At 43.6% G+C, this 288,358-nt stretch overlaps 3 protein-coding genes across 5 annotated transcripts; 2 read left to right on the top strand and 1 right to left on the bottom strand.

Annotated features, from left to right (window-relative positions):
• The first annotated feature begins 739 nt into the window (after positions 1-739).
• LOC147904673 (FT-interacting protein 7-like) lies at positions 740-5,322 on the top strand. The gene is made up of 2 exons (XM_087387902.1): positions 740-2,850; positions 3,773-5,322. The coding sequence occupies exons 1-2, from the start codon at positions 1,006-1,008 to the stop codon at positions 5,183-5,185; spliced, it is 3,258 nt and encodes a 1,085-aa protein (XP_087244028.1). The 5' UTR covers positions 740-1,005; the 3' UTR covers positions 5,186-5,322.
• Positions 5,323-29,255: 23,933 nt separating this feature from the next.
• On the top strand, positions 29,256-155,222 carry LOC147904674 (Phosphoenolpyruvate carboxylase family protein). Of its 3 annotated transcripts, none has more exons than XM_087387913.1 (9): positions 29,256-29,766; positions 42,248-42,459; positions 61,871-62,152; positions 78,788-78,910; positions 80,028-80,184; positions 80,366-80,616; positions 95,688-95,724; positions 95,857-96,013; positions 154,347-155,222. In XM_087387913.1, exons 1-8 carry the CDS (start codon positions 29,391-29,393, stop codon positions 95,988-95,990), a joined length of 1,572 nt encoding a protein of 523 aa, XP_087244039.1. In that variant the 5' UTR covers positions 29,256-29,390; the 3' UTR covers positions 95,991-96,013; positions 154,347-155,222. The 3 variants fall into 3 exon arrangements, with proteins under 3 accessions (XP_087244039.1, XP_087244051.1, XP_087244044.1); XM_087387925.1 differs by having other exon boundaries at positions 95,866-96,013; XM_087387918.1 differs by having other exon boundaries at positions 80,372-80,616.
• A 20,409-nt stretch (positions 155,223-175,631) lies between these two features.
• Positions 175,632-183,099, bottom strand: LOC147904675 (ABC transporter B family member 10-like). The gene is made up of 11 exons (XM_087387936.1): positions 181,863-183,099; positions 181,647-181,701; positions 181,277-181,452; positions 180,494-180,694; positions 180,126-180,385; positions 179,530-179,843; positions 179,204-179,427; positions 178,497-178,867; positions 177,891-178,306; positions 177,560-177,801; positions 175,632-177,445 (listed from the first exon to the last, which is right to left on the bottom strand). Exons 1-11 carry the CDS (start codon positions 182,142-182,144, stop codon positions 176,162-176,164), a joined length of 3,825 nt encoding a protein of 1,274 aa, XP_087244062.1. The 5' UTR covers positions 182,145-183,099; the 3' UTR covers positions 175,632-176,161.
• Positions 183,100-288,358: the final 105,259 nt, after the last annotated feature.

Raw genomic sequence — 288,358 nt, forward strand, 5'->3', positions numbered from 1 at the left:
CAAATATGATTCAATGTTAGGGGCACCTATTATTATGTGCTCTAAAATGTTATGTATCACGAGCGCAATGAACACTAGCCTCTTACGTGGGCTGCAGTCTGGTAGGTTTGTCAAACAATCCGCAGCGCAGCGCACAACAGCAGCACAGTTTGTGGACGCGGATCTCCAAAAGTTTAACATCAGACCGTCCATACATATGGGTCTCGTCTCCCAAAGCTTACATTAACAGCTTGCGAGCGCAAAGAAGGCAAAGCACTTACATTAACAGTTTGCGAGCGCAAAGAAGGTAAAGCATGATAAACCGCAGATGATGATAGCACGATGGGATCCTTCACGAGACGCGGAATTCAGTTACAAGCAGAAGAGCAACGGCTGGATCGCACGCTAGACAATTCGACTGTTTCCTTTAGTGCTCAAAAGTTTTACTTTGCCAAAGCATCTCTGCGAAAGTGCCCAAGCTACAGCAAAGGTGAACTGATGTGCGGCCAGATTCCGACAGACATAGAGTGGGAATGCCAAAGCAGCCACCAAAAAGAAGGGATATTCGGACTTGATCAGCAAGCAAGCACAAAGTTCAAGACCTGGGTTTATAGAAAATCCATAAAACGAGATTGCGTCCTTATCGGTTCAGGTTTAGGATCATGTCGACGCTAAAGAAGATCGCGAGTCAGCAATGGGCTAGCGTGTGAAATATAAGAATACTGAGACAGGTGACAATGTTCAGCACCCTTGCGTAGGTTTCAACTTTCAAGGATCTAGGTTGCGAGGCCGTGCTAGTTCTCATACATCGTCTTGGCTTGTCCTGTCCTTTCTTTGGGGGAGGCGTTGGCCAGAGGCAAGAGAGAAAGAGAGGGGGGTTTGAAGTAAATTTGCCGGCCCAGTACTGCGATCACGACTTGGGGAATAAACAGGCAATTGAAGAAATGCCGTCGCGCAAGAGCTCTCGCTTCGACTGAAGATCTGTGGACGTAGAGAATTAGAAGAGAGCCCTTAAACAAGGGCGCCATGACAACCAAGAAGCTCATCGTAGAGGTCATCGGCGCTAAAAATCTTATGCCAAAGGATGGCCAAGGCTCCGCTAGCCCTTATGTCCAAGTAGATTTTGATGGGATACGAAAGAGGACGAGAATAATAGTCCAAGATCTGAACCCCGTTTGGAACGAAAGGCTAGAGTTTCCCGTGAGTGATCCGCGAGACATGGTAGGCCGAGATGAAGACCTAGAGGCGAACGTATACACCGACTCGAAGAGGATCGTAGGGCGTCGTAGCAATTTTCTGGGAAGAGTAAAGCTGTGCGGGGGCATCTTCGTGAAGCAAGGGGAGGAAGCTCTCATGTTTTACCCGCTGGAGAAGAGAGGACTCTTCTCTCTTGTGAAAGGGGAGCTGGGTTTGAAGATATACTACGTTGAGGAACCAGCTCCACAGGCCCCCGAGAATCCCAAGGCCGTGGAGGAGAAGAAAGCCGCAGCTCCAGTCGAAGAGAAGGCAGCTGCACCGGCAGCTGCAGTTGCTCCACCTGTAGCTCCATCGGGCGACCAAGAAGCAAAGCCAGCCGAAGCTCCAGCTCCTGATCAAGCTCCGGCTCAAGCTGAATCATCGCCACCAGCCAAGGAGGAAAATGCTGCTGCTGCTGACCCTCCTCCACCTCCACCTCCACCTCCAGCTGAAGCCGCTCCAGCTGAGACGCCTGCAGCGTCCCCAGAAGGGGCACCAGCAGAAACTGGCGCTTCGCCTCCTCCTCCAGCTGCAGAAGCTTCACCTGCACCTCCACCACCGGCAGCACCAGCAGATGCTCCGTCTCCGCCACCTGACACAACTCCGCCTTCTGCCCCAAGTCCTGAAGAACCCAAAGTGGAAGTATACGAAAGCATACCTCGAGGAGATGTGCACTTCGACATCAAGGCGTCCGTGGCCAGAGCAGCTGCAGCAACCGCATCCGAGCAGCGGCCGACTCATGCATCTCCTGCGCCTGCCAAGGAATCCGACTACACTCTGAAGGACACCAACCCAACCTTGGGTGCATACGGTGGAGAGAAGATGAGCAGTTACGATCTGGTGGAAAAGATGCAATATCTATTTGTCAGGGTGGTGAAAGCGCAGTCGCTGGCAGCCAAAGACATAACGGGGAGCTCGGACCCCTACGTCCGGTTGACGCTGGGCAACCGAGTAGCTCGAACGAGGACGGTGGCGAGCAACTTGAATCCGGAGTGGAACGAGGTGTTTGCATTCGGGAAAGACCGGGAGGTTCAAGCGGGGATGCTGGAGGTATCTCTGTGGGATGAAGACAAGGCGAAGGCGGACGATTTTCTGGGGGTGGTGTACTTCGATGTGGCGGAGGTACCGACGAGGGTGCCACCGGACAGTCCGCTGGCAGCGGAGTGGTACAGGCTGGAGGGGAAGAGGGGGGAGGTGGGGAAGGTAAAGGGGGAGGTGATGGTGGCGGTGTGGGCAGGGACACAAGCGGACGAAGCGTTTGTGGAAGCATGGCAATCAGATGGGAGGGGAGGGATGACGACGAGGAGCAAGGTGTATATGTCGCCGAAGCTATGGTATGTGAGGGTGAATGTGATAGAGGCACAGGATGTGGAAGGGAAGGGGGGGAGGGTACCGGAGGTGAGCGTGAAGATACAACTGGGGATGCAGACGGTGAGAAGCAGGGTGGCGAAGAGGAAGAGTGTGAGCCCGTTTTGGAACGAAGACCTTTTGCTTGTGGCTGCTGAGCCCCTCGATCAGCCGCTCCTCCTCTCCCTCGAAGACCATCACCCTGATAACAACAAGCTTGAGGTCCTTGGCTTCGCCCACATCCCCCTCCACAATAACTCCATCGAACGCCGCCTCGATGACCGCCAGGTTTGTCCCTTATCCCCTCCTCCCTCCTCCTCCTCCTCCTCTTCAGCTTCTTGTTCTCCTGGTTCCATTTCCAATATCACGTAAGCTTCATCCTACTATCTATTCTTATTCGCTCCACATGTCTCCTCTGCACCTTCATCCTTCTACAATCTGTCTCCTCTTCTTCTTCTTCTTCCGATCATTGCAATATTTCCAATACCGCGTCGGCTTCATCCTAGAATTCTTGCTTCTCTTCTTCTTCTTCTTCTTCTTCTTCTTCTTCTTCTTCTTGTTTTTGCTCTCGTTTTTGCTTCATTTCCAATATCACCTAGGCGGCGGCTTCTTCTTCTTCTTCTTGTTTTTGCTCTCGTTTTTGCTTCTTCGTCTTCATATCATTGCATTTCCAATATCACGTAGGCGGCGGCTTCTTCTTCTTCTTCTTCGCCCACATTCCCTTCCACATCAACTCTTTCGAACGCCGCCTCGACGACCGCAAGGTGTATTATACACATCTTAACTCCTCCTCATTGCTTCTCCTGCTCTTCTTCTTCCATTTCCAATCGACTCACGTAGGCTTCTTGCTCCCTCTTCCTCTTCTTCTTCTTCTTAACTCCTCCTCCGTACTCCTCCTGTTCGACTTCTTAGCCCCTCCTCGTCTAGTCCTTCGTCTTCTTCCAATATCACGTAAGCTTCATCCTACTATTCTTAGCGCGAGTACTCAGATTGTCATAACGGTCGACGGAACGTGACCTTAATTTTAGAGAAATAGTATATGCCAAGCATGCGGTGAGAAAGGAGACGGAGAGAAAGAGAGGGACAAGGGTGTAGGTGAAATCACAATGGAAATAGGAGCACAAAATTTCTAATTAACAAATTAACAAATTGAATAAGTTTCTAAAAGTAGCGTGTCATGGTAAGTTAATCTGAATTTGAATGCTTGCAGGTCGCATCCAAGTGGTTTAACCTTGAACGCAGCCCCGATGAGTCCACTTTCCACGGCCGCATCCACCTACGACTTTGCTTGGATGGCGGTTACCATGTCATGGAGGAGGCTGCCCATCTTTCTAGTGATCTTCGTCCCACTGCCAAACAACTTTGGAAGCCGCCTGTCGGTTTGTTGGAGGTGGGCATCCTCGGCGCACAGGACCTGCTTCCTATGAAGACTCGTGATGGTCGTGGTGCCACAGATGCCTATTGTGTGGCCAAGTATGGCCCTAAATGGGTACGCACACGCACCATCGTCGATAGTCTTGCACCACGTTGGAACGAGCAATACACATGGGAGGTGTATGACCCATGCACAGTCCTCACACTTTGTGTGTTTGATAATGCCGACTTAGACCAACAAGAGGGAGTGGCATCCTCCAAAAAGCATGCACGCATAGGGAAGGTGCGCATACGGGTGTCTACCCTAGAGGCTGATAGGGTATACACGATTTCATACCCCTTGCTTGTGCTACAACCACCGGGAGGGCTAAAGAAGACAGGCAACATAGAAGTTGCAGTAAGGTTCTCTTGTCCGTCACTCCTCAATGTGATGCACACATACACAACCCCCTTACTACCACGCATGCACTATCTCTACCCACTAGCCATGCAACAACAAGACCACTTGCGCAATGCAGCAATGAGGATTGTAGCACTTCGCCTCTCTCGCTCTGAGCCCCCCCTTCGCCCTGAGGTCGTCCAATACATCCTTGACTCAGATTCATGCCTATGGAGCATGCGTCGTAGTAAGGCGAATTGGTTTCGGATTGCCACCTTTCTTGCAGGATTTCAAGCTCTCTCTCGATGGATGCATGATATTCGGCAATGGCGCAACCCTCTCACCACCATCCTTGTACACCTCCTCTTCCTCATCCTTCTTTGCTATCCTGAGCTCATCCTTCCCACTGTCTTCTTCTACATGTGTCTTATTGGCATGTGGCAGTATCGAGTTCGCCCTCGATCTCCCCCACATATGGACCCGCGTCTCTCCCAGGCTGAGCTCGTGGATCGTGATGAGCTAGATGAGGAATTCGACTCGGTGCCCACCTCCAAATCGCCCGAAATTGTCATTATGCGTTATGAGAGGCTCCGTGGGCTTGCAAGACGGATTCAAATGGTAATGGGGGATTTTGCTACCCAAGGAGAGCGAGTGCAAGGTTTGCTTACATGGCGTGACCCTCGCGCCACCTTGGTTTTCATCATTTTTTGTTTCTTCTCCGCTGTAGTACTATATGTTGCACCTTTTCGTCTTGCAGCATTCTTATTAGGGGTTTATTTTCTTAGGCATCCTAGATTGAGAAGTCCTATGCCATCAACCTTACTCAATTTCTTCAGAAGGCTGCCAGCTCAATCTGATCGTATACTATAAATGGATAGACACTAGCTGGAATGTACATGTTTGTCCCCTAAAGCACCACGTCTCCTGTATGTGCTTCACATTGGCTAGGTGTAGCTAAAGCTTGGGCTTATACAATAATTGTGTATGCTCCATATTATGGTTTAGGGGACTTAACCCCCAACCATTCATGTTATGTTTTTGAAATTTCATATATAATATAGTGGTACATAGTTACCTAATTGCTTTCTATCGCACTGGTTTTTAATAAATTAAAGAATCGGCACAATGGAATTTATATGGTGTTCCCCTTCCCCCAAGGAAATAAATGTGCACAATTCAATGTTAGTTCATCCATTGCAAGACTTTTTCACATGAAAGAGAAGGAAAGGGGAAAAGAAAAAGGAAAAGGAAAGAGAAGGAAAGCAATGGGAAAGGGAAGGAAAGGAGAAGAGAGGGGAAGAGTAGAGGAAAGAGGGAAAGAGAGGAGAAGAGAGGGAAAGAGTAGAGGAAAGAGAAAAACATAGAGGAAAGAATAGAGGACAAAGAAGAGGGAAGAGGAAGAGTGAAGAAAAAGAGTAGGAAAGAAGAAGAGGGAAAGAGTAGAGAAAAGAGGAAAAGAGAGGGAAAGAGTAGAGGCAAAGACGGAAAGAGAAGAAAGAAGAGGGAAAGGTGAATCACATGAAAGAGAGGGGAAGGGTAGAGGAAAGAAGAAAGAAGAGGGAAACAGTGGAAGAAAGAAGAAGGAAAGAAGTAGAGGAAAGAAGAGGGAAAGAGAAGAAAGAAGAGCAAAAAGAAGAGGGAAAAATAAAAGAAAAAGAGGAAGATGAAGTGGAAAAGAATAGAGGAAAAGAGGGAAAGAGGAAGAGGGGAAGAGTAGAGGGAGAGAGGAAAAGAGTAGAGGAAAGAGGGAAAGAGATATGGAAAGAGAAGAGGGAAATGGAAGGGGAAAGAACAAAGAAAGATTCCTATCCATCTCATTTTCCAATGCTTAAAACATTGCTAGTGGCCAATAAAAAAAGTAACATCAACTAATAAGAGAAGAAGAAAATATCTTGTTAGCTAGATAAAGTAGTATCGATCGTCTACACCCTGCAAAAAACAAACAAAAACATGAACACTTCTTAGTTGTATAGGGGTAGAGGGTGGATTAGGGTTTGAAAGGGCTACCTACAAAAGAAAAAAAGATAATTTTTCACAAGAACCATAAGAGAAGAAATAAAAGAAGAGCAAAGCAACATAAAGCAGTGAAAGGAGAGACAAGAAAGCAAGATGTATTCAGTACTTGTTGCAAAAAATCTCATTTTCATGAAAGAAAGAGAAATCTTGTTTCCAAAAAATCTCGTTTTTTTCATGAATGCATGCATAAAACTTGAAGGAAACATGATATAGGTCTTCGCTTGAAGGAAACAATTAGAATACATGCCTAAACTTGATGCAAAATTTGATGTGAGCTCCATATTATCCTCAAACACATACGAGATTATGGGGAGATTTTGCAAAATAAAATTTAAATTCTTAATGGTCTTTCAAACATGAGTCGATCGTCCTCAACTAAATGATTATATGCATATTGCCAAACTAGCATTATTTACAAGCTTGAATCCATTATATTAGATGAGGAGGGGGGACAGAGGACTCATTACACTTGCACTTGACTTGGGCATGCAATCAGGGAGATTTAGGCAAGATTCAAGAAGTGATGGAGAGATGCATATATCACACTAGTTGATGTCCAAGATGAGGGTATGGATGACATGATGGATGTGATTTTTAGAAGCATGACATCACATGTGTACATGATGTCTGCATTCGAGAATATCATGCGAGAGTTTCAATCTACACCTTGTATGGTCCTTCTCAGATGTCCAAGCTATAGGCTTGCCTTTCGATCCTAAATTTGCAAGTGACATATGATTTCTCAGACACTAGTTTCTTGGCTTTATTTTAGCAACTATTCAAATTGGGTTCTTAATGTTTCTTGCATATATGAATTGCAATAGGTTTCTCCAAAATATTTTCCTTGCACCAAATACCATGCTTGCATCAAGAGATGGACAAAAAAAGACGCGTAACAAATGTGGGAATGGATTATAACACTATCAATTCTATACTCTTTCATCATGAGCATGAGAAGAAGGTGAGTTGTCCAATGTGTCATGCACTTTGTTATAGACAATACTTGTAGGGTGAAAAAATCCTAGTAAAGGTCTTGAGACAGTTACATGCAAAAATACAACATATGGTCAGATGCAAGTCCATACTAGAGTTGATGACATGGCATGCTACAAATCACTCCACTGATGATATTTTGAGGATTCCTCTAGATTGTTCTACGTGGAAGCACATAGATAACATGTGACCAAACCTTGAAAAGGAGTCTCTTAACTTATGCCTTGGGCTCACAATAGATGGTATGAATCCTTTTTGGTTATGCTCAACGGCTTGTTCAACATGGCTTGCAGTTTTGTTGAATTACAACATCCCACCATGGCTGACAATAAAGAAGGGACATCTTATTCTTGCACTCCTTGTGCAAGAGAAGTACAAAGAAAAGGATATGAGCTTACCCATGGTAACACTCATTTCATTAATTTTAGAGTCTGCAATGTCCAAATTAATCTTCATAAGTACTTTTGGACAAAAAGTTCATTAAAAAAACAGTATTGAAAAATATATAATCAAAAGAGTAAGCCAATTTTGAGAGTTTTTTAAAGCAAATATAATTAAAATGATGAAATTTAACATAACATCTTTACATAGACCGGTGCCTGGTCCAAAGTCATTTCTATACTTAAATTTCTATTCAAAAATTCAACTCAATGAAAATATCCTTCCCAAACCAAAAGTTTACTTTTTGGCACTATCCTTTTGGAATAAAAAGTTATTTACTTACACTATCATATTGTACTAATAACGCAAAAACTAAGAAACATAATTCTCACCTTACTCTATATTGTGAAAATCCTAGTATAATTTTTATTTTCAAGAATCCTCATTCAAAAATTTAACGTTTCCTTAACTTGTTAATACTTTAAATAAACAAAAATAGTTTAAATCCATGGAAAAACCACACACACATTGTGTGTGTGTGTGTGTAGTTAAGGTCCATGGATGAGATTAATTTACCATGAGAGTCCTCTAAAATCTCCAAGACTTAATAAAGGTGTTAATAAACACCTTTCAAAGTTTTGGAGCTCTAATCTGCAAGACCTAAAAATGGTGCCAATAATTACCTTTTAGAGTTTCAGAAAGTAATAGTGGTAAAATTTCAAAGGACTTTAGAATGGTGCCAATAAACACCTTGCAATAGTTACAAAGGTTTTTAAAAATGTGTTTGCAGTGAGTGAAGTAGATACCTTCAAATGACGCATGTTGATGGAGGGGGAAGAGAGGGAAAGAGTGAAAATGAAGGGGAAGGAGGAGAGAGATGGGGAAAGACAAGGAAAGGGAGGGGGAAGGAAAGAAGCGAAGGGGGAGAGGGAGGCGGGGGTGGGGGGAGAGAGAGAGAGAGAGGAGAGAGAGAGAGAGAGAGAGAAAGAGAGAGGGGGGGGGAGGGGATGGGGAGAGGGAAGGGGAGAGGGAGAGGAGTGGGAAGGGAGGGCGAGGCAGCACTAACATGACCGCAGCAGCAAGAAAATTAAAAATAGAAGGGAGAGGGAGAGGGAGAAAGAGAGGGAGGGAAGGGGAGAGAGGGAGAGAGAGAGGGGGTGAGGGGAAGAGAGAGAGAGAGAGAGAGAGAGAGAGAGAGAGAGAGAGAGAGGGAAGGGAAAGGGGGAGGGGTCGAAGGGGGGCTCTCGCACTACCACGCTGCAGCAAGAATTTTAGCACAAAAAAGGGGGAAGGGGGATCAGGGAGGAAAGGGGGAAGGAAGAGAGGGTTTTTTGAAAATGAAATTTAAAAAGTAGGAGAAGAGGGAAGGGTTGGGTGAGGGGGGGTCATGTTGTCATCGACAACACGAAAAAATTTCATTTCTTTTTTTGTGGCGCCTTGCACTCCCACGACAACACCATTAGGGTGGGGAGGGGTGGGGAAGGGTGGGAAAGGAAGGGAGGGAGAGAGCAGAGGAGAAGCGAAAGAGAGAGGGAGAGGGAGGGAAAGAGAGAGGGGAGATGGAGGGGAAGAGAGAGGGCGAGGAGGGAGGAGAATGGGAAGGGGGAGGGAGGAGAAAGGAGAGGGAGACGAAGAGAGCAAGGGAGCACAACACGACGGAGAGAGAGAGGGAGAGAGGAAGGGAGGGGAACGTGAAGGGATCAGGAGTAGATGGGAGGGTGTGATTGAAAATGAGTTATGGGAGAGGTGAGAGTCAATATATAACCCTGAAAGAATTCAAACTCCCCCCCCCTCTCTCTTCTCTCTCTCTCTCCCCCCCACCCCACTTCCTCCCCCCTCCCTTTACCCCCTTCCTCCCCCTCTCCTCTCCCCTCTCGTCCCCCCCCCCCCTCGTTCCTCCTCTGCTCCCCTCCCCTTCCCTCCCTTTCTTTTCTCCTTCTCTCCTCTCCCTTCCCTTCCCTTCCTCCCCTCTCCTTGCTTTCCTTGCCAATGCGGCTGCACTTCCTTTTGTTCCCATCTCCTCCATTCTATTAATTTCCTTCTAGTCCCATCTCCTCCATTCCATGAATTTTCTTTTTTCCCTATCCTCTCGCAACCATGGCTACTTTTTTAAATTTTATTTTTTATAAATAAAAGAATTAACAAATCCTTGCATGGACAAGGATTATAGTCTATCTTCTTTTCCAATCCCTTTTGTAGATTATGTAAAAGGCATGGTCATAACACTTTGCAAATACCTTTATCATGCTTAAATCCTACATCCTAAGTTCTACACCATATACCCTAAACCCCAATCTCTATAACTTAATCCCTATAGCCTAAGCCCTAATTCTTATACCCTAAACCCTAATCCTATAACCTAAACCTTAAAACCTACACCCTAAACCATATACCTTAAACCATAAACGCTATATTCTATATCCTAAACCCTAATCCCTATACTCTATACCCTAATCTCTATACCTTAAATCCTAACCCCTAAATCTTAAAACCGAATCCCTATACCGTAAGCCCTAAACCCTATACCATACACCCTAAACCCTAATCCCTATATCCTGAACCCTAAACCATATACACTAAATCCTAAATCCTATATGCTAAACCCTAAACCCTAAACCCTAATCCTTATAGCCTAAACCCTACACCCTAAACATATGCCATAAATCATAAACCCTATATCCTTTACCCTAGACCTTGATCCCTATAGCTTATACCCCATACCCTAAACCCTAATCCCTATACCCTATACCTTAAACTCTATATCTTAAACCCTAGACCCTATACCCTAAATCCTAAAGCCTATATTCTAAATCCTAAACCTATAGCCTAAACCCTAAACCCTAATCCCTATATCCTAAACCTTATACCCTATACCATATACCCTAATCCCTAAACTCTAAACCCTATACCCTAAAGCCTAATCCCTAGACCTAATAGTCTCTAATGGGTATGAAACTTTGAACACACCTTAATCTTACCCACTTTAAGACCTGTACAAAGTACCTTGCTCCTCGGATATCATTTGCATGGTTGGAAATGCATTTTACCTTGTGTTGCGTGATGAGAAACAAGGAAAATTGCATCCCCCACCATGCAAATGATATCCAATGGGCATTGTACTTTGGATAGGCCTTATTGTGGGTGAGATTAAGGGCCGTGCAAAGTAATGTATCCATCAGAGACACCCCCTTTGAATGACGCATCCCGATGCATGCTTTTGACCCTCAAGCATGATGCATGATGAAAAACAATAAAAAATGCATCCCAAACTATGCAAATGAGATCCGATGGGAATGATAATTTGCACGAGCCTTGAAGTGGGTGAGATTACAACATGTGCAAAGTACTGTCTCCATCGAAGACTTGAATGTTTGTAAAAGGGACCTTGATGCTTGCTTTTTGACTCTCATGTGTGATGCATGGTGAGAAACAAGGAAAAATGTACCCCTGACCATGTAAATGAGGTCTGCTCATCACAAAAATTTGCACAGGACTGAAAGTAGGTGAGATTTAGGACCACGCAAAGTACCATCCCCATTAGAGACTCACACGTTCAGATGGGATACCTTTATGCATGTTTTTTTACCTTCATGCATAATGGCTAATGAAAATCAAGAAAAATGTGTTGTTAACAATGTTAAACGAGTCACCCTGATGCGTGTTTTTTGATCCGTGTGTGGTGACAAAACAAGCAAAAATGTGTCCTCGACCATGAAATGAGATCCAATGGGCATGGTATTTAGCCTTAAAGTAGGCGAGATTAAGGTCTATTCAAAGTATCAATCCCATTGGATATTTGCATGTTCAAATTAAACACCCCAATACCTATTTTTTGACCCTCATGCATGGCACGAGGTGAAAAAGAATGAAAAATGCATTTTGGACAATGCAAATGAGATTCTATGGGCATGATACTTTGCATGGATCTCAAATTGAGTGAGATTAAGGATCGCGCAAAGTACCACCCCCGTCAGAGATTTACACGTTTGAATGAGACACCTTAATGCATGCTTTTTGACCCTCGTGCATGATGTGTGGTGAGAAACTAGAAAAATGTATCCCAGAACATGCAAATGAGATCCTATGGGAATGAAAATTTGTAAGGGCCTTAAAGTGGGTGAGATTGAATATCATGCAAGGTTTCATCCCCACAGAGACACACATTTGAGTGAGGCATCCCCATGCATTTTTTTGACCCTCATGCATGATACGTGGTGAGAAAGAAGGAAAAATGCATTCTCTACCATCATGCAAATTAAATCGAATGGTCATGATACTTTGCATCGGCCTTAAAGTGGGTGATATTCAGGCCCATGCAAATTATTGTTCCCATTAGAGGCTTGTACGTTAAATGAGACAGCCTCGATGCATGTTTTTTGACCCTCGTGCATGATGCATGGTGAGAAGCAAGGCAAATGTGTCCTTGACTATGCACATGAGATCCAAGGGACATAGTACTTTGTATTGGAATTAAAGTGGGTTGGATTAATGCCCATGCAAAGTATTTTCTCCATTGAATACTTGCACATTTAAATGAGACACCCTGATGCACGTTTTTTAACCCCCATGCATTTACGTGGAGAAAAAACAAGGAAGAATTTGTTGTTGACCATCCAAATGTAATATGATGAGCATGATACTTTGCACAAGCCTAAAAGCGGACAATAAAAAGACATATGCAAAGCACCATACCCATCAGAAACTCACACGTTCGAATGGCGTACCCTGACAAAACCTCAGCATGAGGCATGGTGAGAAATGAGGGAAAAAGAATCCCCAATAAGGAAAATGGGATCCAATGGTTTTGATACTTTACACAGAATTTAATATGGGTGAGATTAAGACCCATGCAAAGGAGTGTCCCCATAAAAGGCTTGCACATGCAAATGACATGTCCTGATGCGTGTTTTTCTACCCTCATGCATAACAAGTGGTGGAAAAACAAGGAAAAATGTATCCCCGACTATGCAATGAGATATGAATCTTGATGAGCATGATACTTTGCACAAGCATTGTAATGGATAAGAGTAATGCCTATGAAAACTAGCATATCCATCGGAGACTTGCACATTTGAATGAGATGCAACGATGCGTGTTTCTTGACCCTCATGCATGACACGTGGTGAAAAACAAGGGAAAATGTATGCCTCGCCATGCAAATGAGATTTGATGGGCACGATACTTTGCACGGGTCCTAAATTCGATGAGATAAAGACCTGTACAAAGTATTCTCCCCAAATGGAGACCTGCACATTTAAATCAAAAATCTTGATGCATATTTCTTGACGTTCATGCATGACGATTGGTGAGAAACAAGGAAAAATGCATCCCCAATGAGGAAAATGTGATCCAATGGACATGATATTTTGTAGGAACTTAAAATAGGTAATATTAATACCGATGCAAAGTAGTGTCTCCATCGGAGGCTTGCACATGTGAATGAGGAATCCTCACACGTTTTTTTTTATGCTCATGCATGATGAGTGGTGAAAAAACAAGGAAAAATGTGTCCCCGACTATGCAAATGAGATTTGATGGGCATGATGCTTTGCACAGGATTTGTAATGGGTAAGATTAAGATTCATGAAAACTAGCTTACCCATTGGAGACTCACATGTTTGGATGAGATGCAACACCTATGCAACAATGTGTGTTTCTTGACCCTCATGCATGACATGTGGTGAAAAACAAGGAAAAATTCATTCCCGACCATCCAAATGAGATCTGATGGTGGGACAATACTTTGCATGGGTCTTAAAGTGGGTAAGGTTAAGGTGTCTTCAAAGTGTCATACCCATCAGAGACATTAAGCTATAGGGATTAGGGTCTAGGGTTTTGGGTATATGGTGTAGAATTTTAGTTGTAGGAATTAAGCATGGTAAAGTTATTTGCAATTTTCATGGCCATGCCTTATATATAATCCACAATTAAAGGGGTTGGAAAGGAAGTTTGACTATGATTTGTGTCCATGCATCGACATATTTGTTTTCTTATTTATGCTAAAATAGCTCTCTTATCGAAAGACTTAGTGGTTGTAGCATGAGGTAAACAAGGGCGGTGGTCATTGGTGAGGGCGGTGGTCATTGGTGAGGTGAAGATTGTCCGCATTGTAAGCCAAGGCAGTGGTCACACACAAGAACCAGCACGGTAGACCCACTATTATGTGAACCACCACATGTCATGCACTCTATGCATGTCCAGTAAAGGCATGGAGTGCCACGTGTTGACTAGTGTCCAGAATGATTGTATGCCTGTGGAGTAACAGTTTAGAGTGCCATGTATTGAGCTCTCCACAGTGTTCAAAATGATTATGCCAAAAAATTTTGACAAATTGTGTCAAATCATTATGCTAGTGTGGCAATCAATACGCTAGAAAAAACCTTGCAAGAGCACAAGACTGCCCAAATTAAAACTCTCACCCACTAATGTGTTGCAACACAACCCCCACCAAAGTGCCCCAAAAGTAGTTCAATGATTGGCTACACCCAAGCCTACATTGATCCAAATGCTCTTTTGCCAATGAATCATGTATCTAGGACTACACAAGATATCCAAAAAGTTTTTAAAAAATCCAATAATTGTTCTACAAATAAGAAGCAAGTATTCATTTGAAAGTATCTACTTGAGCTTTCCACAAACCAAATAAGGGGTGTCAAATAATCATTGCAATTCTACACATACATCTAAGGACACACTCAATAAATTTTTGTTATTTGGTTGGAAAGGCAAACTTTTTGAAAATTTGCACTCCACACTTATGGAGCTACTGCATGGTCATCTGTTATTATCTTTGAGAGAGAGAGAGAGAGAGAGAGAGAGAGAGAGAGAGTTGTAGCCACTGTGAGTCTCTAGTTGGGAACCTATGTATGGTAACCTGAACAATCTGAAGCTTGCATATCATTCTTTTAATTTGCTGCCTTGCTAAAAACTTCACATGAAGCAAGGCTCACCATCGTCATCCATTCTCTAAAATCTTTACCTCAAGCAAGCTAATCAAGTCACTACATGCTTGGGTGCAACCACATCTATGTATACTAAAACAATATGCTATATAGTAGATTTAGTGGGCACATATCGTGTGCTACATAGCTCATACAATGTAGCAATGGTGCATGGTGTGTAATATAGCAGATTTAGTGTGATACATTGAATGTGTTTTGTGTGCAATGTGCTACATTAATGGTCTTAGTGTTCCAAAGTCATTGCTTGCTTTTGTCTATGCTATCTAGAGATCTGTTTTTCCATCTTGCATGTCACTATCTGAGCCTTTATCCACTCTCTCTTGATCATGTTTAGGAGGTTGTGGAATCTAAGATTTCTTCTCTGTCAATTCAATTGATTTTGATAATTTCAAAGGCAATTCCTAGAAAAATGTGTCATCTTGTTACATATGTAGCAGGATTCCAAGAATGGACCAAACCACACCTTAACCTACAAGGATAGACCATTCGAGAAATGTATCCGAATAAATTCTAGAGTGTCTTGATTTTGATCCCACAAAATCCATCTACTCTTGAAGACAAATTCCTCCTTAGCCCACAGGAGAAATATGAAGCACATATCCCAATGAGGCAACGACACTTTCAAAGCCTCTCACCAACTAGGACGAGTAGGTTGGAATGTCCACCCAAATAAGGCATTTCTTGAAAATGAACTTGTCAATATTGAATGAAGAGCTCTAAGGAATAGGAAGAACCACTGCACCACTAGAGGAGACCACTCCACTCACCAATTCATTACATGTTGCCTCTAACATGCATCTGAGGACAAAAAAACCTTTACCTAGGAATCAAATAGGATACTCACTAGGTGGAATGTCTAACTCATAAGAGAGAAACTCTCCGAACTCTGCTAGTAAAATAGAAATATAAACCTCTCCGCACCAGCCTTTTAAGCTCGGGCTTGATAACCTGCATGGAAAGCTTGCACTCCACTGGATGTCCTTTCCTAGCATCAAACCACCATTTCTTTCTGCCTCCTTGGTTCCTCCAATGGGGTAAAGCCTCTTCACAATTTCCTAAATAGTGTCTCTACGTAAGAGAAAGTACTAGGTGCCTCCTCGCCCTTCACATCATCTTTTGCCTTTGCATGCATTGGTTCCTCCTCAAGAACCCCATATCCACTCTGATTACTCATCTCTTCCCTTGGGACCAACACTAACCATCTCCCTTGCACGTTTCCTATCTGAACTCACCGACGCACCATCTCCCAAGTACCCAGTTTACATGCATACTCTGATTCAAACTCTCAGTTCTCACTCAGCTCCAACGTCCCTCTAGTATTTCTTTCACATTGCATGTGTTCAGGGGGGTTTTTCCAACTTCATACTCATAAGAGTAGTGCCACTTTCTAAAAGAGATGCTAATTCATTAAATTTCCAATACCAACCATTTATTGACTTGGATAGCACATGGTATTGTAGTAAGCAATCTTCACTAAAAAAAGAAGAAGATGCAGAGATAAATTCAAATGCACCAGCAAAATGAGTTCACAAAAGTGAACCACGACTTCAAAATCCAAACTACACTTTGAATGCCATAATACCAGCTATTGGGAATTTTGTTAGTGGGTGTAACTCTTTACTCATCCTCGGCCTATTTGGGCTATCGAATTTTATTATAAGGCAAGTTTTTGGTTAAACTATGGCACATGAGATGCAATGTAGCTCATATCTATAAAAGTTGACTTCATAAACGAGTGCAATTGTGATATCTTGACCTTGGTTGTACCACACAGCTATGTGAACCAATTCAAAGACACATTGCACCCAAATTCCTTTTATAGGATTGGGGGTGCAAATATCATAAAGCAAGTTCTCGGAGATGGTGGAACTTGCAAGTTCTCATTGCATGTAAATGCTACAACTATGATCATGAAGTCTGAACCCTTTGATGGAAACATAAGCTTCCTTCCTAAAACAACAACTTCCTCATAGGTTCCTTGGGCATCATCACTTGTCTGATCCAAGAGGCTGACAATATCATCCATTGTTGGCACTATTGACTTTGTTGTGATTAAAGTGTATAGTGAGAATGTTGTCATGATCCAATTAATCATTGCAGAAGGTCTGTTTAATGAAGATTGAGCTAGTGTAAGTGCACATATGTGTCACCTTCATTAACGTTTTATGTTGGGTGATCTCTTCATTGAGTCTGTATCATTCACAAATTTGTTGCAGCTATCCTTCGTAAATGAGTGCCAATCTCTTCTCTCATGAGTTGTCTAAGAATTCAATGAAGAGGGTCTTGTTATGTACACTCTAACAAATGTCTCATACATGGCTAGCAAGAATTCCTTATGCGTCTTTGATTTCACCATTCTAGCCGACATACCAAAAGGGCAAAAGAAGGAGGACCTCAAAGAGGCTTTCCTTAGTTGAATACTTGAGTTGGGATACAGATGGAAGGTAATTGCACTCTTTGCAATTTTTGTTCTTGTAAGACAATTGCACTACGAATCCTCTTGCTCTCTACTAATAGCTTCTGGTGTACTTCAGGCCACATACGTGGCAATTGATTGACCACTAGTGTAGTGTTGGTGGCAATCTGTAAGTCAGGTGTGATCCAGAGCATCCTTACTAGTACTCTATCCATCTCATCTTCCAGGTTCCTTGGTAGTTGAGAGGACACATTCTCCTATGTGATAGGACAGAGCTTTCAGTGTATTTGAAGGACAATCATGTGGATGGTGTCCATTGACTTGATTTCCCATTTCTCGACTATGACATGGACAGTGTCTTGGCCAACCACTCAATGCTCCTTGACATGAAGCCGAGTGTCAATTGCATTGTTAACAGTTCAAGTTTCAATATCGCCTATGAGGCTAACGTTTGATGCGTTTCACATCTGGGGATTGTCATAGTTTGCTTTTGGTAATAAGACATCCGTAGGGTATTTATTACTTCATTGTCTATGGATCAGTTTTCCATAATGCCTTTCATTAGAGTTCTGATATAATCCCCATCTTGCATGATTTCTCGTAATAAGACAACCTCAAGTGTTACATTTTCCATTGTGTGTACAAACTTGTCATCGTTTGATTTCACATTCATAGAATACTTATTTCCAATTCTTACTATCGCATCGTTCTTAGATAGCATGGATAAACATAATCATTTCAATGCCAACTAGAAATGAACTTGTGCTCCACAAAAATGCATTACTACACACCTTACCAATGAGATTGCAAAAGCACCAACATTGAGCGGCATGGCTTGGTCAACACTTTCACTAAACCACAATGATGGCTTGCATTTGTCCCCTCAATTTGTGGCTCAACTCCTAGAAAATGCCTCTGCATTTAGATCTTTGGTTTTTGATTGTGTGATCCAATTTGAGAGGCAATTGGCATTGCATGATAGTGTGTTATGTTATGATGCAGTGAAGCTTCATGACATGTTTAACACTAATTCTCATGGGACATAACCTCAAAATGTTCTTCTCATTGAAGAAACTTACTCTCCTTACATCATAGCTCCATTGTTTCCATCAAACATAAAAATAATGTATGTTTCTTGCACAATCAAAGATGCTACACAACTTTAGCAGCAGTTAGTCGCAACATCACCCACTTTAATTGCCAAGGAGATTACGTCACTGTACAATAGGTTGTACCCACACAAGAAATATAGCATTCAAGCCATGGTGAGGAAAGTGTATAGACTTAGGATTGCGAGTACAAAACAAGCAAGGCTTTGTGTGGAGGGCATATTTCCATTGCACTTAGAAGAGGTGCCCATCATGTTTACAGAGACTAGTGGTCGTACACAAATGGATCACCAATTTGGTGCCCCAAGCCATGCAGAAAGAACCCTAAGAATGAAAACAAGCATTGACAGATATACACAAAGAAGATCGAAGACTCCACCAGATTTGCTTCCACTTGTTTTCCAACTTTCAAGTACAAACTAAAAAGGCTTAACATCGCAGCATGCCACTTCTTGTCACACCATGACCTTGGTCCTCCATACACATCACTTAGCCTATAAACAGTATGTTCTTTCAGTTTAAAGCAAGTGCATATGAAAAAACTTCCAGTTTTTTCCTTCTACCAACCACCAAGGCGCATAAGCAATTTGAATGCAACTGAAGCTCGCTTGATTTCAGTTAGAATACCTTTTGCTCAAATTTAGGAGTTGTCCTTTGATAGCTAGTATGGCTTACATGGAAGTGTTGTGAATGCTTTTGTGGATGTCGATACGGTGCAATGAGTTCTTCCGCATTTCCCGTTTGATAATGCAACAGTGATGGTTGCGATTAAATAAAAAATGGCATACGCACACAACTACATGAGTGGTCTGGTGAGACCAAATCATTGTCAGACTACAAACACAAACTGAAGAAGAACCTTTTTACAATGGTTAGAGATGATTGGGCCCTCCTACCTTCTTTGTCACATTCTCAACAGCAAAGACTATGGGAGCCTCTTGTAAAATGCTTACAAATCCTTCCTTATAATGACCTTCCTCGAGAGGCAACAAACTCCTCTTTACACACACCCAACTTGATTCTCTTAGACCTTGTATCAACAGCACAATAGTACCCCCACATATTCCAATACATGAGATAGCTTCTCTGACAAAATAGCTCTATCCTTCAGAAGGTCTTAGAGTACTTTTTTGTCACTAAATTCGGTGGACTACTATGGACAAAAATGGACTACTGTGGCCTAAAAATGAACCATTTTATTGAATGTCATCAAACTAGTAGATAGAACAAATAGTGGACAAATACATTACAATTGACCTTTCACTACTTGACCAGTAGGCAAAGACAGGAAAACTTGCTTAAAAAGAAACAAGAAGTGTAGGTTTGGGTTCCCATATCCATCACTCCATTCACCCATGTTCTTGATGCCCTTGGATGGCCCATATGACAACAAGGGTTGTATGGCCAAGTTAGACCACATCAACACTTGTCTCTCTCACCCAAAAACATTGCTTTGTGAATTTGACCAATTTCCAGAGCTAATTGCAATGTCAAAGGAGGAGTACTTATTCATTCAGCGCACAAATACAATATGGCCTATGATACTTTGAAACGTAAACCCACGTCCTTCAAAGCTATGGGGAGCTAACACTGATGTGCAATTTACACTGAACCCACATGGGGCTACACCTTAGTACAACTCATATATGACGAAGGTGGATAATGCAACTTCAAGAGTAGTGAAACAAGATCTAATGCATTGCTTGGAAATAGATGTCCCTTATGAACCGCCGCCTTAAAAAAGCTGGAAATGCAATATTGGACACCCGACATGTGAGTGCTTAGCAAGCAGCCTACCTGGCCCTGACACCACCATTGGCAAGCAGTACTTAAGAGTTGTATACATCAAGACAAGCGTTGTAGATGAATGCACATTGTTGATAAAGAGACGTGCACAGTAAGAAAAAATGGGCCCACTCAGTACTGACATTCTCTTCTCTAACTCTATCACAAAGTAAGCTAAGCACCCTCAAACTCTTTCATCCATATGTCTTGCCTCCTTTGTCATTGAGTACACACTAACCACGGGTCAAACAAAGAAACAAAAAAGGTAAAGGATAATTAGGTTCAATAACTACAACAAGTCAGAAACCTTGAGAACCATTTTAGTGAGTTGTGTTTGCTATTCTTACCATTCATTTGCAAAGAGCATTCCTTGACGAGAAACTTTCCAACATGGCACGATTTGTGCAACAACAATGCTGACGTTATCGATGCAAACCAGCATCAACACAACACACTATTGCCATTCCTACCTCTAAGAATTAGCACTGGTGTCTCGACATCCACCACATCCACAAGGGAAGAGCATGCAAACAACAATGAGAAGTTCGACCTTGGTAAATAGATAGACTATTATTAAAAAAGTACCCTTCTTATGTAGTCGATAAAATTGACTTACAAACTAATTCCCAATAGTGAATTCCATTCCAATGTACACAAAGTAAACTCACAATAGTACATTATATTAGAAAATGTAATGCTAAAGAAATGCATTACATTAGAAGATGCAATGCTCCACATGTACATATCAAAAAATGCAGGCACATGAAAAATGTTCATGTTGCTCCTTTGAGTCTAGGCTTGCTATGACACTACTGTCATGGACACATGTTGGATGTAGGCCTATCTAGAACTTTACTACTTGCATACATAGGAAAGGTTGCATGTAACATAGGAGGAACAACCACACACTCAACATTGTATTTGTCTTTCATGGTATCCGATTACACATCCATGGCAGTGGACAAGCTCCAACAACTATCCTTCTTATACAAGAACATAGAACTCATCATGTTTGACGAGGTTTTGCTAATAGGACAAAACAAATTCATTGTAGTAAGAGAATGGACCACCTCCCTTGATCACTACTATGCCACATCTTTTCTACATGAACCCCTCCAAGGATAAACACAATGTGGATGTATTCAATAAGCTCATAAACTAGGAACACATATTAGAAGTGAAAGATATCAGGCATAAGACTTGCAACAAAACAATCCACATCTCAAAGAACATAAAGACCACCACATGATTGCACAGTCAATTGAAGCTAAAACCAGGAATGACATGAGAAATTTTATTGGGCACTCTAGACATTGAGGAAGGCCTCAAAAATGGAGCGGATGGGACCTTTCGACACTCAAAAACAAGCGAGGAACCTCATGTCATTTGGATCAAATTCCATGGCCACAGAGTGGGACGACTATCTCAAACAAAATATATATGTCTATATAGCAGTGAGGTTAACCCATCCTCGACTCCAATACTGCCATCCTGGACTCCAATGTTACAAATCTCTCATGAATTGCAAGTAGGAAGAAGCCACTTAAACATAGTTACACGAACACAATTTCAAATACAACCATTGCAACAAAACTATAAACCACAAACAAGGACTATCAATGGATGCAGTTCCTTTTGATCCCACCAACATCAAGTCACATGGGCTCGTTTACATGCCACTGTCTCGAGTGTGTGACCTTGGCAGGCTATTCAATCTCAGCAAACCGGAGTCCAAGCACATTAAGGTGGACACCTCAATCCTACAAAGAAATTGAATGCCTACATTCTGCAGCCATGTGGGAGCTCCAATAGATTGACTCCGCACTCCATAATAAACATATGCCTACACTGCAATCTCTAAACACCATGTCATTCAACACATATAAAATCGATCTACTGTGTTGTGAAAGAGCTCTAGTAGCGACAATACTGTGCTTGCAAGAAACACATGCAAAGGACTCAACAAACTTGTGGATTCCTAACTTCGTTCACATTTTAAGTACTCAAGGACATGGGCTAGCCACATATTACAAGAAAGATCTTCAACTTAGTACCACATGCCAGAGCTTCAAAGAAGGTGTTGAGTGCTTATTAACGAAATTTAAAACATTAACCTCCGAAACATTGGCAATTATTAATCTTTACAAAGTACCAACAGCAAATAGAAAGGCACTCACTACAAAGAAGGTGTTGAGTGCTTATTAATGATATTTCAAACATGAAGGTCTAAAACATTGGCAACTATTAATGTTTCCAAAGCACCAACAAGAAATACAAAGGCACTCACTGCAGTGCTTCGAGAAATGCTAACGGAAACAATTCCTGACAATAACTATTACATTTCAACATTGACTTCCAAAAAGCCACACTAAGCATGTTACAACCCCATCATTTCTTATTTCATTACAAAATGGACCAATTGATAAGGAAACCGGCAACAAGCCATGGCTCCACACTTGACCACATTTGGACAAACAAATCGGATAAACTTTACATAGTAGTGAGACCATCCCGTCCTCTACATGACAACACATAGCTCACATGACAATCAATTGAAAACACATCATCTCTTTAAAATTCACGAGGGCAATTGAGAACACATCATCTCTTTAAAATTCATGAGGGTAGTAGGCCTCTTGAATGAAATTCATATTGTTTCACTAATTATTAATACATTTTTGAATCCATTAAACTTGGTTCACTCATTTGGAGACCTGATTGGTCTAGACAACACTATATTTTTTTGCCATTTGGGTTGCCTACTGCACTATACTGCTCTTTGGTTGTGAGCTATTGTGCCATAAATATGGCATCTACAGCTGGTAGTGCCCTCTTTGATATTGAGAGGTTGGATGGATCAAACTTTCAGTATTGGAAAGAGCAGATTTATGATGTGTTAGTGCAGAAGAGGCAGCATAAGCCCATTCAATGCAAAGGTATCAAGCCTAATAGCATTAAACAGAGTGATTGGGATGACATGGATGAGCAAGCATGCTCTATCATTCAGTCATCACTCTCGAAGTCAGTCTACTTGCAGGTACATGATGGTGTACAAGGTGTAGACTGCCATGCATATGAGTTCTATACTCGTATATGCCAGATGTATGACCACGATAGTGTTATGTTACAGCATGATGGGTTGAAATGCCCTGATATGCTGAAATACAGTCTTGATATGCACTCCAAAGGTATATCAATTGGTAGAAACAGGTCATGTTCAAGGGGGAATTCCAAGAGCAAGTCTAGCTCTCGGACTTCTGTTAGATGTTTCTATTGTGGAAAGTATGGCCACATGAAAAAGTATTGCCAGAAATGGCTAAGAAAATGCAAGAAGAAGAGCAAGGTTAAGAATGACAGGAAGAAGGAGAAGAAGCATGTTGAGCTTCAAGGCGTGGATGCTAGGGTTTCCACTGACAATAGCAATGATGAAGGCATTCTTTTGTCTATGTCTGACACCTCTTTCTTGGCCACTGATGTACCCATTCTCGGTGATTGGATGTTAGATCCATGTGCTTCATGTCATATGGCCCCTCATAGGTCATGGTTCAGTGCATATCAAGAATGCATTATGGAGAGTGGTTTGACGAGCATTGATCATTCTATGGATGTCTATGGCTATGGGGATATCCATCTTGTTATGCCTAGTGGCTCTATTCTTGTTCTACAGAGGGTTATACATATACCAGGACTTGCTACGAGCAAGATCAGTACTGGACAGTTGGTTAAGGTAGGTTATCATGTCTCTTTGGGTGATCATGCGTGGAAGATTGCAAAAGGCAATCTGGTTATGGCTAGGGGATCACGGGTTGGATTCTCTTATGTATTGCATGTATCAGGTGTCCAGGATAAGATGTTTATGATTAGTAAGCAGCCATTAGTTAGTTTATGGTATGCCAGACTTGGACATATGTCTACTGTAGGTATGGAAGCCCTTACAACATTAAGATACATTCTTGTTATGGATGTCTCTCAAATTTTATGTCATGATTATGATGATGGTCAACAGTCAGGGTCCTCTTTTGTGAGGAAGACAGTCAGTGAGAGGTATCTTGAGCCATTGCAGTTGGTTCATAGTGCAGTTTGTGGGCCTATGCCTACCGTTTCACTAGGTGGCGCCTCTTACTTTGTGACATTTATTGATGCTGCTACAAAGTACATATGGGTATATCTGATTCGGTAGAAGCATGATGTATATGATACATTTCAGCGCTTCTTGGGTAATGCTGAAAATCAGTCAGGAAAGAAGCTATTGAACTTTGATGACTGATGGTGATGCAAAGGCAAATGTGCGTGAAGGAAGTGGTTTTGTTGGCGAGGCTCAAATGTGAGTGTAACTTGTGCCAAAGTGTGCGCGTGATATGACGAGCGCGTAGAGCACAAAAAAACGAGCGACTTTCCTTTTGGGAGCACCCTCAAATTCTTCCTGGATCAAGAGATATGACTTGATCTAGGTGGAGGGGCAAAAGGAGTGCAAATGTGCTCAATGATGATGTGTCACTGTGAGTCACATGCAGTGATGATGTGGCACTGTGCCTAGCAAGAGGTGTGCCTGTGAAGCCTGTGTTGAGGTGGCAGGAGTGTGCACATGCAGTGTGTGCACAGTGTGTCTGGCAAGGGACTGTGCCTGCAGAGGGTCAGTGCTGACTGGACTGCTGAGGTGGCAGTGCTGAGGTGGCACAGATGATGTCAGCAAGGTGACGTGGCAATGTTGATGTGGCACTGATGACGTGTCACTGACGACATGGCAAGTGATGTGGCAGTCGGTGATGATGTGGCAGTCGGTGATGATGTGGCAATCGGTGATGACGTGGCACTGATGACATGGATTACTGACGTGGCAGTGTGGATAGGCTGATGACGTGGCAATGGATAAGATAAGGTTGCCACGTGTCGAAACGCGAAGCACCGGAATCTATCAAAGATTCTTATGGAATCTTGGAGATTCCGTCGTCTTCTCCGTCGATGGAGACGACCGTCGAGCCCGTTGCGGGCTGCTATTTGAAGGAGCCGTCGGTGGGCTTGGCGCTGATCGTCGTTGGCGTATCTTCTGCTGCAGGTCTAGCTTGCAGAGCCCGTAGGTGGAGCAAAGGCAGAGAAGGCGCAGTCCGTCGAGGGAGCCGAAGATGCACGTAGGAGGCTACTAGTCGTTCAGATGGAGGCTTGTAGGAGGCATTAAGAGCTGTTTGAGCGTTGTAGACAGGTTGGCGACGGTGGAGCTTGTGGCTTGAGCCGGGTGCATGGTCGGTGAAGGGTCGTTGAGGGTCGTGAGGTCTTTGTTGCAAGAGATAGTCATCGTGTTTGAGGTCCGGTTGCGGTGGTTGTACTAGAGAGGCTTACCTTGCACAGTTCGTTGGAGTCTTTCGTGAAAGGGTCCGTCGTCGTGCAATCAGAGTCTGCGTTGGAGCAACGTTTGTTTGGAGCTAGGAGGTCCGTCGGTGCGCTGGCCGTGCAGAAGAGCTGTTCTCCATTGAGGCGGGTGAGCCTTTGCTAGACCCTTGGAGCTTCTCGGTGGTCATCGATGCTGGGCTTAGCATCGTTCAAAAGGCAGAGAAGGCGTGGCATTGCTTCAGACGATAGGCTCTCCAAAGCCTCAGTGCAATAGGCGACCGTCAGTGTGTGACGATGCTTCATGAATGTCTGCTATTTTGGCTGTAGCCAGTGCTAGCGAGCGGCTAAGATGAAGGAGTGCAGTCCTAAGATGATGAGGAGGGGATTGTGTAGATATCTGCTTTTGCTGCTCCTGCTGCTCGTGGAGGAGCAACTATTGGTGAGCTGTGGCGGAGGAGCTCTCTCCTGTTGAGGTTGCTCGCTGTTGATGGTGACAGCCCATATGGCTTTGAAGCTGGAGCTCGATGGGTTGTCTTTCTCTAAAACCAGTAGAGCTTCGAGCTCTCTCTCTCAAATAATAGGATCTCTCCCTATCTCTCTCTCTCTCAGCACAAAGAGTGGACTCACAAGAGCTATCTCTTTTTCATAATGGAACTCTCAAATGGACGGAAATTTCTCTCAACGGAAGTGAAGGGAAGGATCTCACAATCACTCAAGAGAACTCTCAATCTCACAATCTCTCTCACACTCTCAAGAATCTCAATGTCTCAACGGAAGACAAGGAAGCTCTGATACCATGACAAAATATGAAGAGGGGAGAGGAGAAGAGTGGAGATGAGGAGAGAGGGCACAGCTAGAGAGCACACCACAAATGTGACTAATTGTACACTAGATTTAGTTGAAAAAATAGAATATATACAAACCCTTTTAGGGTTAGGGTTAGGGGATCTAACCCTTTCCTTTATAGCACTCTATAAGGTTAGTGCTATGCACATATGATCACGTGATGGTGCTACGCACACATGATCACATGATGTTGAGCGTGAACTCTCAACAGCTTATGCTCATGGTTCCCGATCGAGGAGGTGTATCTTCCTTGGATACAGTGAGTCCAGTAGGGACTACAGGTTATGGGATTCTTCAACTAGAGAGTTGATACGCAGCCATAATGTCTATTTTAGAGAGGATGCTATGCTTAGATAGCCCAGGACTGTGGATAGCAGGAGAGTGGTATTCCAGGAGGGTGTAAGTGCACTGATACCTCCGAATTCTTTGCAGGGGCAGCCCATATCCCTTGGGGTGGGAGGTTTTTCCCACGGTGAGCAAGTTATAAAGTTGGGACAGCCACGATTACTTCCTGATTTTGGTGAGAGACGGTCAGATGTCTCGAGTATTCCACAGGTTTATACTCCTATGGATATTGTTGATGCATCTTCTATGGACAGTTACAGTTTACTCCCAGGATGCGAAGTGCCTCTTGCAGATGAGGATGAGGCTATGCATGGTGAGGAGGATACCTTGGCTAATGATGCCCGGCATGTTCCATTGGTTGGTTATGCTAGGATAGATGTGGTTTCTGTAGTTATTGACTCGGGTCATATTGCGCATGGGCAGGAATCATTGATATGTTTGCTTCGTAAGTGCCTCCATGGCCAGAAGCAATCCCCTCGAGCTTGGCTTCATAGGTTTGATACCGTTATGAGGGCTTAGGATGTGATGCGCAGTGAGATAGGTTATGGTCTCAGTATTCAGGAGGTTGCTATCCTTCTGAGGTTACTTGCTATATGGTTCCTTATGGACAGGGATGCTTTGCAGTGGGAGTTGCATGGTCTTGATGATGTCTGTCAGATACTTGGTTGTTTTAGTATGGAGAGGGGGAAGTTACTGAGTACTCCATTACCTGTATTGGCTCCATACTTGAAACACAGCAGGTTTGATGATCACAGATCAGTTGAGCAACAAGTTATGGTTGATATGGCAGCCATAGTACTTCATGCATCCATGACTGTGTTGAGACTTGGTTCTCACATGTTTGCCATTGGGGCTACACTTCCGGTTCTTGCTTCCGTTGCAGTGGGAGTTGGTAGCATGATTATGGTAGATTTTGGCAATAGGGAAGCAGTTGTGGACACCAAGTCCTTATGCTTCCAAGAGCAGCATGCAGGTGATGCAGGTTGGGTAGACCAGCAGAGGTCTATTGTAGGTTATGTGCTTATGGTCACAGGTGGTATAGAGACATTTTCTCTGCATAGTGACAGTTCGGGTGCTATGGACTTAGCACAGGAGCACGTGGTGGTGAGAGTTCACTCTCCCAGTGAGATTTGGCATGAGATCTTGGTTGATAGGCATCTACAGCTTATCATTTTCTATCCTGCAGACCTGATGTCTACCAGCAGCTTATCCTCTATGCACTTTGCACATTGTAAAGTGCTGATGGGCATAGGATGATGGTCTGGTCATCTTGGGCTGATTGTATTATATGTGTACTATACTCCCATAAAGACACACTGCCTTTAAGTGGGAGGTTGTTGGGGTAAAGGGCAGTGTGCCCACCCATTTGTACAGTGCCCATGTATACTCATATATATTTGATAGAGGAATAAGTTGGAGTAGCTTTTGCTCCACCACTTTTGGTGTCTCCTCTTATCCCTTCCAGAGTGCTTCCTCTTCCCCCACAAAAGGCACTCACTGTAGTGCTTCGAGAAATGCTACTGGAAACAATTCCTGACAATAACTATTACATTTCAACATTGACTTCCAAAAAGCCACACTAAGCATGTTACAACCCCATCATTTCTTGTTTCGTTACAAAATGGACCAATTGATAAGGAAACCGGCAACAAGCCATGGCTCCACACTTGACCACATTTGGACAAACAAATCGGATAAAAACATCGTATGTGGAACAAACTTTACATAGTAGTGAGACCATCCCCTCCTCTACATGACAACACACAGCTCACATGACAATCAATTGAAAACACATCATCTCTTTAAAATTCACAAGGGCAATTGAGAACATATCATCTCTTTAAAATTCATGAGGGTAGCAGGCCTCTTGAATGAAATTCATATTGTTTCACTAATTATTAATACATTTTTGAATCCATTAAACTTGGTTAAAAAATGTATTAGTGTCCATTCATCAAACCATCCATAAGTCTAAGATATAGAGAAAGGAATACGTCACAAATCGTGACATCCCCTCCCACTTAAAATAAGACCCTGGTGGAGATAATGAACTGATGTAAAAAATATCACGGTAAATTGTGAAAATACTGCTGTAAAATATCAGGGTACTGCTGTAAGTCTTCATTAGATTGCCAAGTAGCGTCGGAGTTGTCAAGATCTCGCCAAAGAACAAGGAATTCCGTGATAAGTCGATGTCGAGTCTCTCGCTGTCGATGGTCCAAAATTCTTTTTTGAGGGATACTCCAGAGGTGTTTCTCCATGAAAATGAAGCCTAAGAGTTTTTGGCCTGCCAAAAGGAAGGACTAAGTGAAGGAGATTCACAACAAAGCGAAAATCGCCATTTTTAATTTTCCAAAAATCTCCAATGATGTTACGATCCACTTGCTATTCTTCCATCTCCACATGCTATTTTTCTCTCTAGAAATCCTCCACATTTTTAGGCCCCCCCTTCCCCTCTCTCTCTCTCTCTCTCACATGAGCTTTCAAGTCATCATCTCCGCCCTCTTTTCTGGAGTGCACATCTTCCTCGCTATTTTGAATCTAGGGAGGGCCTTATGAATGATTTATAATAATTCACCTTGCTTTTTTTTGGTGAAGTTTTCCATGAAAATGAAATCCAAGAGTTGAATTCTTGACAAACAGCACTACCGTGAAGGCGAATATCACGGGACAATTTAGACGAGAATCTCTGTAGATGCATGTCAACGTCTCACATAAAAGCAAAGATTAGACTCGAAATACAGAGTGGAGCACTGAAAAACTGAAAAGAGTTGTCTTCAAAGAGCAAAACTAGTCATTCCGAAGCATATAACCTGAGCATCGTAAGAAGTCCATGCCTCTTTTTGATCGCCAACGAAGATTGCCATAGCAAGTTTGGACGCGGGATTTCCAAGATGATTACTAGCGTAGACACTTTGTCAAATGCAAGTATGCTTGTCGGTAGCGCAGCCTCAAAGTCGCCCATTTGTCTCACGGGAACGACTTCATCATGCACGTTCACCCCGCCGAACCTGTCGGCTCAACGTCTCTCAAGCTCATTGTCGTTCCAGTCCTCCGGTGCTTTATCATGTAGACGTATTCCAGTACGCCATTGCAATCGAGGAGTTTTGGTCGTAGTGAAGTGCAGTAAAGAGAATCTTCAGGAGTCGCGATGTGCCGCCTTAAGGCAGATTTTGGCATCTCCTGGACTGCATCAAGGGCCTGCTTGCCACGATGCGTTGAGTGCCAAGCTCGTGGAAAAAGCCGGCTTCAGTTTCACGTTCATGAGCGGTAAGCAATGCCTTTATTCGGGAGGTTCACTTAAGCTTTAGCAAATGTGTCAACTTGTTTTCCTGGTCGTATAAGGAGAACTTTGCTCCCCCTTGGTCCCTCGGTAACCGCATTTATTGGTAGAGAAGGAAAGAGGGGAGGGGTAAAAAGATTAGCAATAGGGGAGGATTCACAAAAGGGTAGGGGATTCACAAAAGGGTAGGGGATGGGGTGAAGAAGATAGAGGTGAAGAGGAGTGAAAACAAGTGAGTACTAGTACTCGTGAGCACTGCCTTCAAATTGTTTCTGTCAAAGGAAAACAATTGTCAAGATGAATAAATGATTAATTTGCAACACCTGTGATGGAAGTCCGTGCATAGGAAAGCTTGAATGATTTGCAAACTCCGTGTGTGTGAGAGAGAGAGAAAGAAAGAAAGAAATATTAACGTCCATGGGAGACCTCGCGGGCCTATGGGACAGCGCACACAGAAAAGCAAACTCATACAAGCCTCAGTGGGCTGAAGCAAAGGGTACGCTAGGACCCTTGCTGAGTACTAATCTATGCTAACGGAATCATAATCATAAACATAATCATAATCATATCATATCAATCAATCTATCCAGGCGCTAGGACGAAACCGAAGCCTGGTACAGTGATGGCTCTCTGGTGGGCTGCGAAAATATCTCGTATCTGCGTCTGTCCAGCTATGGCGGGAGGCGCGGTCTCCTAGCTATCTAGACTCTCTGGGCTATGTTGAGAGAGAGAGAAGAAGAAGAAGAAGAAGAATATATTATCGTCCTCTGAAGACCAAAACCGGCCTATGGGACCTGAGCAAACATGATGTGTGTGACTGAGTGTATGAGAGAGAAAGACCACTAGTCTCTGTAAACATGATGGGCACCTCTTCTAAGTGCAATGGAAATATGCCCACACAAAGCTTTGCTTGTTTTGTACTTGCAATCCTAAGTCTATACACTTTCCTCACCATGGCTTGAATGCTATATTTCTTGTGTGGGTACTGCCTATTGTACATTGATGTAATCTCCTTGGCAATTAAAGTGGGTGATGTTGCGACTAACTGCTGCTAAAGTTGTGCAGCATCTTTGATTGTCCAAGAAACATACATTCTTTTTATGTTCGATGGAAACAATGGAGCTATGATGTAAGGAGAGTAAGTTTCTTCAATGAGAAGAACATTTTGAGGTTATGTCCCATGAGAATTAGTGTTAAACATGCCATGAAGCTTCACTGCATCATAACATAACACACTATCATGCAATGCCAATTGCACGCTCAAATTCGATCACACAATCAAAAACCAAAAATCTAAATGCGGAGGCATTTTCTAGGAGTTGAGCCACAAATTGAGGGGACAAATGCAAGCCGTTATTGTGGTTCAGTGAAAGTGCTGACCAAGCCATGCCGCTCAATGTTGGTGCTTTTGCAATCTCATTGGTAAGGTGTGTAGTAATGCATTTTTGTGGAGCACAAGTTCATTTCTAGCTGACAGTTCATCAAATCCGTGTTGTGATGGAACTGTAAATTAAATGGTCTTAAGCAATCCATGTCATATCCATTGAAATGATTATGTTTATCCATGCTATCTAAGAACGATGCGATAGTAAGAATTGGAAATAAGTATTCTATGAATGTGAAATCAAACGATGACAAGTTTGACAAGCAAAAATAGAAATATCGTAATTGCACAATTAAGGATACGTATCTTCACACCAATTTATGCGATCAACTATTGACCTTGCCTCAGTTTATGTGAGGTCACAATTTGAGAAAGAAAGAAAAGTATGTGTGGGTGTGTGGATTTGTATGTGTGAGAGCATATTTTTATACTATGGTCTACACCCACTGTTAAGCGTTGATGACGTCAATGGGGATGTCACAGTAGCTAGTCCTTGCTATGCGTGATGGAGTTCATGGTTTTCAATCTTATGAGTGACTATCATGAGATTGAAATTGCACTATGTTGTGTTTTTAGAGGATGAGTTTGGGAATGTTCATGGATTCATTTAGATATATGTATGTATGTATATACTAACGTCTTTGGGAGACCTAATGGGGCTATGAGACAATAGTAATCATACAAGCCACTAAGGTGGCTCGTTAGGTCCCTTGCTGAGTGCTATGCAAAAAAACTCAAGGCTGGGACTCAAAACTCAAAACCAAAACTCAAAAATCTCGAGAGAGCAGGAAATGTGATCAACTTTAACCATGGCAATCCTCCGATGGGATATGAAAATATATTGCATCTATCTGTGCCGGGTCATCTTTGGTTGTAGTGGGGGGCTTGTCTTGCCGAGAAAGTGGCCCAAGACCCGTGCCCTCCTTGAAAAAGTTAGCGGTATTGTCAACGAATTTCATAGTTGACTTGGCATGTATAAAAGAAGTGTTCCTTTGTCTCGACCTCCTTCAATATACATACTCTATAGATCCGCTCCTCCTTAGGTGTGACTGTAGCTCTCACTATCTCGATTTGTCGTACTCTCATGGAGATGGATAGATGCATGCTTACTAGTAAGAAGTTGCCTCATAGATTTTAGCTCGAAGGTCTCATGTGTGCCAATTATGTTTTGAATCGGGCTTCCATGAAGGCTTTAAAGACTTCCCTCTAATCACAGTTAGATCCCTAACTACGGTTAGTGGATAGGATAAGGTTTTGTCACTTAGACAAAACCTATCACTCTCTCTTGTACTAAAACTCTTCTATTCAGATGCTCAGCTCACTCTTGCTCTCACTCTTGCATTCTGCTCGCTTTCTTCTTACCTCTCTCTCTCTCTCTCTTTGGCCAGCCCCCCTGGCTGTGGTTGTATTCCTTGATCTGTATACAGTTGCTATTGCCTACCTCTGGTGTCTATCTTTCTCTCTCTTTTTCTCACACACTTCCGTACATTCACCATCAGTGATGAGGGACCAAGGGAGAGCAGAGAGCTGATGCAGTGAGGGCATTATCACATAGATCTGCGTGCACTTTGAAGGTGCTGATCGTTGTCTGCAGGTTAGTCTGGTACGATTTGAGGCAGCAAGAACAGCCTGTCAAAGGCGATTGCAGCAGCCTGGATAGAGGTGATTTGCAGCAAAGGTCATCAGCTTGATTGAGGACACCTTCTATTGGTTGGCATCTGATTGGATGGGCTATCCACTGTGTGGACAGCATAGGGCTCCGCAGCAAGACAGCAAAGCAGCCGATATTACACGGCGGCAAAGATGCCTGTTGAGGTCTGCATCTTGGAGGGGATGGCATTCGGTTTGAGACAGCAGCCAGGCAGTCTCTTTCTTCTTCCTCTCCCCCATCTAGCATTCTCTCTCTTTTCCTCCGCTTTGTGGACTGTTTTTGCTAGGATCACCGGAGGACTGTAAGGGTTGGAATAGCTTCATGGGACCCCCGTGTACCAGTAAGGAAGATAAACTTGATGGCACAAACTATACTGATTGAAAACTCAACATGAAGATAGGGTTCGTCCACAATGGCTTATGGGAGCTTTTTCAGGGCTATGAACGGAAGCCTGAATGTCCCAAGAGCTCTATCTACTGGGATGCTGCCCGGGAGGATGAATTCCAGGAGAGCTCAAGGATTGGGAGGAGTGGGAATCTAAGGCACATTCAGCATTGGTCCAGCCAATTACTAAGGAGGTTTCTCTGGCTTTCCAAACACTGAACAATGCATACAAGGTCTGGTCTAAATTGGAGGATCTCTACGCAAGGGATTCAGCAATGCGAGCTGTCATTTTGCAGGGACAACTGTACAATCTCGAGTTCCCAAAAGGGAGTACTGTAGCCATTCTTGATGCGGCCAAGGTCCTCCATGATCAGCTGTAGGCAATGGGGGCTTCTGTCACATCTCTCCAGTTGGTGGCCCTCATCTTAATTAAGCTTTCCCTAGATTACAACATGCTCTCTTGAGCGTTGAGGCATTAGGTCACAACAAGTCAGCTGGACACTGATGATTTGTGCTTACTTCTCCTTGAGGAAGACTCGGTTCTCATCTCCCATGGTAAGCTCATGGTCACCCTAGGTGGCGCACTAAGTAGTGAAGCACTTTCGGCAGTGCATAAGAAAAAGTGGGGCAGCTCATCTGGGAACTGCTCATCATCATCATCATCATCACAATGAATGTCTTGTGGCTATACAGGGTGAATATGCAGCACAAATTGGCTGTGCAGTGTGCATCCTGACTGACTGCTCTTCGAAAGGCATTTGCGGCTCACCAATCCCTCCTATAAAAAGATGCCGTGATAAATTTTGCGGCTCACCAATCCCTCCTATAAAAAGATGCCGTGATAAATAATTGCTGTCTCATTAGTGCTGTGCTGTAATGTGCTGTATGAAGGATGTGGGACTGCCTGTCCATCTTGCTTTTGAACTTGATCATGTCCTTTTTCCTGCATTCTTGTTCATAGTGTCCCATTGTTCCATAGCGATGGATTTACCCTTTTTGTAGATCTGTTTAGATCCATTGTTTGTCTTCTAGACATAACAGTTGGCATTGGCTTTTCAACTATTACCTCTACCTGCTCAAGAAGCATAGATCCTAGTAGAAATAGAGGCCTCAAAAGCATAGATCCTGTTAGAAATAGAGGCCTGATTGCTTGAACATCTAACGCAGTTGGTAGATCTAGGAGAGTTTTTTCATACAATTATAGATGCACTCACAAGCTGAAAACTCACTCAAAAAAATTAAAGCAGAGAGGAGAGAAAAAGAATTCAGGCTTTATTCATCCACAAGCATGGGAAGCACTGATCACAAGAGAGCTATGCTGAGACTCTCCTCCCTTTATTTGGGGAGGAGGGGCTAGAACCTGCTCCAAAATACTGAACGACCTAGTAGGTAAATAGTCCGGCTGGGCATCTGTGGATCCCAACTGGACGGGTGCCGACCCCGACTTGAAGTTGCCGACCTTGACCCGCTGTTGTTGGCATCCCTGACCTGCTGCTGGAGTTTCCCTACTGCCAGGCCTATAAATAGGCCCTGGCAGTGCTGTATGCTTCCCTGTAATCCTGCTGCCACACCGACTTGCTGCTCTACAGTCCTGCTGCCATGCAGCCTTGCTGCCCCAATACTGATGCAGGTCCTCTAGGCAGGTCCAAAACAGCCTGATCTAGTTAATCATACCTACCTTGGTCTATTGGCCCATTACAGGGAGGGCTCACAAGTGGGTCAATGAACTTTCTAACACCCCCTCTCAATGATTGAAGTGTGGGGCAACACCCATGTGTCGAATGAGGTGCCCAATATGAAGTCTCTTTTATTTGATTTGCTTGTCAGTCCACCGATGATGTATGGCAGTCCCTTTTGGTGGATAGACCTATCGGAGATTGGTCATGCATAGAGAGATTGTGGCAAGCCGTCGGTCCCACATAAGATGTCACATGCACACCTACACTTGGGTGCAAAGTGACACACTGGCTACATCGACAAGTGCGTAATAGTTTCCTAATATGAGATTTTGTCGTATGCTATGACCCCTTGTCCAGGGACAGTCAGGCACAAGCTACATACGTCAGTCTCTCAGCCTTAGGTCAAGTCGGAAGATTGGTCCTTGTTTACTAGTACCCACTAGAGAACCATAGGGTAGTGTTTCTGTCTTAGTTTTAGGGATATGTTTAGGTCCAGCCTAGGATAGAAGCCCTTCTGGGCCCCCTCAGGGCTGGAACAAGTGAAGAGAATGGCAAGGGAAGGGCTGCCTTTATAGGCTACCCTGCACCCCTCCCTAGGCTGCCATTTATGGGGCCTAGGGCTGCCTTTATGGGGCTACCCCCAGTGGCCCTCTGACCAGCCTCAACCTTTGGCATCAGTTCAGCCCTTTGGGAAGGTGTTCATGCAGCGCATCAGACGGGGAGTCGGGAAAGCGATCGGAGTAAGCTTTGGGGTATGTTTCAGCAGCTCTTTTCAGTCATCTTTTACAGTTTTACACAGCTCATTCTCAGCTCTTTATTTCAGTCATCTCTCAGCTCTCTTATAGGATTTATCACTCCTAGCTTTCACTCTTTCACTCACGCAGTAACCTTGCATTCCAGTGGACAGCACAAGCCTTTCCCTTGCCTTGTAGAAGCGTCCTACATCATTAGTTGGGACAGTAGCGAGGTCTCGGTATTGGTCGGCGTTGCCTCTCAGGTCTTTGGGTCTACTATACGTGTGCACAGTGAGCTCTTCAAAAGAGCGTTTTCTGTGCTCTCTTGAAGAGTGTTCTTTGTATTTCTCAGTTCCCCAAGTATAAAGAAAATTCTCTCCTGATTGGGAGAGTGGGCCCTCAGTGGGTACATGGACCCAATCGGTTGTCGACTCTACTCTCTCTCTACCCTCATCTCCTTTCTCTCTCTATGGTGTACAGCGTGAATTCATCGCTAAAGGTTTAAAGAAGGTCTTATTGTGAATTACTCGATCATATTACCGTTGCATGTTACATTGGTATCAGAGCATTCAAGCATTCAGTGTGACCATTCAACAATTTTACTATTTATTCATAAGTTTGTAGCTCATTTTCCGTTAGCGTGGATTCAAGATGAGCAAGACAAAGTCCACCTCGCAGCCCCTTATCTTACGGGTGAGGCGGTGATCTGGTGGCAACATTGGGCTAGTAAGCATATTGACCTAACAATGTTTAAGAAGAATTTTGTTTGGGCAACGTTTGTGGCCAACCTCAAGGCGTGTTTTCTCCCACCCCAGTATATGCTAACCTGGAGGATGAGTTTTCTCGTCTCTTCTAGAATGGTTTGCCTGTGTTGACATATAGTAACATGGTCATCATGCTGGCACAACAGTTAAGCATGACGGAGAGCGCCAAGATGAAGCAATTCATTCGAGGATTGGACACCAACATCCGTTATACCATTCGGAACTTCAACCCACCGGATTACGAGCGGGCGCTGACTCTCGCATAGAATCAAGAGATGATGCTGAACGGGGGAATGCCCAAGCAGGTGCAAAAAGATTCCAAAGCCCTGCAGTAGTCAAACAACACAACGGGTAAGGATCAGAAGAAGGAACACCAGTTCCAAAAGAAAGACGGCCAAGCTTGTGGTCAAAAGAAGTCCAAGACCAAGATGACTCCGGATGAGAAGGCTAAAGTGGGCATTACGGGAGACTATCTACAGCCCGACGAGCAGAAGCAGTACCACCAAGAACATTGCTGCTTTCATTGGCCACCACACCGCTGGGCCTAGCAAGAAAGATTGTCTGAAGTGGCTTGCTGAGAATTGCGGATGGAAAGCGCTGGACATCTGTAGCTTAGTACCAAAATCATCAAACAAGGTTTGCCAAAAGTTAGGCATAAACTTGGAGTCCTTGTCGGATGTGATGGTCTTTGGCAACCCTCCAATGGGATACCAATACTTGATAAACACACGAGCTACATCTTTAGCGTTGGCCGTTTGTTGGCAGGGAATAAGCACACAATGTTTACTAAAGTGACAAACAATAGTAAGACATTGAGTATTATGCATACCTGCGGATGCTGGAAGTGGCCCCACGAAATCTATACGTATGTCTCGAAAAGGACTGTCGGGGATTGGCAATGGCATAAGTAAGCCTGCTGCTTTCTTGTGGGAAGCCTTGGCCTTTTGGCATATGTGACAATTCTAAACATAGTTGTATACGTCCTTCCGCATCTTTGGCCAATAGAAATAGCGCTCTAACTTCTCCAAAGTCCTGTTGATACCTCTGTGACCACCGGTAAGGGCGTCATGGGCATCATGAAGTAGCAACTGCTGTTTGTCTTTGAGTACACATAATCTTTTCTTATAGAAAAGGCAACTGTCCTCTAATGAGTAATGGCCTGGAGCAAGCGTCGTGGCTAACTGGAACTACGTGCCAAACTCTGCTGACTCCGCGTATTGTGCCTTCATGCTATTAAGATCCTTTCCTTTGATTTCGAGCACAGTGGGCTGCTCAATGGTATGGATGGAACCTTTCCGACTGAGAGCGTCAGCAACGGGGTTGTTTTTGCCGGGAACGTACTCGATCATTCCCCCAAAGTGCTGGAATATCTGGCTCCACCGTTGTTGCCGATCGCTCCATTGCACACTAGGCATTGTCTGATTGGTGATTTGTCTTAACTGTGAAAGTCCGTTCGTATAGGAAAGGCTTCCAATGTTTTAATGCCTGGATGACACCGAGGAGCTCTCTATCATAAACTGAATAGTTCTTTTCAGCATCGTTAAGCTTTCTGTTGTAATGTCAAGGCTATGCCTTTTCATATGTTCGCCATCCGTGCTATTGGGGCAAAGGTCTCACCAAATTCAAGACCCTCTGTTGGGCCAGCCTTTGGCGACTAGCCTAGCTTTGTATACTTCCAAAGCGCCATTGGACACTAGGCATTGTTGATTGGTGATTTGTCTTAATTGTGAAAGTTTGTTCGTATAGGAAAGGCTTCCAATGTTTTTATGCCTGGATGACACCGATGAGCTTTTTATCATAAACTGAATAGTTCTTTTCGGCATCATAATGTCAAGGCTATGCCTTTTCATATGTTCGCCATCCGTGCTATTGGGGCAAAGGTCTCACCAAATTCAAGACCCTCTGTTGGGCCAGCCTTTGGCGACTAGCCTAGCTTTGTACACTTCCAAAGCGCCATTGGACTTAGGTTTGCTTTTATACACCACTTGGTGCCGATCACCTTTCGTTTGAGAGGTCTATTCACCAGGTCCCAAGTGTGATTCTTTAGAATGGTATCCATCTATGCCTCCATGGCAGCCTGCCATTCTGGTACATCTTTTGCTTCATCAAAAGACTTTGGTTCCATAATTTGATAGTGGGGTTATTTGACATTCATTGAGATCTTCTCAGCTTTGAACTCGACTCTGGAATGTCCGTCACTCGAGAATACTGCAGAGTGTTCAATTATCATGGTGGAAGCTTCGTTCCTTTGTTGGGGTCTTCTTTTGATGTTCCATTGCCCCTGGCTCGGATTCGGTGACTCCTCCTCCTCCTCTTTTTGCTTACCTAGGTTATGAGGATCTGCCCCTGGTCTGGGTTGAAGAGTCGATAGGCTTTTGACTCCTCGCTATATCCAACGAATACGTACTTTGGCTCTTGGAATCTAGCTTCTTCCTCTCATCTTTATACATCTAATGGACACATACACATCATTCTGTTTGTTTTCATGTCTTGCTCATTACAAGTGAGCATTGTGGCAATTTTCTAGAGCATCGGTTGTAATTTTAGAGTATGTGAACTTTTTGACAATATCGAAGCAATGAGCTTGGTGACGTTGTGTAGACAAAAATGTAAATATGTTTTTCACTTGTTGCATGCTGATGGCTAGGTGCACAGCTATGTACATAGCTAGTTGGTGGTGGCTTTGAGCTATGGACACTCTCATAAAAGACTCTACACTGATGTAGATATTTCCTTGAGAGGGTAGATACTTCTACAGGGTTTTTTTGGACGTGATGAAATGCAATGTGGGAGCACCAGGATTATCCAGAGCATGGTTTCCAACATTGTCTATATGGTGATGTGATATCATGTGCTCTGAACCTGTATCACATGTCTATAATGTCATGTGTGTTTTTCCTTTTGTCTTGATTCATGTGAACTTCCATGAGTCGAGTTGGTTTGATGTAAGGAGACTAGACGTGGCGTGCAAGTAATTGAATGCCTAACTAGAACCATGTGTGCATCAACGTCTAAGGTTTGGAAAATGAGCATTTAATACTTGGTGTATGAATTTGGGGGAAAATCTTTGAGAGTGGTAAAATGTCAAAGCTGAGGTGGCCGAATTGATTTGAAAAGAAGGGTGTGCATGTGAACGTGATTACGTGAATCTCTTCTCCAGCTTTCTGGATGGCAAGGTGGCTACGTGAATGGAGTCTTGAAGCTTCTGGTGGACGAGTTGGAGGTATGTGAAGGAAAAGCTTGGTAGAAGAGGCACAACGGGGGGGCTGCAGAGGAGGTCCAGGATCGCATAGGAAATATACGGTGGCTGGGAAGGATCTTAGATGATGGGAGGGGGGGTCTGTTGCTTTGGGGAGCCTTTGGGGTTCAGAGGTCGCTACTATAGAAGGCTAGAAGCCTTTTGATTGAAGGGCGACGTGCGTGTTCTAGGAGCAGGAAGTTATTGTCGTATGTGAAGAGGAGAGCTCTGTGAGCAAAGGCACGCTGTGGAGTTGGGAGCTCTGGGACGGAGATAGATTCTCTGTAGGAAGCTTGAAATCCATGGCAACACGGGTGATACGTGAGCTCGAAGGCTAGGGAGGAGGAGGTCCAATGATCGTGAGCTTGTGAGAGCTTGTTGTGGTGTCAGTGTTGTCTATAAGAACTACAGCTTTCGTGATCGTAGAGGAGACAAGGAAGCGATGGCAGTTGAGGTCATGAAGCTTGTATGTGAAGGCTTGCAGTAGGCGCACGACGAGCAGCTACAATCTCTCATACATGCATGTGGTCTATCGTTGATAGTGGGAGGACCATGCAAAATTGACGAACAGGTTCGGCCTCTTTTATGTACAAGAGAAGCCAGAGGAAGGTCGTTGGAACAAGCCTGGGAAAGGCAAACAGTTCAATGCCACCTTGAATGCACACAACTATCAGCTTGTAGGTGGATCTCACGAAGACTGTCCAGGAGACTGAGAATAAGTTATGCATATGCGATCTAGGAGATCGTGGAAACAAGATTGTGGAGGTGGGCGGATGGAGGAGCACTCCGTCATCATTTGATTTGTTGGCACAGGCTCTGTTTGAGCAGTGCATGCAGATTTTGGGTAGCCAAGTGCAAAGCACAGTTTGTGGATGTTTGAAGAGAACATGGATGCATACAACAGGCTGGTGCTCTTGGTTACAAGTTGTTTGATGCCTACAAGCTGTTGGAATGGGTCTGTATGTGTGACCACAAGCTGAGCTGAGGCTGCAAGAAGGTCCATACGTGCATCCACGAGCTGTTGTTGTAACTAAGCAAAGTAAGGATGCAGCATACTAGTAGGTTGATCGCATAAAGAAAGAAGAGGCGACCGTGTGAAGGCCTACACTGGGAGCATACCGACTAGCAAGGCGTATCAGGAGCAGTTATCCATGTCAAGTCGAGGGTGATTAATTTACAATGGAGAAGAAGCAAACAGGATGGCAACTTTGAGCATACAAGGCAGTCGATCATTTGATGACTAAGAAGCTAGGGACAGCAGGGACTTGCAGTCATTTTCCGACCAAAGAGTCTTCTAGACCAGGGATCTAATTAGAGAAATGTTTTTGGTGTTTGAAATGAGCCATAGGATGGAGGCTATTATTATATCACGGCATGTGCAGTTGAAGTAATATACAATGAAGTTACAGTGGAGCAGTGGGTTCTTATCCTACAGATAACAAACGAGGTAGCTGCAGGATTGGAGTTTCCTAAGAGCCAGTGGCCGAGAAATCTGTTTTATGAGATAGATATGATACCAGAATATGAATTTTTCTAAGACTAGAGTGTAGATATTATACCAGAGTGATTTGAGTGTGGGGTTGATTCTATAAATATTTTTTTGTGGAAGGTGATTAAGTGATACCAGTAGAGGATGTTACTGGAGAAAATGAAAAAAACAAAAAATGTATTTTTGTTTAGAGGTAGAATCACAGTATGATACAGTGTGCTTCAGCTAGAACTTTCAGTTTGAAGAAATCCTCAACTTTGAAGAACAAGGTGTGTGGCACTTGCTGTTGTATGTAAATGATGAAGAGTGGCAGGGTGTTGTGTTACTAGCAATGGAAGACCTCCCAGAAGAAATTCTCTGGATGAGTCTTTGTACATATGTTGAGTTTGATGAGTGGATATAAATATTAAAAAAACAGGAAACTGTATATTCATATACTTGATCTTGGAATTGGGTCTGTCTGTGCAGAGCATTGAATTTGGTAATGATGTACATGTAGAAATTTTATACTCAGAGTGGATTAATATGCCATTGCCATCAACAGGACCTCTTTTGGAAGATGTGTTTTGCTTTGAACTTGTTCGGGATGAAGACCTCTAGGGTTGAGGGAGTATATGGTGTCGGGTGTTTGGGGAAGGGGGTGAGTATATGGAAGAGATCGCAGTAGTTATAAAGGCAGTATAGTGCTCTATCTTTTTTGCAATCAACGTGATCGGGCAAATCATCATGGCATAGCTCCTTATCTAGAGCTTTGCCAATTAGCGGGCCATTTTTTGCATTCTTGTTGATATTTAGTGATGATTGGGATAGAGGCATTCGTCTCCCGCCTCATGAGCAGGTTTTGAGGGGTTTTGGATTGCAATTTATCTCTTCTTCTCTGTTGTAACAGTTTTTGTGGATGTTTGGGATAGAGATAGCTGATGTGATTTCTGTACTTCGGCTTTTATTAAGAATTGAACATATTACTTTTTTTGGTAAAAAGCAATGAGCTTGATTTTTAAGATATAATTGTTAACGCTTTTAGTTCACCTGGAGTTAGTAGTGCTAAATTTCTACAAATACTTTTAAGTATGTTGTCCATAAACAGCATTTATTTGACATGTCGAGTTTATATTCTTTTCTTAAAGATGGTAGTTATGTTGCAGGATTTGCAGTGTCAGCTGTTCGCCTGGCTTTGCCAGACATGGGATTGATATCATATGGAGAGATGCTGGATCAGGGTAGACTTATAACGTCTGCCGTTTCCATTCCTGTTATTGGTGATGCAGACAATGGCTATGGCAATGCATTAAATGTGAAAAGGACCGTGAGAGGGTATATACAAGCAGGATTTGCAGGGATCTTGTTGGAAGATCAGGTAGATGCATCAATGAATTGGGTGGCCAATTGCGAATGAGAGTAGAATAGATCTCCATGTTCCCCTAATGAATGTGTGAAGCATAGTCAGTGAGCTCTGCTCTGAATTTGAAGGAGCCATTGGGTTTATTACCGCATTTAATTTTATATAGGGAGTCTTTCAGTTGAACTAAACCATACATGTGCTCTAAAAGTGGCAACATCTCTGTGCATTTCTGTTCTGTATCCATACTTGAAATTCGTTCTTCAAGATGGAATTGCAACCAGAATCAGAATTGTACTTGTACACCAAATATTTTTGTCATACTAGATGTTACCTAGCAATCATGTATATATTAATTACTTTTTCTAAACATATTTTCTGTAGACCGGTTGATTCTAAAGTGTTGCCTTCATGTATGGTTTGTTTTTTTTCAAGCATTAATAGAAATTTATTCTCTCTGAATAAAATAATAATAATCAATGCAACAAATTAGAACTTGGAGTGTGGAATGACAGGAAGCTTCATCCACTGTCACAAGAAAGCCCAACACCCTTAGCACCACATCAGGAGACAAGCAGTCGCACAAACCAATACACTGATGAAAATATAACCAAACACCAATCCCCTAATTTACAGTTCTACATATAGGGGAAGTTCATTCCAACAAAGTTTGGTGTGGCCCAAGCTTCCTCCCTACCCTACTCCAATGCCATCATTAAAGGACAAAGAGATTTGCTACCTATGAGAACTATGCATAATCTAGGGGTCTTTGCAGGGATCCATTTAACTACATAAGTCTAGATCTAGTGGTTGATATGTAGCATCTAGGTTCTCTTGTGCCCATCCAAGCTGAGTTCTTAGAGAGCTCCAAAAGACTATATGCCCTCCTTTAGTGCTAGCCTTTGTCATGGCTGAGTTTGCTCTTCACCTCCGAATTGTTGACAAAAACTTGGCACGAAGACCTTTGTATAAATGGATGCTCAAGTATGTGTGGGGGTGTGGAGTTGTATGTGTGAGAGCATATGTTTATACTATGGTCTACACCAACTGCTGGGCACTAATGAAGTTGGTGGGGATGTCATAGTAGCTAGTCCTTGGTATGCGAGATGGAGTTTATGGCTTTCAACCTTTTGAGTGACTCTCATGAGATTGAAACTGCACTATGTTTTAAAGGATGACTTTGGGCATGTTCGTGCATTCATCTAGATATATGTTCTCGCCGGTATTAGCAGACATGCAAATTCACTCTATGGAGTCTTCATCCATGTTGCAGCTTGCTGATATTGCGATAAATTCTTTTTATCCTAAGTGGTCCATTGCCCTATCAACTAATCAATTTTTTTGCTTAGATATTCGTTTGGAAGAGACTAAAATGAAATCATAGTCTTCACAAGCTGTTTTAGCTCAAATGAAGAGACAGTGGACTACTTTTTGATCAGCCTTCTCATTTAGTGCTAGCCTTTGTCACGGCTGAGTTTGCCCTTCACCTCCGGAGTGAAGACCTTTGATAAATGGATGCTCAAGTATGTGTTGGATGTGTGGAGTTATATGTGTGAGCATATGTTTATACTAGGTTCTACATCCACTGCCACTATGCCCCAATATGATATAGTAGCTAGTCTCTTCTATGCATGATGAGTTTATGGTTTTCAACCTTGTGAGCGACTATCATGAGATTGAGACTGCACTATGTATTGTGTTTTTAGAGGATGAGTTTGGGTATATTCTTGGATTCATTTACATATAAGTATCCATAGTCTTCAAGAACACTGAGCCATGGATAGATGAGACAAGAACAAGTGTCATACCATATTTCTTCCACCTTCCTTTCATTCCGGACAAGTCCTTGTCCACGCATTTAAGTTTCTCTTTTAGCTCCACCCGCAATATTTCATAGGATGGTGGTTGGAAGCTAGGTCCCATTTCCCATATGGTCTATTTTACCAAGCTAGTTGGACCAACTTTTTTGCTAGTAATTGAGACATTTTGTCCCTTGCATGCTGATGCAACCTCATTAACAAATAGGGAAGCATCTCCTGACCCTCCTTTGATGTCCACATGAGCATCTCATTCCTTTTCACTACAAGCTATATCCACATGCAACCTCCTGCAAATATCCCTTGGGGGGGCTGAAGGACATTTTTAATCTCCTTGCCATCCTAGAGAAAGCCCATGCATCCTTTTACGCAATGGGCCAATATCCCACTCATGCTCGCAATACTTGCACTTGCATTTGCACATACTTTTTTTTGGTAATATCCAGTGCAGTATATTTATATGCTCATAAATTTACATGATGGGAGGTCTCCGAAATGGAGAGTATCCCAAAGATCAGAAACATAAAAAGAAAAGCTCTATGCAAGAAGCATCCATATCACCCTCATGGTAGGCATCATATAAGGATTGCTGCAATGAGGCTCGGAAAGATTCATATGACTTGGGAATCTGCCGACCCAAGTATGCCAAATTATGCTCACTCCACATTGTCCAAAGAGCCCAATATCTCACCAGCAGAGGGTTGCAATTGCCAATCCGTAAGCCTGTCTGTGTCAGCCACAGGAGGAACATGTAGAAAAGGATGTAATAAATCAGCAATTTTCTTCCATATAGACCTATGATGCATTCCCAATGCATAGGAAGCAGTGGCCTGAGGAAAAGATAGATCATCTACCACATCATGTATGTATAATTCCCAATTCCATGAGATTGAATGCCCGAACAGGTTCCTGTAAAGCGAGTGGAATGTCAAAGATGGCACTCCAATGAATACTTTCTTTCCTCATTGAGTTTGTCCCTGAGCAATTATTAGGAGCCCATTTGACCTTAGAAAGTACTTGTTTCCAGTCAAGTATCAGAGCAGTGGAGAAAGGACAGTCAGGTATCTTCCCTACAAATCTCCCAATGACAACCTCCCAATGATCAGTAATCCAATGACCATAAGCACAAGTCCTCATGTTGACACACATGGATGCTAGCATACAAGTCCATGGCTATTGTTGGCGGAAAAAAGTATGCAGCATAATCGCCTTCCTTGCAAGTACATGATATCTTATATTGAGGACATTAAGTCCACCATGCATCCTAGGAGAGCACACCATTTCCATCTTCATCAGTCTCAATGCTTTCACAGCAGTTTTTGTCCTCCATAACATCTCCATAGCTTGAGACATAAAGGCTGAAATATCCTTGGAGGACCAATGCAGCAAAGGCAAATAGAAGTGGACATAGGACATTACAATGGACTGTACTATTCTGAGCTTGACATGAAGAGGCCAAGTAGAAATCTTCCAGTATTCCAGTTTATGTTGAAGTCTTTGGAAGATCCATTTTAGCTGCCGCTTCTTGGTGATATGCCATCCTATGGGATATCCCAAACGCCTGACTACATCTTTGGGATGCACCACCTGACCTGGCCAAAGAATAGAATGCTAGTCACATTGTTTCAGGGGAAGTAATTTAGATTTGTCAAAATTGACATGCAATCCCACTGCCAAACCATACAATGAAAGAGTAGTCATAAGCTCGTGAACTTCTCGGGGAGAATTCTGTGGCATAAAGAAGGAATCATCAGCATATGCTTGTGCCAAAAAAGATGCAGCCCCAAGGATTTTAAGACCAGTCATCTGTCCTGTGTTTGTAAGATGATCAAGATACATTAAAAGGGGATGGGTCGCAATGGCATAGAAGAGAGCACTAAGAACTGCTACATTTGCACATACACTTGTCCAAGCTTGGAAGAACTGCTACATTGCTTCGTTTCTTCTTCCCATTTATAATTCCAAACTCCTGGCGTAAAGAATAAAAATGTGCAAATGGTTCAAGACTCAAGGACGAGAAATTTGCATTTTAAATTCTATAGTCGATTCACAAATTGCAGATTGCAAAACAGAAATTGAAACCATTAGGTTGGAAGTTGAAACTGGGTGCCTAGACCCTGAGTCTAGATTTATGCTTGCAATCATTGGAGTAGATTCAAGAGCTTGTCTCCTCAAATCCTTAGAGCTGAAAGGTTCATGTTTTGACAAGTATAGTGTATGCTCACAAATTAGAACCGAAAAGAGCTAGATTTAAAACGGACCAAATAAAATTTCTTGGCAAAGTGCCGTTTTCAGCCAAAAAGAGCAAATGTAGTTTTGCATTAAAACTATTTCAGGAAGAAAAGAGGCATGAAGTAGAACATGCCACATAACATATAATAAGTCTGTACACATTGTGCGGCAAAAACAATATGCCATATTGTTTGTCATACGATGTTTACAGGTTGACCATGTGCCGTACAACTTGTTCTAGATTGTTTGCATTAGGCCTATGCAAGTCAATAGGGAGACGAAAAGCATGTTTTTCTACTCTATGTGGAGTGGGCAACCTAACATGTTTCAATGACCATGAAGAGCTAGGGTGGACTAATGTGGGTAGCGATAAACTCTAATGGATTTGCATATGTTGCTTTATATTGCACATGGTAGGTTGCTCAAAAGGTCAAGTGCTGAATAGAAAATGTGAAATGATAAAGAAAAGAAAGGCTGCTATTCCTTCTTCTTTTTCTTGAGCCCACATGTGAGGTATGTTTGGCCTATACCATATGCGTGTTACAACCTTTCCAAACATACACGTATGACTGGATCTATGCTTTGAAGCATTGTACAGAGAGGCCTCTAGAAATATAGCTCTGTTCTCCACTAGCTCATTGTCAAGACGATCCTTGGCATTCTTGATGGGGAGACGAGGTGCAATAGTTCGTATCTGTGGTTAGATGAAGTGGCTCATCACCTTGAATAGAAAGAGAGAAAGAAAGGGGCAAGTGGGCAGCCTTTGCAAACTGATGTTGGAATTTGAAATCCATCTACTCTATCACCTTTAGAGAACTTAGCTCTGAGCTGAGTGGTGAAGTGAGGAAATTTCTTAGATGCATTTCTCAGAGAAGTCCATATGTCTGAGAGCTCCCTCCAAGAAACTCTAGTCCACCTTTTCATAGGCCTTTTAAAGTCGAGGGAAAGAATGGACAAGGGTTGATGACTCTCATTAGCCCATTCAACTGCTTGCCAGAATGAGAAGATATTATCAAAGATGCTTTTGTGTCACATGCACCAGGGTCAGGCGTGACAACTGGTTGTTTAGCTTGCTTGAAATGGCCCAAAAGGGTCTGGTTTTATAGGCAAGGGCCAGCAGCCTGGTCTACTAAAACCGACCAGCAGTCGGCTGTGCTGGCCCAAGGAGGAAGAGATGTCGCATGATGATGGTAGCACTTAGTACGCCAGGAGAATGCTCTGAGTCTGGATGGTGTTCTTTGACAGGCCTAGGACCGTAATGTCAGATGAAATATTCAAAATATCTACATATATCTATATGTCTGTATATATCCAATATTAAAGATATTTCCAAAGTGATTGAAATGATGTTGTACAAAGCTCCAAAGTGATTGAAGTGATCCAATATTAGAAATATTTCCAAATGATTGAAGCGATGTTGTAGAAAGATCGCTGAAAGTTGCATGCTCTTCAATACAAACCAATGAAGGATTAACGAAGGAACAGAGATGGAAAGCCATGGCAGCAACGACATTTCTTCAGCCTATTGTCCTGCAGAAGATGAAGCCATTTTGCATTGGGTTCCTCGGCAACCCGAGATTGTCGTACCTGACATTGATCGATTGGAGGAGGAACTTAGTGTTCCACAACATTGACCCGAGATTGTCATTCGGAAGATGGATCGATTGCAGGAGGAACAGTGGGAAGGCCTTCAATATTATAAGGACCCATAGTTTGCGAAGTACGTTGCATATGTGCGAGGTTTGGGTGTCCTATTTCCGTAGCATAGTTCCATCTCTCACATATCGAAGTTAGGGGAGTGGTCTCAGCACAGTTTTGTATGCCGATTTGGCAACCATGTATAAATAAAGCATTGTACTATAGGTAGGTAAATCTCGTGTGTCTCTCATGCTTGAGTTAGCCTTGTATATTCATCTATTTTTCGTACAGCAAGTCTCCGCATGTTACATTGGTATCAAAGTCGTATGGTTCCTTCTGGCTTGAGTTAGATTGGAGGGAGGGCTGGCAACAAAGCTTAGTTATGGAGACTGAGTTAGAAGAGGAGGGAGCATGCTTGGGATATTATTTAATTTTGTATTTTGTCCCTACCCTAGTGGTAGTACCATACTCCATTAGCCTCTCCCTCTCAAACTTCATCGCGCATCGGGCCGGCTCCCGTCTTCACCCGTATGTCTATACGCCTTGCAGGGCAAGGTTAGGGGGGATTTTGCAATTCCTCTGGCAGTCATTATTGCAGTAGTTGATGGGTCTTCCAACCTTTTATCATGGATCCATCCAGTAGAGCAGCTCTTAGGCAAGCGTTCAGGGAGCAGGATCATCTCCTTGAGCAGAATATGCTATTTTTTGGGCAGTCCGAGCAAGACAAGAAGACAAAGGAGGATGCAACGACATTGGACCGTTTTCGGCTCTGTTGGAACATGAAATCCTTGAGGCGGCCATCCAGACATCGTGCCGACTTGGGAGCATATGAGGTCCAATGTAGGCGAGACCGAGAGCAGATGCTTGTATAGCACCAGCAGTTTCTTATAGTCTGCTCACAGTTACTCTTCTCATCCGCAGTACCCACAGACCGTGCATCAGCAGGAAGTCCTTTATCTGCACTGGAGTCTTCCATCTCCAAGCATAGTTTAGTGGACTATTGTGCAGCACCTCGGACAATAGATTAGTTAGTTCATGCAGTTACGTCGGATGGGTCTTTTACTTGTCCAACAGCTTTATCATGTCCAGTTAGCTCCTCTGGGTCTTCACACCGGGAACTCAATCACCCGGATCAGCTTTAGCAGGGGAACATATGGTTTTCACAGCTATGAGGGATGGGTCTTCCATCCTTAGAGATATCTCAGACCCATCAACATTTACCATAGATGCGCCTCTTGGGTCCATTGCCCAAAGGAGTTGTCTATCCCCCACAATTAGTTCTCTTAGGGATTCCACCCAAGGGGACACCCCAGATGCAACAGATATGTGTGATGGGTCTTCCACCCATCAGACCTCTTTATCAGCTCCAATCAGTCTTTTGTCCTTGCAGCTCAGTTGGCCACATCAGTTTTAGTCGGCATGACTCATGTTTCACCTTCTCATTAGGAGTGTTTAGGACTAGGGGGCTTAGTTTCCAGTTCCACTGGCCGTGATGCTCAACAGGAGAGGGCGTCTCAAGAGTTTGCCAGACCAGTGTCAGGCCTCGCAGGAGGGAATATCCTCATAAGTGGAGTCGTAGGTATAGCTATCACCAGTACGGAGGTTGATGATTCCTCGGCAGTTCGTGAGGATAGTCACGTAGTTTCCTCCGTAGCTCCCCTTCCTCAGCACTTAGGGAGTAGCAGTTGCAGTACCAGTCAGCAGAGAGGTTGACGAGGCCTTCCCATAATTGTGTCATGCACTCTCGGAGGTTAGTCATACAGTGTCATCTCTATCAGATCGCAAGCCATCAGCAGTAGCAGTGACCAATGTCTACACTGGGAGTTCCCTTGGTGATGATAGCAGTTCGATCGATAAAGCAGGGTTGTGTTCAATAGCCTTAGTACTTCCTTAGTACCTTAGGGGGACATGCTTAGTCCCAGTATCCCATCAAAGAAGCTATGCCAGCCATCTCTCAGTTCTTTCAAGAGGCATACCAGTCATTCATGGTAGACGAGGTGTTTTGAATATCTCACAGTTCTTTCAAGTGGCATCCCATTTAGTTGAGTCATTAGAGGTGTGCCCAGCAGCTCCTCGTTCCTTCGGAGAGCCTCCAATACAGTCTCCTCCTTGGAGGGGTGCTCTGCTGCCAGTCGTTGCCTAGCTTCTTGGAGAGACAGCCACAGTTCCATCTCTCGTAGAGTTTCGTGGAGAGACAGCTACAGTTTCCACAGCTCCCGGCATCACGCAAGTTCTTGGGGAGACATTTCCATCCACATTTCTAGATTCCAGGAGGGTGGCAGAGTTTTAACCCTCAGCAGTTATCACTCCAGTAGAGGAGGCAGGTTCATTCCAGCTTTCCCTCACTACATTCACGTAGACAGCAGCTCCACACCTTCTAGGAATGCATGTGAGTATTATGGAGTTCCGAGGTTTTCAGTTTTGGTTGCCTAGCGTCAATGGCTTTCTCATCACCCTAGCAGTTCCTAGAGTAGCACTAGCATTTCTATGTCGGTGTATGTTCCGCAGTGGGGAGAATGCATGCCAATAGTTGGTAGCCAGTTTTCATGCCATTGGACTTCCAGAGCACAGTGCCTCCACATCAGCAGCCCAATCAGTCCTCAACAGGTCACGAGGACAGCAAGCAGTTCCTATGTCCAAGAGCTTATCAGATTGCCATACCACCCAAGGATCAGGAGTTCGCAGTAGTAGCATGGTGGGATGACTGGCCTTAGTAGTTCAGCTTCCAGTCTTCACGATAGTACTGTTCTCAGGAGTTTTGATTGAGTCGCCGTGTTATCATAACACAACATTGGTTCCTCAGCCCTTTGGAGCGGCACCAGATTAGTCCCAATGCTAGACTGTTATTCCTCAGTGTTTTGGGAGGACAGTCAAGTTTTGAGCAGCAGTTGGTGGTCAGCATGATCACATTTGCTTTGTAGATTAACTCAATCCCTCAGCAGCTATCATCATCCAGAATTTAAGCAGGAGGGAATGTCACATGCACCCCTACACTAGGGAGCATGGTGACACACAGTCTGACCCATTTGTCGTACACTGTGACCCCATTGTGAGCCCTAGTCTAGGGACGAGAGTCAAGCACGAGTTATGGGGTCCGTTCCCAATTCCCAAAGTCACAAGCCACGGCAGAGCAGTTCGGGTCTCGAGGGCAAAGTGTTGCGAGGTATCCACCTAGCAACTAGTTTAGAAGAGGGGAATGTCACATGCACCAAGGTGGCAGTGACAACTGGCTGTCTAGCCTGCCTGAAATGGCCCAAAAGGGCCTAGTTTTATAGGCAAGGGCCAGCAGCCTGGTTGGCCAAAACCGACCAGAGTCGGTTGTGTTGGCCCAAGGTTGGCTGGTTCCCAGCCCTATATAAGGGGCCTTCAGCCCCCCCTTTGACTGACTCAGCCTTCCTCAGTTTAGGACTGATCTCCCAGCCTCCAGCCAACATATGTGCGAGGTTTGGGTGTCCTATTTCCGCAGCATAGTTCCATCTCCCGCATGTCGTAGTTAGGGGAGTGGTCTCAGCACAGTTTTGTATGCCGATTTGGCAACCATGTATAAATAAAGCAGTGTACTATAGTTAGGTAAATCTCATGTGTCTCTCATGCTTGAGTTAGCCTTGTATATTCATCTATTTTCTGCACAGCAAGTATCCGCATGTTACATTTTGCCTTGCTTAGAGCCTGTGTGAGTGTTATGAAGGAGGTTGGTTTAAGGTTAGGAGGGGTCGGAGTGTAAGGCTTCCTACCTTGGCTATGGTTTTGTAGGCAGTGCCAAGGAGGGTGATAGGTCTCTAGTGGGAGATGAGTCCAATCTCCTCCTTTGAGGATGAGGAGAATGAGTGGCTCTGAACGGCAGGGAGGCATTATAATACTATCCTAAATCTCTTGGAAGGTTGAAGTAATGGAAGCTCCTAGATTTGCTGCTCTCTTTGGAGATAAACCATCAAGAAGACCCTTTGGAAAAACATGAAAAGCAAATTCATATAGAAAAAAAATTGAACCTTGTCATGAGTCTTTCACTTGAAGTTTTACCAATATCACAAAGAATATGTAAGCTAAAAAGACAACATACTTATGTGCACTAAGGCTCTCAAGTAAGTTACACTTTTTAATCAAAGACTAGTTCACAAATTTAAAAATGAAGCCATCATCCACTGCAATTCTCACCCTCTTTCTGTTAAGGACTTCCTATGGCTGAAGAAATGAAGCAAGTGTGTGCTTCATTCTCATTGAAGATTTCTGTTTCCTTGTACTTGGAGTGTGAAGAATTGACCAAATTTGCACACTATGGACTAGTGCCATAGGTTGCTTGCCCTTATCCAAAGGTTTTTTATTACCCTAAAGGTGATCAAGGTAACTCGTGGCTACATGATATTTACTAGGACGATTGAAACGTACCTAGTCTTTATGGTCTTCCTATACTAGCGAGGAGGTAACAAAAACCTCTTAGCCAAAGAGTCATTTTGTACTTTTGAGAATCTGTGAACTTAAAAGTTCCCTTTCTTTTGAAAATCGTCATAGAGCTGGCATATCTAATAGCTTCTTCCAAAGCCTTTGGGGCATTCCTGTATACTTCAAGCCTAAATTCGTCTTTAAGACCACATATGAAATGCCTAATCTTGTGGAATTCAGTGAGGGCTTGTAACTTCAGAATGGAGTCATGATGCCTAGCAATATTGTGATTCAATGCAAACTTTCCTATACTCAAGGATTCCACATTTCCAAGAATTTTCTTGTTTATTCCTGGAAGGAACTCTTTGATAAACAGTTTCTCAAGTCCAATAAGTTATTGGAAAGTTGCTGGCTATCGTGCAAGTTAGTCGACCATTCATACGCTTTGCTGCCCAAACAGCTTCAGTTACTTGCAAATCAGCAACAGTAGATGTCGATCTATGGAATTCCTTCTAGTTGTGGAGAAAGGTAGAAAGAGTATCTTTATTTCTATCCCTCTCCTGCCCACTAAGCAATGGTGGCTTAACAGATTCTTGGTAAGCATTACCACGACTACTTACCACAGGAGTGCGCTCACCTGAGGCACACTGGCACACTAGCAGATGTACTTGTTATTAGAATGATGTTTATTCTTGCTTGAGTTTCAAAAACTTTATCAAATAGTGAAGTTAAAGTTTTAGCAGATTCATTTAGACTAGAAATCTTCTTCAAGAGTGCCTCAGTTTTAAGCTTAAGCTGTTGAAATTCATTTTAAAGGATACCACACAGATCATCATTAATTTCAGGATTCCTTTCCAAAGGTTGAGGTACTATGAGCGTGAGAAGCGGCCATAAACATTCTAACAATTGGGTAGCTTCATCAAAAGCTAAGTGCATAAGAGGACTACATGATAGAAACACATATATAAAAATGAGAACTAGCAAAATCGAAAAATTCAAACTATTGCCATTTTAGAACAAATCTTATGTCCAAATGTTATTAAGAAGATTTTTGTGGCTTTCATTGATGGAAAAGGGACAAATGCAATCCTTAATGCTCAGAACAAGGGGATTTTTGAGGTGGTCAATTTGATTTGACTGTAGATAGAGTTTACAACAATGGAAAAGCAAAGTCATATTACAATTGGATTACATATGACTCAAAAGTATAATAGATGATCCCACAATCCTCAACTTTCACAGAACAAATTCGGAAATGATCCAAGGGCGTATACGGTATAATTCAAATTATATGAACCTTGTAAACCCAAAGTTTTGCCCAAATTCCATTGGCAGCTTTTGTTGAATTTGACTAGCCCAAGATGACCAAATTCTCCGATCTATGCCGTAATCGTGGTACTAAGTAGTTGTATTACAGATAAAGTTTGCAACGATAACAAACAAAATCTGATAAAATGATTTACTTCGAAGTACAAATAAACACCCGGCAACACAAAGCTTCAGATGCATACGTCAAGATTGTTGGAAAAGAGCAAGCTGAGCAAAATGGAGACAGAAGATGGACACAAATGAAGAACTGTCTCTAAGAATGAAGAGAAATGAGGGCCATATGTAGGCTACCTCTACATCCATACTGACATCATAGATGACCTCATACCAAAGGCCACCAAGCTCTTAGAATCTCTCCCCTATCCTCTAGAAGCATCTAGCTCCACCTAACACACCTAACTGCCCCTCTAGCACACACATAGGATCACAAGTGTGCCTATGGAGAGGCAGGACATTGACAAACCCCAACAAACCCCCCCTCAAGGGACTGCCTCAAGCTATGTCAAGAATACAGCTAGCACAAGGTGTCACATGCCATCTCATGGTGGTCATGGATCTATCAATGGCTAGGATTGTGAAGATAGTGGGAGAGAAGGAAGAAGTCTCACTTGCGGCTTTCTCACATACACAATGGGGGAATACACACAAAGGTGGAGGCTGAAAACAGTTTTCCTCTTCTTAGTTGTGTAAGCCAAAAGAACTCTAGTACAAAGAAATAGAAGAACCCTATATGTGGGTCTCAAACCAAACTCAGCTAACTAAGGTGGCATACTAACTGAGCCACGAACTAGAGTACATAAGGATAACTGCCATCCAGCTATTATTCATGGGCGGTGTACCAACCGCATCTGCAGCTAACAAGTCGGTGACATAAATGCACAACAATCACCCTGGCATATCACGAGTGGAGCTCGATATCTCAACACTCCCCCTCGAGCTCAATCCCAATTCCTACACACCAAGTAGGTCTCTGAACTTGCGCAGCTTCTCTGCGCCCAATGCCTTCGTGAATATGTCAGCTACATGATCCTCTGTGCTGACATAAACTAGATCAATAAGACCCCTTAAACCTTCTCCCGCACATAGTGATAATGCACCTCAATGTGCTTTGTTCTAGCATCATAGACTAGGTTATTTGCCAAGTGTATACTGCTCATGTTGTCACAATAATGACAACTGGCTCATCTGTAGACTGATGCATATCATAAAGTAGCTTATGCAACCAAGCTACCTCACATGCAACCATTGCTGCACCCCTGTACTCAGCCTCTGTGCTTGACAAGGCAACTGTAGGCTGTTTCTTGCTGCTCCAAGTGACTGCAGCACTCCCAAAAGAGAACATATATCCACTGGTAGATCGTCTATTAGAAATACTACCAGCCCGATCAGCATCAGTGTATCCATGCAAGTGTATCTGAACCCCAGCCTCATAAAATAGTCCATACTGCAATGTGGACTTCACATACCTGAGTATGCGTCTAGCCGCATCCAAATGCGGTTTCCTTGGAGCCTGCATAAACTGACTTACCAATCCAACAGCATAGCTCAAATCTGGCCTGGTAATAGTCATATAAATCAAACTTCCTACTATGCGCCTGTACATAGTAGGGTCTTCCAGAAGCTCACCTGCATCTGCGCTCAGCTTCACATTCTGCTCCAAAGGAACTGAAATAAGCTTACAGCCTGTCATCCCATATTTGGACAACATGTCCAATCCATACTGTCTCTGCAAGAGCCGTATCCCACTTGGTGATCTAATCACCTCAATGCCCAAGAAATAACGCAGCTCTCCCAAATCCTTCATCTTAAACTTCTGCTTCAATAGCATTTTCACATGAAGGATATCTTCATCACTATCACCTGTGATGATCAAATCATCAACATAAATGACAAGCAGCATAATACCTTTCTTTGTTTTTCTCACATAAAGTGAGAAATCTGCCTTGAAATCTGAAAGCCAATAGTGATAAGATACTGTCCTATCTTGTCAGACCATGCTCTAGGTGCTTGCTTCAAGCCATACAAGGCTTTCTTCAACCTGCAAACAAACTCAGGATGAACAGCATGAACATAACCTGGTGGCTGCTCCATAAAGACCTCTTCTTGCAAATCACCATGCAAGAAGGCATTCTTTACATCCATCTGATGTAAAGACCATCCCTTTGATGCAGCCATAGCAATGACTGCTCTTACGGTTGCCATCCTTGCAACCGGACTGAATGTTTCTTCATAATCAATGCCATATGTCTGCGCATATCCCTTGACAACTAATCTTGCCTTGTATCTGTTCACAGAACCATCTGCATTGTGCTTCACCTTATAAACCCACTTACAGCCAATTGCATTCCTATCTTTAGGCAAAGGCACCAATTCCCATGTAGCATTTGCTTCCAAGGCATCCATTTCTTCATCCATGGCTTTCTCTCATTTTTCTTTTCCCATGGCTTGCTCAAAAGAAGTGGGTTTTGGTTCCTGTATCACTTTGACCATATAGGCATAGTGAGTGGCTGTAAATTCATCATATTTCAGCCTATCCACAGGATACCTAGCTCTGGTAGACTTGCGCAAAGTAGGCTCACTTCCAGGTGCTCTCAAAACATCCTTGGTCTTCCTTACTCCAGGTATAACAATAGAAGGAATACCCAACTCATCATCAATGCTCTGTTCTGAGCCACTGGATTTACCATCCACATAAGAGTGACCTGCATTCACATCAAATATGGCTGATCTACCTTCTCTTTTCCTTTTCGTGATACCTGCATACCACTATCTGCATTGCTTTGAGGAGATTCTCCTGATCTCAATCTACCTGTCCATGGCGAAGAATGTGAACCACTGCTAGAGGACATTGTAGGTCCACTAATATTTTGTGATTGCTGCTGTGAATTCTGTGCAGCATTACCATTTTGTGCATCTACATCATCAATCACATTTACTGGTTTATACCAGCTGCTCATCTCATCAAAAACAACATCTCTGCTCACTGTAAACTTACGAGTAGAAGGGTTATAGCATCTATACCCTTTCTGCTACAGAGAATAACCAATAAAGATGCACTTCTCAGCTTTTGGATCCAACTTGGACCTCAACTCATCTGGCACATGAACATAGGCAATGCAACAAAAAATTTTCAAATGAGAAATATCTGGTTTCCTACCAGTATACATCTCCTCTGGCGTCATGCCATGTATTGCTGCAGTGGGAGTCCTGTTCATTATGTAAATTGCTGTCGCAATTGCTTTAGCCCAATAATAATATGGTAGGTCTTTTTCATTTAGCATGGCCGGAGATATCTCTTCAATATGCCTATTTTTCCTTTCTGCAAGTCCATTTTGCTGTGGGGTATGACTGCATGAATATTGCTGCTTTATGCCATGCTCCTGCAGGAACCTTGCAAACTCATTTGAGAGGTACTCTCCCCCTCCATCTGACCTTAGGAATTTTAATTGCAGGCTTGTTTCTTTTTCAACCATAGCTTTAAAAGCTTTGAAATGCCCAAACACTTCACTTTTCTTTTTCATAAAATGCACCCAAACTTTTCTGCTGTAGTCATCAATAAAAGTGACAAAATAATGACAGTCTCCAATAGATGCAGCTTTAGTAGTCCACACATCAGAGTGGATTAATTCCAATGGCTTCTTACTCTCTTGAACATGTCTAGGCAATGGTTTCCTTGCCTGTTTTTCAAATTGACAGGCTTCACATATCTTATGCATTTTTGCAACCTTGAATTTAGGCAATCCTGCAACAATGTTTTGGGCCTGCATTGATTTAAGTCGCTGTATATTAACATGACCAATGCGTTTATGCCATATATCAATATCTGCAACTACACCGGTCCCATGTGCAAACATTGCTGCACTCAATTCATGCATGTCCGCATCCAACGTAAACATCTTGCCCTTCTTCTTTCCTTTTGCTATCAAGCGACTGTTATTTTTCATATCCTCAACAAAGCATCCATGAGGATTAAATCTGACCTGCGAGCCCTGCTCAACCATTTGACCAACAGAAACCAAGTTCTTGGTGATATTCGGGATATGAAATACATCAGATAGGTATTTCTTTTTCCCATCATGCATAGACAAAGGAATTTTACCAATCTGCACAATAGGATGTGCAGTATCATCACCAGTCTCCACAAATCCTGGTCTTTCTATTTTCCTTGCATCCTACATCCATTTTGCATGACTTGTCATGTGGTTTGACGCACCTAAGTCAACATACCACACATCATTACTTTCTTTTGCACTTGTCACAGAATTGGTCATGTGCTGCACCATAAACAAATGCTCATTTCTGTCATTACCCTGTCTACTAGAGGATGCATGATTGCCTTGCTGCAATTTTCCATTCATAATGTCATTCTGCTTTTTGTAGCAGTGTTTAGCCATATGACCCATTTTACCACAATAGTAGCATTCAACATTGCTGTTTGCATTTTGGCCTCTCTGCCATCCACCACGACCTCTTTGGCTCCACCTGCCTCTAGAGTTACCACGTCCTTCTCCAGAGGACTGGTTTTCTTGAGTTTGCTGCATATTCTGATTTCTACCACGGCCTCCAGATCGGCCTCCTCTACCTCTGCCTCTATCTCTTCCAGCATTTGAGTAGAAGACAGTTTCTTTTGAAGTTCCTCCTGAAGAAGATGCACCACCATTTCTCTGCTCTTCAGAAATTAGAAGAGCAAACAACTCCTCAAAATCATGAAAATTTTCACGGACGGCAATGGATGTCCGGAACTGTGCATAATCCTTTCCTAGACCATTCAAGGTCACAGAAACCAAATCATCATCTTCCACTGGTGACCCAATGGAAGGAAGTGCATCTGCAATTTTCTTCACCTTCATGTGGTAGTCATTGATGCTCATATTTTCTTTCTGCACACATTGTGCAACTCCTGCTTGAGCTGCATTTTCTTGGCTAGCATATTTGTGTTGTACATTTTTGCCAAAGTATCCCATGCCTCCTTTGGCGTACTTGCATCCTGAATATGCACAATCATAGAATCTGAAATACTGATAGACAGCCAGTACATAACTTTTCTGGCTCTCTCATGCTATCCTTTAAATGCCTGCATTTCCTGTTGATTGGGAACATTAGGAAGAACTGGTTCTTCTTCATTTCCTGTAATGAACTCCCAATAGCCTTTTTCCATAAGGAAATTCGTCATTCTAAACTTCCATGCTTGGAAGTTGTTCTTGTCAAGCTTTTCAGTGACAATCTGTGAAAGAGAATCAGACGCCATTACAGAACATTGGAAAATATTCTGTCACTGTAAAAAACACAGCTTCTGCCTCACACGGGCAAATCTGCAAAACTGATGAAAGTGGTATTTGACCACACAATCACTTCCTAGTGACGATTTTGCATCAACAGGCAATAAGGATGATTCTGTAACTCCCAGTATCTTTGCGCACATGCATACGATGCAATTTCTGCGGCAACTTTTCACCGACCTGCAGAGCAGTGGTCGCACAGCAAAAACAGGGCCTTTTTCTTAGTGCTTGCGGAGAACTTCCGCCTCCAAAACGGGCCCCGAAATGGCCTCGAGAAAAATAAAGTCACACCGGGAGATTCGCTTTCTCCCGTAGCATATATTGCCCTCTCGCCACACCGCGAAGGGCGTCTCAATCTGAGACAATGCACTCTTGCACTTTCCGGCTGTGCTACCTGCAGAGATTTGCTCCCAAACTCGAAAAAGGAAAGCAACACTGGTCCTCTTACCAGGACACCGTGAACTTGGTTTGCTTTCTTGAGCTTCTTACCACGAACCAAGCTCTGATTCCATGTGAAGATAGTGGGAGAGAGGGAAGGAGTCTCACTTGCGGCTTTCTCACATACACAATGGGGGAATACACACAAAGGTGGAGGTTGAAAACAGTTTTCCTCTTCTTAGTTGTGTAAGCCAAAAGAACTCTAGTACAAAGAAATAGAAGAACCCTATATGTGGGTCTCAAACCAAACTCAGCTAACTAAGGTGGCATACTAACTGAGCCACGAACTAGAGTACATAAGGATAGCTATCATCCAGCTATTATTCATGGGCGGTGTACCAACCGCATCTGCAGCTAACAAGTCGGTGATATAAATGCACAACGGTCACCCTGGCATATCATGAGTGGAGCTCGATATCTCAACAAGGATCTCAAGCAAGGGTTCCCATGGGTGTAAGGTATACAGAGTGGGGAACACAACCCCCCTAATGGTTATCTCCCCTGCATGTACAAACACAAGTCTACATGAGGTACCAAGGGGACAACCCATACTCATGTGGTCTACATCATAGGTGACCAAAGGTGAGGACAAAGAACTCACAGTTTATTACAATCATTTTGGAGCACTATTCAGGCAGAGTACCTTGACAACTAGGGGAGATATAAGTGGAGCTCAAAAAACATACTTATCATCTCCTGGATGATGTGGGCTTGACAAGAAGCCTCTTCTTGTAGCAAAGCAAAATATCCATGTCAAGGCAAGGTCTTACCACATGGGCAGCTTTACTAGCAAGCCAAGCTAATATGATGAGAGTTTTGCGGCACTGAAGCCATCGACAGACGCCTTGTAGCAGCATTTCAATTCTCGACCGGCTAAGAAAGTGTCTGCTAGGAGAGCATCGGGAAATGGAACAGCGATGTCGAGGTAGGGAGAAGCTTGAGGGAGTTGGTCTTGTGGTTGCTGCTGCTGCTTTTTACCGAAGAGGCCTCTGAAAAGGCAAGGAGGAGGAGGAGGAACAGGAGGGGGGAGACGCCATAGCTGAGGGTCGCGAGGTCTGATGAGCAAAAGACGATGCAAAGAGTGAGAGTGAGCAATGGGAGAGAGGAGAAGATGATGATGAGGTGGTGGGATCAGGCTCAAGGAGGCTGGTACTGCTCTGATACCATGTTGGTAAATGCAGGTGAAACCCACCCCAAGAAGACAAACACTAGGAAGTGATCTTGAACCCTGTAAGCTTGGAATTTCCTGGAAGCAAAGGGATTTGACAACCCAATAGATTGGTAATTCCAAACAAAGAGTCTTTACAATGCACTTCGTGCTCTAGCCAGTCTAGCCAGTGGTAATCTGCTCAGCCTAGAGCCAGTGGTAATTCTACCCAGCTGATGACGATGGAGAATTGCAATCCCACCCCCCCCTCCCCCCCCCCTCTCTTTCTTCTGATGTTGAATGGCCACATGCTAAATGAGTGCTACTCCACTTAGGACTCTTAGCACTCTTAGGACCTAGGCTAGTGCTAACTGCGTTAATTATCGTAGTAGGCACGACTAGCCCCTTGAACCTCTCAAAGCCCGCTGACTTGTAATGACAAGACACCCCTGCTAGGCATAATATCACACCACACTATTATTGATGTAACTATACATGGACTGTTTTAGGCTGTGTACTATTTTGAGATTACAGATCTGTTCCTTTTTTCTTAACATATTCCAAGACCTCTAACTTCACCGTCTCTTACCTAATAATTGCAAAAACAAATCTAGGCTGGACTTTAGGACCTTTAAGCAATCTTGCCAACTTGGGGTGATAGTCGACCTGGAGAAATGATAGAATTAGGAAAGATGTGTCTGCTACATTTGGCTCCATTTGCAGCTCAAAATCTAGCAGAAAGACTTACAAGCCGGCTGGTTTACATATTTTTTTCATTTTTTAACAGTGTGGCTGTGTATTGTCCTTAAAAATAAATTGAAATTCGGTTTTAGTGTAAGCTTGTTGGAAGCTCCACTTTCTATTTTTAACTACGTTTCAATGAATGCCTGACCTTTCATTGCAGTTGCTATTTTGAGTTCATACTAAGAATTAATGTCCAGGAGTATGTGTGCTGGTAGAATATTCCTTTGTGAACTACATTTCTATGGATACGTGTAGTTTATTGATATTCCTTTGTGAAGCATTTTCTAACTATATTTCTGTGAATACCTGTAGTTTACACAATAATATTTGAATGCCTAGTCATTCTTGCTATCATGATCATGAATTGTATGACACAAAGGAGCTTTTCTTGTTGTCTGAAGCTTTGCTTGTAAACTCTTAAACAGGTTTCTCCTAAAGCATGTGGCCACACAAAGGGGAGAAAGGTTGTCTCACGAGAAGATGCGATAATGCGAATAAAAGCAGCAGTGGATGCAAGGAATGAAAGCTTGTCGGATATAGTTATAGTTGCACGCACTGATGCTCGCCAAGCAGTGTCCATAGAGGAGGCCCTATGGAGAGCTCAAGCTTTTGCAGATGCTGGGGCAGATGTGCTATTTATTGATGCTCTTAGTTCAAAGCAAGAGATGCAAGCTTTCTGTAATGTGGCTGTAGACTTACCCAAAATGGTACATTAGGCCTTCTCCTAGTTTTTGTGCACTTTGATATCGGGCATTCTGTCCCACTTTTAAAAATTCTTATAACTGTTCCACAGAAACTCTCTTTGTCAGAACTTAACTTCATGACAGAGAGGACCTCCCATGTTATAGAAAGTACATGAGATCACCCAACCTGGGACTCTTACCTCTCAGCCGTCTGTTAGCTAGCTGTGCTCTGCAGATATGGGTTCAGCATGAGCATTTGTGTTCATGCAAAGATAGCTGCCATAGGGCAGATTTTGAAACAATTACACTCTTAGAGCTTGCATATCGCTTTTTGTATTTCTCTAATCCTAAAGTGCTTTCTAAAATAGACCTCCACCTGGTAATAATATTGACAGTCTACATGGTGCAGCAACAAACTAAGGATGATTGCAATTGCCAGTTTAACATGTTTGTATGGAATTGGGCCAAATATTTAACTGATTTTTTTGTTGCCAAAGCTCAAATTGGTGATTTGTCTTCATAAGTATTAAACGATATATTATCATACAGTAGTGTACCATATTGTAGCCTTGTCCAGACACGAAAAGCTCTGCATCATTTGGGCATTATATGTGATAGTTATGACTAGCACGGTGTGTTGAAAAAGCTTTGACTTTTTTATTTCTGAACAGAACTTGGTAGTATACAAAACACCCACAACAGTCTACAAAATCCAAAATTTCCAAGTGTTTGTATATTGGTGCAAAACACCCACCGAAAAAACAAGAAATGCAATCCGTTATGGCTGATAACACAGCAGCCCATTTTTAAATTCAGTGAGGAATCTCTGGGAAGACTAAGAAATCAACTTTGAAGCAGACAGTGGATCTTGCAAGCCTTCTCTCACCTTGGCGTAGTCATATAGATTTCTTAACCTAGGCAGGTAGCACACCACTCATTGCATTACTCTTCAACCAATTTTACTGCTATTTAGAGCTGTAGCAAGAGATCATATGTATAAGCTATGTGTCGTTTGTCCCATAGAGAGATTTATTAATGTCTCTAATTGAAAGGCCATAAAAGTCTGCAAGCCCACAGAACTGAAACTCATCACAAGAATATACCCCTGTGGAGGAGAACTAGAAGTGTCTATCACACCTCCAAGAACCTACTGATACACCGGAACTAGGAACAACATGAGCTAAGAGAGAACTCTGTATGGCGACAGGAGCACCTATCAAGTCACTTCCTTTCCTGTGTCCATTATGAGTAGTATGAGCACATACATGCACCACTATCAAAATGCATGTGATAGTGATACCATCCATTATACACTGCCATGCAGCTTGCGCATCACTTAGTCTGCATTGTGCCAATTGCGATGGATAAAATATCCTTTGCAAAAATAAAACTGAAATTGAAGAAGAGCGAGGAAATCACATTCACACTAGTTGTCTCTGAGCTCCAAAATTTCCAATGAACCCTTTCTATGCCTTCAGATCTCCAATGTAGCTGCTAGTGTGCCTGGGGTTCAAATAAAAAAGAGTGTAAAGAGCAAGCTATGAATGGTAAACTTCCTTCCGATGTGCTCATAATTGCTGCAATACGTCAATTTGTCAGCTTTGTCTCTTGCCATTGTTCTTGATCATAGCTTGCAAATCCTCTCTTCTTGATTTATTCTTTCGTTAGCAAGTTTCCACCTCTAGGTTATGAGATCTAATTCTTACCCTGCATATCATATGCCGTTTGCGCATTTAGTCCATCTTGAATCAGTTTTATTGTCCATAAATAAGCATGGGGTTAAAATTTCTTAGATATACAAAGAAGGATAGCTACTTCGAAGGGTGTTTTCAGATTGAAGGGGTAGCTTGTGTGAAGGCCGGTTGCTCGGAGGTTGAAGGAAGCATTTTTTTCCCCCATACCTCTTCAGCCTTCTCTCCTTTCTTCCTTCCTTCTTCCTTCTTCTCACGACCCAGCGAAATGCTAGGGCTGACCCACACCTCACCCGGGAATATCGCCGCCTAGTCCGTCGCAAGAAGCTAGCCTTCCTGCGCCAGAATGAGGATACGCTACTAAACATCCTGTTCAGTAGCAACTCCAAGAATTTCTGGAGGAAATTTCTAGAACGCCGATCCCCTACCCCCCTCACAGACACTTCCCTCTGGCACTCCTACGCACGCACACTCTATGATATCCCTGATCAGCCCCCTCCTGACCTCTCCGCCACCCCCCGCCCCACATCTTGCACCCTTTTCACAACCGAGGGAGTCACCCACACAGCGCACAAGCTTCACAACGGCCGAGCCAAGGATCATGAGGGCCTATGCACAGAGTTTGTCGCCTATGGTATCAAAACTCTAGCCCCCATCCTGGCAACGTTGTTCAATGAAGCTGTCTGCCACGGATTCCCCAGAGCGTGGACCCTGAACACTATCACACCCATCCACAAAGCAGGAGATCCCATGGATCCAGGGAATTACAGGACCATCATGATTGGACATGTTATGTCCAAGATCTATGCATCAGTGTTAGATGGTGAGGTCAGCACTCGCGCAGAGATACGAGGCCTCAGGGCATCTGGACAGGCCGGTTTCAGGGCGGATCACTCGACTTACGATCACATTTTTACACTTCGAGGGATCATTGAGGAGGCCAGACACAGGAGACAAAGGGTATACTGTTGCTTTGTGGATTTCCGCAAGGCATTCGACACTGTTCCTCGGGCCCGCCTTGTCAGACGCTTGCAGGAGTTAGGTTACGACTCGGAGGTTATATGGGCGGTAGTAGCTCTCTATGAGAGGGTGACGGGCCGGGTCAGGATTGGTACCAGTTGGACCACAGAGATCACGAGCACTATAGGGGTCAAACAAGGATGTCCCTTGTCACCGACTCTATTTGGCCTCTACATCGACGAGCTCGAGACCACCATCAGGACACTCAGAGGTGCAGGCTGCTCTCTTGCGGAGGCTGTCATCCAGATTCTCTTATACGCAGACGATGTAGTACTACTATCCTCCTCTGCTACTGGTCTTCAGTGACACCTGGATGTCAGATCTTCTGTGATACCCACGACTTGAAGGTCAACCTTGGGAGAACCAAGGTCATGATCTTCAACACCTCCCGACCCGCTATGCATCGAGAGCAGTTCCTCTTCGCCGGCGACCCTGTTGAGATAGTCGACTCTTATACATACCTGGGCGTTGTATTCTCAGGCCCAATCTTCACGATGCACCCGGCCATGCAGGCCAGGATCAGTCGAGGCTATGCCGCTCTTGCCATACTGGAGAGACAGTGCTACCACTCTCACTTTCAAGACCCGCGGACCAAGTCTCTTCTTTTTGATTCCTTGGTCCGTCCAGCAGGCATGTACGGCAGCCCATGGTGGGGGGCCGACCTTTCAGACACAGAGTGGGCATGCGTCGAGCACCTACAGATACTGATGTTTGCTCGGATGATCCGCAACAAACCATCGGTACCTCATCAGATCATCAGCTCCTCTTCTGACGGTCGCTTCCGCCTACCCTGGCTAGCCCTATCCTCCTCTATGGCCTTATCCGCTGATGGGGACTAGCGATGTTCCTTTCGAGTTGGTTCACTCGACTGGGCCTCGACATGGACCGGTTGCCTCCTTTTCAGTATAGCCTCGACGCTCCACCATCCCCTTTCTCCCCCACTGACCAGGAGGTGAACCAGATCATCCGAGAGGACCTGCTCCAGCTTCACACATGGAGGACTTGGTTTCTTCATCCCGAGCTTCCTGTGAAGCTCGATTGCTATCGCCGACACTGCCTCCAGATCTCATAGGAGGGTTTCATCACGCCCCCGGGCTATACACAGATTCATCTACCGCATGCGCTCCGGATTTCACTCGGCCAGGTTAGGGTTTTGTCACACCGATTACGCTTCGAGAGTGGACGCACAGAGGGTATCCCACGAGAGGGCCGCATCTGCCCACTTTGCGACCTGCAGGAGATCGAGTCAGAGGAGCACTTTGCTTTCAGATGCCCTATCTATTATGCCATCCGAGGCGGGTACCACTACCTATTCCCCGATGGATTTGGCCCCCTCACATGCATGCTGTAGTTCCCGGACCAACGGTGCCTAGCCGCTTTCTTACATGAGATGACCCGCTACCGAGATGCATCTCTCCAGGCATGACAGCATGTGCAACCCACACAGCGTGAGGACACTCAGTGACCCATCACTGATTTCTTTCAGTCACAGGATACCTCTTCTCAGTCTAGCCGACGACGCAGACGTGAGCGAGAGCCAGAGTCACGACAGCTACGCCAGCGGACAGACTCATACATCCGGGTCCATGACATCCCTTCTATGCTCTCAGCACGCCTTACGGGGGTCACCATCGCTCTCGTTCTTCAACATAAGGCCTCCCGCCGCCCCCGACGAGCGAGCTCGACTAGGTAGCGTGACGTCAGAGGCCAATCATCCATGCAGGGTTTTTTCGACCTCCCATTTGACGGGCCCTCTATGATTGGCCTCTGACGATCACCACAGGCATATATATATATTTGTATCTCCCCCTTTCTGCTCCATTTTTTTGTGCCATTTTTTGTATCATCGGGAGATAGATACACATTTTTTGCACCAGGACTAGACACACCATCCTTCATAACTTTTTTGAAGAAACGGTTGGCCGGACCGTTTTGAGACCGCCACCGTTATGCTCATTGTACTAGTTATCTTTAGTCTCATAGACCTTCACGGTCTCTCGAAGACTTTAATAAAAGTTCTCTTTCTTTCTTTCTTCCTCTATCCCCCTTCTCGATCTTCCCTGTCGCTCTCACTTTTATCCCATGGCTTCTCTACAAGAATTGGCAGAAAACAAGGTGAAGATTCCTGTTGACCGACAATTGGACGGGAACAACTATGGCGTGTTATGATGGAGTCAGTATTGCAGTCTTATGACTTGGCAGATTTCATCTTGGTAGGTGTCACAAGGCTAGATCCCCTTGATGAAAGTTTGGGCATTCTGGATCAGCATACGGCCATGAATTTGGCCCAGGCCTAGGACAATGTCAATGCAAGGGTCTGATCATTCATTTTCTTGAACTGTACTCCTCAGGTCATCAACCATGTAAAGCTGATAGCATCAAAGAGTATCTGGGAACATGTGGCTTCCTTGTATAAGTGGACCACTCCTATGAAAAGGGTCTCCCTAGAGGTTCAGATGTAGATATTAGACTCTGCTAAGTCATCTTCTATGAGGGAAGATATTATTAAGCTTCAAGAATTCCAACAGGAGATATCTCAGGCAAAAAAGGAGATCTCATTTGAAGATATGGCCATTACTTTGTTGTCCCATCTCACCTCCCAGTACTCTGCTTTTCATTCTTCCTTGATTACGAGTGGTAGGATGGGTTCTGTCACTTGGGAGAAATTAGTGCCTATGGTGTTGGATCAAGAGGACCGGTTTCAAAGTTCAACTCATGGCGGTGGCTCCGATGCTCTGGTAGCCCCGCAGTCGGGCAACTCTCAAGGACGTCGTCCCCCTGATACGAGAACTTAGTTGAGAAAGAGGCCTTGAAGGCGAAAAGGTCATGTAATCATTGCGGCGAGAAAGGCCATTATTGGAGGCAGTGTCCACACTGGGCTAACAACAAAGGCTCCCGTTTCTCCAGAGGGACAAGATTTTCCTCTGCTATTATCACTCCCGCTTTTGTGCATATTGAAATGCTTGATTCTCTTGCATCCTCTGTTGGAGAGGGGGTTCTATCTCTCCAAGCCACAAACGTCTGGACCTGGATCATTGATAGCAGGGCATCTCGGAATATGAGTCCTTCTGCAGCTGGGTTGAAGGATTTGGTGATCTCCGGTGGTGATGTCTGTATTGGTGATAGCTCAACCATCAAAGTTCGTGCTGAAGCAACCTCGACATCATTCCCAATGGAAAAGGAGGGATGTACTTCTCTCGAGTTCTGTTCGTTCTCTCTCTTGGGTTCAATCTGTTGTCTGTCTATGAGACTTGCCGCCTTGGAACCATAGTATTGTTTGATGAAAATTTTGTGGAGGTTCGAGATAAGGCTACCGGTCAGGTGATACAGACTGGTACAGTTAGTCATGGCATCCACACCTTGATGGCACTTTCCACGATCACGTCATCTCATCACGGAGATCTTTGGCATTTTTGGTTTGGTCACTTGAATGTTGATGCTCTCCGACGTGCTGCTCGAGAACAAATGGTCCTCGGATTACCGGATGTGGGTAACAAGCACGAACAATGCCGGTTATGTATTCAAGGCGAGCAACACCGAGATGTGTTCCGGAAGCAAGCTTTAGGTGGGCTTCCTTCAGGTTATGTTGATCTCAACGACTATGCTATCAGCTTGGAGAAAATCATGTCGCTTTCCTCCCATAGTCAGGCTAGAGCATAGCCAGGCTCTGATACCACTGTTACGAAAATTCAAAATTAAAACTTGATCGCAAATTCATGATTTATCAAAACCATAGAAGCCATGGATACACGTGGGGGAGAGAAGAGAAAGAGAGAGCGACACTGCATGGGGTCCAATCTACTCCCCCTAGATGATGGCTCTTGCTTCCCATCTAGAGTATTTATAATTGTAATTTCAAAAAAAGCAAAGAGCCAATAATAGTACATTCAAAAGCATCCCTTGTCCACAATTAGAGGGATTTCTCAACATACCTCCATGAGCTTAAAATATCACAAGGCTTAATATGTCCTCGTACACAATTAATAAAATAAATTAGCCCACGTGCTAATATTCATTTCTTTATAATATGGCCCATGGCCTTTGGCAACCATTCGATACAGGTCTAAGAGAAGGGGGTCCCATTGCTCCTCTTTTGTGCTGCGAAGTGCCAGGAAGGACAAGAAGAGATCCCATCTGCTCCAATAGAGCCCCCTTTCCGGGGCTGTAAACTTAGGGCTGACATGTCCAATGCAACAGGAGAGGCATCTAGAGCATCAAAATAGTTCTAGGGCTCCAACAACTAGAATTCACATTGGAGGCCCTAGGCGATGCTTAGGTCATAGAGATCGATCAAGGGAGTCTCCTGAGCCGGCACCATGGGGCTTGCCTTGAATCAGTGAAGGGGGGTGGGGGAGGGGGGCGGGGGACTGTGACGAAGCCACATTTTGGCTAGAGGGCCTAGGCAAGGGAGGGAACAGTGCAACGGGAGAAGTGGGGCAGGCCACCCGGAGGGGGGGGGTTGAAGGTTCCCAAGGGAAGAGAAAGACAGGATGAAACTGTTAAGCCAGGCAATCTCCAACTCTAGAGGACAGGATAATCAAAGGCCAAACTGGCGCAAAGGTCAGATAAAATACAGGTAAAAAGCCACAGGTGAATCTCCGTCAGGACGAAAATCCAAACCTAAACACTGTGTTAAAACCTCATCAAAAACGGGCCCCAAAATCGGAGGCCAAAACTGGCCACATTCTGGCCGACCAAAAACTGGCCGATCAGACTGACCAGGTCGGTCAAAATCTGGCCGACCAGACTGGCCAGGTCGGCCAGATCTGGGCCGACCAGCTGGCCAACCAGCTGGTTGACCGACTGGCCCTTCCCTATTTAAAGGGAGGGGGCCTAGGTGCTCCACCATCACTTGTGCTCCTGAGGTCCCTGCACACCCTGAGCTCCTACCTCCTTCCTGCCTCTCCTGGCTGCCTCCTCTTCTGCCTCTCCTTCCTGCCTCCTTCCTGCTCCAGATCTGCCCCTCCTTCCTGCTCTAGATCTGCCTCTATTTCTGCTTCAGATCTGTCCCCTACTTCTGCTCCAGATCTGCCCCTACTTTTGCTTCAGATCTGCCCCCTACTTCTGCTCCAGATCTGTCCCAACTTCTGCTCCAGATCTGCCCCAACTTCTGCTCCATCTACTGTTCTTATTGATCCAGATCTGCAGCAACCCTTGCATCAGTTTGCTGTCTCAGATCTGGTTCAGTTCCAACTTGTGGAGCTAGTGCAGAAGTCCACTACAGTTGGCTTCCCTGGAGGACTGATGTTTGCTCCCTCCAAAGCTTCTCTCATACCTCCTCTTGTATTGAGTTCCTTTGGTGATATATATTTCTTCTTCAGCTATCATTAGTCTTCAGTATTGTTTTTTTTTTGTCTCCAAGAACTTTCTTTATATGGTATCAGAGCAAGGTGTGCCTATCGACACCTGAGCATTGACCTGGAAAGCTTGGAAGATAGATCATCAACTGAAGATGTCTTCTCCTTCTTCCCCGAAGCGATCTCAGCCTGAATCGACCTCTATTCAACCACCACCCTCGTCATATGTCGAGAGAGAGTCTGCAAGGATTGAAGGTGATGAATACCTCTCCAAACTCTTTAAAGAATTTGCTGAATTTCAGAAATGGAAGGAACTTGAAGCAGGTACCCGCACACCTCATGCTTCTACTTCTCCACGTTTTTCTCCGATACGTCAACAAGGACCTCTATTCAACTCAGAAGAAGCAGAGCAACATCTCAAGTTCGGTGCCGATGAAGAACAAGTATACCCTGACGAAAGAGGACAGGCCGGCATGAGAACATTGGGTTATTCGACAGTGCCTATCCCACAAGAATCAGTGCAAGGTATGTTTCCCTATTCCCTTGGTGCAACTCCATCTGCTATGCAAGGCATAGGAACGAGTAATCACGAGGACACAGATCCATACATGCATGTGAACACTCGTAGACGAGAAAGGAGAAATGCGTTAGACAATGAGTTTGCTTTCGGTTCTCATTCTTCCTTCCCTCCCATCCCTCTCATATCTTCCGCTGCCATCTTTCCTCCAGTGGCTTCTCATCCTCCATCTTCTCCCATGCCACTGGACTCCTATAGTTTATTTCCCTCTATCTCTCCCGCTGCCCCTTTTTCCTCTCTCATGTCATATCCCGCCTCTCATGTTTATCCCTCCCCCTCAGGACCTTCTCCGAATCCTTTTGTTCCTCCGGTGGTGCCGCCTCTTCCTTCTTCTCACTCCGCTCCTGTTCTGAATTCTCTCATGCCTCCACCGGTTGCTTCTCCCTATCATTTCCTTTCTTCCTCTCACCCTGTCTCTGCAACAGCCAAACATGCTTTTACTGATATGACTCATTTTAACGGGTCTAATTATACCACATGGTCAAATATCATGCGCCATGTGCTTGATTCTCAAGACCTATGGGAACTCGTTCAAGGTACTGAACCGCAACTTGATCCTCATGTTTATCCTTATCAGGTAGTTCGCTCGTGGCGACATCGTAATGCCACTGCCATTGTCGAAATCATGCAAGGTCTTTTGCCTGAATTTCACTCTCAATTACAGCATTTTGACCTTGCCTCTGAGCGATGGGCACATCTCACTGACCGCTATGCAGCTCGAGATCGTACTCGTCGCATCAATCTTGACCACGATCTCCAGCAATTCCAGATCACTGCTGACGATGATCTCAAGGTCAAACTGGCAGACCATCGGCGGTTAGTTGCTGAATTTGCCACAACTAGTCCTCCCAAATCCGAGGATGACCAAGTTACTTTCTTTTGAACAAACTCCCGCCCAAGTATTTTAGTTTTATGCAGCAAATCGTTTCTCAACCCTCTCTTCCTACTTTTTATGAGTTCGAATGTCAACTTTTGCGTTATGCTCGTCTTTACTCTCTGGTCCACCAAAAACATAGTGTTCCTGCTTCAGAGGGGGCTCTTCTCTCCGGGATTCAAAAAGATCAACTCAGCTCCGGGAAGCCCTCTCCCACTCCTAACTCCAATAACTCCTCTGGTATTAAACCCGCCTGGCACAACCTTCCCAAAAAGAATAGGTTTTGTCAGCATTGCCAGAAAGTTGGGCATGTTGATGATGAATGTCGCTCCAAAGCCAAAGGCATTCTTCCACAGCCCCCCACCACGACTCCTCTGCCACCTCGTTGGTGCCGTAGGAGTGGTCCTCCTCCACCTAACGTTGGTCTTTGGAGACCACAGGGCCATGTCACTAATCATTTCACCCCATCCCCTCCTTTTATAACTCCCGAAGGCCTGTCTGACTGGTTCACTGGAGATTCTCTAGACTTCACTTCTCAAGCCTTGATCCATATCACCGAGCTTGACTCCTCCCCATCCATATTTGGATCAGCATTTCATACTCTTCCATGTGGCTCTAAAGCCCCTTGGATTGTGGATAGTGGAGCCACTCATCATATGACCCCTCGTCATGATCTCTTCATTTCTCGCCAACCGGCAACAGGGGGAGTCCGTTGTGGCAATAACTCTGTTGCTACTATTCATGGTGTTGGTTCAATCACCGACAAAGGCCCCAATCTTGCTCAATTGGATCAAGTGTTTTATGTCCCCCAATTAGGGGTCAATCTTCTTTCCGTCCATCAACTTTGCCTTCTTGGTCGCACGGTGCTATTTACAAAGATGCATGTCGAAATCATAGATGAGACATCGGGACTCCTTTTAGCTCGGGGCGAAGCCCAACCTCATGGTCTGTACCTCATAACTCAATTTCTTGAGACTCCCTCCAATACCGGCTCTGAGTTTCATCGGCTTCATGGTCTTGCTACCCAGAAAGATCCAACTGACACAGAACGATTATGGCATTATCGTCTGGGACATTTGTCCTATGACTCTTTATATGAAATGTCTCGGGATCATCTGGTTGATGGCCTATCTAAATTATCGCGAGCCAAAGATATTTGCTGTCCATGCCAATTAGGCAAACAAAGCCGAACTCCTTTTCCTTCTCATTCCACTTCTCGAGCTTAGTGAGATATTGCGTCTAATCCACCTCGATATTAGTGGCAAATCTCCTGTTCCTTCATTGAATTTCCTTCTTTGCTACTTGGGCTCCATTGGTCATGAACCAAACGGGAAAGTCTATTGGGATTGCTCGTAGTGATAATGGTGGTGAATTCATTTCCCATGAATTCCCTCACTTCCTTCACGAGCATGGTATCCAACGCCATCTTACATCTCCCAATTTGCCCTCCTAAAATGCTCGTGTCGAACGGAGACAGCGCACAGTCATGAACATGGCCCGAGTTGCCTGAACGTCTCTGGCCAGAAGCTGTGAATACTTTTGTCTATCTCCTTAATCGTTGCCCTACTCAGCCCATCCCGAACATGACGCCTTTTGAGGCCTTCTATGGCTACCGACCCTCTATTTCTCATATCCGCATCTTTGGATGCCGCGCGTACACTCATACTCCCAATGATACTCGCGGTAAACTAGAACCTCGTGCTGAACTTCTACTTCTAGTTGGCTACTCAGCGGAAGCCAAAGCTTATCGCTTATTTGATCCTCGCACAAACAAAGTTTTGGTTTGCCGTGATGTGGTCTTCGATGAAAGAGATGTTCTAAAAAATTCCTCTATTCTCTCTGCTGATGACGTATCTACTCCTGTTCCCTCCGAAATCTCTCCATCCGAAACTTCTTTCTCTCCCCCCGAAACTGCTTTCTCTCCACCCATTGCTTCTCCTCGATCCTCTTCTCACGACCCGCTGCCACGCTAGTATCGACAAACTATGAAGGATTCCGGGATTATTCCCTTAGAACTTCCTCCTCCCGGTCCTCGACACTCTACCCGGACAGCTTCTTCCACTACCACCGCCTCCATTTTTACCACAGCCTATATCATACATTCTGAACCTGCCACTTGGCAGGAAGCAGTTCAACATTCTGAGTGGCATCGTGCCATGGAACAGGAGCTTGAGAGCATTGATCGCAATGAGACTTGGATTTTGGTCGATCGACCCAGTCACAAAAAGGTCATAGGAACCAAGTGGATCTTCCGAACAAAACTCAAAGACGATGGAACACTGGACAAGTACAAAGCTCGCTTAGTAGTGCAAGGATTTCGCCAAAAACATGGTATCGATTATGAGGAAACCTTTGCACCTACTGTTCGATTAACTTCCTTTCGCCTTCTTCTCGCCCTAGCCGCTCATCACAGCTGGTCTATCTATCAGATGGATGTCAAGAGTGCCTTTCTCAATGGCTACCTTGATGAGAAAGTCTATGTGGCTCCCCCACCTGGTTTTTCTCCTCTTGGCCATGAAAATAAGATATTCCGTCTCCGCAAAGCTCTTTATGGGCTTAAACAAGCACCTCGGTCGTGGTTCCACCGAATAGGTACCTTCCTCAAAACTAATGGGTTTCATTCCACTCCTTTTGATCCGAATTTATATATATATCAATCTTCAGAGGGGGTTTGCTTTATCTTACTTTACGTAGATGATCTTTTGCTTTTGGGCTCTACCCCCACCACACTTCAATTCATTAAAACTCAACTCAGCACCACATTTGAGATGACCGATCTCGGTCTTGTCTCCTATTTCTTGGGCATGGAAGTTGTTCAGCATTCTGGTGGCATCTTTGTTTCTCAACAGAAATATGCTCAACTCCTTGATCAGATCATTCCCCACGAGCCTAAGCTAGCTGCCACTCCCTTGGATCCCACAGTCAAGCTCTCAAAAGACTTGGAGTCTCCTCTCTTTGATGAACATCTCTATTGTCAGGTTGTTGTCAAGCTGCTCTGGCTCATTCACACTCGTCTGGATCTTTCTTACTCAGTTTCCATTTTCAGTCAGTACTTTAATGAACCCAAGCTCACTCATTGGCATGCATGTATTCGTATCTTGCGGTTCATACGTGGTACTTACTCTTATGGTTTACATTTCAGACCAGGACTAACACTACAGGGATACACTGATTCCGACTGGGTTGGCGACCCGGACAATCGCCGTTCTCATGGCGGCTACATTTTCTCGTTCGGCTTGGCACCTGTTTCTTGGTCCAGCGGTAAACAAGAAACAGTTGCTGGCTCTTCTACTGAGGCTGAATACCAGGCTTTGTATGATTGTACCACAGAGGCCATATATCTCCGGCAGTTTCTGGCAGAGCTACACTTTCCTTGTACTGAACCAACGATACTCTACGTCGACAACAAAAGTGCCATCGCTCTCGCCAGCAATCCCATTTTTTCCAACCGTACCAAACATGTTGGTGTACACTTTCATTTTACTCGCGAGCAAGTGGAATTAGGTACTATTCGATTGGTATATGTTCCAGCTGCCGATAATCATGCTGACATTCTTAGCAAGCCGCTTGAGCATCTCAGCCCACGGCTTGGGATTGGTATACTGCTTCCTTCTACTTAGCAGTTTTTGTGTACTTGTGCTTAAGGAAGTGAACAAATCCCCTGCGAGGGCACGCACTCCTTAAAGTACTTCTTTTTTGTACTTTCTGATTGTACCATCATCTGGGCATTTAGTGAAGATGAAAACCTACTTTGTAGGCATCTTCATCTAAATGAAAACCCTCTTAAAAAAAAAAAAAAAAAAAAAAAAAAGCTGATGAAGAAGATAGATCACCCCTGGAACAACTCTTTGCTTCTCCTTCTACATTGGACATTGAGAGGGGGTGTTAAGCCAAGCAATCTCCAACTCTAGAGGACAGGATAATCAAAGGCCAAACTGGCGCAAAGGTCAGATAAAATACAGGTAAAAAGCCACAGGTGAATCTCCGTCAGGACGAAAATCCAAACCTAAACACTGTGTTAAAACCTCATCAAAAACAGGCCCCAAAATCGGAGGCCAAAACTGCCACATTCTGGCCGACCAAAAACTGGCCGATCAGACTGACCAGGTCGGTCAAAATCTAGCCGACCAGACTGGCCAGGTCGGCCAGATCTGGGCCGCGACCAGCTGGCCAACCAGCTGGTTGACCGACTGGCCCTTCCCTATTTAAAGGGAGGGGGCCTAGGTGCTCCACCATCACTTGTGCTCCTGAGGTCCCTGCACACCCTGAGCTCCTACCTCCTTCCTGCCTCTCCTGGCTGCCTCCTCTTCTGCCTCTCCTTCCTGCCTCCTTCCTGCTCCAGATCTGCCCCTCCTTCCTGCTCCAGATCTGCCTCTATTTCTGCTTCAGATCTGTCCCCTACTTCTGCTCCAGATCTGCCCCTACTTTTGCTTCAGATCTGCCCCCTACTTCTGCTCCAGATCTGTCCCAACTTCTGCTCCAGATCTGCCCCAACTTCTGCTCCATCTACTGTTCTTATTGATCCAGATCTGCAGCAACCCTTGCATCAGTTTGCTGTCTCAGATCTGGTTGAGTTCCAACTTGTGGAGCTAGTGCAGAAGTCCACTACAGTTGGCTTCCCTGGAGGACTGATGTTTGCTCCCTCCAAAGCTTCTCTCATACCTTCTCTTGTATTGAGTTCCTTTGGTGATATATATTTCTTCTTCAGCTATCATTAGTCTTCAGTATTGTTTTTTTTTTGTCTCCAAGAACTTTCTTTATAGAAACGGGGGTGGGGTGCTCACAGGCTATGTTGTTGAGGCAGCGGGGGCCGATGGTGGGGGAGGGGAAGTATGGATAGTAGTGGAGGGGGAGGAGGAGGACAGTGTACGAGCGGATGAGGGTCATGGTAGAGGGGGGAGAGGGTTTGGAGGCGGCAGAGGAGGTGAGGGATGATGGTGATGGACGAATTGGGGAGTAGCTCCTCTCCTATACTCAGGCTCAGTGTTCAGGAACACCCTGTGAGTTGGGGGATGGGACAACTCTCAGACAAAATGGTATTTTTGGAGGTCTTTCTCAGTGAGAAGGGCTAACCGATGATGGGGAGCTTGATGAGGGATACTTCACAAATGTGTCACTCAATGTGGCCCACATTGTAAAGAGGAAATATAGACGCAACCACGCATTGTTTAGACCAAGGTTTGAGACCTGGGGGATTGTCATTCTTAGGGCTTGTAAGTACATCAGTTAGACATAGTGGTTTAGCAAATTAGGATAATTGCCAGTAGAGGGTGCAACACAGTAGTTTGCCACATCTAAGAGGTTAAACTCAATGGGTAGCGGAGATCAATGCAGCCATTCGAAAGGATTAGCAAGGGGGACAGCACCATGAATTGTGAACTACAACTCTTTTGGATTGGTGTCCCTTTTAAGCGTCTAGCTTTACTAACTATACTTATGGCTGTTATAGTGGTAGGTGGAGTAACTCTAGCTAGAGTCCTTCGTCTTGCATCACGATATTACAAATGGCTACTCGCTCGATATGCACCGTTGCAAAGGACGTCATAGTGTTTATGCAGCAGTGCAAGTGATGGGCTATTACCCCACCACTAGCTAGCTTCATGAACTGTACATGATGGTGACTCTCGCTGTGGCTCTGTGGGAGTTGTAGTGATATCTCGGAGAGTGGATTTGTGTCGAGCACACCCAGTATTCCAAGTGGGTGGACTTCTTCTCCTGCTCCACCCACATGGCAAGCGACTCCATATAGTGGCCTCTCCATGGACTTTGTTGTGCGAGAGGCATGGGCTATAGCAGCGCGTGCAAATCACCCTCTTCTCCAAGTTGTGGTCATAGGTGTGGACCAGCCTCCGACATTGAGGACCTCCTACTTCTTCTACTTGGTGGGAAGCTGGCTCCGAAACATACTTATTGAGTTGGGAGGCAAAATTGTGGCAAGAGATCCATCGGGTCATATTGGTCCTCACGCAAACCCATCCTCCCTTATAATGACAGTATATGGGAGACTATGTTAGTATCATAGCTTGGGATATTTAGGTTGCGAGGTGTAGGCTTTTGATTGGGGGGTAGCAGAATTGGTGTGAAGCCACCTTAGTCAATGTCTCGGTCAATATCATTTAGGCTGTGTGCTTGATTTGGAGGAAGATTTCTGAGGGCCATACTTGGTTTTGCACATGGATAGAGGAATCTGTTGGTTGTATAGCCAAACCGGTTGCTGGCGTTTGCTCCACGGTTACCTTAGGTGAGAAGTACAATGCAAAAGAGCTGATCCCTCTTTCTTGTCACCACCCTTTTCAAAGCTTAAAGAGAAGGTTCTTTTTAGAAAGAACAAAGGCTAAGATTAGGTTAGCCTAAGCCAAAGGAAATTACCGAAAACTTAGGGGCAAGCATTGGGGAGATTTAGTTTGACCATGAGGGATTCCAGGCCAAATCCAAACAGCAAGAGGCTAATTAATGCTAAACAGCACTTAAAGAGCCTACAACGAGGGTTATATTAGCAGGTTGGTGTGTTACCCTGTATGTCATGGCTATTTCTTAGCCTTCATTTAGAATAGTTCATCTTCAACTCCTTGTGCTACATCTCTCCATTCTGTTCCACAGTCACAGTCTCTAGTTGCTTACACAAATTTCTCCTCTCCAACTCTGTGTGTGACAAATGAACGCAGACGCTTACTACATGCAGGCCGTTCTCCCACAGCTTGCAAAAAAAACTGAGGGAGAAGAAAAGAAAAACGAATGGGGGAGAAAGAGGCAGCATCAAGCTCTTGAGTAAAAGTTTGATATTGTCTGGTTATTAACAAACTTGGGTGATGAGCAAGTGCATCTGGGCATGAGTGACATAACATCAGCAAGCCATAAGGCTTGAGTATTGTTATGAACATGCAAATTAAAGTCAGCTACAATGCCAGTTTAAGACAGGCCATTAGACAAAATTGCAGCAAAACCAACAAGACTGTATTTCTTCAGACTTGGGAATGAAAATCCGTTGTCCTTTTGTAGATCTTTGTTAGACGTTTCTCTTTTGGAAATTCAAAGGGCTTTTGGTAATGGGTTGACATCCTTTGGTAAGCTATTGATGCTATGCTGGAAGTTTCTACATTTATCTTGTTCATGCTGTGTATGAGTTTTAAGTTCTGATTTCTAGGCGACAGTTATTTTTAGAAGCAGAATTGATTCACTACTTGATATCTAATTGTGCAGGCAAATATGCTGGAGGGAGGTGGGAAAACACCTATCTTAACTCCTTTAGAGCTGGAAGATATAGGCTACAAGATAGTCGCTTATCCATTGTCATTAGTTGGGGTAACCATTTCTGCAATGCAGGTAAATGTGCCTGTTTTTAATGTGTAAAGCGGAAATCTCCATGCAACTGTCAACAACCTCTACTTGATTTTTTGAAGGATTATAGGACTCCACGGATTAAATTACCTTAAAATCTTATTAATTGTGCTGCATTCTTTCTTCCACAAATATTTTTGATCAAATTTTGATTTATTATGTTGTGCAGCATAGCTCACCTATAATTATGAAAATTGCTACCAATCTGATCTCCTTACTGTTCAACCAAGTTATGCACAAGGAAGAATTTTCAGATATCGCACAAAAACCAAATTTCTAAGACAGTCATTCTTTCATTGAATTCACAAACTCCTTTCTTACGATGACTGAAGAATGCAAATATGCTTTCGAAAACTCTTATTTGCAAACATAATTGATCCTTGTGGAATGTAAGATCAGCCACTCTTGGCAACTTCCATTCCTTCCATTTCTCTAAGGTGAAATGCAGTAAGGGCTTGGCTGACTTAAGGCACTGATTCGTCATTCAAAGCATACCCTTTCTATTCTGATGCAATCCTTCCTGCTCAGCATGTTATAAATGTTTCTAAATGAGGATGTTTCTATAAGTCTCTAAGTCAAGCATGCTCGTTGTTGATTTTAACTTGGTTGGTTCTGCAGAGACTAAAAATTGCTAATATCATAAGATGGTATTCTACATGTTTCTCCACAAGGAGTGCTTCAATTCAGGATCATGGACACGCTTGACCGCTGTTAGTTTATAGCAATTGATTGCCTCATTTGGCCGCTGAATTCACAATCCTTATTTTGTATTTGACAGTGCAAGTCTTTGAGATAGAATCTGCATTTATTATTCACAAGATGAAAATTTGATTAAAGTCTAGCTATCAAAGTGTCAGCCTCTCAAGTGCTTTCTTTGTTGATGTTTTTGAGAAAAGTTATGTATGCTCATGTTGACTCGTACATGGATGGGGCGTCTGTAATTACTGCACAATAATTGTCTTCTTTTGTCTGATGCATGGAATATTTATGTATTTATAGTTTTCAAATTTAATACAAATCTTATTTTCAATCTTAACCTGTGTTTTTTGTACTGTGACGTGTTGTCTGCTTATCCAATGCTGCCCATTTGTGATCTCTTCAGGATGCTTTGCTTGCACTAAAAAGTGGCCGCCTGCCTCCTCCAGCAGATCTTCCTTCCTTTGAAGAAATAAAGATGATAGTTGGTTTTGATGATTACTATGAAGAGGGGCAAAGATATATTAGCTTATCCAGTGATGGTTTGGAAGATGCCAATGCAGGTTACAACTTATTCTGTTTTTGTTCTTTGAAAAAGGGCTGAAAAATAGAAGTGTAACTCAACGCCTCCCTTACAGCATGAGTACTTCTAATTAAGAAAACTGTAGGGAAGTCTCCTGCTGTACAGTCTTCTATCTTTTACGGATTCCAATTTAAATCATGTGTTCCCTCTTGGTTGTGAAGCTGCAGAATTCAGTCAATCTTTTCCCTCTAAGGAGCTTACTCCTTTGATAGAAAACGAAGGGGACCAGTCCAATAAAACAGGTGATAAGTCAGGATCGCAGAATCCTGAAGTTGAGTATATTGTTCCATATGTTCTTGAAGAATCCGAGGAGAATAATTCGACAGATTTTCCTTCTAAAATTTGGTCCCGTACACTTCGAGTAAAGATTACATCGAACACTGGTCTAGTGAAGCTGGATGTGAGAATACCGGTAATTAATTTCTCCAATTCAGTAGAGTCTTTGTCACATTTATCAGTGTTAGCAAAGAGCTGACTGATTTAGCATTGATGCTCGGATCTCATAAAATGCATAATTCAAAGTATGTGCACACTTGGAAGGATTATGGCTACCCAGTGTCTGTCAGCTTTTTTTCTTTCCCCTATAAAATAGCTTATCATTTTTGCTACCCAATGGGTACTAGCTTATCTAAATGGACAAGTACGAGTCCTTGGGCCTGTCATCAATCCAAAATCTGAAAATAAAACAGTATATTTCAAGGGAATCCCTATATGTGGACACCTTTATATAAACACAGGGACCCCTTTAATAGCATCCTGCTGTAACTGTAAAAGGTCCTCTCGGATGATTGGGTAGAACTCGTTGCTCCGAAATGGGACAAATGGAGCGTCAATGCTATACTGGAAGGGTGGCAGCCTGTCTATATGGAAACCCAGCGCCAACCAAGGTAGTCTGCGTTGCCTTGCAATACATGAGCCATAATCTTGCACGTGGTATAGATAAGTGATAGTCTGGAATGCCGCATCTAACTGCAATAGAGATGCCCCGAACTCAGCCCGAATGATCTGATGGGGAACATATGACTTACAACGGATTACTCGTGATAATAAGAGAACCTGTAATCTCTCCACTCGAGTCCACTTTGTATCGGATAGGTCTGGCCCCCAGCAAGGGCTGCCATACATGCGTGCAGGTTGGACCAAGGAGTCGAAAAGAAGAGAGGGAAGACCTCAATCATGTGGCCACCAATAAGCATCTGACTAGGACTCCTTGCATACAAGGCCGAGACTCCTATGATCCATCTATCTGAGAAGCTTAGTCTTTACATGGTGCCCTCCCGGACCACTCTGCCCTGTCATAAGCCTTCTCAAAATCCAGATTCATTTACAGCCACAAGCTGTGTCAGATGCATTTTCAAATAAGCGTTTTATGTACAATTAATGAACTTGAGGGTGAAAAGCAGTCCAATCATGAGCAGCCACAAAAAAAGCAGGTTTTTGACTATTATGGAGATGTCAGACTTAATGCTTTTGATGAGATAAGCTGTGTGTACATGAACCAGCCCATATATGAGCATACATGTTAGCAAATGAGAGTTGCCTATTCTCAAACACCACTTTCTCTAATTATGGTCAATAGACTCAAGTATTAGCAAGTATCATTATTCAATAAAGCAGTCCACAATGGGCATTGTGCAGGTTGCAGCTGCCTATAAGTTTATCAAAGGGCATGGCACGATCTTGAAGATGTTGGCCAATGTGTGTCGTGTACGACAAGAAGGGCACCTACTCCACCCTACTGGGTGCCCTACAAATACAAGCCAAATCCACTCACCCAGATCCCCCTGAACCTCTCGAAGAGGCTGGACCTCACATAACCAGAGGCACCATCGCACCCCCTCCTGCCCTATCAAGACTAGAAGTGGGTAAATGGTCCACAAGTGGTCCACTACCTTGATCCTCTACCACTAGAGCAACTCCAATCCCTCGTCAACCCTGGCATCTTTGTAGTCTACCCGAAGGCCTCCAAGCCCCACTCTATACAATCTACAATGAAGAAGCCAAAGGACTATTGTAAAAACTGAATCTTGAGGCCGTGAGGGGCACCTTGGTCTTGGAATGCTACATATACTAGCAAGGGGGGTCCGAGGCACTGTGCAGTCCCTCCCACCATGACTCTAGATCGCAGCGCGAGCTCCACCATCCGGGTCCTTGTCCCCCTCAGGTGAGAGAGTGCCCGACCTTGTACCTCCCCTTCCATGGGAAGGTAGTTCCAAGCCTTGAATGGGCCTTATGCCACTGTGCCCATCCATCCTCTGCCCCAGCATAAGTCCTTGTGATCCCCAACTTTGGTTGCCATATAAATGTATGTTTCTCAAACTCATGAAAACTTGGGTTAGCCAGAATGAGCTCTTCGGAGAAGTGGTGGCTAACCCTGTGGAGGCTCCTCATCAAAGAGGAACCTTTCCTAGTGAGGGGAGCCTTTGAGAAAATCCACCTATGGGACTGTTGCCATTGACCTCCTATACAAGGAGTGTTCCCCAAAAGCCCTTGTTGAAGCAAGAGCTTCCAGGGCTCGAAGCTTGGGGTACGGCTGCGTACCACTAGCTTGCCTGAAAGGGCTTTACTCTGCATCTGGAGGTCAATGATACCAAGTCCTCCTTGCGGCTGGGGTAGGGTCACTTCTTGCCAAGTGACCTTGGTCCTGTGTTCCTCGTGCCATCCAAACCCATTGATAAGGAATTTCGCACAAGGCACTTGAGCTGACCCATACCTTCTGTGTGAAAGCACAAGAGGCTATATACCAAGCCATAGCTAAGAGGACTTGCTTGGCCACAAGGGCTCTGCTTGCTAGAGAGAGTTTGGTTGAGCTTGAGCACAGAAGCCTACACCTCACATTCTCAAGGACCCAGGCAGTCTACTACTTTGCTGAAATATCAATGCTCATCTGACAGCCTAAGTATCTTGCTGTATGCCCTCATAGAATCCATAGAAAGCCAATTGCAGAACCAATCCGAAATCTCCTGAACCTCTTGAGCTGCTTTGAGGAAGACTACTGATTTGGTCCAGTTGATCTTGGCCCTAGAGGCCAAATAGTCTCTAGGTCTCCTCTAGGCTCTCTGTCGTGCCTTCCATAGATTGTTGTGTCATTTGCAAAGTATGAGTCAAGAAGCTTCTCGTCTAATGAAACGGGTGTCGCAGTCTAGTGAGGCTCGTTGCCTGAGAATACATGAAATAGATAGAGCCTTTGCCGTAGAGAGAGAGAGGAAGGGAGCTAGGGGGGCACCCTGATGTACTAAGCGAGAGAGGGCAAAGGCCTCCCACGTGTCACTGACGATAAGCATCTGGTTTTCAATCCCACCGTAATGGCCGAGATCCCCCGAATTCACATGTTTGAAAAAACCCATTCTCTGCATGGTGCCCTCTAGAAAGGACCACTCCACCTTGTCCTAAGCCCTCTCGAAATCCATAAGAAGGATCGGGATAGGCTGAGATGACTCCTACGCCCAATCAATAGCCTCCCAAAAGTTGAAAATATTGTCTAGGATGTTGCCTTCCTGAATAAAACCTATTTGCGTGTCATGGATGATATCAGCGACGCATGGTTGCCCTCGTTCGATGTATGGAACGTCCTGTACGTTCCATATTGTTCCGTACGACTCGTCCGTTTAAAAAAAAAAAAAAAAATTTCTATTTTTATAATAGTGTTTGTTTGTTTTGGATGGCTGGTTTTGTTATTGGTGGTGGTTCTGCCAAACTGATTTTGGGCCTCCTAGATGGCAAGGTTCCATATAAACCCCCTCTCCTCTCACTATGATCTCACACTAAGCATCTACCTCCGACTTCAAGTCTTGACTCTCCCCTCTCCATCTCCAACAAGTGACGAGGCTCAAGCTGCATCAAGCATCTTCATCTCTCTCCCTCATTATCTCCATCAAGCACCTATATAACATGTTTGTACAAGTTTTAAAGCTTGTACAAGTACCTACTCCAAAACTCTAAAATCTCTATCTTTTTTTTGGGTATCGAACGTACCATCGGACGTACACCTAAGATTTTTTAGTTCGTTTAGTACCGCACTAATATCAAACAGTACGCATCGAACGTGATCGTACATGTCAACCATGCAGCGATGTGAGGGCTGCAAGTGCAAGCACAAGTTCAAGGCGTTCGCTAAGATCTTGTAGGCTGTTTCCAACAAGGTAATCATCCTCCATTAATGGATGTCAGATCTATTCCCCCCTTCGATCTCAAACATATCCACCCTTGACTCATGGACCGAGGGAGAGATCTAGAGTCGAAAACTCTTGAAGAGCCAACTGAAGGGGTGTGTGTATAAAATCCTAGAAGCGCCTAAAGAAGAATGGTGTCAATCCATCCTCCTTAGGGCACTTCTATAGAGGAAGGGCCTTGAGCGCCTCCAAAAGCTGCTCATCAGTAAAAGGCACCTCCACTTGCCTTCACATATTCAGAGAGATCATTGTCCGGATATGTGCCCACACTGCCTCCCAGGGCTGCAAGGACCTGGGGGAGGCTCCTCCTCGGAATAGAATAACTGCCGATTAACCTTTGTGTCATCACTAAGATCTCCTACGAGTTTGCGTGCATTTGGCCTCTCTCATCTCGTAGCTACTGCAACTGCGTCCATGTCAAACGAGGGCTAATGGTATGAAATAATTTCTTGGTTATTTTGCCTCCCTGCTGTACCGATTGTGCCATAGAGGAATGATAGGAGAACTCAACTCGACAGATTTGTGTGGCTTGAAGGTCAAGCCGCACACTCCCACATTGCAAGCCATTGTGAGACCGGGTCTTGCTCACTAAGGCGCTCTATGAAAACCAAAAACCTCTCAGTGCTCTCATGTTCATGAAGAGAGTGACATTGAAGAAGAGCTTGCGCTTGGAGCTCCGAAGTGGATTGCTTCCACCACCCAAGTAGCCCAACCACTTGCAAGGGGTTCTTTGGCTGCAGCCAGATCTCTGCCACAGCCTAATGCACCTCTTCCTTTTGATGCCTAGCATTGGGGTTACCGACCGTTTTTGTGGGAGTCCATAACGTGGGCTGCTCTAAGTGAAGCACAACTAGAGATTGATCCGACATCATAATCCTTGCCAAAATACCCATGGCTCCCACTTTGTGCATCGCTCAAATCCCCCACGTAGAATCTGTCAAGTCGCTCTAGAAGGTCATCATGCCATTGCTGCCCGAAGGAGAAACGAAGACTGTTTAGATGTCTAGACACCCCTCCCTCCATGGGTCACGACCATTGATCATGAAGATGAGTTGCTTCCACGTTCCTCTCTCGGCCACAAGCATTGTTGAGAAGGAAGCGCTTGTCCTCCTCGAACTCTAAATTGTTGAAGTTCCCTCCCACAACCCATGTAGAGGAGGAGTAGGGACAGATTTGGAGAAAGGGGAATAGAGGAGCAGAAGGGAGAGAAAGAAAAGAAAGAGTCTTCGGAAGACCGATGGGTCTATGAGACTGAAAGAAAACTTGATACAAATCACAATAAGGGTGGAGCTATTGCAACGAGCATCATCACCCGTGCTGAATCCTAAGTCTGACCATACATAATCAAATACAGCTGGATGTAACAATGAAAAGAAAAGGGCTGGAGCGGAGCGGAATCCTCCGTGAGAGAGAGGGGGGAAGAGGGAGAGGAAAGGGTAGGAGAGAGAGAATGAGGTAGGAAAGAGAGGGAGAGATTGAGAGGGAGTAGGGAAGAGAGAGAAAGTGAGTGAGCATAGGCAGGAAGGAAGAAGGGAGAGTAGATAGGATTAGATGTCACAACAAAAAGTACATAGTACTGGGTGGATGGAGACTTATATAGTCCCTTCACATTTTCCACCTAAAGGGCCTCTAACTTGGCCTCTTTTTCCCCTTCATTACAGCCATCCCTCCCCATAGAATTTTGCCCTCGAAATTTCATATGCGGGCTGTTAAATAGGTGCAGCAAACAGCAAATAATAATCAGCCCGGTAGGGGATAGGGGTTGTCCTGGACAATGCTCTCTGGCTGCCATGAGTTCTCATCCTCAGGGAGTCCCTGCCACTTGATAAGATACTCGGTGTAGACTTTGTTTCGCAGTACGTGATCCTTGAAACCCATGATGCGCTCCGGAACATAGAGTATGTGGCCCTCCTCATCCATAGGTGGTAGCTCAGGAAGGACTTGGACATGCTGTCCGACATGTGGCTTCAGCAAGGATGTTGAGAGTTGTGGTGCCATGAGCACATGTAGAGCAAAGGTATGAGTAAAGGGCAAGCTGCACATGGCATGGAGGAGATATCCCACATGTGAGCAAGCATATGGATGTAAGTACCCTCACCTATAAAAGGGAGGTTCATTTGAAGTAATATCAATCAAGCACTTTGCACTTTCTCAAGATTCTCTTTATGAGTCCAAGCTAATCTATCTTGGAACCTAATTGACTTGAGGTACATGTCATGAGCACTCTCTTCATCATGTCTCCACATAGGTTCCATCCACCTTAGAGTGCTCCATAGATCCTGAGGCACGCATGTTTTGTCATGGTATCAGAGCTTAGGTTTAGTCTCCTAGATCCATTGTAGGCACACCTTAGGAAGCTTATGTTTTCTCCTAAGCTAGTTCTGGTTTTAGATTGAGAGTTATCTTCCATGGTGGGGATAATTTCAGTTTGTTTTGGGGAAGTTCCACTCATTGAGAGCTTGATAGCTGTTTAACTCTGTTCTTTGAGAGAGAGAGAGTCAAGGGTGAGTCTCTTTGGTATATTGTGCATGTTTTTCAGTTTCAGAGGATTTCAGTTTCTCCTCTGAGTAAGAGCAATCTCCTTAGAGCCTTGCATCAAGCTCTCCATCTACAAGCCTGGACTGCAATCGATTGGTGACTTCTATGCGGATTCCATCCACCATAATGGCTGCTTGTGTGAACTCGCACCATCAGGCTGCCAATGGAAATTTCCCTCCATTGCGGACTTCTGTAAGTTTGCAGCTGAATCGTGTGTTTTGCAGTTGAATGGTGCTATGAAGGAGCGCATGGAAAGGGGACGGAAGGTAAGAGAGCAGCAAGAGCACAAGATGATCGAGACTCTTAATGCTAGCGCCTTGCAATAACTGGCTCTCCACCGACAGCAGCAATGACTAGAACAAGCCTTGCCTCTCCTCCCACGACGGACTGCACTTAGCTACGGGCTAGCTCCAAGGCCACGACCAATTGTGATCTACAAGCTCCTATAACTCTGTCATGGCTCTAAGCCCAGGCAGCCTCAGCCTTCATGCATGCTGGCCAACAACGCCTCATCTCGCTGCTGCTATAGATCTAAACGGTTGCCACGAGCTGCCTCTGTTGTAGTTGGCGAATAAGGCCCGCCGTCCTCCACACAGCCAGTCCAGCGGCCACAGTAGGGCACCAACAAAACTCCAACTGCTTCACCTCGATCGCGCAAGTTTCAACAAATTAGAGAAGCAACGATCCCAAAAGATTGGCAACATAGAAGCGAAGGACGATAGGACATCGATGGTGTAGGATTGAGTACGCAAAAACCAAAATCATAAGTGAACCATTTGCTCCATCCTTGCCACAGTCAAAATCTGCCTTCCAACATCGACTCTGAGAAAGCATAGATACTACAGCTCTTCTACAGCAAGATGGCTCTCAAGCAATAGCATCAATGAGCTCCTGTGAACGCCTATCAACAGCCGCAATGGACGGCTTATAGCAGCAACGAGCAACCTCCTTAACGGGCCTCTCAAACGCCAACGGACCGACCTCTCCAAATCGTAAGATGGCAAATGCACACAGACGGAAAGCAGGCCCCGAAGTCATCTCCATCCCCATTTTTGTCGATGCCGCCTCACGGCAACCTTAGCCTACAAAGCTCTAAATCCTAGGTTAGATTTTTAACCAAGGTAGATTAAAATCTAACAAAGGTAAATTAAAATCTACCATGATTAAGTTTGTTTAGCCTTTATAGTTAGCTAAGTTTGGTTAGGTAAAAATGCCACATCATCATAAGTGCCAACTAAGCACACAGAGCCCCTTGCTAAGCACAGTGTGAGTGCAGCATATGAACCCCAGTGCCACATCATCAATGGCCCTTTTTTCAAATCAAAACTTCGACAAGGCGTAACTTGCAATCCATGAAAAATTTGCACATGCTCCAAAAAGGAAAAGTGATCGTCTTTTTAAGCTCTACGTGCGTGTCAAGTCAGAATCATTGTACGCAATTAGACACTGCCATTGAAGCAAAACGAAGCTCATGGTAAGACCTTTGCAACAAATGGAAAAGCGAAGCATGAATGCACACATCGCTGTCATAAGCATGCCAAAAGCACAAGTGCATGAGATGACCATAGCACAAAGCATGGCATCCACACACAAAGCATCAAGGTACATGGAAGAACAAGGCATCATGCATCAAGTGACGTTAAGCAAAGAAGACAACGACATCGACAACATGCATTGAGAAGCAACATCCTTGCCACCTTCAACCCATATGTTTGTAAAACAAGCCTGACCACCTGAGAGTAGCTATGAATTTAGCACCCAGGGGAGGTATTGACATGTAAAAACCACACTTGACCACCTTAAGTAGCAATGCAAGCACTAAGGGGAGGTGATGGATCCTGTAACTCACATCTGACCACCTTGCAGTAGCCAAAGGATCATGGCACCAAGGGGAGGTGTTAAGAGTTGTGGTGCCATGAGCACATGTAGAGCAAAGGTATGAGTAAAGGGCAAGCTGCCACATGGCATGGAGGAGATATCCCACATGTGAGCAAGCATATGGATGTAAGTACCCTCACCTATAAAAGGGAGGTTCATTTGAAGTAATATCAATCAAGCACTTTGCACTATCTCAAGATTCTCTTTATGAGTCCAAGCTAATCTTCTTGGAACCTAATTGACTTGAGGTACATGTCATGAGCACTCTCTTCATCATGTCTCCACATAGGTTCCATCCACCTTAGAGTGCTCCATAGATCCTGAGGCACGCATGTTTTGTCAAAGGACACATGGAAAACATTATGAATCCTGGAGGTCTTGGGTAGCTCCAACTCATACGCCACCTCACCAACTTTGCGGATGATCCTATAGGGACCGTAATACCTGTGAGCAAGCTTCGTGTTGGTGTTACCCTTCAGCGAGGCATAACGGTTCTTATGGAGGCGTAAGTGCACATAATCCCCTTCTTCAAAAGACAGATACCTCCTATGTTCATCCGCATACTTCTTTTGCTTGGCTTGGGCATCCTGCATATTCTTTTTAGCCAATTGCAGAAGGGCATCCATACTCTCCAAGTCATTTCTTGCTTGCTGATTTTTCACAGCCATGTCTGCAACTAAAGATGGCATACCCATTGTGCATCCATACATAGCCTTGAACGGGCTTATGCCAATAGAGAAGTGCTTGGTACTGTTGTAACAAAATTCAGCAAGTGCCAACCACTTATCCCAAGACTTTTGTTGTCATGACAGAAATGCCTCAATTACTCCTCCAGCCATTTGTTCACCCTTTCTGACTGTCCATCCGTCTCAGGCTGGTAAGCAGTGCTAGGTGTAAGAGAAGTACCCACTACTGTAAATGAATCCTGTCAAAAGTGACCCATAAATTTTGCATCTCTGCCGCTGACAATCTCCCGAGGGAAACCATGATGCTTAAAAACATGATCGATGAATTGCCAAGCAACCTATGATGCTGAATAACGGGTCTTAGTGGGTATGAAATGGGCCTGCTTTATCATTTTGTCAACCACCACAAAAATGCTATCCCATCTCCGCTCTGTGGAAGGCAACCTTGTGATGAAATCCATAGCAATGTGAGTCCATTTGCCTTCTGGAATAGGTAATGGCTGCAAGAGACCCGCGGGTAACCGGCTGTCCACTTTATTTTGCTGGCAGGGCAAACATTCACTGACAAATTTAACTACATCCCGCCACAAGCCATGCCAGATAAAGCTCTGTTTGACCTTTTCATATGTCTTAGTAATACCCGCATGTCCTGCCATAGGAGATGAGTGCATTTCCTGTAAGACTAGCAGTCGGTACTTTGAATCTGGCACCAAATAAATTCTGTCCTTGCATTGCAACAGCCCATTATGCAGCTTAAATTCAGCATGCCCCTGGCCCGATGGCCTCTGTAACTCCACAAATATGAAAGCTGCCTTAGAATACTGCATGTATTCGTCCTGAATACTATGAATCCACTCTTGGTAGATGGTAGAAATGTCAGACAAACTGCAAGCCCACATATGGGATAAGGCATCTGCAACCACGTTTTCTTTCCCTTTCCTGTACTCGATGTCGAAATCATAAGAATGAACCTTAGCCAGCCACCTCTTCTGCTTCATTGACAAGTTGGGCTGCGTAAGGAAATACCTGAGTGTCCTATGATCTGTCTTAACCTTGATTTTGCTACCGTATAGGTAGTGGTGCCATTTTTTGAAAGCATGGAGGATAGCCAACATTTCCTAATCATACACATGATAATCTAGCTCCTTGGCATCCAATTTCCTACTTTCAAAAACAATTACCCCGTGTTCCTATCTTAGCACAGCCCCTAATCCTTTGCCACTGGCATCTGCCTCCACAATGAAAGTACGTGAAAAATCAGGGCATACCAACACAGGAGCATGAGTGAGGGCAATTTTCAGGTCTTCAAAGCTGCGCTGTGCATCTGTAGACCACATAAAAGCATCCTTCTTCAAAAGGTCTGTTAGAGGGGCTGCCCTCTTGGCAAACTTGCGAATAAAGTGCCTGTATAAGAAAGCAAGACCTAGAAATCCCCTCAACTGAGTAGGGTTGCGTGGCTGCGGCCAATCCTCAATGCATTTCACCTTTGCAGGATCCACTCGAATGCCATCCTTGCTGACCAAGATACTCAACCTATTGTGCCATAAAAGTGCATTTGCTGGCTTTAACATAAAGCTGATGCAACCTCAAAATTTCTAGCACTTGCTTGACATGTCTGATGTGCTCCTGTTTATCCTTGTTGTAAAGGAGGATGTCATAAAAAAATACCAGTACATATTTGAAAAGGAGAGGCTGCAAAATCTTGTTCATGAGTGCCTAGAAGGTAGCTGGTGCATTGGTCAATCCAAAAGGCATCACCTTGAACTCATACAGTTCCCTCTCTATGCGAAAGGTTGTCTTGTGCTCATCCCCAGCTTTCATTCTAATCTGATGATAGCCGGACCTCAAATCAATCTTAGTGAAAAACTGAGCACCCTTGAGTTCATCCAACAAGTCATCTATCCTGCGGATTGGAAACTTGTTTTTGATGGTGACCTTATTCAAGTCTCTGTAGTCAATGCACATATGGTAAGAACCATCCTTCTTTTTCACCAGGAGCACAAGGGATGCAAAAGGAGAAGTGCTATGAGTGATGAAACTCTTCTGAAGTAAGTCCCTCACTTGAGTTGCCACTTCTTCCCGTTGTACCTTAGAGAGTCGGTATGGGGCCTTATTGATTGGCTTATTGCCAGGTTCTAGGACTATGGCATGATCTACATCTCTTCTCGGTGGCAACTGTGATGGCAAATCAGCAAACACATCTGCAAACTCTGAGAGCAATCTCTGCATATCACAATCATTGACACGGGGAGTGCCACCCTCTTTAGTTACTGACACATTTAATGCATATATGGCATTGCCTCTCTTGAGCTCTGTGGCCAACTGCCTTGCTGAAATGACCTGCAATACCATGCAATGTACATAATTCTTGTGTGTGTAACCTCTAGAAGTGCGGGCATCATCACGCTTGAGGTTCACATAATCGGAGAAGGGCATCTCAAGTTTGATGGCCTCAGTTAGGGCCCTATATGAACACAAAGAATCTGCCAACATGTCATCAAAAGTCGCTTGCTGCCCACCACCAACCCCCTGCTGCGTAGAAGCTGCTGCCATTTGATGCACTGGTTGCGTTTGGCTATATGTGCTCGCTGGCGGAGCGATAGGTGCATAAACCCCGGGTTGGGTCTCTCTGCCAAATGCATCTCTCCAAAATGATGGCATACCAAAGGGCTGACCTCTCTCCTAGGGGTGTGGGCTGCCATATAAACCCAAGCCAACTCCAGGCATACTCGCTGGTGCGGTGAAAGGAGCACTAGCCGGATGCACACCAATCGGTCGGCCCAAAAGAGACGGCTTAGCCTGCATAGATGCAGAAAGCTGAGAGCCAAAAGATGGCCTGACATCTGCGTGCTCTGTGGCACATAAAATGCATCATCTATGTCTAGATAATCTCCAAGCTGGGGTACATGCAATGGTCCAGAAGACTGACGCTCATAGGCACGACGGGCATCTGCCATAAAACCCCTGCGTGGAGCAGATAAAACATCCAGACTGTCTGAATGGTCCCTTGTTGGGGTGCGGGCTGCTTACCCTTATCTTGCATAGCAATGGCAGATGTGATCTGCTGACCAATCTGCTGTCCCATCTAGACAAGAGCGGTATCCTGCATAGCCATGGCCATGGTAAGCTGCTGGCTGAACTCCTGTCCTATCTAGCGGAAAGCACCCTGGAGCATAGAGGAAAGGGCATCCAGAAACTGCGTCTGCGCTACCTGGACTTCCCGGGATGCAGGAGAGAGAGGCTGAGTGGAAGGAACCTCTGCACCACCAGTGGATGCAACCACTGTGGTAGGCACTTGCTCATACTGAGCAACCACATCAATGTCATGCGATATATCCCGAGGGACACGCTTCGGTGCCATGGTGACTAGCCTTGGAGAGAGGAGCTTGAATGTAGGCAAGGAGAAATGGATAACAAAACCCTACGTAATGAGCACTTGAGATAATGCGTGGAAACACGAAAATGTCGATGGAGAGGCTCGGAAGAAGGGTCGTCGAAGAAGCTTCGAAAACGGGGTCCAAATGAGCCCAAATAGGGCTGTGGAAAGCCCCTAAAAGAGGCTGGAATTCTGAGTTCCCCCCCCCCCCCCCCCCCCCCCTTTTTTTTGTTTTTTGGAAAGGGGTCCTAAGTCACCTAGGACAGCTCTAACCTAGGACCTTAAGGACTGTTAAGACAGTGCCTTAGACGAATCTAACCCAACATTTAACCTCAGTTAGTACTAACCTAACCTACAGCCAAACTAACTAAACCTAACTGACTAAACCTAACCTAACCCAATCTACTAACCTAACTCAATCCACTAACTAAACCTAACCCAAACTAGCTAGACCTAACCTGACCCAACTAACCTTGACTACTGAACCTTAGGAAAGAAGAAAGGATAAGGTTTTTTTTGGTAGGGTAAATGGTGACGGTGACAGCGACGGGGCGGGGCGGGGTGTGGCGGGCATGGCGTGGCTGGCTAAGGGAAGGAAAAACGGTGGGGCGACGACGGGGGAGCTGGAGCGGCGACGACGGGGAGCTGGAATACTACACAGATTGTTGAGGGTCAAACTTGCAACACAGGCTGCTGGGCAGCAACGTAATCAGGCATGTCGTTGATGGCGCACAAGGATTTGTTGACGGCGCACGTCCGTGCTGTTTGTTTGCTGATAGCCCACACTTGTTTCCTTGACGTAGCTTGGTCGACGACGTGCTAGTAGTTCCCCTCAGCGTGAAGCGCTGGCAAACCACGATTGATAGCAAGACTCAGCGAGGGTCAGGTGCCAAGAGCTTGGGCTCTGATACCAATGTAGAGAAGGGGTAGGGACAGATTTGGAGAAAGGGGAATAGAGGAGCAGAAGGGAGGGACAGAGTCTCAGAGAGGGGAAGAGGGAGAGGAAAGGGTAGGAGAGAGAGAATGAGGTAGGAAAGAGAGGGAGAGATTGAGAGGGAGTAGGGAAGAGAGAGAGAGAGTGAGTGAGCGTAGGCAGGAAGGAGGAAGGGAGAGTAGATAGGATTATATGTCACATCAAAAGGTACATAGTAGTGGGTGGATGGAGACTTATTTAGTGCCTCCACATTTTCCACCTAAAGGGCCTCTAACTTGGCCTCTTTTTCCCCTTCATTACAACCCAAGAGTCAATGTTGGGGAGGCTCTCGATAAGACACCTTCAAAAAGAAGTGTGACGCTATCTGCAAGTAGGGGCATACACGTTTAGGATCCCAATCCTAGAGTCCCCCATTCGTAAACCGATCCACACTACCCCCTGTCCTAGAATAAGCTCTCTCTGCCCCGAAAATTGAGATTCAGACCCCTTTGCTCTTTCCTATTGCGGGGACCACACGTGGATGCCTCTCCTAAGAGGAGACATCATCGGTGTCTAATATCTCTTGCTGAAAATATTTGCTCTTGAATCAAAAGAAAATCAACCGCCTGTCCTACCATGGACCTCTAGAACTTCTGACGAAGTATCGGTTGTTCTTGTTGCTGTGGCACATGATTATAAAGTCCATGCATGTTTTAACTCAGCATGGTCCAACTCATGGCGAGGCTGGGGGTGGAGAACAAGGCCTGTACGATGATCGTGGACTTCTATGATTTCAGCGGGGGTTTGGAAGGGGAGTGGTCTGTGTCTGTGTGATGGCACGCCAAAGGCATGACAAGATCGATGCCTACCTTTAGGGCCCATTGCATCATGAAGGAGACCTCAATATGAAGCTGGCTAAACCTCCAGTGTGTAGCTTGCTTGAGCTAGACCTCTGACCCCAAGCGGCTCACAACTGTTGCAAGGCCCTGTTCCCATCTCTCTCTCTCAAGAAACCCAAGTGGTGTCTCCATGGAAATTCCAACAACTATCTCCTCTGGTGTCCCAACCACTCCTCCATTATGCGGAACATTCGGTACCCATCATAAGATCAAAGAGGACCGGGGTCCACTTCTCTCTAATGGAAGCAAAGATGACACACCGGAAAGGACGATTAGGGGAATCTACTGCTCTAATGTAACCCTCTTTGCGGGGATGAAGGATCAAGTCCATCATCTCCAAGGCCAGGGGGTAATCATATGGTCCAAGCCTCAAGAAATCGCCTCATTATGGGTTGTCCTAGACAAGGCCTCGGACTTGGTAGATAGGAGAAAGGATCCACGGGCTCCCTCAAGTCCAAGGGGGCTGCATCCCTAGCCGGGAGAGGACTAGACTAGAAATGGGAGGAAGATGTTGAAGGAGTACCCATGCCCATTGGCCCAGGCACCGAAGGGGGCTTGGACTCTGAGGGGCAGTGCCAGAGGAGATAGCAAAAAGGCCTGCTGCAGCGGGGAGTAGGGGGCGGTGGAGTTGGGGGTGGCAGGGAAGGGTGGTTATCGCAGCTGCGGTCATAGCTTCATTCTTGTGTTATTGATATTTTTAAGACTCCCATGCTTATTCTTTATTTTTCTCTAGTATTCTCTTAGATGTATCTTTGCCATTTCACTATGCTCTCCTTGTGCTAGATGGTTGATTACTTCCTTTCCCCTTTCTATGTAATGAAATGATAGATTTTTAGGAATAGTACATTATTGCACATGTAATATGATTTGAGTAGAATTCAACTAAAAGTATGTCTGTTGTTGGTACCTATTTTCTATATTGCGTAGATTAAGGGTAAGAAGCTTTTGCACGTTTGCATAGATGAGACCTATAAATATAAGTAGACTGACATAGTGTTTTGTTGATCTAATTTCAAAACAGGCAGGATTTCTAGATGGATTGGCCAACATCATCCCAGGTACTGATGTAGCTTTGTGCTATTTTTGATAAGTATTTTGCATCATTTATGCATCATTGTTACATTGAAATTTCCATTTTTGGATAGATAGTATGCCAGATCATTTATTTTAGTTGTCTTGCTCTTTTGTAGGAGTTGCAGGCTTGAACCTAAGCGTGTTGCTGGATGAATCTGCTTTTAAGCTAAAGGGAAACTTTGAAAGTGGACAAGAGCTCCTTGACATTAATGATGGGCGTGGTGATCGTATTCAAATCTTTCTGGAATGACTATGCAAGGCACATGCAATTTTGTAAGAGTCGTTGACTCAGGATATGACTTCCTTGTTGAAGCTGGTAGAAGATATGAATTGTTAGAGCATGTCTTTGTTCACGCCTGGGACTTACATAGATATATTTGAATCCAGTTTGAACTGAGTCTATCAAGGTGCTTTGCTTGCCCTTAGTGTCAACTTATTGGATCAAATATAAGAATAGGTCTATCAAAATGCCATTTTGTCTAATAATTAGTTTACTGCCATAAGTAGGATAGGATAGTGTAGGGACCATGACACAGAGCCAGCCACACTTGTTTGCCAGACTTGGAAATACTTGGACACTCAAGATCCAAGTCTCACCCCATGGGGTTGACTCGCCTAATGGCCTTATGATGCAAGTAGCATCTTGACGAAATTCAGTTGATCAAGGCAAGCAGAGCATGCCAGCCTTGTTACAGAAGTCATTCCAATTTCATTGAATGAATAAGAGGGGAGGTGGGTGTTTCCTTTGAAACTGGGAGACCTTACCCTCTTTTTCAAACATAATGGAGTTATTCCCTTGGCTATACAACCATTTCCCTCCTAGGACAACATCTATACTGTCTAGATGAATAATTTGGATTTTTAGGGCATCTTTGTACCCTTGGATCTCCACCTCAACTCAATATATCATAGTGTCCTAATCTTTTTGTCCTTGTCTTTAGCTAAAGACATGACATATGTATGTGCACATGGGGTTTGGGCAACTTTGATTTCTTAACTAATGAATAATTTAAGAAATTATGGGTTGCAAAACCATCCACCATCGCATGTACTTTATGCTCTTTATATTTCCATGCATCCGCACTAAATCATGAGGATTAGAGGCGGGCTTCCACATTGCCAATAATAGGTAATGGTGAACACATTAGGTACTGCCCTTATGATAAACCCCCACTTCTTTATATTCTTCAATTCCCAATAATGGTAACACTTGTACCATATGCACTTGCTTCTGTTGATATTTATTAGGAGTGTTAGTTCCCATTTTTGGGAATTTTAGGACAATTCCAAGCCGAACGGACCTTACTTGCTCACCTAATATATGACTTCTTTGTCTATTCAAAATCTTCTCTTTTTATGAAGGGGATTCGCTGCTGCTCACCCACCATTTATAAGCTTTACCTAAGAGAGATAGACTAGCCTCAAGGACCTAGTTCTTTGCTGGGTACTTTTGAATCTATGCAAGTCCTACCATCTTTGAATAAATGTAATGTCATCTTTATTCCTTTGTAGTTCTTACCCATCTTTATTCCTTGTAGCTCCTACCATTTTTGAATAAATAAGTTAATGTCATCTATCAATGTCATCTATGTTCCTTTGTAGCTCTTACCCATTAAACATTGGTAGTGTTAGGTCTTTCATGACATAGGAGGTTTCACATGTGTTGTACTGACATTTGTACAAAGGTTAGCTGAGGAGAAGTTAATCTTTATGCTAGAAATATTCATATTTCGTTAAGGGAGTGGCCAATATAATAAGGGTTAGGGACATTTTTTTCCTTTATTAAGGTTTTTCCTCCTAAACTCAATCAGACATCGAGTTTGTGCGTGAGTCACTGAGTTAGTCACGACACATGTTTAGGGTCCATCCCAAGGTCTTGTCTTTATGGCGACCACAGCTCTGTAGTTCATTCTTGTTGCTGCAATTTCAGTTCAGCTTCCTTAAACTCCATAATCTCTCATTCTCTCGCTTCCATTCCCAACATTTGGTATCAAAGCAGGTTCCCCTCGCTTCTCAGCACCTCCCGCACACCCGTGGAGCAATTCTGTCTCAAAGAACTTGAGATTCATCGCGAAAAACTGTTGCAAAACATCTCCTTTTGTTGGCGGCCACCTTTTGCAGAGTCGTACAGCCTAGACGCTCGTCTAGAGGGCAGTTGCTGCTGTTTTCTGAGTTGCCAACTGATTTTTGAAGGGTTTCCAGTTAATTTCGACCTGGTTTGGGTCAGCTGCCATCTCCTACAGCTGTTCAAGGGCAAGGCGCCTGCTTCCCGAGGCTCATCAGGGCGGGGCAACTCATTTCCTGCTGGTTTTGGGTGTTTTCTTGCTGGTTGACTGTTTTTGCTTCCTTTTTGAGCTATTTTCAATAGAAATAGCTTTGTATTGTTGTTCCAGGCAGAGGTGCCTGTTTTTTGGAAGCTTCTTGAAGCTATTTGGCAGTTTTTGAAGCAGTCCTCAACCTGGTTGATCTTTCTTTCACCGCTTCATGCATTCCAAGACAGGGTCGAACCTGTTTTAGGGTTTTTGGGGCTGTCTACAGCTGTGCGAGTTGCTTTTGACAGGTTTCGAGCTCTCCAAAGGTGCTTAGCAGCTGGTTGACTTGGTTTTGAGAGTCTAAACCTATTTTTCAGCATTTTGCCTCACCAAGAAGGGTTTTTGGAGCTAGTTGCAGAGTATTCTGATGGATTCACTCAGTTTCCCCTTAGTTTGGAGCTGTTTCAGCTCTGTTTTGTAAAAACTAAGGCTTGTGGATCATCTATGAGCTGATATTTGCATTATTGTAAGTATAGTTCTGTACTTTGCTGTTCCATCCTTGATTTGAGGTGCATAACCTCTGCTTTTTGTTTTGGCAGTATGTTGTTCATTGTGGGGAAGACATATATTGAATGGAGAGCAGTTTTCAGTCAGTGATGGGAGCAACTTTCAGTCAATTTCGCTCATTATGCGGAAGACATATATTGCATGGGGAGCAAATTTTTCAGTTATGCTTGGGTACTGATGAGAACATAAGCGTAGCTTTGCTTACTAAGTTACTATCCTTCTTAAATAATTTTCTCATTTACTCATAATTTTGTCTCAATTCACTTGCAAACTTCGTTCTTTTCTTTGTCCTTTTGTTACTTCTATAAAAAGTTTTAATTTGTAAGATTGAATATATTCTACATTGTTTGGACTGTTTTTGATTTTTTTTTTGCTCACTCTTGTGGATTCAAAATTTAGTGGGTTTATGCCTTGTTGAGCCAAGCATTGGCTGAGTTTTAAGTAGAGGTTTTGCGGTTGCAGTGCATTTCCTGGCAACATCTTCAAGCCTTGGCTTTGAAAGTGGAGTTTTTTGTTTGTGTAAGGTGTTCACAAACATGAACTTTTTTATGTTTTCTTGCCTCTTTGTACTTTGCTAAAATGGTATAGAAAAATCCAAATGATATCTTTCAGATGCTTGCCCAAGAGGATAGGTTGGATGGCACCAACTATTGTCTTTAGAGCTTTATGGCAATTGTTATCTTTGGTTGCTAAGGGCCTATGAGACTATGCCAAAGGCGATGAAGCCCTCCTGGTCAAATTACTCTAAGGAGGGGTTGTGGTGGTGGCACATTGAAGGGGCGGGGGGGCGGGGGGGCAGGGGCAACAAGGGCAACAAAAAGCTGCACCAGTTGGGCAAGCACAAGCGCAGTAAAGAGTTATAATTTCTCCTATTAGGTCCTACTAGACTTCAAAAGCAGTTTGGGATATTTTGCAAAACATGTATCGAGGTCGCAATGAGGCTAGAGTCTCATTTTTTTGGTAGGGAGCTTGATGTGAGGCATATCAATGAAGGGGACTCTATGCAGGAACATGCCACTAAAATTCAAGATTTGCATGAGCAACCCTTGAATATCGATGAGGTTATTCAAGATGCACAGCTGTTTCCACTACGTTGAACTCCTTACTAGAGTCCTATCTTTCTTTTCACACATTGCTCAATCTGTCGATGAGGAGAAGTCGAAATCCTCTCCCCTTTTCAAGAGTTGGTAGCACTCTTACTATAGGAGGAGCAGACTAGAAATAATATTTCATCACATTCTTGTAGTGGGAGCGAGCTTTTTCAGCGAAGGATAAGGGCAAGAAGACATCAGCCCAAGCATGATGCCGTATCATAGTTCTTGCAATGCTTCTCGACATGTTGGTGGGAAGGACAAAAAGGATGCCACAAAGCCTTTAAATGCCAATACTGTGAGAAGTCGGGTCATCACATGGGTGAGAACCCAAAGAGGCTTGCAAAGGAAAAGAAGACGCTGGGATGCATGTTTCAAGTTCCCAAGCATATATGTGAGGGCTCTACTTCTGGCAAAATGTAGAGTTTTTTTTTCCCAACGGATGGTAGTCTGGGTTGCAAGAAAATTGTAGCTTGTACACAGTGATGTTCGCGGTCCAATGCGGATTGAATCTCTTGGGGGTCATTTAGATTTCGTTACTTTCATAGATGATTTCACGATATTTACTTGGGTGTTTACTCTCAAGCAAAAATCTGAAGCATACACTGTGTTTAAGCACTTTGTTGCCTTCGTGGAGAATCGATTTGAATGCAGAATACATATCCTAAATTCAGATCGAGGACGGGAGTATATGTCCAAGGCATTAACAGATTTTTTGGCTAAGAGAGGCATCAATCATCAATGCACACTTTGATACACTCATTAGCATGATGAGGTGGCTGAATGGAATAATGGGTCACTCAGGGAGATGGGAAGATGCATGCTTAAAGCCAAAGGGCTGCCACATAAGTTCTAGATGGAAGCAATCATGTGCTCGAATCATATTTTGAATAAGTGTTCACCAGGTGATGACACCATATCAAGCTTGGTATGACAGGAAACCTGATGCGGGTTATATCCATACATTCCGTTGTGTAGCCTATGCACATGCGCCTATGGAATTGAGAGGCAAGCTTGATGATAAGAATGAGAAGTGCATTTTGGTGGGCTAGGACTATGAGAAGAGGGGTTACAGATGTTTCAATCCCTTGACCAAGGTCTTTACTAGTAGGGATGCTCTTGCATTGGATGCAGGCCATGCGAGCAGAGTCAGACTCCATTCAGAAAAACCACACTTGGGCTAGTGGACGTGCCTGCCAGCAAGAAAGCAATTGGAACTAAGTTGTGTACAAGCCGAAACGAAAGTCAGATGGTTCCATAGACAGGTACAAAGCCCGTCTTGTTGCAAGGGGCTATGCTTAGAAGAAAGGAATAGATTATGATTAGACCTTTGCTCACTCGTATGACCATTGGCAAGTGTGTGGTTTCATTGGCTGCATTTCATGGATGGAATATTCATCAGCTAGACATAAAAACTGCATTCTTAAATGGGGATCTTCAGGAAGAAGTCTATGTTACTCAGCCCATTGGTTGTTTGGTGCTTGACGTGGAGGACAAGTATGCAAGTTGAAGTAAGCCTTGTATAGATTGACACAGGCCCCTAGATCTTGGTATGCCAAGATTGATGCCTTTTTTACCAGCCAAAAAATGCAAAATAGTCCACACAAGAGCACCCTCTATGTCAGGAAAGAAGGAAGGGATTTGTATTATTCTTTATGTCGATGACATGCTGCTCACTTTTATAAATCCTGGAAAAAGTACAGATTTCAAGGATGAACTACAACGGACTTTTGAAAATGTTGGATTTGGGGCTGCTTCATTATTATTTTGGGCATCCAATTTGTGCAGGATGACAGAGGCATTGGCTTATTGCTTGGAAAAGTCTTGGAACGGTTCAAATTTCAGAATTACAAGCCCATTCCCACTCCTAGGGAGCCCGGGCTTTAGCTGTCCGTTCATGATCCTAGTGCACCCGTTGATACCACTGTTTACAACCAGGTTGTGGGATGCCTAATTTACTTGTGTAATACATGGCCCAACATTTAGTATGTAGTGTCTCCAGCTGTGCAGGTTTATGCACAGCCCTAAGACTTGTCATTGGCAGGCTGTGAAGCATGTGTTAAGGTACCTGCAAGGTACCCGGAATCTTGGTTTGTTGACTTGCATTTACATTCTTATAACGATCTGGATTGGATTGATTATATCTATTCCATCAAAAGGTGGTACCATATGTTAGGTACTATACGTCATGAGTATGGGTAAATTGCATCTTATGGAAAACAATTTAAGGCATGTAACGTATGGTGGCTTTGTAATTTATTTATTTTTTTCCCAAAAAAAGAGGGAGGGAAGGGAGAGAGAGAGAGGAGAGAGGGACAATATACGAGTGACTATATAGTCCATACAATGCAACGATCACTGTTGTACTCAAAGTTCATGACCGAAGAGTGCCAAACCTCAACCTCGACTCACCATGGTCAAAGTCAATCAGAGGGAAGTACTGGCGCAATGGTACACGGGATACACCTATTGGTGCACATGGGAAGCAGTCCAACAATTAAGAGGCATAGGTGGTGCACCAACCCTCTCAACCAACTAGTGTCAAGAGCACATGGAATAGACAGGAGAACACATGGAGCACGGGATTCACTGACCCAGGACAGGCTGGAGTGTTGCGGAAGCCATCAAGGACAGAGCGGCCCACAAACGGTGGAATGGCTAAGGATGGCTAAGGGTGCAAGAAGACATCCAATAGGGGGAAGGAGAGGAGATTGGTAGCGGGGGGTGGAGCAGAGAAGGAGAAGGTGAAGAGGGGGAAAGGGGAAGGGGGAAAAAACCATTCTGGCAGGGGCGAGAGGCGTGAGTGAAGGAGTGAGAGGCTAGAGTCAAGAGCTCGCCTCGTGTGTATCTTCTGGGGGTGTATCAGTCATCTTGCTTTCTAATGAGTTATGCTACTCCCCATCTCTGTTCGCTACTCTAAAATCCCATTCCGTTGTGTTCTCCTCCCCTCCTCTCCCTTCACCTGGTACAACGGACCTGTGTCATGTGGTTGAAGTTCTTTGCTGTTCAGGTCGAGGGTTGGCTTTCATGATGTTGTTCTGCTTTGGTCTTCTTCTTGCTCACATCACTTCAGCACTTGTACCGCTTGCACATAGTTGACACCATCTACTGCTTGCACATAGTTGACACCATTGACAAGCACTCGCCTACGTACCATCAGTGACACTTATGGCACGTCTTACTCGCTTCTCGCACTAGTGGCCCTAGGCCTCCGGTAATACTTCCGGAAGTGTTAGGAAAACCCCCCCCCCCTCTCAGACAGTTTATGGTGATCACGGTGGGACACTGCTGGTGTTGAGTAGCACGAGTGAAGTGGTGATCTAAGGTCCTAGAGAAAGGTCTTATGCCGAGTAGTTCTGAAACATTTGAAGGAGCTAGTGAGAGAACTAGGAGGTACTTGAGGAGAGTGGAGAAAAGACTTCCGGCAGACCAAACTAGGTACAAGAAGCATTACGTGCGACGTAAATTTGCGAAGTCCTCAACTCGAGCACAAAGTGAGCCCGTTGGAGCAGTAGCCAGAGCAAGTAACTTCATCGACACTCTCATTGACTTGGACCAACAGGAACCCTGGTGGTCAGATCCGGACTCCGGAGAAGAAGAAGTGCAAAGCGGAGAACAGGTGAAAGAAGAGGGTACTAAGGACGAGGACTCCTCAGGGACTCATCAAGGTCAAGGCAGCCCCTCTCCTCCTCCTGCAACGATGTCTTCATCAACCACCACTTCTACCGGAGTGGTGACTCCATCTGCTCCCGCCTCAACCTCTTGTGGACAAGCTGCTACCTCATCTGTTATGCATAGCTCCGGGCTCCTAGCTAATCCTTCTTCTACATCTATTCCATTGGGGGGTACTTTTGCTCCGGCCATGCCTTTACTTGCCATGATGGTTTCATCTCCCTTTCCATCCACACCGGTGTTGCCTTTTCCACCACCTCCTTCCTTCCCTTCTGCCTACTCATCCATGACTTCAACTCCGTGCCTCTCTTTCCCTAATGCTCTCCCATCCTCTTTCACCCCCACATCTTCCATGTTCTCACCCTTTCCCTCTGCAACACTGAGACCCCTCACTTACGCCCTACCATCTGGGTACACTTCCTCTATGACTACATCAGTAGTGACTTCTCCATTTTGGTCCCCCACAGGAGGAGTTGTCGGGGTGGTCTCCTCCTTGGGAGCACCAACACTCATTACAGCCCCATCGGGACTCCCTCCAACTCTTGCATCCTCTCCAACCTCTCGGGTGGGGATGGCCCCCTCTCCAACCTCTCGGGTAGGGATGGCCGTTCTCAGTCCTCCAGACAGAGCTAGACTTCTCGAGCTACTCAACAAGGTCCACGTGAAGACTCAAAAGTTCAAAGGCCACCTCCATGAGGATGCGGAAGCTCATGTGAGGAAGTTTCTCACAGCATGTAGAGCTAAAGGTGTGGAGAATGAGCATGCGTTCCTTCACATCTTTCCCTCGTCATTGGAAGATGCTGCGGATGTATGGTATAGTCAATTTCCTCCGGACCACTTCCAGACGTGGACAGACCTAAGGGAGGAATTCTTACGCACTTTGAAGTTGGAAAAATTCGAACACATGATTGTCCAAGAGTTATCCACTGACACCATGAGGCCTGGAGAGAGCATCTCTGAGATGTACACAAGGATGAGGGTCTTGGCGGCAAAGATGTAGATGCCACCCAATGACGCCGTCATGAAGGGGTGGTTTTTGAAGGCTTTACCCTCCACCATTGCTATAAGGCTGGTTGACAAACTTCCTGAGCATGCCTCACTACAAGAATTTCTGAGGGAAGCGGTGAAGATGGAACGGTCCCAGTTAAGTTTCGCTTCAACACCCGCCCAGACCGCCCAACTTCCGAGAGAAGAGGGCTCACAGGCATGGCAGCAACTCAAGAAGGAATTAGAAGAAATCAAAGAAGGTCTGAAAGACAGAACAAAAGTGGATGGACCATCACCCTTTGAAGCTCAGATAAGAAGTGGTCTCTGGTGCACCGACTGCAAGAAGGGTTCTGGCCATGGCTACTGGGAATGTCCATCGAAGCGTAAGGTACCCACCCCGACCTCCTTTTGCACATTTTGTGAAATTCATGGACATGATGCCTCCGAGTGTAGGTATCTTAAGGGGTTGAGGAAGCTTCTGCCGGAGTATCCAATTGGAGAACCACTGGTGGCTACAATCAACAAAGCTGCACCGACCACTTCAGGGCCAGTACCCCTAGCTTCAGCCCCTGTGAAGGCACATGAACCACCCACCCATCCTATCACTCCACCTCCACTACATCCTAATCCTCCTTTGCTCCAAGCTCCTACTCCTAGTGAATTTGGGGCTCCATACTTCTATCCTCCGCCCTACTATGCACAGTATCAACCACCTATGTCAGGGGGTGGATATGGACCCCCTTATATCCGCGGTCGACGGGGTGGGTTCCGAGGTGGACGTGGAGGCAGAGGTACCAACTTTCGCAGGCCCATCATGTGCTATAGATGTGGCGAGTACGGCCATTACCAAGATGATTGTACACAACCATTCGGGGGACCCTCTTGTACACAGTGCAACACAAATGACCACTACACCAGAGATTGTCCGAATGGCAGAAGGGAATCAACATCGCAAGTCAACATGGTTGATGTAGTAGTGGCGGGGGAGGGTGACAAACCCCATTTGATTGGTGCAGTGTTGGGAGCTGTGACTAGGTCACAAATGAAGGGTGACAGTAGTAAGGATGATTCAACATCAATATCGGAGGCCTCATCACCTACCAGCTCAGTCACTAGAGGAGCATCCCCACCTCCTTCCTCCAAGGTGGACAGTGGGCACAGGACTGCATCACCGTTGTCCTCTCCTGTAACTGGATTAGAAAGGACCCGAAGGGCCCCACAGCCATCAAGACCTATCAATAGCTCTAAAACTACCTCAGCTCCAAGTGAGTAATCTATGCCTTCAAGGTATTAGGAGGTGGTCAGGAGTGTCACCAAAGATCTTCAATCTAGTTCTGAAGATGAAGGCGTCACACCTCAGTTTCCTTCCCGCAAGTCCAGAATAGTGAGGTTTGCAACAGAAGTGACAACTTTAGGGCAAAAACGTGAAGAGTCACAGGCAGGCCCATCCACCTTCCACTCAGGAAGCACAATGAAGCAAGAGAAGGAAAAAGGGGTGAAGCCTAGTAGTGCCCAAGAAAAAGGAAAATGGGTGATGGGAGAGTCACCACAGGAAATATTGACTGAGAATCCAAAGGCACCTCCTCTCCCTCGCGTGAGCTTCGACCCACGGCCAGAAGCTCGGCGGATGAAGGCACAAAAGGTTGCTGCTAGTGTCCAGCCCTATTCTTTGATGGATGACTTGATGGATTTTAGGCCCAATATCACCTTACGACAACTCTGTCAATTGTCTCCACATATCAAGCATCAGACTATTGCATTTGTGAATCGCATGCCAGGAGGGCGCCAAAGGGGATCTGTTCAGGGCAGACCCACACCAGAGACAGTAACAGTTCAAGATGGAGTAACACTAGACAATTGCTCAGCCTATGCTGCCCTCACATGTGAACAAAGTCCCAAGCTCGCAGTGGAGATCAATGGGGTGGAGCTGAAAGATGTTTTCTTGGATGGTGGGGCAGCAGTAAACATCATGCCGAGAGGTACTCTTCAACAACTGGGTTTGAAATTGACAATTGACGTACATTTTCAAGTACGCATGGCGGATCAACGCAAGGTGAAGCCTATGGGGGCTGTAAAAGGTGTTCACATGAAGATTGGGGGAGTTACATTCCTGTCCAATTTTGTTGTACTTAATATGACGGAGGGTGAGCAGACTTATCCTCTACTTCTTGGTAGACCATGGTTACGCTCAGCAAAGGCCATTCAAGATTGGTCAAGTGATGAAGTTCGACTACCTTTGGGATCCACATCCTTAGAAATAGACATGGTTACTGGAAGGGCCCGTCACCGACCTGTGGAACTTGGGGAAGAGGATTTTGAAGAAGAAGAAGGGGTGGAAGAGGAGCGATGGGCACTTGGGGATTGGCCCCTACAGAAAGAAGAGTTGGCCTATGTGGAGGACTCACCCTTCCAAGGTGAAACCTATGTAACAGCAGCACGAGATGATGGTGAGAGCTTGACGTACTTGTTGGAACATGCTAGACCAGATGAGGAAGAAGCTGTCATCTTGGATTGGATGGGGGCCTTGGGATCCTTAGCCATCAACATGGTGGAGTTGTGTCCAGAAGAGGATCCTGAAGCCCATCTTGGTACTTCACGGAATGCGCAAGAGGTGAGCCAGGAAGCCTCTTCACCACCTGGTTTGGCTGATCTCATGTATGAACGGATGCCTTTTGGCCTTCTTAATAATCCCCACATGTATCAGCGAATGATGTCCGCAAGTACCAGACCAAGTGGTGGGGAGGCCACCAGGGTGACTCAAAGACAAGACCATGAAGCAACAATGGAAGCAATGGAGGCACACGACATGGATGCCTCACACCAAGAAAATGACCATGGGGTCACAACAGAGGAGGAAGAGGATGCTATGCAAGAAGATGATGAGCGGGCGCAGCATAATGATGGTCCTGAAGAGAACACTCATGAATCTATGCAAGAAGAAGATGACCACATAGATCATGGGCTGGCTGAGCACAATGATGGTATTGGAGAAGACACTCATGGATCTGCAGAAGAAGAGGATGACCACCTACTTACTGATGTCATTCAAAGGCAGGCGGTGCTGGAAATGACTCTTGGAAGGGTTATTGAATCCATTGTGCAACCTGACCAACCTAGGAGGGGTCAAGAGACCGGACAATTTGAAGGAGCCGTCCACATTCACACCGGAGTCTGGAACTTCAGACCTTCAAGGCAAGCCCACAGCATACAGGGAGAAGAAGATGTCGCGGACCTTGTTCTACTCGACTTATATATGTCAGAAGCTGACCCCCCAACGACACAGGAGGTTCCCGAAACTACATACGAGGTGGTTGGACTACCATACAGAGGAATGCTCAAGCAAGCACAAAAAGGAAAGAAGAGAATGGGCCCAATTGCTGCCTCTACATTTCAACCATTTCCAAAACACACCCAACCGTCCTATCCAAGCTCTTGGATGGAAGAAGTAGTGGGGGATTTTTCTCTGGATGATTCTCCTGCGCACCCAGCAGTGGGAGTAGAAGAACCGAACAACTCCACATCAAGAAGCATACCTCAGGTTGACCATGCCAGGGATTGGAGGTATCTGAACATTGGGACAGAAGACCAACCACGACATCTTAAGGTAGCCAGTTGGGTCTGGGAACATGACTATCTCCTTGCTGCATTGTCTGATTTTTTTCAAGAGTATGTTGATGTCTTTGCCTGGTCATATAAGGATTTAAAGGGAGTACCCACTGAGTTCATGGAACATCGCATCGATCTATATCCGGAAGCAGAGCCGGTGATCAGGGGACCATATCGCATGAATCCTAACTATGGCAAGGCTGTCCATGCTGATATTCAAAAGATGGAGCAAGCAGGGTTGATCTACCCTGTTGACTACTCCGAATGGCTTAGTGGCATCGTAGTGGTGCCCAAAAGAGAGACTGGAAAACTCCGAGTTTGTGTCGACTATAGGAGTTTGAATACCGCCACACGTCGAGATAGGTTTCCTCTCCCCTTCACTGACAGGGTGCTAGAAACCGTAGCTGGTCATGCTCTCTACTCCTTCATGGATGGATACAGTGGGTATAACCAGGTTCGGGTGCGAGAGCAAGATCAGTTAAAGACTACCTTCATCACCCAATGGGGAACTTATGCTTACCGGATGATGCCTTTTGGTCTTTGCAATGCACCGGCCACGTTTCAACGTCTTGTCACCAAACTCTTCCAAGAGAACATCGGAAAGTTCCTTGAGGTATTCTTGGATGACTTCTCTGTGTTCAATGGTAAGAATGCTTCTCACCTCGAACCTGCTATTCAGACTGATCACATGAGTAAGTTGAGGTGGGTTTTTGATAAGTGCAGAGAAGCTAGGTTGTGCTTGAATCCGGACAAATGCTTCTTCCTCGCCTTGCGAGGGGTTCTCCTTGGCCACATTGTCTCGGCTGAGGGAATGACCACGGACCCAGCAAAGGTGGAAGTGATATTGACCTTGCCTATTCCTCGAACACCCAGAGAAGTCAAGTCTTTTTTGGGACATGTGGGTTATTATAGAAGATTCATCAGGTCCTATGCCGACATAGCGGTGGCGTTGACGGAACTCCTTCGGCAGGAGCAGTCCTTCAACTGGTCGGCACCTCAACAACTGGCGTTTGACAACCTCAAGGATTGTCTAGTAAGGGCACCCATCTTGCGGCAACCTCAATGGGATGTCATTTTTCATGTGCATGTAGATGCAAGTGGGCTGGCGATTGGGGCGATATTGGCCCAACCAGATGACGAGCACAAACTCGACCTACCTGTGTACTTCGCAAGCAGACAACTCAATGGAGCAGAAAGAAACTATAGCACCACTGAACGCGAGGGCTTGGGCATGGTCTATGCCATGACAAAGTATCGGCACTATCTCTTGGGCAGTAAGTTTATCATCATTACTGATCATCAAGCTCTTAAGTACTTACTGAACAAACCAACGCTTGGGGGGAGAGTGAGCAGGTGGATTCTTCTATTTCAAGAGTTTGACTTTGACATCCTAGTGAGAGCAGGCCGATTGCATCAACCAGCAGACCACTTGTCAAGGATCTCTTCAGGTGAAGCAGCCATAGGAGTTGATGATGACCTTCCAGATGCGGGCCTCTTCTGTGTCGATGCCACAGTACCAAAAGATGACTGCCTGTTTGCTGTGGACTGCTTTCCCCCATGGTATGCAAACATTGTACACTTGTTGTCTACAGGGGAGTTCCCCAAAGGGTTAACTCGAGCACAAAAGCGGAGGCAGATTGTTCAGGCTGCTCCTTTCAAACTGATCGCGGGTCAGCTGTACAAGTTGGGGAAGGACCACATTTTAAGGAGGTGTGTGCTCCCTCATGAAACACAAGCCATCCTTCAGGAGGCTCACTCAGGAATGGGGGGAGGTCATATGGCACTAGAGGCCACTGCTAGAAAGATAATGCGCTCTGGGTTGTGGTGGCCAAAGCTATTCCAAGACTGCTATGCTTATGTGCGCCGCTGTGACTCATGTCAAAGAGGGGGGCCGAAGCCTACCCGACGGGAGTACCTTCCCCTTCAGCCATCCAGCCCTGTACCACCCTTCTATAGATGGGGATTGGATTTTGTTGGACCCATCTCTCCTGCAACTCGAAGAGGGAACAAGTATGCTCTGATTGCTACTGATTATGGCACTAAATGGGTGGAGGCTAAGGCAGCGAAGACCTGCACTGCTCAAGTTGTGGCCTCATTTTTGTATGATCAAATCATTTCTAGGTTTGGATGTCCTGTGGAATTGATGAGTGACAGAGGTACCCACTTTCTCAATGATGTCATCACTGACCTCATCACCCAACTGCAAATTGTTCACAAGACCTCTAGTTCATACTACCCTCGAGCCAATGGTTTGGTCGAGAGCTCCAATCGGACCATGTCTCATATTGTGGCTCGGTTATGCCTTCATTCCTTGGCAGATTGGGATATTCTACTACCAGCTGCTCTTTTTGCTTACAGAACAGCATACAAGGCTAGCACTGGATATTCACCCTTCCAGCTAGTTTACGGCTTGGAGGCGGTTATGCCCTATGAGTTCCACATGAAGACCACTAGGGTCATGGCAGAGATGGATGATAATTTGGAGGCATGCACACTTGAGAGATTATGGGATCTTGAAGCCTTGGATGAACATCGTCGTGAAGCGATCCTTGCTCAGGAAGTCTGGCAAAGAAGGCAGAAGGCATGGCATGACAGAAATCTCAGGAAGAGGGAATTCCAAGTTGGCAGCTTGGTCTTGTTATATTCCAGTAAGTTCCTGAAGCATAAACCCAAATTTGTCAGTGGCTGGACAGGGCCCTTCTTTATCACAAGGATTATTCCCAGTGGAGGGGTTTATTTGGCCACCTTGGAGGGCAAGAAGTTACCAGCGCCTGTAAATGGCTCAAGGGTAAAGAAGTATCATCCACATTGACTCTCTCTCTTTGGATAAGGATTTCCATTCCTATTAGTTGAATTTCTATTTATTCAAAAAAAAAAAAAAACAACAATGTATTCCCTTTCCTAAGCCTGTCAAGCTTCTACTCTCTGCCCAGTTGCACTCTTTGGTGGGAGACTAATAAAAACTGAGTTTCTCCTTCTCTGGCAAGACGGAAACAGCCCTTGCCTTCTCTGACACACACTTCTTCTTAATCCCTCTTCCCCCCTGCCACTCAGGTTGAACCTCTATTCACCCCTGTTCACCCATGTTCACCTCCAAGTCACCCTTGTTCACTCCTAGGTCACCCCTGTTCACTCCTATGTCAACTCCCCATGTTCACCTCTCTGTCACCTATGTTCACCTCCAGGTCACCCGTGTTCACTCCTAGTTCATCCCTGTTCACCTCTATGTCAACTCCCCATGTTCACCTCTCTGTCACCTATGTTTACCTCCAGGTCACCCGTGTTCACTCCTAGGTCACCCCTGTTCACTCCTATGTCAACTCCCCATGTTCACCTTTGTTCACTCCTAGGTCACCCCTGTTCACTCCTATGTCAACTCCCCATGTTCACCTCTTTGTCACCTATGTTCACCTCCAGGTCACCCCTGTTCACTCCTAGGTCACCCCTGTTCACTCCTATGTCAACTCCCCATGTTCACCTCTCTGTCACCTATGTTCACCTCCAGGTCACCCCTGTTCACTCCTAGGTCACCCTTGTTCACTCCTATGTCAACTCCCCATGTTCACCTCTCTGTCACCTATGTTCACCTCCAGGTCACCCCTGTTCACTCCTAGGTCATCCCTGTTCACTCCTATGTCAACTCCCCATGTTCACCTCTCTGTCACCCATGTTCACTCCTAGGTCACCCCTGTTCACTCCTAGGTCAACCCTGTTCACTTCTATGTCAACTCCCCATGTTCACATCTCTGTCACCTATGTTCACCTCCAGGTCACCCCTGTTCACTCCTAGTTCATCCCTGTTCACTTCTATGTCAACTCCCCATGTTCACCTCTCTGTCACCTATGTTCACCTCCAGGTCACCCCTGTTCACTCCTAGGTCACCCCTGTTCACTCCTATGTCAACTCCCCATGTTCACCTCTGTTCACTCCTAGGTCACCCCTGTTCACTCCTATGTTAACTCCCCATGTTCACCTCTCTGTCACCAATGTTCACCTCCAGGTCACCCCTGTTCACTCCTAGGTCACCCCTATTCACTCCTATGTGAACTCCCCATGTTCACCTCTCTGTCACCTATGTTCACCTCCAGGTCACCCCTGTTTACTCCTAGGTCACCCCTGTTCACTCCTATGTCAACTCCCCATGTTCACCTCTCTGTCACCTATGTTCACCTCCAGGTCACCCCTGTTCACTCCTAGGTCACCCCTGTTCACTCCTATGTCAACTCCCCATGTTCACCTCTCTGTCACCTATGTTCACCTCCAGGTCAGCCCTGTTCACTCCTAGGTCACCCTTGTTCACTCCTATGTCAACTCCCCATGTTCACCTCTCTGTCACCTATGTTCACCTCCAGGTCACCCCTGTTCACTCAGGTCACCCCTGTTCACTCCTATGTCAACTCCCCATGTTCACCTCTCTATCACCTATGTTCACCTCCAGGTCACCCCTGTTCACTCCTAGGTCACCCTTGTTCACTCCTATGTCAACTCCCCATGTTCACCTCTCTGTCACCTATGTTCACCTCCAGGTCACCCCTGTTCACTCCTAGTTCATCCCTGTTCACTTCTATGTCAACTCCCCATGTTCACCTCTCTGTCACCTATGTTCACCTCCAGGTCACCCCTGTTCACTCCTAGGTCACCCCTGTTCACTCCTATGTCAACTCCCCATGTTCACCTCTCTGTCACCTATGTTCCTCCAGGTCACCCCTGTTCACTCCTAGGTCACCCCTGTTCACTCCTATGTCAACTCCCCATGTTCACCTCTCTGTCACCTATGTTCACCTCCAGGTCACCCCTGTTCACTCCTAGATCACCCCTGTTCACTCCTATGTCAACTCCCCATGTTCACCTCTCTGTCACCTATGTTCACCTCCAGGTCACCCCTGTTCACTCCTAGGTCACCCCTGTTCACTCCTATGTCAACTTCCCATGTTCGCCTCTCTGTCACCTATGTTTACCTTCAGGTCACCCCTGTTCACTCCTAGGTCACCCTTGTTCACTCCTATGTCAACTCCCCATGGTCACCTCTCTGTCACCTATGTTCACCTCCAGGTCACCCCTGTTCACTCCTAGTTCATCCCTGTTCACTTCTATGTCAACTCCCCATGTTCACCTCTCTGCCACCTATGTTCACCTCCAGGTCACCCCTGTTCACTTCTAGGTCACCCCTGTTCACTCCTATGTCAACTCCCCATGTTCACCTGTGTTCACTCCTAGGTCACCCCTGTTCACTCCTATGTCAACTCCCCATGTTCACCTCTCTGTCACCTATGTTCACCTCCAGGTCACCCCTGTTCACTCCTAGGTCACCCCTGTTCACTCCTATGTCAACTCCCCATGTTCACCTCTCTGTCACCTATGTTCACCTCCAGGTCACCCCTGTTCACTCCTAGGTCACCCCTGTTCACTCCTATGTCAACTCCCCATGTTCACCTCTCTGTCACCTATGTTCACCTCCAGGTCACTCACCCCTGTTCACTCCTAGGTCACCCTTGTTCACTCCTATGTCAACTCCCCATGTTCACCTCTCTGTCACCTATGTTCACCTCCAGGTCACCCCTGTTCACTCCTAGTTCATCCCTGTTCACTTCTATGTCAACTCCCCATGTTCACCTCTCTGTCACCTATGTTCACCTCCAGGTCACCCCTGTTCACTCCTAGGTCACCCCTGTTCACTCCTATGTCAACTCCCCATGTTCACCTCTCTGTCACCTATGTTCACCTCCAGGTCACCCCTGTTCACTCCTAGGTCACCCCTGTTCACTCCTATGTCAACTCCCCATGTTCACCTCTCTGTCACCTATGTTCACCTCCAGGTTACCCCTGTTCACTCCTAGGTCACCCCTGTTCACTCCTATGTCAACTCCCCATGTTCACCTCTCTGTCACCTATGTTCACCTCCAGGTCACCCCTGTTCACTCCTAGGTCACCCCTGTTCACTCCTATGTCAACTCCCCATGTTCAGCTCTCTGTCACCTATGTTCACCTCCAGGTCACCCCTGTTCACTCCTAGGTCACCCCTGTTCACTCCTATGTCAACTCCCCATGTTCACTCCTAGGTCACCCCTGTTCACTCCTATGTCAACTCCCCATGTTCACCTCTCGACCACCCATGTTCACTCCTAGGTCACCCCTGTTCACTCCTAGGTCAACCCTGTTCACTCCTATGTCAACTCCCCATGTTCACCTCTCTGTCACCTATGTTCACCTCCAGGTCACCCCTGTTCACTCCTAGGTCACCTCTGTTCACTCCTATGTCAACTCCCCATGTTCACCTCTCTGTCACCTATGTTCACCTCCAGGTCACCCCTGTTCACTCCTAGGTCACCCCTGTTCACTCCTATGTCAACTCCCCATGTTCACCTCTCTGTCACCTATGTTCACCTCCAGGTCACCCGTGTTCACTCCTAGGTCACCCTTGTTCACTCCTATGTCAACTCCCCATGTTCACCTCTCTGTCACCTATGTTCACCTCCAGGTCACCCCTGTTCACTCCTAGTTCATCCCTGTTCACTTCTATGTCAACTCTGCATGTTCACCTCTCTATCACCTATGTTCACCTCCAGGTCACCCCTGTTCACTCCTAGGTCACCCCTGTTCACTGCTATGTCAACTCCCCATGTTCACCTCTTTGTCACCTATGTTCACCTCCAGGTCACCCCTGTTCACTTCCAGGTCACCCCTGTTCACTTCTAGGTCACCCCTGTTCACTCCTATGTCAACTCCCCATGTTCACCTCTCTGTCACCTATGTTCACCTCCAGGTCACCCCTGTTCACTCCTGTTCACTCCTATGTCAACTCCCGATGTTCACCTCTCTGTCACCTATGTTCACCTCCAGGTCACCCCTATTCACTCCTAGGTCACCCCTGTTCACTCCTATGTCAACTCCCCATGTTCACCTCTCTGTCACCTATGTTCACCTCCAGGTCACCCCTGTTCACTCCTAGGTTACCCCTGTTCACTCCTATGTCAACTCCCCATGTTCACCTCTCTGTCACCCCGGTTCACCTCCAGGTCACCCCTGTTCACTCCTAGGTCACCTCTTTTTACTCCTATGTCAACTCCCCATGTTCACCTCTCTGTCACCTATGTTCACCTCCAGGTCACCCCTGTTCACTCCTAGGTCACCCCTGTTCACTACTATGTCAACTCCCCATGTTCACCTCTCTGTCACCTATGTTCAGCTCCAGGTCACCCTGTTCACTCCTAGGTCACCCCTGTTCACTCCTATGTCAACTCCCCATGTTCACCTTCCTGTCACCCATGTTCACTCCTAGGTCACCCCTGTTCACTCTTATGTGACCCCTGTTCACTCCTATGTCAACTCCCCATGTTCACCTCTCTGTCACCTATGTTCACCTCCAGGTCACCCCTGTTCACTCCTAGTTCATCCCTGTTCACTTCTATGTCAACTCCCCATGTTCACCTCTCTGTTACCTATGTTCACCTCCAGGTCACCCCTGTTCACTCCTAGGTCACCCCTGTTCACTCCTATGTCAACTCCCCATGTTCACCTCTCTGCCACCCATGTTCACTCCTAGGTCACCCCTGTTCACTCCTAGGTCAACCCTGTCTATGTTACCTCCAGGTCACCCCTGTTCACTCCTAGGTCACCCCTGTTCACTCCTATGTCAACTCCCCATGTTCACCTCTCTGTCACCTATGTTCACCTCCAGGTCACCCCTGTTCACTCTAGGTCACCCTGTTCACTGCTATGTCAACTCCCCATGTTCACCTCCCTATCATCCATGTTCACTCCTAGGTCACCCCTGTTCACTCCTACGTCACCCCTGTTCACTCCTATGTCAACTCCCCATGTTCACCTCTCTGTCACCTATGTTCACCTCCAGGTCACCCCTGTTCACTCCTAGGTCACCCCTGTTCACTCCTATGTCAACTCCCCATGTTCACCTCTCTGTCACCCATGTTTACTCCTAGGTCACCCCTGTTCACTGCTAGGCACCCCTGTTCACTCCTATGTCAACTTCCCATGGTCACCTCTCTGTCACCTATGTTCACCTCCAAGTCACCCCTGTTCACTCCTATGTCACCCCTGTTCACTCCTATGTCAACTCCCCATGTTCACCTGTCTATCACCCATGTTCACTCCTAGGTCACCCCTGTTCACTCCTAGGTCACCCTTGTTCACTCCTAGTTCACCCTTGTTCATTCCTATGTCACCCCCCAAGCTCACTCTCTGTCACCTATGCTCCTCCCTATGTCACCCCTTGTTCCTCCGCTGTTCATCCTAGGTCACTCCTTGCCGCTCCTTGTTCACCCCTCAGTCACCCATGGGCACACCAATGTCACCCCTTGTTCAACCTTGGTTCACCCCTGGTTCATCCCTCCTTCAGCCTCATTCACCCCTATGACACACTCGTCCAATGGCCTATACAGGAGAAAATAAAATTCAAATTCCGATTTTCCCACCGTTTTCATTCAAATATTTCCTCTTGCCCACACCGCTTTTTCTCTCACCTACCACCTCCCACCAAGGCTATATTTAGCCACCAAATTCAGCGTCGGTCCTTCATCTCACCTCCCAATTCCGACCAGTGCTATATTTAGCATCTGGCTAAACTCAGCGTAGATCCTTGGGATCAGCTCATCCATCGCATCTTACAGCCACTCATGCTATTTTTAGCTTACTTTTCTAAATTTGGATCTCTTTGCTATTTTTAGCTTACTTTCCTAAATTTGGATCTCTTTGGTTGTGTATTTGTGGCTGTCCCCCCCTCCAACGAAACCATACGCAGCTCCCTTCCCTCTATCGGTGAATCCTCCTGCAGCCCCTTCCATCAAGATAGCAGCCCCCTCTCCCTTCCTCAGCGATTCTCCTGCAGCCTCCCCTCCAGCGATTTCTCCTGCAGCTCTCCCTCCATAGCGAATTCTCCTGCAGCCCCTTCCATCAAGATAGCAGCCCCTCTCCCTCCCTCAGCGATTCTCCTGCTGCCTCCCCTGCAGCGATTTCCCCTGCAGCCTTCCCTCCATAGCGAATTCTCCTGCAGCCCCTTCAATCAAGATAGCAGCCCCCTCTCCTCCCTCAGCGATTTCTCCTACAGCCTCCCCTCCACCAGCGATAGCAGCCCTCCCTCCATCAACGAATTTTCCTGCAGCTTTCTCCATCAACGAAATCTGCAACGAAATCTGCAGCGCATCCTCCTGGCAGCCCTGGCCTTGGATCGCAACCCCATCTCAGCAGCCCCTCCTGCTGCACGCAGCTCTCCCTGCTTCACCATCTTACCTTGGATCGCATCTCCACCTCCTGGCAGCCCCTCTTCTAGTGAATTGTGCCAGCTTCCTGCTCCCTGCCCACCTCCACACCCTGCGCCATCTCCCCTACTCTGCTGGGCTGGGCCACGCCCCACTCCCTCTCTCCTGCCAGCTTCCTACTCCCTGCCCACCTCCACATCCTCCGCCATCTTCACTCTGCGCCACCCTGGGCCAACTCCAACCCACTACGCCACCTCTCTCCTTCCACTTTGCGCCACCTCTCCATTGTGTCCTATCTTTTCCAGCTCCATTTCTCTCCTCTTGCGTTCTCCTTGACTCCATCACCTTGCAGTCACTCCGGTTGCTAATTCCCTTCTCAGCAGACCTCGTCATCAGCTCCCCTCCTCACTATCACCTCGCCAGCTTTCCTCTCTGGACCTCGTCATCAACTCCCCTCCTCGTTACCACCTGGCCAACTCCTTTCTAGCCTCGTCATCTGCTCACCTTCCTGCTTCAGCTCCCCTTCTTGTTATCATCTCCCTTCCTACTTCGTCATCAGTTTCCCTCCCTTTCTTGACCTTCCTGTCATCAGCTCACCCCCTGCTTTGACATCAGCTTCCCTCCTTTTCCTGCTTTCCTTCTTGCCTCGTCATCAGCTCCCCTTCCCTTCCTGCTTCCTTTCTTGCCTCGTCATCACTCACCTCCTGCTTCAACATCAGCTCCCCTTCCTTTCCTGCTTTCCTTCTTGCCTCGTCATCAGCTCCCCTGCCCGTCCTGCTTCCTTTCTTGCCTCGTCATCACTCACCTTCCTGCTTCAACATCAGCTCCCCTTTCTTTCCTGCTTTCCTTCTTGCCTCGTCATCAGCTCCCCTTCCCTTCCTGCTTCCTTTCTTGCCTCGTCATCACTCACCTTCCTGCTTCGTCATCACCTCCCCTTCCTGCTTCGTCATTAGCTCCTACTTCACCTCTTGTTTCTTCTTCATGCTCGAGAAGAAGTCCAAGTATAAGCCACGGTTGCCCCGAGATAAGCTCTTCATCCCTTTGTATACTGCCATGAAGTCTCAGGCAGCCTCTGCAGTGCACATGACCTCACCCATGCCTACAGCCTCTACAGCTAGGCCGACTCCATCAGAGCCGACTTCATCAGTAGAGCTAACTTCATCAGCAAGGCCAATTTCATCGGTATGGCCAATTTCATCGGTAGGGCCGACTTCATCAGCAGGGCCGTCTTCATCAGTGATGCATCCCCATCTTGGTCCGGACATCACTATCATCTCGGATGGAGAGCCACCACAATCAAGACAGCAGCGGGGGGCTCTTTTCCACTCTCAGAGCTCTAGTGCCTCTTCTTCCGACCATGGGGGCTCAGATTACACCCCCTCTGCACGAAGACCACATTCAGAAGGGTCGGGTGGGCCAACAGAGATACAGAGCCCTTCGATAACCACCCCTCCTCTCTCCCACATTCGGGTTATGTTTAAACCTCTTCTTGATCCAAACCTCAAACTATCCTTGGTATTGACATCTTCCGAGATCCAGACCCTGGGTCTAACTGAGTTCGACAAGGTCATCTTCCCTCCTGTGGATGTGGAACTGTGTACAGGATTCATCAGATCTTATGACTCTGTCACAGACACTTTTGAGTTCATGGGCTCCAGGTAGCTTCTCACACCCAATTTGGTCTCACAGTACATGGGGCTCCTTGCTCTCCCTATTCAGCCTCCTTCCGACGATTCACCACATCTCCTTTCATTCCTTTCACAGTGCAAACCCGATATGATTGCAAAAAGGTTTTGGAAGGTGGAAGCAGAGAAGCAGTGATCACACGCTACTTCTTCACTCGCTTCTATTCAGCACCCGGGCATTACTACATCACGAAAGGTATCCGTCCTGCTCTCAATGCTCTCTTCACCATCACTCAGTATGATTTTGCATCCCTCTTTTATTCAACATTCCGGGCCACTGTTCGAAATCGCACACGCAGAAGCACACACACCTGTACTTGTGGACCTCACCTCACCTACCTCTTGCACCAGTGGCGGGCTGCAACGCCTGCACTCTTTCCTCCACCTTCACATACTTCATCTTCTCCTCACCGCCCACCCTCCGCTCCTATGATCCCCCACTTGAGATCAGCTCCACTGGCCCTTAGTGCGGCCCCAGCATCCTCGGCCTCTGCTGCATCAGTCTCTGTCCTCTCTTCCTCTCCAGTCTCCATACCCACTCTTGCTCCATACCCACTCTTGCTCCACCCACATCTGCAGCACAGGTTTCTGAGCCATCCCCTCTTGGGCCAACCTCTGGAGCTTTGCCATCCGTTGCTCATGCAGGAGTCGCCTCTCCATCCATCCCCTTCGAGGCAGCTTTTGATTTCCTTGATGATGTTCTCCCGGTCACTCCCCTGCCCTCCTCAAGTCTCACCCACCATGGCATGAAATTACCACTTACCTCCCCCGCAGTCATGACCATTCCCCCTCCGATCATCTCATCAGGGTCAGTAGGGTGCAAAGATATGCACATTGGCCTCCCAACTCAGGGGGATCCCTCGAGTGGAGGTGGTGCGGAGTCAGATGAAGCAGATTCTCGAGGAGGAGGACCATCTCCAAGCTTCACATTCCAAGTTGCAGGACAACTTCTATGGGCTGCAAGCTGAAAATGCTGCTCTCAAATCTCTATGTGATCATTACAGGTCTGGCTACCACAGATATAAATCCAAATACGAGGACATCCACAACCTCATGGACACAGTCGAGGAAGAGGCAAGGACCAGCCCCGGAACATCAGCACACCCACCACACCCACCCCCTCCCCCTCCCTGACCTTCATCCAGCAAGCAGTAGCTCCTGGATCTTTTAGTTCGGCATTTCTTTTTGCGAGCTCTGTCCATTTGGATTCTGCAGTCTCATGTAAATAAGGAATTTTGCAGTTGTATGGCCATGAGCCAGTTTTTTTTTTTCAGTTTTACAGTTGTAAGGCCATGAGCCCTTTCTTTTCAGTTTTGGGATATCAACCACAAGGTCACTTTCTTATTTGTAATTTATACTTAACTTTCTCTCACACAGATCCTCAGTCATTCACCGGGACGGTGAATGATAGTGGCGGGGGATCTGTTGTACTCAAAGTTTATGGCGACCCACCAAGAGTCACACCTGGGTCACGTCATGGTCACCTCAGCAACATGCCAAGTTGTTAGACCTTGGTCATACCTAGTCGCAGCGTGTTCACATATGTTCACATCTTGGACACATGGAACAGACTTGGACATGACTTGACATGGACATGACTTGGACATGACTTGACCTGGACATGACTTGGGTATGACGGAAGCAATACATGACCGAAGAGTGCCAAACCTCAACCTCGACTCACCATGGTCAAAGTCAATCAGAGGGAAGTACTGGCGCAATGGTACACGGGATACACCTGTTGGTGCACATGGGAAGCAGTCCAACAATTAAGAGGCATAGGTGGTGCACCAACCCTCTCAACCAACTAGTGTCAGGAGCACATGGAATAGACAGGAGAACACATGGAGCACAGGATTCACTGACCCAGGACAGGCTGGAGTGTTGCAGAAGCCATCAAGGACAGAGCGGCCCACAAACGGTGGAATGGCTAAGGATGGCTAAGGGTGCAAAAAGACATCCAATAGGGGGAAGGAGAGGAGATTGGTAGCGGGGGGTGGAGCAGAGAAGGAGAAGGTGAAGAGGGGGAAAGGGGAAGGGGGAAAAAAACATTCTGGAAGGGGCGAGAGGCGTGAGTGAAGGAGTGAGAGGCTAGAGTCAAGAGCTCGCCTCGTGTGTATCTTCTGGGGGTGTATCAGTCATCTTGCTTTCTAATGAGTTATGCTACTCCCCATCTCTGCTCGCTACTCTAAAAGCTCTTTCCGTTGTGTTCTCCTTCCCTCCTCTCCCTTCACCTGGTACAACGGACCTGTGTCATGTGGTTGAAGTTCTTTGCTGTTCATGTCGAGGGTTGGCTTTCATGATGTTGTTCCGCTTTGGTCTTCTTCTTGCTCACATCACTTCAGCACTTGTACCGCTTGCACATAGTTGACACCATCTACCGCTTGCACATAGTTGACACCATCGACAAGCACTCGCCTACGTACCATCAGCGACACTTATGGCACGTCTTACTCACTTCTCGCACCAGTGGCCCTAGGCCTCCGGTAATACTTTCGGAAGTGTTAGGAAACCCCCCCCCCCTCTCAGACAATCACCATCAACAATCAAGTAGATTGTACTGACTATTGATGTATATATATCATACATGGGACTAAATAATACATAAAGAGATTCAGCTTGAAATTGAAACTTCAAAGTTCAAACCAATCACTAGATTCCAATTGTAGAACATACTAGAGCAACAATTCACAAGTTACAACTATACTCTCAGTCTACGGGGGGGGGTGTGTGGACCAAGGGAGTGATTGTGGCTGGGAAGAGAAGGATATGTAGGCAACAATCAGCCTTGAGATACAATGAGAAGGGAGGAGGTGGCAAGTGTAAACAAACAAGTGCAAAATCGAATTAAATTGGAAAAGGGAGTTTTTGTACATATTATAATTATAGGTATACATTTTAGGCAGGAGGAAACATGTAAAGCACGCTCCTTTTATAATTATAGGTATACATTTGAAGGAAGGGGTACACTTTTGAACCACACACTTCTAAAATTTAGGTTTTAAAGTTAAAATGCACCCCTACAAAACACATACACCCCTCAACAAAGGGGGGAAAAAACATGTTCCTTGTACGCATATCATACAATACAAAACATGCCATATGAAAAGTACTATGCGGCATGCATGCCAAAACTATCTTGTTTTGTCATTAAGCATCGTGGTGCACATTTCATTGTAGGCCAATCTTCTCCCCTACTGGCCCCAACTTTGCATAATCCTTGTTTACCACTAGCGTGTGCGAGTAGGCACAATATTAAAAGAAAGGTCAAATGTCAACACTCCTCTTACTAATCTCAAGCGCACTATGAACTTCCTCTTGTTCTCCCAAGCTTGATTGCAGTTGAGAATTTTAATCTATGTACATCTCCCTGTGCCTCTAGGTTTGGCTGATGTGAGAGGAAGAGCCATTATTCAGGAGAGATGCAGTCTATGCATCAACACATCCTTGGTATGGTTGCCTCCTTCATCCAGTACAAAAGTCTTGTGCTTTTGATGGATCCCTCCCTCAAGCATTGTCTTTTTTTTTTTTTTTCAAAGAAAGGAACCTTCTATTAATGCTTGAAAGATTTCATACAAGACAACAGCCCCGAAGGTGCTGAGTATGAAAAAACCGAAAAAGGATGAAAGAAAAACCGGCCTGTTTCAGAGAAGCCCAGCTCATTGCCTAGGGGATCTGTGGAACTGGGGCTAACAGCCAAGTGGGGGGACTATACAGCCAGTGAATCCCTCGCGGAGTGAAGATGTAGAAAACACGTGTAGGCCAAGCCTTGCAGAAACGAGCACGCCTCTCAATAGTCACCCTGGAGCCTGGAGTCCCACGCTTCAAAGTGGACCGTAGAGTGTAAATGATATCTTGCCAAATGGCAACCAAGGTAGCCGAGGGTGGAACCGAGTGCTCTCCCATCACAAGACTGCAGTGAGCCACCCAAATGTTCCAAGCCGTGATGCTGGCTACCACCTCCCAAACACTGTCTTCCCTAGGTGAAGGAGGAGCTAGGGCGTCGGGGGGGCTGCCTCGTGGAGTGCAATCCTCTGAATGCTCTGACCCTGTATCCGGTAGGCTAGGGAGATCTCATCAATTTGAAACGTGTGTCCTCCCTCTATAAACCAAGCCACCATCCCCCAGGTGTAGTCTCTGTGAAGACTCTGCATACGTGTCATGATCCTGAGGGCTCTCATTCAGATCCTTACTGCACTACGACAGCTCCATAGGCAGTGTGGGATAGTCTCCAGGACACCATCTCAGCAGCAATGGCACTGCCCCTCCACCCGCATCTGCTCCAACCACGGGCCGATGGGCAAGCCTCCGTGGGTTGCCAGCCAGAAGAAGTATGAAATCTTCCTCGGCTGCAACCTAGACTACAACGGCGTCCAAAACCCGGAGCGAACATCCTGGGGCACTCTCTGGGTCACCCAGTGTCTCTCCCTTGAGGGAGCCCATCTTGATGAGTCCATCTGAAGTCTCCTGCCAATCCGTGTGGTGTAGGAAAAGAAAGGCACCTCATCTATCGTGTCAGCTAGGCCGCCCATGGAGGGCCAGAACCACTCTCCCGTGTCCCACTGGACCTCCCGCAGGGGTCGACCCTCCCATAGCCAGAGGCGCCATCTAGAGGGGTCTTGCTCTGAGATACTGGGAGGATCAATGTGCCACTCCTTCCCCAAGCGTCCTACCACTCTGATCATCTGCCAGTGTATCCCATCAAGGCTCCCATCCATCTCAGGGTCACTCCTAGTGAGGGGCTGAAGTAGGCCTCGAGGTCCTACATGGAAGAAGCTGGGGTGCATGCTGTCGCACTGCATCAAAATCCTCAAGGGAACACCAGTATGGAAAAAGTGCCCCAACCATCTGCTGTCTCTCCAAATGTGAAGTTCTTCCCACCAGGACTCAGGAATGGCTAAGTTGATCTCGCCCATCCATTGCCCTGTCCCTCTTAAATGCGCTAGGGCGTCAAGCCTTGCCTCTGCCTCCATAGGTAGTCTGCTCCAGTGACCAAAAGACCCTGTTGGACCACTGTCTCACCGTGCCCAACCAATGTGAGTCCGCTGCCCAAGCATACGTCCCTCCTGATCTCTGACCTCTGGGTGCCACATAAGGGGCTGACGCTCGAACTCCTCTCTGCATCTGGGCGGAGCACGGATGAGACCCCCTGCGAGTCTCTGCCAAACCTTGTGACGACTCCTCATCAAGGGGAAGCCCTTTCCCGTAAGGGGGGCCTCTGAGCAGATCCATCTATGTGAAGGCTGCCACTGTCCCCCAGTGCGTGGGGTGCTCCTCAGAAGCCCTCTCTATAAGAGGAGCTTCCAAGGCTCGGCACCTGGGGTGAGGCCACGAACCACCAACTTGCCCAGAAGGGCCCTGCTCTGCATCTCCGGATCAATGATACCCAAGCCTCCTAGTGCTTGCGGCATGATCATCGTTTGCCAAGCTACTCAGGCCCTAGTGTTCCTCGTGCTGTGTGAACCTGCCCAAAGGAAGTTCTGTACCAACCGTCGGAGCTACCCAATGCATCCTGAAAGCACCATCAGGAGGCAATATACCAGGCAGTGGCAAGAACGACCTGGTTTGACACTAAGGCGCGACTTGTGAGGGAGAGCTTGGCCAAGCTCCAATAGAGAAGCTTGCGCCGAACACTCTCAAGGACCAGGGCAATTTGTTGCTCTGCTGTAATGTCAATACCCACCTGGCATCTGAGGTATCTCGCTGTCTGGCCCCGCGGTATTCATCTGAAACCAAACTCAATCCCCCACTCACGGATCTCCTGTGTCTCCTCAAAGCTCGTGAAGAAGCCTATGGATTTCGTCTAGTTGATCCGTGTCCCCAAGGCCTTACAATAGGTAGCCACGGCGCCTGTGACTCTCTCTATACTCGCCGTGGTGTCCTCAACATAGAAGGCCATGTCATCTACAAACTCCGAGTCAAGGAGCTCCTCCTCCTACTTGATTGGGAGCCTCAACCTTGTGAGACCCGTCACCTGTGATCTCAAATAGTATCCCAGAGCCTCCGCTACAAACAAGAAGAGGAAGGGAGCTAGTGCATGATGCCCTATGAGTCCTGAAGACGCTGTAGCTGTGTGCCGGTTGATCGGGGCCTAGTGGTTTGAAAGAAATGCTTCGTCATCCTGTCGCCCTGCTATACCCATCGGGCCCGGGAGGAATGGTAGGAGAACCTAGCCCGTCGCAGCTCCGTGTCTTGAAGCTTGAGACGAGCGCTTTCCAATCTGTCACAAAACCATTGAGAAACTGAGTCTTGCTCCCTGATCCTCTCGATGGAGGAAAGGTCTCTTATCAAAGCCCGCTCGCGCTCCTGAAGGGTCCTCCTCTGCCTAAGGGTGTGAGCCTACAGCTCGAGTTCCAGTGATGATGTGCAATCCTGTTTCTGATGCTGCGAGTTTTCCAAAGATCGAATGTTGCTCGCTTGTAAGTGCTGCGTTAACGATTTTCTTGAACTCGTGCAAGATTTGTAGCATCTTCAATCTTGTTTGACTCTCAAAAGGTTGTTGGCCAATACTTGGTGTCTCCAACGGATTGTCTCGGATGAATGTGACTTTATGTAAAATCATATTGATGAGTTGGTCTGTATGATTGGTTGCAAGCAGGTTTCGTTGTGTGTACTCTGTGACGTACATTTCGAGGTCCTCGTTATTCAACACGAGGGTCGGTCCCATTTGTGAGTGCTCCCAGATCTGTGCCATAACCTGCTGAATCTCCTCGTCTTGCAAGAGGTCCTCTGGAATGCGGACCCCCCTTCTGGGGGAGACCTCGGCGGGGCTGATCAAAGTGAAGTACCAATCTCGGTAGAACCGCCTCTGTGTAATGCCCAGTCCCCAACATAGAAGTGGTCTAATCTCTTGAGCAATCCATCGTGTCTCCTCTGTCCAAAGGAGAAGAGAAGGCTGCCAGGAGTCCTGCTGAACTCTGGCTCTCTCCACGGGTCTCTGCCACTGATCATGGAAATGAACTGCTCCCAGGTACTACGCTTTGCCAGAATCCCGGTAGAATCGTGGTACTTGCCAGAATCCAAGTAGAACCGCCTCTGTGTAATGCCCTTATTCAACTATTACAAATTTTCCTTGGGGACGCCTCAAAGATATGAGAGGCTACAAGTGGAGGATCCCTCCAATAATATTATGAAGATCTCCTTCTTGGTACTATGCGTCACAATTCTTCAGTTTATATATTTTTTAAACTCTTAATTTGCTATCTTGCTTGGGGTACTTGATAGTATTTCCAATAGGTTTGTATTTACTCTCCTTGTATGTATAATCTTATGCCTCGGATCTTTTTGTATGGTCTTATAGTTCTTCTACATGGTTATAGCAAATGCTTTACACACTACTTGATCGACATGGTATGGATGGAATAATGTGGGTGGCATGTTTAATTTTGGTTTAGGTGATGATAAGATTCGGTTTTAATGAGTTGGGTGGTGATCTACCTATATTGGGGGCGACTTGGGTGCTTACTCGTTTTCCCTACATTGAAGCACTGCCTTATTGTGTGGCATGCTTTCCCTACCCTCGAACTATTCTGTCTTTGCAAGCCTCGTTGTCCTAAGTCTACTTATGATTGAACGTTTAAGGTTCAGTTGCCCGAAATCCCCAACATAGAAGCGGTCTAATCTCTCGAGCAATCCATCGTGTCTCCTCTGTCCAAAGGAGAAGAGAAGGCTGCCAGGAGTCCTACTGAACTCTGGCTCTCTCCACGGGTCTCTGCCACTGATCATGAAAATGAACTACTCCCAGGTACTACGCTTTGCTGCTGGCATCTCTAAGAACGCGCCACCCTGCTTGTCTTCCCCAAACTCCAGGTTGTCGAAGTCCCCTCCAACAATCCAGGAGTCAACATTCGGAAGACACTCTGATAGCCTCCTCCAAAAGGACGGGTGGTGCTGTCTACACGCTGGGGCATACACGTTCAGGATTCCAATCTTGGACGCAGCATATGAGGGAAAATCATCAAAGGAAAAGGCTTACAAGGCACTAGTCAGATAAAGGAAGAGGGGATTTATGCAAGGAAAACATGCAAAGCGTTAAGAGGAGGACCACTCCAAAACTTGCTACAATGAAAGGAAAGGAGAGAGAGCCCCTTGGTCCAACTACGTGCTCCTAACTCTGCTTCTGCTGGCTGTTTTCCAACTGGGTGTACCTCTAGCTGTCAGTAAACCGTTATACATTTACTACAGGTCTTCACTTCCCAATGCAGTTGATGATTCATTTCTATTAAACTCTCCCCTTCTCAAGCACTGCTGCTAATTCGGTAAAGTACGGAAGAACAAATGTCTGATGAATGTCATATGTATAAACCAGTTTCTTCCAACTTGCGACATTCTCAAGCACGGCTGCTAATTCCGTGAGGTAGGAAAGAACAAATGTCTGATGAGATGTCATATATATATACCAGTTTCTTTCAGCTTACAACATTCAAATCATTGCTCCCAACTTCCTTTAATGATCATTTTGCAATGGGCTTTATGTTGTGGCTCCCTATGAATCCAACAAGGCTTCAGCCATTTTGTGTAGAGCAATCGCTCTACCTTTGACCAAAGGAATACTACAAACACTGAACAGACCAAAACCGCACAGCAAACGTCTTCGAAGCCAAACAATCTGCCTCAACCAGCACATTGCATTAGTGTAACACACCAGCTGTTGTTAATAGAGGCTTGATGCAATGAAATCAGTGTGGGTCATGTATGGTTGAGGGTTATGTTCTGTCTGAATACTGCCTATTACCAGTTCATTTCATGTTGCTAAGACATGCTGCTCTCAAAGGATCAATGTCATCATTCACCCCCTAAAGCAGGAGCATAGAACATAGTCATCTGGCGAATGGTTCCGACGAGCAAGCCACCTGGTAGGATGTAGCATGACTAGGTCATCTTCAGTGAATAGAACTCTCTTTCTGCCCTTGTTCGCTCGTGCAAGGTAGACAGCTTGAGCGTGCTCGATGTTCTTACAGACGATAGTCAAAATGCTAGAGAAATCCTCAGTGAATTAGTCTGAAGCTTTTACTCGATGTCTAAGACGGATCGATGGAGTAGGAATGGCCTTCTATAGAGAATTTGAAATGGAGATTTGCATGTAGGTAGTGGAGTGCTTACTGTTGTTGTAGGCAAATTGTATAATGAGTAAGTATTTGTCCCATTTGCCTAGCTAACCAAACACGTAAGCACATAACATGTCAAATAGTATTTTGTGTGACCTCGGTTTGACCATTGGACTCGGGATGCAAAGTGGTGGAGAAGTATAACTTCATACCAAGATTGTCAAAGAGTGCGGCCCAAAAGTTACTACATAATTTACTATCCCAGTCTGACACGATTACTTTTGGAAGGTCAAGATGGGCTTGATGAATAGATAAGCAACTTGAACGGCGTTCAAGGTCTTCTTGCAAGGGATAAGGTAAGCCTGCTTGCTGAATCTATCAATGATAGTCCAAATCATATTGAAATCTAAGCTAGTCGTAGGATCGAGTAATGAAGTCCATGGAGATCTGTTGCCATGGACGGTCAAGGATCGGTAAAGGCATAAGAAAACCTTGACATTTTCCCTTGTAGCTCTTGATTTTCTGGCAAATAAGGCATTGTGCACTGAAAGCTGCAGCATCAACTTTAAGCTTGGGCCGAAAGATGCAACATCAACTTTAAGCTTGGGCCAGAAAAAATCTTGAATGAGAGTTTGAGACGTTGTAGCGACACCTCTATGCCCCATGTATGATGGCTGATGCACCTCTTCTAATACCAAAGCAACGAAACGGTGCAGTGATGCACAAGCGCTTTTCCTAGAATAGATAGTTATCATGAATGGAATACGAGGCCATAGGGGTACCATTGGCTTGCTTAATTTTATGTCAAATTTTTGAAAATTCTCGATCAGGGGCATAGGCCTCCTTCATGGGCTTGAAAGGGTCACCCTCGATGACTGAGATATTATGTATGCTAGGTCATCAGCTCAGTGCATCAGCAACTAGGTTGTCTTTGCCTGGCTGATATTGGATCATCTGTTTAAAGCTATCAATAAAGGCAGACCATTTAATGTGCTGATCTGAGATCACCGATTGAGTAAGGAGATGCTTAAGACTCTAGTGATCTGTCTTAATGAGTAACTCGGAACCCATAAGATAGTGCTTCTAGAGTCTAAGGGTCTGAACCACAACGGCTAATTCTTTGTCATACGTGGAATACTTTAGCTCCGTTGGTTTTAACGTACGTGACTCAAATGCAATTGGATGGTTTTCTTGCATGAGAACAGCCCCGAAGAGAAAACACGAGTCTTACGTAGGAGTTCGGTCCACGGATGTGCCTTGTGCGAGAAGTTCTTAACAAACCTATGATAGAAACTATAAGGACCTAGAAAATTTCGTAACTCATTAGTTGTGGCTTGTTGACTAGCGTCTCTACGTCTCTACCTTCTTGAGATCTTTTTTTTTTTTGGTTTCAAAGAAAGGATTCTTCTATTAATGATTTCATACAAGACAACAGCCCCGAAGGTGCTGAGTATGAAAAAACCGGAAAAGGCTGAAAGAAAAACCGGCCTGTTCTAGAGAAGCCCAGCTCACTGCCTAGGGGATCTCTGGAACTGGGGCTAACAGCCAAGTGGGGGGACTATACAGCCAGTGAATCCCTCGTGGAGTGAAGATGTAGAAAACACCTGTAGGCCAAGCCTTGAAGAAACAAGCACGCCTCTCAATAGTCGCCCTGGAGCCTGGAGTCCCACTCTCCCAGGTGGACCGTAGAGTGTAAATGATATCCTGCCAGATGGCAACCAAGGTAGCCGAGGGTGGAACCGGGTGCTCTCACCACAAGATTGCAGTGAGCCACCCAAATGTTCCAAGCCGTGATGCTGGCTACCACCTCCCAAACATTGTCTTCCCTAGGACGAGGAGGAGCTAGGGCGTCAGGGGGGGCTGCCTCGTGGAGTGCAATCCTCTTAATGCTCTGACCCTGTATTCGATAGGCTGGGGAAGGCCTATCGAATACAGGGTCAAATGTTGGTGATAAAGGACTCAAATGTTCCAAGCCGTGATGCTGGCTACCACCTCCCAAACATTGTCTTCCCTAGGACGAGGAGGAGCTAGGGCGTCAGGGGGGGCTGCCTCGTGGAGTGCAATCCTTTGAATGCTCTGACCCTGTATTCGATAGGCTGGGGAGATCTCATCAATCTGAAACGCGTGTCCTCCTTCTGTCAACCAAGCCACCATCCCCCAAGTGTAGTCTCTGTGAAGACTCTGCATACGTGTCATGATCCTGAGGGCTCTCATCCAGATTCTCGCTACACTACGACAGCTCCATAGGCAGTTTGGGATAGTCTCCAGGACACCATTTGAGCAGCAATGGCACTGCCCCTCCACCCACATCTACTCCAACCACGGGCCGATGGGCAAGCCTCCGTGGGTTGCCAGCCAGAAGAAGTATGAAATCTTCCTTAGCCGCAACCTAGACCACAACGGCGTCCAAAACCTGAACATCCCGGGGCACTCTCTGGGTCATCCAGTGTCTCTCCCTCGAGGGAGTCCATCTCGACGAGTCCATCTTGACGAGTCCATCTGAAGTCTCCTGCCAATCCGTGTGGTGTAGGAAAAGAAAGGTACCTCATCTATCGTCTGAGCTAGGCCGCCCCTGGATGGCCGGAACCACTCTCCCAGGTCCCACTGGACCTCCCTCAGGGGTGTACCCTCCCACAGCCAAAGGCGCCATCTAGAGGCATCCTGCTCTGAGATACTGGGAGGGTCAATGTGCCACTCCTTCCCAAACATCCTACCACTCTGATCATTTGCCAGTGTATCCCGCCCTCATTAAATTTGGGGCTTTTGCTAGATTTGCTTTTTTTTTGTAGTGGTCATTGCTTGACACAGTCACATTTGGGTAAATTTTGCATTTGCCCTTTGGTTTGGGCTGGAAATTTGCAGAACATTTACTTGTAGACATTTGCTGTCATTTTTTTGGACAGCTAGCTCTTTGCAATGATAGCCTTGAGGCTTTTGTGTTTTCAAGTATTTTCTTTTCAGGGTATCCCATTTGCAATGGCTGGCAACAATCATGATCTATTTGGCATTCTTCGTGAAGATGATAAGTTGGATGGCACCAACTATCCGATGTGGTCTTATCTCATGAAACATATTCTTGTTGCAAGGCATTTTTGGAATATTGTTTTTGGGGTTGATCTGAGGCCAGCCAATGCGATAGTGGCTGCTCCTACAGTTGGTCCCTCTGCAGAGGGTACCTGCAAACTCTGAGTCAAGAAGCTCCTCCTCCTGTCTGATGGGGAGCCTCAACCCTGTGAGACCCGCCACAAACAAGAAGAGGAAGGGACCAAGTGGGCAGCCTTGGCGGACTGAGCGAGAGAGAGGAAAGGCCTCGCCTGTGTGTCCTCCGATAAGCATCTGCAAACGGAAATCTCCAAACGGGGTGTGTCGGGGATCTTACTGCACTGATCAAACCCCCCTTTCGGGGCTGAAGGATCATGAGCGTTACCTCCAATGGTAGAGGATAAGAGTCCGAAATCTCTAGATAGTTCCACGATCCTAATCTCCAGAAGTCCCGCGGTAAGGGACGTCCAGGTTGGAGGTTAGGAGCCGCTGACTGGGAAGACGAGCCTTGTCCCTCAGGATCCCTCCGTGAACGGACCTACTGCTGCGATGAGGAAGCAGAAGGGGGTGTCATCGTTCCCTTGCCAGTTGGTAGGGGTGTCGAAGTGGAAGAACCTATTGTTGAAGTGGAGAGGGGGACGATAGGAGAGGGAGCAGTAGGGACGCGGGGGATAGAGGGAGGGGGGCGGGTGGTGAGGGTGACTAGGAGGGGGGGCTAAGTGGGGGGGATGGGGCTAAGGGGAGGGGAGGGGGGCTAAGGGGGGGGGAGGGGACGGGGGGAACCCTGGAGGGGGGGGAGGAAGTGAAGAGGAAGAGGAGGGGGGGCTAAGTGTGGGGGGGAAGGGGAAGGAGGAGGGACAAGGACCACAGGACCCCCCTGCTGATCAGGTTCGCCGGGGCTCTGGATCGGCTCCTCCGCAGCCCCCATCGGGCTAGCTTCTACGGCTTCTGCCATCACCACATTTGGAGCTCCTGGGGCTCGCTGTTGCTGCAAGGGTGGATGCGGAGGCTGAACCTTCGAAGCTGGAGGATTGTTTGGATGGGCGGTGGCCCCTGCTGTTGGAGGAGGTGGCTCCTGCTGTCCCTCCTTCGGGGCCTCTCGGTCAATCCTGTCCCTCTCTCTACGATTGGCCCTCTGCCTGTGGCGCTTGTGGGCCTACTTGCTTGGTTTCTTTTTCTTTTTAACTTAGGTCCAGTCCCCTTCTGACGGGGTAACCCAAGGGGTGTGAGAGTCCTGCTGCTCCTGCCTGAGAAGACGGTGGGCTCAAGCCTGCTGACTCTGTCTACTCTGCGGAGGGGGGGGAGGGAAAGCACACGAGGGAGGCCACGGGGGCAATCTCTGGCGAGGTGACCCATCTGTCTACACCGAAGACACTGGCTTGGTAACCCAGAAATCTCCACCCTCTCGCGAAGTGTGCCCCCTTCCAAGGTCTCGAGAAGCATCAACTCTGGGAGGGACTTGGGGCTCTGAATCACCAGTCTGATCTTGGGGACTCCATCATCTGCTAGAACTGAGGCGGCCAACTCTGGCAGGGACTCGAGCATTGTGCCAAATGCCCGACCAATGGAAGGGAGGATGGCTCGATACTCCTTGGGGAGCCATGGGAAGCGGAGTGTAACCGGGAAGCGTGGAACATGGTGTGTTGTATCCATGTCCTCCACTGTGAACCCATGATACCAAGGAAAGATGGACACAACAGGTGTCTTGTCTTTTTCCTGAGCTGGAGTAAGAGGCTTGACACCCTTCTGTTTGAGAATGGGCTTACCCATCATTTCTTTAGTAGGCATCTGAGAAGGCAAATTTTCCAAAGGCCTTTTATGCTTAACAAGAGGGCACTGAGAAGCCATGTGACCAAACTTCTTACATTCAAAACATGCACCTGTAAACAAGTCCCACTTGATCTTGTAAAAAGCACTGCCCATATCCACCTGATTCACCATAACAGAATAACAGTCAGGAGTGGGATGATCACTATCCCACAAAATGCAAAATCAGTTGGAGTTCCCATTTGGCCGTGGAGGGCACACCACCTTACCCAATGATGCTGCAATTTTGGGTAAGAAAGAAAGAAAGAAAGAAAGTGTATTATTGTCCACTAAAGGCCAAAATGGGCCCATGGGACATCAAGAACTCTGCATACAAGATAGCACAAAATCAACGTGCCACAAAGAAGAGGCATCGTCGAATATCATCTAAGTGCTACGCAATACAATGCAAGTGAAAGTACATAATGTCAAATCTGAGCCTAAATACAAAGTAAACTAGATGCAAGGAAACCGCCCCTGGGTGCAAAATGGGGGGATGAGTACAATATGCCAATGCAAAGATACAAGTCCAGGTGTCACGGAGTCTGAGAACCAAGAGAGAAGCCAAGCATTGAGGGAAGTCAACCACTTCCACCCATACCTGACAACGATGGTGAATTAAAGCTTGATAATCCTTGGTGGGTGATCAGGGCAAAACATGCACCATTTGCTGCCCATAATACAAAGGGGAGTGTTCAAGGAGCAATTGTTTGTGCACTTCATCTGTCATAATAACCTCAAAAGTACAAAAGAACAGAGAGAACGGGCTGGCTGAAGATAGTATAGACTGGCAGGGTTTGTACAGAGCTGTTCGAACCAACAGTACAAACAGTACGGAATAAAAGGACAGTACAGCTGTGCGACTCAGTGCAAACAGTACGGAGGAAGTAGAAAAGTACGATTGTACTAGAAAACCTGTACGGACGCATGAAAGTGTACCAGCGCAGGGGATCTGTACGGACGCTGCAAACCTGTATGGACAGGGTGTACAGACGCAGATAAACTGTATGGACACAGGAAATCTGTACGGACAGATTGTACGGGACAAAAACAGTACGGAATAAAAGGCTGTACGGATGAACAGATAACTGAGAAATAAACTGGAAAATGGCGAGGGAAAAGTACAAGGTGGATAGAGGAGATAAGGGGGCTGTACGGAAGGGGCTGAATAGCAAGTAAAAGGGAAAACCTGCAGGAAACACACACTTTTTTTTTTTGGGGTGAAATCTTTGATTGATTATATTATATGAGTAGCAACCTCAAAACAAGGTGCTACAATTACATCAACTGAAAATTTCAGTATATGCCAAAAAGACCTCATGATCTATGCAACGGGTCTAAAGAAGGCAGGAAACACACACACAAACGGGGAGCTGCATGAGGCTGAAACGAAGAGAAAAAGATACCAAAAGGAGCCCTAGAAAGGCGGCTGGCAGCAGCAAGCAAGCTAAGGAGGATGAACGGACCGTAGGCATCAGTAGGGGCAGGTCAAGATCACCAACAGGGCTGTCTGAGGGCTGGAATCACCATGGTTGGAGCTGTCTATGCACACACACACACACACACACTTTTTTTTTTTGTAAAATCCAGTGCAGTGTATTTATAACTTTACAAGAGGGAAAGTCTCCAAAAAATGGAGAGTATCCCACAGATCAGAAGCATAAAAAGAAAAGCTCAATGCAAGATGCATGCAGATCACCCTCATGGCAGGCATCATATAAAGAATGCCGCAATGAGGCTCTAAAAGATTCATATGACTTTTGAAACTGGCGGCCCAAGTATGCCAAATTGTGCTCTTCCCAGATTGTCCAAAGTGCCCAATATCTCACCCATGAGAGAAAGAGGGAGTATTGAGATAAAGGCCTTCTAAATCTGCCAAATAGCCAAAAATGTTTCCCAAATATATGACTCGGGAAACGGAGGCGAAGAAGATCTGAAATTTTCCCAAGGAGATTGCGAGTAGACGAGCAATACCAAAGCAAATGAGGGACAGTCTCTGAAGGAGCGTGACACCGTAAACAGGTGGGTGGTGCAATGTGACGTTTGGCAAGTGTGATTCCCACTGACAATGTGCCGGTCATGCATCTCCAAAGAAAGAGTCTTTGTTTCAAAGGCATTTTACACCTCCATAATAGTCGGAGATTCTTCCGCCACCATGAAAGGGGCTGCCTGATATGCCATAGAGTATTAGCATATTGATGAATCCAAGGGGCAGGTTGAAGAAGCTTGTAGACTTTGATGGAGGTCAAAACAGGCAGAGGTATAGGACGAGAGCATGTAGCAAAGGGGAACAATTGCCAATCCATTAGCCTGTCTGTGTCAGCCACAGGGGGAATAGGTAGAAATGGATGCAAGAGATCAGCAATTTTCTTCCATATCAATCTAGGATGCATTCCCAAAGCATAAAGGGCAGTGGCCCGAGGAAAAGATAAGACATGGCCATGATCATCTACCACATCATTGATGTATCTAATTCCCAATTTCATGAGATTATATGCCCGAACCGGTTCCTGTAAAGCAAGTGGGATGTCAAAAATGGCACTCCAATGAATACTTTCTTGCCTCATTGAGTTTGCCCCTAAATGATTATCAGGAGCCCATTTGACTTTAGAAAGCACTTGTTTCCAGTCCAATATCAGAGCAGTAGAAAAAGGGCATCCAGGAATCTTCCCGACAAATCTCCCAATGACAACCTCCCAATGATCAATAGTCCAATGGCCATAAGCAGTTGTCCTCATGTTGACACACATGGATGCTATCATACAAGTCCATGGCTGCTTTTGACAGAAAAAGGTATGAAGCATAGTCGCCTTCCTTGCAAGTACATGATATCTGATATTTAATACATTAAGTCCTCCATGCATCCTAGGGGAACATACCATTTCCATCTTCAAAAGTCTCAATGCTTTCACTGCATTTTTTGTCTTCCATAACAGCTCCATAGCTTGAGACATAAAAGCTGAGATATCTCTGGAGGACCAATGTAGCAAAGGCAAAAAGAATTGAACATAAGACATAACAATAGACTGGACTATTCTGAGCCTGACATGAAGTGGCCAAGTAGAAATTTTCCAATATTGCAATTTGTGTTGAAGTCTTTGGAATATCCATTTTAGCTGCTGTTTTCTGGTGATATGCCATCCTATAGGATATCCCAAATGCCTGACTACATCTTTGGAATGCACTATCTGACCAGGCCAGAGAATAGAATGCCAGTCACATTGTTTCAGGGGAAGCAATTTGGATTTGTCAAAGTTAACATGCAATCCCGCTGCTAATCCATACAAAGATAATGTGGTCATAAGCATGCTGATTTCCCGAGGAGAATTCTGTGGCATAAAGAAGGAATCATCAGCGTATGCCTGTGCCAAAAAAGATGCAGCCCCAGGGATTTTAAGACCAGTCATCTGTCCTGTGTTTGTAAGATGATCAAGATACATCAATAGAGGATGAGTCGCAATGGCATAGAAAAGAGCACTAAGGGGGCAGCCCTGTCGGACTGATCTACCCAATATCCATGACCGAGATAGATGACTTCCGAGAATGCACTGGGAAGTAGATCCAGAATAAAGCCAATAGATTGCATTTGCTATCTTGGGACCAAACCCCAACTTTGTCATGGTTTGAGAGATAAAATCCCATTGTACAGTGTCAAATGCCTTAGTAATATCTACCTGCAATATGAGCACATCTTGATTCGAGTACTTAGCATATTCAATTGCAGTCAATGCATTGGAGATATTGTCATAGATTTGTCTTCGCGGCACAAACCCATACTGATGAGGATGAAGGCCCGCATTCAGTATCCCATGAAGCCTATACACTATCATTTTGGCAATGAGTTTGTAAACTACAGGCATCAAAGTAATAGGCCTCCAATCTGACATACGATCACAGAGATTTTTTTTGGGCACAAGTTTAATTATTCCATGCTTCCAAAGGTGCGGCAATTGATTTTCTTGCCAGGCAACATTGATCATTTGTAAAAGAACATCTTTCAAATCGTCCCAAAAAGAAATGCAAAATTCCACTGTAAGACCATCCCAGCACGGAGACTTGTATTTGCCAAGATGGGACAGTGCATTATCAAGTTCTGTGTCAGTAAAAGGTCTCTCAAATAAAAGAGCATCATCCATTTCCACTATCCCAGAAACATATTGAAGAAATTCAATCCGCGCATCAGTCATTTGATTTGATGGGGGGCCAGGGGCAGAGAACAGTGTGTGGAAGTAATTTTGGCATTCATCTTGGAGATCAGAAAAGGAGTGCGTCCAAGAGCCATCTAGCTTCCTGACCCTTAGACATGAGTTTTTCTTTCGAGTGGCATGCAGTCCCTTGAAAAAGGCTTTGGATGAACAGCCCTTATCCATAAGGGGCTTCATTCTTGCTCTAATCTGCCATTTGTGCAATTTCCGCTGATCATTATCAGCCAGTTTGATCCGGGCTTGTGAGAGGGAATCATTTTCTGATTCAGAAAGAGGCCTTAACTGTGAAAATTCAGTCAACTGTTGTGCTATCCTTTTTGCCCACTTGACCTCGTTCCTCCATGTAGCCATGTGCCAGTTTCCATGCTCACTAATGACATTCTGTATACGAGAGACAAAGCTGTCCCAAGCATAATTCATGTCCTCCTGAGCATGCAAAAGCAAGGGATGAATTGCAAGTCTAATCATTTGCTGGAAATGTTGATGTCGAAGGTAAGCCTGATTAACATGCAATAATCTGCTGGAGAAAGTCGGCAAATCACCTAGTGGCATACCAAATTGCAGATTTAACCATAATGGGGCATGATCTGACAAGCCCAAAGAGAAATCGATGTGGAGATGAAGGCTAAAATCTGCATATTGTTGTGGATAGAACAAATACCATCTGTCAAGCCTAGCCCAGTATGTAGTATATGCATTATGATGAAAAGTATATCCGGGCGCTGACCCTTGTAGAAGCAGCCATAGATCTTCAGCCTGCACAGAAAAAAGCATGCTATCCCATTTCTGTCTTTCCGATGAAAGCATATGAGACCTTGAAGTGGTGTTATCTCTCAGCAGAGGAGAATTGTTAAAATCTCCACAGATAAATGCATTGGATCTCCATGGATATTTGCTTAAAGAATCCCATAGAGAAGCCCTCATGGCAGAGGTCTGGGGGGCATAAACTGATGCAAGCTCAAAAATGTCACCATTGACATTACATTGTATGACTATCCATCGGCAACTGCTGTCATTAAATGCTAGCTGGGGCTCCAGCTCATGTCTGACCATTATGCATACCCCTGAGTAGGTAGTGGAACCAGCATAATATATATCATAGCCGCCAAAGTGATCATTATGACCAGCCTTAGAGTGTTGATTATGCTCTTGCAAACAAACAATATCTGGCTGCATTTTATGTACATAATTCCAGAAAAGCCTCCACTTTGAGACATTGCAGAGGCTCTGTACATTGTATGTAAAGCACTTAAGCGTTAGATGCATGAAAGAGGTATATACAGGAGAGTATAAGTATAAAACAATATTTCAGAGAGGCAAAGCCTCTGCCTGCATGGGTTGCAGGCTTTCATGATCCATAAAGGATATGGCATTCTCCCCTTCTTCAGAGTCACATATCGGAATACCCTTCTTCAAAACCCCCACCCAATTTTGAAGGACTGGAGCTGAAGTGGAAGCCTGTCCTGGTAGGGGAGAGGAAGCATCCCATTGCCGAGATTGAAAGGGGCGTTGCTTCAATACAACCACCTTCTTAGGCTGTTGAAAACCATCCCGATCTGTCCCCACAGGTTCCTTCATCTTCTCTTTTTCCTTTTCTTTGCCTTTTCCAACAAGTGATTGCACCTGATTAAGTGGTTTAGCATTCTTTGCCCCATTTCGATTTGCTACCTTGGCTTGCAAATTCTCATTCTTTTCCCTTGTCTGAGGCGGCAAGGCATTAGGAGGGGGTTGATGCAGTACCATTGGGCATTCAGAGGCTAGATGCCCAAACTTGTGGCAGGCAAAGCAAGCGCCTGCAAATACACCCCATTTCAAGTCAAAGAACTTTTTGCCCAATTGCACACCCTCAACTTCCACTGCAATAGAAGGAGGGGTAGGTGTGTCAGTGTCCCAAAGGATGCAAAATCTGTTACGATTTCCCATGGGGCGTGGAGGACAAATGACCTGTCCCAATGAAGCAGCTAGACCAAGCAATTCTTCATGCATATAGTCCGGGAAGTTAACAACCTCAACCCATACAGGACAATGATGACGTATAAGACTTTGGTAGTCCTTGTTTGGGGACCAAGGCATGGCATGTACCATCTGCTTCTCGTAAAAAAGGGGAGAAAGCTCAAGGAGCCTCTGCTTGCACAAAGCATCTGATAAATGCACCTCATAAAGTCCTCTGGAGGCAAAGTAAACACCCTCAACAAAGCATCCTCCAAGGATAGACTTGATCCATTGCGCAACATCACTGGCGGCTGGAATTCTTCCTGGAAAGAAAATAATTACCGCAGTTTGAGATAGCTTTCTGAGAGGATTCACAAGGGAGGGAAATTTCAATTTGTATGTGATCTCCGGAACTGGTTTGCCCCATTCCTGTCGTGTCTGCTGAAAGTCATCCTTAAGTGTATCAAACACATATTGAGCCTCCAAGGTAAGCTCATCATCCTGTGAAGCAGGCTGAGAAGGCTGACGCTTAGCATCTGTAGTTCTTTCTTTTCTAGCATATGTACAGACATCAGGACCGGAAGCCATAGTTGAAATATAGCAAGGCAAGAGAGAAAAAGAGTGAAAGACAAAGCAAACAGAGAAAAAGAACGAAGAGGCACAGGGAGAAAAAGCAGATCAGTACGGCAGAAGCTGCACAGAGGGGCTGTACGGACGGGATAAGCTGTACGGGAAGACCTGTACGGAAAAGCCTGTACGGAGGGACCTATACGGATAGTCTGCAGGACACAACGGGAGGAAACGTACGGAAGGTACTGTACGGACGAAGACTCGCTGTACGAGAAGCTGCACGGAGGAACCTGTACGGACAGAAGAAATACAGAGATTCTGTACGGAGAGATGATGCTCACAAAAAGTACGGGATAGTATGGGAAAGAGCAGGGTGGTACGGGGAGGTAGGTGTACGGAAGATGGCGACGACGTACAACAGGGCTGACAAGGACATACGGGGTGTACGGGCCTGCACGTCGGGGAGTCCGTACGACGATCGTACGGACGTACGGACGGAGGGGGAGAGTCCTTGCGGGTACCTTCGTCTCACCGTCGCTCACCGTCTCTCCTTGACGCTCTTTCTCTCACACACACACCACACTGTGACACACACACACACACACTTTTTTTTTTTTTTAAATAAAACACACACACACACTTTTTTGTAAAACCAAGATACTTATATTATAAAACATTCATTTACATCCAGGCCGTGCTCAAAAGAGAGCTACAGCCCTATCCATCAGAAACACACACACACTTTACCACACACACACACACTTTTTTGTGAGAAACACACACACACACACACACTACACACACTTTTTTTTTGGTGAAATCTTTGAGTCATTATATTACAAAAAAAGCTATCCCGGAAAGGGAGAGCTATAATACATCAAAAGAAAATCTCACTGTAAAACAAATATACATCATGATTAAAGACACGAGATTGCAAGCAATCAGAAAGCGATTGCTGCAAAGAGTGTCTGAAGAAAGAGAAATTGGAAAAAACAGGATCACCAAAGACCCTATGATTGCAATCCTTCTAGAGAGTTCAGAGTGCTGAGTACCGAACCCAAACAAAAAAGAAATCAAACTCCTGTCTGGGTGGATGTACGCCAAAAAGCCAGAAGAACCTGCCAAAAGCAATTTGAGAAAACCGAGCTCTCAAAATCTGCCCAAGGAAGTTCAAGAAAGCACAAGAGGAAGGACAATGCCAAAAGAGATGAGACAGAGTCTCTCTCGGAGCCAGACATCTGCGAGAAATAAAGGAAGCAATATGTCGTCGTGCCAAGAGCTGTCCATGAGGAAGAACACCCAACAAAACTCTCCACAAGAAAACCTGCTGACGGAGAGGAATCTTAGAATGCCAAATCTGTCTCAAATGTTTCCACCACCATTTCATAGGACGATTAAAATGCCAAAGCTGATTTGCCTTTTGCAAGATAAATGGTGGAGGAAGTAGAACTTTATAAAGAGAAGAGACAGTAATATGTGCAAACTGCAGAGGACGGCACGACAAGCCCACAGAAGAAAGTGTCCAGTCTTGAAGATGATCCTGTAGATGCAATGGAGGAACCATCTGAAAAGGTTGGAGCATCAAAGTAATCTTATGCCAAAGAGGACGATAATGCATTCCAAGGCCAAATTTGGCAGCGGCCAAAGGAAAAGTAAGGGGAAATACAGCATCATCAACAACATCCTGAACCAAACAAATCCCCTTGAGACTCAAAAAATATGAAGGTCAAGGCTCCTGCAAAGCCAAAGGAAGGGCGAACACTCTAGACCAATGTATACTTTCAGCTTTGAAAGAGTTGCCCTGCAAGGAATCACTGCCATGCCAATCCAAGTGGGAAAGGATATGTTTCGAATCCATTAACAAATGGGAAACCAAAGGACAGCCAGGGATTTTGCCTATCACAAAACCAAAAAGAAACTCCCACTGGGAAAGTTGCCAATGACCAAAAGGTGGAGATTCAACATGCAAGAGTAAATGACGAATCATGGCAGCCCACGGTTTAGAATCTTGCAAAAACTGCAGCATGAGTTTCCCCTTATGGCCAAGAATGTGCAGATGGATATTGAGAATATTAAGACCTCCATGCATCTTTGGAGAACAAAGCTAGTGTACCTGAAGCAAACGCAAGCTTTTTTTGCCGTGGTGAGAACACCAGAAGATTTCCAAAACCTCAAACATAAAAGAGGCAAGATCAGCCTTGCTGAACATAATAAGAGGCAAGTAGAATTGAATATACACCATCAGAATAGATTGCACAATTTGAAGATGAACATGCAGAGGCCAAGTTGCCAATTTCCAGTACTCCAGATTTTTCTTGAGAGCTACGAGAATCCAGTTAGATTGTTGACGAGGAGAAAGTGTCCGACTCAAAGGATAGCCAAGATGACGAACCAATTGAGTTGGTGGGATGATTTCTCCATGCCATAAAAGAGAGTACCATTCCTTGGAATGCAAAGGCAACAATTTTGACTTCTGAAAATTGACATGAAGCCCAGCAGCTAAACCATATAAAGAAAGAGCTTTCATTAGCTCAGAAAGATCCTGCTCTGTATTGCAGGGAGTGAAAAAAGAATCATTAGCATAAGCTTGAGCAAGCAATGGTTTGTTGTCATGAATTTCCAAACCATGTAGCTTATACGGCCGTAGCTACGAGATGATCCATATACTGAAGCATGGGGTGCATGGCTATAGCATACAGGAGCGCACTAAGTGGACAGCCTTGACGCACCAAACAACGAAGAGTCCATGCTTCAGAGATATCCCCAGAAAGAATGCAAGCAGCTTGACTATCACTATAAAGCTAGTATATGATATGCTGCAATTTCAGCCCAAATCCCAAAGCATGCATTGTCTGAGAGATGAAGTTCCATTGAACAGTATCAAAAGCCTTGGCAATGTCAACTTGCAGTAAAAGAATATCCTGCTTTGTGTATTTGGCATACTCAATTCCAACATAAGCATTTGCGATATTATCAGTGATATGCCTGCGAGGAACAAAACCATATTGTACAGGATGTAAACCATCATGCAAGTATCCTTTAATACGATCACCCGCCATTTTGGTGATGATTTTATAAATGACAGGCATAAGAGTAATGGGTCTCCAATCAGCCAATGATTCACAAAACTACTTTTTGGGAAGAAGCTTTACTAGCCTTTTTTTCCAAGAAACTGGCATATGTTGATGTTCCCAGGCATGGTTGATCATATGCAGCAAAATGGGCTTGAGAAGATCCCAGTATTCAAGAAAAAATTCCACTGTAAGGCCATCCCATCCCGGAGATTTCCATTTACGACATGATCGGACAGCATTGGTGAATTCTGTTTCAATGAAAGGGCATTGAAGCTCAAGAGCTTGTGCATGTGAAACAATAGGAAAAACATGCTGCAGTAATTGAGTTCGCCGGAGAAAGAGGATCAGCCTATCTAAACTGCCTGGAAAAATGATGAACACAAACTACAGCAAGTTGAGCTCGAGAGGGAGTCCAATGTCCATCAGAAAGCAAAGTACGACAAATATTGGTAGCTTGTCGCTTATGATGTAAGCTCTTAAAAAAACCCTTCGACGAGCAACCCTTATCCAAGAAAGCTCGCTGACGAGCTCTTGTCTCCCATTGACAAATTTTCTATGATCATTACTTTGCAAACAATGTCTAGCTTGGCATAAAGATGTGCTTTCTTCAAGAGACAGAGACCGAGACCGAAAATGATTGAGTTCAGTCAAAGATTGACAGGCAGATTTTGCCCAAGCAACCATATCCCTCAATGTTTTGAGATAATTTTTGCCATAATCGCGAATAATTGATTGCATACGAGCAACAAATGCATCCCAGGCATAATCAATATCAATAAAACTCTGAAGTGAAAGAGGTTGACACGCATCATACACCATGGCCTTGGAATGATCATGATCCAAATAGCTATTGTTAACCACGAGGAGCCTTCTGTGTGGAAGCCTATCATCCGACATGTAATGCAGAGAAATCCTCAAACATAGAGGTGCATGTTCAGAATGGTCAAATGCATAATCAACTGACAAGGTAGTAGTAAAAGTATCAGAGTGCTGAGGATCAAACTCTGTACCACTTGTCCAGTCTAGCTTTGTATGTAGATTGAGCATTGTGCTGGAAAGTAAACCCTGGCAGCAATGGATAAGCTGCTGTCCAAAGATCAGCAAAATTGAAATCAAGCAACAATTTAGACCAGCTCTGTCTCTCATAGGCCAACATATGTGCATGGCTAGATGTATTATCCCTTGGCTGAGGAGCATTGTTGAAGTCACCACAAAGAAAAGCATACTGCCTCCATGGATACCTCTGCATATCTTCCCAAATCTATCCTCAATGATGGGAGGATTGAGGACCATAGACAGATGCAAATTCAAAGATATGACCTTGTACAATGCATTGCATAACCATCCATCTTCCTTGTGAATCATTGAAGGCCACAGAGGGATGAAGAGAGGTAAACAAGATGTGGGCCAAGGAGGATGGGGCTCTACTCCACAAGTGTCGAGGCAATGTTGGGGGAGCTCAATTGGATGAGGAAAACGCCTCGTCCATAGATGGTGACCTCCTAGATGTGGTCTCCTTCTAATGCCAAGCTCGCCTGGATCCACTGTTGCACCTGTCTCCGTGTAGGCGTGAGGCCCACAATTTTGTCCGCAAGCGCCTTGTCCTAGAGAGATTGAACTGCCTGTTGTACCTATTGCTTGTCAGCTAGGGAAAGAAGAACCTTGATGGTCGTGGGATTCGAGGGTGCTGCCATAGAGCCCCTCTGGCTAGACCAAGGGTCACCACCAAGGTTTTCTTTCGCCGTAACAAGCGCAAATGCTCTCGCTGCAGGGAGGAAGAAGAGAAAGGGGAGAAAAGCGTCAGAGGGGGAGGCGGAGACGAGGCGAGGCGAGGGGGGTAAGGACAATAGAGGAAGGAGAAAGGCAAGAAGGGCGGAAGGCGGAGAAGGAGGGGGGGGACGAGAAGGTGAGGAGGGAGAGAAGGCGAGGGCAAGAGGCGAAGAGGAGGTGGGAGAAGGAAGCCGGCAGGGGGGAGGAGAGGAGGAGGCGGAGAAGGCAGAGGGGGGAGGTGGTAGGGACGGCGGGAGGCAGAGAAGGCGAAGGGGGGAGGTGGTAGGGGCAGCGGAAGGAGGTGGGAAGGGGCAGCGGGGGAGGCGGGAGAAGATTGAGCATTATGCTGAAAGGTATAACCCGGAAGCATGGGCTATAATTCATTCCAGAGATCAACCAGGGGCAACTGAAGCAAAAAATCAGACCATGCCTGTGTTTCAGAAGCCAACATATGAGTGTGGCCTCGTCACCCGATTGAGGGGCATTATTAAAGTCACCACAAATGAAGGCATGTTGTCGCCATGGATAAGTATGCATGGCAGCCTAGATCAAAGCTCTATCACGAGACGACTGGGGGGCATAAACCGATGCAAATTTAAAAATTTTCCCTTGAACAAGGCATTGAACAATAATCCATCTACCATGGTGATCATTGAGAGCCACAACAGGTTGAAGGTCGTGCTTTACCAAAAAAGCCACACTAGAAAAGGACTGCTCTCCAGCATAGGAGATATCATAACCAGCAAAATGGCCTATTTGACCAGCCTACATATGCTGATTATGCTCTTGCAAAGCAACTATATTAGGTTGCAATTGCCTGATATACATCCATACCAGTTCCCATTTGCGACCATCACACATTCCTTGTACATTGAGAGTAACACATTTCAGATGATCAAGCATATTTACAGTTATGGGACAGGTATGTACAGCAACTAACGGCTGTCTACGTGTGCATTTCCACCTCAATGTCCGGCGGGCCTCTGCCCTGGGATGAATCATCAGCTTGAGGAGAGGACAAAAGTGCAGCAACTTCTTCAGGAAACAAGGTCCGATTTGCAATCACAGCAGCCCAGGTCAAGCCAACATGAGAGTTTTCAGCAGGTGTTTTGCAATGAGAGGATGCACCACTCCAAGTCCGAGAAGGCAAAGGTCACCTAGGGGAGATCACTTTGCGAGGAGTTTGCCATCCATCAGTCAAAATTTTTCCCCGCTTCCCTTGAGGTGGAGAGGACAAAGGCACAGGAAAAGAAGCATTACCATTTGAGACAGTCGGGGCTTTGCCTTTGTCTTGAACAGAGAAAAACTGTTTGACCCCTTTGTTTTTTACCATAGAAGAGGCATTTGCATTCTTATTCAAAGGCTAAACCATTTTAGCTTGCACTGGCATTTGTGGAGCTCGGGAAGGGCATTGTGAAGCCATGTGCCCAAATTGCTTGCATTCAAAGCAAGCACCTGCAAACAGCCCCCACTTGAGCTTGTAAAAGGCACTCCCCATGGAAACATTATTCACAGTAACTGAGCTGGATTGGGATGATCCGTATCCCACAAAATGCAGAAGCGATTCGAATTTCCATTGGGTCACGGTGGACATACCACCTTACCGAGGGAAGCTGCAATTTTAGGTGGAAGAGAAGACAAGCATTGAGGAAAATCCACAACTTCTACCCAAACAGGGCAACGATGCCAAATCAATGCCTGATAATCCCGGGTGGGAGACCAGAGCTGAACATGGACCATCTGCTGGCCATAGAAGAGAGGAGAGTGCTCCAGCAAAACCTGACGGTGCTCCTCATCAGCCATGATGAGCTCAAAAAAGCCCCTCGCTATATAATGAACTTTTTTGACACAAGAATCACCCAGGGTTCAAGTCAACCAATTCCCAACATCTACTGCAGCAGGCATCCGTCCTGGGAAGAAAATTATAATGGCTTGCTTTGCATACTCCTTAACTGGATCAAATATATCATCCACTTCCACCATAATGCCAGTGGTGGGAAGTGGATCTTTCCAATTTTTGCGGGTGTCTTCAAACCCTTCATGCATAACCTCATAAACAAGCTGAGCCTCAGCAGAATCCATTACCTGTTTTTGTTTCTTGTTGGAAACCGACTTGTCTTTGTGAAAGGTTTTCTCATAGGAATAATCTGCCATTCGAGTTAAGGAAAAGGCTTGGAAGCAGCAACGCTTTACAAGGAGGATTTTGCCAAGCAGAATTGATCATATGCAGTAAAGTAGGCTTCAAGAGAGGCCAATATTCTAAGAAAAACTCAACTGTAAGACCATCCCATCCTGGAGATTTCCATCTACCACAGGATTTGATTGCATCTAACAATTCCCTTTCAGTAAAAGGTTCCTCCAATTCCAAAGCTTGAATAGTGGAGATAATAGGAGAAACATGCTGTAAAAGTAAATTTCTTGCAGACAAAACCTGTTGCGAGGGAGGATCTGCATAACCAAACTGCTGAGAAAAATAATGTACACAGACAGAAGCAAGCTGTGATGTAGTCCATGAACCATCAGGCCTAAGCACCCTGCAAATGTTTTCTCTTCTGATGCAAGCTTTTGAAAAATTGTTTGGAAGAACAACCTTTATCTGTGAAAGCTCTTTGTCTTGCTCTGGTCTCCCATTTAGCAAGTGACCTGTGATCATTGATTTGGAGACAATGTTTAGCTTGGCATAGTGTTGTTTGCTCATGCAAGAACAAAGGACGAAGGTGACTGAGTTCAGTGAGGTCTTGGCAAGTCAATTTAGCTTGAGCAACAATTTCCCTCAAAGTCTTCATGTAAGACTTGCCATAACCTCTAATTACAACTTGCATTTTGGAAACAAAAGAATCCCATGCATTATCAATATCAAAGTGGCTCTGAGAAGACAGAGATTGATAGGCTTCAGTAACCAGTGCCTTGAAAGCGACATGCTGCAAATAACTATTGTTCACAATCAGATGTCGCCTTTGAGGCAGTCTATCATCTGGCATATCATGAAAAGATAGCCTCAACCATAACGGTGCATGGTCTGAATGCACAAAGGCATAGTCAATCCACATTTTGCATGTAAAATCATCATTTTGTTGTGGAGCTACACTATACCAGCGATCCAGATGGGCCTAGTAAGAAGAAAGGGCATTATGTTGAAAAGTGTATCCAGGTGACAAAGGCTGCAATTCCTTCCAAAGATCAGCCAAATTAAGATGAATCAGTAATTGAGACCATGCATGCCTTTCAGAGGTTAACATATGAGTATTTCCTGATGTATTGTCACCCTGTTGCGGAGCATTATTAAAATCCCCACATATAAAGGCATGATATCTCCATGGATATCGTTGCATGGCATCCCAAATTACACTTCTATTCCGAGAAGATTGAGGTGCATATACAGAAGCAAATTCAAACACCTCGCCTTGAATGATGCATTGAAGAATAATCCATCTGCCTTGATTGTCATTTAAAGCAATGACTGGCTGAAGCTCATGCTTAATCAGAATGACTACACCTGAGAAAGAGTGCTCCCCAGCATAAAAGATATCATAGCCGCAGTAATGACCTATCTTTCTTGCATAGACATGCTGATTGTGTTCTTGTAATGCCACTATATCCTGCTGAAATTGATTGATATACAGCCACACAGATTTCCATTTCCTACTGTCGCACATCCCATGAACATTTTAAGGTAAGGCATTAAATATGAGCAAGCATATTTATAGATATTTTTAGGAAAAAAACATGTTTGTACAGTAGTAACCTTCAGGATGTCAACCTTGCATTTCTACCTCAGGGTCAGGGCCTCTTCCCTGAGAAGAAACATCCGCCTGAGGATTGGACAGCAATGCAGCAACCTCTTCTTTAGGGAAGAGGGTTCTGCTAGCTGTCACTGCAGCCCATGTGATTCCAATTCCTGAGTTGACCTCTGGAGAAGTTCCACTAGAGGATGCACCATTCCAAGTGCGAGGGAATAACTTTTCTTGGGCTTTGCCATCCATCAATTGGAATTTTTGGGCCTTTTGCTGAGGGTTGAATAGCAGGAAGCAAAGGGGAAGAAGCACTCCCATTTGAGCCAACTGGTGCTTTGCCTTTATCCTGATTCCCAAAAAACTGTCTGTTACCTTTATTTTTATTTCCAGTAGTGGCAGGAGCATCCTTATTAGGCATCTGAGCAGGCAAAGTAGCAGGAGGCATTTTATGCTGACTCATTGGGCACTGCAAAGCCATGTGCCCAATTTTTTTACATTCACAACAAGCCCCTGCAAATAATCCCCATTTCAATTTATAAAATGCACTTCCATGTCAACATTGTTCACCGTGATTAAATAGGACTCCGGTGTGGGATTATCAGTGTCCCAGAGAATGCAAAATCGATTAGAATTGCCGTTAGGCTGCGATGGGCAAACAACTTTACCTAAAGTTGCTGCAATTTTAGGCAAGAGTGAAGCCATGCATTGCGGGAAGTCTACAACTTCAACCCAAACGAGACATCGATGTCGAATCAGAGGAATCAGAGCTTGATAATCCCTTCTGGGGGACCATGGCAAAACGTGCACCATTTGCTGCCCAAAAAAGAGTGGCGAATGTTCCGAAAGCATTTGCCTGTGAATCTCATCTACCATAATGACCTCAAAAAAGCCTCTGGCTGCATAGTGTACCTTACGAGCAAATGAGCCAACTCGTGTGCGGGTCAACCAGTTGCCTACCTCTGTAGCAGGTGGCATCCGACCTGGGAAAAATAAAATAACTGCATTTTTTACATATTCTCTAACTAGATCCACAATTTCATCCACTTCAACCATGAGACCAACTGATGGAACAGAGTCTTTCCACTCTTTCCTTGTGTCTGCAAATCCTTCGTGCATGACATCATAAATCAGTTGTGCTTCAACAAAATCATGCACGGGGTCATGCTGACCCTCAGCCTGCTTTTGCTTTTTGCATTGAGCTGATCGATCCTTTTGAAAAGTCTTTTCATAAGAGTATTCAGCCATGTCTTCTGAAGAGGATGGAACCCAAAAAAGGGGGTACCTGTAAAGTGATAGGAGAGAAAGAACAGCCCACAAAGAAGAGGAAAATAGTGTATTTGCAATGAAAAGAAGAGGAGAGAGATATTTAAGGATTTAGAGAGAAGAGAATACAAGTTTTAGAGAAGGAAAAGAGAAAAAACCAGAAAAGGATCCAAGATGAACTAGAAATCAGAGAAATAAGAGAGGTTCTGGCGATGGAAAGAGAACACAATACCCGGGAACCAAAAAGGGGAGAAAGGAGGAAGAGAGAACCCTCAGAGCCAGCGGTTAGAGGCAGCCCGTAAGTAAATCCGGTACAAACAGCGACCCAGGAGAAAGAAAGGAGCCGGCAGCAGCAGCCTGAAGAAGGCGGACAGGGCCGTACAGGTCCGTACACCTGTACGAAACTGTACGGAGCTATGGCGGGCTGTATGGCAGGTAATTAATGCCCCAAAACACTGTTTTTTGGACACAGATGTGCCTCAGCAGATAGCTGAGGCAGACGGGCTGGTCTGAAGAGGCTAGGAAGCTGATTGGAGGGCTGGAGCAAGGGCTGCAGGTCCTCTGCAAGCAATCAAAGAAAGATTGCTGCAGAGAACGCCTAAAAAAGCCAAACAGAGAGAAAGTAGGATCACCAACGACTTTACAATTCCTATATGTCCATAAAGTCCATAGTGCCTAGTAGCGAACCCAAACGAAGAAAAGATGAAACTCTAGTCTGGATGGATGAAACCCAAATAGCCAGAAGAACTTCCCAAACGGAACAAATGGGAATCTCGCTCGCAGGTGCTGTCGAAGCAGATCAAAAAACTCACGAGAGCACGGACAATGCCAAGACAAGTGAGGCCAGTCTCCGAAGAAGCAGAACATCTATGGCAAAGTGCAGGAGCAATGTGTCGATGAGCTAATAGCTGTCCAGATGGAAACACTCCCAAAAGAACTCGCCAAAAGAAAACCTGTTGCCGAAGCGGTACTTTATAGGCGCGCGCACACACACACACACACACACACACACAAGCATCTTGGGAGAATAAATGTGATGCATCGAAAGCAGCTTGAGGCTTTTTCAGCCATGTTTGGATCGCGAGAAGATTTCCATAAAGACATACATGAAAGATGTAAGATCTGTCTTAGTGAACATGATCAATGGCAAGTAAAATTGAATATATGCCACAAGGATGGACTGCACTGTTCAAAGACGAACGTGCAAAGGCCAGGTTGCCAGTTTCCAATACTCAAGCTTTTTCCAAAGCTTAGCCAAAACCCAATCATTTTGTTGTCGGCGAGTGAGTTCCCACCCCAAAGGGTAACCAAGATGACGAACAAAGTGAGTGGGTGGAATGAGATCCCCGGGCCATAATAGACTATGCCAGTCTTTGGAATGCAAAGGGAGCAGCTTAGACTTCTGAAAATTAACATGAAGACCGGCTGCCAAACCATAAACAGAGAGGGCCTGCATCAAGGCACCAAGATCATGGGGCGTATTCTTCGAGGTAAAGAAAGAATCATCAGCATAAGCTTGAGCAACCATGCTGCGATTAGCATCCAATTCCAAGCCATGAAGTGTACACTCTCTTTTTTTTGGTAAAATCCATTGTATTTATATGCTCATAAATTTACAATATGGGAAGTCTCCCACACACTAGCAAAGAACTCCGAAAGAGAGCCCGATAGAAGAACTCAAAAACAAGTAGAGAACACTTCAAGGCAAGTAGCATCCAAATCCCTTGCAGCAAGACTGTCATGTAAAGACTGCTTAAGGGACATTCTGAAGAAAATATATGCCTGAGGAAACTGTTGACCCATCCTGGAATGCAGTCTCTGTGTCCAGATGGTCCATAATACCCAAAAGCGAGTCCAATGAAAGAAAAGGAGTAATGGAGACATCTGAGATGAGCAGCATCCAAACATCCAGAAAAGTTTCCCAAATCTGATAGAAGGGAACCGAAGCCGCAGTAAATGAGAAACATGAGTGATCAATGTGCGAGAGTGCGGACAAAACCATAATAAGTGAGGAACTGTCTCGCGAGGATGAGAGCAACGGGGGCAGAAAGGAGAAGCAATGCGGCGAGCTGCCAATTTCACCCCAATGGAAAAGGCTCCCACTATACATCTCCAAAAGAAAAGCCTCTGTTTCAATGGCAATTTGGTTTTCCAGATTTTCATGAGACGGGATTGCCACCAAGATAAAGGCCTATCCAAATTCCAAAGAGTGTTGGCATGCTTGTCAATCCATGGCTGTGGAAGAAGAAATCTGTAAACCTTCGAGGAAGTCAGATTGTGTATCGAAAGTGTATGTGTAGCAGGAGGTATGGAAGTCAAATTCCAGTCCATTAATCTGTCCTGTGCAAACAGTGGAGGAACCGGAACAAATGGCTGCATCATAATTGAAAGTGTTCTCCAAATGGATCTATGATGCAGACCCAAGGAGAATGTCCTGCAAGCTTGTGGAAATGAAAGTGTATAGCCTTGTTGATCCACAACATCACCAACAAATCTTATGCCCAATTTCATGAGATTATATGCTTTGATAGGTGCCTGTAAAGCGAGAGGCGATGCAAACACCTTGCTCCAATGGATGCTTTCCAATCGAAAAGAATTGCCATGATGAGAGGAAGCACCTGTCCATTTTGCATATGAAAGAATTCTCTTCCAATCATGAAGAAAAGCAGTAGAAACAGGGCAACCAGGAATTTTCCCCTGAAGTGTACACTCTCACTCACTCACACACACACACACACACACACATTCTTTTTTTAAGAACTCTCTCTCTCTCTCTCTCTCTCTCTCTCTCTCTCTCATGCACGCACACATGGAGTTTGCAAATCTCTTTGCATTTGTAAGCAGTTGCATAATCCATTCATCTTTAGAATCGTTTGTGTCTGGTAGAACCTAAGGCAGTGCTCGGAAGGTGCGAGTAGCAAAGCTTCTTCCGTGTTTCCTTTCTGACTCTAATGCTAAATCCATAATAGCAGAAGCTGCACACATCAACGCGAATAGTAGGGCATAAATCCTTAATAAAGGTATGGCATTGATCCTTCCATGGCACTTTTTTCAATGGTTTGTAATCAAAGTAGTGCAGAAAGACATCCATATTTTTATTGTCCCTTTTGTCTCATTCTTCGCCATTGCCTGTGGTATCCTCTTCGAATTGTGTAGATAGGAAGCGCTTCTTAATTTTGTCTTTGAATGCTTCCCATGTCGTCGGAATGTGTGCACTTTTCATAAGCACACTCATATAATTTTGCACAACTTGTAATGTGACTCATAGCAAGTTTCACCTTCTCAATCTCTTGGTATTGTTCCCCCAAAAAGTATTGGTTGAAGGAACTGATTCAAGCAAGTAGAGCCTATCCATCTCTTTTACCATCATATTTTAAAAAAGTAAAAGTTATGTGGTTCGTCTTATCTGACCTCTTTTTATCACGTAGTTTGAGTGCTTTTAGGATGGCCTTTCCCACATTGTCTTCCTCTGGACTCATGCAAAGGAGTAGTGTCATGGTATCGCCGTAGTGAAGTCTTCACATGACGCTTCTTCTTTCTTTGATGTCTCATCTTGCTTCTTCTACGCTTGATATCGATGGTTCCGACGGTTTGCTACTTCCACTTCATCATCATCTTTGTCCTTCATATGCTTTTTTGTGACTTCAATCATCTCTCTTAGCACTTGTGTTTTGCACATTCTTTGTTGGCTCTGTGCATGTGCAACATGTTGCAATATACTCAAGTTCTTCCTCGAGGTACCGCACTTGTTTCCGTGCATCCAATGAATCCGATGTGTGCATATGGTCCTCTTCCTCAATGATGGTGATAGTTTTCCACATCCTCATCATGATGTATATCTTTAGTATGACCTATTTTCGATAGAATATCCTTTCCCAACATAATTAAAGATGTGCACAGTGTAAGCAAGAAATTACTATGAAAGAAAACACACACAAAACACAAAAATTATCTTGATTCGGTTCCCAAGCTTTAAAAGCGCTATTTGTCAAGTATAGTATCTTTGTGGCCTCTTTGACTCACATGATTCCAACGAGTGTGTCTACGTTGCAAAGTGCAAAGCAAAGCTCGTGTCCAATACACTCGTAGTTTGTCTTTTGCTCTCGTGAACACCTGCTTATGCCCTTTAGAATTCCTGCTTCCAAAATCTGCTGGGCTTTCACTTTTTTCCTGAAAGATATCTTTATCACTAGAAATTACTGAGTATAGAACAACAAAGTGACTTGACCTAGTGGATAGCCACAATTGTTAAGTGTGCTTGGGCTAGAACAATTCCGGGATGAGTGACCTCCTGGGAAGTTTTGAGAGCTATCTCACAAGGCTCCCTCACGCACAACCAATGGCACCAACAGTGCCTTCGGTGACAAGTATGCTAAGGACTATGCATTGTCGCCACCTTTGTTGATTGCTTAGGCAGAGCTAGGCCTTTAAAAAAATAAAATAAATTCCATGCGCCATGCAGCTCCCTTATATTTCCCTGTGCTTCGAAATCCAAGCAGTTTCCTTTGATTTCCCTTTGCTTCAGAATCCAATCTGCTTCGAACTTCATTCTGTTTGTTGTTTGCACATGAGAGAATGGCTTTTTCGCTTGCAAGACCGTGAGCTTCCCATGCTATGGACTGACAGCTATTTTGAATGGGTGAGACAGAAAGTTGAATTTGAGTTTGTGCTTAAAAATAAAGGGCTGGTGTACAGGATAGAAACCCTAGCAAGTACAATTGCATGAATATGAAACTCTGCCAAATACTAATTTTTTAAGACACACAGATTTTCTTAAGCATTCTGAACTAAGCCTGATTCTGGTATGCAAGGAAAGATCTAGTATAAATATTATCTGAAACTCTCGAAGTCTTAAATTCAAGATGTGGTAAGGCATTCTTGGTTTTCAATGTGAAGCAAAGATAAAAGTCTAGAAGCATTTATGTATCTGAGGTTCCAGAATTTTATAACAGGTTTAATCTTTTTTATGTAAGCTTAAGAGTCTTAATTACTGAATGGGGAATCCTTATGTAAGTTTTGGAGTTTCTGTCTATTTTTGTTCTATTCATTTAACTTTACACCTGTATCTGTCAATTTTGTGCTTTCAGGGGAACAGCCTCTCTTCTACTCAGGCATACTTTCAACGGGAAGGAAACCCTAAAGGTGATTGGAATGAAGGGAACCCACTGAATACTCTTGTCTTTCAGGATTACTACAGATTAACTCATGTTTAGGAAAGCCTCTTGCCCCCGAGGAAAATTGAAACTAATAAAGGCGCTGGTCAAGTAAGCTTTATATTGAGTGCCTGCAGCATGCAAGAGGAAGGCAGGTTATTGAACTGTCATAGCAGAAGTTGTCACGATATGTGAAGAACAAAATTTTGAGGTTCAATGATCACAATTTGCTCATACAAAAAGGAAATATCTCCTACAGTGTTTTCATTCCTTCCACACTAAACCTCCCACCACCCAAAGCGCTGCTGGACAGCTCCCTTCACCTTTAGTGCCGCCCCACACTTACAAACCCTCTCCTCAAAGGGCTGTTTCATCATGGCTTAATTTTGATCACGTCCTTCCTTATTTCACTATGCTGCTGGTGGGCCATATGCTGTATACATCCTTCTAAGATTTATGGTTAGATCCTCTTTTACCTACCTTTTGCTGATGTAGCTTTTGCAGTGGATGGCAACAAGTTGGGAAAGACAAGTGCATCAGGCATATTATGCTTGTTCTTGAACTCATTCATTAGCCACAATTTAAAAATCTATGCAAAAGCAATAGCCTCCTCAAGAGGCCGTTATGCCACCAAAGCTAGGGTTTCTTGACGTGTATTGCAATCACTTATGTATATTTTCAGTTTCTGAATATCTGAGAAATGCTCTATTGGGGCTAAAAACAAGGGAATGGTCAATTTTTCATGCTCAATCCGCGAAGTTGATGGAGTATGCCATCATCTTCTGCACTTCAAATGCAATGTTTGGTCGCTCGCATGGGTCCAAGGATAAATCTTTGGATCACTTTACTAGTTTTGTTGATTTGGTTAAGTACATGCATACAAGGTTGGCATTTCGGTGCATAAAGTGAAGTGCATGCATACTATCCACTTGTGGGTGATATAGGGTTATGACTACATGATGGATGTTCATTATAAGGTTGTGCATTTCATGGGGCTCTTGGTTTATGATAAGGTTGCACATGAGAGTGCGAATATCACTTCTAAAATCATCACAAAGAAATGAAGGTTGAACCAAACTTTGTGAAAATAAAGTCATGTAGAAGGAAAAATACTCAAAATGGACATTTCAAGAGGGAAAGAAGGGGACATTAAAAGTCAAGCACATTGAGGGTCTCATTAAGTGTGGAGTTAAGTTTAAATTGGTGAGGTTTAAGCCCAAGGAGTTTTATGATCGTCAAATGGAACTAGGGAGCCCCATCTTGGAGTCAACCTCAATGTATTGCAGAAAGAACTCTATCCTTGGCCCCTACCATATAACTAAATAACTATGGGGGTGGTCTATAGTGTCATATCATCCCAAGTGGAGTAACACCAAAAAACAAGGAACAATCCCAAGCCCTCATTTAATTAGCTCGAGCAGATGCAAAGGTCCTAATGCATCTCTCCCACTGGCTCCAAATAGTAAAAATGGGATTAGTTCAAATGGAAGTGAGTATATCAATATCAATGGATGTGTGTTCACCAATACTTGAGTACATCTCAAACACCATATCCAAACATAGAGTAATGTTGGAAGCTACCTCCTAAGCCAAGCTCGCCTGCGAAGAAGGCAATGGGTCTTGAGCCTGGAATGGGAAGTAAGAGTAAGTCTTGAGGTTCCATGGTGCTTAGCTTTGAAAGGCCATGCCCTATGAAGAAGGCATGGTCACGTGCCCCTCTGACTCATATAGAGCAAAGGTACCAAACACTTTATCCCAAAGAGCTACTCCCCACTCATAGTGAAGGACTCGAATGTAGGAGAATAATTTGTAAACTCTTATCCAAACCACCTTGGAAATATGGCAACTCCACAAACAGTGCTTCTTAGATTCCTCTGTAAGCAAGCATCTAATACAAAAGGACCTACCGATTTGTTGAAGCCAAGAACTAATTGAAATACTTGAAAGGTTGGCCAAAGAAAGCATTACATTTTCTTGGCCCTACTGATCTCCCAAAAAATGAGACAAAAAACTCAACAAATAATGCTGTGAAATCCCTTATTCTGTATGGGTAGATGATGGGTGGCTCTCTATAGAATCTCACTTACAATCCAAGTGGAATACTAGAGGAATGGAACATGAGAATCTTAAAAAATTGAAGTTGTCCAAGACCTCGGTCCCTCAGATCCCAGTCCAACTCAGCAACAAGAGGTCTGAATAAATCTCGAAAGCCTCTGAATTGCAATTGTAGTATGGGATGGATCTAATGTCAAATTACTTCCCATAACTTTGATCCTTAGCCAACCTCTTAACTAACGACAGAGTACAAGTGAGTCTGTTGCAATTGTAGTATGGGATGGATCTAATGTCAAATTACTTCCCATAACTTTGATCCTTAGCCAACCTCTTAACTAACGACAGAGTACAAGTGAGTCTGTGAGGGGTGTCCAAGGTAAAGGATGAGAAAGGTGTTGGTCCTCCTCTCACCCCTAACATGTGCCCTGGTTGTTGAAACAACCATACTATCTGAGCTCAACTTGAGGGTAGTGAGGATTAATAAGCGTCTCTCTCCAAGCTGCAAAATGGCTCTCATGATTTTGAGTCTAGTAGTAGCAACCTTGGGAAGTGGTCCATATTTGTGGGTAGTGATCTTTCGACCTCTACTGAATAATGGCACCACTACTAGACAACCCATGAGAGTGTTATCGTGCCAATAGTCACTCCCAAGGGTGACACCTTGATACTTCACCAAAGGATTATGAAAAATTATTGCATGGCTAACTGCATCGTGGTGAACAGGACTCCTCTAATGAGGGCTGAGAAAAATGAACCCAAATCTAGAGAAGTCTCCTCACCATCAAAGAAGTGGGATGACAATCTGAGGCGGCCACTCATGAAAAACCCATAAAACACGTGTTAGCAAGCACCCAATTAAAATTTTACTTTTTGTTACCATATGTATACATGTTGCACCTCTATTAGATATGTGATCTTTTAGGTTAGGATTGATGTGTCTGGCTCATCAGTTTGCACCTTTGTCGAAGAGTATATGAAGGAAGCTAGGATATTGGAGCACTACTAGACTTTCCTTAGCTAGAAGAGGTTTGTTGCTCAACCACGTACTTTTGGCTACCATATGATATGTGGCCTCGTGTTGGTAATTCCATGCAAACAGGGTTACACAGGTGAAGAGGCTGCTCAGAATCTCTTCTGGAGTGGAGGGGATGGCTCAATGGAAATGAGAGCCATAATATCTTGGGACACTGTCACTCTTCGTACGTCACAGTGTGGACGTGGGATTTTTTATTCAAAGCTTTAGAGCATCACACTCAAAATCAAGCTTCTTGTTAGAGGCTTGACCCTTAGGGACTAGCCATGGACAGAAGGTGATTTTTTAAATTAGGCAACTTACGGTCTATGTAATTCATAAAATTGATGGCATTTGACACCCATCTGCAATATAGGTGGTTTTTCATCCGGATCGTTCTGATCCAAGATGGTGGTACGTGATCCAAGTTGCATCACAAAATAAATAAATTTTTAAAGATAGAGATGTGGATATGGAGATGCCACTACCGATGCCAGATCCAATTGATCCAAATGGATCTAGCGAAGAAGATGAAGATCACAATATGAGGCAAGAAGAAGATGCACATAATGACATCATACGGGAGGAAGATGGAGATCACAATATTGAGGAAGAAGATGACGATCAAGAATCACCCGACTTTATTCAAGAAGGGGAATTACAAGATCAAGTCTTAGGTTAACATACGATGCTAGAGTACAATGATGATATAGGAGATCAATTGGGTATCGAGTTGGAGATAGACTTGTTTGGCGTATAGGACTTGCCATTGATGTAAATGCTCTTGATTGAATTTTTTCATCTCAAACTTGGACATGAACATATGACCTTCAAACTTTATGTACATGCTCTTGTATTTTTATTCTTTCAAAGGATCAAACATGTATGAAAAGATTTTTTTTCTCTCATTAGGAAACACTCTCTGTTAAAGGTCGGTATGGCATTCGTAGCCTTAGGATGAGGGACGAAGGAATCAAGAAGCAACTTCATCATGTACAGAGCAAGATATGGTATTGATGGTCGTAATAATTAAATTGGATGCCTATCCTACTATGCAGTAGGGTACGAAATGCTATGCTCAAAATACATCAAGCAAAGATGTCAATATATGACAAATATACATCTTGATCTAGAGACCCTATTTGTAAACAATCACAAAACGATTGTTGCAAAGAGTGTCTGAAGAAAGAGTAAGCTGAGAAAGTTAGGTCACCAAAAACTCTATGATTTCTGTCCTTCCATTCAGTCCAAAGTGCCCAATATCAAACCCGATGTCAAGGGGGATGTATCCTAAACAGCCAGAAGCACTTGCCAAAAGTAAAGCGTGGAAATCTAGCGCATAAAGTTTGACCCAATAATGCCAAGAAATCACATGTATGAGAATAGTGCCAAAAAAGATGAGACACTTGAGAATAGTGCCAAAAAAGATGAGACACTGTTTCCCTGGGAGCCAAACATCGGCGACAAAGTGGTGGAGCAACACGACGTGCCAAAATTTGCCCAACTAGAAAGACTCCCAACAAAACATGCCACAGAAATACCTGTTGCCAAAGAGGAATTTTTGCTTTCCAAATCAGCACACACACATACACGCGCGACGCACATGCACACACACATAAATTCATTTTTTTAAAAGTGAAAACTTTGATTGATTATATTACAAGAATAGTCATCTTAAAAAAGAGGCGCTAGAAAATACATCAATTGAAGATCTCAGTATAAGCCAAATATACATCATGGTCTATTTGGCGAGTCTGCAAGCAATGAAAGAAATATTGCTATTCAAAGACGCTTAAAGAAAGCAAACAAAGAAAAATTGGAATCACTAAAGACTTTACAATTGCGGTCTGTCCTAAGTCCAAAGTGCCCAATAGCAAACCCAAACAAAGAAAAGATGAAACTCCGGTCGCTGTGGATGAAATCCAAAAGGCCAAAAAACTTTCCCGAAGAGAATAGTCGGGAATCTCGCTCGTAGCCTCTATCGAAGAGAATCCAAAAACTACCAAGAAGATAAGCAATGCCAGAATAAATGAGACATGGTCTCTTGAGAAATCAGGCACCGATGACATAAAGTAGGAGCAATGTTGTGCCTACGGGGCCAGCGAATTGCCCAGATGGAAAAATTCCTAGAAGTATTCACCATAAAAGAACCTGTTGCCGAAGGGGAACCTTGTATGCCCAAAGTTGCCGTTCTTTTCCTCCCCCACTTAGCTGACCAATGCATTCGCCAAAGAGAATTACCCCTTTCTGAAACCCCCCCCCCCCCCAACACACACACACACACACTCATGCACGCACAAGTCACTATGCCAAAATGGGGTGTGCCAAAATACATCAAGGGAAGATCTCAATATATGACAAGTATACATATTGAGTTTGCAAACAATCATAGAAAGATTGCTGCAAGGAGTGCCTTAAAAAAGAGAAAAGAGAAGAAGTAGGATTGCCAAAGATTCTATGATTTCTATTTTTCCATAGAGTCCAGAGTGCCCAATAGCAAACTCAAGTGGAAAATAAGTCAAACTCTTGTCTAGGTGGGTGAATCCCAAAAAGCCAGAAAAACATCCCAAAAAAAGCATTTGAAATCTGGTTCTCAAACACTGCCCAAGGAGAAAGCCTAAGAAATCATGAGTGTGAGAGAAATGCCAAAGAAGATGAGGCATTGATTCCCACGGAGCCAAACATCTGCGGCAAATAGATGATGCAATATGTCTGCGTGCCAAAGGATGCCCATATGGAAGAACTCCTAAGAAGACTCTTGACAAGAAAACTTGTTGTTGAAGAGGGATTTTAGAATTCCAAATCCCTCATAGACACTTTCACCACACCAATTTGTAGGAGGCCTCATTTGCCAAAGATGATTTGCCCTCTGTGAAACCCAAGGCAAGGGTAGAAGAACTCTATACAAACAAGATACAGTAATGTGAGTTAGCCTCAAAGGACAGTATGTCAACCCTAGCAAATGAAAAGTCGAATCCTAAAGCCGGTCCTCAATCTCTAGTGGCGGTACTAGCTGAAAATACTAAAGCATATGAAAAATATTGTGCCATATAGGATAATAATGCATGCCAAGACCATATTTTGCAGCAGCTAAAGGAAATGAAACAAGGGTTCCATCATCATGAATAACATCTGCAACCGAGTGGATCCCTTTCAGATAAGGAAGTATAAAAGTCAAGGCTCCTGCAAAGCCAGCGGAAGGATGAAAACCCTTGACCAATGTATGCTCTCAACTCTTAGAGAATTTCCATGCAAGGAATCTCGCCGTGCCATTCCAAATGCGAGAGGATATGTTTCCAGTCCATCAACATGTTGGATATCAGTGGACAACCTTTGATCTTACCATCAATACAATCCAAAAGAAAATCCCAATGAGTGGGCTGTCAATATCCAAAAGCACGGGTGATGAGTTGTGAGAGAAAATGGCACATCATGGTAGTCTAAGGATGAGAACCCTGCATAAATTAAAGCATTATTTTGCCTTTATGAGCAAGAATATGCACATGGATGTTAAGAATATCGAGACCTCCATGCATCTTTGGCGAACAAAGATGCTAAACCGAAAGCAATCTCAAACCTTTTTTGCCATGTTGAACATAATCAAAGGCAAGTTAAATTGAATATAATCCCTTGCTGAACATAATCAAAGGCAAGTAAATTTGAACATAATTCCTTGCTGAACATAATTAAAGGCAAGTAAAATTGAATATGCCATCCGTTGGCTATCCGCTCATCGTTTGGAGACTTGGGAGCAGAGGAGGTTGTTTCTATCGGTTGATGAAGGGAGTCGTGAGCTCCTTGTCCTTAGCTGCAGTCTCGTATGGCAAGAGGCTGAAGCTGCCTTGCTTGAGTGGAAGGAGCATTGGTTCGATGAAGGAGACACTTGGTCGGCAAAGCCTTTGGTCAAACAGTGTTGATTCTCTCTCAGAGACTCCTTGAGTTCTATCTCCCTCTCTATCTTGTTTCTAAGACATTTTCTTCTCTCAATCCCATCTCCTTGAGTTCAAGATCTATTTCAGGATGTTAGCTTCCTTTCAATCTCATAGATACATATCCTCTCTTTCAAAGAACCTCACTCATGAATTTCTCACAAGAAGAATCGAAAAGAGCCGAAGCCTATGGACGGAATTTTCTCTCACAAAGATCACTCAAGAAAAAACTCACTCTAAAACTGAAACTAACCTAGGAGAAAAACATGAGCTCCTAAGACATGCCTACAACTAATCTAGGAGACTAGACCTAAGCTCTGATACCATGACAAAACATGTGTGCCTCAGGATCTATGGAACGCTCTAAGGTGGATGGATCAAATGAACCTCCCTTTTATAGGTGAGGGTACTTACATCCATTTGCTTGCTCACATGTGGGATATGTCCTCCATGCCATGTGGCAGCTTGCCCTTTGCTCATACCTTTGCTCTACAAGTGCTCATGGCACCATAACTCTCAACAGAGTTTTCCAATATCATCTAATGCACATAATTGTAAGATCCAACCTTGTGACTTGCAAATAGTATTTCAAATACCCAACTATGAACAACCAAAGTTGATATTGTCAAGATACAAGATTTACTCTAGTGACTATCTATGAGCACTAGATCAAGATTAGACATGTGTCCTTCTATGGAATGCATGTGCATTGGATTCAATGTTGCTAGCCTAAGGGATAATGAGGATGGAGAGTTGAGTGCAAGAGAGCTTGAGTGCACCAATATCACTTCAACTTTTAGCCGTTCTCTTCAATCTTATCCCACTAGCATAAACCTCAAGTTCATTTAAGTATTTCTCGGAGGCCTATTCAAAGAAAAGTTAAGATCAAAGAGAACAACTTCAAAGGACTTGCATGGATTCATCGTCAGATCATAAGTTACCATCAAAGTTTTTAAAGGAATTGATGGAGATGGAAAGTGAAAGATGTTTAAACTTTGCATGCTTGCTTCATTGGATTTGCTTCAATGGGTTTTCCAATCTCATCTAATGCACATAATTGTGAGAACCAACCTTGGGACTTGCAAATAGTATTTCAAATACTCAACTATACACAACCAAAGTTGATATTGTCAAGATACTAGATTTACTCTAGTGATTACAAAATAAATGTTAAGATCAAAGAGAACGGCATGCAAGCACTCTATCTTTGTTGTGGGCTGCACTAATGGTAATATGCTAATTTTCAAAGGACATAACTCATCCATTTAGACTCCAAATTGGATCCTATTTGAAACCAAGTTTTAGATACTAAAATCCCAATTCTTGCACAAATTCTCACTACTGCTAAACATATTTTCAAGAAACATTTTAAAGATCAAATCACACACTGCCTCTAAGCACTTTCCATGGGAGTTTCATGATAACTTGGTTATTTTGAACTTAGAATCAAGTGTAGTCTTCACCAACTCCTCAACCCACCAACTTTTGAAGATACCCTAAATATTTTTTAGTAGAATTAAAAAATGTTACTCAAGTGTGCACATTTTGTGAATTTGATTCATATTGAATCATATTAACATTCAAATTGAAGTAGATTAATCCAAATTGGAGCAAATCAAGATTTAACTACATGCTAACATGAAGCAACATGAACTTGTAGTCGTCGATAATAAAGCTTTTGACAGCAACAATTATAGTACATGGAAATATAACATGGAAACCATCCTTGTAAAGACTTGCACGTTCAAATGAGACACCCTAATGCATGTTTTTTTACATTGTTGCATGGCAGGTGGTGCAAAACAACGAGAAATGTATCCCTAATCATGAGAATGATATCCAATTTGTATTATAATTTTCATAGGCCTTAAATTGGGTGTGATTAAGGTGCCTACAAAGTACCCCATTCATCAAAGACTTGCACATTGGAAAGAGACTCCCCAATGGATGTTTGTTGACCCTCCTACATGACGTATGTGGTATAAAATAAGAAAAAATGAATCTCCCACCATGATCATCATATCCTATGGGCATAGTAATTTCCATTAGACTTAAAATTGGTGAGACTACAAACCATGAAAAGTACTATCCCCATCAGAATGAGGAACCTCGCATGTTTTATGATGCTCGTTGCGATGATAGGTAGTGGAAGACAAGGAAAAATGTCCTAAAAAGGTATCCTCGACCATGAAAACTATATCCGATGGGCATGATACTTTGTACAATCTTTAAATTAAATGAGATTATGTCCCATGCAAAGTATTTTTCCCATTGAATACTCCCACATTTGAATGAGTTTCTTGATGCATGCTTTTTTACCCTCATCCATGATGGGTGGTGGAAAACAAGGAAAAATGTGTCCTCAACCATGCAAACAATATTCAATGGGCACGGTACTTTGCATTGTCCTTAAAGTGGATGAGGTTAATTCTTTCCTAAAGAAACATTTCCAAGAACTTTGTGTCACATATCCAATGAGTAAGGCCAAGACCAATGCAAGCTTGGGCCTCACCTATGCATGATCAAGTATAGGAACGATGCTCAGGACATGTTCCTAGGCCTGCATGACCCAGTTCAACTATGTATCAAACTATGTTTCAATCGATGCCCCTACCTCGTATCAAAAATTCCCATCCATTGCCTAACCCAGCTCCTTTCTAGAGAGACTAATTTGGACAATCATAAATAGGAAGGGGTTACAAAGGACCTACTATGACCAAGTTAGTAGGATGTCACTCTCCAACATAATGAAGCACTGAGAAGACAAACATGATGGTGCCACCGAGTAGGATCAAGATGCATCCACGTAGAAGCTAGGCCAAGATGCCTTTGAACATGGTCGAAAGATGGGTCCCCCTAGTTTGAGCAAGAATACGAGGCTCAAAAGTATAAGGATCTGATCGGTAGTTAGACCATCCAATCTCAGCTACCTCCATTTGACTCCAAGACCTAGTGCTAGATAGATATTTTGGAGGAGGGTGGATTCAATAGCCTTTTCTTTTTCAACCAAGCCAAGGATAGGTTGGAATTTTCTAAAGGAAGCCCATTGGCTCTACGTATAGTTGGCCACATTGTTTAATATTTGATCCCCAAAACCAGTGGCCTTACATGATGTCAATGATCCAAGGTTCATCCGCAGGTACATGAACTGCCTCCGTGCAAATCTTCTCAATTGCTACGAACAGCTCTATTGGTACTGCCTACGCGCTGTTGCTGGACTCTTTCTTTACTCCGCTCACTAAGAGCTTGCCTACAGAGCGGTTTGCACATTGTCGCCACATTATGGGATTAGGATGAGACCATTCTTATTTTATAGTCTTGTATATAATGCATTTGCATAACTTCGCATCCAATTTCCTGCGATGATCATCATATATGTGAGCATATGCTATGCAACCAAATATGCAGAGATGCCCAATGCGTGGCTTGTGTCCAGTGAATGCTTCATAAGGAGTCATACCTTGTATCGGTTTGGTAGGAAGCTGATTAAGCAAGTAGTTTGTTGTAGCTATTGCTTCTGCCCAATACCGATTCGAAAGATGCTTTTCATTAAGCATTGCTCTAGCACTGTCTGCTAAAGTCCCATTCTTCCTTTCAGCTCTTGCATTCTGCTGAGGAGTATCTGCACATGTGAATTGTCTTCGAAAGTCGTGATTTCTACAAAAGTTCATGAATGTTGAAGACATGTATTCACCTCTCATCTGCAATCTTCTTGCGGCACTCATTCTGCTTGTGGCCTCCCTTGTTGCAATAGAAGAACTTGATCTTCTTCTTTCGCTTTTTATCATCAGAAGAAGATGGGTTACCAGAGTCCTTACCCTTACCTTTCTTTGATCCGGTCCAGAAAGCCGAATCTTCTCCAATCCTCGTCTTTTGACGCATCTCCTCCTCCAGAAGCATCGTGCTGAAATCCTCAAAGTTGAGGGGTGGATTTTTGTTCTACGTATTCAACGCCATAACAAGACCATCATACTTTGGTGGGAGAATCCATATGCACCTTCGTGCTAGATTCTCGCTGATGATGGTGATGCCAATCGCAGTCATCTGATCGCGTAGATTTTTCACCCTGGTGATGAACTTCTCTGCCGCTTCAGACTCAGACAACTTCTCGTTCGCGAGTTGAGTCTCTAGATTCTGAATTCGCGTCTGATTTGTGGTCTTGTACTGATTTTTCAAGACCGTCCATGCCTCCTCCGCTGTGGTGACATGTTGAATTAGCGCCATGACGGAATCACTAACACTGTAGACAATAGAACACAGTGCATCTGCATTTCTTCTTGTCCATGCGAGAATCTCATCCGCAGTTGGTACTATCTATTGTCCTGCATTGGCTGGATCCGGCGGGGCCTCACGTCCACCCCAGTAGCAGTGTCCTAAAGCTCATATGCACTTAGGATGGTCATCTTGAACTTCCAGAGAGGATAGTTAGAGCCGTCTAACTTTTCGCTTTCGCCGAACGGTGGGATTTGCAGTCTTGCGGGCTGGGCCATCTCTCACAATCTGCTCGCAAACAGAAACACACTACCAAATCTTCTTGCTAGAGTCCAAGCTCTGATACTATGTAAGAAAATAATACAACGTCTATGCTCAACAGATAACAGGATCTCATACACAAGAGAGAAAACAAGATAGTATGGAGAATCAAAAATTTGATTACTGTAGAACTGATACAATAGATGGCGCTGCCTCCCAACCGTGCACTCTTGTGAAAGAAGCTTCGATGGCATGCTGGAAATAGTAGAAGACGGAGGCTGGATGCTAAGGAATCAGGGTTGCTGTAGCCAGTGATGAAATGGGCTTCACGGGCTTGCACTTATATAGCCACCAGTCGTAGTCGGTTAGGCTCAATTGGGTGACCGACCCAGTCCGCCCAAAACGGTCGACTGGGGGTCGGTCCCGAAATAGGCCACTGACCATACGATAGAATCGGTGCGCAAAACAAAGCAACAAACCTATGGTTACCGTTCGGCCCACAGCCATCTGGGATCATCTGAGGCTCCAAACGGGCCCCGCAACCCGAAGTGGGCTGCCCCGGGAAATGCTCCGTCTACCCTCAGTGTGGTCAGTCAAGGGATGCCTTCCCACACTTGCATGTAGCCTAGTTGGCGGTGTGCCAACTCTATCTAAAGCCATCCAGCCATCAACCACACATGGCCCCCATCTGGTGTCCAAACTAGGACCTACCGGATAACCGAGCTACTCAAATGCCTTCTCCTCATATGGGGGGCTTACAAGTAGAGTTAGCTGGTTCCCGCGTAGTTACATGAGAGTGGAGCATTGATATCTAACAAATAATACTCTCAAAAATGTCTCTCCCTTTTACAAAACCGCTCTGCTGCTCATGGTCCACGACTGTCATGCACATCTCCTTGACGCGGATGGCCAACACTTTGCCACAATCTTGTAGGATGTGTTGAGCATGGTGATTGGTGGGTGCTAGTCCGCCACTTTCATCCTGCTCTGACTTTTGAGAAATAATTTCAGTAGGTCAATATTGACATCTGCAGAAAGGCTTACTCTAGTAATTACCTTGTTGGCCATTTCGACGAGGTTAGATCCGAGCATGTCCCTTTGGTGAAATTCAATGGTAAGGCCGTCTGTCCCTGGGGCTCTATCATCACCCATAGCCTTAAGGTCTTCTTCAAGTTCTCATAAAGAGAAAGGCTTGTCCAAGCTAGCCCCATGGTACTCTAACACCCTACCATCTAAGCCGGCTAGAACCTTGTTAATGCCCACCTCCCACTTTGCGTCCTTAGCTGCCACTTCACCAACTATAGAGATGAGCTCTTAAAGAAAAATATCTACAATGTGCCAATATTCTGACACCACATTGCCATCAACATTAAGGTTCCTATCAATCGACTCCTTCGCTTGCTTCCTTTTTACAGACTCAAGGAAGAATTTCAATGGACAGTCCCCTTTTTGGAGCGGATCTCCTAATCTCAGTCAATTGAACCCTTGAGTCTCTCTTTTCCTTCATGTGGCTGCGATCTAACTCTTTTGCCTTGCAATGTACTCTTCCGATTGCAGTGTCCCATCTCTGACAAGTGTCTATGACTCTCGGCTCCATGGCCGCCCAACTTCTCCTTAATTCTTGTGTCTTTAGTTATTCCAAGTAAACTCAGAGAGCCCCTCTAAAGCAAACTCCTTATAGTCAATTAGACCCCCATTGATCACAAGGTCATCCCAAGCTTCTCTCTCTGAACCAGATATGGGCGGTGACAGATGAGACAAGTCATCTTGGGATTCCATTGCATTCCAATCGCCACCTAGGATGCATGGTCACCTGTCATACTACTGTTGAGAAATCTCCAACATTATGACCTCTCCCAATGTGTGTTGGGAGCATATACTGAGACCGTGAAATTTGAAGCCTTGATCTATTACCGAAGCTCCCCACCCAACCGCTAGATCCTTGAATAGTTCCTGAGACTTCAATGACGAGTGAGAAAGCATGGTTGAGCCTCCCTTCCCACGCGTTCTGCAATTCACAAGGGTTCCAAAATTCATCTTCTGGTAGGTAGCCCAAAAAAAGTCATCCGCACCACACTTCACCTCCTGAAGCAACACCACCTTCGGTTTTGACCTCTTAAGCATAGACAAACACGCGTTCTGCTTAAGGCAACTACAAAACCCATCTGGTAGTCCATGAAATCACCAAGATAGATGAGCTCCTAACTACTTGAGGCTCATTACGAGAGGGCTCTATATGCATCCCTAAGGAAATTAAAGCTATCGTCCCTCCTGAACTTGCCCTCCCCCTCTCAACCATCCCCTTCTCCCTCAACTCCAATACCTCCTCTCAACCATCACCTTCCCCTCACTCCTCCCGGGCTCCTCCCCCTCTACTTTCCTTGCCCTTTTCTCTGCCTCAATCCCTTCTCCCCTTGCCTACTCTTCCCCTTGTTTCCACTACTTGCCTTAGCCATCTCCTTAGCCTTAACCCTTCCATTATCGCTCTCCTCGCCTTACCTACAAGTCCCCCCTACTCCATACCCTCCCTTGTCCTCCCCTCTAGGCAAGGGCAACATCTGTCTCCCTCCCCTCCCCATTCCCACCTACTCACCTACCCCCCTCCCCACCTTCCAACTGTTCCAATTAGACTATGCTTAACTACTTTATTGGGTTATATCAAATTAGGTGGTTAATGAATCTCTCTTGCCATTTCATCTTTCGTTGAGGGAGGTCCACTCTATTTGTACCAACTAATGTGAATTTTAAATCCCTTCTCTAATTGTTTTTTGGCATGGCATTTTAATAGAAAAAATAAAAATAAACAAATCCTAACTTTGGTGCCATGCACTACTTCTTTAAGGAAATGTTGGCACGTGGCACTCAAAGGCAAGTCTTCCTCTTAGAAAAGGAAGCTCCATGTGGCAGGAGGGAGAGCTGAGAGATTTTGCCACATGGAGGATAGAGGGGAGTCAGGTGCAATGTGGAGGATGGAATGCAGGAGCTGAAGTGGCAAACATGTGCGCAAGAAAAGTAGCTGTAGCAAGGTCTACAACTTGAGAAGCAGTCAGAAACCACCGGGCAGAGCAATGACAATGCAACAGGTGGCATCAAACAGGGACTCGATGGTGACATGGTAGAGTAAATGTGTGAAGGTAGAGACAATGAAGGGTAATGGGCAGTCCCATCATGTGGGCAGGCATGATTGTTGGGACAGTGGGTAGAAACCCTTGCTTTAGTTGCTCTTTCGACGGCTCAGCCGCTTTATCAACAGCGCGACTATTTAGAGGACATTTCCGCGATGGTTGAACCTTCATATTCGGCATCAATGTGGGAACAACATAGATAAAAACCTTTGCAAAAAAATTGATGACTCCACCTACATTCGCGCATGAATTTGCAATTTTTCTTTGCTGCGATATGTCTAAAATCTCGTATTGCTATGTTCACACTTATTTTCTATCATATTCTCGATGTTATCGCAACCCCTTTTCTTCACGGAGAAAACAATGGAAATGACTAAAGCTAGAAAATCGTGATGATCGGGACCTATAGCAAAGATATGTGGGAATGTCCTCTTATGGTAACAAACTGATAGAGTCGCAGAGTGTCAGCCTAGGCAGTCGTCGACACAATAGAGAGCATGGATACCTATGATTCACAATTGTCACATGTGTGTGGTGTGGGTTGGCCCAAGGGGAGGTCGGCACACAGCGGCAGGGTAAGGGACAGTGGCGGGCAAAGAAGCGGCATATTTTTTTGAAAAAGGTGTTGGAGTAGCAAGAAAGATTCAGCAAGTGAAGCAAAAGAGAGTGTACTATTCAAGAGAGACAAGCCCAATATATAGGCTCCAATTACATCCAGTAGTGACATCACATATGAGCTCAGTAGAGCATCTAGATCCACAAATCTCTCAATCAGCTCCATGATTCTCTCAATCACACACCACACACCTAGATTCACTCAATCACACCTACTAACACCCATCCGCACACCATGTGTTCACACACTCACAACCTTAGACCTTAGGACTCTAGATCCCATTACATCGATTTGTCCTTCATTCCCCCCCAACAAATTGATGACCTCAACCCTAGCAGTAGTCCATGGGAAACTTTATGAGTTGCCCACCTCTAGTGGCAACACACATGATCCACAACCTGGTAGTCACTCTAGTTGCATCAGCAGTAGACTCATTTGGGCATCCTCATCCCAACATGATCTCACTCTAACTTTGGTCTGTTGGTTTACAATTGGGAGATAGACAATGACTATGCATGGGAATACCCTTAGATCCAACAAGGTAACACATAAGACTAACAATCATTTGAGGGGGACATCCCAAGGCAGAGAACCCTTATTGACCACACACACAAAAACATTCCAAGTGGAAGATGTGGGGAAATAACCCCCTTTGATGGCATATCTTGTGCTTTTCCTCCTCTTCCAAGCCACCATAGTGTGAGGTACATTGTCATTGGAGAGGTTCTTGGTGTAGCTCTTTTTGTAACTCCTTTGCCCTTTGATCTTTCTTGCATCCTTCTTCTTCATACCTTCTCTCTTAATGAGGTATGCTACCAAATGAGTAGCTTCAAGCAAGTTGACTTCAAGTACATGATCACATGCATCCCATATGCCTTCACATAAATCAAATATGAAGAGGGTCTTACCACTTGTTAGTAAAACAAGGGCAGTGTCTACTCTTGTACATAGAAGCTCATGAATGTATGGCATAATGCAATCATCCAAATGTAAATACACTTCATTCATTATGCTAGGTACTGTAATCATCTTTGAATTAGCTTCAAACATCAAGTAAGCACCATTATAGTGGTCAAACTTGGTCAACATATATGCATAAGCATCAAATGCTACAATTCTAATAGCATAAACTCCAAAATCTCTGAAAATTTGTTACAGAAAAGTTCCAAACTTGGAGCACTCATATCTCCCTAACCATAGACCCAAATAAGGCACTTTTTAAACCAAATTGAAGCTTGTATATATTACTACTCACACGATAGAGGGTTGGCGCAATTTCGCATCAAAACATCAGAGAGAGATGCTTCATTTTTTACTGGTTTTTCTTTTATTTCTCCTTCTTCTATGGACCAAATGCGCTCAAACTCGAACAGCAACTAGCTCATAAGGTCTTCCAGCCTCCCCTAAGAGGAATTGACAAAATTCGGCTCCAACAAGTCGCATTGCATGAAATTGCCCATACTGTAGATGTGTCAGCACAGGCAGAGGAAGCGACTATTCTCTAATTCCTCCTAGCTAGGGATTCACCCCATCATGGAGATGCTTGACCTCAAAGGGCATTGACAATGGCTCAAAGAATGAGGAGAACAAGCCCAAGGAAAAAACATGGAAAGAGAGGGAAGAAATCCTTCATTTTGGAAGAAGATGATGACATGGCACTCAAAGAGGGCTCAAGGAGGGTGAACATGGTTTTGATACCACATGTTGGAGTAGCAAGAAAGATTCAGCAAGTCAAGGAAAAGAGAGTGTACTATTCAAGAGAGACAAGCCCAATATATAGGCTCCAGCTACATCTAGTAGTGACATCACATATGAGCTCAGTAGAGCATCTAGATCCACAAATCTCTCAATCAGTTTCATGATTCTCTCAATCACACACCACACACCTAGATTCACTCAATCACACCTACTGACACCTATCCAGGCGCACCATGTGTTCAAACACTCACAACCTTAGACCTTAGGACTCTAGATCCCATTACATCAATTTGTCCTTCAAAAGGGTGTGGGGCACTCAAGGAGTGGGGTGAGTGCCCCACACCTTTCTCATTTGACAGTAGGATTGCTTGAAGCTCAGCATAAACTTGATGAATCCATCGAGTCCTAATGGTTCTTATCTTACTACTTCTTTAAGGAAAGGTTTCCAGGTGGCAAGAGGAGGAGAGAAGAGGCTTTCAAGAGAGTGCCACATGGCTCTATGTAGCTTGCAAGAGGAGAAGAGGAGAGTGCCACCTGGATCTCTGTGGCTTGCAAGAGAAGCAGCTCTGTGTGGCTTGTAGGAGAAGAGGCTTCAGCTAATTTTGTGGTTCCTTCTCTACCTTGCTTCCCACACATTTTGAATTCCAAACGTGGGGGTGAAGCCAACCTCAGAGTTTGAGGGTGAGCGAAGTTGCCAAATCGACATCCAATGTTAAAGGGGCCCTTTTTGAACTTAATTCAGAAAAGTCCATTTCTCAAATATTTAATCCATGTTGAATTGACAAAGGGAGAGACTTTTGAGAGGGCTACAAGCATGACATCCGAAGATATAAATCAGGAAGGTGGATGAATTTATTTCATGGACAAATATAGATAGAGAGGCAGGAATCCTTTGAACTCTACTAGGAAAGGATAGAAAGATTTGTGAGGTCCACGCGGGGACTCCATGAATGCCACTTAATTTGTACCCTCACCCTAAAGGCTAGAGCAACTATGTCGAAAATTGCTGAGCAACTCTCGTTCTCTATTAAAATATCTGTTAGGAGACATAATTCACCTCTAAGTACCACCGAAAGAGTGGATTGACTGCCTTATACTAACAGATTTAGCTTCCTTGAATCTATGGCAACCACTGAAATGTTTGCTCTTACTAGAGTGTGATAATTCCCGCATATACACGAGGTCAATGATGTGAGTATGAGTGCAAGGCTTGCCACTGTCAGAGAAGATGCTAAGTAGGATTTGTATTGTCAAATATCACCATCTATGTATGCAACCGACATTCTACACTTAACTTCATAGCGCTTAACAGTAAGGTTCCTGCGTCTGATCAATTCTTAGCTCTAAATTGCTCTGGATTTGGGAGTCTTGCATTCATATCAAATTCTAATCTCTAGCATGTTGCCTAGGGTACTGAATCAAATCTAGAAGGCATTCTCTTCCTAAAGCTTCAATAGCAAGGAGCTTAGAGAGATATAGAAGTAGAGAGAGAGAGAGAGAGAGAGAGAGAGAGAGCATTATCCTCAATGCTTTCTCCTCTAGCTCCCTCACGCTTAGCATCATGTCAAGGCAAGGTGACATGTAGCGATTCAGCAAGGAGCTTAGGGAGACATAGGAGAAGGGGAGAGAGAGAGAGAGAGAGAGAGAGAGAGAAAGAGAGACCAAATCTAGCAAACCTGTTAGTATCAAGTTCCTTGAATCTATGGTAGCCCCCTGACCTATTGAGAACATGGTCAGAAGATTGCATTCTTTGCTGAAGCCGATGAAGCATCAAATACGATTACCGGTGACATCGTATTCGTTCTTCAATTAAAAAATCATGCAAAATTTATCAAGAAGGGTGACAACCTTTCTATTGAGCACACGTTAAGGCTTATCGAGGCACTATGTGGGTTCCAATTCATGCTTACTCATCTTGTGATGGCAATGGTTTGAGGCACTATGTTCGGCTCCAAATCATGCTTACCCTCATCTTGATGGTCCATAGCTATTGTTGAAGTGATAGTGAAGCCACTTGCTGCGCTTGGTCCATATAACCATAGATGCGGGTGAAGGCGGCCTTGATTTGAGATTTTAGAAGCAAAGAGAGAGTTCTCCACATTGCTTCGACCATTTGGTCACTATCATTTATATTCTCGAAGCAGAACGGTTACTAGGCTTTGGCCCACTAATCGCAACAATGTTGAACATCCAAGAAACTTGACTGACATTGTGTTGAACAATGTCTAAATCAATCATATTGCAATTATATGTTTTATAAAATGCTAGAGTCTAATTGACATTGTTTTGAAGAAAGGAAAAGATAGATGACTTGAATAATCAATCTAAGGAATTTTTGAGAGAAAGAAAGATTCACAATAAGCAAGAAACCAAAAGATCAGTTGGATTGTTTGTAAAGAGTAGGGATGGAAACAAAGGTACGAGGAGATATATGAGCATGTCGAGAACACATACCAAATTTATGATGGGCAACAAGGGAGGGAGCTCTAAGATATGGTTGATTTTGCAAAGTATAGCATGAAGATCCAATGGAGATGGGATTAAGAACCTTCATAGGTCTCCTCTATCATTCAGCAGATCTTACATGTGTCATAGCTCCTATTGAAGAAGATGGGTGAGTATACTCAACACTACATTAGCATCATGATCAACAAAGCATGGGTCTACACCCTCGGTGGGAACTCTCTAGGTCATTGTCCATCAATCTTATCCGTTGATGTCTCCCATAGGAATGCACTGAAGAGACACTACTTGCATGAATGGCTTCTCCAAGAGCATATCAACAAGTTTTGGCCCTCAACCCGAACATCTCAACTATTATCTTCTATAAGATCCTCGACTTCATTGACTACAAGATCTGTGGCACGAATGGTCCCCTTATCTAGGTGGTGCCAACCTGAAGAGGTCTCAAGGTCAGTAACGTTAAGCACCATGAATTTGCCAAAACAATATCGACTTCGAGATTTATCAAACCAAAAAGATTGGGAAATATAAGTTTTACTAGAAGGTTAGGAATTACGAGAAACTAAATGAGGATCATGCCACCCCCACATCCTACAAAAAGAAAGACAAAGTCGAATTGTGTTTTGATTGTCTTTGGCCTCATTGTGGCTATTTAGATGGTTGGTCATACGCTTTGAATCATCCCCTCAATTTGATGGGCACACTACTATTCAAAAAGCCTTTTTCTAATCTAGCTTCAATCCTCTACAAAGGAAGGGAAGGGGGCGACGAGGGGGGGTCTCTTATGTTTGAGCATCTTCATATGTATGAGTATGAGGGGGCACATTAAGGGGGTGAAAGCACATGTGGGGGTGTGATGGAGAGAAACGTTGTATGTGCATGAAGAGAGAGGTTGTGTGTGTGTGTGTGTGTGTGTGTGTGTGAGAGAGAGAGAGAGAGAGAGAGAGAGAGAGAGAGAGAGAGAGAGAGAGAGAGAGAGGAGGGAGGGAGGGAGGAAGGGAGGGAGGGAGAGTATGTGATAGGTTTGAGAGATGCTTTAAATAAAATGTTCATACGTATGGACATCTACCATAATGAGAATGAGAGAGAGAGGGAGGGGGGGGGGCGGGGGGGAGGTGGGTTGTGCAAATGCTTTGCTCCTTGATCGATCTCTCATCTAGCTCAATTGTTAGAGTAAACTGATCATAGAGCCAATCCAAAGTAGTGCCTACATGGAGGGTCTTGAAATTTTATTTCTTGAAAGTAATCACATTTGAAGATTCTACCTTCCAACCCAAGGAAGCAAGTCTCTAACCTACGGTAGATAGATTCATAGCTTTTGCAACAACGCTTAGCCATCTACATCACATAGCATCATTACATGTGTGAAGATGGAAACAAGAGCATGTCATCATTTCATACTTTCCACAATTTTTTTTAAAAAGGGGACTCATCCCTTAAAAAGGAGTATTGAAGCCAAGTTGAGAGAAAATGTGGATATTCATTCCTAACAAGTGGCTTAGGATGAATGCAATCCATGTGTTAAAAGGGCCCTCTCACTATAGCAGCACACCTTCTAAAGACAAACATCCCTTGTGACTTTTACTTCTAATATAAACATCCTTGATACAACCCCCATAACCTTACGGACGCCCTTGCCCCTTTTGCTTGAGATGTATTGCAATTACTTTCATGACAATGAGCCACATCCCTCCAAACATAAACTAGCGCCTTGTATAGTGCAAAACTTTGATAGACGTCAGACCTAAGGCAGACGAGCAAAAGGAAGCAAGCAGAGGAAATACGCATATTATAGAACACTTATTCTGTTCACCCACCAGCAAAGGCAGGAGGAATGAAAAATCTGCCATAGAGGCGAGTAAGAGAGAATTTAGAAACACAAGTTCAGTGTACGAGAGAGGGAGAGGGAGAGGGAGAGAGCGCATGGTAAGGTTGGACTTCAGTGAGACCAAATTAGTGAGGTATTTTGCGTGGAGATTCCACTCAAATTACGAGAGGAAATCAAAGTTTTGGGTTAAGTACAAAGCTGCGCTCATGTTGGCTGTCATCATCATCACAAATGCTCGATTGAATGTCTGTCTACTTAACATCAGCAATCGAGGTGTGGAGGATCTTGTGTGCACCATCCATCATCAACAATTGGTTGCAACGGATTTTGAGTTCTTCAATCTCTTGTCTGCTTGCTGTGCAGCAAGCAAGCAAAAACCCAAATGCAATCACGACAAGCTATAAATAATATATGCGCTCGGATTGCTGTAGATAATCCTCCAAGCACACAGAGAAAACAAATTGGAGCTTGTTGCTCCATAGCTCTTCTGATGCTTCTCTTGTAATTACGAACGACACGGCTGATGATGATGATGCGTCTTTCCGTTGAGCTATCTGGGAGCTTGCCTCTCCAAGATATCTTGCAAAAACTCGAGATGTTGCATGTCTCCAGACGCCGGATGATGATGCTGCTGTTGCTGTTGCTGTAACCTTATCAATCGCGCATAAGCTCCCCTCTTGCTCAGTAGCTCCCCATGCCTCCCTTGCTCCACTATCTGCCCCCCCTCCAACACTGCTATCGAATCCACATGCTGTATCGTCGATAGCCTGTGAGCCACCACTATCGTCGTTCTCGCCTTCATCAGATTGTCCAACGCGTCTTGCACCGCCCTCTCCGACTCCGAATCCAGCGCACTCGTCGCTTCGTCCAGTAGCAGAATGGCAGGATTCTTCAACACAGCGCGTGCAATGGCCACTCGCTGCTTCTGCCCTCCCGATAGCTGCACGCCTCGCTCTCCCACCTCCGTGCGGTATCCCTTGGGAAGAGCGCAGATGAAGCTGTCAGCATTCGCAGCTTTGGCAGCTTCCACAACCTCAGCCTCAGTTGCACCATCTCTCGCGTATAGAATGTTCTCGTACACAGTGGTGGAGAACAGCGATGGCTCCTGCTGGACCAGTGCCATGTGCTTCCTCAGCGACCGCAGCCTTAGCCTGCGGATGTCCTTGCCATCGATCGTTACACTCCCCGAGAGAGGGTCGTAAAATCTGGCTATCATAGCGATCACAGAACTCTTGCCTGCTCCACTGGCTCCAACAAGAGCCAGGCTCCTACCCGAACCTATCCTCAAACTCAAATCCTCGAAAATGCTCACCTCCGGCCTCGAGGGGTACCTAAATTTCACGTGCTTCAGCTCTATCGTGCCTCTCACCTCGCTTACATCCTCAGCCTTTGGGTCGTCGGGGTCTATTTCCGTCTTCCGATCAAGAATCTCGAACACAGAGCCCACTGACTGCAGGCCCGCTATGATGTCCGGAGCCAGCAGCAGAGTTTCGGCGATACCAAGCGCGGTGACGAGAAGCACTGTGAAGCTCTTGACCATCGGACCGAAGGCAGTGAAACCTGTCTTGATCAAATATGAGCCATACCACAATGTTAATGCATAGGAGCAGAACATACAACACTGTGACACGCCGAAAGCAATCCCTGCTATCTGACCGCGGAAGAATGAGTCTCTTGCGGGACGTTGAAGCTCACTGCAGAAAAGCTGCAACACCTTCTCTTCAGCGCAGAATGCTGCTACGGTGCGCATGTTACCAACAGCCTCGCCTGCCACCATATTCGCTCTCAAATATGATTTGCAGATATCCCCACCGAACCCCCTCAGAAATTGGCGCTGCACACCAACATTTTCTTCTAGAATGTCAAACCAGCTCAAAGTGCTCAAAGAAAGATACAATAGCTTACGCAACAAACCGCACGTTTTAGACTATGTTGTAAATCAATTCACCTGAGCAGCCGCCGATGACACTATTAAAGGAAAAGTGGCCATCATGACAAGCGCTATCCGCCACTGGAGTAAGAAAGCAACCACGAATGCTGTTGTTATGAGTGACACGTTATGTGACAATGTGCAGAGAAGGTCTCCAACTGCAGCCTTCACCATCAATGCATCAGATGCGAGACGAGATGCAACCAGACTGCTGCTATTCTTCTCGTCTTCAAACCAACCAACTTCGTACCTAAGAATGGCTGTGCAACATAATAGCAACCATAAGAATCCTCCAGCGGAAAGGTGGTTTTTGAAAAAAAAAAAAGCTAAAACTAAGGAATAACGCTACCTGAGAACATCAAGTGTCGAACTCGGAATGTCACATTCTCGCCCATCACTCCAAAAAAGTAGTGCTCCAAAACAAAGAAAAGGAATGACGCAGTGCCTGCACCTAGAAATAATATACTGAGCTTTCGAATCTCAGTAGGGAGATACCCCGGGGTCAGTGAATAAAAGGCTATCAATCCCTCGGTGATGCCCAGCACAAATAAAGGCATGGACCCTCCAGCTGATATGGCTCCGAGCATGCCCAGGAGGCTATAAGGCCAATCTGGTGCATTAAGTTGCATCAGTCGCTTCAGGGATGGCCTCTGAAAGGATCGACGCTCGACTTGAGCCTCTGGAAAGCCCACCGATTCCAAATCAGATTGTCCACTGATCCTGAAGCTGAAAGCTTTCATTGTGAGAGAGGAGCCACGGGAATGCCTGCACAAAATAAGTTCATCCTCCTCATGGTCAAGATTTCAAGACAAGCTTATCTCCTTAGAAGAATGCATAAGAAAAGCAATTGCAACCTTCTTTCGTAAATTATAAGAGACGAATTAAACTATCTCAACAATTGCACAGTTCACATGGCATCGCAAATTCAAAACTAAAACATATTCAAACTCCTAACCTGCCAGAGCAGACAAAATCTGGACCCACCCCGGGATCCTTCATGCTATCGTTCTGTATGCTCACAAGACTGGAATAGGCACCTTCTCGTGCCAACAGTTGGTCATGAGTACCACTTTCCACAATTTTTCCTTGCTGCAACACGGTTATGATATCAGCATCTTGAATGGTGGAAAGACGGTGCGCTACCATGACTGTTGTTCTTCCCACCATGACATTAGCAAGGGCATCCTGTACAAGTTTCTCTGAGTCAGAGTCTAAGGCACTCGTCGCCTCATCAAGTAGCAAGATGGCAGGGTCTTTAAGGACAGCTCTTGCAATAGCTACACGTTGCTTCTGCCCACCTGACAGTTGGACACCCCTTTCACCCACCTGCAGGCAAGAAGGGCTTGACATTACTCACTCACCACAGACTATGATAGTAACAGGCATCTTCATCTTTGGAGGCTGCAAATGCTCGATGATTCTTTAGTGAGATGCACCAAGGTTGAGAAGAATGGATGGCCTGAGATTATGGGTACTGCTGTCACGTTTAGTATTTCAATGGACACTGTCGGCCCCAATGGGACCCTAGGAATTCTGATGGATCCCAGCTACTCAAATATGTCCTAGGAATTCTGATAGATCCCAGCTATTCAAATATGTCCACAAGTACTGCAAAGATTAGCGAAGACATTTGAACCCTCATCAGTTGTTTAGAGGTCTAACCTGGGTGTCATATTTGGCAGGAAGCTGATTGATGAAGTCATGGGCACCAGAGATCTTGGCAGCTGTCATAATTTCATCGAAGCTAGCATCCTCTTTTCCAAACAAAATATTATCCCCAATAGTCGTTGCGAAGAGAGCAGGTTCCTGACTAACCAGCCCAATTTGAGCTCTCAGCCACTTCAGTTGAAGGCTCCTTACATTGTATCCATCGAGAAGAACTTGACCTTCATTCACAGTCATTCAACATGTCAAGCAAAAAGTTATCCATGTTACATACAAGTGACTACAAACTTGAGAGAAATAAAAGGACCTAACCCAGGACATACCTAACTGTGGATCATAGAAGCGTTCAATGAGTGAAATGACAGTACTCTTGCCAGACCCACTGCCACCTACAATGGCTACCAGCTTGCCTGCAGGTATATCCAAGGAGAAATCCTGGAAGATAGCAGCTTCTGGTCTGGAGGGATAAGCAAAATGGATATTTTTAAACTCCATATGACCTTTTATCTCTGGGGGGATCTTCCCTGTTTGAATACACACAGAGGTTGGTGACCGCTTGATCATCTCAAAGATCGTGTAACCCGCGGCTTTACCCTTTCCAAAGGCTGTCAAATTTGGGAATGCCTGACCAATAGCTCTGCATAGGCAAAGATCATTGTAGACATTAGATGTGTTCCCATACAATAAGACAAGATTGGATGGAGGAGAACAAAGCATGATGACAAACTAGAGAACTGGAGCCTAGTAACTTTGCAATGAAAAAAACATACAATTAAGGACAGCCAGTGTATAGCAGACGACAGAGGTAAAAATGTGATGATATCTTAGAAGACATGTCACCCAATCTTGGTAAACTAAGAAGGCATGGCAAGGATAAAACTTATATTAAGTAAACAAATGCTGGTGGACCGTAACATACGTGCCACCAACTACTGCATTCAAGATAGTCACAAACGCTGGGCCGCCATGGATATTTCCTCGTTGCACCATATGGCCTGCAAACCATAAGAGGAGCGCCCAGGTAAAGTACAGCAGCAAGTAAACAGAACCAATGCCCAGTCCTTTGGCAAGGCCACCTTTTATGCCAAGTTTCACTGTTCTTTGAAGAGCCTGGGCATAAGAATTAACAGCTTTGTCCTCCCCACCATATGCATATACAGAGCGGACTTGAGCCACAACCTGTTTGCAAAGTGTATGTCACTGTCAGAGTGCTGCCTCATTCAGCTCAGGTGGATTTCATCATTATAAAAATGGATGGGAGGAGAGACCTTCAGGAAGCACAAATACCTGCTCAGCAATTTCACCAGCTTTGATGTAGGCTTTATGACTGTTGCTAGTGAGATCAATCATGGCATAGGAATAGACGCCCCCAGCAAATGCAATTAGTGGCACAACTGCAAGTGTTAAGAAAGTGAGCTGCCATGACAGGGTAAAGCTTACTGCCAGTCCAGCAGCAAAGCGGGCTAAATTATGCATAAAATTTCCCACCTGGAGCATCAGAAGTTCCAGTTAAAACCTATTTGAGGCTGGCGCACCAGGCTTCTTCAGGATGCAGACATGGACTGTTTCAATAAAAAGCACGTGACCTTTAATCTATCCTTCCCCAACAAACATTGCTTACACTCCAATGTCCTCCAAGTTGACAGAGAGCAAATATTATTTGCTCAAATATTATTTGCTCAAGCTCAAGAAATCAGTTTTAGTGAAAAGGTGGACAAAGCATGCTGGCAAACAGAATCCATGCCAGTTCGCCGTAAATCACTCTCTTTTGACTCAGATATTGCAGAATCTAATTGGCTGTCTGAAGGTCCACCACATAACCTCTCAAAATTCAAATCTCAACGACTCGTCCACCATTTACAGAAACTGAACATATAACCGTCAATGATTCACACAATTAAACATAGACTGGAAGACTAAAAAACCAGAAAATATCAATGCATAGAAGCGTCATTGGCTAGTAGTAGCAATCGTATCAAAGAAGTGAGACAGAATTAAAATTAAAGACGTTTCACTTTTTTCGCACAAGTAGTAACAGCAGTCAGTTCTCTAAGGGTTATGAGTACCGACCTTCTCTCCAATGGCATCTTGAACTATGAGCGTGTCGCTGGAGATTCCAACAACGATTTCTCCAGTGGTCGAATCAGTGTCGAAGAAACCAATGTCTTGACTCAATAAAGCCCGTAAGTACCTAACCCGCATCCTAGATGACTGCCTCTCGCCAGTGTAAGTCCAACAGGACACCTCTGTAGCGCAATGCAGCAATAAAAAATGAGTCCTCAAAAATGATAATTAAACACATACAATTTATCATACTACAAACTCATAAGACGCGATCGAAAAAATGTGGGTCTCTGCAGTAGTAGAACGACGATTGACCTGAATCCGGTAAAATTCAAACATAGACGAAATAAAAAGAAGGAAACTATTTGAACCTTACCAAGCCATGCTGCTACGAGGGTGACAATGCCGACGTAGACACAGTAAAGACAGTACTGCAAGTAGAAATCAATAAAAGCCGGTTAACGCAAGGAGAAGGGTTTGAAACCGCATGCTGAATCTCAAGCCATTCACGACGGTTGCAAGCATTCGAACGATAGTAAATTGTGCGTGACTTCGAGACTGCATTCGTCAGAGCGAAGACCAAAGCCCACACCTTAGAGGCATCACGATATAGTCTCGAAGGGTCGAAAAAATATAACCCAATAGAATCCACGATGTTGCCGAAGAGAAGAACAGCAAGAGGCAGAGCAGCTCCATGACCACAGGCCCCAACGGTTCCGGCTGCCATCAAAAGATAATCGAAGCCAGTGGCGAAGGAGAAGAGTTTGAAATAGGAGACTGTAGGCCTTGGAGTAGGCTTACAGTTCTCGTGATCAGACTCTACAGTGACTTTGGGCCGCAATGTTTCCTCCTCAGAGACCCTCGATCTGGCCATATCTGAGGCAAGAAGCCAACGAGCGAGCAGAGCTAAGAACCGAAGTTCAACCCTGCATCCGTTAAGGGGGAGTAAGATCTCCGAGGCTACAAAATGCAGGTGTGTATTGGGTGCCGGGAGACCTGTGATGACTTCCCTGCAAGACGAGGACTACGCCAAGGCAGCGTGTAGTACAACCAAAGCATGGAATTCTGCACTTGGTTAAGAAATCAACTTTGATTTTCGGCGGCCTGAAGCTGCAGTCCGCTCTGCGTAGTGGCGCATTTTGTGTGCCTATTCTCACGGCATTCCCAGTGCCGAAATTCCGCTGATTGATCGTAACTGTTGAGACGCTAGAGACAATATCAACCCGGATCAACAATGTACCAAGAGCCCGCGTGCTGGCTTCAAATGCGTGTGGTCAAAAAGTCTACGGGATCCTGATCACGCCTCAGTTGATCTTTACCTGCACCACCACCTTCGCCTCGAGACAATCGCAACCGAGAGCGAGAACACGCCGTGCCGCGTCCCCGGCTCCTGGCGCTCCCGCTAGTTCCTGCCCCCCAGGTAGAAGGTCCCCAGCTACTGCTGCGTTTCCTGCGAGTATTCCTGCGGGTTCCAACTACTCATGGGCTAATGCTGCTGCTGCTACTCATGGGCTACTGCAGCTGCGGCGGCGGCGGCGGCGGAGGCGGAGGCGGCGGCGGGCGAGCGAGGAGAGAGGAGCAACACACGTCGCTTGAGGAAGAGAGCCCCAGGAGCTGCATGCGGGGCTTGCTGCAGCAGCTATGAAGGGCGGCGAGGGGGGCAAACAGTTAGTGCGGGAGCTGATGCGAAGCACGGGGAGAAGGAGGAGCTGGGAGAAGGAGCATAGGGAGCTGAAATGGGGGGGGATGGCGGGGAGGCTGAGGGGGAGCAGGGATGGCGAAGCTCACGCAATGCAGGTGGAGGGAGGGATGAGGGAGCAGAATGAGGTGGAGGAGAGTGAGTGTGGGGAAGAAGGGCGGAAGGTGGCGGAAAAGACTTCATAAATGGAGTCCACATGCGCTAAAGGGTGGCGGAGATGGGCGGCGATACTTATTAATACTACGTAGAATACAAAGACAGATTCCAGTGAGAGTGTCTTAAATGTCACAGCGCTGGCAAAAGCGGGTCTGCCACAGAAATCCACCGACTTCCCAACGCCTCTCATTTAAAGCCCCCCCTCCCTATGTCATTTTGGCCCTCGGCTAACTTATCACTAACTCCACGTTCTTCTTTAGCGGTTCCTCCCCATTTTGGCTGTGGTAGGTCGCTTCGTTTTTTTCCTTTACCAACCCCTTTCCACCTACCTACCCCTGCGGTGCTTTGCTTACCCTAATCCAACCCCACAAACACCTTCCTTCTTCTTCGTATAGGTGGACCTTTTTCGCCTCACCTCACTTGGTAGGGTATGCGAACAATTCCTCTCCTTCCAAAGGTTACATATTTTTTCTTTTTGAACTTTTTTATGCTTGCCCACGTGGACCAAAGGCTACATATTTTATTTTTGACCTTTTTATGCTTGCCCACGTGGAACGAAATATTTGATTGCGCCCTGCTTGCATCCGTTAGTTGAGGTTATTCAAGTTTTGACGGAGAAGATCGCAGAGGCGGCGTTTGTTTATGGTGCTTGTTGTCTTCTTTGCATTACTTTTGTAGTTACGGGGCAGGCCTCTTGATTGATGGATATCATTCACCTTGTTTACATTCACTTCCCCTCACTCCTCTCCACCATCAACGCCATGGGGGCTTCGAGGTGCAACCTCGGCCATCGCTGTTGGATCACGAGTGTGTCCACATCGAGAAACATGGGTGCTATGAGCTAGTAGATGTGTCAAAAACTTAAGTGCCCACCCCATCACATCATACAAAAACACTTTCGTAAATCCTAGCATGTCAAAAGCTTTCCCACATCAACATTCCAAACACAAATCCTCACCCCATCTACTTTGACGGTCGGGAGAGGCCTACGAAGATGGCAAGCAACAACACCACGAGTCACTTTCATACGAGGGAAAGGCCTCCCCATTGCATCTCCCTTTAGGGTCCCAAAAATGCAAGGACAAACTATATGAGCTGGCTCATGTGTTCAAATTTTAACTACCCACCCATTGCATCATACAAAAACACTTTCCTGAATCATAGCGTGTCAAAAACTTTCCCACTAGCCCATCACATCAATATTCCGAACGCTAATATGTCAACTCCTCGACGTTGATGACCACAAGAGGCACCTATGAAGGTGGCGAGCTGCAAAGTCACGAGTCGCTTTCATATGAGGGGAAGGCCTCCCCATGGCCTCTCCCTCTAGGGTCCTTGAAATGGCAAATTTTCAAAAGAAGAAGCATTATTGGAAACCCTATCTAACTAGTCACTTCTAATACCAATGAGCTTTAATACATACTATTTTGGTAGGGAAAAACAAAAAATCAAACAATGTCACTTTGTTATGTATGAGAAAATGGTAATAGTTGCTTTGAGCGAAGAGCAAATAACACCAGGCTACTAATCGCATTAGCATAGGCTACTAATCAAATTAATACCAGAGATGCATCGTGAAGCAAACAAATGTGTATATAAACTCATCGGTAGCGGCGACGTGGGGGGAGTAACAACATCATCCTAATGGCTCATGTGTAATCCAAATACATTACTTGATCTTCCTTGTCCTTCTTTGCACTCAACTATCTACCTTTAATTCATCATCTATCTCTTTATGAAGAATGATGTTGCTACAAGTTAAAAGAATGTCGAAAGCCAACAATTTCACAAACTTGTACTAACGGAACAAGTACCACGTGTATACTCTTCGTGGACCACCCTTTGTCGTTTTAGAATATCTAAGTTTTTGGCAATTTCATCATAGTCTTTGGGGGGAAATGTGTGTGTGTATACATACAAGTAGAGCCATTTATCACAAAATTTGCAAAGGCTTTGTTACTTTGTCATTTAGTCAAAACGTTACTTTTGGCAACTGCAAAGGGCTAGCTTGTCCCTTCATTTTGGACATAGATAATTTCCTCATTTAAGTATCCAAAGTACTAACTTTGGTCTTAATGGGACAATGGCAGGTGAGGGGACCTACTTTCACAATAAATGAGACACGTGACAAGGTTATGGAGATGCCTCGTATTGTCCTTTTTAATTACTTCTCCACATGGTGCCTTCCTACCACCATATCCTTATTCTCTTGATTCACACCATGTTTTTATAGATTTTTCTACTTACTCTTGATTTCAATGTCATGCTATAGCACATGCCAATTGTAACTTATTAAAATCTTACCATTTTATTGAGAAATTTACCTATATATCCTCTAGTTTTATGTTCATTAATAATTTTGAATAACTTAGGACATGGCTACATTTTTTGAGAATGATTAGAAGGTGTCTCATTGTGCCATACATAGCTTATGGAATGTAAACTATCAACGTGACACTTTAGGGGATGGGTTATAAGCAACATAACAAAAAGGCCAAGGCTTCATTTTGTGATGATGTCAAAATATCAATATTGTGAACTGAATAGCTATTGTTAGGAACCAAAAAGATAATTGAAAAGGATGGATATTGGTTGTGTGGAGTAGATGTCATCCTTGTGGACTATACACATTTCATACAAAGGGCTTCAATAACGTCTACATAGAAGCATAGGTGAGTGTGTGATGTGACACCAATGGACTTTTCCAATTTGATTTAACAAAAGGTATTTTTGTCCTATTCTACAATATTCATTGCTACATCAATTAGGGGTCCTATTCACTTGTGCTTAATATATATTGATTGGTAAATCTAAGTGTGTTTCCCAGTTTGTTTTTGTTTTTGTTTTTTGTTTAAAAACAAGTGGATTGTATTAAGTGGGTGGTCAGCCCTCGAAAAAAAGGCCTGGTTACAACCCCCCCCCTCCACCCCCGTCTCTCTCCCAGTTTCTCTCTCTCTCTCTCTATACACACACACACACACAACACTACCATTAATTGCATTAAATTTTAAAGGTGAGGTAAGTGCAAGGTTCATAATCATAAAATAAAAATAGCAAAGCAAAATGACCATCGATACAATTAATAAGATAAATAACAAGAATGGAATATAACTTTGTCTATCTAAGTACTTCAACCATGACTAGAATTCACAAAAGTAGATAGAAATGTATATCATATTCCCATATCAACAAGGTAAAAAAAGACAACTTAACAAGTGTAAGGTTAAAAAGAGAAATTACTTCATATCTTATCTTATAACTTTATTATTAGATATTTATTGACATAATGAGACATAGGCAAAACAATAAATAATTACATTATAGATTTGTTGTGTCATATTAGACCAATTTCATTAAAGGCCATTTTGCTAGGAAACATATTAAGTGGAGAAACTAGAGGGGTTCTAAAAAGGTAAAAGTTGAAGTGATAAAGAATCACGATAATGCACTACATAACCTAGAGAAGCTTGCTAAGATAGTCCTACCTATACCCAACTTTCTTGTTTATAAAAATAATATCAAATATGCCTGTCTTTTTGAAATTTTGGTGCACTCAAGCTCTCTTGCACTCAACTCTCCATCCTCATTATCCCTTAGGTTAGCAACATTGAATCCAATGCACACGCATTGCATAGAAGCACACACGTCTAATCTTGATCTAGTGCTCATAGATAGTCATTAGAGTAAATCTTGTATCTTGACAATATCAACTTTGGTTGTTCATAGTTGGGTATTTGAAATACTATTTGCAAGTCACAAGGTTGGATCTCACAATTATGTGCATTAGATGATATTGGAAAACTCATCGAAGCAAGCATGCAAAGTTTAAACATCTTTCACTTCCCCTCTCCATCAATTCCTTTTAAAAGTTTGATGGTGGGGGTACTATAAAAATTATTCCCTAAATTTATGATCTGACCTTGAATCCATGCAAGTCCTTTGAAGCCGTTCTCTTTGATTTTAACTTTTATTTTGTAATCACTAGAGTAAATCTTGTATCTTGACAATATCAACTTTGGTTGTGCATAGTTGGGTATTTGAAATACTGTTTGCAAGTCCCAAGGTTGGTTCTCACAATTATGTGCATTAGATGATATTGGAAAACCCAATGAAGCAAGCATGCAAAATCTAAACATCTTTCACTTTCCTTCTCCATCAATTCCTTTAAAAACTTTGATGGTGGGGGTAGTGTAAACATCCCTAAATTTATGATCTGACCTTGAATCCATGCAAGTCATTTGAAGCTATTCTCTTTGATCTTAACTTTTATTTGAATAGGCCTCAGAGAAATACTTAAATGAACTTCCTGAGGCTTATGCTAATGGGATAAGATTGAAGAGTATGGCTTCAATAGACCTGCATGGTTCCAAGGTCAGATCATACCTTTAGGGGAGGATGTTTGTAACATAAAATATGATGAACTAGAATATGAAAGAAGGGACACATGTATGAGCACCAATCATCTAAGCAAGTGGTGCTTTATCCTATGGCTTACTCTAAGGTTTCTAGCTTTTCCCTTTAGAATGAAGAACCTTGCTCCAAAGGACTTATGAAGATGAGAGCAGTAAGGGGAAAATATAGGAGGAAGGATATCTACTTTCATGACAACACTACATATGGTACATACCGGCTTTCTTTCTAGAATCAAGAACCTTCTTCCAAGTACTTGTGAAGGTGAGAGAAGCAAACGATCAATATACGACGGAGGAAATCTAACTACAAAGAAATGGATCAGAAAATTTCTTAGGAAGAAAGGTGGATGGAAAAAAACTGGGGGGAAGTGGAAAACAGAGGGAGAAAAGAAAAAGAGGGGGACGAAAAAGTGGGTGTGATAGAAAATAAAAACAGATAAAAAAACTTGACGAAAAATAAAAATAGAATGAAAAACCTAACAAAATCAACTACAAGTGGAGTAAGTGGTTAGTGTTTGGTAGAGAAAAGTGGTGGTCCCTTATTTGGTAGAAGAGCAAAATTATATGGTGGCCAAGCCAATTAGCTACTAGAAGGAAAAATTTGTATGGCAGTCCCTAGCTAGAAGAAGGGCAAAATTGCCATTACACAAATTTGTCTAGTAGAGAGAAGTAGTGGTCTATAGAAGGCTGAAATTATCTAGTAGAGAAAAATTATATAGAGAGAAAATTTTCTAGTAGAGAGAAGTAGTGGTGGTGTAGAAGGCCGTAGTTGTTTGGTAGAGAAAAGTAGTGGTTTGTAGAGATTGAGGGTTGGTAGAAGGGGGAAATCTATGAAATTGGTACAAATGAGACTTTGGATTCACTTACATGCTAGAGGACCTTTTGTATTTTGGTTTTGCACGTGTAACAAATGCCTTTTGTGTTTTGGCTTTGAAGCCTAGCATAGTTTGTAAATTCACATGAACAAATCCTTCATTACACGCTTAGTATATCTAAATCAATGGAGTGTCAAGTTCTTCTTTGAAAAGCTATAGGTATGGTTTACCTGAACCATAGCTCGGTGCATGAGCACCCACCAAGCTCAGCACCTAGAATGTTTCTCTTGGGGAAATATTCTAGGGGTATTGATGCATCCTTCAAGGTTTTTATTTTCTTGAGGGAAATATTCTAGGGGTTGAAACTAGTGGGTATCTTCTAGCCCATGCATTTCTCAAAATTTGGTTCAGATAAAATATTTTTTTAAATAGTATTTGTGCAAACTTCTTGGAATCATATGTGATGAAAGACAACTATCTACAATTGAGTCATGAGAGGAAGAGGTGAGGGATTGATTATGGGAGGCAATGAGATTCCCAAGAGGTTATTTTTGCCCAATTTTCTTTTGAAAGCTATAAGTTTGTTTTACCTAAACCAACACATGTGCATGGGCCAGAATGCAACCATCAGGTTTGATCCTTGTAATTTTTCTTTCAAGAAAGTAAAAATCTTGAATCTTTCAAGGTTTTTGACTCCTTAAAAGAAACATTATAGGGACTAAACTTGGTGGTTGTCTTCAAGCCTATGCCCTCGGCATTATTTCACATAAAATATTCCTTAAATAATATGAGTAAACTAAATATATTACTAGACCTTAACTAGCCCATCAAAATTTACTAAAAAAGAATGGTCTTTGTTAAGGTTCTTACTTGACTTTCCAGTCCATTACAGGATGATAGTGATAGATTACTTTCTTTAGACTAGCTTGGGCTCAATCAATTGCTCCAATGGGTAGTCTAGAGAATACAATCTACCACTATCATCGTAATGCTAAAGGGAAGTTTTGTAGGTAGATTAATGAGTTTTTCTCTAGTTGTTGCCATAAAGCTTCAAGACCACCGGCGGATATATGTAAGTATAGGGACCGCTCGTGTTGAATGCTAGCAATAGACATCAATATCCTTGTTGCTGAAGGCTCATTAGCTTTTCTTGAAGCACTATGCAAAGAACTAGATAAAAGTACTATGTGAGGAGATCATCAAGCGCCTCAACACATGCCTTTCCTTTTTGAATAGCTTTCATCTAGTAGAATAGGTTGGTTTATTTGAATGATTTTAGAGGGTTTTTTCTTATCATTTACGTGTCGTTGGAACCTTAGAAGAGTAATTTGTTGGATTCAAACCCATATTAATTTGGTTATTAACCTGTAAAGCCTACATGCTATGAGCTTATTTCATATCACTATCTAATGCTAGCCTTCTATATGAAAGGTCTGATGACATGGAAGCATGAGCTTTTCTTGACCAATGTGTGCTATGAACTAGATGTGGCACCAAAAGTGAACAAAAGATTGCTCAATCTTTGGTCACTCCTTTTGGTGCCACATCCAACTCATAATGTACATGTGTTAAGAAAAGTTCATGCTCCCAAGTCATCGGACAATAATTGATGCCTATCCTGAAGGTCTACTATTAGGGAGACAAGATCCATAAGGTTTTCTATAAGCTCATTTCATATCACTATCTAATGCTAGCCTTCTAGATGAAAGGTCCGATGACATGGAAGCATGAGCTTTTCTTGACCAATGTGTGCTATGAACTAGATGTGGGGATGCGTCAATTTTATGAGCAAATTTATCCGAGCGTGTTTTTCAAGAGATTTAAAATTTTCTATTTATTTAGGAAACATGGTTTTAACACTTTTATTTTCACTAGAAATAGATCCCTTTATCATAAAAATATAGAATTGTCACTAATTCAATTTTACATAACATAAATTTTCTTCTTCGTAGACATCCTTTGTACCCCTGTTATTACCTCTAAAAAGTGTTGAAAAATAATTCCTTTAAGAAACATCCCTCATAATCACTCTCAATATAATAATATTATACATATATAATTACTTATTAAACACATTTTATATTAATATGACGAGCTTTCTATAGTTTTAATAACATAAATAACAATATATTTATGGATATGTTTCTAAAGAAGTTTAAATTATTATAAATAAGTATTAACTTGGGCTTATATATCACTCTCAGCAATTCCCGTCCAAATGGCTCTCACATGCCTGCAGTCCCATAGACAATGATGAATCAACTCATCAGTAGATGAGCACCTAGGACAAGTGGGGTTTGCCCCAAATCTAGACCTCCACCTGGTCACTGCAATCCATCCATGAATAGAAAGCCAAAAAAATAGATTGACCTTTCTATTTCTTTGGGATCTCCAAAGCCTCTGCCAGAAGACCCTCTGCAAATCAGCAGAAACCGAATAACTCTCCCAATGATAGAAGGTCTCCAACCTCTACAAATGATCTGGAACCTCCTGGCATTACTGACCGTGTAAGCAAAAAAGGAAGGATTTTCTCTTGGTGCTCTACAACAATCCATTCCCACTCTTCTGGGTCCCATTGAAGATTTATCAGCACTCCTCGTCTTGTATCACAAACGGTCCTTACGGATGAAGCTATGAGAATCCTAGTGCAAGCGCTAGGAATGGGGGCCGCCGCTCCACCACCAATGTTTCCAGGAAGAAATACCAACCCCTCAAGGAGCAAGCCTATCACAATGGATGCATCAATTTTACCAGCAAAAACCTATGAGCAAGTTTCTTCGAGCCTGTTTTTTAAGAGATTTAAAAAATTGTATTTCTTTAGGAAACATGGTTTTTACACTTTTATTTTCACTAGAACTAGATCCCTTTATCATAAAAATACATAGAATAGTCACTCATTCATTTTTATATATAACATAAATTTTCTTATTCATAGACATCCTTTGTACGCCTGTTATTACCTTTAAAAAGTGTTGAAAAATAATTCCTTTAAGAAATATCCCTTAGAATCACTCTCAATGTAATAATATTATTCATATATAATTACTTATTAAACACATTTATATCAATATGAAAAGAGCTTTCTAGTGTTTCAATAGCTAAATAATAAGATATTTATGGCTATGTTTCTAAAGAAGTTTAAATTACTATAAATAAGTATTAACTTGGGCTTATGTATCACTCTCATAAAATACATGTAATATTTAATACTATATATGCCAGATTTTCCAAAATATAACCCAATAGATGTGCTCAAATGGGTTTTTCAAATAAATTTGAGTGGTTGAATGGCTATATTTGGACATTGGATGTGAATTGTGAAAGTTATGACACTTTTAAAAGTGTTGTCCATGGTAGTTTTGCCAGCGAAACTACCTTGGAAAACCTACTTGAAAGGGGTTTTGCTGTGGCAAAACTACCTTGATAGCTTGCTTCAATGAGGTTGCTTTGGAGAAACCCTTTCATGAAGCTAGGTTAAGAAAGGGTTTTCAATGTCACCCCCTATTAAGTAAAAGTTGTAAGAAGGATCATAAGGGAATTTTCATGCAGAAGTCTACTCTACATGTGAGTTTCTTCAAAAGCCATCCCATTATGTTACTCACCATTTCCAAAGATTCATGTAAAGATTTGTGTATATAATAGACATTGATATAATACTTTGCATATTTGTAAGTGAAACTGTGTTTTGTTCTGATATATTTTGGCCATATTTTTACATAGTTGGAAGCTTTTTTTTTCCTTCGCCCGAAAAATGCTCATCCCCTTCACAATCTCCAAACTAATAGAGCCAGGCCAGCACTCTACCGTGTCCATTGTGTTCATTGGGGAAATCATGACCTATCCTAATGTTCATTATCCTAGGGTGATTCCTCAACCCATTTATCAACAAAGGCTGCATATACCATTGCCTGCACTACCCAATCCATCCAATCAGGCACAATTGGAGATACAAAGAGCCACATCAGCCAATCAAGGACAATTTTGGGCTCAAAATATTCCATTACGCGTACCAGTACTGGGACCTCAACCACCACCATCATGAATTACTCCTCTGAATCAAGTATTGGTGGAAGAGCTACCTAGTGATTGGGGAGACCCCAAACCTACCTTCAGTGGTGGAAACAACTGTCCCCAAAATGGTGACAATACAAATCGATCCAGCATTATAAGTCACTACATTATACAAGTACATTCTAGTTTACCAGATGGCACCGATTCCTCAAAAAATGGGATATATGAACAACCTAGACAAGACACAACCCATTCAATGCCATATGTGTCAAGGGCCACACCCAGCTAATGAGTGTCCATATAAGGGGCAATCTAATCATCCAATCACATGTGCATCATTGTGCACTGGGTGTGGTGTGGACCATCTTTTTCAGGATTGCTCGATGAGAAGGCCATCTAAGTCCACAAGCCTTAACTTGTTAAGCATTGAAGGCCAAGTGTCATCAGTATCCTTGAATGTAATCATGAGGTTGCAATCTAAAGCCCTTAAAAGAGCTTTACAAACAAGCCAAAAGGGATAAAGCTAGCACATCACAACCTAGAGAGGCAACTAAATCAGCACGAGTAAGCACCAAGGGTGCAACAAATATTGGGAAGGGACAAAATAAGGTCATCATCCAAAATGGATCAGATGAAGACATGGCCTCCCTAGCAACATCCTCTTTCTCTGGTGGTACCTTTTTAAACAAAAGCATCAACAAGCACCCACATGAGGCAATGATAATGGCTTCAACCCATGGTTAAGCCACAACATCTAAGGGTCACAATGAATATCCCAACCCATGGGTGGGAAAACAAGTTCTCACCGAGGTGCATAAATTGGTACACAAGTGCCAAAGAGGAATGTGAGCAGAGGCTCAAGGCAAGCAAGAGTGCTGATATAATTCATCCAAGACATGAGATAAACACTCAAGCCTCAAAAGCCTTGCAAATACATGAAAGGGTAGATGAAGAAGGTGTCTCATGCCCTTCAACAGAGGGATCCACCCTAATGCAACGGATGTTTAAAGAAGACCCCGCCTTGCAACAACTAAATGAGGATGACAACATGTCCTTATATGGCTTAGAATAGTCAAAATCAATAGGCAAGGAGCATATCATTGGTCCTCGAGACATCGTAGGATTAGCCTCATTTGTGTCCACTGAGATCAAGATGCCCATCACGAAACTATTATGGGGTAATCCTATACCTCTCGGATTCGATGAATGGGTAAATAGTGACACCCCAATCCAATAATCCTGAGAATGTTGAATCTCCCAATCAAGCTCAAGACCTTCCAAGGGTGCCAATCAACAAACTGGGCCAATACTTTGAGAGTGAAGACACGAATGCAGTGTTACCCATCTCCTTCCGCGCTTAGAAAGCTATGGAAATCTAAGATGGAGGAGTAGGTGTTAGCATCATCACGAAACAATGTTGGGAAACATGGGGAAGTCCCGACCAAGAGAGTACTTTCTTGGTAGTTAAATTAGTTGATGGAGACATGGCTCATCCCATAGGAGTACTCAAGGACATTAGAATCAAAACTTTTGGTCTCACATATCAGGTGTGCCTTGTTGTAATGGATTTCCAAAACAACCTTGGGTATGAGACTATACTAGGGAGACCTTTCTTGTGTATGGCAGGATTGATCCATGATTGGCACTTCAACAACATTTATCTAAGGAAAGATCAAAAAGTCGTGAGGGTTGATCTCCAAACATGGAAGGCTCACACTAGGTTTGAAAATCTATTTGCAGTTGAATTAGTTGAATTAGATACCACCAATAGGTCTGTGCCAGTAAAGCTGGTTAAAAAATATGAGAAAGAGGACAATGAGAAGAGTCTTGATTGTGAAGATAGTGGGAGAGAGGGAAGGAGTCTCACTTGAGGCTTTCTCACAATCACAATGGGGAAATACACACAAAGGTGGAGGCTGAAAACAGTTTTCCTCTTCTTAGTTGTGAAAGCCAAAAGAACTCTAGTACAAATAAAATAGAAGAACCCTATATGTGGGTCTCAAACCAAACTCAACTAACTAAGGTGGCATACTAACTGAGCCACAAACTAGAGTAGATAAGGATAGCTGTCATCTAGCTATTATTCGTGGGCGGTGTACCAACCGCATCTCCAGCTAACAAGTCGGTGACATAAATACACAACGGTCACCCTGGCATATCGCGAATGGAGCTCGATATCTCAACATTGATGAACCTTGGTGCACTCCTTTACCAAAACTAGAAGACTCACTTCATTGAATGCATACACTGGCGGCAATAGATCTACTAGCTACTACTGAGGGCACTCGGATGATGCACCTTGATGATGAACAACTTAACTCCATTACACCTTTTTACACCATAAATGTAGTACTACCTAATCAATTTGAAGTAGCTAGAATTGACAATGCCATTGATCCTAATGAGATAGATATGACTTCTTCTCAACTTTGGGTAGAGCTGACATCAGCAAGTGCAACATGCCGAATACAGGCCATGGCAGATTGGCAAGCAAGCAACAACTTCATCTCCTGCGAGACATTAAATCATCTTGGCCAGGTACACTTTCATTGAAATTCAGTCCATAGAGGGTACCTCTATTAAGGTTATTGATTCTTTAATGTTGAATGTTTCCTAGGACAATTACATTGTGCCTTGCAAGTTTTTTATAGCTCCTACAGTAGGTACCTTAACGAAACCCACCATTCTTGGTAAAAGCTGGATCCAAGACACTTACAAAGGATTATTTGGTGATGATTCAACCCAATAAGATGTGCTAAGGACTACCAATCGGGCCCAACATTCAAGCACCAACATTAACATCGACTTCCACTTCTCAATGTCGGCAAGAACCTCCCAACAAAGAAAACAAAGAAGAAGAGAAACTAAGAAAATATGGGCCCGAAAGGATTTATTGAAGGCTCAAGGATACTTTGAGGGTGAATCATATTTTTTTATTCCAAAGAAACCTCAGCATATAAAGCCACCCCCTCCTCTAAACATCGAGCCTCACCATCGCCAGCCACCCCCTCATATAAACAACAAACCTCAACATCAAAGAAGAAGACAACACCATCCAACAAGGAAGGTACATTACCAATGGGTTCCCATAAGACTACTCGCCCGGGGATATTACCTTGGCAACTCTTATATATGGGTACCCAAGTCTCGCCAAAACAATCCACACCCATCCACGCTTGCCCTAAGCCTAAATGTATACCATCGCAAAAGCAAGAGTGGAGCCTAACTCTATCAATACAAAAGCATCAACGAGTGTAGATGCACTAGTATTAGTCACACAAGAACCTACTCTGCAAAGATGCAAAGAACAACGAGAACTTGCTTGCAAGGATAAGGGAAAAGCACCAATGCAAGAGGATCATATGCAAAGGAATTCATCTACTTCCTCTTGAGTAGTTACACAAGAGCCTGTCTCAAAAAGGGAGACGGTAACACAAGAACCTGCTCGACCGCAAGTCTATCAAAAGACATGTCAATTTATTGCATCATCTTCAAGGCAACTGGTAGTTACACAAGAACCTGTCGTGAAAAAATAGACAGTAACACAAGAACCTTCCAAGACAAAAGCTGAATCCACGTTGCGAGCCCCAAGAACCTTCCTGACTAAGAAATTTGGCATCTATCATTAGGGTAGCTATGCATGAATCGGCCACACAAGTAATGCCCATCACAATCGAAGTCCCACAAGAACCTTCCAATGTGAACAAAGAATTATCTTCATCCCTAACAACTTTCTTACTGAAAATTGGGCTCAACAAAAGCAAAATATCTCTGAGACATTGCAATCCTACTCGCATTTGATACATAGAACATATATCACTTTATTACGATGACTATCATAGAAGTGGTACATGTGGGAGATTGCAATGTTCAATATTGCAACACTGACAACAAGAAACATGCCAACTGTAGATCCACAAGAACTTGCTCCTAAAAATGGAGTAGATCCACAAGAACCTACTGCTGCAATGAAGGATCTCAAAAACTTCAAGTAACGTTGCTGCCAATGGAATGACAACTGCTCACCAACAAAGATCTCTAGTGATGTCTTAGTAATGACTCTCCTTCAAAGTGATTATTAGACTTACATGAGGTCCCGAATAGCTATACAATTCATATTCCTTTGGTTGTCTACAAAATGATGTTCTTGCTAGGTTTGGGTCACAATTGGCCAATATGCCACTACACTCACCTAGTACTAAGGCAATTTAGGTGAATAGGAACTCAGTTCCAAGTGCTAGGTCTAGTTGTGTCCATAAAGAGCAATAAAGTTATAACATGTGGAAGTCCTACCTCTCTGCTCACATGTGGAAGTCCTAGGTGAAAATAGGCAGTCAATACTCTTTCGGTCCTCAATATGGCACACTCAACAAATCACAACTACATCTGCCCAAGGGCTCCTTGGTCGGGAAGATAAGCAACAAAAACTATGGAAAGTCAATGCACCAATCAGCATCAACAACAAATCCTATTAGTAGAGCCAAAATAGAACAAGGCACTGACTTATGCCTAAGTCATCAGGGCCTTGAATTTGAGTTCACACATGGAACGACAAGTAGTTCTCCACAAGAAACTCTCGAGGATGCATTCAACTTCAAGGTGAAGGTAGTTACACCATTATGGGTTTGGATGAGTTTCTTGTGACCCTCAAAGATTTTTTCACATTCCTTTACTAACATCATCATTAACGATCTAAATTCTACTCATCCTCTTTTCTTTATTTTTCTTGTCTTTCAGTTCTAGCTTAGAAGCCTTCCCTAGTATCCCCCTTCTATAAACCTCTTTAGCCATAGTCCTCATTTTAGGGGTTTGCATGGTGTATTATCAGACTCCTCTCAATTTGATGACTCGGATAAATAAATCTCTAGATGGTGCCACAACCTTATTGGGCTCAAATACTCCCAAGAAAAGCCCTCAATGAAATGGATTTTAAAGAAACTTCAATGTAGAGAAGCAAGACAAAATGTCATGCACAACTCCAGACGTCCAAACATGGCATGACAAAGATATAGTTTGATCAGAATCCATTAGAAGTCTCACTCAAATCAAATATGGGACTTAAGAGGAGCATGAGAATGCACTTTACTTACTCTGCGAACACTAACACCATTAGGATCTCACATCAATCCCTACTAACACCTTCTTCCTCTATAATAACTTACCCCTTAGATTTTCATTTTCCTTTATTCCTTCTTTGAATAGTCACAAGTACTCAACTAGGCTCACTCAAACCCTAAGGTGCTAGTTCTAGAAGAATCACTCATCCATACTTCCATCAATCATAACAAGGAGCCACTACATCTCTCGGCTGCAATGGACCAAAATAAGATTTAGCCCAGTGCAAGAAAGACTACTTTACATGATCTTCATTGACAAGTCTCCAACAACCATGAATGTTGAATGATCCAGAGGACTGGACCAAGATCAGGAAGGGGGGCATGTTAATTGATTGGTTAACAATATGCCACCACTAGTTAGTGATGTGATTTCCCTTGTAGTACCTTTGTGTTTGCCACTTCATCCCCCTTTATTCTCCTCTCCCCCTTTATTTCTGAGATCTAACAAGTACTTGAAATTGACATGACCATATCTCTTGTGCCATTTTGTAGATAGTGGCATGTGTTGTGGTTGAGCTAACATGGCATGCTTATCTGGTAATGTAGCTAGCATTCTGTATAAGCATCCTTCCTTGGACACCTTTTGCTTCTAGTTGTGACATCTTCTAGATTTTGTCTCTAATAGTGCATTCATCTCCGTCGAAGATGACTCAGTAGTTGTGTTCTGTCATTTGACCTACTGTGACAAAAGGTTCTTACTGAGCTTCAGGACATAGAGTACGTCTTTCACCAATCCTTTCATACCAGTGAAATTGTTTATAGGGATAACACCTGTCCCTTGAACTGGATTTGGTGTATTGTCTGCTGTGTAGATGACATTTTTCTGACCTTCTAATGGCTTCATTTCTGTGAACCATTCCTGATGATTTGTCATGTGAGATGATGCACCATTGTCGATATACCAAGGCTCCTATTCCGCTTGGTCGACTTGATAGCTGAAATCCTCTTTGGGATTGCAATGAGTGTCTAGGTACAATGTATCAGTTTGCTGCATTTCCTCGCTTGCAAGAAACATATTCCCATGTTCATTTGCAAAATGACTGTGACTAGAATGTCCACCACGATGATTTCCTCTGCCGTAAAAATTCCCTCTGGATTGACCGCCTTGGTCGTACTGCTTCTTGCATGGCAATCTCTTTCATAGTGTCCAAACTTGTGATAATAGTTGCACTGGATGTTTGACACATTGGTGGATGCGTTCCCTCGTCCTTGGAATCTTCCTCAATTGGAATGATTTCCTCTTTGCTGATTCTGATGTTGCTGAGGATGATGCTGATGCTGACTTTGCTGATGATGACGTTGTTGCTGATGATTACCAATTCTCTAATATGATCTACCTTTGCCTCTGCCTCTGCTTCTGCTTCTGTCTAAAGCTATGAGTGCTTGATCATTAGAATGACCTTTTCGTGCTTGAATTGCTTGTGTCCTGAGTTCTTCACCAAGTAGGACTGATTGAAGTTCTTCCAGTGTTGGAATTTGCCGTTGGATGGCAATACTCTAGACTAGATTCTTGTATCCCTCTCAGGATTACTTGAACCATTTCTGCAGGGTTCATAGTCTCTCCTACTGCTCCAAGTTGATTGTTGTAGTCTTTTAACATCGGAGGCAACATCAAAAAGTTCGAAAGAATAATTGAATATGCACAATCAAAGTTTTTATTTTCAAGTCTCAAGGGTTGATCTAGCTATTATGTGCACTAATTCACGTCGATATATTTTAATATTTCTGCATTAACTTTACAAGTCCACCTGATCCATAGAAAACCATTTAAATCACTTATACCACTTAGTTGACTTAGATCACTTTAATCACTTAGTCCACTTAAATCACTTAAGTCACTTAAATCACCTAGTCCACTTAGATCACTTATACCACTTAAATCACTTAGTCCACTTAAATCACTTATACCACTGAATTCACTTAGATCACTTAAATCACCTAGTCCACTTAGATCACTTATACCACTTATACCACTTAAATCACTTAGTCCACTTAAATCTCTTATACCACTTAATTCACTTAGATCACTTAAATCACTTAGTCCACTTAAATCACTTAAGTCACTTAAATCACCTAGTCCAGTTAGATCACTTATACCACTTAAATCACTTAGTCCACTTAAATCACTTATACCACTTAATTCACTTAGATCACTTATATCACTTAGTCCACTTAAATCCCTTAAGTCACTTAAATCACTTAAGTCACTTAAATCACTTATACCACTTAGTTCACTTAGATTACTTAAATCACTTAGTCCACTTAAATTACTTAAGTCACTTAAGTTACTTATATTACTTAGTCCACTTAAATCATCTAGTCTACTTAAGTCACTTAGTCCACTTAAATCACTTAGTCCACTTAAATCACTTAAGTTACTTATATTACTTAGTCCACTTGAATCACTTAACTCACATCACTTGAACCATCATTGCAGCAAAAGAAGAGTATTATAAAGTTATATATGAAGTTTACAATGTACATAATTATGTAGTAGGATCCACATCTACCGTTCCCTGAGTGCTTGGGTCCTGCACCCTGCAAATCTATAACAGTGAGGTCCTCAAAATAAAAAATATCAGTATCCTCCGCTGCATCCAAATCTCCAAAGGATTGTGTATAGCGTGCAAGCTCAGACTCCAATGTCTGTATGTGTGCTTGCAGGTCCTCGATCTCTTTGGCTTGTGATGCAACGTGATCTTGTAATTCCTCAGCAGTAACACCTTGTTGACGGAGAGGTATGGCAGATGTGGCCAAGTCAACAAGATCACTATGTGCCTGGGGAGTTAGCACACGAGGTCTCTGAGACACGAGCTCTCTGTTCTCTGTCCTTGCTCGCTTGCGCTCTGCAGGACATCCCTTTCTTATTTCTGACAAGTGATGCTTGTCATTCCAATCCACGCGTCGATGCAAGACGTACACCTGTTGAATGAAGTACATGGGTATTTGCTGGTTGTTGGGGATGCTTCCTTCCACCTCTATGAATCGTTGGAGAAGGATGTGGGCTAGGGTTTTGTGCCACAAGTCTGACAACTTGGGCTGTGCATATATATTCCTTGCACTTCTTGAACGAAGAAACAAGGTGTTTCTTATTACGAACTCTGATGGACATAGTCTTTGTACTTGTCGAAGAGAGACCGGGTCGCCTTGCATGGTATAGTCATCCACTTGACCAGCAGCAAAAGTACCTAGCGCCTCTCTGCCCAGCATCTTTGCGCTTGTAAGATAGCCTAAGCCTCAGCATAATTTAGCTGGTTTGCTAAATCAGCCTCTTGAGGCACAAAAGCACCTTGTGGGCCCTCTTGGATTGGAGGTTGCTCTGGTTGGGGAGGATCCTATGGGAGAATGATCTCTAAGTTCTCTCCCTCCATGCTCATACTTAGCCTAAAAAATGACAACAAGATAGGATTAATTTGTAACCACAAATAATATTAAATATTTGAACAATATTAAACAATTAAACAATATTAAACCTATACAAAGAATATTTAAATATTTATTATTACAGCATTTATCATATTTTAAAATTGGACCATCATTTTTATCGCAACATTCACTTACACAAATAATATTCAAACATTAATTATTGCATCATTTATCATATTTGACAATTGGATCATCATTTTTATCGCATCATTTACTTATACAAACAATATTCAAACATTACTTATCGCATCATTTATCATGTCACTATAAATATACAAACTTGAACAATGGAGTGGATCCAAACTTGGATGATATATAAAACAAAAAATGTTACAAGTTCCATGATCGGTCACTCATGTTACATCCTGTCCAAGAAAGACTCAGTCATTGGCTGGTCTAAGTCCTTGGTTTGGACTAAGCTGTATACCACATCTTGGAGCAATGTCAAAAACCCCACAAAAATCTGCAGTACTTAGACGTCTATTCGGTTCGGCTGACTTTCCCTGAACTGCAAATTGTTATAGATGCTAGATTAGAGCTTTTGCGGGTCTCGTACTTGGCGATGGTGCACAAATGTCCAAGATTTTTAGCATGTGATGAGACATGGCGTACACATCTTATGCAACATCGAAAGGTGGGGGATTGGTGCAGAGGCACTCTAGAGCAACATGACAAAACCTAGTAATGGAGCTCCGCACAGTGTTGGGGCTGTCACTGAGTAATGCGAGATAGTGCTTTCTAGTGCTACATGGGGTCATTATTCCCCAATCACAAATGCCCAGATACACCTCCTCGGATGACTCCGAGAAGTGTAGCATAATGTTTTGCGCATGCAAATCATTATGCAGGACATTGTGTTGGTGCATGTAATGAATAGTGCGAACTAGTGCACTTAAAATATCAAATACAGCGGACCTGTGGAGCTCTAGCAAGCATTTCTGCATCATCTCTATGAAACACCAGAGATGGTGACTTTTCGTCATGTTCGAGGTAGGTTAGCCATCTTTCCAAATGATTTCATTCTAGAACGGAAATAGTATCATTGGGTTATCGTCATGGACTAGACCTATTGCTCAGATGATGCCCAGATGTACGACATTGCCCAAGCATGTGGCTTCTTCCAATGCTCTGGCCTTCAATGCATCAACGGGCACAGAAACCCTTAACACCTTACATGCATAAATCTTGTGCAGATCAAAGGGAGCGACAAGAATATTGCACATGTTGACTGTTCCTTTCGTGCCTATGCCCACAGCTACACTAGGCATGAGTCGGATGTCTCCTCGTTGAAGCAATATGTGCCGCATGGGTCTTGGCACTACTACATGATCACGCAAGCCATGTGATGTGCATGGTGCTTGTGTAGGTGAGAATGAAGGAGATGGGAATGTATCTACTTGTGTAGATAGATTGTGCATTTGTGGTATAGGAAAAAATGCAAGAGATGGAAACTGGTCTGTGCGTGCGGTAGGAGGCACAAAAGATGTTGTGAAATGTGATCATGCATGTGGTGGGAGATATGAAAAAGAAGGAGGAACTTCTTTTGGGTATGAAAGATCTTGGAAAAAAGGGATATGGGGAAAGACATGTTGTGGTCGATGCACTGGTGCATATGTGTGGCATGGCTGCAGTGGTGCTTGCGGTTGCGTTGGGTGGAATGCGACATATGATTGGGGACGTGGGTGCACTGGTGCTTGTGGTTGTGGTGGATGTAATGCAGCATCTGACTGGGGGCATGGGTGCATTGGTGCTTGTGGTTGTGGTTGTGCTTGGGGGCATGGGTGCATTGATGGAAGGGAGGTCGAGGTAGCTCCTTTGGCTTTGTAACCTCACCATGCATTCTTGTTGTACGTGACCCTGGCGTCTATAGCAGGACCCTCCCACTTTGTGTCACATGAGTTTATGTCTCGATCTATTTGACTGAGGCATCATCGACCCTCCATCGCTAAGTGGTACAAATACTGGTCTATAGACTCTAATGTGAAAACATCTGGAAATCGATTACACAAGGTCTCCCTCCATGCTCTGCCATTGTCCTCACCAAATTTTGTACACCGCTTTCACAATTTTGGAAAGTTGTCTCAATGATGTCCTGATCGACATTCATTAAGAAGTGTACATTCTCGTTTTTCAGCACCTTCCTCTGAAACTTAGTGAGATTAGGTTGCTGACACTTCCTCTTCTCACCTGTGTGAGCCATCTCATATGTAGTAAGCTGCAACACAAAATTCAAAAAATAATTCTGTGCCAGGTGCAATAAGAAACTCATTAAGCCATAACAATTAACAATGCAAGCAGCCTAAGAAATTACCTAGGTATAACCTGTCAACTCAAGCTCAAATCATGTAACAAACTATAGAAAATCAAAACACAAAAAATGACCTAGATATAACCTAATTGTGGACTTCACCATCTAACACTAGGCTTCAACTGCAACACACAACTATCAAGGGACAGTTGAGTGCCAGACTAAGTGTCTAAGAGCACATCACATGATATCTAACTTAGGCTGCAACACACAACTATTCAGGGACAATTGAGTGCCAGACTAAGTGTCTAAGACAATGTCACATGATATCTAACTTAGACTACAACACACAATTATCAAGGGACAGTTGAGTGCTAGACTAAGTGCTTGAAAACATCTCTAAACTTAGACTGTAGCACACAACTCTCAAGGGAGAGATGAGTGCCATAATAAGCATCTATCAAAACATCACTAAGCTTGGACTGCAACACACAACTCTCTTAAGAGAGATGAGTGCCAGCCCAAGAGTTCCTACAAACAAACATTTTTATACAAACTGAGACTGCAACACACAACTCTCTTAAGAGAGATGAGTGCCAGCCTCAGGTAAAAGATAATTATTTATATTATAATAAAAATTGCAACACATGACAAAAACAGACTGCAACACACAACTCTCGCAAGAGAGATGAGTGCCAGCCTATCTACACACTTAAATACAATACAAAATATATATTAAACAATTTAAAAAGACTGCAACACACAACTCTCCTAAGAGAGATGAGTGCCAGTATTAAACAAAACAAAACAAAAGAAACATTAATTACTAAAAACGAAAGACTATAACACAAGTAAGGGTGTAGTAAGGTACCTATGACGAGAGTTGGTAGGTATGGAAGGAAGTAGGAGGTGGTATGTAGGCAAGCAGGAGGTGGCAGGTAGGCAAGCAGGTGGCTCAGGTGGCAAGGAATACAGGTGGATGTATTCGTACGAATACCAAAAATGGCAATGGTTGCAAGTTTATACTACGTTTATTCATATGAATAACTTTATTTGTACAAATAACGGTTTATTCATACGAATAAATTAGGAAAAATCGTTAGATTTGTTTTAAATCGGGAAAATCACGATTTTTTGCATTTTTTCAAATCGAAATTTTTTTTCGAGCGAATTAATGCAACTTAGATCTACATCGAGGTATATGGAAAGCCCCCACACCATAATGGAGTGACGATGTACTTTGCCAAATTCTTGTACGTGCACTTCATTAAGGGTATACAAGTGGACTTCTCCTCATACAAGGACAAGCGTACGCATGGTGGTACAGAAGTGACGATCACCCAATCCCAATTGTCTATGGCATTAAAGGGTGCGCGTGGCCCATTGGAGCAACAAGTGGCACAACTTTGCGAAGAGAATGTGGCCCGATTTGAGCAGGTCCAATGCCTAGAGACTAAAAGACCGCGAACTAAGCTAGAGTTGCAGAATGAGAATATTGCTCTACGTGTCCAATTGAAGAGCTTGGAGGACCTCAACACATGGTTGCGGCAAGAGGCCCACAAAGCACATGCAACATTAATCAGAGATGCAAGCGTGGAGGTACGGTTAGCTATTTGTCGCCATACATTGTCACAACCATATGCCGTGGAACCCCTTCCCTCCGATAGCCCATACAATTGCTTGTGCCCAATATACCAATGCTTCTTTGATAATTGTACTGGCTATTACTATTTGCCTTGCGGCCACAAATTTAATCTATATTGTCTAGTAGATTACTTGCCAACTAGGTCAATTTGTCCACTTTGTAAAGCTCAAGTATCAATCGCATTGTGCATGGTGTTAGGCTTAGGACAGTTGTATCCATGACCATGACATTGAATGAAGTTCATGACCATGTATACAAAGTCGTTATTATGAGAATATATGCCTTTGTTTTAAGTTCATTGAAGCTATATGATGGTGTACTATATGATGTGGTGGGATTCATAGATTTAACTGCTTAGTTATTAATTTAAATGCATCCAATGTTCATAATTATTTTGCACTATGCAATTGAAAAATCCATCACATGCAATCCTAACGTCATCAATTGGAATAGTGTTAATATATTATTTCATACTAAATAATTTAAGGAAAGATATGATTAATTGAAAACAAATAATTTAATTGCATAAAGGAAGGCTATGGTTATTTCATGATAACTAATTTAAGGAAGGTTATGGTTGCATCAATTGGAATTTGGAATGTAAAACACTATGCAATCTTACATAAAGTAAACTTTAAACTTTAATAATTATAAACTATTAAAGTAAACTTTAAAAGCATTTTCTATTTGCCATTGAAATATGATTATATGCACTTTCATCACAAGCGCTCTCTCTCTCTCTCTCTCACAATTAAACTTTGCACATGCTTCCTCCGCACATCCTCGCATAGGATTCTATTGCATATGAGATAGAGTGGTATGCCAGTTGCCACGCTCTTGATCAATTGAACTTGGTCAAGAGCACAACAATCGGCATAACCACTCAGAAGCTTATGTGATGGCGACACAGAAGAAGCAAAGCCCAAACCCTAAACACAAAGACATTTACAATGCACATCAAGACAATTCTTACAGCAATCCTAAAGTCATGTCTCGCTCTCTCTCTCTCTCTCTCTCTCAATTAAAACTTTTCTTTAAAGTCACTGAAAATAAGTGTTACCAAAGACAAGAAATTAGACTTTGCACATGCTTCTTCCTCACGTCCTCACATAGGATTCTATTGCATATGAGAAAATGTGGTATGCCAATTGCTATGCTCTTGATCAATTGAACTTGGTCAAGAGCACAACAATTGGCATTACAACCTAGAAGCCTATGCGATGGCAACGACAAGGAAGAATGAAAGCCCAAACCCTTAGCACAAGATATTTACAATGCATAAGAAGACAACTGTTATCCAACCCTAAACCACAACTTGCAATCATAAAACAAGAACACATTCAGAATACGATGAGACATTCAAAACCCTATTGCCACCATTGCCACAATTCACGAGTCACTATCCTCATCGTGTTCATCATCAATGTCCTCATCTTTAGACCCATGTGGCAGGTGAATATTGTTTCCTTCATCTTCATCAGATTCATCCTCCTCATCACTATCTTCCTTGGATGTTGCACCATCAGTCCCAGTTTCATCTTCTTCTTGGGGTTGTGGAATTTGCAAGGATGGGAATGCTTCAGGTTGTATAGCATCTGGCGGGATATCGTAGGTCCATTCTGGAACTTTCTCCTCATATCCCACATCTCCTAATGTTTCTAGGATTTTACGATTGGCATAGATGTACACTAACTTCCCATCCCAATCCTCTAGAAGTCTATTTCGTAAAGTACTATGAATGTACTTGTAATGACTCCAGTTTCTTTCTGAGCCCAAGTTTGAGCATGTCTGAGAAAGAACCCTCATTGCAATCGAGTGTAGAAGCTCACACGTGCCACCATTCATCATCCACCATTTCCAAGCAGATGTAGTTTCTGCCAATGCTTGAACATCGCTCAATGCAAACAACCCCTCCTTGCATCGATACTTGGCTAACTGGTTACAACACTTTGCAAACTCATGGTTGTGGGGATAATATTGTCGTACCACCTTATGAAAGTCATGCATAACAATTGGGATCTCTTCGGGCTTCATATTCCACCACTTGGGGTCTAAAAGGTACCCAACACTATGCAATGGATTATGAGATTGCTCCCATTGTGGCCTAAACAATTGCCACAATTCCTTGCATTTTGTAGCATTAAATGGTCTCTCTCATTCTCCTGGCCCGGGGGGGTTCCTCACAATAAGAGCTTGCTCAATACTCCAAAAGTGCATCCATACTATTCTGATTGTTGGAGACTTTGAGTCCAATTCCCTAAGCACATATAAAACAAGTTTCATAGCATTAGTGGCATCCTCAAACTGTTTCCATAATGCAGGGGATCCCAATGTTTCTTTCAGGTCATGCATTTTCTCCTTTGTTGCCCTATTGGTAACTCTGACATTGATTGTTCAAATGCATCACAATGAAAAGTCTCTATAAGAAAACTCCTATTTTTCACCAGAGATTGCAAAGTGTAGAAGTACATGGCAAATCTTGTGGTTGTTAGCAATTGCAACATGGTAGAACCATCACGAGACATAAAGATTGCTTCGAGACATTGCTTCAATCATACTAACTTGACAATGTCTCTGTTGAGATATCGAGCTCCACTCGTGATATGCCAGGGTGACCGTTGTGCATTTATGTCACCGACTTGTTGGCTGCAGATGCGGTTGGTACACTGCCCATGAATAATAGCTGAATGACAGCTATCTTTATGTACTCTAGTTAGTGGCTCAGTTAGTATGCCACCTTAGTTAGCTGAGCTTGGTTTGAGACCCACATATAGGGTTCACCTATCCTTTTGTACTCAGAGTTCTTTTGGCTTACACAACTAAGAAGAGGAAAACTATTTTCAGCCTCCACCTTTATGTATATTCCCCCATTGTGTATGTGAGAAAGCTACAAGTGAGACTCCTTCCTTCTCTCCCACTCTCTTTACATGGTATCAGAGCTCAGTTTGTGGTAACAAGCTCAAGAAAGCAAACCAAGTTCGTAGTGTCCTCGTAAGAGGATCAGTGTTGCTTTCCTTTTTTTTCGAGTTTGGGAGCAAATCTCTGCAGGTAGCGTAGCCGAAAAGTGCAAGAGTGCACTGTCTCAGATTTGGACGCCCTTCATAGTGTGGTGAGAGGGCAATATATGCTATGGGACGCGGGGCAAAGCCTTCGGTGAAATTATTTTTTTGATTCGAGGCGATTTCGGGGCCCGTTTTGGTGGCGAAAGTTTTTCACAGGCAGTCAGGAGAGTGCTTTGTTTTTGTTGTGCGACCACTGTTCTACAGGTCGATGAAAAGTTATCGCAAAAATTACATCGTGTGCCTGTGCGTAGAGATATTGGGAGTGACAGAATCATTCTTATTGCCTGTTGATGCATAATTATCACTAGGAAGTGACTATGTGGTCAAATACCACTCTCGTCAGTTTTGCAGATTTGCCCTTGTGAGGAAGAAGTTGTGTTTTTTTGCAGTGTTCTGTAATGGCATCTGATGCTCTTTCATAGATTGTCACTGAAAAGATTGACAAGAACAACTTTGGAGCTGAACAAGAACCAGTTATTCCTAATGTTCCCAATCAACAGGAGTTGCAAGCATTTAAAGGCTGGCATGAGAGAGCCAAAAAAGTTATGTACTAGCTGTCTATTAGTATTTCAGATTCTATGATTGTGCATATTCAGGATGCAAGCACGCCGAAGGAGGCGTGGGATACTTTGACACAAATGTATAGCACAAATACGAAAGCTAGGAAAATGCAGCTCAAGTAGGAGTTGCATAATGTGCAAAGAGAAAATATGAGCATCAATGACTACCACATGAATGTGAAGAAGATTGTAGATGCACTTGTTTCTATTGTGTCGCCAGTGGAAGATGATGATTTAGTTTCTATGACCTTGAATGGTCTAGGAAAGGATTATGCACAATTCCGGACATCCATTGCCGTCCGTGAGAATTTTCTTGATTTTGAGGTGTTGATTGCTCTTCTAATTTCTGAAGAGCAGAGAAATGATGGTGCATCTTCTTCAGGAGGAACTTCAAAAGAAGCTGTCTTCTACTCAAATGCTGGAAGAGGTAGAGGTAGAGGTAGAGCAGGCCGATTTAGAGGTCGTGGCAGAAATTAGAATATGCAGCAAATTCAAGAAAACCAGTCCTATGGAGGAGGATGTGGTAACTTTAGAGGCAGGGGGAGCCAAAGAGGTTGTGGTGGATGGTAGAGAAAACAGAATGCAAACAACAATGTTGAATGCTACTACTGTGGTAAAATGGGTCATCTAGTTAAAGACTGCTATAAAAAGCAGAATGACATCATGACTGGAAAATTGCAGTAAGGCAATTGTGCATCCTCTAGTAGATAGGGTGATGACAAAAATGAGCATCTGTTTATGGTGCAACACATGACCAATTCTGTGACAAGTGCAGAAGAAAGCGATGATGTGTGGTATGTTGACTCAAGTCCTAACTCAGGTTCATCAAACCACATGATAGGTCATGCAGAATGGATGCAGGATGCAAGGAAAATGGAAAGACTAGGATTTGTGGAGACTGGTGATAATACTACACATCCTATTGTGCAGATTGGTAAAATTCGTTTGTCTATGCACGATGGAAAAAAAAAATACTTGTCTGATGTATTTCATGTCCCAAATATCACCAAGAACCTAGTTTCTATTGGTCAAATGGTTGAGCAGGGCTTGCAAGTCAAATTTAATCCTCATGGATGCTTTGTTGAGGATATGAAAAATAAAGGTCGCTGATAGCGAAAGGGAAGAAGAAGGACAGGATGTTTACGTTGGATGTGGACATGCCTGAATTGAGTGCAGCAATGTTTGCACATGGGACCGGTATAATTGCAGATATTGATATCTGGCATAAACGCATTGGTCATGTTAATGGACAATGACTTAAATTAATGCAGGCCCAAAATATTGTTGTAGGATTTCCTAAGTTCAAGGTTGTAGAAATGCATAAGTTATGTGAAGCCTATCAATTTGGAAAACAGGCAAGGAAACCATTTCGTAGGCATGTTCAAGAGAGTAAGAGACCATTGGAAGTAATCCACTTTGATGTGTGGACTAATAAAGCTGCATCTATTAGAGGCTATCATTATTTTGTCACTTTTATTGATGACTACAGCAGAAAAGTTTGGGTGTATTTTATGAAAAAGAAAAGTGAAGTGTTTGGGCATTTCAAAGCTTTTAAAGCTATGGTTAAAAAAGAAATAGGCCTACAAATAGAATGCCTAAGGTCAGATGGAGGGGGAGAGTACCTCTCAAATGAGTTTGCAAGTTTCCTACAAGAGCATGGCATAAAGTAGTAATATTCATGCAGTCATACCCCACAGCAAAATGGACTTGTAGAAAAGAAAACATACATATTGGAGAGGTATCTCGTGCCATGATCAACAAAAAAGACTTGCCAGATTATTATTGAAATGGAGCAGTTGCTAAAGCACTCTACATAATGAACAGGACTCCCACTACATCAATACATGGCATGACGCCAGAGGAGAGGTATACTGGTAGGAAACCATATATTTCTCATTTGAAAGTTTTTTGTTGCATTGCCTATGTTCATGTGCGAGATGAGTTGAGATCCAAGTTGGATCCAAAAGCTGAGAAGTGCATCTTTATTGGTTATTCTCTAGAGCAAAAAGGGTATAGATGCTATAACCCTTCTACTCGTAAGTTTACAATGAGCAGAGATGTTGTTTTTTATGAGATGAGCAACTGGTATAAACTAGTAAATGTGATTGATGATGTAGATGCACAAAATGGTAATGCTGCACATGGTTGATCAGCCCATGGTTGATGTAAATGCAGGTCACTCCTATGTGGATGGTGAATCCTGTGGCTCAGAACAGAGCCTTGATGATGAGTTGGGTATTCCTTCTGTTGTTATGCCATGGAGTAAGGAAGACAAAGGATGTTTTGAGAGCACCTAGTAGTGAGCCTATTTTGTCTAGGTCTACCAGAGCTAGGTATCCTGTGGATATGTTGAAATATGATGGATTTACAGCCATTCACTATGCCTATATGGTCAAAGTGATACATGAATCAGAACCCACTTCTTTTGAGCAAGCCATGGGAAAAGAAAAATGGGCGAAAGCCATGGATGCCTTGGAAGCAAATGCTACATGGGAATTGGTGCCTTTGCCTAAAGACAAGAATACAATTGGCTGCAAGTGGGTTTATAAGGTGAAGCACAATGAAGATGGTTCTGTGAACAGATACAAGTCAAGATTAGTTATCAAGGGGTATGCACAGACATATGGCATTGATTATGAAGAAAGATTCAGTTCAGTTGCAAGGATGGCAATTGTAAGAGCAGTCATTGCTATGACTGCATCAAAGGGATGGTCTTTACATCAGATGTATGTAAAGAATGCTTTCTTGCATGATGGTGATTTGCAAGAAGAGGTCTATATGGAGCAGCCACCAGATTATGTTCCTGCTGTTCATCCTGAGTTTGTTTGCAGGTTGAAGAAAGCCTTGTATGGCTTGAAGCAAGCACCTAGAGCATGGTCTGACAAGATAGGACAGTATCTTGTCACTATTGGCTTTCAGATTTCCAAGGTAGATTTCTCACATTATGTGAGAAAAATAGAGAAAGGTATTATGCTACTTGTCATTTATGTTGATGATTTGATCATCACAGGTGATAGTGATGAAGAAATCCTTCATGTAAAAATGCTATTGAAGTAGAAGTTTGAGATGAAGGATTTGGGAGAGCTGCGCTACTTCTTGGGCATTGAGGTGATTAGATCCACAAGTGGGATATGGCTCTTGCAGAGGCAGTATGGATTGCACATGCTGTCCAAATATGGGATGATAGGCTGTAAGCCTATTTCAGTTCCTTTGGAGCAGAATGTGAAGCTGAGCGCAGATGCAAGTGAGCTTCTGTAAGACCCTACTATTTATAGACGCATAGTAGGAAGTTTGATTTATATGACTATTACCAGGCCAGATTTGAGCTATGCTGTTGGGTTGGTAAGTCAATTTATGCAGGCTCCAAGGAAACTGCATTTGGATGCGGCTAGATGCATACTGAGATATGTGAAGTCCACATTGCAGTATGGACCATTTTATGAGGTTGGGGTTCAGATACAGTTGCATGGATACACTGATGCTGATTGGGCTGGTAGTATTTCTAATAGACGATCTACCAGTGGATATGTGTTCTCTTTTGGGAGTGCTGCAGTCACTTGGAGCAGCAAGAAACAACCTACAGCTGCCTTGTTGAGCACAGAGGTTGAGTACAGGGATGCAACAATGGTTGAATGTGAGGTAGCTTGGTTGCATAAGCTACTTTATGATATGCATCAATCTACAGATGGGCTAGTTGCCATTTATTGTGACAACATGAGTAGTATACACTTGGCAAATAACCTAGTCTATCATGCTAGAACAAAGCACATTGAGGTGCATTATCACTATGTGCGGGAGAAGGTTCTAGTAGGTCTTGTTGATCTAGTTTATGTCAACACAGAGGATAAGGTAGCTGAGATATTCATGAAGGCATTGGGTGTAGAGAAGCTGCGCAAGTTCAGAGACCTACTTGGTGTGCAAGAATTGGGATTGAGCTCGAGGGGGAGTGTGAGATATCGAGCTCCACTTGTAACATGCCAGGGTGATCATTGTGCATTTATATCACCGACTTGTTAGCTGCAGATGTAGTTGGTACACTGCCCATGAATAATAGCTAGATGACAGCTATCTTTATGTACTCTAGTTAGTGGCTCAGTTAGTATGCCACCTTAGTTAACCGAGTTTGGTTTGAGACCCACATATAGGGTTCACCTATTCTTTTGTACTCAGAGTTCTTTTGGCTTACACAACTAAGAAGAGGAAAACTATTTTCAGCCTCCACCTTTGTGTATATTCTGCCATTGTGTATGTGAGAAAGCTGCAAGTGAGACTCCTTCCTTCTCTCCCACTCTCTTTACAGTCTCGAGCCTTACAAACAACCTCTTTAAACGATGGCACTTGTCTATACCAATCTTTCAATGCAAGATTTAAGTATGTGTACAACATGCAGATGCATATAAATTGGTATACTCCTTTTGCAATATTCTTCCCGCCTTTTTACAACTCTTGGCATTATCCATCATGACAACCTAACAACCTTTTTAGGGCCTAAGTCTCTTATAACCTTGGATAACACACCAACCATATATGTGCCCGACTTCTTTACATGTGAGGCATCAATCAATGTGTGGAAGGCCTCCCCACGTGGTGATATAACATCGCATTCAATAAAGCATGGCATTTTATGCTTGTCCATCCATTTGAGACAATTGTGCATCTAGTGTTATGCAGTTGCTCGAAAATGCTATGATTTATGTGTTCTTTCTCTTCTGCATATGCCTTATCTAACAATGACGTACACAATGTGTGGTAAGAAGGTAGCTTGAAGCCCGTCGGCCCATAGTTAGCAATGCAATTCCATGCAGCTCTCATATCATCGTTATCGACCATACTCAGTGGATATCTTGATTTCACGATTGGTCTACCAAGTACATGCTGTGCATTCTCCAAGTCTTGAACCCGGATGCTCACAACTATCGTGGGTTTCCTCAAGTTAGGAGTAGCAGTTGCTGATTTAGCTTCACGAGCCATAGGTGGCAATCTATCTTGCATGCTAGTATCCACACAAGGAGTTTTGGCATGGGAGCCTGCAACACTAGTACTTCCATCACCATGTATGCTTATAGACTCTACTCCACTTATACCTTGACTTTCCCAAATTGATCTTCTTCGTATTTTTCCAAAATCTTGCATCTTCTCTATCAAGGTATGAATTGCTATAGCAGCTCCTAGGGTCGCACAATGCTGAATGCTCTTTCTTGAGTCACCAAGCAAGTGGCCCCTTATGTGAGGTGCTCCATTAGATTTTTATATTCCACAATACTTGCATTTCCACTCAACATAGTCACGAATATTAATAACAAAGTCCCACTCTAGACCATGTGACTTACGTTTTTCCCCCTATGCATGTGGAACAACTCTTTGAGAGGATTGTCACACCCGCATAAATCCTCTCCCCTTATCTTGGTTAAAAACCTCACAGGGTGAATCAAGCGTTGGGGTAGTGCCCATTTTGGCAACGAGATCCTCTTTTGCAAGTCGTTCTTCAACCCTAGGAACATTTTTAGGCATATCAATACTAGCATGGGCATGACTCAATGCATCCACAGTTTGCCTAGTCATAACTCGTCTTGAAGATTGTGAACAAGCATTTCTAATTTTAGGCATTTTCGATTGTGCATTCGTAGTCGCAACACATGTCCTATTTCTACTCAAGTCATTGCCATCTCGTCTCCCCCTTCTTTCCATACCTAAGGCCCTTAGCTTAAGAGTCAAGACTGCTCACTAACAATCGCATTCATTGGCATTGATGATCGTGGTCCGCAAGTTCCCCAAAATGCAAGGAGTCAGAGTATAGACCACCCTCAAGAACACATAACAAAACAATCGCATCCACTAGCCCTCGTGTTCGTGGTCTACAATTTCTCCAAGATGTAAGGAATTAGAGGAGCAAACCACACCCAGAGGTATAATGCCGACTCACTCTAACCCACTTAACCTTACAACTATTTAGATCCAAATCGTGGTTCACTTTCTTTCCCAACTTATCGCAATATGAACCACAACTGGATCAAATGGTGAGCTTCTATCACCATTTCCACTTATATATAGCCTCAGGGCGTGCGAGAAGCTAGGAATCTACACCCCACAGCACCGCCGGTACCCAAGACACTACCGACAGTAGAATTAATATTCCTGGTGATAATATTAATTATCTCGACGGTGTAAATACTGGCGGTAATATATACCACCGTGATAATTAATATTACCATCGGGAATATTAATTCTACCACCAATAGTGTCTTGGCTACTGGCGGTACATTTATCCAGTTTATCGATGATTTTTTTCGGTAACCTACGTGATCACATTGTTTTCACGCTACTTGGAAGAGTAATTAATGAACGTTAATAATCCATTAATGCAAATGTGAAAACGTGATCGTAATCCTTGATAGACATCAATATCCTTATTGAAGGCTCATTAGCTTTTCTTGAAGAACTATGGAAAGAACTAGATAAAAGTACTATCATCAAGCACCTCAACACATGCCTTTCCTTTTTGAATAGTTTTCATCTAGCAAAATAGGTTGGTTTTATTTGAATGATTTTAGAGGGCTTTTTCTTATCATTTACTTGCCATTGGAACCTTAGAGGAGCAATTTGTTGGATTCAAACCCATATTAATTTGGTTATTAACTTGTAAAGCCTACATGCTATGATGTCATTTCATATCACTATCTAATGCTAGCCTTCTAGATGAAAGGTCCGATGACATGGAAGCATGAGATTCTCTTGACCAATGTGTACTATGAACTAGATGTGGCACCAAAAGTGAACAAAAGATTTCTCAATATTTGGTCACTCCTTTTGGTGCCACATCCAATTCATAATGTACATGTGTCAAGAAAAGTTCATGCTTCCATGTCACCAAACAATAATTGATGCCTATCCTGAAGGTCTACTATTAGGGAGACAGGATCCATCAGGTTTTCTATCAGCTCATTTCACGTCACTATCTAATATTAGCCTTCTAGATGAAAGGTTCGATGACATGAAAGCATGAGATTTTCTTGACCAATGTGTGCGATGAACTAGATGTGGCACCAAAAGTGAACAAAAGATTGCTCAACTCCTTTTGGTGCCACATCCAATTCATAATGTACGTGTGTTAAGAAAAGTTCATGTGCCCATGTCATTGGACAATAATTGATGCCTACCCTAAAGGTCTACTATTAGGGAGACAAGATCCATAAGGTATATAATAATCTTCTATTATTCCTTTTTGTCTAGGTCTTTTTTTTTTGTTGGTACTTTCAATGAGCATAGTGTTAAAGTTGGTGATCTCTTGTCTCTACTATAGGCTAGATATGGTATAAAATATAGTGTTAGGTAGAGGTTATGGTAATCTTAATTTGTTGGATTTAGACCCTGTTAATTTGGTAACTAACATGCAAAGGAGTCTGTGGACTCACTTGCACACCAATGAGTCTTTTGTGCTTTTTTCAGGGTTTTAGGGAGACAAGAGTCGATAAGGTATTTTGTAAGCTTGTGTTATCCATTACTATCTAAATCCTTTCTTTTTCTATCAGTATTTTATTTGACAACATTTTTCCCTTGCCCCTCAATTGGCCAATGATAGTTTAGTTCTTTGTGAGTGCTTGTTGTTGTTGCTCATAGTGGTTCTCAACTTGTGAAGATGTCCTCTCTTGCACTCCTTGGGTAGCTTGGCACTCTACATCCTATCAATGATTGGTGAATGGAAATCAAATGTCTACAAATGAGTTTACTACAAGCCGTATGGAGACGAGGGAATGAGTAGAGCATATGATATGAGGGGAGGAGTTTGAGATGAAATCAACTTGTATTTCTTATGAAAAGGGTCTTGTAGCCCATTACAATTGGTCCTAATTTTAAAATTGTGCTCTTGTAACATAGTGTTGTGGCACAACTGATTCTCTCACTCCCCTCGGCCAAAGCCACTAACTTATCTCTCAAGAGTGAAAATTGGGCAACAATGGCTTAATAGCCTAAATAAGAACTTACATTGCTTGAACGTCCACTTGAATAATCTAAGGAAGGATCTAGGCTTGGTTGCTCTTATTAGTTGCCTTCAATGATTTCCCCATCATTATTTACTAACCATATTTTGTGATATGCCTTGTTCATTTGGTGTCAATGACCCATTGAGTCGTATCAGAAGTTTGATGCTTTCATTCAGTCCCAGGGTTTTAGAAGGAGTGAAATTGATCACTGCCTCTACACTAAAAGGGCTAAGAATAATAGCCTGATAATCCTGGCACTATATGTAGATGATATGCTATTGGCTAGCAAGAATACTTATGAGCTAGATGCAATAAAGGCCAAGTTGCATGAGGCCTTTGATATGAAGGATTTGGGACTTGCAGGTCATATTCTTGGTATGCACATCACTCGTGATTGGAGTAGGAAACTCCTTTGGCTTTCACAGAAGGAGTATGTTACAAAAGTATTGCAGCGTTTCAATATGGAGGGGGGGAAGGCAATGAGTACTCCATTGCCTCCATATGTGAAACTGAGTCATACAGATAGTCCCAAATCAGATGAGGAGAGGGCCATGATGGACAAGGTTCCTTATGCATCAAAGGTTGGGAGTCTTATGTATGCTATGATAGCTACTAGACCAAACATTGCATTTGCAGTGGGAGTTGTTAGTGGGTATATGGCTAATCGAGGAAAGAGGCATTGGGAGGTAGTTAAGTGCATCAAGAGGTACATGAAGGGTACCAAGGAGATGTGCATCTACTTTGGTAGAGGAGACATGCGTTGTTGACGCTGTGCCAACATGAACTTATGTAGAAAGAGAATAATGTGATACAACTTTGTGTTACAACTTTGTGATAGAACTTTGTGATACAACTTTGTGTTACAAATTTGTGTTACAACTTCTACATGTAGAGAGAGAATGTTTTACAACTTTGTGATACAACTTATGAACTTATGTAGAAAGAGAATGTGATACAACTTTGTGTTACATGCGTGTACTTGGGTACACAGATTCAAACTATGCAGGGCATGTGGATAGTAGGAGATCCACTTCTGGTTATGTGTTCACCTTTGCAGGTGGTGCAGTGTCGTGGATGTCTCACACACAGAAGTGCGTTGCTTTGTCTACCATAGAGGCTGAGTATGTTGCACCCACAGAGGGTTGCAAGGAGGCTATATGGCTTGATCAGCTAGTGGGAGATTTGGGGATTCATGTAGGTGTACCGACATTGCATAGTGATTCCATGAGTGCTATTCAGCTAGCACGGAATCCGGTCTTTCATGCAAAGACCAAACACATTGAGGTCAGGTACCATTTCATCAGGGAGGTACTTGAGGACAAGCACATAGAGCTTGTCAAGGTTCATACAGATGATAACCCTGATTGGCCATCGAGTGGATGCAGCATGTAGGCCGATGTGAGAAGCTTGTGGGCATCAACTTATAGTAGAAAAGGAGAGAGTGCCTACATAAATAATCCATCTCTATAGTGACATTGTTTTGGCATAGTAATACCAAAGTTTCTCTAAACAATAAGGACATCTATAGGCTACGTCTATAGGCTATAGAGGGGGTGCAAGTAGCATGAGGAGCATATTATACATATGCTTAACACAATGTAGGTCAGTAGTAGTCAAGCTTCCAATGCTACCTTTGGCTATCTTTTATCCTTGGAAATCATTATGTTGGTTAATATCTATTTGGATCTTATGAAATTTTGGATATATACATATATATACATAATAGAGAGAGAGAGAGAGAGAGAGAGAGAGAGAGAGAGAGAACAACCATTGTGCTGGCTTGGCCCTCTATAAGTGTGATATATTAAATGTGCTAAGTGTGCATTGTGGTCTAAAGTCCCAATCCTACCACATGAAAAGAAACCTTGACCTAGCCACAATAGCAAATTGCTTGTGTTGCTAGTTACAAAATTTTCCTATATTGCATAATAGTTGTCAGTCACTTGAGATTGTATGCTTTCATAACTAGAGGCCAATGCAAAATTGGATGTAGCCATTTTTTGTGAAGTTTAGGGTGATGATAAAGAGCTAATATTTGTTTGCTAGTTTTAGCCACCATGTTGGGTGTATCACTTTGCAGAGGAAGACTATCTTATGAATCCAAGAAGCTACAGGTTGTTGGGGAGGCTTGCAAGTGAGAGAGAGAGGGGGAGTTGCTTATCAAGGAAGGAGAAATAACTATAGAATCAAAAGGGGCCAATGGTTACAGCCACTATATTGGTTTTTTATTGCTTAATTTTCATTTTAATTTTATGGGGGGGGTTGGTGATGATTGATATTCAACCACCGTGCTAGCTACAACCATGTTGTATTATTTGAGCACTTTTTAGTAACGGCGTTTTACTTTTTGACATACCCTATCACTTTTTCATACCATCTTCCACTTTACATGTCACTTTTTGAGCAATCCAATAGGACCTTTTTAGTCGCTTTCCTCCACTCTCACTTTATAGCACTTTGTGTCACTTTCTTCCACTATCTATCACCTTTTGAGCAATCCAATAGCACATGTTGAGCACTCACTTGTTTTTGCCACATGTTGAGCAATGTAATAGCACTTCTTGCTTCTTCTTCTTTTTGGGGTAGAAAAAGTTTTACTTATATTAGGATATCATCATCATCAAAGTATTTACATGTTCTTTGGTAAAGAACAACTAGCCCCCATGGGGAGAGTTTCATCAAAACATTTCTGAGTAAAACATAAACAGTAGCAGCAGAATCAAAAGAGAGGGACATACGAGTCCTCAGTGTCATCTGTATTGTCATCATTGAAGTAATCAAAGTAAGTGAAACTCTCTGAATCTCTAGAGCTATCAGTGTCATCTTCCTAGGCTTCACATGGTGAGTCAAGTTCTTTTTTGACCTTTGTGGAGGGTACCTGATTAAGAAACTCAGCGATCTTAGATGGGACTTCAAAGGGTGTGGAATTATCAATCCCAAAGCAACTTTGAGTGTGTTCTTATAAGTCAGCATTGAAGATGGTAACCTCTGCTTGGAAAGTGTGGATCAAATCTATGATTTTCTTCTGGTCCTATTTAGCCAGTTAACAAATAGTAAGTCAGCTTGCAAAATAACTTGATTAAACTGAAGATTATTCCTGTTTACCCATATAAACCAAAATGCATGTGCTCTCAGGGGTGACCAGGTGTCTTGTTTTGTCCTTGAAGAATCTCCAAGCAAGATGGCCTTCCAATTCACTAGCTCCCCTGTCCAAATGGACTATTTTCCATACCTTTTTGGCCGCTGGACAAGCCACAAAGAGATGGAAGATATTTTCATTAGTAGAGGGACAATTCATACATTTACCATTACCCTTCCCCATCTTGAGTCTCGGATATTGGTCCACACAACTTTATGGCACAGAACCTGAATTTCCATTTCTCTTTGGAGTCATGAAGTTTCTACCTATCATTAAGAACCCTATAGAGATCACCCATGTCCCTGCTTGGTGTGGGTATGGGGAAGAAAGAGGAACTTTCCACGTAGCTGAACTCCCTAGATCCCCCCTTCCAGTGTTGGCTGCCACTCCAAAGTTGTAATCCACTCATAACAAGTGACTGGCTTTTGTTGTTTAGATTGAACTCTCTCCTAATCTCTACCCAAGTTTTCCACCTTAGTTCAGATTTGTTCCACATCTGCCCCCAGCTTTGCAAACCCTTTTTAAATAGAAGAGCTACCTTGGCTATCTCTTCATCTGAAAGAATAGCTTCTTTGAAAATAACAGAACTCCAAATTGAGTCCAAGGTCATAAAGGCACCTTTACATGAAAAGACAATTTGTCCTTTAATCCCTTCAAAATCTATCCAAAGAGAGACCCAAAGCTGGTTGCCTTTAGGTTTTTAGGGTTTTAGGTTACAAATAGTTGATAGCATGGGGTAGTTTTTCCACTTGAGGACTCTTAGGGATCTTAGGGAGCTGACATTCCTAAGGAGAAGTTGAGCCTAGTCTTCAATAGGGTTTAGGATTGCTTTTAAAATCTAGGTTGAGGAGAGTTTTAGAGCATCTTGTTCTATGTCAATAACTCCTAATCCACCCTCCTACTTGGGTTTGATACAGAAGTCCCACCTGACCTTGGTATCTTGCCTCCCCACAGAAAAGATCTACAACATACTCGGCCTCTGTGGTAGAAAAAGCAATGCACTTCTATGCACAAGACATCCATGACACTGCACCACCTGCAAAAGTGAACACATAACTAGAAGTGGATCTCCTGCTATCCACATGCCCAAATACACACATCTCTCCTCTACCAAATCAGATACACACCTCCTTGGTATCCTTCATGTACCTCATGATGCACTTAACTGCCTCCCAATGCCTCTTTTTTGGATTAGCCATATACCGGCTAACAACTCCCACTGCAAATGCAATGTCCGGTCTAGTAGCTATCATAGCATACATAAGACTCCCAACGGCTGACGCTGAAGGAGCCTTGGCCATCATGGCCCTTTCCTTATCTGATTATCTGCCTGAGTCAGTTTCAAATATGGAGGCAATGGAATACTTATGACCTTCCCCACCTCCATATTGAAATGCTGCAACACTTTTGTAACATACTCCTTCTGTGAAAGCCAAAGGAGTTTCCTACCCTGGTCACGCGTGATGCGCATACCAAGAATATGACTTGCAGGTCCCAAATCCTTCATGTCAAAGGCCTCATGCAACTTGGCCTTCAACTCATCAGGCTCATAAGTGTTCTTGCTAGCCAATAACATATCATCCACATAAAGTGCCAGGAGTATCAAGCTATTATCCTGAGCCCTTTTAGTGTAGAGGTAGTGATCAATCTCACTTCTTCTGAAACCTTGGGACCGAATGAAAGCATCAAACTTGTGATACCATTTTCTAGGCGCTTGCTTAAGGCCATAGAGACTCTTTTTCAGCTTGCAAACCAAATGCTCTTTGCCCTTTTCTTCAAAGCCTTCCGGTTGTATCATGTAAATTTCCTCATGCAAATCCCCATGCAAGAAACCTGTCTTGACATGGATTTGCATAAGCTCCATATCTTCTATTGCCACAAGTCCAAGTACACATCTAAGTGTGGTCATCTTCACAACCAGAGAGAATATCTCATCAAAGTCCACACCCTTCTCTTGCTTGAACCCTTTAGCAACCAATCAGGCCTTGTACTTAGGCACATCATCACCTATCACCTTCATCTTGTAGACCCATCATCACCTATCACCTTCACCTTCATTTACATGGCAATGCTTTCTTTCCATGTGGCAAAGAAACCAAGTCCCAAGTCTTATTCTTTATGAGTGAACTCATCTCTGATTGCATATCATACTCCCACTTGCACTGATCCTTGCGCATCATAGCCTCTCTATAGCAAGAAGGCTCCCCGCAATTAGTAAGCATCACACCGTCTACCCCTGGATCAAATCTCTCAGACAGTCTAGACACTCTAGATGTTCTTCTCAAGGGCATTTTAGCTTGCTATCCTGCCTACATATCAGCCACATTTGGCTCATCATTGCCACTAATAGATGATCCATCATCTGCCCTTGATTGTGTACCTATGGGAGCACCTGGTGGCTCCATTTCCTGCACATTCGGTGCATGGCTAAGTTGCATTAATTTGATCGAATTTTTTTTTCGATTCGAAAAAATGCAAAAAATCGCAATTTTCTCGATTTACAATGAATCTAACGATTTTTCCTAATTTATTCGTACAAATAGGTTATTCATACAAAGAAACCGTTATTCGTATGAATAAACGTTGTACAAACTTGCAACCATTGCCATTTTTGGTATTCGTACGAATACATCCACGTGTATTCCTTGCCACCTGCTTGCCTACCTGCAACCTCCTGCTTGCCTACTTGCCACCTCCTACTTTCTTCCATACCTACCAGCTCTCGTCATAGGTACCTTACTGCACCCTTACTTGTGTTATAGTCTTTCATTAGTAATTAATGTTTCTTTTGTTTTGTTTTGTTTAAGACTGGCACTCATCTCTCTTAGGAGAGTTGTGTGTTGCAGTATTTTTAAATTGTTTAATATTTATTTTGTATTGTATTTAAGTGTGTAGATAGGTTGGCACTCATCTCTCTTGTGAGAGTTGTCTGTTGCAGTCTGTTTTTGTCGTATATTGTAATTTTAATTATAATATAAACAATTGTCTTTTACCTGAGGCTGGCACTCATCTCTCTTAAGAGAGTTGTGTGTTGCAGTCTCAGTTTGTATAAAAATGTTTGTTTGTAGGAACTCTTGGGCTAGCACTCATCTCTCTTAAGAGAGTTGTGTGTTGCAGTCCAAGCTTAGTGATGTTTTCATAGATGCTTATTCTGGCACTCATCTATCCCTTTAGAGTTGTGTGTTATAGTCTAAGTTTAGAGATGTTTTCAAGCACTTAGTCTAGCACTCAACTGTCCCTTGATAGTTGTGTGTTGCAGTCTAAGTTAGATATCATGCGATGTTGTCTTAGACACTTAGTCTAGCACTCAACTGTCCCTGGATAGTTGTGTATTGTAGCCTAAGTTAGATATCATCCGATGTGCTCTTAGACACTTAGTCTGGCACTCAACAGTCCCTTGATAGTTGTGTGTTGTAGTTGAAGCCTAGTGTTAGATGGTGAAGTCCATGATTAGGTTATACCTAGGTCATTTTTTGTGTTTTGATTTTCTATAGTTTGTTACATGATTTGAGCTTGAGTTGAGAGGTTATACGTAGGTGATTTCTTAGATTGCTTGCATTGTTAATTGTTATGGCTTAATGAGTTTCTTATTGCACCTAGCATTGAATTCTTTTTTGAATTCTGTGTTGCAGCTTACCGCATATGAGATGGCTCACATAGGTGAGAAGAGAAAGTGTCAGCAACCTGATCTCACTAAGTTTCAGAGGAAGGTGCCGAAAAATGAGAATGTACACTTCTTAATGAATGTCGATCAAGACATCATTGAGACAACTTTCCAAAATGGTGAAAGCGGTGTACAAAATTTGGTGAGGACAACGGCAGTGCATGGAGGGAGGACCTTGCGTGATCGATTTCTAGATGTTTCCACAATAGAGTTTATAGACCAGTATTTGTACCACTTAGCGATGGAGCATCAGCGATGCCTCGGTCAAATAGATCGAGACATAAACTCATGTGACACAAAGTGGGAGGGTCTTGCTGTAGATGCTAGGGTCACATACATCAAGAATGTGTGGCGAGGTTACAAAGGCAAAGGAGCTGGCTCGTCGACCTCCCTTCCATCAATGCACCCACACCCCCAAGCATAGCCGCAACCAGAAGCATCAATGCACCCATGCCCCCAGTCAGATGCTGCATTACATCCACCACAACCACAAGCACCAATGCACCCACGTCCCCAGTCATATGTCGCATTTCACCCAATGCAGCCGCAAGCACCACTGTAGTTATGCCACGCATATGTACCAGTGCATCGACCACAACATGTCTTTCCCTGTATCCCTTTTTTGCAAGATCTTTCATACCCAGAAGAAGTTCCTTCTCCTTTTTCATATCTCCCACCACATGTTCGATCACATTTCACCACATCTTTTGTGCCTCCATTTGTGCCTCCTACTGCACACACAGACTAGTTTCCATCTCTCGCATTTTCGCCTGTACCACAAATGCACAATCTATCTACACAAGCAGATACATTCCCATCTCCTTCATTCTTGCTTGCACAAGCACCACGCACATCACATGGCTTGCATGATCATGTAGTAGTGCCAAGACCCATGCAGCCCATACTGCTTTAGCGATGAGACAACCGATTCACACCTAGTGCAGCTGTGGGCACATGCACAAAAAAAATAGTCAACATGTGCAATATTCTTGTCGCTCCCTTTGATCTGCACAAGATTTATGCATGTAAGGTACTGAGGGTTTCTATGCCCATTGATGCATTGAAGGCCAGAGCATTGGAAGAAGCCACATGCTTGGGCGATGTCATACATCTGGGCATCATCCGAGCAATAGGTCTAGTCCATGATGATAACCCAATGATACTATTTCTATTCTGGAATGGAAATCATTTAGAAAGATGGCTAACCTACCTTGAACATGATGGAAAGCGACCATCTCTGGTGTTTCACAGAGATGATGCAAAAATGCATGCTAGAGCTCCATGGGTCCGTTAGCATGTATTTGATATTTTAAGTGCACTAGTTCTCACTATTCATTACATGCACCAACACAATATCCTGCATAATGATTTGCATGCGCAAAACATTACGCTACACTTCTCAAAGTCATCCGAGCATGTGTATCTGGGCATTTGTGATTGGGGAATGATGACCCCATGTAGCACTAGAAAGCAGTATCCCGCATTACTCAGTGATAGCCCCAACATTGTGCAGAGATCCATTGCTAGGTTGTCACGTTGCTCTAGAGTGCCTTTGCACCAATCCCCCACCTTTCGATGTTGCACAAGATGTGTGCGCCATGTCTCATCACATCCTGAAAATTTTGGACATTTGTGCACCATCGCCAAGTACGGGACCCATAGAAGCTCTAATCGGGTGTCTATGACAATTTGCGGTTCAGGGAAAGTTAGTAGAACCGAATAGACATCCAAGTACTACAGATTTTTGTGGGGTTTTTGACATTGCTCCAAGATGTAGTATACAACTTAGTCCAAACCAAGGACTTAGACCAACCAATGACTGAGTCTTTCTTGGATGGGATGTAACATGAGTGACCGATCATGGAACTTGTAACATTTTTAGTTTTATATATCATCCAAGTTTGGATCCACTCTATTGTTCAAGTTTGTATATTTACAGTGACATGATAAATGTTAGATATCAATGCTCCACTCTCATGTAACTACGCGGGAACCAGCTAACTCTACTTGTAAGCCCCCCATATGAGGAGAAGGCATTTGAGTAGCTCGGTTATCCAGTAGGTCCTGGTTTGGACACCAGATGGGGGCCATGTGTGGCCTGATGGCTGGATGGCTTCAGATAGAGTTGGCACACCACCAACTAGGCTACATGCAAGTGAGGGAAGGCATCCCATGACTGACCGCATTGAGGGTAGACAGAGCTTTTCTCGGGGCAGCCCACTCTCAAGTTGCGGGGCCCATTTGGAGTCCCAGATGATCCCGAATGGCTGTGGGCCGAACGGCGACCATAGTTCAGTTGATCTATTTTGTGCACTGGTTCTATCGTGTGGTCGGTGGCCTATTTCAGGACTGATCCCCAGTCGACCGTTTTGGGCAGATTGGGTCGGTCACCATATTGGGCCTAACCAACTACGACTGGTGGCTGTATAAGAGCAAGCCCGTGAAGCCCATTTCATCACTCACTACAGAAACCCTGATTCCTTAGCATCCAGCCTCCATCCTCTACTATTTCCAGCTTGCCATCGAAGCTTCTTTCACAGGAGCGCACAGCTGGGAGGTAGTGCGATCTATTGTATCAGTTCTATAGTAATTAAATTTTTTGATTCTCCATACTATCTGGTTTTCTCTCTTGCGTACGAGATCTTGTTATCTATTGAGCACAGACGTTGTAGTATTTCTTACAATAAATGATGCGATAAGTAATGTTTAAATATTGTTTGTATAAGTAAATGATGCGATAAAAATGATGATCCAATTGTCAAATATGATAAATGATGCAATAATTAATGTTTAAATATTATTTTTATAAGTGAATGTTGCAATAAAAATGATGGTCCAATTTTAAAATATGATAAATGATGCGACAATAAATATTTAAATATTGTTTGTATAGGTTTAATATTGTTTAATTGTTTAATATTGTTTAAATATTTAATATTATTTGTGGTTACAAATTAATCCTATCTTGTTGTCATTTTTTAGGCTAAGTATGAGCATGGAGGGAGAGAACTTAGAGAACATTCTCCCACAAGATCCTCCCCAACTAGAGCAACCTCCAGCCCAAGAGGGCCCACAAGGTGCTTTTGTGCCTCGAGGTTGATTTAGCAAACCAGCTAAATCACGTCGAGGCTCAGGCTATCTTACAAGTGCAAAGAGAGATGCTAGGCAGAGAGGGGCTAGGTATTTTTTCTACTGGTCCAATGGATGACGATACCATGCAAGGCAACCTGGTCTCTCTTCGACAAGTACAGAGACTATGTCCATCAGAGTTCGTAAGAAACACCTTGTTTCTTCATTCAGGAAGTGCTAGGAATAAATATGCATAGCCCAAGTTGTCACACTTGCGGCACAAAACCCTAGCCCACATCTTGTGAAGAGAGTGGGAGAGAAGGAAGGAGTCTCACTTGCAGCTTTCTCACAAACACAATGGGGGAATATACACAAAGGTGGAGGCTGAAATATGTCAGCTATCTAATCCTCTGTGCTGACATAAACTAGATCAATAAAACCTACTAGAACCTTCTCCCGCACATAGTGATAATGCACCTCAATGTGCTTTGTTCTAGCATGATAGAGTGGGTTATTTGCCAAGTGTATACTGCTCATGTTGTCACAATAAATGAAAACTGGCCCATCTGTAGACTGATGCATATCATAAAGTAGCTTATGCAACCAAGCTATCTCACATGCAGCCATTGCTTCACCCCTATACTCAGCCTCTGTGCTCGACAAGGCAACTGTAGGCTATTTCTTGCTGCTCCAAGTGACTGCAACACTCCCAAAAGAGAACATATATCCACTTGTAGATCTTCTATCAGAAATACTAGTAGCCCAATCAACATCAGTGTATCCATGCAACTGTATTTGAACCCCAGTCTCATAAAATAGTCCATACTGCAATGTGGACTTCACATACCTCAGTATGCGTCTAGCTGCATCCAAATGCGGTCTCCTTAGAGCCTACATAAACTGACTTACCAACCCAATAGCATAGCTCAAATCTGGCCTGGTAATAGTCATATAAATCAAACTTCCTACTATGCGTCTGTACATAGAAGGGTCTTTGAGAAGCTCACCTGCATTATTTGCGCTCAACTTCACATTCTGCTCCAAAGGAACTGAAATAAGGCTTACAGCCTGTCATCCCATATTTGGACAGCATGTACAATCCATATTGCCTCTGCAAGAGACATATCCCACTTGTGCATCTCATCACCTCAATGCCCAAGAAGTAACGCAGCTCTCCCAAATCCTTCATCTCAAACTTCTACTTCAATAGCATTTTCACATGAAGGATATCTTCATCACTATCACTTGTGATGATCAAATCATCAACATAAATGACAAGTAGCATAATATCTTTCTCTATTTTTCTCACATAAAGTAAGAAATTTGCCTTGAAAATCTGAAAGCCAATAGTGACAAGATACTGTCTTATCTTGTCAGACCATGCTTTGGGTGCTTGCTTCAAGCCATACAAGGCTTTCTTTATGAACAGCATGAACATAACCTGGTGGCTGCTCCATATAAACCTCTTCTTGCAAATCACCATGCAAGAAAGCATTCTTTACATCCATCTGATGTAAAGACCATCCCTTTGATGCAGCCATAGCAATGACTACTCTTACGGTTGCCATCCTTGCAACCGGACTGAATGTTACTTCATAATCAATGCCATATGTCTGTGCACACCCCTTGACAACTAATCTTGCCTTGTATCTATTCATAGAACCATTTGGATTGTGCTTCACCTTATAAACCCACTTGCAGCCAATTGCATTCTTATCTTTAGGCAAAGGCACCAATTCCCATGTAGCATTTGCTTCCAAGGCATCCATTTCTTCATCCATGGCTTTCTCCCATTTTTCTTTTCCCATTGCTTGCTCAAAAGAAGTGGGTTCTAGTTCATGTCTCACTTTGACCATATAGGCATAGTGAATGGCTATAAATCCATCATTTTTCAGCCTATCCACAGGATACCTAGCTCTAGTAGACCTGCACACAATAGGATCACTACCAGGTGCTCTCAAAACATCCCTTGTCTTCCTTACTCCAAGTGTAACAATAGAAGGAATACCCAACTCATCATCAAGGCTCTGTTTTGAGCTACTGGATTCACCATCCACATAAGAGTGACCTGCATTCATATAAACCATGGGCTGATCTACTTTCTCTTTTCCTTTTCGTGATACTTGTAGCTGTGAATTCTGTGCAGCATTACCATTTTGTGCACTGCGAAGGGCGTCCCAATCTGAGACATTGCACTCTTGCACTTTTCGGTTGTGGTACCTGCAGAGATTTGCTCCCAAACTTGAAAAAAAAGGAAAGCAACATTGATCCTCTTACTAGGACACTGCAAACTTGGTTTGCTTTCTTGAGCTCCTTACCACGAACCGAGCTTTGATACCCTGTGAAGAGAGTGGGAAAGAAGGAAGGAGTCTCACTTGCAGTTTTCTCACATACACAATGGGGGAATATACACAAAGGTGGAGGCTAAAAACAGTTTTCCTCTTCTTAGTTGTGAAAGCCAAAAGAACTCTAAGTATAAAAGAATAGGTGAACCCTATATGTGGGTCTCAAACCAAACTTAGCTAACTAAGGTGGCACACTAACTGAGCCACTAACTAGAGTACATAAAGATAGCTGTCATCCAGCTATTATTCATGGGCGGTGTACCAACCGCATCTGCAGCTCACAAGTCAATAAGTCAATGACATAAATGCACAACGGTCACCCTGGCATATCACGAGTGGAGCTCGATATCTCAATACATCCTTCTCAAATGATTCATAGAGGTGGAAGGAAGCATCCCCAACAACCAGCAAATACCCATGTATTTCATTCAACAATGTATGTCTATGACGTCTTGCATCGACGCTTGGATTAGAATGACAAGCATCACTTGTCAGGAATACGAAAGGGACGTCCTGCAGAGTGCAAGCGAGCAAGGACAAAGAACAGAGAGCCCATGTCTCAGAGACCTCATGTGCTAACTCCATAGGCACACAGTGATCTTGTGGACTTGGCCACATCAGCCATACCTCTCCATTAACAAGGTGTTACTACTGAGGAATTACAAGATTGTGTTGCATCACAAGCCAAAGAGATCGAGGACCTACAAGCACGCATATAGACATTGGAGTCTGAGCTTGCATGCTATAGACAATCCTTTGGAGATTTGGATGCAGCTGAGGATACTGATATTTTTGATTTTGAGGACCTCACTAATATAGATTCGCAAAGTGCAGGACCAAGCACTCAGGGAACAACAGATGTGGATCCTATTGTATAATTCTGTACATTGTAAACTTCATATATAACTTTATAATAATCTTCTTTTGCAATGATGGTTCAAATGATATAAGTAACTTAAGTGATTTAAGTGGACTAAGTGATTTAAGTGGACTAAGTGACTTAAGTAGACTAGGTGATTTAAGTGGACTACGTAATATAAGTAACTTAAGTGACTTAAGTGATTTAAGTGGACTAAAAGATTTAAGTGATCTAAGTGAACTAAGTGGTATAAGTGATTTAAGTGACTTAAGTGATTTACGTGGACTAAGTGATTTAAGTGATCTAAGTGAATTAAGTGGTATAAGTGATTTAAGTGGACTAAGTGATTTAAGTGGTATAAGTGATCTAAGTGGACTTGAATGAATTCAATATTATTTTCAGCCAGCTTCACACTCAGAAGATGAATTTTGATGCGGAGACTAAGGCAATATTTCTCTTATCTTCATTGCCATCCTCATGGGATACCTTTTGTACAGCTGTCAATAACTCTGCACCTGGTGGAGTACTAAAGTTTGATGATGTTGTGGGTAGCTTGTTGGATGAGAAGATTAGATGGAAGTCTATGGATGGCAACAAGCATGATGCAGCCTTAAATGTGCAAAGGGGCAGATCATAGTTCAAGGGGAAGTCCCAAGAAAGAGGGAAGTCTTGTAGCAAATCCAAGGCATAGAACATTGAGTGTTACCATTGTGGCAAGAAGGGCTATATGAAAAAGGATTGCTACAAGCTGAAAAGAGAGAAAAAGGATAAGAAAAAGAATGCAAATTGGGGTGCAAATAAGGAAGAGAGTCCAAGGGAGGACAAAGGAAAGATGAAGATCGAGGAGATTAATGCAGTCACTGATGATAGTGACAATGACATTCTCTTCATGTCTAGTCTACCTACAGACTTGCTCACCACTTCAGATGATGCATATTCCTAGGATCAGATTTTAGATTCTGGTGCTTCATTCCATGTTACTCCCCATAGGGAATGGTTCTCCACTTATGACAATGGAAAGACAGGTTGTATGCATCTTGGAAATAACTATGCATGTGACATAGTGGGAGTAGGTGACATAAAGATTTCTTTTGCAAATGGGTCTGCATTTGTTTTGGAATATGTGAGACATGTGGCTAAGTTGACCAAGAGTCTTATTTCAGTGGGTCAACTAGATGATGCTAGTTTTCAGACCACTTTTGGCTTTCAAAGTTGGAAAATTTAGAAGGGCTCTATGGTTTTGGCTAGGGGTGCCAAGTGTGGGACTTTGTATCCCTTACATGTATCAGGGGTGTCTGATCATGCTGTTGCAATAATCGAGCATCCAAGTAGTTCTTTGTGGAATTGCAGGTTGGGGCACATGAGCCAGAATGGAATGAAACTTTAATGATGTTTGGGTTATGTACCACATTTGAGTTTTTTTTATTTTGAATTTTGTGAGCATTGTCTCTATGGGAAGTAGACTAAATCAACCCATAAAAGCAGGGGAAAGAAAGAGCTTGAAAGGCTATATTTGGTGGATTCAGACGTATGTGGTCCCATGCCTACACGATCATTAGGCGGGGTTGAATACTATGTGATATTCATTGATGATGAAACTAGGAAAGTGTGGGCTTATGCTATAGCTTGAAAGAGTGATGTGTTCCAGGTATTTCAAAAATGGTTGGCTTTGGCTGAAAATCAGTCAGGTAGAATGCTAAAATTCCTATCGGCTGATAATGGTGGAGAGTATATCTCTCATGACTTTCAGCATTTTTGTGATACACGTGGGATTAAGAGGGAGCTCACATCCCCTCGTACTCTAGAGTAGAATCTAGTTGTAGAACAAATGAGCCACACAATTCAGGAAAGGTTGCAATGTATGCTTTCCAATGCAAGTCTTTCTAGTGGTTTTTGGGTTGAGGCAATGAAGACTACAGTGCATGTGATCAATAGATCACCTAGCAGGAGTTTGGATGGTGGTATTCCTGAAGAGGCATGGAGTGGCAAGAATCCCTCTTACTCTCATTTGCATATATTTGGGTGTGAGGCACATGCACATGTGCCAAAAGAGCTTCAAAAGAAGCTAGATCCCAAGTCTAGGAAATGCATCTTTCTAGGTTATGGTGAAAGTGGAGAGATGGGCTGTCGTCTCTAGGATCCAGAAGTAAAGAAAATCATACGAAGCCATGATGCGGTCTTCAATGAGAAGAAGATGCATAAGACACCCATGAGGGATGTGAAAATGAGGAGAGTCACTTTCTAGGATGTGAATCCATCAGCATATGTTGATAGATAGCAAGCTGTCCATGCACCTAAGTAGAAAAATTCGAATTTGTGATTTGAAAAAATCAAGAAAATCGCTCGAATGATTCCAATGGAAGAAAAAATCGGTTTTAAAAATGGTAACACGTCACGTTTTTTATATAAATTGCCACATCATCCCCACATATTCGTATGATTAACTTTTATTCTTACGAATATATATGTATTAGAACGAATACGTTCCTATGTTTTTGCATATAACCTCAATGCTTGCCTATGTCTCTTATCTCATGCTTGGTTCCCTAGCTGAGCATAAGAGATCAAAAAAGGAAAAGAAGAAGAAAGGTCCTCAAGGTTGTGAAAGCAATCTAGAAGGTCTGAAATAAGATGGATTTTTTGTTAGGGAGCTTTAGGATCTCATTTTGAGTTCTTGAGATCTCTTGTGAGGATTTTGGTTTTGGTCTTTGTTCTTTTGTTTGTGGGAGTTCTAGGTTCTCTTTATTGAGTTCCTTAGATCTCTTCTGATAAAAATATTTTAGATATTTATGTATTAGAAATTTGTTTGTGGGAGTTCTAGGATCTCCTTGTTGAGTTCCTTACATCTCTTGTGAGATAAATTTATTTCTGAGAGTTTGAGGATCTCCTTGTTGAGTTCATTAGATCTCTTGTGAGAAATATGCTTGTTTTTGTGTCTGTGAAATTTGTTTGTGGGAGTTCTAAGATCTCCTTGTTGAGTTTCTTAGATCTCATGTGAGTATTTGTTTGTGGGAGTTCTAAGATCTCCTTATTGAGTTTCTTAGATCTCATGTGAATAAATTTTTGTACGTGGGAGTTCTAGGATCTCCTTGGTGAGTTCCTTAGATCTCTTGTGATAAATGGTCTTGTTTTTGTGTCTATGAAATTTGTTTGTGGGAATTCTAGGATCTCCTTGTTGAGGTCCTTAGATCTCTTGTGAGGATTTTTGTATGTGCGAGTTCTAGGATCTCCTTGTTGAGTTCCTTAGATCTCTTGTGAGAAATGGGCTTGTCTCTGTGTCTATGAAATTATGAAATTTGTTTGTGGGAGTTCTAAGATCTCCTTGTTGAGTTCCTTAGATCTCTTGTGAGAATTTCTGTATGTGGGAGTTCTAGGATCTCCTCGTTGAGTTCCCTAGATCTCATGTGAGAAATATGATTTTATTTTGTGTTTGTATTCTCACACTTTCTTTGAATGAATATGTAATATTCTTTCAATAGAATGTGAATTAATACAAAGAGCTTTAAAGTGTACAAATTGAAAGTTTTAAAAGTTATTTGAAAAGTATTCTCATTCTTACACTTTATTTTGAATGAATATTTAATATTCTTTCAATAGAATGTGAATTGTTTTAAAAGAGCATGATTGAATGACAATTAATATATTGCATGCTTGAACGTGTTTTTCCAAGGATATGTGTTGTTCTTTATAAAATGTGTATTGCAATATGTTTCTATTGTATACTCAAATTAGTTTTTTTGCATTTTGTTTTTGGCAACTTCAAAAGCATGGTGCATGGCAAGATTTGGCCATACATGATGGAGACACGAAAAGTACATGCCTCGATTTCTTTCTTACACTATAAATATTGTGGACACAAGTTCACAGGAGGTTCTACTCGCATCAAGCAACATTTTCTCGGAATAGGCAGTGAGATTGGAGCTTGCACATGCACTCTGTCTGATGTTCTTCCATTATGCAAATCATATTTAGAGAAAGTGAAGAAAGTAGTTAATCCGTCCCTAATAAGAAATTGTGCAAATCAACAAGATGTGAGCATTGAGGTTGATGAGACGGTTGAAGGAGAAGCACCAATAAATGTGAGGAGTGTATCCATACATGAAGATGATGTAGATATGCTAGCAAACGGGTCACAGGTGGGTTTTGATGCGACTAATATCTGTCAGGTAAAGAAGAGAAAAAAGGGAGAACAATCTTCTATGGAGGATGGATTTCTTCAACAACAAGTGCATGAAGAGCACTTAAGATGGATAGAAGCATTTATTAAAAATGGTATAAACCATTTAATGTCATGAGAGATGACACGTTTCGTAATGCCTTCAAATCATGTGCTAGACTAGGATTTATTTTGCTAGATTATAATAAAATGCGTACAGATCATCTTGATAGAGTCAAATAAACTATGGCAGATTGCTTGAAAAAAAAATATTGGACTTTATTCCTACATATGGTTGCACGCTTGCATTAATTGGATGGACTAGCAAGCAAGCTAGACCCTTGATAAATGTAATGTGCATTACTCCCAAGGGAACTATGTTTTTGGAGAGTATTGATACATCTCTAAAAGAAAAAACTTCATCATATATTGTAAAAATATACGAAAGAGCAATTCACAAAGTTGGTGTGGCAGTGAGAATGTTACTACATTAGTAACAGATAATGCATCGAATTACAAAACCGCAGGTGAGATGGTCATGGCAAAGTATCTCACTCTAACATGGGTGCCATGTGGCACTCATACTCTCAACTTATTGTTGAAGGATATTGGACAGTTGCCATTTGTGCAACCAATACTACAAGATGCTAATGCCATAGTGAGTTTTATAAAGAGTCATCAATACTTGCATGCAGTATTCAGAGAGCACTCTATGAAGCAACTCAAGCAATTTCATCAAACTAGATTTGCCACTTCTTTTCTAGTTCTTGCTAGATTGTTGGAAGTGCATCAAGCTTTAGTTAAGACTGTTGCTACTGATAGACGATGGGTGAATTGGCTAGAGAAAAAGATGCAGTAAGCAATACCAGGCTCTAAATGTGTGCATCTTGTACAATCATCTCTATTGTGGAAAAATGTGGAAAGAATAAAAGAAGGTGTAAAGCCATTTGTAACAGTATTGAGGATGGTTGATGCTGATGCCTTTGTTATGGGGGTAAAGTATATTGGAAGATGTCAGAAGCAATATGACAAGTTAAAGAATTTGTGCGTTTTGCCCCTAGGGAGAAGCAATAAGTAGTATATTTGGCCAATAAGAGATGGAAGCAAATGCACACCCCTTTGCATGGAGCTGCGTTTGCAGTACATCCACAATATCAAATGCATGTTCAATCACAGAATCCTAAAGTCATAAGTAACTTTCGAGAGGTTTGGAAAAACTTCCTTCTGGGAGATCAAGGAAAACTGGCCTACCAGCAACGAGTGAGGTGTATGAATCTCGAAGGCTCTTTTAGAGATCCTTGGAATCTTGATGCTATTAAGACGACTATTGCACCTACTTGGTGGAAGGAATATGGTGGAGAGACATTGGAGTTGTAGCATGTTGCAACTCATGTGCTCTCTATTGCTGCATCATCGGGTGCATGTGAGCGAAATTGGAGTGCATACCATTTTATTCATTCTAGAGATGCAATCGCTTAAAGCCATCAAGAGTTGTAGATTTGGTATTTTGCTTTGGAAATCTACGATTGTTGAAAGGATTTAATGTTGCGGCGGCTAGGGCAGCAAGCAAAGCCGTTGTAATAAGAATTGTTGGACAATGATTGACTATAGAATTAGTTGCTGAGGGTGCATTCAGTGAAGAGGAAGATGAGCTTGAGCTACTCAGTGACAATAGCGAAGTCGAAGAGATAGATGATATTGTACTTGTGTTGAATGCAATATAGAGTGATAGAAGAATATGATAGGTGATAGAAGCGGTGGATGTAGCTCTATTTATATCAGATATAATGTTGTATGCGAGGGGATGGATGCAAGAATATGTCAAGTGATGGAAGAGCGCATATGCTCATATCCATCTCGTCTCCTTTTGTACTTGAAAGCTAGAACCTTGTGGGCTACAAGTGATGTGTTGTAATCATTAAGATTGTGGATGATTTTGGTATACATATAATAGTTAGAGACAACCTTGTGACTTGCAAATACTTTCAAGGCAACATCAGAAAGTTGGAAAGAATAATTGAATATGGGCAATCAAAGTTTATATTTTCAAGTCTCAAGGGTTGATCTAGCTATTATGTGCACTAATTCACGTTGATATATTTTAATATTTTTGCATTAACTTTACAAGTCCACCTGATCCATAGAAAACCACTTAAATCACTTATACCACTTAGTTCACTTAGATCACTTTAATCACTTAGTTCACTTAAATCACTTAAGTCACTTAAATCACCCAGTCCACTTAGATCACTTATACCACTTAAATCACTTAGTCCACTTAAATCACTTATACCACTTAATTCACTTAGATCACTTAAATCACTTATTCCACTTAAATCACTTAAGTCACTTAAATCACCTACTTTTTAATGCTGAAACCACCACGCTTGAGGATGCTCGAGTTATGTCAGTGGAGGTGGTTTGTTTAGTGGAGAAGACCTTTCCACGTTCTATTCTCAGAAGCCAACTACATCTCATGGTGCATTTGGTGGATGAGATTGCTATATGCGGCACTGACATGCACATTGGTTGTTCTTCGTTGACCACTTCATGAAGACCTTGAAGGGTTTCATGAGGCCAATGCAAGGCTCGAAGGTAGCATGGCCGAGTGTTGGTTGGTACAAGAGTCACTTTTACATATTTCTGAGTTTCTTATTGATGTGGATAGCTCTCTCCCACGACTATGGAGAGGTGATGAAGACCTTTAAAGGATGACCTCTATTGTGCCTCAAGGGAAAGGATGGAGCAAAGTAGTGGACACGGAGTTGCTTAATAATATCAACCTCTATTTCATACTTAATAGTGATGTGATGAAAAGATGGGTGACAAGATACGAGGATGCAAAGGCAAGAACACAAGGAGAAAGGGCCCTCTTTTGTACACACCATGGATCTCGTGCACCATACCCTAAGAATCTAAGAGCACTTCCAAAGGATATTCATGTGGATTGGCTACTTGACGAAATGGAGAGAGCAGAGAGAGATGAGGGGATGCATATCAAAATGGAAGAATGGGAAGCTAGAGGATGCATGCAAAAGGTTGGTATATAGAATGTTATGCATAAGTTAGGCGCTTTCAACAATTTAGATTGCTTATTCAATTGATTTTGTCTCGGTGTAGTGTACTATGTTCAATGCTATATGGTGTGAGGGCAGGCATTTTTGGACACAAGGGATTGATGATAAGAGAAACACATAAGATTGTGCCATCATTGCTAGCTTTGAGAGAGCCAATGGAGCCATGGATGATTATTGTGGCATAATCCAAGATATTATTAAGCTTGACTTTTGACGCTTCTTTTGTGTATGTTTTGGATGTCAAGTGGGTCAATGTTAGCTTGGCTATAGCCAATCACAGAACTATTTTTGGGGCCATTTTGGGGCCACGACGTGATGCACTTCTGGGTGAATATTTGAATTTTGTGCGGACCCGTGCTCTCATTGGAAACTTTCCTGACATCATGAAGGTGCACTGGCATAAAAATGAGACGCAATCTATTTGTTCATAATACCGTATGGCTCGACACATGGCATCTTTGCACTGCTTTGCATAGCGCATTCTTTGGGCTCTGCCACTGATCACTTATCATCACGTAGCCTTTTGCTGAGCTTTGCCACTTGTCACTGGGCATGCACCAATGCAAATCATTAAAATCAAAGGTTGGCTTGGAGAGACCACTGTGTTGGTTCTTATCGTAATAATTAGATGCAATCTATCATTATGAACACCATCGTAGTGCAGCTGACCACCTATCATCATGCAAACTTTTTTTGCTTCTTTGCCCACAACCCATGCAAATCATAGGTTGGCTTAGAGAGACCACCGCGCTGGTTTTTGGCCTAATAATGAGATGCAATTTATCATTTTGAGCATCGTAGCATTGTCTCTGGCCTGACCACCTGTCATCACCAAAAACTAAAGGTTGTCTTAGAGAGACCACCGTGCTGGTACTTGGAGTTATAGCTCCATTACCTATTTTTACGTATTATGGGAGGAGATTTATGAAATCCACGGCGCTGGTTCTTGGAGTTATATATTTGTGTACAAAGGAAAATGTAATCTGTTATGCAACCAAGAAAAATGCAATTGATGATATGGCCCTTGAGGGGTCCCCTTTAGGGGCAAGGGCCATATCTACGTGCATTATACAATATCTAGGATGCCACCGGATAGAAATGGCATGTCGATATGGCCCTTGCCCCTAAAGGGGACCCCTCAAGGGCCACATCATCAATTGCATTTTCTGAAAGTTTAATTGTATTTTTCTAGATGTATCTCCATGCAACCGCAACGATGGGGTCGTTGGAGTTATTTTAGCGCTATTTTGGTCATAAACCAAGGAAATTGTAGTCCTTCTTTCTTGGTATTTTCGTCCTTGTTGCAGCAAATATAAATGATGGAAAAAGTATAATTTATCGAGTGAAAATTGAGCAAAAGACATTACAATGTACATTTACCTCCAATAACAGGTTATATGGAAATTATCAACTTATACCAAGCAAAAATTGAACCGAGGCTCTTACATTTATAAAAACTCTGCTGGGATAAGTATGATCAAGGGCTTGCTCTATGGTGCATGTGTGCATCTAGGGGAGTCACATGTGTGTTTGTGTGTGTTGTAAAGGCACATCAAGTGCTATGATGTGTCTAGTGTGTGACCTAAGTGATGATGTAAGCCAAAGGCCCCCACATGGGAGGTTCCTTTGATTTAGGCCAGTCCCACTAATGTAGGGACTGATTCCCACTGATGTAGGGGCTGATTGCCACTTATGTAGGGAAGGTATTACCTTCTCCCCCTTTCTATAAGAGAGAGTCCTCTCTCTCACAATCCATAATAGAGAACTACATTTTGGTTTCATTGTGCTCTCACTCCTCTTCCAAGATGCATCTATTCTATCCTACGGGATTCTACACTTGGTATCAGAGCTTTTGGTTCTAGATCTAGCCTAGCCTAGCATTAGATGCTCTCTCTAGCATAAACTACTAGTTTTCTCAAAGCTTCTTCATCATCTCCATTTTCCTCTTTCTTCCCCAAATTTTGTGAGAGCCTGTTCTCTACCTACAAGCAACTATTCTCCAAACCCTCTGAGCTGTAGACTCCTTTGTATGGGCAACCTTCTAGCTACAAGCAATTAGAGAAATATTACCTATACACGCAATGCCAACACGAAGACTGCTCGTCGATCTATCGTGTAGTGCCGCCTTTGTGCTTACCCATTTGCAAATTCCTCTGAGCTCAAGGTGGACGACACTACAGGCAAGCTGCTGATGAAATATGAGCCCTTTTGGTCAAGAATTTGAGGTGCAACAGACAAAAAACCATTCGATTTTCTCAAGCTTGGCTATGGTGACCTAGCGCAACATTGCACTCTTCCTTGGTGGAGGACCTTCTCTAGTATAAGGCCTTTCTTGCTGCATAAAATCCCCCTTGAATAGAGCTATGAGCTATGAGAATTGCACCCTCCAATCTACTCTGGTCTCTGTTGATAGAATTCTGCATATTTTGGCCAAAGGGTGTTGAGTAATCACCATAAGTTTGGGGCTTTCATTATTTACTGCAGACTTTCATTGCTTTGATTGTACTTGAGTAGTAGAACTGAGTCATGGAGCTCATAAGTGTCCTTATACTTTGCATTTAGAATGATGACTATGTGATTCTCTCTTGATGAGTAGTTGAATTGTAAAGATGACTAAGCCCAAGCAAATAGAGAAGTTTGTTGGAACTAGTTTCCATACTTGGCAAACAAAAGCTAAGTTTATGGAGATATGGTATGTTGTGAATGGAAAGAAAAAGAAGTCTACAAAAGAAGAAGCTAATTGGTTGGTCAAAGAGAAGAAGGCTCTTGCTATCATTGCTTTGGGATTAAGAGACTCATACATTCACCACATTGATGGCTTTGAAACTTTACATGAAGCTCGAGATCATCATCTCATAGTATTTGGTGCACAAGGAAAATGCTTCAAATATATCTTGCTCCTTTACCTACAATCGGAAAACGGAATGTGTTATTCCATGAAGAACAACAAAGAGAATCGAGCACTTCTTGTGAAGAAAACCTACTTCAACAACAAAGAAAATCTGCCTGAAGAAAGAACTCCATCAACAAATCAAGAATCAAACTTTGAAAATAAAGACTATGCTTTTTAAGCACTTTGTCTTTTGAATTTTTGTTTATCATCACTTGGTCAAATTTTGAGGTTCTCTGCTTGGAGTAGTACTCCAAAAAGAATATCATGTGTTATTTTGTAAATCACCTCTGGTCACCATATGATGTAGACCATGTGATATGTGTTTTGACTATCCCATTTCTATGAACCTCACACCCTTGGGAACCCTTGCTAGCATGAGATCCTAGCCATAGATTTATCCTTGACCACCATGAGATGGCATGAGAAACTATGAGACTAGATGTATCCTTGACACTGCAAGAGGCAACCCCTTGAGTGAGGGTATGTTGGGATAAGTATGATCAAGGGCTTGCTCTATGGTGCATGTGTGCATCTAGGGGAGTCACATGTGTGTTTGTGTGTGTTGTAAAGGCACATCAAGTGCTATGATGTGTCTAGTGTGTGACCTAAGTGATGATGTAAGCCAAAGGCCCGCACATGGGAGGTTCCTTTGATTTAGGCGAGTCCCACTGATGTAGGGACTGATTCCCACTGATGTAGGGGCTGATTGCCACTTATGTAGGGAAGGTATTACCTTCTCCCCCTTTCTATAAGAGAGAGTCCTCTCTCTCACAATCCATAATAGAGAACTACATTTTGGTTTCATTGTGCTCTCACTCCTCTTCCAAGATGCATCTATTCTATCCTACGGGATTCTACAAACTCGACAATTACTGAGCACCTTAAACAAAAGATTATAAGTAGCGGCCATAACCATTCAAGTACAAATATAAAAATTAACAACAGTGCATACTGAGAGCCTCAAATTGAACAAAAAGAGATTACATAAATGCCTTAGATACCAAAACATTACATCCAGTGAGCCAAAAGATCATTGAGCTTGCCCAAAAGATTACATCCAGCCATTGCTGAGAGCCTCACATTAGGGGAGAATTGGGGTCTCAAAAGGGCCTCATAAGGAATGGATTAGGGAATGCTTAGTGGGCTAATGCAAGGGGCTTGGATGGTCCCAAAGAGGCCTAACCAGCCCAACCTAGGTGGGTTAATCCCACATTTGAGCCCACCTCTCCCCCCATCAATGAGGGGAGGGGGCCACTTTTTGAAATTTGAATTTCAAAATTTGAATCTCTCTTCCTCCCCCTCCTCCCTCCCTCCTCCCTCTCCCTCTCCCTCCCTCCCCCTCCCTCATCCTCTCCCCTCCTTCGTCTTGCTCCTCCTCCTCCTCCCTCCTCCCTCTCCCCTCCTCCTCCTTCTAGCTCCTCCTCCCTCCTTCCTCTCCCCTCCTCCAGTCGCCCAGGCTCCCTCTCCTCTGCTCCTCCCTCCTGCAGAATCGCTCCCCTCCTACTCCCTCCTATAGTATCTCTCCCCTTCTCCCTTCTACAGCAACTCCTTCCCTCCCTTCTACACCTGTCACCATACTCTCCCCCTCTTCCTCTTGCCCTCATCTGCTTCTGCTCCTCCCTCTTCCTTGCTACTCTCTCCCTCTCACTGCTCCATCTTTGCCAGCTCTCCCCTACATTTTAGCCTGCATCACTGATACCTCTTTTTGAGTACTCATGGCACCATTCGAGGACATATCCACCAAGTACCATGTGAACCTACAACTGGAGACAGAATATGCAAGCACACGCTGTTTGGGATATAGTGGAACTCCTCAAAGTGTGCTCCACAGTCTTCAATTGCAAGGGAAGAAGCGTCTTGACCTTTGGGTGGATGGAAACTTGTATCTTTATACCCTGCCACCCAAAAGAGTCCTCCTTTTCATACAGTGCATGATGTTTGGTTTTTGGCAAGGGACATGCTGGATTGGTCGATTATTATAATTGATTGAACCATTCTCAGACATTGGCTATGCAAGCAAGCGAGGTGCAAAGAGCCCAAGCAGAAGAACTTGCACATTTGGGAAATATTACTATTGTGGCAATGCATAATAGTATGTAGGGGCAGAACAAAGAACTCAGTGTGACAAAGCACATGCACTAGACTTGGAGCGACACAAATTGGAAGAATTAATCTAGAACCTCACTGAAAGCAAAAAAGATTTGGAAAGGTCTATCTATGGCCAAGGTCAATGTGCTGTGGAGAAGGAATGAGAGAAGTCAATAGAACGAGTACAAAAGTTGAAGGGAACACCTTTGGGACTGAAGGAGAGGAAAAGAGAATTGCAATCTATGGATGCATTGTCAACCAATAGTGGTTCTCGAAAGAGGAGAATACGGGCTGCAAGGTTAGTTTCGCAAATTTTCAATGAAATTTCTTACTCCAAAATATTTGCGGTGTTGCATTGTTTCCACTAAGACTCATTTGTACTCTACTTTAGGAATTTCATGGAGGATGTGATGGGAACAATGGAAATGGATGATAGTGATCCTTCATATGTTCTATGAAGTTTAATAAAGCCAAGTGATGTCATGGAAGTGTTGAAGGACCCTAGACAAAAAGGGCTACGTGAACAAGTTGCTAGAGAGGTAATGAAGGATTTCAAGGGCCTCATGTAAGCAAAGGAGGTGCTTGGAGCTTGTGATGCTGCTAGTGTAAGTTGTGAAGCTTACAACTTTGTTTTTAAAATTTTCAAGTCTGCTATGGAGGAAAAGTAAAAGATATCTACAATGCCATTGCCAACACGGTGGTTTGCAAGGCTTGCATGTCAAGAAACAAACCAATGTGCTAGAGAAAAGCTTGGAGGATACCATTGTGTAAGTGGCCCAATGACTTGGAAGAGTAAAAAGAAATCTGGCATCCAAACATTTGAGATGAATGCTTTCAATAATGTTTACATGGATGTAGAGAATTTGTAGAGAGCCATGGTCAAATTCTATGGGATGAGAGAAGAAGATAAGAGAAATTCTCTCTTCGCATTCAACTTAATTTCTTCTCATTTCTATATCCTTACTATATTTCTCTTTCATTGTACAAATGGCAAGCTAGTATTTGTTATAAAAATCGATGAAGCTCAGTTTGGTAAAAGAGCACAAGATAGAGAGGGTGAGCATTTGTATTATGAACAACACCTTGCGTTTTGCTCAAGGGGATGAGGAAGTTGAGTAGGGCTTCTCAGTCCAATTTGAGAAGGACATATGGTGGCTTGCAGCCTTTGAGACCCCAAAGGAGTGCCACGAGACATTGAAGTGGGTTTTGGAGAGAACCGGCATCTCGTCGATTATTCGAAGACAAGAGGCAAGGCAAACATTAATAGTGGATGGGCATGGAATGTTTCAAGTTGAATGGCATCTAGGTGGTGATTTGAAGACCCTCAAGTGCTTGTATGGTTGTGATATAGGTGCAGATGCAAAATGGACATGCTTGTATTGCACCCACTCTTAGAAGAATACAAAAGGGAAGCCTATAGTGGGAAAATGGCATCCTTTCTTGCAACCAAAGTGTAGCCCTTGATCGTCAAAAAAAGGATCCTAAATGGGACCCCATTCTACCAATTCCATTGGAGTGGGTACACGTGTGTACTTTGCATGCTGAACTATGTATACTTGTGATAAGTTACTCTATCTCCATCTAGTTTATGCTTGGAATTTGAGGCCAGAGCAAGTATCTACACAATGCATTGCAAAAGCTGAAGAACTACTCTCACTAATGGGACTTCACGGAGGCAATGTGAAGCTTAATCAGCACAAGAAACAATCAAGAAGGACACAAAATCTTCCTGTTAAAGTGTCCATGGGTGGAGGAAAGGCAAGGAGGTTCTTGTTCAACCACAATGTTGATAAAGAAAAACATACATTGGCTCAAAGCACCCTAGGTTGGGAGTACTAGAAAGCTTTGTGTGAGTGCACTACAAATCAAGGTTCACATCCATGAATTACTACTTTGAGAGCAAAACTATGGACAAAGCTTGATGCATTTATAAAGTTGCTTACACAAGGTCAAACAAATTCAGGACAGCATTGGGAGAATTCATATCATTGATGGTAGAAGCATGGGGGGAGTCACATATTACACATTACATGGTAATCCTCCTTAGGTTGAAATTTTGTGCTTTAAACTTGAGTCAGCAGTCTATGTTTCTAATACAATGTTTTTCTTTACATCATATTCTTTACGCACATGCACCATGGTTTGTGGAGCAATGGGGCCCTCTGTCCATTTGGAATACTCAAGGAATGGAGAAATCGCACTACAGAGCAAAGGCAACATGCTTTCAAAATACAAGGCATGGGGGTGGTATCACACAAAGCAATGCACTACACGAAATGTTCGATTGATTTTATAGATGTCTAGAGGCCAGGAATCTCAAGCGCGATAAGATAGAGGTCTCAAGTCTTGGAAAAGCGGTTCAACATGTCAAGAAGACAAGGAGATGTGCTACTTGGAAGCACTCAATAGGGAGCCAAAGGTTTGCACTTTGGTTGCAACGTAGAGTCCGATAGGGGAGGCGTTAGGTCCTAAGAGAGCCCCAAATGTAAAATGTTTGATGAATAAAGTTAACACTATTTTGAATCAATTATAGATTCCAAAATTCACAAATTTTTTTGGAAATTGCAGAATTGCATGTGCGACATGGCAGGGCGAAGGGGTGGGTGGGTTGGGAGGGAGGGTGGTGAAGATTAAGTATTACCAAACTGGCAACAAAAGACTAGGGGGGGAGGGGGTGCACTCAAAACACCCTAATTTTAAAAGAAAAACCCTAAAGTGCTTTAAAAAAGACTATATAAAGCACTTCAAAACCCTAAAATCCCTCATTTCTATGGCACGAGTTAAAAAAACTGCTACACCCACTGGACGTCACTTAGACGCTACCCGTTCTCCTCCTCACAACTCCATGGCCTCCGAACATTGCAAGCCCCAGTGGCCAAGAGGGCAATGATCAGGAGGGATTTGAAGGTGGTTCTCATCATCAGGGGTCCAAGCAACGCGAGTCCCCACCATCCAACTCTCATGGGGATCCCAAGGATCTCAGCATCATGAGGAATCCTAGCACGATGAAGGATCCAAGCATGATCAGGGGTCCTCTCAGTCCTTCCACACAACTAACCGTGGAAGTAGAGAGGTCTCCCAAGAGGGGCAAAATAGTCCAGTCAATCGTGATCAACTGCCCCTCCCTCCTCTGTGGGGTCCTGGCATGGAGCATCTAGACCAACAAGGGGAGCAAGAAAGGCAAAGAGAGGAGATGGAGAGATTACAGGGGCCACAACAAGAGGAAGTATTTGGCGGGATCGCAGATATAATGAACCTTGGCCCCAATCCTCCAGCCAAGTAGACCGCATGGAAGAGCACCATCAACCCTTTGTGCCTCGATATTATCACATATGAGGAGCCTCTAGTTCGAGCTGAGCAAGAGCCTCATCCTACTGTCTCATAGCCTCATGAAAAGGAAAAGAGATCAAGGAAAAGACGACCCCTAGGCACGACAAGCCACCTCAAAGGACCCACCATACACAGGAAGAGGAATTCGAAGAGGCGGTTGCAAGGGAGGAGAGGCAAAAGAAGTACAAAGCAGACAAGTAGCCATGGAACCATGTCTAGAGGCCAGTGCAGGGTCCCCCAAAGGGCCCCAAAGATTAAGAGGTGCAAAAAATCAGGTGTGAAGGCACTTCAAGAGATCCGCAATTTCCAAACCACTGTGGACAATCTCATTCCCCGTGCACCCTTCCAGCGTGTTGTACGTGAAATAGCACAGCATTACAAGGATGATGTGCATTTCACTTCAAGCGCCATGGGAGCAATTCAGGAGGCAATGGAGCAAATGATGGTAGGTCTTTTTGAAGACGCAAACTTATGTGCTATCCATGCAAAAAGAGTAACAGTGATGGACAAGGACCTTGCACTCGCCAAGTGCATCTGCTCCGATCCCTCCCTTAGGCCCTAGATGTTGTTTAGGTTCATTTGGTGTAACTTGAATCATTTTGTAAATCTTTGCCCTTTGAGGCCAATGAATAAAGGATATTTTTATGTTCTATTACTGTTCCCATGTTATTATACATGTTACATGATGCTTTCCATCAGTTTATGCAAGTTCAATGTGAATTTGAGTGGCCAAATGATGTTTTTTCACCGTGGCACAAAAGGCAAATGTGTTCGGCATCGTGCCGGGAGCTCAAAAATGCCAAAACCCACTATGGCGCGTATGAGGCCTATTTGACTTGGCTAAGTCAAACAAGCCTCATGCGCGCCATAGCGGGTTTTGGCATTTCTGAGCTCCCCACACGATGCCAAACACATTTGCCTTCTGTCACACGGTGAGATTCTTACTAGATCGTGTGGGGAGCTCAGAAATGCTAAAACCCACTATGGCACGTATGAGGCCTGTTTGACTTGCCAAGTTAAACAGGCCTCATATGTGCCATAGAGGGTTTTGGCATTTCTGAGCTCCCCGCATGATGCCAAACACATTTGCCTTCTGTCGCATGGTGAGATTCTTACTGGATTGCTCATAAATGACCATTATAGCGCAAATATTTATCTAATAGCATGCTTTTGAACAAAATAGTGAATGAAAATATTAATGCGAACAACAATTAAAGTTACAAAATACAATGACAGTATAAAATAAATTTTGTAAAAGAATACAAAATGGGGCACTATATAAAAAGTATATCTGTATTCATATAAAATAAAATTTCTATACAATAAGGCTTCAGAGCCTTTCTCTCTTCTCTAAAACACTAAGAACATCAGGCTTTGAATTCCCAAATACACTCCTAGCTCTAAACCTAGTCGATAGAGAGTCAACGCTATTGTCGTTTTGTTGGCCAGGGACATGGCTGTTGCCGGCAATGCCATACCTTGAAAATTGGTTCCAAAGGCATTGAGGGTAGCCATGCGGTTCACCAAAATGACCTTGTCAGCATTGCGATTGATGTCAGCACGACCAATCACTCGTGACAAGGCCTTGCACTTCAGGAGGCCATCAGTGCCATGTGGAGAAAACTTTTTGTGGATAACCACAAAGTGCCCTTTTGCTTGGCCGAGTTAATGTGCCAGTAAGTGATGTCAACCGAAGCTACCGCGAACAAGGCATTGCCGAGATGAGAATAGGTCGACCTCAAATGCCTCCTGCAATAGTCCAACATTACATTAGAATTCCATAAGGTGCATTCTCTCATATACACATAGGCGACATTTATCATGGATACACTTGATGAGAATGGGCGTGTCTTTTTAGCTCGTGCACTGTGGAGGTTATCAAAGCTAGAGATGGTGGCAGTGAAGCAAGCTATCACTATAGTTCATACTCCCACTGGATGCATGAGGTGTTTGAAGGGGGCCTTCACAAAGAGCAAGAAAAGAGGTGTAGAGCAATTATATGGCTTGAAATCTCATGATTGGCACAAGATGCTCCAAGTAAGTATTTTATGTGCATAAATTCTTTTTCCTTCCAAATTTGTGAGTAAATTAGAAGCAACTAATCAACCATTCCTCGTGTGTTCAGTTCATACTACCTACTAGCATTTGTCACAGTGCATCAAAGGATGTGAAGGATTGTATTGATAAGATGGGCAAGCTTGTGAGGTACTTTACAGGATACAAAATGTGAATATTGTATTTACAAGATGGGTGAGCTTGTGAGGTACTTTACAGGATGCAAGGTGTTCATATTGCTAATATTGCGTACTTTTTCCTTTCTAGGTATGTGAGCTCAAAGGAAATAGCTCCCACCACGCTTGGGAATGCTCAAGTTATGTCAGTGGAGGTGGTTTGTTTAGTGGAGGAGACATTTCCACGTTCTATTCTCACAAGCCAACTACATCTCATAGTGCATTTGGTGGATGAGATTGCTATATGCAGTACTATACATGCACGATGGTTGTTCTTCCTCGAGTGCTTCATGAAGACCTTGAAGGGTTTTGTGAGACAAAATGCAAGACTCGAAGGTGGCATGGCTGAGGGTTAGTTGGTACAAGAGCCACTTGTATATATTTTTGAGTTTCTTGTTGATGTGGATAGCTCTCTCCCACGACTATGGAGAGATGATGAAGACCTAAAGATGACCTCTATTGTGCCTCAAGGAAAAGGATGTAGCAAAGTAATAGACACAAAGCTGCTTAATAATATCAACCTCTATTGCATGCTTAATAGTGATGTGATGAAAATATGGGTGATAAGATACGAGGATGCAAAGGCAACAAGACAAGGAGAAAGGGCCCTCTTTCATACACACCATGGATCTCATGTGCCATACCCTCAGCATCTAAGAGCACTTCCAAAGGATATTCACATGGATTGGCTACTTGACGAAATGGAGAGAGTAAAGAGAGACGAGGGGATGCATATCACAATGGAAGAATGGGAGTATGCTAGGGGATGAATGAGCAAGGTCGGTATATAGAATGTTATGCATAAGTTGGGAGATTTCAACAATTTAGATTGCTTATTCAATTGATTTTGTCTTGGTGTAGTGTACTATGTTCAATGCTATATGGTGTGAGGGCAAGCATTTTTGAACACAATGGATTGATGATAAGAGAAACACACAAGATTGCGGCATCATTGCTAGTTTTGAGGGAGCCAATGGAGCCATGGATCATCCAAGATATTATTAAGCTTGACTTTCGATGCTTCTTTGTGTATGTTCTGGATGTAAAGTGGTTTAAGGACATGGTGGAAAGAGGCCCTAATGCAACAATCAAACACCATCAAGTGGCTTTGTAACTATTGACTCCACAAAGTTTTGGCAAAGTAAGAAGGACACACTAGTACTATAGCAACAATGTGAACAAGTATTGTACACACATAAAAATACTCACTTTTAAATATTTGATACCTTTGATGCAAGGAAAATAACATGATTGTATTTGTGTTTTAATTAGTTTGTCTATCCACCAATGGTGGATAATAATAGGTGGTGGCATGTCATACCTATTATGCCACGTTCCAAAGTGATGTATATTACATTTACTAATATGGAGCATATGGAGGATGATCATGGCCATGGAGGTGATGATGACCGTGATACGAGAGAGGAGGATGATCATGAGATAGGAGATACAAATATTGAGGCCATTATCCATGAGGACGAGCCTACCATTGGTGATGCTGATTTCGATGAGCACATGAGTAGCACAAGTAGTAGTGGGTTGAATGTATTTGTAGATCTCAACATTGGTTTGGATTTTGAAGTAGATAGTTTGGCAAGGGTTGATCTCATTGAGGATGAGATTGAATCATAGCCCATCATTGATATTGGCAAAACTATTTTACATATTGTCTCATTCTCCTCACCTCACTTAATTTTTGTATATGTGAGTTTGCCAAAAAGCATTGATATTTTTGTTAAAATTACGTGCTTTGGTAATCATGGGCAATGTTTGGAAAGCAGTGAGGTACATTTATCAGCCTGCACCAAAATCTCACTTTCTATATGCTCTGTTTTGCATCTAAATCCGTGTCTAATTCTCAGTGTAGACGTGCAAATAGATATGCTATTAGATGCACCCATATTTTTGCTATTCTAACAGTGCCTATAGATGTGTCTGCTATTTTGCGCATCTATAGTTGCTTTGTCTTGTTGTGATCTCCTCCACCCCCCATCTCCATCACCCTCCACTCCACCATATCTCTACCTCTCTCTATCCCCCACCCCCTGCACTCCACCATCTCTCTATCTCTCTCCACCCTCCATCTCCATCACCCCCCACTCCACCATCTCTCTACCTCTCTCTATCCCCCACCCCTCCACTCCACCATCTCTCTACCTCTCTCTATCCCCCAACTCCTCCACCACCCATCTCCATCACCCTCCACTCCACCATCTCTCTTACTCTCTCTACACCCCATCTCCCCTTTTCCCCCTCCACCCCCCATTTCCTCCACCCCTCCACCTCCACCTCCACCCCCCATGTCCACCATCTCTCTACCTCTCTCTACACTGCTTCTCCCCTTTTCCTCCTCTACCCCCTCCAACTCCACCCCCCCAGCTCCACCTCCAACCCCCCCATTTCCACCCCCCAACCCCCCCCATCTCCACCCCCCAACCCCCCCTCCATCCCCCCCTCCACCCCCCCTCTCTCTCTTCTCCCCCCATCCCCTCTCTCTCTCTCTTCTCTCTCCTTTCTCCCCCCACCCCCTCTCTCTCTCTCTTCTCTCTCCTCCCCCCCCTCTCTCTCTCTCTCTCTCTCTCTCTCTTTCTCTCTCTCTCTCTCTCTCTTTCTCTTTTTCCTCTCCCCCCTCCCTCTCTCTCTTCTCTCTCCCCCCCCTCCCATCTCTCTCGCTCTAGATTCTCCCCCCCTTCTCTCTCTCTCTCTCTCTCTCACACACACACACACACACACACACTCTCTCTCTCTCTCTCTCCTCCCCCCTTCTGTCTCTCTCTCTTCTCCCACCCCCTCCTCTCTCTCAAAGAATAACTCTTCCTCTTCCCCCTCCCCTCTCTCTCTTTCTATCTCTTCCCCCCTCCCCTGCCCCCCCCCTCCCCTCTACCTAAGTAATAAGGCCTTAAGTCCTTAGGCTTGTTGCCCCAAGTTAGCTCACCAGCTAGCCAGGTGCGACACCCACACAGAGGCGGTGCCCGCCAACCTCGGTGGTGATGCCAGTAGCCCGACGGTGTGTACCAAAATCAGTGGCGCAGCCCGCCCTCGGCCAACCTATGATGCCCGCCCCGATGTGACCTCATCTTCCTCCCTGCCTTGCATTCCTGCCACGACACGCCTCTCCAGTAGCCTTCACATGCCCGTATCTGCCTCCCTTAATAGACCCTCGCCCGTCACTCGACCAGGAAGCCATAGACATAAGGCCTTAATGCTTGAGGCCTCTATAACCTCCTCCCCCCCACACCCATTCACAACCCCCCTCCTGCACTTTCAATGCCCCCCCCACCACCCTCAGCTACCGCACCCCCCCCTCTCAAAAAAAAAAGAAAAAAAATAAAAAGAGAGAGCCCTAACCTTAACCATAGTTTAACCTAAGGTTAGGTCATAGTAACGTAAGTTTGGTTAAGTATGATAGGTTAGGTTAGAATAACCTATGTTAGTTAGATAAACTCTAGTAAGATTAGGAAAACTTAGGTTTAGTTTAGTTTGATTCAAGTTAGGTTAGACTAATGGGATTCTAGTTAGTGGTCTAACTATAGTTAGTTAGGATAGTTACTCTAACTACACACTTAGCTTAACTAGAAGTTAGCTTAACTTCCTTAGTGCAGTTAGTCCAGACTTTAGGACCATTCACACAAAACTTAAGGCCAAGGACCCCTCCCCCCAAAAAGGACCATTTTTACCCCTAACTTTGAGGGTCCATAACTTGCTTATTTGAGACCCAAATTGGACCCGGATTGAACCACAAATTCACACATAGAACCATTGAGCTATAAGAACTTTTTCCAGCCAATCCCACACCATCTACGCATCCATAACACACGTCAATTTGTGCCCCCATCTGGGTCCCTTTTTTGCACTAATTGGCTCATAAGATTCTGTCGTGACCTCCGATTGACAATCCGTCTGCACCGGCACATCTTCCCATTCACATGGAACATTCTAGGCACATTTTTAACATGACGGTCCCTATGACACTAATGCATCTCTAACCCCCCTAACAATTATACTCCTTTTTTGGAAGCCCATATCACGGCCATTTAAAGATCAACTTGCACCCAGATTGAACCCAGATTTCACACATGTAAGGATCTATTGTAAATGAAGTTTTTTGAAGTTTAAATTAACCATCAATTTTGGGCTCCGGTAGTCACCTGATGTAGGCACTGATTTTGACCCACCGCTTGCTTATTTTTGACCATTTTTGGGTCCATGAAGGTCGAGATCATAATCAGACTTTGCTGTTATATGCACCCACTTGAAAGTCACAAAGAGGACTTGTTTATGCACCTCAGATCTGGACAAAGACTAGCCCCTACATACTTTCACGAGCTTTCTTTGGCCCTCGATGCTCTTCAAGAATTCAACCTCTCACCATCGATAAGCAGCATGGAGGAAATCACAATTGAAGAAGAAATAAGTAGCGATGATCAAAGTCCTTCAGAACACCTTAAAGAACGACACAACTGCAACAACAACAACACTGGCAGATGACACTTTGGTAAATTGGAAATGCCAAAATACAATGGACGAGGGAACCCCGCCAGGTTCCTTCAACTCTTCGACGCAGCATGTTGTGCTAGAGGCGACCAATCAAATGAAACCAAAGTTGCTTGGTTCTCGATGGCCCTAACTGATGAGGCTTCAGAATGGTACCTCGACCTTCTCGTAGAGGAGAGAGCCACATGGGTGCTGCTATCTGACCACTTCAGAAGAAGATTCCAAATAGAAAGGCTACAAGATGATCCCGCTTACAACTCGGCAATATAGATATGCGAAAGAAAGAAAAGGTCAGAACATACCTGGCAAGAATGAAAAGATCAATAGCAAAATGTAATCCCCGTCTGGACAACTCATAGCATGGTTCATCTCTGGCCTGAAGAAATCCATTTGCAAGGACATGAAAAAAGTCAGCAGCTATGCACATTTCAGTGACGTTCATGAAGCTGCAATTGACATTAAGGATAGTACGATCGATTCTGACAACGATAGTGATGGCTATAAATCAAGTCAATGCGATAAGAAATCTTCAAAGAAGGGAAGCACTTCACACAGAGATTGCACCACCGAGGACAGAGTGGAGGCCATGGCCCTAAAAGTAAAAGAGGAAATGATGCAGGCCATTGAGCAAAAGCTGCGTGTCTCTTAGCCACCACACTACCCATGGAGAGAAAATGTTTGGTGTCCACACTATATGGCCAACCACACATCCAATTAAACAATCTTAAGAAACAAACTAAACCCATCAGAAGTGGCTCAGCCCCCATGGTTATGGTGTCCCATTTGCAATGCTACAGGGCATGATGTAAATACTTGTTTCTACAATATGAGGGTAGCACAACCCCGGCCCCAATAGTACCAACAATCGCCCATCCTAGTGTATAGACAACTGGCACTCGCACCTAATGCACAAGTGCCATGTCTCAACCCACTCCTGTTGAGAACACAAGTGCCTCAACTAATGAGGAATCCCAATCCTCCACAATATCCACGGGTTCCCAATCTCGCTCCAGTAGTTCCGGCGCAACAACTCCAACCTGAAGAGCTGGAACCTCAGTTTGAGTATGAAACAGAATACCCTATGTACTACATGGATGGTGCCGAAGGACTAATCCCAGTGTATGCTAATCAAGTAAGTCCCACCACATATCAAACACCCATCAAGTGTTTTGGTTGTGGAAAAAACTACTGCATAGCAGAATGCCCACACAAGGGTAACCCCATTTCATTCCAACCTGTGTTCAGGGAATGCGGAGTTGGATATGCTCACATGGATTGCCCACTAAGAACAAAGCCTCAGCCAACCACATAAGTAAAACTTGAAGTACCCCTGGAGATGATAAGTGTGGAAAATCATAGTGTAGTAACACGAAGTGCGACACCACAGCCTGTTGGCTCCTTCCTACTACTTTCGTAGGAAGAGCAGGATATTCTATGTTTGCAGGGTTCCGAGGCTTTTTGTCACCTACAGATATATTGGGGTTGTCATTTGTAGTATATGTGTAGCTTAGGACCTCGAGTCGTGTTTCGGTGAGAGACGTAGGCTTAAGTGTGGTAAGCAAACAAAGTGCATGCAAGTGTAAAAGGAACGTGTATCATCATGATTGAGGTAATGAAGGCTTTCGCCTTCATTGGGGGTTGTAGGGTTTAGGAGGAGTTTAAGGGTTAGAAGGAGGTTCCAAGGTTAGAAGGAGGTTCCAGGGTTTAGAAGGAGTTCCAGGGTTTAAAGGGAGGTTCCAACATTCAGAAGGAGTCCAAGGTTAGAAGGAGGATCCAAGGTTCACAAGGAGGTTCCAGGGTTAGAAGGAGGTTCCAAGGTTTAGAAGGAGTTCCAGGGTTTAGAAGGAGGTTCCAGGGTTTAGAAGGAGTCCAGACTTAGAAGGAGGTTCCAAGGTTCAGAAGGAGTCCAAGGTTAGAAGGAAGATCCAAGGTTCAAGGTAGAGTACATGGTGGAGAACTCGTCTCCCTCATAGATCATGGAGTTTAAGAAATGAGGAACAAAGGGTTTAGGGGGAGCATAGGACTGGGAGAGAAAGAAGGTATAAGAGCATGGGGGAAAGAAGAGAGAGAAGGGAGGAGGAGGAGAGAGGAGGAGGCAGAGGAGGGAGGAGGAGAAGGAGGAGGGAGGAGGAGAGGGAGAGGGTGGGTTGCAAGGTTGGAGGAGAGGGGAGGAGGAGTTGCAAGGTTAGGACATGCTTTTGGACGTGGAGTGCAAGGAAGCATGGACACTTGAGACAAATGCTTGGAATACCAAAGTAGACTCAACACAATGCCCCAAAGAGTGTGGGCTTCATTCCATTATGGGGTATTTATACAAGTTGGAGAGCTTCTCTCTCTGCATGTAGGAACTGTAACACAAAGTTGTAACACATTCTCTTTCTACATGTAGAAGTCGTATGTAGAAGTTGTAATACATTCTCTTTCTACATGTAGAAGTCGTATGTAGAAGTTGTAACACAAAGTTGTATCACAAAGTTGTAACACATTCTCTTTCTACATGTAGAAGTCGTATGTAGAAGTTGTAACACAAAGTTGTATCACAAAGTTGTAACACAAAGTTGTAACACATTCTCTTTCTACATGTAGAAGTTGTATGTAGAAGTTGTAACACAAAGTTGTATCACAAAGTTGTAACACATTCTCTTTGTACATAAGTTCATGTTGGCACAGAGTCAACACAGCCATTCTTGATCATAACAAGACAACAAAAAGAAGCGACACGGAAAAAACTCCTTTTTGCTCAAAAAGCAAAGAGCCCTCTGGCAAAACAAGCCATGCTAATCCCACAACAAAGTGAGACCATGCCTAGCACGTCCACAGAAAGTGCCACCCAAGGAGCCAAGGAAGCATACCCTCAGCATACCCCAATGTTGGAACTAAAAAGATGCATTACCAAGCCTTGAAGCAATGGGTTCAACAAGAACAATAAAAATTTGAGGCAGACAAGATGGTAGTAGCAGAGGTTAGAGCACCATCAACACCTAGCATTGACATGGTGATTTATCCCAACAACTTCCAATAGGTAATAGAGCAACATGCAAAACATCCCCAATTGGATGGCACTGCGCTACCAAGCTTGATAAGCTACCCCGTCACAATGCTAATTGGGACTTTACTAAGAAATTGCCCTACAATGTGGGAGAGCTTCAAGGGATGGATCGAGTCTTGGATCAAGTCTTCACAATACTTCCCCCCACCTGAAGAAGAGGAAAAGGTAATTTTAGTAAAATTCGGTGCTAGGGATGACATAAAAAATGTAACCATCCCACTGGACCATAAAGCCTTTGGTCAATACTCGGCAATAGTAGATTGCAGAGTCGGAGTAAACATTCTAGCAAGAGAGCTATATGAAGAATGGGGCCTACCTCCAATGTAGAAGGCCACATTTAACATCCGCCTAGCTGACCACATGAAAATGAAGCCATTGGGTATCATTGACAATGTGTCAACAAAAATTGCTGGAGTAAGATTAATGCTCCAGTTTACTATCTTGGATCTTCCCAAGGGCACCATAGCATACCAAGTATTGTTGGGAAGACCATGGCTTCAAGAAGCATCGGTACTCCATGGCACCGATAGGATCACTATCCAAAATAGAGAAACCACTGTCAAGATAAATCTGGGAATAGAGGGGAAATCAAACCCACTATTTCTAGAAATGTTAAAGACACTTCTTCCACTACCGCCATCAGTCATGCATCCCCTATACCTACCAATGCAGTAAAGCCCATAGAAGGGGATACACAAAGTGACATCAATAATTGGATACAGATGTTGGCTACAATAGATAATTGTAAAACAACACATCTAATGTTGCCAGATGTGGATGACCAAATGATACAACTAGAAGCACCAATCTAGGATGATGAATCAGAAGTAGTGGAAATGATAGTCTTCATGACAGGCGTCGAATGGGACAGTGACCCCTAATGTTGCCAGATGTGAATGACCAAATGATACAACTAGAAGCACCAATCTGGGACAATGAATCAGAAGTAGTGGAAATGCTAGTCTTCATGACTGGCATCGAATGGGATAGTGACCTTGAAGAGTCCATTATAGAAGGCTATAGTGCCGACATAGAGTGGGATATGGAAACAGAAGCTGATAATGCAACCTTGGAAGGCCAAGTATTTGACAAGGACTTGGCAATCCTACAGGCACTCATGGCCATAGAATACCCCAAGCTCGTGACCCTCTAGCACTATCCACAATAGCAACTGGTCCATGAAAAGAAGGAGGGTGTACAATGCCCACAAGGCCAAGATAGAGCATTTCAACGAATTCAAAAGAATGTAGACAAGAGTGGTAAAATTGTAATTGACTAAGCCCACAAAAGTACCTGAGTCTCTAGATTTTAAATGGGATCCTGAAGGGCCTGAAGGTGTTTGTATGGCCGAAGAACCACTCCTTGGGAGTGCGACTCCTATTAAAAATCCATCATTGGTCTCACAAAGCAAAAAACTTAGAGAGCTCAAACCAAATGTGAGAATGAAGAGTGAAAAGGTGAATAGTAACAAAAAAGAAGAACAAGGGAACACAAGTGAATTGGACTAAATATATTCCAGTGGAGCTAGCAGCCATGCAAGCACCTCAAAGTGCCATGAAGGCCTAAGGGAAGTTTCTGACTACTGCAAAAACTACACTAGAGGATAAGCAACAATAGCAAGAGCAGTTAGGGAATCAGAGCTCAAAGAAGTAGAGAATATTGAGGATACCCTAGTTTCTAAAGGAACATCCAAGACAAGGAAACTAAATCTTGCCTTGGACAGTGAAGCCTATGTACATCGGTGAACAACTCACTCTAGAAGAAGAAAATGAATTGAAAGCATTGCTAATGGAATATAGAGATTGCATGGCTTGGTCCTACAAAGAAATGAAAGGGATTTCCCCAAAAGTTGCAGTACATACCATACCAATAAGGGAAGGATCCAAACCAAAGGCATGTGGACCTTACAAGACAAATCCCAAGTATGGCACCCATGTCTATGAAAATCTAGAAAAATTATTGGATGCTGGTTTCATTTATGAGATCGAGCATACCGATTGGGTGTCACCAATTGTGATTGTTCCTAAGAAAAACAAGAAGCTCAGAATATGTGTGAATCTCAAGAACGTCAATGCAGCAACAATCAGAGATCATTATCCCCTACCATTAACTGAAATAGTTTTAGAAAGGGTAGCAGGATTTGAAGTGTATAGCTTCTTGGATGGGTACAGCAGGTACAACCAAGTACAAATTGCACCTCAAGATAAAAAAAAAGACAACATTTACCACAATATCATAATCATACCCATCATTGGAACTTGGCATGGGCGTACGAATGGGATTATCTGGACCCTGATATTCAAAATCAAATATTGTGTCATTTTTTGTTGATGGAAGAACCAGAAGTGTCGGAGGTGATGATGGGGCAGGGAGAGAATCGGGGACATTGAGGAGAAACATAGCAGAGTGATAGTGGTGGAAGGGGGAGCAGAGGGGAGGGGGGGAAGAACTAGGCAAATGGTTTGAGCAGCTTGGTAGTCCTCAAGGGTAGGATTAGCGAGGAAGGGGAAAAAGCTAGGTGTGAGGGGCTCGTAAGTTTGTGAGTGTTGGGTTAGTTGAAAATGGTGAGAGGCATGAGCAAAGAGACGATGGAGGGAATAGATGTCAGAATGGAGCTCAGGGAAGGTTAAGAGGGTGGTAGCAGCAAGGGTAAGTGAGGTTATGATGTTGGCTGAAAGAGTGGTTAGATATGGGAAGTTGGATGTGAGATAGGCCTTGTCATCTTCCGACACTTCTTTTTGCTGGTGCGATGGGATGATCAATTGCATGGGTGGGATGTCGGTTATGTCGTGCCGTGCAAATAATAGGGATGGCCTTTGTAGCAATGGCAACAAACCTGCAATAACCCTGAGGGGAGGACTACCCATGAGGCAGACATATGCAATGAAACCATCCGTCCTGAGTGTTATAAACCTGGCATGTGTAGACAGGCAGAAGATATTTTTCTCATCTTTAGACAAGTCTTGGCAAATTATGTGCAGGGTTTTAGTCCCGATGGAACGTTCCCAGTTATTGTTGGATGAACAGATATGATCCTGATTTGGAGTTTCTTGCATTGGATAAGCACGCATGTGTTGAGGTGATCTTCCACTTGTAGAGCAGCCACAAGCTCTTGGTACACCACTATTGTGCATTGTAGTGGGGTGTCATTGGTGCTGTCTGCCAATGCCTCATTATTGTGCACTAGCAACTGGAGTTCAAGCTTGGAGATGATTATTTTTTGGGAGTGCATCTCATTCATTTTTTCTTTGTATTGAAGGTAGATGGTTGTGTATGCCTTCTTAAGCTTTCTCATTTGCAAGGTGACCTTTGCCTATTGAGGAATGTCTTCAGTGGTATTGGACCATTGGTCCAAGACTTGTGCTTGTGAAGTGCTAGCCTCTTGAACGGTAGCAAGTTGGTCTTTTAAGGTTCTGCATTCCCTTGTAAGCTCATCAATGCTGAAGGCACGTATTGCCAAAGATTATTTCATGTCTTCAAGCTTGTCTTTGCAATCCTGGAGCTCTTCTGCTTTGTGAATTAGAGTGACTCGAGCTTGTGCCACTACCTCCATCTGTTGCGCATGTGTAGATGTCAAGGAGTTATAGTAGGTCTATAGGATTGCCATTGCTTCTACTGCCATAGTCAGCTATGTTTGACTTTGGTGGAGGTTGGAGGTCACATCCCTTACTGCCTTCTCTTGAGCTTGGAGAGCTTGGTTCATGTGCACTTCTTCTACCTCCTTCTCATCTATCTGTGACCAAAGTGCCTTGACCTCTATGGCGATTGCCTGGAATTGGTTTTTGATTTTTGATGCAGTCTGTCTTTCCAATTCTCTTGCATATTCTTCCTTGGCCAAGCTAGTGAATAGTTCTGACATTTGGATCATTTGGCTAGCTTGATGTTGGAGAATGACAGATGGTGATGAGGTTTGGCAATATTGCTGATACAAGTGGTGCCCATGTAGCCATCCCAATCATTTGATAGTACTTGGGGGAGGTTGTTCCAATGGCATTTCAATCCCTTGTGTACAATAGTCATACTGCTGATTTGGCACTAGCTCCCCTTGTGGCTCATCGACTGGCATGGCATCGATGGGCGGTTCGAGTACTGATGTAGTCTCAGGCTCTGGTGCCGATCTTTCCTCAGGTTTGGGTGCCGATCTTGTCTCGAGCTCTGGTGGTGCTATTGGTGGAGACTTATTGGTTGTAGTTGTGCACTGAGCTGTAGCATCTCATGGGGCAATTCCCGCAATCCCGACCTCTAGAATAGGTATGTTTGCTAAGACATCTGCACTTATCAATGTGATAGTTGGAGAAGTTGGTGACGGCTCCCATACTGGTGAGAAGGGTATGTACAACTCCTCAATTGGTTTTGGTGACTGGGGCAGAGTCATTTCTCTTTCTTGTAGTTCTTTTTTGATGATTATAGACAATAAGTGTGGAATTTTACATTTTTGGCCTAAAGAACCGTCGAGTTTCTTGGTAAAGAAGATGACGAAGTGCTGGACCCAGTCTTGTTTTAGCTTCCTACTCAGCAAAACAAATGTGCAGAGTGGAAGGGAGCGATCTTTGTCGTACTTAATTCTGAGAATTGTGGATAGGAATTGTGTTGCCTCCTCGAGGCAATGGTCAAGGATTGTGCGAAGCAATATGCTATCTCTATGGATCAGTGTGCCCTTGGTGAGGAGAGACTGTACTTCGATGAAATTTGCATTAGTAGGCCGTTTAGGGTATTTCCCACCTTGTTTTGGCAATGAGAAAGCCCTTTGAATGACTACACTATTGAGGATAATGTTGAGTGGGCTTTGCTATACAGTGATTGTACCGTACTTGCCATCCTTTGCATTACTGGAGTAGTAAGAATGGAGAAAGTCCTTGATGTACGTGGTCAGTGTAGGACTATCCTCCAAGGATTTGAGGCTCTTATGCAAACTGCCTAGACCTCATTGCTCTAAGTAAGTTGTTGCTTCTTGGGAAAGAGCATAAGTTGATGTGGGTGGCCAGACAAGTTCCACTGATTGGGCCCTATCAATGGCTGTGTAGGCTGGTTGTGACTGGGGTGGCATTTGTTTTGCTTGATCATGCACTGAATCTTCTTCGGAGCTATCGCTTTGGACCACGAATGCCTGTGGTCTCCGTGGTTGAGAGGATGTAGATGGCTGTGAACTCTAGAGGGGGTCCTGTGGTTGAGGCGGTGGGCTCTTTCTGTGCATCCTCTTTAGTGGTGGCATCTTTTCTGAACCTGCATCCATGTGCATGTAGTGTACCATTGATCATTGGATTGATTGGCATGCCGGTATGACCTTTCTGTGTGTGTGTGAGAGAGAGAGATCTTTTTTTATACATGCTTTGAGAGTGTGGAATGAAAGTGTGTGGTACAATTATTCATGCAATCATCTATGTGTTTAAGCAAAAGCGTGTGAGTGCACGTGACCTAGTAGCTAGGTAGGGACTAACTATATGCTTTTTTGCTGGGATTTTCATAGGGCAGCTAGAACTCATTCATCACTTCTGAGCCCTAGGTAAAATCGATTGATGCTACCTTTATCTGCGAAGACGTACATATGTAAGTGAGTGCTTGTGATACAATCTAATCCTAACTAAGGAAGACTTGGTTTCCCAAATCTTCATTTTTGTCAAGGATGGCTTGCGTATTGATGTAGTAGCGCTTTAGTGGCTCCCGTTTATTATTGTGTTGAATTGGACTCCATCCAATGTTTCTAGCAGCATAGCTCCGATGGGATTCATCTTTCGTACTTGGTACGGTCCTTGACCTAGATACTTTAGTTCCCCTTGTGTACTTTGGCATTGTATAACAGGACTAAGTCGCCTTCCTTGATGTCTTTAGCTTTAAGGTTTCTGTCAAACCATGCCTTTCTTCTACGTTTTTCTATTGTCATGGCATGCTAGGCAACTAGTCTTGTCTCTGTATGCTTTTCCAACTGATAGAGCCTTTCTTTCAAGGATTCATGGTCTCCCATGCATTCCTGTACTGCTATGCATAGACTTGGTATTACAAATTCGAGTGGGACCATAGATTCAAGGCCGTACACCAATTGAAAAGTTGTGTTCCTTGTACTAACCTTGAATGTGGTTTTGTATGCCCATAAGGCAGCATTCAGTTTCTCTGCCCAATCAAAACATTGTGGTTCTACTACCTTGGTGAGGATAATGCATACTATTTTGTTGGTGGATTCTGCTAGTCCATTCCCTTGGGGGTAGTAGGGTGTGCTTTATCTATGGATTACCATGAAGCCAGACAAGAGTTCTTGGATTACCTCATTGACAAAATGTGTCCTCTATCCAACACAATTTCAATGGGGCATCCGAATCAGGTGATCACATTTTCGTATAAGAATCTTGCTGTGCTTCTGGCATCTTCCTTTCTGACTGCTTTAGCTTTAGCCCATTTTGTAAAGTAATCAGTGGCCACAATGATGTAGCGTGCCTGTGTTCCTTTTGCTGCTGGATGTATGGGACCCACATAGTCAATCCCCCATTTTTCAAATGGTTTTTGTGCAACAATTGGTGTTAGGGTATTGAAGTCTTTGTGTTGTGGTTTAATAGTCCGTTGGCATACATCACAGCCTTTTACATATTCATAGGCATCTGCCCATAGTGTTGGCCACCAATAGCCTGCAAGGAGAACTTTTCTTGCTGTGGCTTCCCCTTGGAAGTGTCCTCCTACAATGCCTTCATGGACTTCACTCAGGATTGGCATGATCTCATGAGGCATTACACATCTTCTTAAGATCTGGTCCTTGCCCATCTTGTATAGTTGTCCTATAATGAGTTGATAGGGCGCAGCCTTTAGAATCAATTTTTTGGCATCTATTGCTTTCATGTCAAGGGGTGGTTGTCCTGCCATCAAGTACCCAATGATATCTCCACACCACTTTGGAATAGCATGTATTTGAAATAGTGTGGCATTTGGTAAGTTGTCTTCTACTCTAGTGGCTTCTTCTCCTGACTTGACCCAAGACATGTGATCGGCAATGTAGTGTTGGGCACCTTTGTGGACCACGATTTTGAAGTTGAATTCTTGAAGCAAGAGGAGCCATCTGGTTATTCTTCTTGTTGTACACGGATGGTTCACAAGATAAAGCAATGGTTGATCGTCGGTGTAGAAGACAAAATCATTTGCTAGTAGATAGTGCCAAAATTTCTTTACACTATACACCATTGCTAGGGCTTCTCTTTCTGTGGTTGTATAGTTGATCTCTGCATCATGAGTTGTCGACTCGCGAAGTAGAAGGGGTAGTCTTTCTTATGTTCATCAGGTTGACGAAGCACACTCCCAATTGTATACTTGGATCCATCAGTATGAACATGAAAATCAATATCCCAATTGGGAGATATAAGGATGGGTGCTGTGATTAGGCACCACTTTAAAAGCTCAAAGGCTTGGTCGCACTCTTTGGTCCATAAGAATTCCACTAATAATTTGTAAAGTGGTCTAGCTATCATGGCATACTGCAATATAAATCTTCTATAATAGCCGGCATGTCTCATAAAGACTTGTACACCTTTGGAATTTGTGGGAGGAGGCAATTCCATGATGATTTTGATTTTGTTTCTACTGTTAAACTTTGGAGGTTCAACTTTTGGGAGCTCGACTGCCATTAGGGCATGCAGAATGGCTAAGTCATTATCAAAGATTTAACCTTCAATTTCAGCATTTGCAGCCTCTATTTCAAGGTCCCAAGGAAAATATGAGTCATCATTGGTATGGGTACCTTCTTCAGGTTCATTATCCCACTCGAGGTCAGCCATAAAGAATGGCATCTCTAGATCGATTGGTTCTTCATGTTGGAGTGGAGGATTTACTTGTAGCGCCTTAGCATTGATCTATGAGAAGATGGTGTCTAATGAATGGCAGTTGTTGATGGTTGCCAATGTTTGTATCCAGTTATTGACATTGCTTTGTGAGTCACCTGCTATGGCATGCTGTTTCAAGGGAGTTGATTTGCTTGAGATTGTTGTTGAAGATGTGTCATCCAACGCTCTAGGCACAATTGGTTTAATAGCTCGTGTCCCCACATGTACCTTGACTGCAACGTCTTGATTTTGAATTGTCAGTCTATCAATTCCCCAGTCATGGAGGACTGATGCTTCCTGTAACCAAGGACGTCCCAGTAAGATTTGATAGGATTTTTTGGGGAGATCCCAGATTGTGAATTGAAGGGAAAAGCGGACTCCTACGATCTTTGTGGACACGCCATTCACTATCCCCAAGGGTTTAGCCCATGAATCATTGGCAAGGCGTATGTTGAAATTAGCCTTTTGCATTGGTGGGAGACCCCATTCTTCGTAGAGCTCCTTTGATAGGACATTTACACCTGCTCCACCATCCACTATGGCTTGGACTTCATTATATGCCTTGTGGATCAAAGGCACAGTAATGTTATGTATGTCATCTCTTTCACCCATCCGCACAGGGATATCTTCAATGTCGTTCATAGGTGGAGGGGGATTTGTGAGTTCAATCCGTCCTTTGAAACTCTCCCAAAGATTGGGACAATTCCATAGGAGGATTCCGATGGGAATTGACACAGGGCAACTCAAGATGCTAGAGAGTGCGGCTCCTTCAAGTTGATGTGGCGGTACATTATGTTGTGGAGTCTGTTGTTGGAACAGAGGCTCGAGTACAGTATCATTACTTTGTGGGGCCAAGTCATGGATTGGGTCTTGAGCTTGCTTCTCACCCTCGAATTGGGCTTGTTCCTTTTGTTACCCATTGTTGAAGTGCTTGAAAACGATCCTTCTCCACCTCTGCATTTGGATATGGAGATTCTTTTATTTGAGGCTCGGGTGTTGATGTGGATGAGCTCAGCTGCTCATTGCTTGGCGGAGGTGGAGGCACTTGTGCTTTCTTTTTGAGAAGTCGCTTTGGTTGGATTGGAATGTTAGGGTCCTTGGTGGCCTCTTTCTATTTGCATGTAATTACATTTATAGGTTGTGATTTTACACTTGCTGGACCCAAACTTTGATGGTCCACCCCAATGATACCAATTGGGACATCAGGCTTAACCTTTGTTTGTTCTGGGACCTTATTTTTCATGGGACAATCCATACAAGCATCTCCTATGCCACAATCTCTGCAGAGTGGTTGGAAAGTAGTTGGGCTACCACGATCCGATAATTTTCTCCACAACCATAGCATTTGATTGGTGCATGATATGTGTTTGCATACATGGGTATTAGACCCTCTGCACCCTCTACATAGTACACTGGGTACTCTACTTCATACTCAAATAGCGAGTCTACATCCTCGGCTTGTAATTGATGTATTGGAACTGCCTGAGGAGCTAGGTTTGGTGCTCTTGGGTATGGTCATGGATTTGGATTCCTGTGTAGTTGTGGGACTTGTGTCCGAACTAGTACATGATTTAGCCTTGGAGCTAGGGGCACTTGTGCAAGTGCTGGTTGCCTATACACTGGCATGGGTGCCGCTTGGTATTGTTGAGGTCGAGGCAGGTTGTTGCGCATATTGAAGATGCAACTATGCTCATCATGGTCGCCGATGACGTAGATATGGCACCACAACCTTGGCGATGGATTTGCTTGTGCAGTGATCCTAGCTCTTAGGTCTAGGCACTCATTTGCTATATGATTTGCCAGGCAGTGTGGACACCAGACATTTTCTCGCCGTGGATATGTTTGAGTTGGCGGCTGAGATAAGTGAAGTTTTTGATCCATGGCCTGCATCATATCTTCTTTCAGCTTCATGGTCATGGCCTCTAGGCGATCTTCATTGGATGTTTCGGCAGTGTTCTTTGATTTACCCTTTTTTGAGCGCTTATCTCATGTATTAGATACGCAAGCCAGGAAAATGCAGCTCAAGCAAGAGTTGCACAATGTGCAGAGAGAAAATATGAGCATCAATGACTACCACATGAAGGTGAAGAAAATTGCAGATGTACTTGCTTCCATTGGGTCGCCAGTGGAAGATGATGATTTGGTTTCTGTGACCTTGAATGGTCTAGGAAAGGATTATGCATAGTTTCGGACATCCATTGCCATCTGTGAAAAAATTCCTCATTTTGAGGAGCTGTTTGCTCTTCTAATTTCTGAAGAGCATAGAAATGGTGGTGCATCTACTTCAAGAGGAACTTCAAAAGAAACTATCTTCTACTCAAATGCTGGAAGAGGTAGAGGCAGAGGTAGAGGAGGCCGATCTGGAGGCCATGGTAGAAATCAAAATATGCAACAAACTCAAGAAAACCAGTCCTATGGAGGAGGACATGGTAACTCTAGAGGCAGGGGGAGCCAAAGAGGCCGTGGTGGATGGCAGAGAGGTCAAAATGCAAACAGCAATGTTGAATGCTACTATTGTGGTAAAATGGGTCATATGGCTAAAGACTACTACAAAAAGCAGAATGACATTATGAATGGAAAATTGCAGCAAGGCAATTATGCATCTTCTAGTAGACAGAAATGAGCATCTATTTATGGTGCAGCACATGACCAATTCTGTGACAAGTGCAGAAGAACGAAATGATGTGTGGTATGTTGACATATGAAAACATATGTTTATGAAAACATATGCAATACATATCACGAGGGAAAAGCCCCAAACAGATAATGAAGTGTGTACACCTCATAAGGAAAAAGCTTCAAACAAATATCTCAAACTACTGACATATATGAATGCAAAGGTGTGTAAACTCGCACTTATGAATAAATATCATTTTACATATCTAGACAAAAATACATGTATCTACCAATGCAATTGATTTCCAGTTTAGGGAACATTCACCCACTTGTGTCCTAAAAGAAAAAGTTTCATCTCCAATGCACATAGTATATCAACTTGCAGTGGTATCTATACACTTGGATATATGGAATTGCAGTGGCAAATATGCACTTCTATGCCTACCCCTTACCCTCATGAAAAGACACCTTGAGAAGCGAAAAAGGACAGCGTGTTAACGTGCTGTCCTTTTTGGCATCTCAAGCTGTCTTTCATGAAGGCTTTTCAGCAAGGCTTTTCTACTCAATCCTCCATGTATCAATACTCACAAGAGGTTGCTTCAACCATTTCATCTTTTGTCTCCAAGTATGCTTTGGTATACAGGTCTTATGGTCTTTGGAATGCTATTGGACTCTTGGAGGGATAGGTCACATGGTCTTTTGATCGCTATGCAAGGAGGGGACTATTGGACTGCCCCAAGGACCAAAATAGGCAATGCGTTAAGACCATCGGCATCTAGGTAGCATTTTGAAGACAGTCCTATTTATGCCCTAGAATTGCATGAGAGACCAAAAGAGACAGCGCGTTAACGCGCTGTCTCTTTTGGTCTCTCATGCAATTCTAGGGCATAAATAGGACTGTCTTCAAAATGCTACCTAGATGCCGATGGTCTACAAGGTTTTCTAAAAAATTTCCTCTTATCTCTACACTTGAACATTGGACTTACACTCGCTCATTTGTTTTGTAAACTTCTTTCATCTATTCAAGAGTTGAATATCACTTGAATGCCTCACATGGGAGAGGGTCTTGGACTGCCTGGGGCAACAAAAGAGGCAGCGCATTAATGCGCTGCCTCTTTTACTACCCTCCACGGTCCAAGTTCCCCTCCCTTGCATGACTTTGGGTAACTCTAGCAACCACATACATGCCTCGTATATATGGTTTGTAGAATATGGGCACAAATTTTTGACGGCAAGTCCTATGAAATGAAATGATACCTCGGGCTGCTACACAACCAAGTCAACAAAAAACCTATGAACACCATCGAGTCCTAAGCAACAACCACCGAGCAACGCAAGCAAAATGGAGTAACGAAACAAAATGGAGCAAGCAAAAGTCGTGAAGAGCCCGAGGAGATAAAATCCGACACCAAAATGGAGACTAATTAGACTATACAGAAAGGCCTACATCCCATAGCCGGGGGCAGCAAAAGAGGTAGCGCGTTAACGCACTGCCTCTTTTGCTGCCCCAGGCTATGGTGTGTATGCCTTCCCACACTTCCCACAGTTCAAATGCTGTGGTGGCAGTTGGACTACCTGGGGCAGCAAAAGAGGCAACACGTTAACGCATTAACGCGCTGCCTCTTTTGCTGCCCCAGGCTATGGTGTGTATGCCTTCCCACACTTCCCACAGTTCAAATGCTGTGGTGGCAGTTGGACTGCCTGGGGCAGCAAAAGAGGCAGCAAAACGCGCTGCCTCTTTTGCTGCCCCAGGCAGTCCAACTGCCACCACAGCATTTGAACTGTGGGAAGTGTGGGAAGGCATACACACCATAGCCTGGGGCAGCAAAAGAGGCGTTAACGCGCTGCCTCTTTTGCTGCCCCAGGCAGTCCAATTGCCACCACATCCAAGAGAGGGCAGGAATGGAATCTCTAACATGATAAGGATTCCAACCTTCAATGAGGTCGACTTGTCAATGAGGATTTGCGGTCAGGAGGTGAGGATTGGAGGCAGTGAGGAGGTGAGGAGCCAAGGTGGTGAGGTGGTGAGGAGGAGGCGGTGAGGAGTAGTCGATCTCTCTATCTCTCCTGCTCTTTTGCAAATGGAAATGGCATCGTGAGATAAGCCTCAGCTCTTTTGGCACGTGCTCTTGCAGATGAGGAAACCATCACTACAATCGGTGAAACAGCTTGCCTTGTAAGTTCCCATCCACTCCCATGTCACACCGCCAGCGGAGCTCGCGCCTTGAATGCCATTCAGAGAAGAAACTGTCATTGAGGCTAGGAAGCAAAACAAGGGGTCTCAGAGGACGAAGCCGCCCTACGTGGAGTAAAGCCACAAAAGAATAACCAGTGCGCCTTGTTACGAAGGAGGTCCATCAACGTGAAAGAAAAGCTTTGGCACAAGAGCAACGAGAGATACTATGATATCATGGTGAGGAGAAGGGAGCGAAGGAAGAAGAGAAACGAGGTGGCAAAGAGGAAAGGTGGCGAAGAGAAAGATAGGAAGATGGAGGAGACGATGAGGTGAGAGCTATGGACGGAATGACGATGGAAGGAAGGAAGGATGGAGGCGGTGAAGCGGTGAGGAGGCGGTGAGGAGGCAGTGAGGCACTGAAGCGGTGAGGAGGCGATGAGGAGACAGCGTTACTGAGACAAGAGTAAATGGAGCGCGTGAGGCGAAAGTAGCAGCATGCGAAAGTAGAGCAGTGAAGTCTTAGAGTGAGACTTAGAGTAGGAGATCAAGCGAGCGAGAGAGAGTGTTTTGCACAGCATGCGAGAAGTGAGGATCTAGCAAAGAACAATTGAGCTTATATATTGTTATAGAACAATTGTATATTGTAGGGAGGAACCATGCTCGAACTGATTGCTCGACAGTTGATTGCTCGAGAGTTTTTGTCGACTCCCCCTCTTCGGTGTCTAGGAGAGAGTCGAGCGCAAGAGACCACAGAGAGATCAGGAATTGTGTCTAGGAGAGAGTCGAGCGCAAGCTCGGGGGGGTCACTCATCATATGTAACCCTATCACGTGAGTTCAACAGAAGGATTTTTTTAATTTCTAAAATTTACATAAATAAATATACATAAGGGACTATTTAAAATAGTTTTGGAAAAAATTTACAGATTTGTATAGAAAAGGGGTACATTTTATTAATGAAATTTTTTACAGATAAGGGACTTTAAATATAGGCCTTGAACGCACGTGATATAGAGGGTTTATACATAGTGACCCCCCCGCGAGCGCAAGAGCGACATCCTTCGGTTTTTACATCATTGCACAAGAGTGTTCATTGCAGCCCTTGCAGTTTACATCGTTGCCTAATCTTCTATTGAGAGTCTCGCTTTTACCGCGTCGTCTGCTACGATATTCTCGCTCAACTTCTTTGCATACCACTGGAATACAACGAATGGGAGCAGTTTCACAATTGAGTATAGCCCGCTTTGCCTTCAAATAACTAGCCATCATCGTAGCTCGATCTTCTTGTGGAATACCCTACTTTATGAGCTTGTTACTCTACTTACAGTGCACCGCTAAATTAGTAGTCCCACCTCCAACATCTACCACTAAGAACTTATTTCCTTGATGCGGAGTGTTCTGGGATAGCTTCAGACAATAAGCGGATGTAGGATGAGCATCTTTTTTGACACTTCGGACCCTTTACAAAACCGGATTTTTCAACAAAGCTTTTCATGCTTTGCTTAGCTTGCTCATCCCATATGGTGGGAATGGTGAGACTCCATTGAATGTTTGCTTTAATGAGTTGGTGACCATATCAGCTTTGGAGGTGCTCAATAATAAACTACTAGATCTTTCCTAGGAAATCAATGATAACCATAGCACTTGTACGATCGGACAGAGGCCAAGAGAAGTGTTGAACGCCATCCTAATTATTGACATTTCAGCCCAAGAATGTTTTTCGAGTCATGAAATATGGAAAACGAAAGACATAGAGCCATGCGAGGATAATATCGGGGAAGAATCGCATGTTGGTTGAACAAGCACCAAGAATGAAGATCTCTACAGAGGTAGTAAAGGCGAATCATCCCCTCCTGTTACCATTCCTCTGCCAGGAAGCCTCACACTTGTATGAGTTGGCTTGTTGGTCTTTAATTGCCACTGGCCGACTCTATCTGTGTATATACATTGTCAGTTAACGTTGACGCATTCCAGCACCGCACAAACTTTTTTTGAACTAGAGAGAATATGTTGAAGCAGTTGCTTAAGAGAGAGGTTAACACTTTCGTGTCAACTTTCAATTCGAATCCACATTCCGAAATTGCCCTATTTTACCGTATAGTACATGTAGTATGTTTCCAAACATTTTAGACCCTGTAACGAGTGGTAGTGAATTGTTTGCAGCCAAACATTTCAGTGCATTTCTTTCAAAGGGGGCACTAATACGAGGAGCGTTGAGTTGCTTTAAAACAGGCACATGACAATGCCGAAGTTTTGTAGGTGCATGGCTCGCGATTACGTGCAGCTAATAACCGGTTGGTTGCAACAGATGGCTGTTGCACATGAAAATGGAAGCCCAAAATTTAAATGAGTGGTGTGGTGTAGGACGTAGCCCAGAGATGGCGAGAACAAGCTCCAACAAGCCGAAAGCCTAGCGTTTAGGATTGTGTTTAGGATTCGCATCGGTTTCCTAACAGCGCCAGAAGAATATCAAGAGAATATCGCTTCGCTTCGCTTCGAAAGAATATTGAAGGATTCGCATCGGTTTCCTAACTATCGCTTCAAAATATCACTTCGCTTTGCGGTCAGATTAACACGTATGATCTTGTTCGTGATTGATCATGGATGGGCATCTTGAGGTCCAACTTTGCCGAAGAACGTGATGCCCCAAAAATGATCGTTGGATAGAAATTTTAGCCTCTGTGAAAGAATCGTCGACTCCTTTTCACGCCGTTCAGACAAGGAATGGCTCTCCTCGAAAAGGAGCAATTGAAAAGCAATTGAGTGGAGTGGCCTTACGGGTTTATGTTTCCATTATCAACCAGCTACCAACTAGACTCTAGAATGTGGATGCTGGAGCGTGCTTCTTGAGATCTTCCTCTTCTTTTATGAGCCAATGTTTTCCATCAGTTTCATCAGCATTTACTCCTCTCGAATTCCAATGGACCTATCACCCCGCCCAACGCTCAGTCGATGGCAGGCCTAGCCTTTAGAGAAACGATTTTATCAGATTTTGCAGGCCTAGTCATTATTAGACGGTAGGAGAAGACGTGGGTATGGGTAATGCCAAAAACCGCATAACCCTTGTAATAGTGAGGAGAACACCTTGTAATGACTCATGATGGAAATAGTAATATTGCTCGTTCATGCAAATGTGAAGTAAACTAACACGTTTTGATAGTTTTCATTTTAGATATGGATTTGAAGATACTACTCATTCTAACTATTACTAGTAAAATATAGTAATTATAAATCTTTAATTTTTTTCTTGATATTTTAGTCTTTCAATTAAATAAATTTGAAAGTTACTTCTCTTTTTATTCATTTATATTAAATGTACACCCTTACTGAATGAAATGCATGGAGGCGTCATTCAAGTTACTATATGCATGAAGGAATCTTGTTCAAAGATTACCATTATTCTAAACAAATAGACACATCTTGTTCAATAAAGACTTGTAGTTAAACGACCACCTTGGATGCTAATAGTGACATCCATTTGCATTTAACACTTACAGAGACGAACTTGCTTCTTCTCTTCTCTCCCATAATCCCTCTCAGTGGCTCTTTCAACACTTCTCTTTGCTCCATTCTCTTCGGTCTCCAACACATCTATGCCATTTCTTCTTTTGCCTCCCTGCTTCCGGACCCTTTGTGTATCTAGCTTTTCTCTTGTTCTTTGGTTGGTGTCATCTGGTCCTACATCTTGACTCTAGCATTTGAATCATGCCTTTCTCAGTTTTCATTCGCTTTGGAGAACACGAATCATTGACCATTCGTTTTGACACTCCTTTCCTGGAGGTTTCATTGGTGGAGCTTAAGGAACACTTTCACATTGAGAACGAGGACATTGAGCTGCATCAAGAAACCGGAATAGATGAGCTTGCCATTGTACTTCTAGTGGTAAACTTAGAGGATGGTCAGAAAGGGTTCAAGATTAGTGGTAGCCAACAATCAACCTTAAGAGTTCACATGCCCTATAAAAGAGGTTCTCATGGTGACTTTATGAATCATGAACTAAATAGTGTGGTTTCACTGATAGAGAGGATGCCTTTGAATAGTTCTCTTCATGTTGCACTCAAATCTGCAGTTTGAGTGGAGAAGGTTACTGAGCTTCCTCTAACTTATGATGGATATATTGTCTTCTAACTTCCACCTATGCCTAAGGGTTCACCAATGTCTGGAATGGAACAGAATGCTGATGGTCATGTTTGGACAAAATATTCCACATGTTCGCAAGACTGCTTCAATGGTGTTGTGAGAATGAGTAGATGTTCAGGTTATTTGAGATGTTGTAATTTGGATTGTCCTTTCCTTGAACGAATGGGTTTTAAATGATACACAATGGAAAGGAAAGCTTAGGAGACCTCCTCTACCTGGTCCCATTGATCCAGCCTTGGGATCACTTGTGTGCAAGCATTGTGATGCAATACCAGAGTGTGTTTACCTATGCAGTGCTATTATATATTATTGCTTTCCCCATGAACGAGTGAAGACAACGAGATGCGCAGTGCATGTGGGTTTCCATGACCATCCAGTTGAAAAAGGTAGAAGTCGAGCAAAGGAAATGCAAGTAGATGATCTCATTTCAATGCGTGCAAGGTTGAATGGAAATTCCTCTTGCAAAAATATCGAGGTGTCTGTGGCACAAGACCTTGTGATGGAGATGATGCTAGCAAAAGATGGGTTGTTGTGGAGCCGCTAGATGATCAAAAGTTCGAAGAAGTGCTTGAAACCATTACACCAATGACCCAGAGAAGGAGGCTTCAGAGAGTGGTGCAGAGCGCAAGAAGTGAGGCTAGAGGAGGGGATGGTGGAATGGATTCAATACTTGATTTAAAGAGGAGATGCAAATATCCATACCTACAAAGTATCCTATTTCCTGAACAATTGCAAGATGAACAACAGCCACATATCTTCAAAATGTCAACCATTGGTCCAGGATCAGGAGTTGATCTAGTGAATCGCATGCGGCCTGGTGGCAACTTGGGATCACAATGGGTTCATTTTGACCATGTGCATCGAGTGAGGGGATGGTCAACAATGGGTGCTCATGTGTATGACCCATTCATAAGGGAACTATTAACTATAGCAATATGTGAATTCAAGGTGGAGGATAACCATGCTCAAGTTCGATTTTGGGAGCTACTGAACAATACAATGGAGAAGAATGGTTTTAAAAGACTTGAATTCCGTGGATTCATGGCAGATGGAGCAGGAGCAAATTGGCTGGCTGTCCGCACTGTTTACAATGGGGGACCAGAAAATGTGATGGATGGTAGAGAAAGAACTTGTGTTTTCCATTGGGAGATGAGCATGGTTGAGCACACCAGACGATGCATTAAGCCATAATTTCAGGAGGAGCATAAACTTCTATGTCGAAAGTGGAGAGAGGCAAGAACTTCAACTTCTGCAGACCAATGCAAACAAACATTGAATTTGTATTGGTCCCCAATTCATGTGAAGGAGGGTGAGCTACCAACATTGCATACGTGGCTTGCTTGGTGGGATATTAGAGTCAACCAGTGGGGGGGAATGTTCTTGCAGCAAGAAGAGCACTCTAGATTTGTTCCTACAGTGAACCTTTCAGAGACAAAACATTCTAGCATGAGAGCAGCACATGGATATGCAAAACACATAACATTGTATGATGCTTGTGCAGCAGATCTTGCAATGAGTTTCCTTCAGAGTGCCCACTACAATGCCTTTATGAATGGAAGACACTTGGGTACAGGACCAAATTTGGATGCTCTCCAGTGAAGAATACTTGATGGTAGTGGGTCTGGTAAAGGGGACAGAAATAAGCTTGTGGATTTATCACACATAGTGATTGAAGAGGGTGGGATACAATCTCCTGAGATGAATAGGCCAATAACAGAATCGGTGAGCATAAGAAGAAAGAGGGGTTCAAAATGTTCAACATCGGTCCATGCAAATGATAGTCATCGACTAGAATACATGACAGTGACAACAAGGAGAGTGATAGGAAAAAGAAGACAAATTGATTTTAAAAGTCCATCACAGGACGTGGTTTGTAGAGAGATAGATATTCATGAAGCCAATTGGGCGATCAGGAGAACTGAACCACATAGCGTTGTCACATGCTTTGGCTACTTGGCAGAGAGTCGGAGACGATGTGGGGCACTAATCAATGCACTTGGTAGAAGTGCAAGTTATGGTGTGCTAGCCCCTTGTTTTAAGGGAAGAAGGCAACATTCTCATGGAGTGACAGAGCAATTTGTATGGTTTTGTAATACTTCTGTCACCCATACATGGAATGTGGATAAATCCATTCAAGGTGTTCCTGGGGTCTCTCCAGGTGTATGGAAGGTTGCAAGTGGGACATCAATGACTGTAGATGAGAGGGGTGCCCTTGTAAGGGTAGGGTTCGTATTTAATAGTGATGATTCTATTGGTGTGATGGGACCTCCTTATGCACAACAGATCCATACACCTAGCCATGTGCGCCCTTCTCATCGTGATGGAAAGCTTGTTTCATGGAGAAGTAAGTTGAATAAAGATTTCAACGAAAGGATACACAAGGAAGTTACAGAAAATGGGGAGGTGGTGAGAGAGAACATCATTATTCCACATGAGGTGCATGTATTCCATGTTCGTACAACATGATCAATGTCTAAGGGGCTAACATATAGTGTCTTGATTTCAGAGTTTCCACATTGCACATGCCTTGATTTCACAGAAAGGGAAGCAAGAAAAAGCCCCTACATGCCTTGCAAGCACATATACTTCGTGTTTATTGTTGTCTTGGGCTTAACTGAAATGGTGCATCAGTTTATGCATCAGGTTGCATTGACAAAAGTTGAATTGTTTCAAGCTCTAGGTGGTAGAAGAAACCCATCAAGTATGTAGTGTATGGCTTGGATGCCCTTTTTTTGCAATTCCTTCAAAATCGGATAATATATGTAGGTGTGCTTCCTTGCATGATGCTGCACTAAGTTGTATTTTTTGAAGGTGGAAGAAACCCATGAAGCATTTAGTAGGCAGCCTAGATGTCCCTTTTTTATATTTCCTTTGGAAGCGGATGATATACATAGGTGAGCTTCCATGTTTTGGCAATGCACAAAAAAACATTTTGTACAATCATTCCAAGGGTTGGAAGATATTTTGAAGCATCAAATTTTTCTATCAATTTTTTTTTGTATGACATATGCTTTTTGTGCTATGGAGTTAATAACTTTTAGAAAAAAGGTGACTTCTGACAACATGAAGAGCAGTTAATGTAATATGTTACTATTCTCATTATTGAAAGCATTCAATGTTTTATTTTATCATTACTTTTTCACAGCAAAGGAAATATGATTTGAACATGTACTTCTGGAAACATGCTAGCCAAGATGCAGGCGAGTGGTTAAGCTTTCTTGGAGCATAAATTGTGGTAATTGGCTGTCCTAGATGAATATGATGTGGTTGTTATTAAACAGATAACACCTTTCATTGTTGTTTGTCCATGCTCGCTTATTTGGCCTCGCTCGCTTTTCTTCGCTCGCTTTTTGGTAATCCTCGGATCTTCCCAAGGGCACCACAGCATACCAAGTATTGTTGGGAAGACCATGGCTTCAGGAAGCATTGGTACTCCATGGCACTGATAGGATCACTATCCAAAATAGAGAAACCACTATCAAGATAAATCTGGGAATAGGGAAAATCAAACCCACTATTCCTAGAAATGTTGAAGACACTTCTTCCTCTACCGCCATCAGTCATGCATCCCCTATACCTACCAATGCACTAAAGCCCATAGAAGGGGGTACACAAAGTGACATCAATAATTGGATACAGGCGTTGGCTACAATAGATAATTGTAAAACAACACATCTAATGTTGCCAGATGTGGATGACCAAATGATACAACTAGAAGCACCAATCTAGGATGATGAATCAGAAGTAGTGGAAATGATAGTCTTCATGACAGGCATCGAATGGGACAGTGACCCCTAATGCTGCCAGATGTGGATGACCCAAGGATACAACTAGAAGTACCAATCTAGGACAATGAATAAGAAGTAGTGGAAATGCCAGTCTTCATGACAGGCGTCGAATGGGACAGTGACCTTGAAGAGTCCATTATAGAAGGCTATAGTGCCGACATAGAGTGGAATATGGAAACAAAAGCTGATAATGCAACCTTGGAAGGCCAAGTATTTAACAAGGACTTGGCAATCCTACAGGCACTCATGGCCATAGAATACCCCAAGCTTGTGACCCTCTAGCATTATCCACAATAGCAACTGGTCCATGAAAAAGAAGGAGGGTGTACAACGCCCACAAGGCCAAGATAGAGCATTTCAACGAATTCGAAAGAATGTAGACAAGAGTGGTAAAATTGTAATTGACTAAGCCCACAAAAGTACCTGAGTCTCTGGATTTTAAATGGGATCCTGAAGGGCTTGAAGGTGTTTGTATGGCCGAAGAACCACTCCTTGGGAGTGCGACTCCTATTAAAAATCCATCATTGGTCTCACAAAGCAAAAAACTTAGAGAGCTCAAACCAAATGTGAGAATGAAGAGTGAAAAGGTGAATAGTAACAAAAAAGAAGAACAAGGGAACACAAGTGAATTGGACTAAATATATTCCAGTGGAGCTAGCAGCCATGCGAGCACCTCAAAGTGCCATGAAGGCCTAAGGGAAGTTTCTGACTATTGCAAAAACTACACTAGAGGATAAGCAACAATAGCAAGACCAGTTATGGAATCAGAGCTCAAAGAAGTAGAGAATATTGAGGATACCCCAGTTTCTAAAGGACCATCCAAGACAAGAAAACTAAATCTTGCCTTGGACGGTGAAGCCTGTGTACATCGGTGAACAACTCACTCTAGAAGAAGAAAATGAATTGAAAGCTTTGCTAATGGAATATAGAGATTGCATGGCTTGGTCCTACAAAGAAATGAAAGGGATTTCTCCAGAAGTTGCAGTACATACCATACCAATAAGGAAAGGATCCAAACCAAAGGCATGTGGACCTTACAAGACAAATCCCAAGTATGGCACCCATGTCTATGAAAATCTAGAAAAATTATTGGATGCTGGTTTCATTTATGAGATCGAGCATACCGATTGGGTGTCACCAAACTAAGAAAAACAAGAAGATCAGAATATGTGTGAATCTCAAGAATGTCAATGCAGCAACAATCAGAGATCATTATCCCCTACCATTAACTGAAATAGTTTTAGAAAGGGTGGCAGGATTTGAAGTGTATAGCTTCTTGGATGGGTTCAGCGGGTACAACCAAGTACAAATTGCACCTCAAGATTTAAAAAAAGACAACATTTGCCACAAAATGGGAAATTTTCGCATATAGAATCATGCCATTCAACTTATGCAATGCCCCATCTACTTTTCAAAGGGTAATGTTGTTGGCTCTTTCCCACGGCTTCCGCAGCAGGAAGAGCTGGGTATTCTCAGTATGCAAGGTTTCGAGGCTCTTTGTCACCTACAGATATATCGGGGTTATCATTTGTAGTATACGTGTAGCTTAGGACCTCGAGTTGTATTCGAGTGAGAGACATAGGCTTAAGTGTAGTAAGCAAACATAGTGCATACATGTGTGAAAGGAACATGCATCATCATGGTTGAGGTAATAAAGGCTTTTGCCTTCATTGGGGGTTGAGGGGTTTAGGAGGAGTTTAAGGGTTAGAGGGAAGTTCACGGTTTAGAAGGAGGTTCCAAGGTTTATAAAGAGGTCCCAAGGTCTAGAAGACATTCAAGGGTTAGAAGGAGGTTCCAAGGTTTAGAGAGAGGTTCCAGAGTCTAGAAGAGGTTCTAGGGTTAGAGGGAGGATCCAAGGTTCAGGGTAGAGTACATGGTGGAGAACTCGTCTCCCTCATAGATCATGGAGGTTAAGGGTTGAGGAGTTAAGGGTTTAGGGGGAGCATAGGAATAAGAGCATGGGTGAAGGAAGAGAGAGGAGGGACGAGGAGGAGGGAGGGGGAGGAGGAGAAGGGAGGAGAAGGGAGGAGGAGGAGGAGAAGGGATGAGGAGAGGGAGAGGATGGGTTGCAAGGTTGGAGGAGGAGTTGCAAGGTTAGGACATGCTTTTGGACATGGAGTGCAAGGAAGCATGGACACTTGAGACAATTGCCTAGAATACCAAAGTAGAACTCAACACAATGCCCCAAAGAGTGTGGGCTTCATTCCATTATGGGGTATTTATACAAGCTAGAGAGCTTATCTCTTTGCATGTAGGAATTGTAAGACATTCTCTTTCTACATGTAGAACTTGCATATAGAAGTTGCATGTAGGAGTTGCATGTAGAACTCGCATGTTGCATGTTGCATGTAGGAGTTCCATGTAGAGCTCGCATGTGGAACATGCATGTAGGAATCGCATATAGGACTTGCATGTAAAACTCGAATGTAAGAGTTGCATGTAGAACTCGCATGTAGGAGTTGCATGTAGAGCTCGCATGTAGAACTTGCATGTAGGAATTGTATGTAGAACTTGCATGTAGCACACTATTCAAAATTTTTGGACTTGTGTAAAGTCCAATTTGAGAAATGGACTAAAAAATAGTCCAAAATTTTTGAATATACCAGTAATGTTGTTTTTTGAACTAGATTTGACAACTCAAAACGAAAGATTTGGTGATTAAGTACTAAGCACATCAATGCATAACCAAATCTCTTACAAAGGTGGTCTACATAAACATCTTCATAACTTCTTATGAATTGAGCTACTATCACCTAAGAACATCAATAGATGACCAATTCTCTTAAAAAGGTGGTGTAAATAAGCACCTTTATGTATAAGTGGTGTGCACACACCTTTATGACCATTTCTTGTAGAAAGGTGGTGTACATAAACCCCTTAGAAAGGTAGTGTACAGAAATCCTTTTATGTGTAAGTGGTGTACATATACACCTCACTTGGTATTAAAAAACACCCTTCACTATAAAAGTACATTGACATAAAGTTTAAAATACACCACTAAGTATAAAATGGACCTCATAAACAATCTTTATACACAATAATCAGAGTAAAGAAATAAAAAAAGTAGTTAACTTTTTATTAGATATTCGCTTTACATAGAAGTTCAAAACTTGCAAAGTTCAAAACTTGTGATTACAAAGTCGCCGTCAGTCATCATGTTCCTCAATACCAATGTCCTCAATGCCAAGCCCTTGACTACCAGGGTCCTGACTAATAGGCTGCTCTAAGACAATACCAATGTCCTCAATGCCCTTGACTACCAAGGTCCTGACTAATAGGCTGCTCTAAGACTAGAGTCTCAGTATAGCAAGGTCCTCAGTACTTTGCTCTTCAGTTCCAAGCACCTGACTAGTAGGTTGCTTTGGAGTCTGTAAGGTCATGGTTGAAGAACCATCTATGCCTCCTGGTAACTCCTCCTAGTCATGCTTTTCGTCCATACCTTCTTTGGGTAAGGCTTCCTTGCTTGATCCACTTGCATGTCCTTCACCCAAGATCAAGGGTGCCTTCCTCACTTTTAATTTCAAGGAAGTGTTTCCACCTCTTTAGCCTTACCTTTTCCTACGACATGCTCTACTACTACTTCTTGCTGCTACGGGCCTTCTCATATGATGAGTGGAACCTCCTTGACTCTAGTTGACAATTGATCACCCTTATTCTTTGTGTAGATTTCTTCTTGGCATAAGTCATTGGATTTAGAGCTTTCATCCTCATCATCACCTGAGCTAGAACCATCACCCTCAGACTCACTACCCTCGTCTTCAACATTTTCCTCACTACCCTCTTCTTTGACATTTTCCTCTTCAAAGAAGGTAGTGCAACTGTAATATGTATCTTGAAGAACTCAATCTTGACCAACGTTGATCTTTTCTTATCTGCCATAGGACCTTCTATGATAAACTGCACAAGTTCAACTATCCGTGATACTGCAAGGTCTTGCAATTCATCTATAAAAAATAGACATGGCTTCTCCCAAGCATGACCGCTCATTGTTATGAAATGCTTTGTATCAATGCCATTGATGTGTGCAAATTTTGTATCATTCTCTGATAGCAAGATATCATAGGAGAAGCTGAATGGAGAACCATCATCTAAACCACCAATTGCTCTCCCTTGGGCAGTGGACTACAAGGCCTTTTTCTTGATGTCCATATATTCTATCTCAACAACCTTTGGCATTTTAGCTCTTAGATCATTTGTTGGTGTGGCATCTCCATCCATTGAAGCTAACCACTTTCTAGCCCATGTCTTATCAAGGAGAAGTGCTTTCTTCTTATCCACATCAATTGACTTGCCAGCTAATCATCATCAGATTTCAATAAAAACAATAGTGCCAAGAGAGCAACCTCACTTTGAATCATTCGTGTGACCACTTCATCCAAGTTGCTATGCTTGCTCTTCTTTCCAAAGAAGCAGTCACCGCTTAGGATCTTCTTGCATACTTCTTTTGTTATTGCATCTGGAACAAACCTTAATGCTCTCCACCAAACAATAGATATCGGTTTCATTATTTCTTTCCTCTGAGTTGCAGTGTGCTCAGGTGCCTCTAAGGATATCTTTCCTGTTTCATATGCTTGGCAAACATCCACGATGCTCTGAAACACTGAGTCCTCGTGGAAGACAATGCAAGTACTAACATCCCTATATCTTGCAACGGCGGTGTTTAGATCCTTTTCCTTTACCTTATTACTTGGTACGCCTTGCATATAGCTTACAACACCTTTCAAGCATAAACCGAGTCCTCTTTGCCATGTACTTAGATGTAGGTCTCTTGCTCTTCACTATTTGTGGCTTTCCACCCATAACTCCCTTGCCTTTATCAGGATCTCAGAAAGAGAAGAGGATTTTTTCAACCTTAATGGAGCAAAATTCAGCCTTTCTGATTCTAGAATGTACTTCGAGTCATCGTTAAATATACATACATGACAAATGACCCATGCAAACTTTTCCATCCACTCAATCTGTGGCAAGTTTCCTTTTCTTCCCTCATCAAGGGCGATCCTGCAAGCTTCTGAAAAGTGTTGCCCATCAATGGGCTCAAACCTGCATCTTTCCAAGAATCTATTCTTTGCTAGCATGTATCTCTTCCCGATGTCAATCCCATATCGGCTTTGGTACAAAGCCTCTTCATGAACAAAGTCACTCCTCCTAAAGTTCTCAAAAGCATCAAGAGAGTCCACGCGCTTTTGAAATGTGACATCAAGCAATGTAGGATCATCTTCTTGAAGTCTCTTAAACACCATAGGATGAAGAGTGATATTAGTGGCAACTGGAGTTCTTGTTTTCCTCGTATCTTCATACAATTTGCATGCAAATGTCTTATCTAGCTTTCTTTGATTTGTGAACAACGAAGCTCAATCAATAAGCATTGTGGCCACGCTGAATTGTGAAAATCCCCAAATGTACCCCTCATCCTCTGGAGGATGTAAGTCTGTCACACTTATAGAAAAGCCTGCGAGACTTGTATCTTCTTCTTGCGGATCCTCCTCATCATCACAATCTAATTTTTTGCCTGGTTTTAAATAACCTGCACTTGAACGATCTGCACATGGAGTAGGAGTTATTTTGGCTCTCTTTTTGGGAATAGCTGTGGAACTTGAATCTGCTCCACAATCACTCCTTCTTGTTCCTATAGTTGCAGTAGTCGATGGTGTAGGTACAGTTGGAGATACTATAGTTACTGCTGCAGATATTGTAGTTACTCTTGCCGGAGATACCGTAGTTATCGCCACAGATATTGGCAGTACAACTTGAGGGCTACATGTTATAGATGGCGTACTTACTTCTATTGAAGGTAAAACACCACCACTTGGAAATGCATCTCACATTTTCTTCAATGCTTCCAAGGCACTAAGTAATTCTTGGGATCCCTCAATTGAATCTGGTAAGGGCTTCAAAAAGTGCTTGTGCGTAACTCATAACTTGTAGACCACATCGTCATTCTTTCCTTTGCACACAACTTCTATCAAATTGTTTTATTTAATGTTGATGGTTGAGACCATGCCACCATTTCTTACTGCCTTTGGAGAATATTTCAATATTATGTTGTGTCTTCCATGACATTGAAGGAAACTGTCTTGGGAAAACTTGATTTCAAGAAAGCTAACCCCCATTTACAGTGGAACCAAAACTCGAAGCCATAGTTTTATGCAAAGCAATCAAAAACAAAAAATGAGAATCACAATGATTTTCAAACTCAAAATATTAAAAAAATTGCTAATTAAATATTTAAATATTAAAAATTAAAAATAAATTAAAATTTCAAAAGTTCAAATATATTTTTAAAATATATATATTTATATTTCTAGATACTATTTTTTAATCTAATATTTTTTTACATAAATAATTTAATTCAAAATATTTTATAAACATAGATTAAAAAAATGAATTTAAATTTTCTAACATTTTATTTGATTTTTTTAAAAATTTATTTTATTTATTTAAATTTATATATTTATATTTTAATTGAATTTAATTAATTAATTAATTTTTTAATTTTTAATTTTTAATTTAAATATAATATAATTTAAATTTTCAATTTATCTGACTCCTCTTTGCCGTAATTTCCTAGTCGGTGATATTGGAATGTTATTATAGAACGGATGGAATTTGGGATAGAGTCCAATTGAAGTGCTATGATTTGCCACCCATCCGTGCTATCTATCCATCAGAGACAGATTTTAATCGTGGATATTTATTTTATTTTTTTAATAATTTAAATTTATTTATTTATTTAAATTTTATCATTTTTTCAAATAAAATTTTTTTAAAAATTTTAAACTTTATTTATTTATTTATTTTTAATTTTTAATTTTTAATTTAAATTTAATATAATATATTTTATGATATTTTATTTTTTAATTTAAATTATTTAAATTTATTTATTTATTTCAAATTTAATTTGTTTTATTTTATTTTTTTTTGGAGGCCCAAAGGGCCCCCCTTAAGGGAGGGTTGATCCCCTCCCCTAAGGCCCCAAGGGGCCTTAGGGGAGGGGATTAACCCCCCCTAACCTATTGCACGTGCAACAGGTTAGGGGGGGTTAATCCCCCCTCCTCCCTCCTCTCCTCCCCGCCTCCCCCCTCCTAGCTTCCCCGCCTCCCCCCTCCCGCCTCCATGCCTTCGCCTCCCCCCTCCTCGCCTTCGCCTCCCCCTCCCCCCTCCTCGCCTTTGCCTCCCCCCTCGCACCTTCCCCTCCCCGCCTCCCGCCTCCCGCCTCCGTCCTCCGCCTCCCCGCCTTCGCCTCTACCTCTCCTTCCCTAAACCAGTCCCCGCCTCTTCGATCCCCACAAAAAAAAAGGCCCTCCACCTCTCCGCTCCCCGCCTCCCCACTCCCCCAAAAAAAAAAGACAAAAAAAAAAGGACCGAAGAGGAAGGGGAGGGAGGGAGAGGATTCATAATCGAAGGGGGCAAGCAGAGAAGAGGGGAGGGGGAAGCGGGAGGAGAGGGGAAGGGAGGGGAGGGAGGAAGGGAGGAGAGGGGAAGGGAGGGGGAGGAGAGGGGAAGGGAGGGGAGGGGAAGGGAGGGGAAGGGGGAAGCGGGAGGAGAGGGAAAGGGAGGGGAGCGGGAGGAGAGGGGATGGGAAGCGGGAGGAGAGGGGAAGGGAGGGGAGGGAGGAGAGGGGAAGGGAGGGAGGGAGTACTTGGGTGGGGAGGTGGTGGAGGAGCTCGAGGAAAGTTGTGAGACAGAATGAGGAGAAGTAGAGTTTTATAGGAAATGGATAGCTTTTAGGTCAAGTCAGCTTTTTAGTTTCCTTTAATGTCATGGAAGACACAACAGAATATTATCAGAAGAAAAGGACTATAACACAAATGGGATCCAAATTGATAAGAAGCTATAATAGTGATCAAGAGTATCATAGTGGCATCACAGGTATTGAGAACATTATAGTAACAGATGTTGATGTAAAAAAGGTTTCTTGTGTTGCAAGTGACTCAAATATACTCACTGGTATAAAAGACTTGTCTTGTGTTGCAAGTGACTCGAACAGGCTCACTAGTATAGAAGACTTGTCCTGTGTTGCAAGTAACTTGAACAGGCTCACTGGTATAGAAGACTTGTCCTGTGTTGCAAGTAACTTGAACAGGCTCACTGGTATAGAAGACTTGTCCTGTGTTGCAAGTAACTTGAACAGGCTCACTGGTATAGAAGACTTGCAAGTGACTCGAACAGGCTCACTGGTATAGAAGACTTGTCTTGTGTTGCAAGTGACTCAAACATGCTTACTGATATAGAAGACTTGTCTTGTGTTGAGAATAATAAGATGGGACCACAAAGAAAAATACATGCAAAGATTGATGGGATAAGTGATGCAATAACAGGAATTGATGATATTAATGGCAATGATCATGATGTTACCACTCGAATGCAAGGCAAAGGGGGCAGAGAATCTGAGACTTGTCATGTTGTTCGTAATAGTGTTGCTAGCATGCCAGAGAATATAGATGGGAGAATCTTGAGTCATGAAGGAGAAAGAATTCAACCACAAAATTCAAGAGGCATTGGCAACAAATTGACATCAATGAACATGTCTACTAGATTGCCATTTTCAAGATATTATAAGGCATCAAATAATTCTCAAGCCCAGACAACATTTGATTATAAAGATGAAGATTCAAGGGAAATGGATTCGAGGTTTGATGGTCTTACAACTGGAAAACGCAAGACATTATTTACAAAAAGAAAGTATGTGAGTGTGAAGAGGCGAAGAATCATGGCATCAATTCCAGAACCAAAGAGACATGTAATGTTATCCGAGGAGAATATGGAAAGGATGCTCATGTGAGTTTGTTGCAAGAGACTTTGCATTAGAAAAGTTGGGAAAGATGATTGTGCAGCCATACGCCTTGGTATTTGGAGTAAGACAACGCCTAATAGACATAACTATCTTCTTCAAGAGTTTTCATGCTTTCTTCATCAAGGCACTGATCAAGATTTGAGCACAAGACACTATAAACCTAGATTGAAACCCATGGTTAATGGGAGATCCATTTGTAATCAAGGATATCAATGGTTAACTGGACTATCACATGGCACATATTGGACCATATGGGCAGAGATGAAAGAAAAAGTGGTTCATACAATTCATGGAAATACCTACTACAAGCTTAAATGCCATGGAAGCACTATAAATGCAACTGCAACATTAAAGCAAGTTCTCGAAGACCATGCATTACCACAACCTCATCTTCAACAAACAATGCTAGATGGACGTGTCGAATGTTAGCATCTTCCTTTGGGAATGACAAAGAAGATCGTCCTAGAAACTGTCAATAAAACTTTACAAGACAGAGACAAGAGCATGATTTCATGGTCAACCTTGTACAAAATTTGGCGTAGAGACTTTTGCCATGTCAAGACACCATCAAAGCAAAGGATGTCAAGATGTAAGACATGTGATGAATTTAAAAATGCCATTAAACATAGTATATGTGAGCAGCAGCAGCGAGGTTTGAGCAGCTTGGTAATCCTCAAGGGTAGGATTAGCAAGGGAAGCGAAGAATCTAGGTCTGAGGGGCTCATAATTTTGTGATTGTTGGGTTAGTTGAAAATGGTGAGAGGCATGGGCAAAGAGACGATGGAGGGAATAGATGTTAGGATGGAGCTCGTGTTGAGATATCGAGCTCCACTCATGATATGCCAGGGTGACCGTTGTGCATTTATGTCACCGACTTGTTAGCTGCAGATGCGGTTGGTACACCGCCCATGAATAATAGCCGGATGACAGCTATCCTTATGTACTCTAGTTCGTGGCTCAGTTAGTATGCCACCTTAGTTAGCTGAGTTTGGTGTGAGACCCACATATAGGGTTCTTCTATTTCTTTGTACTAGAGTTCTTTTTGGCTTACACAACTAAGAAGAGGAAAACTGTTTTCAGCCTCCACCTTTGTGTGTATTCCCCCATTGTATATGTGAGAAAGCCGCAAGTGAGACTCCTTCCTTCTCTCCCACTATCTTCACATGGTATCAGAGCCTGGTTCATTGTAAGGACCTCAAGAAAGCAAACCAAGTTCATGGTATCCTGGTAAGAGGACTAGTGTTGCTTTCCTTTTTCGAGTTTGGGAGCAAATCTCTGCAGGTAGCACAGCCGGAAAATGCAAGAATGCATTGTCTGAGATTGAGATGCCCTTCGCAGTGTGGCAAGGCCATTTCAAGGCCATTTCAGGGCCCGTTTTAGAGGCAGAAGTTCTTCGCAAGCACTGAGAAAAAGGCCCTGTTTTTGTTGTGTGACCACTGCTCTGCAGGTCGGTGAAAAGTTGCTGCAAAAATTGCATCATATGCCTATGCGCAGAGATATTGGGAGTTACAGAATCATCCTTATTGTCTGTTGATGCAAAATCGTCACTAGGAAGTGATTGTGTGGTCAAATACCACTTTCATCAGTTTTGCAGATTTGCCCTTGTGAGGCAGAAGCTGTGTTTTTTGTAGTGATAAAATATTTTGCAGTGTTCTATAATGGCGTCTGATTCTCTTTCACAGATTGTCACTAAAAAGCTTGACAAGAACAACTTCCAAGCATGGAAGTTTAGAATGATGAATTTCCTTATGGGAAAAGGCTACTGGGAGTTCATTACAGGAAATGAAGAAGAACCAGTGTTGGGGTAAGTATGATCAAGGGCTTGCTCTATGGTGCATATGTGCATCTAGGGGAGTCACATGTGTGTTTGTGTGTGTTGTAAAGGCACATCAAGTGCTATGATGTGTCTAGTGTGTGATCTAAGTGATGATGTAAGACAAAGGGAATCCCACTGATGTAGGGATTGATTTCCACTGATGTAGGGACTGATTGCCACTATGTAGGGAAGGTATTACCTTCTCCCCCTTTCTATAAGAGAGAGTCTTGTCTCTCACAATCATAACAGAGATTTCATTGTGTTCTCACACCTCTTGCAAGATGCATCTATTCTATCCTATGGGATCTTACAATTGGTATTAGTGCTCTAGGTTCTAGATCTAGCCTAGCCTAGCATTAGATGCTATCTCAAGCATAAACTAAGTTTCTTCATCTTCTCCATTTTCCTCCTTCTTCCCAAAATCTTTGAGAGCTCTGTTCTTTGCCTAGAAATGACTATTGCCCAAACCCTTTGAGCTGCAAACTCCTCATGTATGGGCAAAATTCCAACTGCAAGCTTTTGGTGAAATTTTGACTGTATGTGAAACGCCAACACTCACACTCTCTGATGAAATTTTGCACAATGCCGCCTCTGTGCTTATCCTTCTATCAATTCCTCTAAGCCCAAGCTGCACAACACTGAAGGGAACCTGTTGTTGAAATCTGAGCTCATTTGGACAAGGAATGGAGGCGCAACAGACGAAAAACCAGTCAGTTTTCTCAAGCTTAGCTATGGTGACCTGACGCAACATTGTGCCTCTCCTTGCTGGCATCCCTTATCTGTATAAGGCCCTTATTCTTGCATAAAAATCCCCTTGAATAGAGCTATGAGCTATGAGAATTGCACCCTCGAAGTTCACGTCTCTATTTTGGATAGTTTTTGACAATGTTGCGAGTTTGATGCTACATTAGATGCTACTTTAGCATTTCTGATGTTTTAAAGTGTTGAATAGCTTCAGTATAACTATGGCTATAGCTTTGCTTTAAGTTGCTACACCTGGATTTGCCTGGAATGCTTTCATTTAGCCACCTCTATGAAGCATGCAAGTGAAAACATCATTTCCATTATGTTTTGTAGTATGGAATTTGGTTGCAAGCCTTTGCTAATCTAAATGCTTGTATTTTGAAGCTCTTCAATTTTTTCTAGCCTTGTAAGAGAGTAGACACTGCCAATTCTGGGTTAGACCCTCTCATGGCTACCATCTTGAATATGGATAAGTTCAATGGTAAAGGCTTTCACACATGGCAGATGAAGGTTAAGTTTGCATTGATGAGGGAAAACCTCTGGGGGCTTGTCAAACCGGCTTCAAATTCTTCTTCAACAGCCTCTAATGTTGGAGAAACCTCAGCTCCGACATGCTCGGCAAGAGATCCTGCTAGAGAGGAGAAAGCCTATGGCACCATTGCTCTTGCCTTAGGAGATGACTGTATTCATCACATGTCTGACTTAGAGTCTCCTTCAAAAGCTTGGTAGAAGGTTGACATTATTTTTGGTGCTAGCTCTCACATCTCAAAATTGTCACTTAAGATTGCTTTCTTTGAATTGAAGATGGTTAGTGGCACTCCTTTGGCTGCCCATGTTAATCATATGTGGAGTCTCATGACTCAACTTGCTTCTATCAACTCTCCAATCACTACAGATGATGCAATGGCAGTGTTGCTCAAAAGTATGCCTGAAGATTATGATCATGTTGTTACCACTTTGAAAAATCTTCCTTATCCTAATCTTGAAAAACTTATTTCTGCTGTTCAAGAAGAAGAAAGGCACATGGAACTCCAGAGAGGCAATGACACAGCCTATGCCATAAAAATTCAAAAGGGCAAGTTTTCACCTTCTTGCAAACATTGTCGGAAGACTAATCACCTCTCAAAAGATTGCTTCAAGATCAATCCATGCAAACATTGTGGCAAAAACAATCACCATGAAAAGTATTGTAGAGCCAACAAGGAAGAAGCTACAAAGTCTGAAACTGCCAATCTACTTTCATTTGATGAGTCTCCACATGATGAAGACTATGCTTTTTAAGCACTTTGTCTTTTTTGTTTATCATCACTTGGTCAAATTTTGAGGTTCTTTGCCTGGAGTAGTACTCCAAAAAGAATATGTTATGTAAATCACCTCTGGTCACCATATGATGTAGACCATGTGATATGTGTTTTAACTATCCCATTTCTGTGAACCTCACACCCTTGGGAACCCTTGCTAGCATGAGATCCTAGCCATAGATTAATCCTTGACCACCATGAGATGGCATGAGAAACTATGAGAGTAGATGAATCCTTGACACTGCAAGAGGCAATCCCTTGAGGGGGGTTTGTTGGGGTAAGTATGATCAAGGGCTTGCTCTATGGTGCATATGTGCATCTAGGGGAGTCACATGTGTGTTTGTGTGTGTTGTAAAGGCACATCAAGTGCTATGATGTGTCTAGTGTGT

This window comes from Dipteris shenzhenensis, chromosome 2, assembly GCF_047967505.1.
Source record: "Dipteris shenzhenensis isolate YYH24624 ecotype China chromosome 2, Dip_SZ_1.0, whole genome shotgun sequence".
Taxonomy (NCBI): Eukaryota; Viridiplantae; Streptophyta; class Polypodiopsida; order Gleicheniales; family Dipteridaceae; genus Dipteris; species Dipteris shenzhenensis.

What these genes read in the sequence shown, in the direction of transcription:
- LOC147904673 (XM_087387902.1), top strand. Translation starts at nt 1,006, where the DNA reads ATGACAACCAAGAAGCTCATCGTAGAGGTCATCGGCGCTAAAAATCTT. An exon ending in GCCGCCTCGATGACCGCCAG is followed by an intron (nt 2,851 to 3,772) that starts GTTTGTCCCTTA and finishes GAATGCTTGCAG; the next exon opens with GTCGCATCCAAGTGGTTTAA.
- LOC147904674 (XM_087387913.1), top strand. Translation starts at nt 29,391, where the DNA reads ATGATTACTAGCGTAGACACTTTGTCAAATGCAAGTATGCTTGTCGGT. An exon ending in CAGTTTCACGTTCATGAGCG is followed by an intron (nt 29,767 to 42,247) that starts GTAAGCAATGCC and finishes GTTATGTTGCAG; the next exon opens with GATTTGCAGTGTCAGCTGTT. An exon ending in TAACCATTTCTGCAATGCAG is followed by an intron (nt 78,911 to 80,027) that starts GTAAATGTGCCT and finishes TGATCTCTTCAG; the next exon opens with GATGCTTTGCTTGCACTAAA.
- LOC147904675 (XM_087387936.1), bottom strand. Translation starts at nt 182,144, where the DNA reads ATGGCCAGATCGAGGGTCTCTGAGGAGGAAACATTGCGGCCCAAAGTC. An exon ending in CTGGTGAAATTGCTGAGCAG is followed by an intron (nt 180,386 to 180,493) that starts GTATTTGTGCTT and finishes CTTTGCAAACAG; the next exon opens with GTTGTGGCTCAAGTCCGCTC. An exon ending in GATTTTGTCTGCTCTGGCAG is followed by an intron (nt 178,307 to 178,496) that starts GTTAGGAGTTTG and finishes TATTTTGTGCAG; the next exon opens with GCATTCCCGTGGCTCCTCTC.